Source organism: Ambystoma mexicanum, chromosome 9 (assembly GCF_040938575.1).
Source record: "Ambystoma mexicanum isolate Mex_15411 chromosome 9, UKY_AmexF1_1, whole genome shotgun sequence".
NCBI classification, from domain to species: domain Eukaryota; kingdom Metazoa; phylum Chordata; class Amphibia; order Caudata; family Ambystomatidae; genus Ambystoma; species Ambystoma mexicanum.
This window is the reverse complement of record NC_090931.1, coordinates 388571727-388860084: the sequence shown is the minus strand read 5'-3', so window position 1 is coordinate 388860084 and position 288358 is coordinate 388571727. Positions and strand designations below refer to the sequence as shown.

Here is a 288358-nt window from a genome sequence, read left to right as displayed (position 1 = left end):
GGCAACCAATCTCAACATTTGTGGCGTCCTAGTCTGTTTGATGGACCGATTCCGTCACCACGGCCAAGTCCATTTGCAGAGGAAACATTCTTTTGTCGTTTTCAAAACCTAATGCACTCTGATCCAATGAGGGCATACTTTAAGGACCTCTTCAGGGAAATTGACCCCAAGCCTCAGGAGTCTCCTCCTCCACCACCTCCTCCAATGGTACTCTGCCTCTTCCTCCACTGAAGTGGGTCCCTAGGCTTAAGGAGCCCGAGTCTGTCTCCCCTGCTCCAAGCTCTTCTCAGCCTCATGATGATGTTACCAAAATCATGACACCAGAGGGGCTCGACGAAGACTACTATCTTCAGTCAAAGCCTTTATTTTTTTTTATTTTTGCATTTTATAAGCGCTCACACAGCCCGCAGGCATCGAGGCACTGTTACAGGTTTTTTTTCTTGCGTATTTATAATGCGCTGAAATACCCAGAGGTTTCTAAGCGCGGAGCCTTTCATGATAGTCTCGGGAGGAGAGCTCAGCGTCAACGTGCTCGCCTTGGAAGCAAGATGACATGGAGCAACACGGGCTCCATCCCCAGGTCCGTGCTTGGAAGCCTGTGGGTATTAAGTGCGTTATAAATAACCCATCATATATCATATGGTCTTGGATCTTATGGTGTTCTTGGACATTGAAATTCATGAACCTCCAGCGATGAACCTCCAGTGCAACACGCAGCAAACCGAAGTGTTGTCAGGGGTTCTTACACTAAAGTCTCAAGAGCACTCTGGTCTTTTTCTCACACACGGGCCAACATGTAAACCAAAAAAATTGATGCGAAGTACGCAAAGGTCTGAAGATTATCCCTCTATCCGCTTGTCCTCTTCATTCATCAACTCTTGTGGAAAGGCTACTCTACACTCAAGTCCTCAGCTACCTCTTCCTCTGCAGCACAGGTTCTCTTAAAGGAACATGAGGCCTTCAAGTCGGTAGGAAAGAAAGTCTTTGCCAATTCTGCATTCTAGGTTTGTCAGGCAAATAATGAGGCAGTGCTAGTGGGAACTAATCTAAAGTTGTGGAGGGGATTGTCTGAATTGTAGCTGTTCATCCCTCAGAACAGACAAGATGATTTCAAAACCGGTTTGTCAGAAGGCAGAGTCCTAGCTCAGGACGTATTAGAAGCTGTGACACATCACGTGGATATGTTGGGCTTTGACGTTACTCTGCAGGCAACCACATTTTCAAAAGAGGTGCAGGTAAAGGTTCTAGACCTTCCTTTCGAAGGTAAAGACCTTTTAATACAGCTCGACTGAGGACTAGATAGCGAAAATCAAGGCCTGCACTGTAACAGCTAAGTATTTGTCTTAACAAAACAGCCTGCTGCAAAGTCCTCTTACCCTTTAAAGTCTTATCAAGCTAGGTTTGTTTCTGGGTTTCAGGGGTTTCCAAGATGGCAAAATGCATCGGCTCAGACCATACCCCAGATGGCCCTAGGCGAACTCCAAAAGCCAGGAAGCTGCTATTCTCCTCGTCAGCAGCCTCCACCTCTGGGACTAATGCCAAAAATACCAAATGATGGTTTGGAATTGTTCCATACGACTCCTGGGGAGAGGGGGGGGGTGCATCTGGATGTGTGGCGGTCCATCACCAAAGATCTGTGGGCGCTGTTGGTAGTCCGTTGGTGTTTCTGCCTTTCGCTGCCTCTGATTCCTCCATCCCATCCACCCCTGCAACAGACAGGATTTCCCTCCCTCTGCACCAATGTTTAGAAGCTCCTAGACTTGACAGTGATGGAGAAAGTCCTTCTGGCGGAAGATGGCATGGGTTTCTATTCCCACATTTTTGCAGTGCCGAAATCCAACCAGACTGGTCTGCACACTATTTTTGACCTGCCCAGTTTCAACTTGCACATTCCCCAAAAAAGATTCAGGATGATCACGCCCCCGCAAATACGATCCTCCCATGCAAAGACGAATGCTCCGTGTGGTGGACCTTCAAGATGCATACCTTCATACCCATGTGGCCACAGTACCGCAAATAACTTTTTTTGTTTTTTTCGTAGGGGGGCGAACACCTTCATTTCCAAGTTCTCACTTTCGGGCTAGCTCGGTGCCAGGTTTTTGACAAAATGATGGCTGTGATTGCAGCATTTATCAGGCTTCAAAGAGTTCATGTCTATCCATATTTGGACGGAATTTGTGTCCTCATACAGAAGCTTCACGCATGCATTTACTACTCCAGCTGCTATTCAGGCTGGGGTTGTTCGTGAACTGGGGAAAAAAAATCAATGACTGTCCCACAGGACCTGTTCTTGGGTTTTGAAGAAACAGTCAATGCGAGGGTTTTTTCTAGCCAGCGACAGAAAGAGAGACCTATCACACATGCGCTCTTTCTCCGTTCCACCCACAGGTTTGCGTGGTTGTTTTCAGAGGCTCCTGGGCCTGTGGCATCCTATTTCTTGAGATGAGACGTACCCAATTAACGGTGGTTGGACTTCAGCAATCTTACAGTGGGAACTAAATTTTTAGATTCGTCCGCACAGGTCACGTTGACAACAGACTCTTCTCTCCTTGGCTTGGGAGGAACGTTGAGCCATTTGGAAGTGTGCAACAGTCGCCCCTGGACAGGGGTCATCATACAACTACCTCAAACTTGTGATTTATTTTGTTTTTCAATTTTTCTTAAATGTTCTTACCGTGAAAGCTTTTGATCCCAACATCTGCAACAAAACTGTTCACATCAGGACAGACCACTTGTCACGCTCACCTGATTCCCACGGGGCGCTGGCCTGGTTTCGAGTGCTGATGCCTCTTCAATGGTGAAGCGCAGGGCTCTGAGGATGGATAGGACGGGCCCCTCTACTCTGGCTAATCTGGCTCGCAGGAATATCCTCCTGTACGTGAAAAGGGAGTATTACAATCTGGCGGAATAATGCTCGAGCCTCCCACTTCCTTCCAACCCTCCTCGATATCCTTCCATGATCCCCCGTGAAGTCTCACCTTAAGGTCTGAAAGGACGAGCTCTCCATCCTGCTTCTGACGCAGGGGCGCGTTGAACCCAGTTACCTCACTGGATTGAGGTTGGATGGGAGTTCAGGTAAGCTTGATTATACTGGTAAGGCGCTGTAAAAGTTCTGTTGAAATTCAAGCTTTAAATAATAATGTTCATTGTCTTTTTGAGGTGATGAAAGAATATTCCTTTGGAGACTTCTTGCAACAAAGCGCTAATGTTGATGTCTTTTCCCCATAGGGGCCGGGGTTCGGAATGCCGGAGATATGGCGCCGACCCAAAGTGAAAAGTGCAGTTCCAGTAAAGATCTGGTAAGTCCTAGATGAGCGCTCAGGTAATGTTTTTGCATTCGCTCATCTAATGTCTTTGTCTTTTTTCCCCATAGGGGCCGGGGTCCGGAAAATGCCTGGAAGCAGCAAGACCCGAAATGAAATGGGAATGACCCAACAGGTAAGTCTTAGAAGGAAACTGAGCTTTTCAGATTCCCTTACTTCTCTCACCTTGTGTTCTTGTCTTTTTCTCTCTAGGCTCTGGGAAGTGGCTGCGAATCCGGATGATCGCTGCTGAAGATGGAGGCGCCCAAGAAAGGTGAGTGAAATGCAGCGCTGCAGCGATCGGAGCGAAATGCTTTTAAAAATGATGTCTTCCTTTTCAGGATCGTCGGTGAGATGTCTCCGTGATGCAGGTTTAGCAGGTAAGGCCTTATTCCTCCCCAATTCTCTTCTTATCACCCTTTGCAGATGTCCCAGGATGCTGACAGGCGTGGCTGAAGTCCAGAAGCAGGAGCTGACATGGTGAGCGTCAAGCTGCTAGGTGCAGAACAACGCGAAGCACGTGTGGCTGTTCGGGTGGGGTTTAAATAGCTTTGGAAGAAGTTCCAGGTATGTATCCTTCCACCGATCAGGTATGTATCCTTCCCCGACCACACCCGGGTGGAAAGTAGTCCCACAAGTAAAGTAGTCCCATTCAGGCCTCAAGAGGGCCTGGATGTAGCAGCATGGTCTGCATCAGGTAAGTGCACATAAAAACACTTGAACACATGTCCAGCTTTATGAGCGTGGTGCCTAAGGCGCCAGGACTGCGTCCAAAGGGCCCCAGCTTGAAAAACTGGATGAATACGCATGTTGGACGGTAAATCCAGTTTAAAGGCCACTGGGTTGATTATAGCTTTGATGGGATAAGGTCCTATGAATCTGGGATTGAAGGTTCGCGGGCCCTTGAGGGGTAAATGTTTAGTTGCTAGCCATACCTGGTCTCCTACTTGGTAAGGAGGAGTTTTACTTCGGTGCAAATCAGCGTTTTCTTTATACTTTTTCTTGGCTTGCTGTAAATGAGTTGCAGCTTCTTTGAAGGCTCGGGTTATTGTGGAATGCAGATGATTTACTGCGGGCATTTCCAGGGTCAGAGGTGGATCTAGGTCAGAGGTCCGAGGATGGTGACCATACAAAGTATAAAAAGGAGTTTGTCCGGTTCCAGAATGCACTGAATTGTTGTATGCATATTCTGCGATCCAAAGGATGTCTTTCCAATTCAACTTGGATTGGTGTAACATGCACCGAAGATATTGCTCGAGAGTCTGATTGGTTCTCTCGGTTTGTCCGTCGGTCTGGGGGTGGTGGCTGGTGGATAACCGCACATCTATTTGTGCTAGTTGACAACACTTCTTCCAAAAATGGGAGATAAATTGACTTCCACGATCCGAGACTAATATGGAAGGGAAACCATGTATGCGAACTATATTCTCCAGAAATTCCTTGGCCAAGGTGGAAGCTGAAGGCAACCCTTTTAAAGGGATAAAGTGGGCCATTTTGGAGAATAGATCCACAATTACAAGGATAGTGTTGTAACCACCACAAGGAGGCAGGTCAGTTATAAAGTCCATTGACAAGGTGTGCCATGGTGCCGGTGGAATATCCAAGGGTTGAAGTAGGCCGGCTGGCCTTTTCTTTTGACCCTTGTTTTGGGCGCAAATTCCGCAAGACAACACAAAAGACTTTGTCTTTTCTCCAAGAAGGCCACCAGAAGTGGCGTTTGATTTTTTCTTCTGTTTTAGCGATACCAGGGTGTCCTTCCATTAATGATTCATGATGATGGGCAATAACAAGTTCCTGCAATTCTTTACTTGGCAGAAACAACCGCTCCTGTAAGTAGGGCAAATCATCCTTAACGGTGTAATGAGGACCCTTTTGACTCCATTCCAGTAAGGCTGAAGAGTCTAGAAGTTGTTTTATTTGAGTTTGGATATCCTCAATAGTTTGCAATGCAGTTAAGCCTAAGATTCTTTGTTCAGGTATGATTGGCACAGGTTCTAAACTCAAATTGGGTTCTTCCATGCCAATCCGGGATAAGGCGTCTGCTTTACCATTCTTGCAGCCAGGGCGATAGGTAATTACAAAATCAAATTCCGCAAAGAATAGAGCCCATCGGAGTTGTCGTGAAGATTGAGCTCTGGCCGTCTTTAAATACTGCAAATTTCTGTGGTCCGTAATTACGGTGATGGTGTGTCTTGCCCCGAGAAGTTCGTGACGCCAAGCCTTGAAAGCAGATTTAATAGCCAGTAACTCTTTGTCGGTAATTGCGTAGTTGATTTCAGGAGGAGAGAATTTTCTGGACCAAAAGGCCACAGGGTGTAGTTGGTTAGTTTCTGGGTCTCTTTGCGACAGGACAGCTCCCATGGCCGAACTGGATGCATCGGTTTCCACAATGTAAGGGAGATCTGGGTGTGGGTGCCTCAATACAGGTGCAGAGGTGAATTTGGTTTTCAGGTCCTGAAAGGCTTGTTCGGCCTCAAGAGTCCATTCAAAGCGTTTATTTTTCTTTAGGAGAGCTGTGATGGGTTGGACTGTTCGGGAAAATTCCGGGATGAATCTTCGAAAGAAATTGGCAAAGCCACGCATGCTCTGAACTCCCTTCACCGAGCTAGGAGATGGCCATTTGAGGATGGCGTCCACCTTTCGCGAGTCCATTCGGACTCCTTGAGGTGTCAGGATGAATCCGAGAAACTCAACTTCTGTGGTATGAAAAACGCATTTTTCGAGCTTGGCAAATAGTTTGTGCTGGCGCAATTTCTCAAGAACTGCCCTAACATGTTTTCTGTGATCGGCTTCTGAAGAAGAGTACACCAGGATGTCGTCAATATAAACAATGACACAGACATCAATAAATTCCCGAAAAACATCATTCATAAAGTACTGAAAGGCGGCAGGTGCAATGCACAAACCGAAGGGCATCACCTGATATTCGAAGAGCCCAAATTTGGTGCGGAATGCAGTCTTCCATTCGTCGCCTTCTTTTATACGCACCAGGTGATAAGCTCCTTGGAGATCTAACTTGGTGTAAACACTAGCGTCTTTCACCTGGTCGATAAGCTCAAGGATCAGGGGCAGAGGATAACGATTCTTAAACGTTATTTGGTTTCGGGCGCGATAGTCTATACATGTTCTAAGGTCGCCCTCTTTTTTCGGCACGAAGAACAAAGCTGAAGAGACAGGAGACTTGGACGGGCGAATAAAACCATTGGCTAGGTACTGATCTAAATACTGACGCAAATGCAGGTTCTCAGGTTCCGGAAGAGCATAAATCCTACTACAAGGTAGTTGAGCATTGGGTACCAGATCGATTTGGCAATCATAAGATCGATGGGGAGGTAACGTGTTAGCCTGTTCTTTCTGAAAAACGTCTTGGAATTCTTGGTATTCTGACGGTAGCTGTACAGAGGTGGAAGTTGCTGAGGCTAAACCCATAGCTGGATTTCTTGGATAACAAGTTGCTTCACAATCAGGAAAACTTATCTTCTTTGCTCGCCAGTCTATTCTTGGATTATGTGTTTCTAACCAAGGAATTCCAAGAATTACTTGAAATTGTGGGGCCTTGATCACATCAAACAAGATTGCTTCCCGATGTCCATCCTGACCCACCAGTGTCAATTCAACAGTGGAATGCGTTACAGGCCCTGAGGCTATTTCGGTTCCATCTACTGTAGTAATGACATCTTGGGTTATTTTCGGGCGGAGAGGGAGCTTAATCCTGGAAGCCAATTCACGGTCTACGTAATTTCCAATAGCTCCACTGTTGATGTATGCTTTTATAGCATGCAACTGCTGAGGCTGTTTTGGGTCCAAGAGCACCATTGGCATGACAAAATGCGAGGGCAAAGAGTTTGTTTTCAAGCTCGGCAAGCGGACCCCTACGCTTGTCGGGCTAGGTCGTTACCCGAATCAGGTGTCAATAAATCGTTATCAGTGACTCCAACCACCTTCTTAGGTGGTTTAACCGGACAATTTCGAAGAAAGTGACCGGAAGCCTCGCAATACAGACAAAGTTGCATTTGCCGCCTTCTCTCTCGTTCCTTCTGCGTTAATGGTCCTTTAACACCGCCGATTTGCATAGGTTCGGATACATCGGCGCTCTTGGAGTTAGCGTGGGTTTTGATCGGTACTCGAGTTTCGTATTTGAACCGATCTGCTTTTCTATTTTGAAGTCTGTGATCAAGTTGAACCACAAAGTCTATGTAGTCTACGCAGACCTGTGGTGGATTTACTATCTGAGCGAGAACATCTTTAAGCTCTGCGCGCAGGCCTCGATGAAACAATGTGATCCTTTTATTTTCTGGCCATCCAGTTTCCACAACCAGTCTATTAAAGGTGGCAATGTAGGACAGGAGATCCTGATTACCTTGTCGTAAGGATAGCAGTTTGTTATCAAGGGCCTGTCCTTGAGAGTGTCGAGCAAACAATCTTTCCATGCTGGCCTGGAAGCTCTGAAAATCCTGGAGAATGGGATCATCCTGATTTACCAAAGGAATAGACCAATCAGCAGCACTGCCAGTGAGGTAAGATAGTATAAAGGCTACCTTGGTCTGGTCGTTAGGGAAGGCCCCGGGTCTGCATAGAAAGTGTAAACGACATTGGTTCATAAAGACGGCATATTTCTTGGGATCCCCCGCAAAACGTTCAGGCGGGGCCAAAGGCATGTGTCCAGGTAGATTGATTTGTACCGGGTTATTCAAACCCATTGATGTGGAAGTACCACCGGAATTTGGTAAAGGAATGTGCCCTGCCTGGGCCTGCAATAACCTTTTAGCCAGGTCATCTGTTCTTTCCTTGGATAGGATCAGTTCTCCTTTGAGAGCGATAGTCTCCTGGCGGGCTGAGTGCACCTCTGCCTGTAATTCCCCCAAAAGCTGGGCCAGCTGGTCAGTCTCGGAAGTCTCCATAGCGCCCGGGTGGGAAATTGTGGGTAGGCTTCGCGTTCTGTCACGCTCACCTGATTCCCACGGGGGCGCTGGCCTGGTTTCGAGTGCTGATGCCTCTTCAATGGTGAAGCGCAGGGCTCTGAAGATGGATAGGACGGGCCCCTCTACTCTGGCTAATCTGGCTCGCAGGAATATCCTCCTGTACGTGAAAAGGGAGTATTACAATCTGGCGGAATAATGCTCGAGCCTCCCACTTCCTTCCAACCCTCCTCGATACCCTTCCATGATCCCCCGTGAAGTCTCACTTTAAGGTCGGAAAGGACGAGCTCTCTATCCTGCTTCTGACGCAGGGGCGCGTTGAACCCAGTTACTTCACTGGATTGAGGTTGGATGGGAGTTCAGGTAAGCTTGATTATACTGGTAAGGCGCTGTAAACGTTCTGTTGCAAGTTCAAAAGTTCAAGCTTTAAATAATAATGTTCATTGTCTTTTTCAGGTGATGAAAGAAGCTAATGTTGATGTCTTTTCCCCATAGGGGCCGGGGTTCGGAATGCCGGAGATATGGCGCCGACCCGAAGTGAAAAGTGGAGTTCCAGTAAAGATCTGGTAATGTTTTTGCATTCGCTCATCTAATATCTTTGTCTTTTTTCCCCATAGGGGCCGGGGTCCAGAAAATGCCTGGAAGCAGCAAGACCCAAAATGAAATGGGAATGACCCAACAGGTAAGTCTTAGAAGGAAACTGAGCTTTTCCTATTCCCTTCCTTCTCTCACCTTGTGTTCTTGTCTTTTTCTCTCTAGGCTCTGGGAAGTGGCTGCGAATCCTGATGATCGCTGCTGAAGATGGAGGCGCCCAAGAAAGGTGAGTGAAATGCAGCGATCGGAGCGAAATGCTTTTAAAAATGATGTCTTCCTTTTCAGGATCGTCGGTGAGATGTCTCCGTAATGGAGGTTTAGCAGGTAAGGCCTTCTTCCTCTCCAATTCTCTTCTTATCACCCTTTGCAGGTGTCCCAGGATGCTGACAGGCGTGGCTGAAGTCCAGAAGCAGGAGCTGACACGGTGAGCGTCCAGCTGCTAGGTGCAGAACAACGCGAAGCACGTGTGGCTGTTCGGGTGGGGTTTAAATAGCTTTGGAAGAAGTTCCAGGTATGTAACCTTCCACCGATCAGGTATGTATCCTACCCTAACCACACCGGGGTGGAAAGTAGTCCCACAAGTAAAGTAGTCCCATTCAGGCCTCAAGAGGGTCTTGATGTAGCAGCATGGTCTGCATCAGGTAAGTGCACATAAAAACACTTGAACACATGTCCAGCTTTATGAGCCTGGCGCCTAAGGCGCCAGGACTGGGGTCCAACATGAGCCTGGCGCCTAAGGCGCCAGGACTGCGTCCAAAGGGCCCCAGCTTGGGCCCGCTGGAACTTCCCTGGGGGGGGGGGGGGGGAATGATGCCTGCCTCTGGGGTTGCTGGGTCGGACCTGGCTCCTTGGAGGTAGGCATCATGACACCACTCTCTACGCCTCTAGTACTCCTAGCTGTTCAGATTTTAGAATGGGCAGTGCAAAACAATGTTTGGCTTCAGGCAGTCCATATACCTGGTCAGGAAAAGAGTCAGACTCCCTCAGTCGCCAATCTGTAGCAAATAACGAGTGGGAATTGAAGTTCCCTCCCAGATTTCTTTTCACAGTTGGACTCCAAGCGTAGACATTTTTGCAGCATTCGCCAACTGGAAACTCCTGTTTTATGACTCCAGGGAGGGCTAAAGCCTAGGATCCTCACCCGGAAAGTGGTATTCTCGTCACCATATTGTGGGCTAGAAGAATCTGAGAACTGCCGGCTCTCTGTATTGAAGAGCTTTTTCTTTTGTCCATAACGACAAGGTAGTGCTCCACATGCACCCTTCCTTCCTGCCGAAAATGGTTTCAGATTTTCACATTAACCAGTCAATTTCTTTACTGGCTTTCTTTACAGACCTGGCATCAGATGCTGAGTGGGTTCTCCACAATCCTGATATTAGGGGAGTACTCGCATTCTATCCAGAAAGGACCAAAGACTTCAGAACCTCCTGACATCCGTTTGTAGCGTTCAGAAATGCTAAGGACACACAGGCCTCTAAAGCCTCTATATCCCGCTGGATCGCCTCCTGCATTTCAGAAGTTTACAGAGGGGCTGCAGGGCCCCGATGGCATACATTTTCACCTTGTGCGGGGCTAATCTGTGGTTGTAGCTTTCCACTTTCCAGAAGTATGTACCTTGGGAAACCATTGGTAAGGCGGCTACCTGGGGGTCTCCGTCAGCTTTTGTAAACACCCTTTGTCTTGACCTCAGTTATCGACGAGCAGATGCTCCGTTTGGTCAAGCTGTTCTTAGAAACCTCTCCAAGTAAGAGTTTTTTCAATCCACCCAGCTTATACATGAGTGCTTGTGACTCTCCCGCAAGTATGGAGGAAAGGGGACAGGATGTAGGGGTAATAAAAGTTACTCACTGTAGTGACTAATGTACTCCTTGTCCATGGTCTCCATTCCTGCATACGCCCGCCCACATTCCACGATGCAAATGTTACTGATTATTGCTAAAATGTCTTTCGACCTTTGCAATAGAAAAGGACTGAAGGGTGATGTGCTTGGCGGGGCTAAAGCCACACGTGCTAGCCCTGTGTAAACATACCAAAAGACACCCTTTTTATTTTCCTCTAGGTTTGGTACTCTCAAAGTGCTCTGGTGCTGTCCCATAAGTATGGAGGAAAGGGAACTATGGATTAGGAGTATGTTAGTTTGGTGAGTAAATTTGTATTTCTAACCCAGGATTTTGCAACCTGCATCTCTCCAGATGTTTTGGACTACAACACTCCTGATCCCTCACCATGAATATACTTGCTGGAGCTGAGGCAGTTGTAGTCCAAAACATCTGGAGAGGCAAAGGATAAAGAGCCCCCAACCCTGCCTTGGTCTATCCTGTCCAGCCAGGACCCTGTAGTAAGATGTGTGGCCTGGTCTTGGTGCCTCTCCGCCTCTTTAGAAAATTTGCCAACATTTGGACAATGCCAACATGTGCTCCTTGGTAACAACTCAGTAGCTGAAGTGATCCCTTGAGAGTCCAGGTAACACACAAAGACCAGGAAAGAAAAGCCAGGGACGCTTAAAAGCCCTACTCTGACTGAATGTTCCCAGGGAGGCAGTCTGGATTGCCAGAGTGTTTGTTTCCAGGTGACTCATTTATTTTCTGGTTGATTTAAACAGAATCCATCCTGCTAAGGTGACCCAGATTTGTGTTCACCAAAAGTAATAATAAATGTGTGACCCATATTTTTAATGGATTTCTTCCTCCCGCACATTACTAACCTATCTTCACCTATGCACCGGCTGACTTTGTAACCCTGCTGACTGAAAACGTGTACAGTGTAGCGGTACATCGGCTCCATTCTGCAGTTTGGTATCTGTGCTGCTGATGCTATGTTGGACTCAATGTATGGATGTATAGAGCCAGAAGTGCCCCATGACCTCTGTGTGCTCTTTATGCTCCCTGTAGCGCCACTAGCTAGGAGTTTCCTAACCCTGAATGTGAAAAAGGCCTCAGGGCTGAAAGCCAATGTGACTGCCTGGGCCCCAGAAGGTATGCCTCTACTGCCTTGGCAAGGAGCATAACATGGGGGACTGTTTTGCCAATATGTGCATTCCAACACCCTTTAGGAGTGTGCTCAAAGCTCTAAACCTTGCTCTGTAAAGGTGAGAAACCGCTGGTGTCTGAGCCTTCTTCCAAGAAGGCTTTGGCCCATGAGGAATAATTGGATGCATTCTTCTGTTTCCTGAAGAGAAGACCTGCATGAGGTCCCGCTCTCCCAGTGATGCTTTGAAGTACACCCTTTTTCCTGTTCCAGAAAGAAGAGCCATCCTTTTTGTTGCTCGGAGGACACCTCTGTGGAATCCATAACTAAGATACTGTTCCCTTGTAGCTAATCTACTCCAAGCAATGGGAGGATTCAGATGATTGACCTCATTGCCAAGGACATGCCACTTTTGGCCTTGGCATGGTAACTAGGCCCACTGTGCTTCTTGGAGTGGCAGAGGCACATCTTTGGCTCACAACTGCAACCCTGCTGGCTCTCTTCCTGCCCCATCTTTGAAGACTATTCCCCACTATTGCTGTATGGATGCAACTTGGTTCATCTAAATCACTGCACCAGATTCCTTCGATATGGTGACAACACCTCATTAGATTGCACTTCAGTGGCAAGGTGTCAGTTTGTCAAAGATGTCTCTTGGATTGGAGCCCTTTGGCTCTGAGGTGAACGCCTGTGAGATTTCTTTGGCCTGGATGAGTCCGACTACATTGGCCTGGGACTTCAAGGACTGAGCGGTCTGAATTGCTCTCCTGGGCACTATATCTGGCAAGCATCTGCTTGTGATAAACCCGTGTCTTTTCAAAAGACCACTGCCAAGTGCGCAGAGACCCAAGTGACAAAGAAGCTGGTGGTCCATTTTGACTTCGACTTGAACAGGCTCTGCTGAGGGAGCCACTTTTAATCTTCAGCCAGTCATGGTACATTGGTGAAATATGGCCCTGCAATGTAATGTGACTGGGCCAACCTCCTCAGATCTTGGATTTTTGCCCACACCTTGTGGTGCAAGGCCTATGGTACTGTCTGCTACTATGCTTTACCCCTACAAAGGAAAAATAAGAAATGGGATGCAAGATAATTTCCTACTGCCAGGTTTTGAGATGCAGTGAAGGCTCAACTGTACCCTGACCAAGTGCACTGCGGCTATGGAGAACTTTCCCATGCAGAACATTAGGAATGTGTTTGGTGGAGGATGGCATGGGGATGGCATGGGGGGCAGCACAACAGAAAACTGTTGTGGATGGCTCAAAGAATACTCCAACGTTTTGAGATGGTTAGCTTTTTTTTTGTTGTGATCAACGGGTCCTATGGCCATCCCTCGCGTCTTGAAAAGCACTACCTCCCTAACACAGGTGTCCCTAGTCCCCAGGATAGCAGATATTAATAGTTTCCCCCCTATTATTTAAAATCTGGCTTGTGCTAGAATTGAAGACCTAAATGCAGGATGCCTTTTCTAGCCCTCCGTCAGGGACTTTCCAAACAGTACCCTACTCTATCTGGTGGTTAATATCCTAACAGAGTATGGGATTGTGGCTCAGACACTGCCTGATTCGGTCTTAGTTTGTTCACGCCCAGGTACTAATTTCCCTTTTGCTGCCTGTTGCAGCCCAGTATCAAAGTGTGACCCTGGAGAGTTGTTCTCCATCAGTCCGGTCTCTGTCTCCAGTGTCGTTACATGGGCAATGTGTGGCAATAGAGGACTGTTCTCTCTGCAGATTCTTGCAATTTCATGGCTTTGATACACCGTCTCTAGGAAACAGGATTGAACCATCTGATTAGCATCCTGTTCAAGGGGTATGGTGTGAGGCAAATGGGTGCTGCACATAAACAAGCTGATACCAAGGGTGGGGGTCGGTGACTGGATGTGGAATTCTCCATGGTAGGCCTCCACCCCACGCTGAGAGGGGTTCCCATCCCCACTTGACAAGGCCCTGGTACTGCCCTTGTCACAGACCTCCATCTTTTCCTCTGAGTCTCCCCCTTCCAGCCCTCCTGTCTGCTAGCTATCTCGTACCCCAAACCATGGGCATAGGTTTGCACTCCTTTTGCCTCTTGGAGGCAAAAATCAAAAAAGGAAAATGTGATCCCTATGAGAACCTTGTCTGGGAGTTCTGGCATTACTATCATTGGAGCAGGTATCAGTTTGCCCAGGATGCAGAGTTTAATGGTTGCTTGAGGGTAGAGGTCATTCTTGTAGTGGTTACGAGGTCTACCCGGATTGCTATCTTGATACTCCCCATTTCTAGGGCTTTGGCAGGTAGGCCTTGAACCATCACAAGGAGGTGAACTTTGTGGACTGTTTCTCCCATGGTGCACACTGCCCAGGTGCTGGGTTCTGGTCTGCCTACCTCTTGAAACAAATGCGCCAGGAACTCTGGTTCTGTCTTCTTCTGTCCACCCGGCTTGGTCTGCTGTTCCAAGACAGGTTTTTGGGCCCATATGGAGAAGGCCAATTTCCATTGGTTCCTCTTTGGGCTTTACAGGGCAGAATCTGGCTAGGTGTCTCGGCTTCCCGCAGGCATAACCTTGTACCACTTCTGTGTTGGATGGAGGTCCTTGTCCCTGCCACTCTGGATTTTGTGCCTGTGGCTCTTGTCTCAAGTTAGGGACGTTGGGGCCCAGCTTCCTCACAGTTGGACTTGTCTCTCCTTCATTGCGGTCTTTGGTCACTTGGTGTCTGTGGTCCTCATCTTGCTTCTCTGACATGTGTTGGCAGTTTGGATTGCTTCCTCTAGTGTGGGCTCGTTTAACTGCAGATTACCTTCTGGACACACGGGGATAGTGAGTCGATGAACTGCTCTAATATCCATATTTTCTTAATTGCCTCAAATAACTTTGGTTGGCCAGCCATTTATTCATTGGTCTAGAACTCGATATGCTGTTTGTCGTGGAGTCTAAACCCTGTTGCGAGTGTAGGTGTTTTAACTGGTTCCAGTAGTATTCCTGATCATTGTTTTAATTCTTTGTAAGGATCCTTCCATTAGGGTTCATGCTTTGAAAGGCCTGTTGTGGTTCCAGAGTTACCAGTGGGCAAAGTATTGAATTCAGTGGTCTTGATGCCACCTAGCTGCCTTTTGGAAGTTTAGAAAAAATGCTGCTGGATCCTTGCCAGTACCCAGCTTTTCGTGAAGAGCTGGAGGTAAAACTGGTTGCGCCCCCGTCTCTACAATAGGGCCTTGTAAGGCCATTAGGGCTTCCTGGGGTTGGTGGCTGATAGCCAATTGGCCATCCACAAGGGCCTGTAGAAGTTCCTCCATTGGTATTGGGATAGAGCCGGCGTTCCTGAGAACACTTTTCCTTTATACAGGGAACTCTTAGGCCTCTTCCTTCTCGTCTGAGCTGGAGTGTCTCCTGCACTGTTTGAAAGTGGTGCTGAGTGGAAGATCTAGTGGCCCACTTCCACTAGGATCCAATGTGTCATGGATGGGGCAAATGATATTACAGCTTTATGAGATGGTTCTTATTGCAATATCGGTGGTCTCTCTCAATCTCCCACTCGTCCCTAACCTCCAGGTTAGTAGAAACCGATTATTTACCCATTGTGTATAAGTTCTGACTGGTACTGGAATGAAGACCTAAAGGAAGGATGCCTTTTCTATCTAACCTTCCAGAGGGACTTCTAAACTGTCCCTATGGTATCCAGTTTTTAATATTCTAAAAGGGTATGTAATTGTGCCTTACAGACACTCTACCTGACGGGGCCTTTGTTCTTTCATTCACAGCTGCTCCTTTTCTCTTTCACTGCCTGGAGTTCTCCTCTCACTACTCTCCTCCTTTTACTCCACACACCAACTATCTTAGCCTCCCAAGCCTCACCTCTGCCCTTTGATCGTCCTACTTTCTCTACAACACTAAAACTTCCTCCTCTATAGTACAATTACCTCTTCACCCAAACTTCTACTTTGAGATCCTTTTCTCCCTCTCACATACACTCCCTCTCTGACCCACACATTCCTCTGGCACACAAAACGCAGTACTGCTTGCATTCACTAACCAATACCTCACCTACTTCAGACATTGCACCACACTCTGCTTCTCTTTCCTCTCTCCTGCTGGTCTCTTGGTCTGCCACCTCCCCCTCAGACCTCATCGGAGCGACCAACACCTTCCTGTGTCATGTTGCCATCTTTATGCCCTCCAGCCCCCAAAACCACCACCTATCATTGGATCACTTGCCCTGGCCAATCTGGCCCCATCTTCCCAATATGTGTTTCTTCCTCCATTAGCGACTGGGGAGTTCTGATACTGAAGGACAACAGGGTAACCATGAATCAGATCAGCAAGCAAGGTGGGGGGTCTCTGTGAAGAAAAGTGATCAGACTGTGGTTCTGGGGCTGGAGAATAGTGTATTTCTGCTGTCTATTGTGCCGGGATGGAGAGCATGGTTGTGGTAACCTTGAGCAGGTAGATGCATCTCCCATGAGTGGGAGCTCTACCAGGAATTTTTGGACAACATTTCTGCCTTTTGGCAGATCACTCCAGTGGACCTCTTTGCCTCCGGTGTCAACAGAAAGTGATAGTTCTGGTCCAGGGAACCTCTGCCTGTGGAGAACGCTGGGGTACACATTGATTGTTGAGTGGAACTTTGCTCTGCTGCTTCTATGGAGACTTACTTATGCTTGGGTTCTTGTTTGCCATGGACTGAACAAGAAGGGCATTGAAACAGGAACTTTTGAACCTGCCCATCTGTCCTCTTACCTCCTCCTGGGGACAAGTATGAGATGTGCTCTCTGTCGGAAAGTAGGGTCCTCGTGAGAGCCTCTCCAGCCACATGCTTCATGCTTGCCTGCTGAGCGACTGAGGTATAAGTGGGATCTGCCAATTAACTTGGATGGGCTGCTTTCTTCTTGGAGATCTGCCAACAAGTCCATTATTGTCTGGAGGTTGGCCTACGTTTTTGGCTTGGTGTCTGGAGACTGGTCTGGACCCTTTCGATCTGTCCAGCATATATTCTATTAATTTCGTGCCCTAGCAGGGCCTTATGATTGACACTGTGAAGTGGTAGTCTGGCTGCTATTTGTCTTGAAGAGGACCACAGATCAGCGTTTTCTTTTCAATCTCCATTATTATGTGTTTTTTTATGGTATTTTCTAACTAACTTCTAAGATACCAATTAGGTGTCTGTATGGGATTTAAATCTTTTTTTTTCTTTTTCTTGGTGGCTCTGTTTGAACCCTTATATTTTTGTTCTTTGAGGTTGCTCACTCTTCCGGTTAAGAAGGCATGAGTGGTCTTGCTTGTTTACCAACTGGGTGTCTGTACAGAGTGAAAGGTCGCGCTTGTGAGCAGAGCAGGCATACACTCACTGATCCAATTCTCGGCAACTTTTACATAAAAGATCTGAGCTGTAAAGCTGTTTTGGCATTAAAAACAGGCTTTCTTTCTCCAACGGGTGGATCCCTGGGCTGAAGTATTGACCAACCTGTATTCCAGATGACATATAACGTGCTGGGAATTGAGGAAGTGGGTGGAGCGGATGAAGTGGGTGGAGCGGATGAAGTGGGTGGAGCGGGTGAGTGCGTAGAGCGGATGAGTAGAGGGCTTGATGTGGAGTGCATGGAACAAATTGGATTGCATAGAATGGCGTGACTTACCTGGAATGGGTTGGATGGCATAGAAACAAACGGTTTTGAGCGCTTGAAACAGTCGTAAATGCGTAGAACAGTCTGAGTACATGGAACGGATGGCGTACATGGAACTATTTGGAGCGGGCTCGACCGCAAGCACCTACGATAAACCACCATATCACATCTCCACGCTTACTCTCTTCTTTACACCACCACATATCTAGAACACGGCGATATTATGACACCATTCGGTATAGCTGTTCTCATACCATCATTTGCCTGATACTCCCCATCACCCTAACTAAACACTGCTGGTTATACACCTTCCAGCCTAGTCGTTCTCCTCAGGCCTAATGCAGCCAGTATCGGTCTGGATAACAACCTGCCAGAACGAACACATACTCCTGATCTCTCAACCACCACACCTACCGCTAAGAAGCAGCTATCACATGAATGCCACACCAGCTGCACACATATCTGGTGCTCACACGCACCTTTTTGACTCTCTCTACTGACTTGAACTTCGGTTCCCGAGGGCGTTCAACCTACCAGCACATTGAGACCATACCAATGGTACATAAGGTGCTATATAAATGCAAAGTAACATAACTTTCCGTAAGCGCTTTACACCACAAATCCCCAGCACCTCTCTAATCTCAGAAGGAAGGGCTCCTGCTATTGATCTCAAACCTTTATTGGCGACAATATTTAACAACATTAACCTACTATTCAGGTTTATTTTGTGTATCTGTTATCTGTCAATGACCGCTTTAGCAGAGCTAATGAAATCGAAACCTAAAGCATGTGCATGACTGGTATACTCTAAATAATCTTACCTGCATTATATATACAAATATAGATTAAATTCCTAACACAGCATGGTAACCTGTAAATAATTTAGTGATTTTGAAATACAAATACATCCTAAACGGAACCTGAGTAAGAGACTAATAAAAAGTGAAGGAGTGTTGATTCTGCAAATGCAGCTATGAATTAAAGTAATTTGATTCGGTGCACGGCTTTGAAAACGAACCATATGGTGTGAAACGTGATGAAGACAAAAGTTAAAGCGGTATTGTAATGTTATATTAAAGGAAGAACTCTTAACTGAGAAGGATTCTTGATTCAGAACCATTTCTTAATTTGCACACTTGAAAGGAGGTGGGGGCAGGTGAATGTATTTTGATTATACCTTGTTTAAGTGCATCAACCGGAATTACGATGTGGCGCTTGTAAACCCCCCCTCCTGCCATGTGCAACAAATAATCTAGCAGAGTGCAGCATTAAGATGGCTGACAACCAGTGGTCGAAGTGTACGAAAAGAAGTAGTGGAACTATGTTCACTGCTGGCCTGCAGCCACTCCCCACAAACCCCATCACCACGTCCCCTCCCACACACAATACACCCCCGCCCCCCAAACACTTGCACCTGCTGTGTAAGGGAACATTCAGTGCATTGCACTGAAAGTGCAAGTTTCAACTTCTTCCTACACTTTTATTTTAAAACGAAACCATTCCGGAACGGTTTCTTAAAAAAAAAAAGTATAGGAGCTGTAAAATATTTCAAAAAAGTAGAGGAGCAGCGCTCCTGCTCACTTCACCACTGCTGACAACCTGTGAATTATCCCATTTATTTAATATTGCTGTGGTATGATGCTGCCAAACCAGCCTAGTTCTTTAAACTGTTGTAGCCAGTTTGCTGCGAAATATGATCAAAATTGTCCTAAAACTACAACAGTGCCTTGAACCAAACCCTAGGGCTGCCAGTTCTTTATTTATATTCTTTCAGCTGAGATAAATTGAAACGTCAATAAGAAAGAAGAAATCTTGTCTTTTTTTATTCTTTCGTGGTAGGTGTACTGGCTTCTGATAAAATTGTCTCTGCATGCTTTATCCAAAAAAAGTGAAATTGTGAATACATGGATTTTTCCTTCGCCTCCTCCCCATTCCTCCATACTTATGAGATAGTCCGTCCTTGGCCAGTGCATAATGTGGAGCAGCATTGTAGAATAGTAAAGGCTGGTGTTGGGGCCAAACCCAAGCAGGACCTACCCTGGGCATGCTTCCGCACCAGCTGTCCATTCTTTTTCTCAATGTGGGTGAAGCCGGAGCAGCGTTATGGCAATTTTGCTTGTGCCCTCTTTTCTTTTTAATTATGTCCCCATGTTCCGGGGTGTAGGAGGATACTTGTTTGCCCTCACAGACCCACACACGCTTTGCTAGCATGCATCGGCGCAATGATTTCTGGCATAACTGATGCTCCCTTAGACATGGACTCGTACACTGGAAAGAGCCCTTGAGAAAACTCTTGCAGAGTTAGGAGTTGATCACTAGAAAGGTGAGTAAAATGTCGCCATTAGCTGGCAGTGTTGCCATGTGTACCAGAGTTGTGAGGAGGGGGGGGGGGGCAGGGATACCATCCTTTATTGGAAATTCATCCAAAGTGCTGTTTTAGGCTTCTGTCTCCGAGGCATGTCCACACCAAACACTGAGACATTGCAGGAGGTACCGCTTTTGTGGGCTATCTCTGGCTGCGGATCTGGTGTGCAGCAGTTATATAGAGTGACTCGTCATTAGCAAAAGCGACCTGAAACATTTTGGAAGCTCAATGCATGTGGATTCCCCATAGTATTCGATCCATCCAGAGGCAATGAAGGTTCACTGGGTATGGGTTACGCATACTGTTTCTCATCGCTTTATGCATCTTTCCTGCACATTAGGTTAACTAAGATGTCAGGCCATTTACATGGTGACAAAATGAGGAACATGCACTGCTACAAGAATGATACATTTGCCAAATCCCAAAGGACCAAAGCAAATAGTCCTCAGAGGTTCCATTACACAATCCCTACCTCTGGGGGCCCTATTTCCCCGTACTCAGCAATGTTCCCAGAAAAACGAGAACTCGGAAAAACGATAAAAACACAAATGCCTAAATGGCAATGTGCCAGAATATCTGTGTCTCAAGTTGTACAAACCAAACCATGTATTGCGCTCCTGGTCTCAACATCTTATGTTCTGCAAACACACCCATGTGGGCGGTAAATCATTTCAGGCCTTTGCACCTGCATTGTGTAACTCTCTTCCTATCTCCATGAGGTCTGAATCCTCCCTCCTATCCTTCAGGGGAAAAAATTGAAAACTCTCTTTCTCTGAATCCTTTATGTAAATCACACCCTATTTAGTGGCTGATTTATATCTTCTGCTCTGAATCTTAAGCAATGCTGTTCAATTTCTGTCTTGCTTTTGTGCCTTTCCCTTGTCTGTTTTGATGCTCTGGTATTATGTATTGACTCCCATGGGCTTAGCGCACAATAAATAATTAAACAAACAAACAAATCTGTCTTCAATGATGTGTCAGGCCATGCAAAACGTCTTCTGAAACATCATTGTGGAGGTTGTGTAACAGCCTTTTCACGTACCGGTGTTAGTGGCAGGGTCGAGATAAATCTACTAGTGTGTGTACTGCAGCTCTGGTCCTTGCAAAGCTTGTTCCTGCTCATCAATATTTTTCTTCTGACACAATTATTAAGCCCTCAGCCAGAGCTGGCGCTTAGACAACCACCTCTAAATCCTCTATGTCCTCTTCCCCAAGTCCAGTTGTCATTTATTAACCCTTTCCATTAACAACTGAGCAACTAGCTGTAAAATGTAGGCTCATGCCAGATGAGGTTCTGTTTAAGCAGTAACTCTTACACCCTAGTCGGCAGTGTTGGTGGCTGCACTCTCGGAACCAATAAGATCCTCTGCTTCTTTTTCTTCAACGTCTACCTGAATTGCTGTGTTTAAAAAGGAAAATGCTCAAGACCAGCTTGTTAAGAAGGTATACCCCACATTGCATAGGGTTTTGAGGCACACTAATGGGGATGCCATTTCCGCTGCATTCAATTTGTTGGGAACTTACTGCTGAGACACATTTTCGGTGGGCCTAGGGGAGGCAACGACTACATTCCTAGACATACTAGAATGGGACTGCTGAGCATGTGTGTAAGGCTAGCTGTCAAATGAGCATCCTGGCTAAAAAGTACAATGCTCCTTCCGGAAGTTGGTGAAGGTAGAATTCCTCTTTGCTGGATGGGCCCTCAACTGAGAAGAAAGCTAGCTTGCCAACATTATATCTGGCCTCGCCAAGAAACCCTTTGAACCTCAGCCTTTTGAGACAGAGGCAGATGATTTCAAGCTTTCGGTGGCTTTCAAGCCAGATCACAAGCTACTGGAGCATTTATGAATAACGAACTGCCAGTTTCCACTCCTTTGCTGACAAACCGAAAAACTGATGGGAGCATGCCCAGATGTACACACATCTTCAAGGTATGGCCACATGGCTTCCTTATGCAAGCGTGGGAGGCATTTTCAAGGTAGTTTACCCTCTCATGGTAGGCCAAGGGTTCATTCTTCCTCTGCACCCCCTGCCCCAATACACTTTCAATTAATCGCCTTGTATATAGACGAATGTCTTCGATTAAAGGCAACAGAAGGAGAGTAACTTCAGATGTTTCTTTTGCAGGTTGGGTGTGATCCTGAAGAAAGACGAGGCAGGGTTCAGCACAATACTGGCTCTATTCGATTTCAATACATTCTTGAGAAGTTCAGGATGATCACCTAATCACAGATAGCGAGAGCTCTGAGGAGCGAGATTGCGGGGCTTTGTTTGTGAAATAGACCTGCAGGCTGCTTGTATGCACATTGTGCTATATGGTTCTCATCTCACCTTTTTCATTTCTGTGGCAAGTTGGGGTTGCCACCGACTTAGTGCTTGGAATCTAAACGGAAAGTTCTCCCCCACAAAGGACTAAAGGCATTTTTTTGCTTGCAGGGCCACATCATTCAAGTCAACAGAGTACAGGTTATCGAATATCGGAGGATACTGAGCCTGATGTCCTATGTTTTTGGTAGGTTATTGCTGCCAGGTGAGAGAAAGATGATCCTCCACATTTTCTTTTATTGTATGGTTTTGTTTCCAAGCAAATGTCGTTGCTTGATCAGAGTGGTCTTGTCGGACGGTCGACGGTTATTTTCTCATTTAGGAACTCTGCCCCTTGGCCGTTGATTGTTCTGTGCATTATGCACATTGTTTTGTATGGACAACACTGCTGATTGAGCAGGTGGTCCTTGGGATTTCCCCTTGCTAATTCTATTATTAAAAGATATTTGAATGGACTCCAGGGACTGTTCCTTCAGGTTCCTCTGCCTTTGGCAGTTGTCTTAAAGGTGCTTGCAACTGAGTGGAAAGAGATGCATACACTGCGCCTAAGGGGGCATGGAAGGCACTAGTATATGTAGTGGAAGTACAGGAGTGTATGTTGGAGGTGCTGCTGTTATGCAGCTTGTATAGATGTTGGCTGGAGCTGACCTTGCTGAGGTGGGGCATGGGAGCAGGCAAATAATGTTGCACAAGCTTGCACTGCCGGCTGGTTAGACAGATTAATACAATCGCCAATATCTGTCTCCTCCCCTTTAATTATCACAGCTCTGGGCATTTTGCCTAAGGAGCCATTGGCTGTCAAGGCAAAACATTGTAGGACTTCAATCAAATCTTCAGGAACCACCTGCATGTGCACCCTCAAGCAGCTGCTACTCGCCTAGTAAGTACTTTTGAAAGTGTGTAAATGTGTGTAAGATAGTGTTTGCACACAATCACATTTCAAGTACACTCAGTTAAAAGATGTCCAGACGCTGCACTGAACACGTCTTTTTATTTTTTATTTTTATTGGCATTTCCTACTTTAACAATCAAAGATATAACAGATAACACAGAACCCCAACAGCCCCCTCCCCCAAACCCCAACTCCGGGTCTGAGAGAAGTCAAATGTTCCAACGCCTGGTCTGCAGAGCGGCTTCCAGCCCCCACTCCCTCCCGGAGTGACCTCAAAATGCAGAGGAACCAAAATGGAAGAACCCCCTCAATAGTCCGCTTCTCTCGGTGTATCTACTACAATTCCCAAGAGTCTCATGCTCAGAGGACACCAACGCTGCCTTGGGCCATCCAGCAAGTATTCCAACATGACTGCCCAGTCGGCCCTAAACCTGAGATGTTGTCCTTGAATTGAGTAGGTAAGCCACTCGAGAGCCAGCAAGTTCCAGAGCTTAGCCACCCATTCGTGATCGTGGGGAGGGTCCTTTTAGTTCCACCTGCAGGCCAACACCATTGTTGCAGCCATCACCATAATTAAGTAAACTTTACAGCCCACCTTACTCTTAATCGCAGCTAAGGATCCCCCCAGCCCCAACATTACCAGGCCACTGTTGTTCCCTAGCTCCACCCCCAATACCTTATTAATCGCTTCTTGAATCCCAGCCCAATACTTTGCAATAGCCGGACACTCCCACCAAATATGCTCCCAAGAGCACTCTATACCACATTCTCTCCAGCATAGGGGGGATGCCCCGGGATAGATTCTGTGAAGCTTGGTAGGGGTCAAATGCCACTGGGTAAGAAGCCTTAGCCACATCTCCCTTATTTGTAGAGATCTAGTCAGGTTGGGTATCTGTCTCCACAACCATCCCCACTCCTCTTCTCCTACCGGAGTTCCGGTGGCAGACTCCCAAGCCTTCATATAGGGCCGGCCTGTAGGATTCTCACCAGCCTTCATAAGCCTGTACAAGTCCCCAATCAAATGCTTATCCACCGATTCCCTACTGAGGAACTTTTTGAAGGGGGTGAGTTGTCGGGTCACCGCTTGCTTTACCGAGGAGTGACTGAGCCAGTGCCTTAATTGGCAGTAACTGAATCTTTCCCCCTCTCCCACCGTAAAGTCTATCTTACACTGATCAAAGGGCTTAACCTTCACCCCCTAGACCTTCTCTACCGGATGGGCCAGCCTCCTGACGTTGTCGCTAGTTTGTCGCCCTCTAACAAATCCTGATTGGTCGAGGTGGACCAGCTTCGGGACCAGATGGTCTAGCCTCTTAGCTAAGATCTTCGCATGAATTTTGGAATCCACATTGATTAAGTATAAGAACAACTTTTGCCTCCTCCATGGATTTAGTGACTGCGCTGTCCCTACCCATTTGATTTAATAATTTGGTTATTATGGGAGTAAGGGCTTCCTTATGGCGCTTATAGAATTCTGCCACATAGCCGTCCGGAACGGGGACTTAAGGGTGGGCAACTCTCTTATCGTGTCCCTTACTTCGTCCTCTGAGATATCCCTTTCCAGAGCTTCACTCTCTTCCTGCGTTATGGAGGGTAACTGCACCTTATCTAGGTACTTCAGCTGATCCACCTGTTCCGGGGAGTCAGATGAGTATAGGGCAGAATAGTATAGGGCAGAATAGTAGTGTGTGAATTCAGTCAGGATACCCTCAGACTTGGTAGTAGTACCCCCACCCTGCATCTTAATCCGGATCATCCTCGAGAGCAGTCGGTCGGCCTTGTTGGCTTTGATGTAGTATTTCTGCCGGAGATACAACCAGTTCTGCTTGACTGCCCGAGTCTGAATCAAGTCTAGTTGGCCCCGCACTTTTCTATACTCCCTTTTCATGGCCTGAGACTGATTTGGCCCTATTTTGGCCATTATCCCCCTTAAAGCTTCCTCTAGGCGCGCCTCCTCTAATCTCAGCTCTCTGTCATGTCTTGCCTCGATTACTATAATGGAGCCCCGGAGGGTGGCCTTAAAGGCATCCCACCGGACTTGTTGCGTTGTCCTTTTCAGGATTCTCAACAAAAAAGCGAGCTATTTCCCCCTTAATGTTGCGGGCCAGTACAGGATCTTTGAAAACGGAGATGGGGTAGCGCCATTTCCACAACCCCACTGGTCTGACACCTGCCGTCAAGGATATGGACAGGGGGGCATGGTCCGACAATGTCGTAGAGCACAACAAAATGTCCAGTACCCTCCCTAGCAGGTTAATTGATACTCAGATATAGTCAATTCTTGAATGATAGCGATGGACATGAGTAAAAGGTATGCCCCCCGTCTTCTCCCCGCACCTCCCGCCAGGCATCTACTAGGGCCAGATTGGTGATTTTCTCCTTCAGGGCCTGGGAAGGATTCCCCTATCCGGCCCCTCCCGGGAATCGATCCTTCGATGGGTCCCATGCCAAATTGAAGTCACCTGTAAGAACTATTGGGGACCTAGAAAACTTCTCTAGCTTCAACAAGGCCTCTTGGAGGAAACCGTCCTGCGCAGAATTAGGGGCGTATAATGTTGCCACAGCAAGCTGGGACGCATTCCCCTCAAGAGAAACCCCAAGGAACCTCCCTTGTTCATCTGCTGTCTTCCCCGCTATACGTAGGTCCAGCCATCCCTAAGAGCCAGCATGACTCCTGCTTTCTTTACCGTTTGCGTTGCCTGCAATGCCCTGGAATAGCCCCAAAATCTGACCCTTCCCCTGTCAGCCGTTCCAATATGGGTCTCCTGAAGCGTGACAATGTCTGGCCTTTCTCGCCTGATATATCGCTCCACCTTCTTACGCTTGATCGACGAGTTTAGGCCGTTGACGTTAAGAGATAGTATCGTCAATGTGCGCTGAGTAGACATATCATGTCAAGAAACTGGAGAAAAAGGTACGCCACTTAGATCAGCGGAGGAGGTGACAAGTGCTAGGTGGACTTTCATTTTGTGATGCTCTGCAGATCCCCTGAATGCCTTGTGGACCCGAAACTCTCCCAGATCCCCCTCCCACACCCCTCCCCCCCCCATTCCTTCCCTGTGGGAGTGTGGGACGGCTGACCTCAGCCCCCCTCGTTTTAAACCCTCGAGAGTCGTCCCATCAAATGCTCCCGAAGAGTTCCAACGCGGGATAACCCAAACCCATTTCAAGACGCCAGTTCCCGGCCCCCCTGTCCCCCAAAACCCGCACCAAGCTAAGCACATGAAACCGGCCTAAACAGTCGAACATTCTCTGCTGTCGTGCCCACCCCAGGCATCACACTTCTGCCCTCCTAGGCTTCCTACGTGATGAGAAATCAGCTCTGAGACCCCAGATCACCCTCCAGAGGCTGATTCTTCGGGAGCGACTGGGTCGCCTTTTTTTTTAGACTTCTTGGAACGGGACGTGGACCACTCCCAGCCCTTCCAAACAGCTTTATGGGGTGACGGCTGGGGCGATGGTGGCGGGGCATCGTCTTCAAGGCCCAACAGGGCAAGACCTTGGTCGCATGTGGTAATCCTGTGAGCAGATCCTCGCCATTCAAAAGCCAGGCCAATTGGGTGAAGCCATCTGTAACGCACCCCTTGTGCTCTGAGATAGGAAAGGACTGGGCTCATTCTCCGTCGTTTGTTTAAAGTTACTTAAGCCAGGTCCTGATATAACGTGATCTCCGTTCCATTATAGGTGATACGCCTAGCCTTCCGGGCTGCTGCTAGGGTTCGCTCCTTCAGTGAAGCTGTGCATTGCAACCCGAACATCCCATGGCCTGGCACCCAGGTCCGTACGTTTAGGGCCCACTCTATGAATCCTGTCGAACACAATGTCGTCTGGGCCGGGCCCCTCTAGGACGTTGGCAAAAATGTCCTTCACTGCTTGGGAGAGATGTTGATCCAGGGCGGTCTTGGGGAGGGCCTTTAACCGAATGTTCGAGTGCCTACACCTGTTTTCCAAGTCCTCGACCTGAAGTTTCAAGTTATGAGTGGCGGTCGCCAGCGTATCTAGAAGAATCTCAGTTTTCCTTGCATCCTCTGTAATGTCCTGGATCGCCCTCTCATTTGTATTCGAGCCTTTCCTCTATCTTATTAATGTCCCTTTTGATCTCCTGGAGGCCTTCTGCCAGATCCGTCCATCTTCCTTTGTCCCGCTGTGGTGATCTTATCCACTATGTCGGCTAGCAGGAGCTTCAGCGCTGCCTGGGTGACCGGCTGATCTAGCGCATTCGTGTCCACCGGAGGGTCCGTTGCGGGGACCTCGGTAGAGGACGCTAGTTGGGTCTGCTCTGTATCCTTGGCCCATAGCTTAGTGAGAGCATTGTCCTGCGGTCTCCTAGGGGGCCCTCGAGGTGCCTGGGGATCCCTGGCCTTGTTCATAGACATATGGCCGGGTGCTTCTGGTGACATGATCAGCAGCTGGGTCCCCCGACCCCCCCCGCAAGGCCAGACGGGAGACAGCAAGCGCCGTCCAAGCTGCCCAGGCTCCCCGTAGGCCCAACTGGATATAGATTAATGCAGGTCCAAGGCGTCAAAGGTCCTATGCTCCCCACTGCACCCGCCACACCTCCACAGGGCCCGCCGTCGTCCGGATGAGTGGAGGAAAGCAGATTGTGATGCTAGGCTGAGGCTGACTGGAGCACCCAAAGAACTAGAAAGCTGCGCAGGAACCACCAGGCCACCCCAGCTGCTTCCAGGTCATGTATTTCCCTGCACCAACCAGTTCAAGCAGAAAAAGAAAGGGGGAAGGTGGGGGCCCTGGGGACGCACAGCATTCAGCAGCAAGAAGACGGGTGGCGGGGAGCAGGCAGATCCCAAGTGGCAGAGGTCCAAGCGAGAAAAAAAAAAAGGATATTGCTGCCCGGGGTGGAGGGGCGCACCCACTTGCCCCCCCTCACTGGCTCGGTGAGCGTACGTGTGATTCTGGGGCCGACAGCCTCTCCTGCCCCCTCTCCGCCAGCCGCTTCAAGCCCTGTCAGGTAACCGGAGATGGGATGGGCAGGGCCGCAGCGGGCCACCTTCTCGGCCCCTCCGCTCTGCCCCAATGTGAGCGGCCGCCCGGGCCCCCAGCTGCCACCGGGCGCAGAAGTGAGGAGGAGCCTCCCGAGACCACCTCTCCCGAGGCACGACCGCCTCGCAATGCCAGCAGACGGTGGGGCGATGATCTCCCCCTGCCCCGCAGCTGGTGCGTCCCAGGGGCGAGGCAGAAGCTGTGCTCCGATTCCCGCCGTCTATAAACACTGCTCGGGAACGGCACAGACAGCCCGGAATTGCTTCTCCACTGCTGGGGACCCCCGTCCCTGTGCTCGGTCGCCTGGGGTGGGCTGCGCCGGTGAAAACAACAAAAGAGTCGGGTCTCAGGGGGGGGGGGGGGCGGAGGTCAGTGGCCGTGGTGTTCAAAGCATCGTGGCCATCTTGGAATCCCAGCGAACACGTCTTTTTGCTGCTCCAGTTTGTAATGTCACTCTGCACACACTGACATACACATTTACAGGCTTTCAAATGTAATTGCTTCGTGTATAGGTTTTGTTTGGGTATTTTTTATGGGTTTACCGCATGCTCCTAGTGGGTCAGTATACTGGGTCTTTTGGGCCATTAGGGAACAAACCACCAATGTAACAGAGAGGAACCAATGGCCCAACTATAACAGATGAGGTAAAGAAATCCCTCATAGCCCCTCTGTGGCTCACCGCAAGGCCCTCTTATTCCAAATAAAAATAAAATTCAAAATACAGGAATTCAACTGCTGCAATTGACAGCTGTTGATACATCTTGCAAGACTTCTAAACAAATGTAGCTCTTTGAGGAATATAGATATTATAATCATCGTTATGCTCCCCATTATATAAACTGTTAGAGATTCCAAAATGTATTTGGGCACTGCACCAAAACACCATGCTTGGTGAAGTGGAACAAAAACAAGCTGCAAATAGGTCTCCAGAAAACATCACAATATAATTAAAATAAAGGGCTGTTTTCACATGGTCCCTTTCCCCTATTGAAAATGTAATATTTGGAGCTGGTTTTCTGGCCTGATTAAGTTGCTCATTAATCATTGTCAAAAGGAAAGGAATAACCTGCACCCATTATAGGTGTCGCTAGAATTCAATGTACAAATGTACTCAATAACACCACATTTAATTAAACATTTGATAAGCTAGTGATGATAAACTAGCATAGATTCTTATTCTATTGACTCACAATCATGGTATTCTTAATGTACCAATTGCTGCCCAGAGGAACCCCTGAAGCTTTTTGGTGGGTGACATAATTTGTGGCTTCCCTAAATTCTGGAGCTGAGGCCTGGTGAAAGTACCTCGTTCCTGCTGAATGTTATCTGCCAGGGACATTGCGGTGCCGTGCAGCACGTGTGGAGAGAGATATGGAGAGACACAGCTCAGAGCATTGGACCGCGGATTGAGTCCAGAGGAGAGGGCAGAGTTGGTGATCTGCCAAGGACAGCAATAATAACACCCAAGCCCGCTGTTGACTAAGCAAACTGGAGAACTACTGCAGCTGGAGGTGCGCTCGGATTGTATTGTGCCCTTCTGTGCGCTGCTCTCTGGTGCTTCTGCTAGTAATTAGTGGCCCGAGGTACCTGTGGAGATACCTGTGGAGGCTCCTGAGGGCCGCACCACGGTACTCCAGCTGGATACTGCAACAAATTGAGCTCCTCACGCCACACACTGCAAATGCTCCTGACCAACTCAGATACTCCAGCTCTTGCAAAAAAATTATAGGCTGGACATAGACTGCTGGGGCACTGCCTACCTTGATAATAACTGCTTGGTGTGGCTGCATAGCTACCTTGGAGTCTTGTTGAAGCCCTTACAATTTTGTTCAGTCAAAAAACTGCAATGTTGTCAAGACTAGGGAATCTCCTGAGGCAATCCATTCTTGAGGGCAACACTTTAAAGTCAATTGAATCTGCAGCTGAGATGGACAATGTATTGCAGCACCTTGAAGCATTTGTTGCGCTAGATGGAATTACCATGCAAAATACTTCGGACCCAATAACCAGAGAGACTCAAAGGTGATGGTAAAATACAGCTTTAATATCAAGAAGTAAAGCAGGGCAAATATACACTCATCAACTCGACTCATGCAGGATCACACTGTATTTTCAATCATGCATAGTTTATATAATGCTAGATGAGTCATCTATGACATCCTATGTGGCAAACATCGAAAACCTATTGAGGGGTGGGATTGGATTAAGGGAACAAGTCTACATGTATAATGGATGAGTGTTAATCTCTCATTTGCAGCCCCTTATCTGTAGGACACACCCTGTGCTACTTCTAGTCATGTGGCATAAAGCAATCGTCGCAGCAGATAATATGGCAGCGACTAATATTCTGCAACATTGTATGAAAAGGTACTTTGTAGGCTATTCTAATGGGTTGGCAACCCAAATCCAACCTTGGACATTCGGCTTGTTAGCATCACGTACATAGAAACGAAACCCATGTGTTGGAGATACATCAGTTCTTCCTTGGTTTCCCAATTAGGCCATCCCCTTTCATCGGAAGACCTCATGCCAGTGTCTTCTGTTTGAAGGTTGACCTTGCTAGTCTGCACAGTCTCTGGACATCCGAAGGAGTGTATGTACACTGCTATTTTAACTCCAGGCCTAATGAATAGCCCTTGTTTGCAAGCTCCTCATCACGTGTTGTAAGACCATGAATGTGTCCATATCAACAGTGCTTTTATCCTTATTTGATTCAACTGAGTGCAGTTGTTCTTTTTTCTTTAGAGACTTGCTTGCTCCATCCGATATTGACTTTGTGCTCTTTTTAAACACCCAATATTTGGTATCGGAAAATGTTTGTGTTCCTCTTAATCCTTAAAAAATATGTCCTTGTGCATGGGCTGCTCGTGGACACCATTTGTGCTTTTTCTTCATCTCTTGAAATAGCATCCTTGGTTCAATGCCAATGTACTCTATTTTGCAAGGAAAAATGTTTCTGCATCGTCTCTCCATGTTTAAGATCCTAGGCTAGTGTTTTTGATGTAACTGGGTTGATTGAGATGAATCGTCGTCCATCTTTTTCTGATGGTAGTCCTAAATGTTGAATATATACCTCTCTTAAGCAAGCTTCTATGTATTGTTTCTACCTTGTGTTTCAGCGTATTTACAGTTATTGACCATGGGGGCCACTTCATTCTTCTTTATATCCGTAACTACTGCATCATGGAGTATATGTTTCTATTACTGCTTCAGTTACATCGTTATTCTTACATATTTTCGTATCATTTCAAGATAGGGTCATATATCTTCTTTCAGACACTTTTACTGTCCTAGGACTTCATTTAATGTACATTCATGTTGCGCATCATTTTATTCATGGGCGCTTTTCAAAAAACTCGGCAAGGAACACCCCACTTGGTAGGTTTCTTCCACTGTTTCAACGTGAGGGTATCTTCTGAATGGCTGTCTGAGTGCATATCGTTACTCATACAGTCGACGTGGTATGGACATGTCACATAAAGGTGTACATGGGTTCCAAATTATAACTCCTCATCTGTTATTCCAATAGGGTGGGGGTGAGAGTGCATTGACTATGGAGAATGCGTCCACTTGCTCCTACATTTCCCCCCTCCGGTCACATTCGCGACCAGCCTCTTTGCCCCCTCTTCTGCAATTCCTGCTTCATCTTCAATCATCTCATCATATTTTCTTTTTTCGAAACCCATATTTTTGTCAACCCCCCTTGGGTGGCCAGCATTCTTTGTGCTCATCCACACTCCAGGTCATCCATCGACTATATCCATCGTCCCACATATTTTTTCTGATCCTGGGGATAATAGAACTTTGTTTCCTGGAGGTGCAAGAGAACTCTTCTTTATATTTTTTCGGGGGCTTCTTCTGTTTGCATCTGTTCTCCAGTATATTTGTTAATGTCAATCATTATTTTCATTCAAATTGCTTTTTTGGCTGTTTTCTGACATTGTTCCAAGATGATCCTTATGAGACAGAATCCCAACATCACTAATAGTAATATTGCTCCAAGTAGTTTAAAAGCATTTGCCAACCAAGGTGGAATTTATCCAATAAATGATGAAAACCAATCATCTCCTGCTGTTTTATCAGTTTCATCTTCCATCTGTGTATGCAAAGTTGTCAGCATCGTAATTGCCTCTGTCAATGTTCTGTTTTCTCCATCATGAGCAGGTGTGAATGTACAGCAAGAAGGCCCGACCATGGCATACATGCCTTCTTCCATTGCTCGTATCAGATCCAGAACATACATGTTCTGGCGAGTCATTAGCCTGATGGCTCTCAGTTCTTCCTTTATTGCATTGAATCCTTTATTGTTGCATTGATCGTCTGCAACAATTCCCATCTTGTAATATGGAGCCAATTGGCATTTACTGCCATTTGAAGTCCTGCTATGAATATAGATGTCATTATCATAGCGGTTTTGCTGAATAGTTTGTACTCATCTGGAATGTCGTTGTAAGCCTCTATGAACTTTGGTGAGAAATAATTCTCTCTTTTTAAACGATTAAGATGAAGTGATCTCTTCCTTCTGTTGTATCCGTTCATTTTTGGGAACTCTTCAATAAGGTGGTCACTTTGGGGAATCACTAGTACTAGGACATGTACATTCACTATGAAACATACTCCTCCACAATCCTTAGGCAACTGCATGTAGGCTCTGGAACCACCAGCCCAATATAGATCCATTAGAACTGCAGTTCCTCCATTAATTTCCTGTACTTTAATCACTTCTTCACATCCTTTATTTTTTTCCAACATTGACCGTGCCATCATTCTTGAAGAAGATTGTTGCATTCTTTACTTGTAATATATGTTCTGGTCTTGCTTTGTTCTCAACCCAGGTTAGTAGTCTTGCATGCTTGCCCCATGATTCTAGGCATTCATTATTTGCCTTCTGTACCTCGCAAATTCCTGATTTATTTCATTAAGTGTGCAGGTCATGATATCGAACCATCTTCCCATCCATTACTCGTTGCTATATGCCCATACACCAACAGCTGTGTTCTTTGCCAGCATCATGGTTCTCCTGATTTTTTTTGGTCATGTCAGAGCAATTCATTCTCTTCATATCAACAACTTGAATCTTCTCTCCAAATTGGGACAGATACATAAGCTTTTTGCGTGTCCATCCTAATCCACTCTCCATCCTCTTTGTCTTTACATATGTTTGTTTATTATTTGTATTATTTTTATAGCACACAAAGCCCATGGGCATCTAGGCGCTTTAACTTAAGACTATGCTTACAGTAAGTGCTGGAAGCATACAAGTTACAATAGTTACAGAGCGGGCATACATTGGGCCTGGATCGTACAAAGAGAATACATACTTGGGAAAGCTTGCCTCTTGTTGCGGGGGAACTACATCAAAGTAAATATAAAAGACATAATAGGTGCATGGAATACATACTTGGGAAAAGCTCGCCTCTTGTTGCGGGGGAACTACATCAAAGTACATATAAAGGACATAATAGGTGCATGGGCTACATATTTGGGAAAGCTTGCCTCTTGTTGCGGGGAACTACATCAAAGTACATATGAGGGACACAGTAGGTACATAGTATGTATGCTAGGGGAGGCTTGCCACTTGTTCCAGGGAGTTAGGATGATTATGCATGCAGGGCATAACATTAAAACTGGTGAAAAGTACATATATAGGAGTGCGCAATCTGGGATAAGAAGGCCCGTATGCCAATAGATATTACGAGTAGACAACATCAGTATGCTATTATTTGAATACAATGTAGCGCAGTAAAAACATGCAAGTATAATTATTACAGAGGCAAATATAGTGTGCTAATACTGCAACATGCATGTGGGCCATGGCAACGATAAAATCAGCTAGCATCACAAGAAGATAGTTGCGAAGATGTTAGTGAAAAGAGACACAGGATGCAAAGTTATCGAAGGAGTGGTGCGTGCTGGTTGTCCCTGTGTGGAAAAGAAGCATCCGGTGAACCCGGATCCAACAGTAGCGACAATGTGATAACGTTAGGAATTAAGAGGGCGAGATCAGCAATCCTAACGGCGCACCCCAGACCAGCAAAAGTAAGCAGAGCATTGTCAATAACAATGTGAGTTATAAGTCAGTGCAGGGGCCAAAGTTTGTAGAATGAGGGAGCATTGTTCTCTGCTCCAGTGGAGTCAGTAGTGTTCCAAATGAAAATGGAGAGGATGTGGGAGAGCAGGCAGTTGCGAAGACACATACCAAGGCGGGCAGAGTGTGAGTTTTGCTCGAGAGGGAGCATCCGGAATATAGGATGAGAGCCCTCGCAAAATATACTGTGAGCAGCAATACAGACTGTGATGGTGTGTGATGCCCAAAGTAGGAAAGGGGCCTGATAGTGCAGATCTCTCACCTGGGGAGACAGTGGGAGCATCCCAGGCATGCGCTGATAACAGAGGCTAGACGATCATACATCGAGCAGGTGGTGGCAAATCCTGGGCAAGGACAGGGTAAAGACAGGAGGGCCTTAAAAACGGGCCTTTAATACCAGGCATGGCTTCGCCTCACGGCTCAGCCTGGCCTCTGTATTTTCTGGATTCAATGTCCAATCAGGTGGCTGCCTGCAATCATGTGCTTCTCTCTCACCAGGCACATCAGGCATTCCGAAATCCAGCGCTGGAGCACGGCCATCTTCAAAGTTACGAAGTCTGCTTGTGATGCATATGTGTCTTCGTAGGGAAAAAGTTTGTCTTGATTACCATCTTGGAGTTGGCCACTTTACGTCAAATTGGCCTCTTGTAGTGCAGGCTGCTAAACGACTGAGACATTTTGTATCATGTGGAGACATTTCTCTTGCAATAAATGTTCTTGCCGCATTAATGGCATACAATATTAAAGAACAAACACAGCAACTTTCTTCTGACGTTCTCTCTCCCACCTCTTTCATCTGCTTATACCGTACATTATTTGCCAAATGAGCTGACTTATCTAGATATGAATGAATACTTTCATTATCTTCTCCAGCATCTCTTTTCATTCTGGAAAAGGGTTTTTTAACATCAGAACTTAATGGGGTTTTGGGTATTTTAATCTGGAAAATAGGAATAATGGGACTGGTAGGGGATGTCTTATTTGCTACTTTCTCACTGCTTATATCATCTGTTATAAGGAGAATGGTCAGAAATAGAATACCACAAAAATATTCCACAAATTATTCTGCGTTTGGCACATCTCTTTCTTGGAGCTACATCTCTCCCTTCTTGAAACATTTCCATTGCTCCCACAGTTTTTATTGTTTTAACTGCAAGTTATACATTTATAACAAGAACAGTAAAATGATTGCCCAAACAATTGTTAAAACAAAGCCATTTTTCGGGTTCCATGAAAAAGGTCACAATGTTCGTATTCTTCCGATTAATGCTGGGTAAGACTGAAGTATATAAGAGAAAACAGCAAGTAAGAATGAAAGAACAATTGGCAACGTAAAAGCTTAAATATTGGGTTGCCTCTTCGATCATTCCATAGTTTTCTCTATTCTAGTTCTAGAGATGATATTTCAAAATTATGGTAGCTGAATTAGTCCATAAAAGTGTTTTGTTTTCTTTATCCAAGTCTTTGGTTATTGATCTTGTGGTCATCGATCTTGTGGTCATCCTTTGCTCTCCTTCTCTTGCTTCGCTGTGCAGACTTGCTTCAATGGAAATGCTTGCTTCACTGTGGGTACTTGCTTCACTGGAAATGGGTGCAGGAGAGGTCAATGTTGCTTCACTTTTAGACAATTTGATTTCGTGAAGGTGGATCCAAGCCCTTCTTCCTTTCAATTTAGCTGCAGTAGGGCTTTTGTCCTCCACATCAAATGGGCCTTCAAATCGAGGGGTACTCCAGGTGCGTACAAATTTGCATACTAACACTTGGACCTATATATATATATATATATATAGGCAATGCCTTTAATTCATTCCCCAAATTGTTAGGCTGATCGTCCTCTTTATTTACATTTGACCCCTCCTGTTGATGCTTGATCTGTTGAGAAATAAAATAAATACTTTCAGTCATTTTTTAAAATATAATCCTGCATTTCATTACGTAGTGCCCTTGCTACATTGTGGGCATCTGTATTTGCTTTTGTCGGGGAGGTATGTAGCCATCTTTATTTTAGCTTTGCGATCCTTTCCTTCAAAAGTTAATGCCCAATAGTGAGACTATATTTTCAAAGAGTTCATTCACGAGACATGGTCCATTGTTGGATCGTAAATCTTCGCACACCCAGTATCTTGGGAAAACCTCACAAATCAAAAACATTGCGGCACATGCAGCATCAGGATGCGCGCATGGTCCTGCCTCAATCCATCTAGAAAAGGGGCAAACTACAACTATCATGTATCAATAACCATTACATATCCACATAGTCTATGTATAAATGTTGGAAGGGGCCATTAGGTCTGGGGATGGCTCCTCTCGCCGTTCGCAGTGTATGCCCGGCTGTAAATATTTGGCACACAATACAATATACAATGAACTGTGCCACATGCCCATTAAGGTTCGGTATGAATCAGTCTTTCGCTATAATAGCAGCTAGACTCTCTCGACTTACATGCGTGGGATAGTGGAGCTGATCCAATGCTACTCTCAACAAAGCTAGAGGCATAACTGGCTTTTTCTGTACTATCCTGCCTTCAAATTGCCTCAGTGGGGGATAACAAACACCCCCGCATTTTCTATAACTCCTTTTTTTCCTGTAAGGCTTGTCCTTGTATCTCAATTAACTGTACAATGGACATCAAATGAAATCTTCTTTAACAAACAGGCATCGCCCTTTCACTTTCTTCGAATCTTTGAACTCATCTCCATACATAGTTGAGTAATATGCAGCACGTTTGGCCTCTGTCTGCGGCTTCATTCCCGTAAGATTAAGGGCCTGATTCACAGAACGTTTTCCTATGGGATTGCACTATTACAAAATGCTTCTCTGAATCGGGACCAAAGTCTGTTCTTTTTGAATGTGCTGCACATTTTACAATGGCTATAGGTGCTGGAAAGCTTAAGGCTTCAATGAATTTGTCTAATAGCCCTGCATGTTGCACTGGAGTTCCAACTGTGTGGAGGGAAACCCTTCCTTTTCCAACATGCTAGACCTGCTTGTACTGTTGACGTTACATAGGTGGAGTCAGAGTACACCGTCACTTCCTCATCCTCAAAAACAGTAGTGCATCAATAAGCGTGGCTAATTCTGCAGCCTGTGCTGAATAGGTTGGCGTCTGCTCATTAATACTTCAAAGGTGCCCTCTCGGGTCATCCTTACTACTGCTGATCCCGAATGTCTCACCCCAGTTGGTCAACTTAGGAGGAACCATCAATGAAAACCACTGCCCCTCTTCCCAGAGCATTTTCTCTAACATGAGGGAATGTCATTATAAGATTCAGTGTATGTAACACAGTCATGCACATAATCCTCTTCTTCCACTGGTTTAGCTATAAATGTTGCTGGATTCCCTTCACTACACTACACCTTACAATTTTAATTGCCGGGTTTGAGATAATTTACGTCATAACCCGATGCTCTTTGAGTGGTTAACATGCTCTTGGGCTTCTCTAAAATTGCCAATAACGCATGCTCGGCAAAAAGAGTTATGGAACATCCCATAGAACTACTTGAATCCTTTTCTATGGCAAATACAGCAGCCACCAAAGATTGCTCACTAGGATTGTTTCCTTTCATGACTGGATCCAAGATCCCACTGTACTGGCTAATGGTTTGTGACCATGTCCCAATGTTTTCTTCTGTGTAAGGACTGCTGTCAAGACTTCTCCATTTGAATGTGAAAATAAGTAAAATTCTTCACTATAATTTGGAATCTCTAATAAAGGAGTGTCATGATTCCTGCCCCCAGCCCTCTGAGATATCAGACTGGAGCCAGGCCATGATCACCTACATGGCCCCCAAGGGCCTCTCGATTCTTCCAAAGACCCACTTGGAGTCAGACCTGGCGCCTATGGCACCAGGCTCACACACTTCCATAGGATGGCATTGGACTTGTAGTGCATAGAGGGCAAGATGGATGCCCCCACATATTCCAGTTCCTGGAACTGCATTTTCAGTCTAGCCTTTTGGGCGTGGTTCAACCCAAGGATACATGGGATACCTAGAGACTATTTAAGCCACGCCCAGGCCGAGAAACACGCTTTGCATTTCTCTGCACCTGCAGCGTGACACTCACCGTGCTGGGATCGGTCTCCAGAAGGCCTGCTCCTAACTTCCGCGCCCAGCACCCCTGCAAGAACAAGAACACCATTAATAATAGCCTTACCTTGCAGAGCATCCAGGTCCCATCCGTCGCGCCTCCAGTCCTGTGGGCAGCTACGGTGGTGTCATCTTCATCTCGGCACACCGCTTCCTAAGAAAAGGCAAAGGAACAGAGGAGAAGACATTAGTAAGCATTCTGCATATCTCAGTTTACTCGAACTGTACGAGATTCAACACTTACCTGAATTCAAGCCGCTCGGGGTAACTTCTACTCCGGAGCATCTCATCAATCTGTAAGAGAAAAAAGACATACCAGGTTAGCATGGAAAGCATTTGGAGGCGCCGCACATCACGCTCACTCACCGCGTCTCTTCCTCTTAGCTGGCAACCACTCTGAGACATCGCGCCACCTAAAAGGACATAGAGACGAACTATGATTAATACAAGTAAGAAGGGGCTGCATCGTGCTCTCACTCACCGTTAGTGCTACTCACCGCAAAAGCATGCTGCCATTTCCAAACCCTGTCTATCACCTAAGGAAGGAAAGACACATTAGAAGAAAACAAGAGTTAACAGAACTGTTCATAAAGACTCATTCTACTTACCGGTTGGGCTGAAGTTACAACAAGCCCAGTCCATCGGGCTCACGCCACTGAAGCAACTAGGCAGCAATGAGCTTGCATCAATCAACGCATCACTGCACTGAAAGCAGGACGGAGAGCGCGCTACACAAGAAAACAAGGCCCAGTCTTCAGTCAAGCAGACTCCAGGGAAGGGTTTGAGGTTGTAGGAGGTCTGAACAGGCTGAGTGGCGTCCCCGTGGATACCAGGTGAGCGTTACAGAACGCAAAGCCTCACACCAAAATCCACCTGGGCGTCATGGAAACATCAGAAACTGACTAGTTAGCCCAAATGTTGGGGCAGTTACGTTCCGAAGTACATGCAGCCAGGTTGGACACCAACACTCTGAGGAGAGAGTTGATTGTTGCTAAGGAACGCACTGATGATTTAAGCCGGCAACTTCTCCAGTCACAAGCGGGGCATGCACCGTTGCCGGGTAACGTGCCCTCAACACCAGTACCATCAGCCAACCTCGTTCAGATAACCCTTCCTGGGGCAGTTCTCTCGAACAACTGAAGACTCGGGGGAACCAATGCAAATTGGGAGGGTCAGATCCCCCTTGACTAAGGCGGAAAGGGATAAAAGGAGACAGCAGCAGCTATTTTTATACTGTGGAAGGTCAGGTAATTTCCTTAGAGAGGGCCCTGTGAAGCCACCGAAGAGGACAGTAGGGGCCACGGACAAGGAAGATCCCATCAAGGAATCTGGAAACTCTCAAGTCCGGCAAGTGTAGGGGTCCACTTGTCGAGCGAAGAAGGTGAACTACAGACCTCCCATTTTGCACTACCTGTAGTCTTGATCAATCCCCAACAACCATCTTTGATGCACGCAGTAAGAGCGTACATAGACAGTGGAGCTGTTGGGAATTACATAGACCAGGATCTCGCAGCAAAGATAGGGCTTCCTTTATGCCCTAAGTCAACCACAGACACTATTACCACAGTTGATGGCACGGAAATAGCTTCTGGTCCAGTATCCCAATGCACTGCAGCCTTAACCCTTCTGTGCCAGGATGGACACCAAGAATCTATCGTTTTCGACCTGATTAAGGTACCGCAGTTCCGGTTGATTTTAGGAATGCCATAGTTGGTAGCTCATAATCCTCAAATCAATTGGCGAGCAAAAGAGTTGGCCTTTTCCAAGAACTGCACCTACACATGTTATCGCCAAGGGAAACAACCAATTGATACCAGAAAGTCTACGCTTGGGACAGTGGCAACTCGTACCCTACCAAGTGAATACCAGGATTTTCAAGATGTATTTCAGAAAGAACAAGCTAATACCCTACCACCGCACAGACCATACGATTGCCAGATCGACCTGATACCCGGCGCACAGATCCGTTGTGGATGAATCTACGCACTCACAGAACCAGAAAAACAGCACCTGAAGTCCTATCTCGACCAATACCTGCAAATGGGTTCATCCGTCCCTCGAAGTCTCCAGCAGCCAGTCCCCTATTCTTCGAACCAAAGAAGGAAGGGGACTTGAGAACGTGCATCGACTATCGCGCACTGAACCAGATTACCGTGAAAAATAGTTACCCTCTGCCGCTAATCCCTGAACTGCTTGATCAAGTCAAAGATGCCCAAATCTATACAAAACTAGTCCCGAGAGGAGCATGCCACCTCGTTCATGTGAAAAAGAGTGACGAATGGAAAACCGCCTTTCGTACCAAGTACGGTTTGTACGAATATCAAGTAATGCCCTTTGGCCTTTGCAATGTGCCCGCTACATTTCAATACTTCATGAACAATGTCTTAAGGGAATTGATTGATGTCTGTGTGCTAGTGTACATTGACGATATCCTAGTATACTCCGCATCAAAGCAGGACCACGTCAAACATGTGCGATCCGTATTGGCGAAACTCCGTCAACATCAGCTCTATGCCAAGCTCGAAAAGTGCTCATTTCATGTCTCCGAGGTGGAATTCCTCGGCTTCATCCTCAGTCCGAATGGAATCCGAATGCAAGGTTGATGCTGTCTTAGACTGGCCATCCCCAAATTCATTCAAGGGGGTCCAAAGCATGTTGGGTTTTGCAAACTTCTACCGCCGGTTCATCCCGGGGTTTTCGCAAATAGTGCATCCTATCGCATCATTACTCAGGAAATGCAATAAAAAGTTTCTTTGGACAAAAGAAGCAGAAGAGGCTTTCCAGGAACTCAAGGCAAGATTCACTTCCACCCCAATTCTACGTCACCCTCACCCAGACCTCCCATGCCTGGTGGAGACGGATGCCTCGAGCATGGCTATGGGAGCCGTCCTCTCACAAAAGGACCCCGAAACAGTTCAGTTACACCCTGTTGCCTTCTGATCGCGTAAATTCACACCCCCCAAGCTCAATTACACTATCACGGACAAAGAACTCCTGGCAATTAAATCAGCCTTTAAGGCCTGGCGACACTACCTTCTGGGTGCCAGACACACAATCACCGTGATAACTGATCATTGGAACCTCCAGTATCTAAAAACAGCAATCCTCACGACAACTACGTTGGGCTCTTTTCTTCGCTGAATATGACTACGCGATCACATTTCGACCAGGGGTAAAAAAACGGGAAAGCCGATGGCCTTTCCCGTATGAGTGTGGGAGATCAGGGGTACCAGACCCCTGACCTGATATCCATCATCCCGAGTGACAAACTCCTAGGAATCACGGCAATCATAACTCAGAAGGAATTACATGAAGAAATCCAAAACTTGATGAGTCCTGAGCAATTACAAGAGTGGTGTACACAGGGAGAACATTACATGATAAAGGACCAGTTGCCCTACTTCAGGAACCGTTTATTCTTGCCAAACCAAGAACTACGAGAACAAGCCATGTCTGGTTATCATGATTCTTTAATCGAAGGCCACCCCGGGATCGCAAAAACCCTGGCCAAGGTGAAACGAAATTACTGGTGGCCCACGTGGTGTAAAGACATTATTCAATTTATCCTATCTTGTGGAGTGTGTGCACAAAACAAATCAAGCAGAAACCGGCTGGGCTCTTACAACCATTGGAAATTCCACCAGAACCCTGGCACAAGTTATCCCTCAATTTTATTATCAACTTACCACCCAGTCAAGGATTTAACACCATTCTAGTAGTCGTGAACCTATTTTCAAAAATGGCACACTTCATTCCTCTTAAGGGGCTCCCAAAGGCTTCCACCCTGGCAAAGGTATTTCTTGAAGGCATTGTACGGCTCCATGGGTTTCCTTCGGGACTGTTCTCAGACTGAGGTACTCAATTCGTATCTAACTTCTGGAGGAAGTGCTGCTCTATGGCTCAAATCGACATCCAGCTATCCACCAGTCACCCTCCCCAAACAGATGGTCAAACTGAGAGGACGAATCAAACGCTCAAGCAGTATCTGTGCTGCATGTTACATCAAGCTGAAGGAAGCTGGTCAGACCTATTATGGACAGCTGAATATGCTTATAATAATTCCCTACACACCAGCCCTGGGCAGACGCCCTTTTATACCATGTATGGCAGGCACCCACTTACTTCCGAGTTAGACGTCCCTACAACCTTGGAAATGCCAGCAATCAAAACCTTACAGACAACCATTTCTCAAACCTTTAAAAGAGCAGTTGAACACCTACTTCAAGCTAAGGATCGCCAAAAGAAGTTTGCTAACCAACACTGAGTAAAAGCCCCCAATTACCAGTTTGGAGACAGTCTGGCTGGCATCTAAACACATGCCCATTAAAGGAACCCGAACCTTCCGTCCAAGATACCTGGGTCCATTCACCGTCACCTCTGTAATAAATCCAGTGGCTGTCAGACTAGCGTTGCCATCAAACATGCACATTCATCCTGTGTTCCACGTGTCTCTCCTAAAACCTGTTCAACCTGGGACCCGAATAGCAATTCCACCGAAGCCAGTAGTAGTCGCAGGAGAGCCAGATTTGAGGTCAAGGACATGCTGGATTCAAAATACATCAAATCCAACCTATACTACTTAGTGGACTGGAAAGGGTATGGTCCGCAGGACAGAACATGGGAACCTTGTGAGTGTATCCATGCACCTCGCTTGCTTAGAAGATTTCATCAAAACCATCCAACCAAACCAGGACCAGACAGGAGAGCTACCTTGAGAGGGGCGTTGGTGGGGAGTGCTATCATGATTCCTGCCCCCAGTCCTCTGAGATATCAGACTGGAGCCAGGCCACGATCACCTACATGGCCCCTAAGGGCCTCTCCATCCTTCCAAAGACCCACTTGGAGTCATACTTGGCGCCTGTGGCACCAGGCTCACACACTTCCCTATGATGGCATTGGACTTGTAGTGCATAGAGGGCAAGATGGATGCCCCCACATATTCCAGTTCCTGGAACTGCATATGCAGTCTAGCCTTTTGAGTGTGGTTCAACCCAGGGATACCTGGGATACCTAGAGACTATTTAAGCCACGTCCAGGCCGAGAAACACACTTTGCGTTTCTCTGCACCTGCAGCGTGACACTCACCGTGCTCGGATGGGTCTCCAGAAGGCCTGCTCCTTTCTTCCGCGCCCAGCGCCCCTGCAAGAACAATAACACCATTAATAATAGCCTTACCTTGCTGAGCAACCAGCTCCCATCCGTTACTCCTCCAGTCCTGTGGGCAGCTACGGCGGTGTCATCTTCATCTCGGCACGCCGCTTCCTAAGAAAAGGGAAAAGAACAGAGGAGAAGACAATAGTAAGCATTCTGCATATCTCCGCTTATTTGAAAACTGTATGAGATTCAACACTTACCTGAATTCAAGCCGCTCGGGGTACCTTCTACTGCGGAGCATCTCATCAATCTGTAAGAAGAAAAAGACATACCAGGTTAGCGTGGAAAGCATTCGGAGGCGCTGCACATCGCGCTCACTCACTGTGTCTCTTCCTCTTCGCTGGCAACCACGCTGAGACATTGCGGCACCTAAAAGGACATACAGATGAACTCTGATTAATACAAGTAAGAAGGGGTTGCATCGCGCATCGCGCCCTCACTCACCATTAGGGCTACTCACCGCAACAGCACGCCACCATTTCCGAACCCCGTCCATCACCTAAGGAAGGAAAGACACATTAGAAGAAAACGAGAGTTAACAGAACTGTTCATAAAGACTCATTCTACTTACCGGTCGGGCTGAAGTTACAGCAAGCCCAGTCCGTCGGTCTCACGCCGGTGAAGCAACTAGGCAGCAATGAACTTGCATCAATCAATGTACCCCTGCACTGAAAGCAGGACGCAGAGCACGCTACACAAGAAAACGAGGCCCAGTCTTCAGTCAAGCAGACTCCCAGGAAGAGTTCGAGGTTGTAGGAGGTCCGAACAGGCTGAGTGGCGTCCCCGTGGATACCAGGTGAGCGTTACAAGGAGCTGTGCTGATCGCATTTTTTAATCATTAAATCCTTCAGTCACCCCGTCTGTCCACACCAATTTAGTCCTAGCGACCTGTTCTTATTTAAGCACTTTTAAAAGCGGTCTAATATATGTACTGTAGTCCAAGACCCGAGCCCTGCAGCTATTGTATAGACCTAAAAATTGCTGCATTGTCTCTGTTTGGCTGCACAGATCTCATAATAGCTTCTGCTCTTTCAGGTCTCACTCTTTTTTTCCCTTCATAAAATATTAACTGTCCTATGTATAATACTTCTTCTTGACAATACTGCAATTTTTCTTTGTCTAATTTGTACCCTTTCTCTGCAAGTATCATCATGGGTTTGACAGACTTCTCTGCATCTCTCTTCTGTCTCACTCCACATTAAAATGTCATCTACATATTGAATCATGACACTTTCGAGCTCCACATTTCCTAAATCCATCTGAAGGACTCTATTAAAGATGGAAGGGGGCACACAGTACCCCTGAGGTAACCTAGTATGTTTCCAGTGAATTGTTCTATATGAAAAGAAAGTCAAATTCTGTGAGTCTTCGTGTAAGGGAATGGAGAAAAATGCATTTTTCAAATCGACAAAAGTTAAATGCCGGGCAGTTGGCGGGATATTGCATAAAATTGTTGCAGGGTTTGGAACTAAAGGAAACTCTGCTTTGACTATATGGTTTAGAGGACCAAGGTCCTGGATACATCTCCATGTGCCCATCCCAACCCCCCTTCGATTTCTTAATAGGGTAACAGCCATGTTGCACAGCGAATCTGATGGTATTAGAATGCCTTGTTTCATTAGTGAGGATATTGTTTTGAATATCCCCTCATTTGCTTCTCTGGACATTGGATACTGTTTTACATGTAGCAAAATTGCTCCTGGTTTAAGCTTAATTTTCACTGTTTCTACTCCTTTCAATAGGCCCACGTCATATGGACTTGCGGTCCATAAGATACTTGCCACATTTTCCATTCCTTCCTCAAAAAATGGCGGCTTCATTTTCACCAACAACATTCTCTATGGTACCTCTATGCTCTCAACCTTAATCTAATAAGGGAGCTTATAAAGAATATCAATTCATTATTTGAATATGCATCCCTAAATAGTTCCTCATCTGTCAGTCTGTATCCTTAATTGAGGGCGATCACTGTTCTGCATCCTCTTCCCTCATCGCCTATTCCATGTAGCATCACCCTTTCTTCTTTTACCACTGATGCTTCTAATTCTTAAGGAATAATTTGCCCTTCCTCATCATCCATGGGAATTTCTGACCTAAACAAAAATATATCCGGCAGCCTTATTATTTTACCTATTAATTTAGGTAACCATGATAGGAACATGTGTACTCCATATAAGAATACTTCCTCATCTAGAGGGACTCCCCATAAAGCTTTCCATCCTTTGAAAGCTAGGATAAATTCCCACTCATTTATGTAATGTATTCCCGGAGTTGAGCACTCTATGCCTTAGTTAGTAAAATATCTCGCCATGTTGGGTTTGGTCTTGAATTCACGTCCTAATGTATTCACTGGTGTCTGTTTAGAATATAGCAATGGCATAGACATGTCATATTCTCCTATAGAAATAGGTTATTCATCTGTAAATGGAACTAAAGTCGTCGCCCCTGTAAATCCTTGAGCATTCATGGCAATGCCTGACATGGAAAATGTTCCCTCAAGGACACAGGAACAAGTCGCTCCAGTGTCTACAAGGAATGAGTATGTCCTGCTTCCTATCGTCACCTTAACCCTTGGTTCCTCTTGGGGGTCAGGTGTTACCGATAGTACTGAACATCTCAGGTCGTCCTGTGGGCTGTCCTGTTGTGGATATAAATTCATCCCTGTGAAAGGATTTCCTCCAACCACAGTCACACTCCCTAGTTTGGGTTTGACTATCTGTGTAGCTCCTGTATCCATCTGCCATTGTGATGCATCTGTCTGTTGCATTGGGATATATTGTATCTGCTGAGTACCTTTTGCATTTACACAAGTGCTTGCTGTTGCTTCCCTTGTAATGATTGTGTTTGCATTGTTGTTTGTTGGATTTGCTGTGGTTGTGCCACTTGTATCTGCGTTGGTGCTTGCTGAAACTGCTGTGGTTGCAGTGCGTATGCCTGATTTCATGTGTGATCTTGGGCATAATATCCTTGTGAATCTGTGTTATATTGTGGAACATATCCCATCCCCCCTCTTGAAGATTGCCAATTCTGGTGTGGCATAGCCACTATACTTATGCAAACTCCAGCCATGTGCCCTAATTTTCCACAATTCCAGTATATTAATGATTGTCCACCATTAAATCCTCCACTTCCTTGACAGTTTTGAAATCCTCCTTGTCGTCGTTCTTGGGGCCCATTCCCCCTGCCTCTCAGCATATAATTATTCCCATTCTGATCATGGGCATTGGCTATGTTATTCTGCTGCTGGAATTGTACTAGTTGTGCCCTGCTTCCCTCATTGCTTGTCAAAACTACTCCCGCTCTGACATACTTTGATAATTTTTTCAGCACCAACTTCGCCTCTTCTTGCTTTCTTACATCAGCTTTTTTCTTATCCTTTTCTTTTAATATTCTACAATAATGCATGATTGCCAATTGTATCTCTGGTCTTCGTTTTACTACCATTCCCGCCTGTTTCTTTAACTGCCGTTGTACTGGTTCTGGCAGCCCTTGACATATTTTGTGGTAAAATAATACAACAGTTTTATCCCATGGTTCATGCGTCTCTGCACTCCATTTATCTTGAATATCCTGAATAAAAGCAATGGGGTCTTCATCTCCCTCCTCTTCCTAGTCAATATCGCCCCAATATCCTATGTATCTGGATATTGTACTCTAAGCACTCGCCATAAATCTGCTCTACAATTATTGAATGGTGCTCCATCATGCACTGTGTTTTGTGCATTTACTTTTGGGTACCCTGCTCTTTTCCAAATATCAGATCTTTCCCCTAGAATAGCTGAAAATAGGTCTTTTATATCGCCTATAGCTACCGTCATCTCTAACGTACTTCTCTCTAATTCTCTAATCCATTTTCCCACACCGGAGGTCAAACTCTGCAGTGTGCATTTTAAATGGTCTTTATCCATCTGGGGCCACCGTACATATTGTGGTGGACCCGCTCCTTCCTCGAATAATGGGAACTGTGAAAACCCTGCTCCTTTGTCATACCTACCCACGCTCCTTGTCTTCCAGACAGTATTATCATCGCCTGCGTGTTGTCTCCCTGGCAATGCCCTTAGTCTGCTCACATAGGGCGGGGACGCAACCCCTGTACTGTACGATCGTACTTGTGGTTGTTCAGCATATGGTACTGGCTATGATGTTTTTCTTATAGAGTTTTCTAGATCTAGCCATTTTACCCCTTTATGCTTGATTCTCTTGAAAATCCATATGCACCTTCTTCTCGCGTCTCCTTATTTTGTTTCCTTTCCTCATCTGACAATATACCCCAACTCGTTTGACAATTATCCTCTTCCACATCCTCAAGATCTAGATCTAACCCACTTAAGGATATAATCTTATGATCATTTATTCTGGCATCATCTAAGCTTCCTCCTGTTCCCCTAAAGGATGCTTCCACCTTATTCCTCATGTGTCAATATAGTTTCCCATTCTTGTTCCTATATGTTCTTTATCTTCTCTCCATGTTGGCATATCTAATGGTCCTCGCAATCCCCAATGGGACGGTTGCGATCCTCTCTTTTTTGGTTCGCTCTCTTTCGTTTCTAAGGGTATCCTGCTTCTATGGCATAAATATTCAATCTCATTGTCTTTAAATCCCCTGCTTCTATTAATTTCTTCCTGCCTTTCCCCGATTACCTTGATTCCCTTTCCTCTCACCTTTTTTGTAACCTATGTGCTTTCAATCTTTGGGTTTCTACTTCTTCTTGCTTCTCCTCTAACCTCTTTCTCCCTCTTTGCCTAATGCCTCCTTCGTTCTTCCCTTCACTTACATTCCTTGTCTCTCTCCTGTTTATACAACCTCTCTTCTTCCTTCTCTTTTGCCTTTTTATCTTGTTCTTCCCTTTCTTCTCTTTCTCGAACTCCACTAATACCTTTGTCAACTAAATTAAGTAGTATTCGTCCTCCCATCCATTCATTTTGTACTGTTTGTGTACCCTTAGCCATATCTGTTATTCTCTTTTGTTTCTCTGCCTCTTCTTCTATCTGTTTCCTCTGTCCTCCTTCTCATTACATTGCTTACTCTCACGTGTCTGTATATATTTACGTTCTCTATTTTTGCTCTCTTCTTCTGTCTCTTCACTAGTATATGCAGGGAGTTCATATGGTGGATTAGCATACCCACTGCCGCTTTCAATTCCTTTAAAGGGTAAAACCCCTCCTTTATTCTCAATGTCTTGTTTCTCAGGAGGGGAAAAAGAAGCTGAACAGGTTACATCTTCCCCTTTATGTTGACTATGCATCCATGCCTTATAGACAGGGTCTTCCTTCTCATTCTGATACATTTTCCAGAACTCTAATACTGCCAATCTCTTCTCTAGCTTCTTTCCCTTATATGTGTCATGCAAATATGTTGTCAAATTTCGTAATACTATGTTTGATAATGAATCTCCTGGAGGCCAGGGCATGCATGTTTTATTGACCTTGCCCTTAATCCATTCGGAATGGTATTGCGTAATCTTGGCAATGTCCTGCATAGGTGTGTGAGAGGTGTCTCCTCCATTACGACAAGCCGATTCAGGCTGTCAATACTTACTCAAATGTTTTCTCACTTCCAAATTAACTAAATATATCGTTTCATATTTTTGAGTAGGCACAATCAATTGCCACTGGTATTCCAATAGATCAGGATGTTTCCCCTATCATTTATTCGTTTTTGAAAATAAAATGTATTCAATGCTATTTTCCCCAATTCCTTTGTTTATACTTAACATTAATTATTTTTATGTCGTGCTTTGTTTTTTAGCATATTTAGACTGTCTTCTTTACTTCTTTACTTCTGATCTATCTTAACTCCAGGCCTAATTAATTGCCATTGTTTGCAAGCTCTTCATCACGTGTTGTTAGACCATGAATTTGTCCATATTAGCAGTGCTTTATCCTTATTTGATTCAACTTTTGGTGGGTGCCGTTCTTCTTTTATCTTTTAGAGTCTTGCTCACTTCATCCCATGTTGACTTTGTGCCCTTTAATCACCCAATATTTGGCATCAGTAAATGTTCGTGTTCCTCCTGATATTTAGAATGTCCTTGCGCATAGTCTGCTCGTGGACTCCCTTCTTCATCTCTCGAAATAGAATCCTTGGTTCAAAGCCAATGTACTCCTCTATGTTGCAAGGAAAACAACTTCTGCATCATCTCTCCATGTTTAAGATCCTAGGCTCCCGTTTTTTAGGCAACTGGGTTGATTTACATGAGCCGTCGTCCATCTTGTTCTGATGGTAGTCCTAAACATTGAATATATACCTCTCCTAAACAAGCTACTATGTATTTTCTACCTTGCATTTCAGCGTATTTACAGTTATTGACAGGGGGCCACTTCATTCTTCTTCATATTTGTAACTACTGCATCATGGTGTATATGTTTCTATTACTGCTTCAGTTACATCGTTATTCTTAAGTATTTTTTGTATCGTTTCAATACAGTATCCTATATCTTCTTTCAGACACTTTTACTGTCCTAAGACTTTGTTTAGCGTACATTCATGTTGCGCATCGTTTTATTCATGTCAGTTTTTTGACAATTCGGCAAGCAACGTCCCTCTTGGTAGGTTTCTTCCGCTGTTTCAAAATTAGGGTATCTTCTGAATGGCTGCCTAAATGGATATCGTTTCTCAGTCCACGTGGATTGGATATGTCGCTAAACGTGCACATGGGTTCCCAATTATAACTCCTCGTCTGTTATTCCAGTAGGGTGGGGTTGAGGGGGCGTTGACTAGGGAGAATGTGTCCACTTGCTCCTCTACAACAACGCAGATACTTGCGCAGTGAATGACTTAGGAAGCAACAATTCCAAGCAGAAAGATAGTACAGGGGGAACACGAGCCCGGTTTAAAAGTTATGTTCAAGGAATTCAGGAGTGCTACATGGGCTCTTGACCAGAAATTGGAGGGTCTCACGACAAGGCTGGATGCTTTGCACCATAAAGTCGAGCAACTCTGCAGTCACGTTGGTGAGGTGGAGCAGAGGGTGGCAGATGCTGAAACCCTGGATGATAATGACACAGACATAGGCATGCTAAATAAGGAGCTCTCGGCTTTGTAAGCCAAAAATGTTGATTTCGAGTCCATATAGAGCTGGAATAACATACACATGATTGGGATTCTGGAGTCAGCTGTTTATGTTCCCATAGAGCTTATCTTGGAATAAAATGCCACCTGAGGTTTTGGGCAAGCCTCTTTTCTCCCAGCACTTCTTAGTGGAGAGGGACCACATATCTGCTGGCTTGAGACCAGCGCCATGCTACCCTTCGAGAGCAGTCATTGCACATGTATTTAACGGCAGGGACTGTGACTTCATTCTTAAACCTGCTAGGGAAATCAGTGAAATTAATCATGACAGCTCGAATCGGTAGGTTTACACTGATTATAGTCCATCTGTACAGATGGCTCCAAAAACTTTCACTGAGGTCAAAATAGCTCTCTGAGATCAGAAAGTACAATATCCAATGCTATTCCTGGGCAAGCTGAAGATAATTTACCAGAACAAGTTGGATGTGTTTAGTACACTGTCAGAAGTACAAAATGTCCTAGCTCACACATGGGAGAGGCTTGTGCACCTGCCTCAAGTTTCCGCTACAATGTGGAGAAAAAGGGCAATGCAGATTGTGAAGCTCATCATTGAACCCAGGGAGCCCTACTATTGGGATGCTCAAATGTATCAAGGATTACACAATTTCCTTGCTCCTCCTTTACGGTTAATATGAACATATCCTTTTATATACTAGGGATGTCGGCCAGTAATACTGAAGTTGTGAGTTGGGCTTTGGAGCTGTTGCCCTCCTAGGCGAATTAGCAAAGGGGTGGGTGTATTGTTTTTCTTTTTGGAACTTGATTTAACCTTCTCGGTTGATTTTGGAAGTGAGATCAACTATAAGTTGGGGGCTATCTTGTGGGTGGAGGGGGCGGGCGGAAGTACTGGGCTTATGATCACATAAGAGAAATGGGCGGCACCACAATTATGTTCACTCTGTGGCATGACACACTCTGTCCAGCTTTAAGCTTGTAGATGGCTTTCCTGAAATTCCACCAGATATTCCCTCAATTAGCCTGTTTTTGAAATCAGCGGACGACAACTACATTGTATCACCGATATATAAACGGGCAATTTCGTTGAGTACATAGTCAACGACTTCCAGCAGTAGCTCTGATTTGCAGTGGTGTAAGGCTATGAAACAGGAACGCATGGTGTTTGTGTTTTACTTCCATAGCCTTATTCAATTTAAATATTTAGATCAATACTAACATACTCCCCTACAATTGGCAACATATAATTCGGAATACTCAGGAGAATTTCTGAGGTGCGAAGCTAGCACTGCTGATTTTATACACTATTCATGCCCCCTCATTTACTCTTTCTGGGAAGTGATCTGGCAGGTTGCATTTGAAATTCTTGACTCATGCTGAAATTTCTCTTGAAACTTGTCTATTGGGGTGCATGTTTGGTTACAGTAAGAAAGATACAAGATTTGGTGGAATGGCCTGTGTAATCGCTAAGTGTCTCATTGCTAAATCTTGGTTTAGGTGCCCTGTACTAACAGTAGGGTAATTGTGCCTAACATTATTATGGTTCAATGATGAAGAACAAATGTTGACGAATGATATGATTGATGTTGCATACCCCACAGACTACTGGAGTAGATTTCTCACATATTTCAATAAAAATGCAAGCAAACAACAACACTGAGTACACCGCTGATGTTACACTAACCTTATGCTGCAAGCGTAATTCATAATTCTATTGTGTAAGTGCTATAATTATGTTTACAGACTATAATTCCTACATCAGACATGCTAATGTTGATGGGGAGATTGATGTTGACTTAATTTTGTTTGCTAAACTTTATTCATTTTAAAACAAACACACACAGAAGCTGGGAGCCCCTTTGGGTGGCAGTGTTAATCAATATATGGACTTAATGTGTGTGCTCTGTGGTGCTTTTCTAAAGTATGAACCCAAGCTGATCTTAAGTAATTATCTTTGAAATGACTGCCTATAGCCTATTAGCTATGGCCTTCGGATACATGCTGCTATTGAAATTAAGCAAGGACATGCGATCAGATTTTGCATTTAAGGGATGCTTCCCTTTTTTATGAGTAAGAACAATAGATGTGCCACGGGTATCTGGAGCAGCCATGTCCCTATCAATGTCCCTGCAAAGTCAGTCCCAAAAGTTGATCAACCCCACTCACAAAAACTGATAACTGTGCCAGAATACCATCAGCGCTTTCTTTGCCAACATCTTTTCATGATACCTTTTGTCCCCTTTTTCTCCTGTTTTGTCTGTACATCCTTGTCCTCGCACTCCATAGATCTAACCACAATTGTGAATTTGATTACCACTATGTGTACTATAGACTGCTGTGATTTAGATCAGCTTATACTCTCTTTTAAGAATACAGCTGACCACTTGAAGCACTGGTTTTCTTCTGATCTTGCCGAACTGCGGTTCTGCCGCGGGCAAGCAGAAAGGAAATGGCGGTTAACCTTATGTCCTTTGGCCACATCTCTGTATCGCAAAGCCACTTTTGTGTACCATCGTGTGCTTATTTTAGGCGAAACGCCTTTGTTTTTCCCATCAAATTGAAGCTGCGTTTATTCAACCTAAAGAACTTTTGAAAGTTCAATCTCTCTCTCTTCCTGTATGGTTACTTCTAACTTAGTTGCGCCTTCCCAGGCCCTATAAGATTCATTATAATATATTTTTTTATTGTACGTGGTTTATTCCAAACCTTATACGTCACACAAACACACAAAAGAAACATAATTCATCATTGTTACACTCACAAAGTAAAACCTTAACCGTTGATCAGCATTACATGAATAAAACCTTCCCCCCTCCCCACAAATCAAGTATTCCACAAAACCATATTTCGTCACACCCAATTTCTTAAAAAATTGCACAGTACTAATCAAAAGTGGGGTACAATTTCCTGATCAGCGATAGTTCTAAAACGTTTCCTCTTTCAATGTGTTTTAATCATGAACGTAAGGGGCAACACATTCCACCTTATGTTTCTGCAGTGGCAAACACGTAAGCATGAGGTTCTTTAAGCATTCAGTCATGATTCCACAATGTGGACAGGCTGCACTTTCGGCGAAGCCTTTGGTAAAGATGACCTTGCCAGTATGGGTCAAATTGAAGTGAAATCTCATGAAGGTTTCTCTGTACCGGCCATCTGGACATTGCTGCAAGTATTTTAGTGTAGAGCACCTTTACCTGGCGTCTAGGTTTATTTCCCCAAAAGACTTGAATGACCTCTCTTCACAGCTGTTAACCCAATCATATTCTAAAAGTATTTTTCTCGCGTGCTCTGGGCTTTCTAACAGAATCGAGGTGCTGATCTTGTAGCAGGCCATTATTTCCTAACTGTTTTTTTTTTAAGGCGCAAAAGGCCTCTCCCGGAACGCCCTGTCTGTTTCCCCATCAAGGTGTACAGGGTGTTCCAATCACTTCTGCTTAATTTTCGGTATGGAAGTAACTTTCTCAGGCAGATCAGGCTATTCATTTAATTTTGACCCAGTTCAGAACATAATAAGGAAACTGGTACACAGTTTGGGACGGCCAGGACCTTCCTCCAAGTGTGTCCCTTTAGCTTACTCAGGTCACATTTTTCTACCCGTGCCCATGCTTCTAAGCTCTATAGGACCGCTGGCACCACCTTAGCACCATACATCTGATGCAGTGGATCCATAGTGAAGCGACAGTACTTTCTCTTAATGTGCACCATTTGGGCAGCGTGTTCTCTCCCCTTTGCCCACACTGCCTCTTTCCTAATCCCATACTTCGATAGCTTAACGAGGGTTAACCTAAGTATTTCATTGTTTGAAAACTTGGAGTGTAGACACCCCCATTCGCCATTTAAATTTAGTTGGACTTTTCTTTTTCCCAGTGTAGCACAGCATGTTAGTCTTTGAGGGGTTCGCCACAAGACCATTTGCCTTCACATAGTCTTCGAACCCATCAAGGAGTCTCTGCAGGCCCAAGGAGGTTGTATCTAATAGCGACACGTTAGCCGCATATACCACCGAAGAACACAGTTCTCCCTCCACCCTTGGGGGCGCAAATGATACTTCTTCCAGCGCTTCACCAAGATCTGATAAATACAGGTTAAAGAGGCAGGGGGCCAATGCACACCCCTGCCTCAAACCATGCGCTGTGCCTATTGACTTAGATGTGTCTCCCCTAGCGCTCAGCCTCCCCTTGAGCAAAGTATTACTATGTATCTGGATTAGGATGTCCAAGATCTGCATGGGGAAACCCCACTTTTATAATTTGGACCTCAACCTTTCCCTGTTGTCAAAGTCTAGGCTGAAATCCACGCTTGTCATGTACAGGGGGTCCCACCCCCTCTGTGCTTTCCTGATCAATCAAAGATTAAATAAACAACCCATTTGTGTCAGTACCCATTGACCTCCTGAATCCTGTCTGTAATTTAGATATTCTGCCAGACCTCGAGATCCAGTCCTCGATACTTCTCAGGAAACACTGTAAAGACTTTACTTTCTACGTCCAGGAGGGCAATCGGAAGGTAATTCAATGGGTCCAAGCGATTCCCCTTCTTATAAATGGGCACAATGATGGAGGAATTCCATGAGGCCGGAAAGGTTTTAGATTCAGGGATACTCTGAAAAAGGGTGTGTAACATTGCCACCCATAAATTCAGGTCCTGCTTCATTACTAGATTGCAAAGGCCATTTGGTCCTGGGGCACGAGAGTTGAAGCCAGATGAGATGATGAGGCGCACGGTCTCTAGGAATATGTCCTTGTCCCATTTGTCATTACAAATAAAGGTGAAGCCATCCAAATTGTACCTTTTGTACAGTTTGTCCGGGTGTCTACACCATAATTCTTCACGGACTGGGTTAACCATCTCCAGAGGAGGACTATTGTGGATTTGGTTCACGAGGCACCAAACGTTCCTACTCAAGTTCCTCTGCACCACCTCCCATCATCTGTTCCCCGTCTCTTTGCATTAGTAGATTTCTGTGAGCTATGGACCAGTTTTTGTAGCACTGTTTTGCTTTTTTGTCTTGGGTCTTTTTTCCAAGTCTGGTGCAGTCCCTGCCTTCTGTCTCTGTGCATCTGTGCTTTTCTCCATTGTACCACTGTCACATGCATGTGGCGCCAATGGTGTCTTCGGGCCATATTTTGTGCTCCACATGCATCCACCCCCTGTTCTACAAACAGTGGAAAAGTCTCCACCGATAGGGACTTGAGCTTATGAATTAATGGTGTGGATTTCCAAAAGCCTCTATGTATTTACCCATCATGTCAAGGGTCCTTGGAGTCTAACCAATTTGGTTCTTCTTTGAATTTACGGTAAGGCTTCCACAAACGGGTTTCCCGGGTGACTTTGTCACCAAGGCAAGACGGAGAACCAGAACTTCGTGGTCCATGTGCAGATTACTTATTACGTTAAAGGCTTCCAACTCCTGGAACAGACCATCTGACACAGCCATGTAGTTGATCCAAGACGATGAGTCATTCCTATACCAAGTAGGTTTCGGGAGGATATCACATAATACCTGACCGTTTACGATCTGCATGCCCCAACTCTCCCAACACTCCCTACACTTCGACCCTTATTGGATTTGTCGCACATCATAAACGTTAAGGTGGCCCAACATGTTGGGTATACATGCAGAAGGTGAGAGACAATAAGAGTTCAAATCTCCCACCCGAATAATTTCAAAACCTATGTGTTCTATTTTGTAGGCTTCAATAATGCCGTCCAAGGCCCCCAACAAAGTACTCAGTTCAGTGTGGCTCTGGTGCCAATATATATTTACCACCAGGATGTGTTTTGGGACAGAATTAATCTTGAGCTCTAAGTCCACAGCTAACAATGCCCTGATATCGTGCAAGGTAATACCTCCCTTCAGACCAATGCCTTGCTGAATTGCTATACATAAGCCACCCAATGGTCTGCCCCCATTCATTCTTGTGGCTCCCTGAGAAAAAACATGGTATCCATCCCACAACAATCTTTCCATTGCGCAAGTCTCCTGTGGACATAATATGGAGTATTCATTTAGGATTTCCAGTAATACAGAATCTCTGGTTAATTTCCCTAAACCCCTAACATTCCATGATGCCAAAAGGAGACCATGGGCACTTGGGTTCCTTAATTGCTCCGTCTGAGCATTATGGCAAGGCCTAGTAGTCTTGTCTTTTGGCCCAGGAGGGAGGTGCTCTTTCCCAGTCATTATGGCCCCTGGGTGTCTCCCCCTTTTAGGTTGTGAGTACCAGCATCTTTCCTCTACGGGAATGATCTTCCTTGGGCCGTGGTTAGGAACGCCCCTCAATTTGTCAAATAAATCCACACTCTAGGGGCCCATGGGCTCCTGAACATGAGGGGGCAGGCATGGCCTGATCTGAAAGCCCATTGCTTAAAGCAATTCTGCCTCCTGTAAAATAAAAAGTACACACATTTTTTGAAGGTACATTTATCATGGCAGTGTCCAATCTAGTCCTTTCCTGAAATTTCACCTGGTCAATGTCCTTAGTGGAGATCAGGGACAGCACCGGGATTTCGTTAAGTATTGCAAGAATGTTCGTGCGGTTCAGAACCAAACCTGGACACAGTCTTGGGTCAAGGACGTATTCCATGATCATGTATGATGAGCTGTTCCCTGTTGTCCCTGCTACCTTGGAGCTCATTTCCTCCCTGTGTTGACACTCCCTGTCGGCTGGAATCCAATTAGGCTTGTTGAAACCTGCCGTTTGAATCCCTGCCTTCTCCAAGCCAGCCTCTGTCCCCCTGCCACTCGCTTTTTGTATTTGGTGTATGATAACTTTTTCCCACTGGAGTGGGTTTGAGGTTCCTCCCACCTACCCTCGTGATACAAAACACACATTACCCTAATGAGTTTATAGCACTTGGGCATGAGGGAGGCCCCAGGGGTACTCTGGACATGTCCACTTCCGATCTCCCCTTTGGTGAACAGTCACTCACTCGAAGGTCCCCCCCTGCATCCCAATAGGGACCTCCTCACCACAGCGGGCGTACTTAGTTACCACCCATTTGTGGTATGAAGGGTCCACGTCTTTAAACCTCCTATGGTAGTCAGTGTTATCCGGAAGGCAGCCACAACACGCTCTCTTCGCTGTTCGCGAGCCCTCAGGATGTAGGTTTGACCTGGCAGGAGCCCCCTGTAAAAGGTGCAAGGGTGTTTTTGATGGCCTTTTGTTGCTCGCAATAGTCCTGGTCCACACTGCGCTCAACTTCACTTACAGGCTTTGCCAGTGCAGGCTTCTCCGACCACCCCTCACCCATGACACCCTCCAAGGTCTGACTCTGGTTATTCCCATCACATTTAGTCAATCTACAATCCTCCTCCCCATCTAGTACCTCTTTTTACCGGGGATCCCGGTTTTGGCTTTGAATATGCTGATTTTAATTTTTTGTACCAATTGTCCCTCGCTGTGCACGTCGTTCAGACGTTTCTGTGATCCGAATTGTGTAGACTTAGCTTTCCTTTTCTGTTCCGACCCCTTCCTCTTCTCGACTCTAATTTTAACTAGCTTGAGCTAAAGGGTTCCTGAGGGTCACGGTAGCTTGTTCACAACCGATGTAGTTGATTGCGTCAAACTTTTTGTTTTGTTGCAGACCAAGATCTCTTTGGGTTGGCTTCCAAGTCCCTCCTTGACATTCAGGAGGCTTTTGACAGGGTAGCGTAGTAACAGAATTGCTGTTGTGCACTTTCTGCTCCATACAGCGGTGTGATAACCTACAGACCATGGGTCGGTTTATTAAGGTGGCAATCTATATCTCCAAGTGTTCCAGGCGCAATTTTGTTTCTTTTAAAGTAATGGTGTGAGCCCTCGCCTCCTCCCAAACGTTGTCGTGGAGTACCATGAATTATCTCAGCACTATGTTTAGAGCAGAAATAGTAGGAGAGGTCATGCAAATCCAATCGTCCACCTCCCTTAAAGTGGGATGGATTCTGGGGGTCTACTCTTCCAAAGGAGCGCCACTAACGTCGCTGAGGCCTTCCTGGGATTTTTCAATAATAGCTGTTAAATCAGTCGGAGACCCCAACTGAGGCATCGCAGGTTTGTTGCATCATACTCTCTCCATCCATGTTGTACCCAAGCTCGAATTCCCCCACTGCCATCAGACTAGGGTTGATTGTGTTAATGAACTCCATCATACTGCGGTCACGAACACGGGGGCTGTTGAGTGTTACTATTGCACGCGTTGGTGGCGCGGCTCTTATTCCGGTACTTGCTCCAGCTAAGGGGAAGAAGTCTGTGATTATTTGCCCTGCTATAGGCGATCCCTGCAGGCAAACCATTGGATGCTTTCTACTACGGGGATAATTCAGACCATCTGATGGTTTTTGGTGTTTTACTCTGGGACTTGCAGCAATTTTTCTTTTCCCCGGATATTTTTTGTGGGACTTAAGCCAAGCTCTGCATTGTTTCCGTAGATGTTTGCCCTACGTTAAGAGTCTTTCCTTTATTTTCACTTGTGTTAAGGGCGTCGGGGGGGGGGGGTGGGTAACAAACGTTTCTGATCCACCAGTAGCATTTCACACCCTTAGGTTATTCTGCATTCCGTCCATGTCTGTCGGGTATGTCAGGTTTGCCTTATTAGCCAAGGAGCTTTGGCTCCTCAATTCTGGATGGAAACCCATAAGTCATTGAACCTTACTTCCTGGGGTGGCCTTCAGACAATATAAAGGGCTTGTGTAGGTAAGGCTTGCACAAGAAGATGAAGCCAGGCCCTCTGATCAAAAGTTTCCAATCAACAGGGAACAGGTGATGGGTTGTAAATGCTGATGTGTTTGTGATGCTGGAAATGCATTGGAGGGACAGGGCCTCCATGTCTTTGTCCTGTACTCCCTTATGTGTTCTGGGATGTTTTCTGCACAGGGGTCCAGTTGGGACTCCTGGTAGTGCAGCTCTTTCTCTTTTTGGTCCTGGTGAACAGACCCATGGGGATACCCTTATGGCACCCATGGGTTGGGATACAACCCTGGACCCCTAGTGTATGAGTCTGGGCACCTGTGTGTTGCCCACAGAGCAGGGTATGGGCTGGTGGCAGCTCCATGCTGATATGACAGGAGCTCTGAGTATCCTCCATTTTGGGATACCCAGGCCTGCCATAGGAATCAATGGATTCCTGATGGAAGGCAAGATGGCCCCTGGGGCCTCTTGGTTTCTATTGCCTTTTACCTTATTTTCCCAATGTACTGGGAAGTCCTTACTCTGTCCCTTCCCCTGACTGGCTGTTGGGTGGAAGAACCATATATGGTATTGTGGGGAAGTCCAGGCCAGACTGGCTGGAGGCTTCCTGGTGACTGTATGTTGTGGGTTCACCCTTTGGGTGGGACCTAGGTGAATAGTGTGTGACCAGTATGCATTCTATGTTATGGGTGACTGGTTTCTGTGTGTGTGACGGAATGAATGAGACAGCCCTGCCTGAAACTGACATGAATCTAATGTGGTGTGCTGAAAGGTGGGGTGCTTGCCCCAATCCACATTCCTTGTTATGGGTGTCTGGGTGAAAGTGAATGGCCTCAATGCCTGTGAGCCTGATTGGCTATCTGCCTGCATGAATGCCCTTCTGAGTGATTGGCTGACTGAGCCTGGCTCAGCCAGAGTGAATGAAGGGCAGATGTGCATATCTGGGGACCTCTCACTTACCAATTTGTTCAGAAGCTGAAGTTGAAACTTAAAGCTTATCCTTGAAGCCCAGCTGGAAGAAGAATTGCTGTTGCATTTCCTTCGACAAAATCTAAAAGCTGTTGAGTCTGTCGAGGACTGATCCAAGAGAGGACCTGGCTAGGAGACATCTCCCTGGCGCTACGAGGGACCATTGTGCAAAACTGCTGCTCTTCATCGAAGCACTCTGGAAGCCAGTCCCGAAAGGCTGTCTACCGGAGAAGAGGTCCACAGAGAATCTTGAAGTAAAGGGCAAAAACATCGAGGCCATCGAAGTCCATTGCCGTCGACCAGGGTTCAGAGGATTTCCGTAACCGCTGGAAGCCAGTCGAGTCATGTCGCCCAGTAGCGGGGACAGCTTGATGCTGTGCTGCTCGACGACCAGAGCTGCAAAGCTCCACCTTGCCTAAGAACATTTGATCAAAGGGCTCCCTTGCCATCACTGTTGACCGCTTTGGCCCGCAGGAGAAAGTAGAGGTTGTTGGCTACTAAGGAAAGTCTGCTGGTGGGTTTCCCACCACCCGAAGCCAACAGAGACCCCGACAGAGTGAAGATCCGAGTTTCAGCACGTGGTTGAGTCCCGATCGACAAAGCTATCCCAAGGTATGTGCTGCAGCTGCAGCACCGACAGGCCGGAGGACCGCCGAAGCATCTCCCGACGCCAGCTGCGGGACCCAGATCCATCACAGAGTCTTCTTTGCGGCACCAAACACTTTGCATCGCGGTGGACCAGGACTTCCTTGAACGATCGTCGAAGAGCACCACGAAGATCGAAGCTGCTATCTCAACGCCAGTGTTCCACTTTTCTTTGAGGAATCTCAACGCCCTGTGGCTCCTGCTTCAAGGGGAGTCCACCCTCGTGGGATCCGTCGACGAACCGTCAAACAAACTTCTATCTCAGGTACAATGGGGTAGTTGAACTTTTTGACCAGGAAACAAGATTGATTAAACATTTATGGACTGGGCTTGTTAATACTTTTATTACAGGTTGCACAAGTGGGAGGGATCTTTGCTCAGAATTGTGTCTTAGTAGCAAAAGAAGTATTCTGACATTGTTTAACATAACCTGCCTTCCTTCCTTATGATCTATGCTGTTACACATTGCTGCATGATTTGTATGCCATTGTAACTGTCAGCACTTGTTGCATTTTAAAGGAATCTAAAGCTAAGTGTGGTACCACATAGACAATAGACATTGTATATATTTGCCATATTAGAATTACCTGAGTACAAAGTGTGTTATTAATTGTGTATATATCTCTGAACCTTATTTTTATATAAAGAACTGGTTTCACACATAACATATTGTGTGGGCATTCCTTGGGGATGCACTGTACTTACGAACCAGCCTGCATCACCTGAGAGCTTAAGCCTTGGTTGCTCGTCCATAGTTACCATATAGAGTACCTTGGCTGGGGTGCTCTGTACCTCTATTCTGCCATATAGAGGGCAGAAGTACAGATACCCCCTCCAGTCTTTACAGTTTTGGAAGACGAGAACGATGTAAATAAGTCTATTCCGTAATTAATGATCAGCGGTTGTTAGTTGCAGGCCAGCCTCTTTTCCACCACCTCGAAATGTGAGGTGCTGAGGAAAAGGGCCAGTAGAGGCAGGAAAAAAGATGAGGGGCAGAAAGGCCCCTGGCCCGCAGTCGCCCCTCGAAAAAATGAAAAGAATAAGTAATACAAAAGTAGAAGCAGCCCAGACACAAGGATGTTGGGAGGGTGGGGCGGGCAGGGAGGGGGTAGACTAGGGATTAGACTAAAGAAGTTTCAGAGAGGCGGGCCAAGTTCCAGAGAGTGCAAGCACATGCCGGTCGGGTCACAGAAGTGATGCTTAAAGATGTGCTAAGGCCGGATACCGGCAAGATTATTTTACCAGGTCATGCCTTACCTGTCTTCCATATACTGGGAGAGTCCACGTATACCCCTCAGTCAGTCAAGCACCGGTTGGGAACCGCCGGGGACTTCTGAAGACTGCCAGACTGCTCACAACTCTTCAGTCATTGTTTTAGGTCCTTACTCCTCCCAAAACTGAAAATGGAAGGAAGACTGTCTCGCACTGCCAGACTGCTGACAGCTCTGCTCCAAACTCTGCGAATGCTCCGCGTTGCGTTAGTGGTTTTGGGTCCTCACTCCTCCCATAAATGGAAATGGAAGGAAGACTGCCTGGCACTGCCAGACTCCACTCTGCTCCAAACTCAATTTTCTTTTTAAATAAGATTGATCTCAAAACTCAAAACTTTCTTCTTCTACCAATGATTCTATGGCCATCTTCCTCCGGCGTGTCTCGGTTTCGACTAACATTTCATCTCACTCCTGGTCTTTCTTTCCTGTGTTTGATCTTAATGACCTTAGACTGGCAACTGATAAGATAAAACCTCCCCTAGGATTCTATTCCTTTATCAATCATTAAATCCATTATGACTGAAATTGCTCCTTTGGACACTGTTGCTGTTAACCATTCTTTTGCTACTAGCACTCTTTATTCTGTACTTAAAAACGCCCTTGTTATTCCTTTATTGAAAAAAACCCATCTATTGACCCTTTCCTCCTGGCTAGCTATTGCCTTTTTTCTCTACTCCGTTTTTTTCATGAAGTTGTCGGAAACTTATGTTACTCCTTTTCTAAGTTCTTATCTTGAGGATTCGGGCTTTCTCGATTCTGTCCAATCCGTTTTCCATCCTGGCCATGATACAGAGACGGTTCTGGTCTCCGTCGTGGATGACCTGACCCAGTGTCAAGCGGGGTCTCCTCCTCCCCTGACTCCTCCTCACCTGTTTGGTCAGGTTCTTCCTCCACCCTGACTGAGCTTCTCTTCTTGATCTTCTTCTCTGGCTTCCTCTTCTCCTTTTTTTGTCGTAAATAGGGCTGCGCTCTCTCGGCCGCCTCCGTGGTCTGAATCTAATGCAGAACCGGAGATTACCAGAGGAGCACGCCCTAAACGGGGAAAAAGCTGTATAGGCAAAAAACCCTGATGGCCTCAAGACCGTAGAGATGAAAAGGTCCGAGGTCTTGTCGAAGACTTGCTGGAGCGGGAAAACTGATCTGGCAATTCCAGCTATGGAACACTCCGGTATGGTATAAGGAGCCGGTTGCTGGATTCAGCGTGCTGGGATACCGCAAATCTCTTCGATCTTACTGGCCTCTGTGAATGAATCGGCATTGACTGTAAACAAACCGATACGTACGGAGTGGAAGAGAGAAGGTATAGAGGAAACACAGACAGGGGAATAGATCAGAAAAGAAACAGAATCCCCCAACCGCGATAGCGGGTGTACACGGCGGGGCAGGGATAAACGCAGAAGTAAACACAGACAAGGAATACGCGTGTAACGAAGTAGACGCGTAGTGAAAGCTTAGACAGCTTGGATAGATCCCGATCACCTTACCTGAAAACCTGGAAACACCATTAGCGGAAAGGTACAGAAAAAAGGCTAGGAAATTTGCTGTATAGAGAAAGCGAGTCACTGAAAGGGACTGGCAGCGCTGGTAGCAATACGATACAACGCGCCAAGCGCTAGTCTGATCAGCGAGTTATAGAAGTAGGCGGCCATCTTGGAATAGACTAGACCGTTAGGTTTGCTTCTGGTATCCATGTTAGTAGTACTTCCAGCGATAGACGAGCTTCCAGGGCTGGTGCATGACAGTATGCCCCCTCCTATATCTACTCCCTCCTGGTTTCCCCGGATACAGTCTATGGAATCACTGTACAAGTCTGGGGGCATGTACATGTGTTCTTGGCTCCCATGTTCTTTCGGCTAAGGGATAGCCCTTCCAGTGGATCAAATATTGTAAGGTCCCCTTTCTGTAGCGGGAATCCATAATCCTGTCCACCTCATATTCCTCTGGTTTCTCCTGGGGTGTTACCACAGTTCTCCTCCTAGATCTCTTGAATGGATCCTCTTGATATGTCTTGAGTAGAGAGGAGTGAAAAACAGGATGTATTCGCCGCAATGCATGAGGTAGCTGTAGTCGGAAGGCAACCGGATTAATTTGAGATTTAATCCGATAGGGACCTATGTATTTGGCAGCAAACTTTCCCCTATGTGTCCACCGGGGAAGATATCTCGTAGACAACCAGACTAGGTCTCCCGGTTTCCAAAGAGGCACTGCACTGCGTTTGGTATCGGCATAGGTCTTGTATGTTTTGCGGCTATCTTCTAATGTTCGTAGGGCTTCCATGTGTGTTCTGCGAAGATCAGTAAGCATCTTTTCCAAGGCTGGAGTGGTAGTCTGACCTCTGAGAATGGAAATACCTGGTAGATGGTGCGGATGGTACCCATACGTACACTTGGAGGGGCTCATCCGGATTGCTGTGTGGTAGGTGTTGTTATAGGAAAATTCTGCCATAGGTAGCAGGACTGTCCAATCATCTTGTTCCTTGTTACAAAAACAGCGAAGATACTGTTCTAGGTTGGCGTTTAACCTCTCTGGTTGGCCGTTGGTTTGTGGGTGAAACCCAGACGATGGGGCCCTTTGGATTCCTAGTTGGGTGCATAACGAGTCCCAAAACTTGGAGGTGAATTGCGTTCCCCTGTCAGAGATAATGGAACGAGGTAAACCATGTAACCTAACCACCTCGCGAAGAAAAACCGTAGCGGTCTCAGATGCTGACGGAATCCCAGAAAGGGATATGAAATGTGCCAACTTGGTGAACGAATCCACTACAACTAAGACTGTGGTCTTCTCCTTAGAGGTAGGAAGTTCCACGATAAAGTCCAGTGAGAGGTCTTCCCAGGGACGTGTTGGTGCTTTAGCTTGGTGTAGAAGACCATGGGGTCTGTGACGGGGCGTCTTATTGATGGCACAAGTGGGACACGAAGAAACATAAGATGTTATGTCTCTTCGCATGGACGGCCACCAAACGTTCCTGGAGACTAGCTCAAACGTTGCCTTCTCTCCCTTGTGTCCTGCTAAGGGAAGGTCATGACAAAATCTTATCGCTTGTGTTCTCAAACTGGGTGTAGGAAGAAACAAAGCTGATTGACGGAACCACAATCCCTCGCGTTCCTGCAACTGACAGGCGTCCTTCTCCACCTGTGTGCTATGAAGTAGTTCCTCTCTAACCTCCTGAAGAAAAAGATTTGCTATTGTGCGGAAATGGTGTCCTGGTAGGATCTTCTCCGTCTTTACCTCAGATAGCTCTTCTACGCTCCAGCTTCAGGACAGAGCGTCAGCGACGCTGTTTTGGGATCCTGGTATGTGTGTGATCAGGAAGTCAAAGTTAGAGAAATAATATGCCCATCGGGCATGCCTTGAGTTTCTGCACTCCATTTGTTGAAGAACCTTCAAATTTCGATGGTTCGTACGGATGATAAACGGGTGTAAGGCTCCCTGCAGAAGATGTCTCCATTCTTGGCATGCACTACGTATAGCCAACAATTCTCTCTCGAGTACAGAGTAGTTCCTCTCACTTCCTGTCAATGTACGGGAGTAATACGCCATGGGGTGTTCCAACTCATCGGTTCCTTTCTGTAACAAAACAGCTCCTAATGCACCTCCGGAAGCATCTGTCTCTAGAACAAAAGGTTTACTCTGGTCAGGTTGGACCAAAACAGGGGCAGAGGTGAAGGATTCCTTTAGGCTCTGGAAGGCTTCCTTAGCGGCAGGTCCCCAGTGGAATGTTACTCCTTTTTTGAGAAGACTGGTAATGGGTAATACGAGATCCGAGAATCTTGGTATGAGCCTGCGATAGAAGTTCACCAGACCCAGGAATCGTTGGATATCCTTAACTGAGGTGGGTTCTGGCCATCGATCTATTGCTTGAACCTTGGATGGGTCCATACGGATTCCCTTGGCGGATAAGATGAACCCCAGGTATGGTACCTCTGAGGCCTCGAAAGTATACTTCTCTGGTTTAGCAAACAGATTGTTCTCTGACAGTCTACGGAGGACTTCACTCACATGGACACGGTGTTCAGCCAATGATGAGGACAATATCAGTATAACATCGAGGTATACGACTACTGACAAGTATAACAGGTCTGCGAAAATCCTGTCGACAAAACGATGGAACACAGCTGGAGCATTCACCAAACCGAATGGCATGACGCAGTATTCAAACAACCACAGCGGTGTTCTAAACGCTGTCTTCCACTCGTCCCCTTTCTTGATCCTTAACAGGTGATAAGCCCCTCGAAGGTGGAGCTTGGTGAACACCCTGGAATTCCGAACTGCCTCGAGTATATCTCTGATTAACGGCATCGGGTATCTGTCTTGAAACGTTATGCTGTTTAGACCCCTGTAGTCTATACAGGGGCGTAGTTCCTTGGAGTCCTTTGAAATGAAAAACAATGATGCTCCTCCTGAAGATCTCGAGGGTCTGATAAAACCGTTTGCCAAATTGGCTGCTAGATACTCCTTCAAGGCCTCCTTTTCGGTTAAGGATAGAGGATACATGCGTCCGAATGGAAGCAAGGTTTCTTCCTTGAGATCTATGCTGCAGTCCTCATTGCGATGAGGTGGGAGGAGTCTCGGGTTATGATCCTCGAACACCCTTGCGAAAGGCTGGTAGTGTCTAGGTAAAGAAGATATCAGAAGACGGTCTTGAATACTCGCCAGACTGGATCGGACTTCAGTCGAAGGTTCTCTCGGATCCAAGCAATGTTCTTGACAAAATTCTGAGTCGAAATTGATCCAATTCCTTGTCCAGTCTATTCTGGGATTATGTCTTCGCAGCCATGGGATTCCCAGGATCAACGGAAAATGAGCTGCTCTGATAACATCAAAGCGCAGTGTCTCAACATGGTATTCCATTCCTATAGTGATGGGAATGGTCTCCATGGTAATGGGTCCTGAAGTTAGAGGACTTCCGTCCACCCCTTCCACCGGTACTGGCTTGTCCTTTTCCTTCAGTGGTATTTGGTTCTCCTCGGCCCAGGTTACATCTATAAAATTTCCTGCAGCTCCGCAGTCCAACATGGCCAGTACTGAAAGCTTCTGTCTAGATCTGCAAGTAAACGTAACCTCAAACACCATCAAACTATTATCTTCTATTCCTTCTGAAGTGAGTCTGGTAGAACTGCAAGGGTTTGGGCGGTCTTCCCAATGGTCTCCCTTGCAAATACCTGGGGCTTGGCGTTTCCCTGTCGCTTCGAGGGTATGTCTGGACAGTCCTTTAACGTGTGTTTAGCTGACCCACAATACATACAGAGATGCAGGTCCTGTCTCCGCCTTCTTTCCGTCTTGGTAAGAGGTCCTCTGGTCGACCCTATTTGCATGGGCTCTTCCGGAGTAGGACGTTCTCTTCTTCCCTGGGGAGGGCTATGCTGGGAGGTCGGTCCTCTTCCTCTTCTTTCGGTTCGTCTCTCCTGAAGACGGAAATCAATCTGGAGCACTAGGGTTACCAGTTCCTGGAAGGTGTTAGGCCTGACCTCTCGGGCTTACTCGTCCTTAAGGTCCTCATTCAAGCCTCGTCGGAATAGAGCTTGTTGTGCTGAGTCTGGCCATTCGGTAGACACTGTTAAGGCCTGGAAATGGGCAATATAGCTCTGAAGATCCTGATTCCCCTGTTTAACCTCGAGGAAGTCACCAAACTTGGAATATTGCACGTCCAAGCGTTCAAATCTGTTCTTGAATCCCTGTACAAACTGAGTGAAGTCATTTACCATAGGGTCTTGGCTGGTAACCAGAGGGGTTGCCCAAGCAAGGGAACTTCCAGCCAATTTGGAAATGAGAAATCCTACTCGAGCTCTTCCAGACTCAAATGCTCGAGGTCTAAAAGAGAAATAGACTGAGCAGGCATCGAGAAACTCCTTGATGTACTTGGGATTTCCGTCATATTTTCCATAAGTAAAGGGCATCGGAGGTAAGTCATCTCTGCTGGCTTCCTGGGCCACAGCTTGCTGTCGGAGAAGAAGGTTTTCAGCATGTAGTGATTGCATGTCCACTCTGAGGCTTTGTATGGCATTACACATCTCTTGGAGCTGTTCGGGCAAAGCCATTTCCTTCTTTTGGGGTTGTATACTGTCAAGCGGGGTCTCCTCCTCCCCTGACTCCTCCTCACCTGTTTGGTCAGGTTCTTCCTCCACCCTGACTGAGCTTCTCTTCTTGATCTTCTTCTCTGGCTTCCTCTTCTCCTTTTTTTGTCATAAATAGGGCCGCGCTCCCTCGGCCGCCTCCGTGGTCTGAATCTAATGCAGAATCGGAGATTACCAGAGGAGCACGCCCTAAAAGGGGAAAAAGCCATATAGGCAAAAAAAACCCGAAGGCCTCAAGACCGTAGAGATGAAAAGGTCTGAGGTCTTGTCGAAGACTTGCTGGAGCGGGAAAACTGATCTGCCAATTCCAGCTATGGAACTCTCCGGTATGGTATAAGGAGCCGGTTGCTGGATTCAGCGTGCTGGGATACCGCATATCTCTTCGATCTTACTGGCCTCCGTGAATGAATCGGCATAGACTGTAAACAAGCCGATACGTACGGAGTGGAAGAGAGAAGGTATAGAGGAAACACAGACAGGGGAATAGATCAGAAAAGAAACAGAATCCCCCAACCGCGATAGTGGCTGTACACGGCGGGGCAGGGAGAAACGCAGAAGTAAACACGGACAAGGAATTAGCGTGTAACGAAGTAGACACGTAGTGAAAGCTTAGACAGCTTAGACAGCTTGGATAGATCCCGATCACCTTACCTGAAAACCTGAAAACACCATTAGTGGAAAGGTACAGAAAAAAGGCTAGGAACTTTGCTGTATAGAGAAAGCGAGTCACTGAAAGGGACTGGCAGCGCTGGTAGCAATACGATACAACGCGCCAAGCGATAGTCTGATCAGCGGGTTATAGAAGTGGGCGGCCATCTTGGAATAGACTAGACAGTTAGGTTTGCTTCTGGTATCCATGTTAGTAGTACTTCCAGCGATAGACAAGCTTCCAGGGCTGGTGCATGACCCCCAGCTCTCTGACCAGGGTGGCATTGGTGCACTGATTCTTCTTGATTTATCAGCTGAATTTGATACCATTGACCATACCGGCCTGGTTGATAGGTTAGCTGCGGCCGGAAGTCTCGTGTTCTGTGTTGGCCTGGCTTTGTGCTTTCTTAGCGGATCATTCTCAGTCTTTTTCTTTACCCCCTTTTCGCTCTTCTTCTTTGCCCATCACTTGTAGGGTTCCCCAGGGTTCAGCGCTTTCACTCTGTTTCTATTTTACACTTATGTCCAGCTATTAGCCAAGCTCATTGAGTCCTACGATTTGCACTGTTACCTCTATGCGGATGAGACTCAGATTGTGGTTCCCCTTAATCTTGCCCAATCTGAGGTTGCTGTAAGGTTTAAGACCAGCCCGACGGCCTTGGGTGACTAGATAAGCCTGAATTGGCTCAAATTGAGCGGTGCGAAAACCAAGGTTTTAGTGACAGGGCTCCCCTTCAGCATTCTCTTTTTGGACCCCTGATTTCTAGCCTGCCATCCTCAGTTCCTTCCCATAGCCTGTTCCTGTAGTTAAAGCTTTAGGCATTAAACATTTCAGCCTCTTTATTTATGGAAGACCAAATTAGCTCAGTTTGCCAGACGGGACACATTTCTGCCATTGTATTTGCGAGCTCCAGTGGTAGCCTCTTCTGTATTTGGCACAATGTATTACTGTGATGTCCTGTTAGGAACTCTGCCAGCTCTTGGTCTGTCTGGCATAAATGGAGAAAAAGACATGCTCACTGCATTTTGGGACATCCAAGATGGCCACGGGTTGGGACTCTCAATAGATATTCAGATAACGCTGTAGCGCTTTTCAAGATGGAGCCCGGGACCTGTTTGGGATCCTTCACAGGACCGGCTCATAAGGAACAAGATTGGTAAACCCTATTCCTTCTTTCTATTCTTTCTGAAGCACCAACGCTGTGTTTCTTGTGTTTGTGCAGATCGCTCTACTCGTGAAACTCCATTTCGCCCAGGCTCCTCCTCTCATTGCCTTGTTCCACTCGCTCGGCTCCGTGAGTGCCTGGAGCTCCGCAGCCTTCCTTTTCCTGTTCTCTGTCTCCCGCTGCCTCTCCCCTGCATCCTGTCATCTTACTGCCTTGCTCCTCTTCACTTACCGTTTACCTACCTCCCAGTAGGGTTCTGCCTTATCCGCTCCGCAGGAGACTGCTGTTCAAGAGGATTATGCTACTGCAAACCTGTGAATTGTCATCCCACTCAGCAGGTGGATTCCGAACACTGAGGTACCACTTTACTTCAAGGACAAGGGTTTTTCCCCTTCACAGGGTTTTTTCCCTTTGGGGCTTGGTCCTTATAGCCTCCTTTGTTGCCCTTAACTCTGTAGGGATCATTGGAAACTGTGAGGGACTGATCTACCGCTGCTATCCTCCGCTCCAAGGACCTATCTCATCTGGCTACCAGGTCAATTGACATATTCGTAACCTTAATAACCTTAATATGCCCTGTTCTTGGCCCAGCGTGCCAATCTTTTGAATCGTCTGAGGTATTACAAAACTCTGCCGGTAAGGCAGTTTCTGGGCTCTCTTCGTTTGAACACATTTCTCCTATTCTTTGCAGCCTTCGTTTAAGTCATTGTGCACTATGAGGAGTCAAGAGTAAGTCGGACACAGAGACATTATTTTGGTTGCTATAGACTTTTATTTTATAAACAAAGTAAGGGGTTGGATGAAATCGTATCTTTCCCGGACTCTAGAAGGGGCTTCCCTGCCTCAACAAAACAAACCAAGGTTACTATCAGGATGTTCAACGTAAAAGAAGTTCTGTCTTGTGTCCAAAACCCTAATTGTACCCTCGCACTCTACACCTAATATAATGTGCTAAAGGCAATGGGCCTCATTATGAGTAGGGCGGTAAGGGTTACCGGGCATCGGTAAGGAGACCGGTGCCGGTAATCCCTTACCGCCCTATTACGAGTTCCCTTAGCGGGTACCTCCTTTAACGCCTGGTGTGACCAGGCGTTATGGACGGGACCCGTTAATGTAATTCAGAGCCAATAACGGTACCACAATTTGCGGTACCATTATTAGCGCCTTCCCCATTCCCGTTGATCCCTATGGGGGCTCAAATGGGAATGGGGAATGGCTTTTTCAATGGGGACTTACCGGCCTCGCAAAGGTCGGACGACACCGGTAAGTACCCATTGAACGAAACCGGTGCCGGACACGTTACTGGTGGCAGTCATGGCGCAAATAGCGCCCTGACTACCACCAATCTCGTAATGAGGCCCAATGTCTTTTAGCTGTCCCCTGCAGCTATTCTCTAGCAATTCAAAGTAAGATTCCAAAAATATGAAAATAAACCAATCAACGTTCCATTCACCTCAGGAGAGGCTTTCTCCTCCACATTTGCAGTTCTATTCAACTTTTATAGTTCACAATTTGTTGTTCACTCTTCACCTGGTATACTCGACTTTGTATCACTTTTATGCAAGAAAGCGCAGAGAACTTCAAAACTTTCAGGTTTTTTACCCTTCCCCAGAATTATTATTATAATGCTCTTTGCTTTAAAAGGGTACAGGTCTACCTTTTATTTTACTTCACACACAGTTTATCATTTCCTTCCACTTGGGTTCTGGCATACTCTCCTGCCAGGATCCTGTAATGCTTCTATTCCCAATTCACTTCCGCTCTGGTTCCTGGTATACTCTCCTCCCAGGACCTTATAACAATTCAACACAATTCTCTTTATTCTCAGGGGCTTTCCCTTACAATGAATGGTAGATTTAATGTCTCTTTCTTGTACAGTTCACAATTCGATGCAGGTCCCAGACCCAGTAATTACCATGCCCAATGGGCTTCCTTCTCAGGCTTTTCTAAATCATAATATACACTTCTAATCACGTTTTGTATGCAGATTGGCTTTGTCTTCAACTCGTGTTCCAATCACACACAGATTCTCTTTTCCATACATGTCTTTACACATAGTACAAGGATTCATGTTTCTCTGCTCAAGCTCCCCCAGATTCTATTTGGTGTCCTTTACTGTACACAGTAGACCGGACAAAGAGCACTGGCTTCCCAACCCTTTTCCACAGGCTCACCGGTTTTCTTTGGCGGCTTTGTGGTCCTTAGAGTCCAGCAGGATTGCCTGCTTTCTGCTGTGGGCTCTACTGCTGCTTCGCACGTCCACGGGTATATGCTCCACATCCGACTCCTTCCAGCAGCCTTCTATGTTCACGGTGCTGCTGCAGAAAGCCTTTTCTATTGGGGTTGTTCTGGACAGCGTATATAGGCTTGCCACTACACGGCAAGACTGTCTGCTTCCTTCTCGTGTCCCGACCGCTGTCGGGTATGAATTGTCCTTTTCTCCAGCTTAGTTTTCCAATGCCAATTTTGAATCTCCCAGCAGTGGTCACATGTTCCCAACAACTAGTGTACACACTAACCTTTTCAGGCGGCGTAATCTTCATTACTCAATCACACCTCCTCGTCCCAGTGTTCTCATAAGGATATACATAGGTGATTCTGTTGTCTTCATTAGGATGTTCTACCTTACAATATGCCATACACAGATCAGATCGAGGAAAATTGATGTCATTATGCCTTAAAGAAGGGGAGGTATACCATGTTTCTTCTGTGGATTCTCCCCTATTTGCCCGAGGGTGTTCTCTCCCCATGTGGTCCACCCGCAGATAGCCATCCCCAGGGTTGGTGTCAGGTAGCTTCTTCCCTTCTCTGGCCACGTGGGGAGAGACTTCCCCCGGGAAAGGAGTGATGACATTGCCAAAGTCATCACAGCACAAGCCTTTTATGGTCTCGGAGCCGAGTACTTACAGAGGCCGTTTCGCCATTATATTCCTAATGTAGCTTTACGTTCTGCCTCTGATCTTTTGATTAAAGTTCTGAGATTTCATCGCTCTAGAATCGTTGGTCGTGCTTTCTCTGTCGCAGCTGCCTTTTCATTTTTGGGCTATTGACAATCATCTGCTCTATCGACGCCACCTAAATACTTTTTGCCTTTTTTCTCCTGTTTGGTGTCCTAATTAGCGCCCTGATGCCTTCGGGTATATGTTGTGCTGCAAAAATGTAATTAACATAACTTATTTTAATTAACGTATGCCACCAAACCGTTCATGGCACTTGTAGTTCCAAACTTTTAATTAAAGTAGCTAGGACTTCAGCATCAGATTTAGATCAAACCTACAGTTTGAACCTTCAACATCTGTCTGTGGAGTGTCCACCTCCACTAAAAGAGGGGCCTCATTGGTATCTAAGCAGTAAATCTGCTGAGATACAACCAAACTGAATTACCATTACCACCACTTGGTCTGGCGGAATTACCACCGGATTGCAAGTGGTGGTAGGCCGTGTTAGTCTGCATTCATTGGAGTCCATTGGACTCCATGGGGATTTCAACGGAATTGCCACCAGCGGTAATTCTGCTGATTTTGATGTTTTTTTGGCAGATAGGTGGCAGATTTACTTCCACCTCTTAGCTGGAGAGGAATCCTCCACCTCCCCGGCTAAACTCGTAGTGCAGTAATGCGACAGTAACGCAGCAGTAATTCCGTTACTACTCATTAAAAATCAGTACTCATAATGAGGCGATTTTTCGCTCCAGTATGGCAGTTCCTGTGTTTAATCCTAACCACCCCAGCAAAACGTCTATTCATATAGTCTCCCAGATAGTATTGTTAAACTCTTGCTCATTGTTACCATTTTCCCCTCCTATGGCTAAATGAGCTTTAGTTCTGCTCTGATTAGTACTAAATCCTGTTCAGCCCAACTCATGGGGTGTCAGAGGTTTGGCGGTGCAGGAAAAATGGCGTTAATACCGTTACCAACATTTTCCCGCACCACCAAACTACAGGTTTGCCAGTGGCGGTTACCTGATTTGACCTCAGGTAAAGAGCTGGAGGTAAATCAAGCCCCCACTGGCAAGAAAATGCTGCTATTATCAGCACTGGTATTACCAGCGCTGGTACTGTTAATACCGGCAATCCCCTCCATTAAGTCCTATTGGACTCCATGGAATGGGGAAGGACGGGCGTTGCCAACTCCTGGAATATCCCGGTAATACTGAATATCAGGCACTGTTAACGGTAGGTCAGTTTGCCGGTATACAGCAGAATTACGGGCGGGATACCAGCAAACCCAAAATGTGGGCCATAGTGTTTCCACTCCACCATTTATATAACAGGTTAGTGTATATTACCTTCTTTATAATTGCTTGTTCATCTTGGTCAATCTGTACCTTCTTAAATTGAATGACTCCGCATGGTATAGTAAATCTCCTAATTACAACTTTGTAGTAACCCACATGACTTATTTTTCTGTACCCCTTTAACTTATTTTCTTAGAATTCAATTAATACGCTTGAATCATATTACAGAATGCATTAATTTATATTTTATGTATTTATATACAGGAGGAACAGTGCTCTTTTGATCACAAAAGAATAGATAAGAAATCAGAATGGACAGGTAGCGGTGAGATTCTTACACTGGTGTGCGTTTGAGGGCAAGTCTGACCAGCTTGTGGAGGGGAGTAAATGGAACCAGGGAGAATACATAAGTAGATATACATAGATTAAAGACAACCAACATTGTAAATGTTTAAGTGCAGATAGGTGGTACGGCCAGCTGTGCTTGGGAAGAACCATGATGGGTGAAGTGCCAGAGTGGAGGCAGAGGAAGTGAGAGACAGAGGCAGGTTAGAGGAGAAGAAAAATGTCAGCTAGCAGGCAGATGAGAGGTAGGTTAAGATGTCAGGAGGCTTCAAAAGACTTTTGCTCAAATGACCACATCTCCACATAGTGAGATGCCTCCTTGCCAACCTATTCTGACTAATGCTGGAGAGTATACTTACAAAGAACACAAGTATTTACAAGTTAAAACATGCAAAAAAGGGGAGCTGACGTGGGTCAACCCCTTATTATTATTATTAGGGTATTTATTGAGCGCTGACCTAGCTTTGGGAAGCAACTGAGCGCTATACAATCATTGGGTGAAGAACAAGGTTAGGAAGCAGATGCACAAGGGAGTGGGGATCTAACAGGGGAGGAAGGGCAATGGTCTACAAGTAAACAGGGGAGGAATCAGTGGGGATCAGTCTCAGGTATGGTGGGGAGTGGATGGTGTATGGACTTGGGTGTTAGGTAGGAGCCATTCCTTGAAGAGGAGCTCTTTCCTGAACTATGGAAGTGAGGGGGCAAGTTGGATTTTGATGAGGAGGAGGTTCCAGAATCTTGGGGAATAGACGCAGAATACAGTCTTTGGTCATTATTTTTCCTTCCTGCACTGGCGGAGTTGTAATGGTGGGGTGGAAAGTCCCAGTCCTTAGCAGACCAGATAGGTCGGGAAATCTCACTCCCAAAAACAGAAGAGGGAAGGTAAATGACAAAGGCCCGTTTTATTAACAATCCATTTAAAACCGGGACATCAAGGAATTTTTTACATCTCCAAGCTCTCATCCGTCTTGAGCCTGACAACAGCTTAAAAACATATAATACGTCATGACTGACATCAAATCGCACAAAAACCTACAGGATGGAGGGATTAGTTAGGGGAATCATCTATATACACAATCCATAGGGGTTAGTCCTTTCATTGGTCATGCTCCATCTGAGGACCACCTGAGACCATCTCTCAATTGATAGCAGTGAGTACATGTCCTTTCAAATAGATTGTGTCTTCCAACGTATTCCACATCTTTGCCATGTAATGTCCACAGCTGTGCTGCTTCGGAAACTTTTCGGCAGAAGGAGTCCTGCGTCGATGGCATCGGGTCGATGTCCCTCGAAGGCCTCTGTCGAGGGTGACGTCATCGGATGTTATAAGTAGGACGCACGGCACCCGTAGCCTCAGTTCAGTTTATTCCGCAAACGTGTTTGCTTTGAGAACTTGGCGCACCTCATGTTATCAGCTTCGATAATGTCTTCTCCGACCTCGCGGTCAGGCTTTAAAACATGCAAGGACTAGAAGTCCAAGATGTCCATCACAGACCCGCACCATATCTGCTTGTGGTGTCTGGGTGAGAGCCATGACACTGATGACTGCTCGAAGTGCCAGTCGTTGACTGCGAAGGTCTTGCAGGAACGTAAGGGGAAGTTACAGGTAGGTTGGGTATCCAAACCCCGTAAATCCAAGAAATCTGGTCTTTCCACCGACGACTTGAGGGGTGACTCTTCCATTCAGGAGTCCAGGGGATCTTGGTGCCGGAGTGGTTCTCGCCACTCGTTTTCATCGAGGCACTCCCGTAAGCAGCGTCACCGATCACCTTCCCCGTCCTCATCGGAGGATGGCCCTGCGAGGAAAGTGGCTTGCCCCACTAAATCCTCTACTCCGGAGGAGTGGGAGGCATTCAGGGAGAAGATGTTGTTGATTTTCCAATCTCGGGGCACTGCCCCGTCCGGGCCTTCAGTTGAAGCCGGCGAGGGGGAGGTCTCGGCCCAACGTTTGTGCTTTCCAGCCCGGGCAGTCGACGCTATAAGCATCGGGAACCGTTGAAGTCCCGTTCGGACAAGGCTCCGGTAGATCGCCACAGACGTGCCAGATGCAGGTCGAGGTCCTCGTCCCTGGCGAGACCATCAAAGCCTGGGAAGGTGTTGAGGAAGGTGTCGATCCTGTCGGCACCATGCCCATCGAGTGCAGCTGTCGGGGCTTTGCCCTTGACCAGGCCCTCAGCGCCATTGTCGATGTCGACGCGGAAGCCGTCAGCGCCCTCGACGCCATTGAGGCATACGAGTCTGAATTTGACGGTGAAGGCCTCTAGAGCTGTAGATCCTCAGAGAAAGTCTTTGGCTAAGACGGTGAGGCCCCCTGTGGACTCCAGGTCTACTCCTGTCCCTAGGAGGGAGTTATTTCACACTCTACAAGATATTGATGAGGAGAGGTCTGATGTGGAGTTGGAGCCTTTTGGTGCTCCTGGTGACACTGCTGCAGCTCCTGACATGGTCTTTTTCAGAGGACAGTCAGCTGGATGATCTGAAGCAATCTTTGCATGATGCCAGTGGCCTGGATTCATCTCCTGAGATGGAGTTTGGCAGGCCTGAGCCCGGGGCACATGCTGAATCCTCCTATAGGATGTGATGTCAAGGGTTATAGAGTACCTGGGGTGGTCCGCCGCTAAAGTTGAATTCGATCAGAATGACCTGACTGACCTTTTAGATCAAGGTCCGTCCACTGACCCAGTGTTGCCTTTTCACATGGCATTACAGAAAGGGTGGCTGCTACTTGGAACACCCCTCTTCCGGCGGTCAACATGTTGCTGACTAAGAAATACCACCCATCCAGTAGAGACCCAAGCAATCTAGCCACACACCCCACTCTGGAGAGTTTGGTGGTTCAAGCGGCCACAGCCACCTCGAGGCAGGCGGCGTACCCTACCATCCCTCCAGATAGGGAGGACAATCGCTTCGATGAATGGGCCGGCAAAGTATTTTTGGCTGGGAGTATGGCCCTTAAATCGGCCAACTCTACCTGTGCCTTGGCCAAATTTTCGCACACTCTGCGGAATTGTCTCTCTGGCGGCTGAGCATATTCCTGAAGGGGAAGACATGGATGGATTCCTTGCTATTGTGCAGGATGGCAAGAATGCCATGTGTGAATCCCTTCAGTCTGGGTTGGAAACGGCAGATAGTGTCAGCCGGTCCATGGCTGCGAGCACCGTGATAAGAAGGTTTGCATGGTTGCGGAAGTTGGGCAGGCCCGTCTTCTCAACATGCCCTTTGACGGCTCTCATTTGTTTGGCAGCAAGGCGGACGAGAGCCTTGAGAGGTTGCAAACCTTTGGGTGCAGCTGTGCATCAACCTCCGCCTTTTCATCCTAGGGAACAGCAGCGGAGGGGTTCCTTTCGTTACTACTGTTCTTTTGGTAGAGCGAGGGGAGCGGCCAGTCAAAGGTGACACCGTAAAACTACCCGTGGTGGACGGGGAAGAGGTGCCAAAGCCGCTCGTCAGCTCTTTGCCATCAGGTCCTGCCGCAGCCGTTCCAAAACAGCTATGAGGCCAGGTCGCATTGTTCGCCGGTTGGGGGCAGACTGTCTCAGCATCTCAAAGAGTGGCAAGCCATTACTTAAGTTGCATGGGTTATGTAAACAGTAGCACACGGCTACTGCCTACCCTTCCTAAATCGGCCTTACGACAATCCACCGGGGAAACTCTCTTTGAAGATTCCGGATCCGCTCCTTGTGCAGGAAATCTTGACCCTGCTGGAGAAAGGCGCTATAGAACTGGTGCGTGTGGCGGAGAGGAACAAGGGTTAGTATTTCCCATATTATTTGATTCCCAAGAAAGACGGAGGACTGAGACCCACAAGTTCAAGATGGTCACTCTTTCTCAGGTCCTTCAGGCCCTTTGACTTCAGGATTAGTTGGTGTCATTGGACCTACAGGATGCTTATTTTCATGTGCCAATCCATCCAAAGCACAGAAAACACCTGAGGTTTGCCGTTGGCAGCTCGCAATTTCGGGTCCTGCCATTCGGGTTGACCTCTGCCCGAGGGTCTTCACCAAGCTCATGGTGATGGTGGCAGCGTATCACAGGAGAGGGGGTTTCACGTCTACCCCTACCTGGACGACTGGCTGATCAGAGAGCGTTCTCTCGAACAAGCCTTGGATCATCTCAGTATCACCTGCCACTCCCTTCACAAGCTGGGCTTCTCCCTCAATTTCAAGAAGTCGCATATGACACCTTCCCAGCAGCTCCAGTACATCAGGGCTGTGTTGGATATATCCTTGGGGAAATACTCGCCTCCCAAGGTGAGTGCTCATCACATTGTCCAGATCGTCGACAAAATTAAGCACACCCAGTGTCTCCTGGCCTTCGAATTCTTAAGGTTGCTCGGCCTCATAGCATCCTGCATTTTTCTGGTGCCAGAGGCCACACTGCGGATGAGATCCCTTCAATGGGCCCTCAGGACGCAGTCATCCCATTTCTCGGGCAAGATGTTGGATCTCCTTCTGATTCCGCTCATGGTCTCACAGGATCTTTTGTGGTGGGCCAGCAAAGGGAATCTGATGAAGGGAAAGCCATTTTGGCAACTGTGGCCGGAGGTGACGGATGCTTCCCTCTCATGATGGGGGGGCTCACGCTAACGAGCTGACCGCCAGCGGTCGTTGGTCTCCGTCGGAATCCAGATTTCACATAAATCTTTTGGAGCTGAGGACCATCAGGCTAGACCTGAAGGCTTTTCTGACGTTTGTACGCGGAAAGAGTGTCCTGATCATGACGGACAACAAAGTGACCATGCATTACCTCAACAAAAAGGGGGGTGTAGGGTCGCTCCCGCTGTTCTGGGCTATACAGCAGGGAATCTCACTCTCTGCAGTTCATCTGGCCGGAGAGGAGAATGCAGCGGCGGGCACTCTGAGCAGGCAGAGCACGGTCTCCCACGAGTGGGAGTTGGCTCAGGAAGTCCTTCAGGAGATCTTCTCCGTTTAAATATATTAACATACAAAACAGACAGGTTTCCATTGTGTGGATGTGGCCACTTTGAGGACACATTTCTGGGTACATTACACAAACAGCCCCCCTGTCGCCCTCCCGAACCCACCCTCAGAAAAACCCTGAGGGGGTCATTTATCCACTTAATGACTAGCCATGGCTATGTTAGGGCCCACAGCATTACCACCAACTACCTGCCTTTTGCCACCAAAACGTAACCTTTCTGAACTACTTGAGCAAGCTCTATCACAAAGTAACATCAAACCTGCAAGTGTTATATCTCAGCATTCTTTTAGTATTTATGTACTTAATCGCCACTGTAAATGTTCCCCTGGTATGATTTAAAAAAAACTCTTAATGTGTGTCTTCAGTCAGTTGATTTTATAAGCAATATTTTTGTCAGTGCCTCTGCCTGAAGTACTTACTGTCTTAAACAAGCAATAGCAAAGCCAACACTTTGTGCTTGTCTATAGGTATTAGACATTTGCCAGGTAACGCCATAATATGCCCAGGTACTTGCACCATTTTCCTGCTGTTCCCATTTTATGGCCAGGTGGTACCCATATGGCAGTGCCTGGCAAATGCCTATCCATGCCTAATCAAAAGCCCAAGCTGTTGGCTTTGTCAATGCATGTTGGTTTCAGTTTGTCTCCCGAAGTGAACATGTATATGCCCAGATGTGAGTGCCTTGCTTGCTACGCCTAGGTAATCAAGCTGCACCTCACTGAGTTGGTCTAACAAGCCCTACCAGAAAATGATAAGGCTAGGATGGCAAGTCAAGTATGGACCAGTTTCAGATTTTCTCATGCATACTTAACAGTGGGCCTCCAACCTAAATAGAATGTATCTTTGTCTGTGTGGAAGCCTAGGCTACTCTGCCAGAATGTTTCATGATTCCAACTAAGCACCGACTTGATAAACTCATACTGTTTGAGTAACTTAAAAGAGTTTGCATTCCAATAGAATACATCATGTGCATTGTGGGTCGTATTTGGAAAGTATAATGTAAATCCTGGGTGCTGGGTGTTTAGGCAGTGCCGGAATCCCTTAAAGAGCACCTTTAAAATCACACGAGAGAAGACCGTTTCCTATAATGTTGCGTGCAAAGTATAAAAAGGGGTACATCTTTTAAAACTAAAAAGTAGTATTTATATATTTCCTGAAGAGTGCAATCAGAGGTGTATTTAACATTTGGACCTTGGACAAATGCCCATGCCCCCCTGATCTACATCCCTGCCCCAAATAAAAACAGACAGGGCTGCACAGGCCCTTCCACTGAGGTTGTATCTTTTTAACGTGTCTCTGAGGCAACTTATTTACAACAGGAAGTGATTAACAGAAAGTAGTTAGAGATGAGAAAATGTAACAGGTAGTGACCATTGCTGTGGCACTTTGTTCTTCAAATTATATAGGGTTTAAACAAGCTATGTAATTGTTATTGTTGGGAACAACAGAACAAGCGGTGTGAAACAATGATCTTGTCATGCATTTCATTTCACTTTGTGTCTGTATGAGATTTTTTGTAAATTCTCATTAATGTCGATGCCGGAGCGTATATGCTTCAATTCAGGATGGGGAAAACAAAACTACAATCATAGGGGGTCATTTTCGAAGCAAAGCTGGGTGCAAGAAGTGGTGATAAATGCATTTTGTGTGATTTGGCATGTGAGGTTGAGGACCAGAGGTCCTGCTGCCAAATCAGATCAGATTGGATTTTCTACCAGCATGTATTTTTATGTTGGCAGAAAACCAATGGATTCCTCTGGGATCCATCTGACATTTACACCTGGTAAAAGCAGGCAAATTCCAAAGGAATCCATTGTAGTCGGCCCCCACAATCGTTAATTGTGGAAGTGATTTACAATTTCCCAGACCCGTAGTGGAAATGTTAAGAGCAAAAACCTATGAATTGCCCCTTTTGAAAAAGTGCAAACTGGAGTGGTCCCTTCCTATGCAATTTAGGATTCAAAACAAAATGCCCCTCTTACTCTTTTCATCAACACATTTCTATAATGATGAATACATTGTCAGGTTGATTCATAATTTGACTTGTGCATTTTTTAAAGTAATCTGTATAACATTAAGTATTATTGTAGTTATTCAAAACCAAACTTCAACACATATTTGTATCAAGTTGAGCTTGGAACATGCATGGTCAAGTATCTAAATTTCAGGCTAGGCACAAATACTGGCTTTAGCAGTTAACCGAAATGTTTGATCCTGGACAAATCATTTAATTTCACTATGTCATACCTGCTAAAATTAGGTGCCCCTAGAAGTGATTCATTTTTCATTACAAGCTATTGAAACGCCCCTCTCATGGTTTAACATAAGGGCAGCACAAGCATTGGAACCCGCTAAGAAAAAAATAAAACACACACACAAACATCCCCACCAAATTATTTTATCAATAGCAAATCAAAGTAAACGCAGCAAACAAAATGTCATCCTGGACAATTGTATATTATAACCAATATGTACCAAGCAATGATGTACAGGGGCATGGCAAGGGAGCAAGACCCTCTCCCCCTGTCACACCCCACCAGAGTGATACCAGGAGGCCGGAAACCCCTCAACCTGCACAGTCTGGGTTACCATGAATACGCGTTCCCAACTCGTGCCATCTCCCTTATTTAGTTGCATGTCCATTTAATGACAGATTCAATTAGCCAGGTGGCTCTTACCGCACTATGGTATTTCCATAAGAAAAAAGGAGAAAGAGCAGAAGTTCTGTCAATTACTGACATTGTGAACCGTTGCTTTAAATAACTACTCTTTGTTCCTTATTGAGTGCCTAAATGTATTTCTACAGTCATCCATTTTGTACCGGCACACCTATGTCCATAACTTTAATCTATGTTTCCTGCTGGTGTAAATCCTAATGGGTTTAGAAGAGATGTATATAGATGCTCTGTGTTTGCATAGCAGAGGTTCTACTCAATGTTATCACTCTTTTAGTAACACTACTGTTCATGGAGTTCTTTTTCTACACTTTGTGTAAGGAATATTACTTTTTGTGACCGTTTCCTTTTATCTATGTTACTGTCACTACCTGTTTTCACTTGATATATTATGGTCTAGTTCAGTTCTACGGCTTTGTGTACATATTCAATGAAGTGATCTACTAATGGAGCTGTGTGTTCTGTTCCTAATACAACTCTTGTGGTCGGTTATTGAATCTGTCTTGTGTCCATGGTTTCCATAAAACCAAGATCTACTTCTGCACTTCTTCTTGTTTGGCTGCAGCATGTGCAGTTTCCACAGGGTGTGCACCCTTTCATTTGTGGGAGACCCCATTTTACAGTGAGAGTAGGTTGTTTTTCCACTGACGTACTTATATTGTTTCATGTCATTTGGTCTTTCAAATTCTTGCTTCTCTTGAAAGCGATTAGGGTTTTTATAAAGGAATTTTCCCATTTTCCATTATTTTCCAATTCTAATGGATGATTTTTTAAATCTGAGTTGAAATATTACTATAAGTGTTCACAAAAACCAAATTGACTTCCTTTCCATTCCTGTTGTTGCGGAATATTATTGACATCACTGGTTCTCGTGGACACCTGGGCTCACTGATCACTGTCGCTTGAGGGGGCTGAGGTCTCTGAAAAGGTTTTAAATGTATTTTGTAGGTTTTACCCTCTCTGTTGTCTTTGTTCGACATAGAAGCCTTCTCTCAGAAAAGATAGGTTTTTTCCTCACTATAGTTTTGTAGGTCTTTTTTGAACTTTTGTACCTTTTCATCTGTGGTGATTTATTTGAATTTAGCTATTTCCTCTTCTTACTTCTTCAATTTTTTCTTTGCTTCCTGTATGGTATGATTGCCCAAGAATCGTCGCTCCAACTCTGCCAGTTCACCCTGGATCTCGGACTTTTCTTCGGTGGTGTCTATAATGAGAATGAGAAAATCACAGCTGCATTTTTTCCCAACCCACTGAAATGTAATTTAAATGTAGGGTTGTCTATAAAGACACTGGAGATGTTTTTGACCTGTAAACCTTCTGGGATTACACTAGCTATAAAATATTCAAGCATGAATTTGCCATGCATCTCTGCATGAATCAGTTTCTTCTTCTTTTGGTGGATGATTTCCAATTCATCTTGAGACATACTAAGGGCGATTGGTCCCTGGTCACTCTGGAACCGTGTAGGAGCACCCATTAACCTTTGGTAGTTATTGCAAAGTCTAAATGGATCTATATGTATGTGTATCTAACACTCAGCATGTGGGACACATGGGTATAAGATAAAAAATGAATGGGAGACCGCTGTACTAAGAAAGTGTCCCCCAGAACAAAAAGGTATATTGGGAGGAGAACCTATTCACCATGTACGTCTAGTTGTTACATTGCTGTCCCTTTGAATAACCTATTCACTATGTATGTCGTGTACCAGCACTCTCTGATGCTTATACAATATGTTGAAAGAGGCCACAGGGAGAGATTTTTGAAGTTCTTACAGACAGAATGAAGTGCTGAACATAGACCACGGCGTGCTGTTCACATATATATGCAACAAGAGGGTGTTTCCCTCACATTGCCCAAGTTATTGGCAAGAGTCTAAGATGGCAGTCGGACTCACTCTGAATGTGATCCGTCCGATCACCATAGAAACTAATATAAACATGAAGAGACAGTGCGCGCATGAGCACAGTGACCCAGTTAAAGCCTTGCCAGCCGAGATTCATCTAGATAATAGGTAAGATCTACATCTATTGCAGATAGGCTACAGTACTCTGTGTATAGAGTGAGGCACGCGCTTGAGCGGGTCGATGGTGTATAAACACTGATTGCCGTTTCACCGAGCGCACAGCAACAATTAAATACATTTCACAACGGCACGAGCCTGAATCTAGTTTCGTGATTCTAGCATTGCAGCAGGACAGAAAGTGTATATTTATTTTGACCGCACATTGTACAATGATACAGCAACTCATTTATAAAGCGCGCTAGGTGGCTGAGCAGGAACATGCTGTTTAGAGACACACTCACAACCTCACGCTACTAGTCAATTCATGAAAATGTATGAGATAAATGCAATTGAGGTAAGGAATTGATATATTGCCCCATTTTTTCACCATAAAGGCATCCCTGAAATGGAGATTCCAGGCTAGGAAATACGCCAATTGATTACTGGTAAGCCCACTGCATTAATGTTCATCAGCGAACCGGCTCCATAAAAATTGAAGGCACACTACCTTATGGCAGTCTTTATTTGAATGTATAATTATCCCACAGAGTAATAGCTGCACTGGAACTATCAATTAGAAATTAGGGGACATGAATAAGACGTTAAGGAAAGAAAAAGGATATAAAGGTTTGGTTAATAGCAGAGATTGCCCGGCAAGGAACAGGGAATGCTCCAAATGCAGAAGGTTCAGACATTTTGCCTTGGTCTGCATGTGGAGAGGTAAGAAAGCAGTGACGGCAGTGCAGAGTGAGGAAGTCAGGGATGAGGCCTCCTCGGAAGAAGAGGTATGTACCACTGTTATCACGGTCAACAGTGTCACAGTTCGCAGAGAAAAGCCCCACTGCATCAAGGTGGATGGAGGTGAGACGAGAGTGATGGTAGATTCCGGCTCAGACCTCATCATATTGCTGTTAGACACATACAAAAGCATGGTCGGCAGAGAGAGAGAGTGGAAGTATTCAAGACCAAGCGGGCCACTGTGAAAAAGAGAGTCACAAAGACCAAGATATTTTTTGCAGAAAAGGGCCCGGCTTTATTGGAATGACCAAGCCAAGCTGGAAATCAGACTGGATCCCAGTGTGGAGGGACAAGTTTTGTCCATAGCTAGAAGAGGAGCGTCAATCAGCAAAGAAGAATTCCCAGAACTGTTCTCTGACACACCTGGGAAAATCAGGAATTACTTACACAAAATGAAACTGAAGCAGGGAGCTATGTGCCATGTGCTCTGCCTCCTGGCGCATCTGGGACCGTTGGCATGCTCTCGGCCATTAATTGTTCCCTCACATTTCTGGCGCGCACTGCCTACGCGGTCTAGTCTTTTTAAACTGGTGGCGGTCGCATTGGAACAGTGAATTTTTTCTCCCTTTGGTTCGGCTGAGCCCTCTCTCCTGTTTCCTCTTCGCTGCTTCCGCGGCGTGCTTGCTCTCCCTCTGTTTTCTGCAGCTCTCCTGGTTCTTGTTCCGCTTGGGAAGGCCTCTGTCTCTGTGTTTCTTGGTTCCCGCTTTGGTTCCTCAGCGCCTACCTCTCCTTCCAGCTGCCTCCTGCCCTTATCCCCCTCGCTTTTCCGATTCCTGCTGACTTCTCCTTACCAACATTCTCTTCTGCACACAGCTCTCTGCTCTCATTGCTCTGGCGAGCCGGCGTTTTCCTCTAACAGAGCCAGAGTCAGTTCTCTTCAGTAACTCCTTACGTTGGGGATATTCCACTACTTGACACTGATACCTTCAGTGTCAGGATTCGAAACTTCCTCCCCCTCCCCCGAATCTTCAGAGGTGGACTCCTTAGGAACAGTCTCTGTCTTCTTACGGTCCTTCCTCCTTGTAGGAGTCTTGTCCTTGGGTGTTCGGACCTTCAGTTCATGTAGATAGGGTCTGGCCCCTCCAGAGGCCACCTTGGCAGAGAAGGAACCCTGTCCGCGGGGACCCCCAGGGTGCCAGCCCTAATTCCATGGAAAAAGCACAAAGGCGGAAAAATCCCACACCAAATGCTTCGTAACAATAAGTATCACAAGGGAGTACAGAAAAACTTGGAGAGGAAGAAAGGGAATGGACACAGTAAAACTTAGATACAAGAATAATTACAGACAGAGAAAAGAAAAAATGAAAAGACAGGCTGTGCCAAAGATGACTGTAAAAGGAAGAATAGCTAAGGAAAAAGGATAAAGATACTGAGCACGTATGGAAAATTGGGCTAAGTAAGAAGGGCAAGAAAGATGCTTACAGAGCAAGGGAATACTCTGTAAGCGAAATAAGCGGCAGACGCTGGGATGCCGTATGACTTAAAGGCGCCGTACACTCAAAAATCCGTTTGTAACCGACAGAAACAAGGAAAGACAGAAACCCAAAAAAGGAACTAGTATGATTGTAAGGGAAAAGGCACCAAGCGGTATCAGCGGACGAGAGGTAAGGCAAAACGTAAAAAAGGAAGAAAAATAGTCAGAGAAGGCAAGACGCCGACAAGAGGCGGGAGCCGCCAGAAAGGTGAAAGGAAAAAAACAAGGTAGATGCTACGAGCAGACAGGGAAAAAGTACACAGGAAAACAACAGGGAACAAAGGGCCTGCGGGAGGAACACAAAGATGGCAGGAAAAGCTGTATAAGGGAGAGTTAGCAAGATGTAGACATGGACGTAGTAACAACACGATCCAAGCGTTGAAATTACAGATACAACGCGTCGGGTTGTGGGAGGAGCCAGCATTTAAAAACACGTCCGCCATGTTGGGTGAGTACTGGAAAGCGCACAAGGCAATTCAATGCCTCCAGCGCTTCCAGATCTTCCATTCACTGTTCCTGACATTCAGAGTCCACTTCCTGGGAAGGATCCGGCATAACCCTTACCAACCAGTCTACGCAGCAGTTTTTTGTACCTTATTAGGCTTTTTCTCCTCGCTGGTTATAGCGGGACCAGGGTCACTGGTCTGCTGGTCTTCCAAGCAACCATTGTGGCGTCGTCCCGCAGTAGACGATATCTCTATTAAAAAAAGAAAGACTACCTGAATCTTGAGAGAAAGAAGGTACTCGCGAACAACTCCAGCAGCTCAGGTGAGGAGCAGGGGGTGAGCTTGGAGTATGATAGCGAGTGTGACACCATGCCAGTAAAGCACAAGGTGAGACCGGTGCCAGCAATGGCTAGACGTGCACTGCATGCGAAGCTCGACAAGATGAGGAAGGGAAAAGGGAAAAGGGAAAAGGGAAAAGGGAAAAGGGAAAAGGGAAAAGGGAAGGAAGGAAGGAAGGAAGGAAGGAAGGAAGGAAGGAAGGAAGGAAGGAAGGAAGGAAGGAAGGAAGGAAGGAAGGAAGGAAGGAAGGAAGGAAGGAAGGAAGGAAGGAAGGAAGGAAGGAAGGAAGGAAGGAAGGAAGGAAGGAAGGAAGGAAGGAAGGAAGGAATCTGCATTGACTTCTGCTCAACCTTGGAGTAGTATCGGACAGCTATCCCTTACCAAGTATCAATTAATTAATTCTACTAATGAAAGGGGCCAAAGTCTTTTTCGAAGCTCAACATGAGAGACACCTACCATCAGATTAGTCTACATCGAGAGTCAAGACCCCTTACTGCTTTCATAACTCCATTTGGTACATACCAATTTCCATGAATGCCATTCGGCCTGTCCTCAGCAGCGTTGGCTTTTCAATGCATGATGGAATCCTTGCTGAAGAATATAGGGAATGTGTTATATTGTCAGGACGACATCCTGATATATGCCGAGGATCTAGAGATGCATGACAAAGCTCTTTGCAAAGTACTAGCCATGTTGCAGGAAGTAGGTGTTCGGCTACGCTACAACAAGTGCGTATTGCAGGCGGCAGAAGTAGAGTACCTGGGCTACACGATATCCAAGTCGCGTATCAGCGCGAAGACGAATCTGTTGCAGGCCATAGTGAAGCCACTCCCTCGCAACAGTAAGGAGGAGTTAAGATCGTTCTTAGGTCTATCCGAGTACTATGCTAAAAACTTACCCAACTTCTCGGAAACCACAGCCCCCATGAGGGAACTACTCAATAAAGGAGCAGAGTATCAATGGAAAGAAGAGCAGTTGAAAGCTTTCGAAGACGTCAAGGAAGGTATCATTCATGGGCGTGCCCTCAGCCAAACCCACTGTGGAAAACGATGATCACCATCGACGCCAGTTCATACGGTTTGGGAGGGGACGTTGACTCAGAAGAAAGGTGATGAGGAGCACATTGTGGCATTTGCGTTGAAAGCACTGTCACAAGCGGAATGAATTACTCCACCATAGAAAAGGAGATGCTAGCAAGTGCCTGGGTGGTAGACTACTTTTAAACGTATGTGCGAGTCACGAAGTTTCAGTTAGTAACGGACCACAAGCCCCTGGTACAATTGCTGAGTCCAGGAGGTACCCGAACATCTACTCCCTGCCTGGCACACATTGCAGCTAAGTTGCAAGAATATACTTCTGAAATCCAGAATACCGCTGGTTGGAAAAATGACCAGGTGGACTGCATGTCCAGGTTGCCCGAACATAAAGAAACAGAGACTTTCTTTCTTAAAGGTGAATGCGTAGTTGCATCGCTAGGCAACCTCAAGACCCAGGAATTCCTAGAGATGAGTGAGAATCACTGGAAGGAGGAAGCGTCTAAAGATAACACAACAGAACAAGTCACAGAATGAGTCAGGAAAGGCTGGTCGGATGAGAAGATCAAGCGGCCTGGTATGGACCTGGACATTAGGACAATACAGACCGGTATGATATTATTGGTTATTTATAACGCGCTTGTGGCCTGGTGGCCTGGTATGGACCTGGAGTTTGTCCTGGACATCACTACACCCACCGTGATCCGCTTCCTCAAAAATATCTTCTAAAGAGAGGGGTTACCAAAGGAATTGGTCACAGACAATGGGGTCCAGCTGGTATCAAGAGAAATGGAAAAGTTTCAAATGGAAAATAACATCCACCAGATAAAGGCAGCCCTGTATCACCCCCAAGCAAATTGCCTTGTGGAATGCACAAACTGGTTTATCAAAGGAGCCATCCAACTAGCCACAGCAGCAGGATTGGATCCTCATAGCACAGTCAAGGAAGCGGCCCATCGTCTTACCCCCAATGGGATCACAAACATATCATTGTTCTGCCTTCTCAGAGGCCACAGAGCAGCGTCCACCTTAGTAATGCCATGGCTGTCAAAAATAAAAGATGACACAGTAGACATGGGGGAGTTAGTCTTGCGGATGAGGAGAAGTAAAAAGTGCATGAAAACATGCAATGACAGGAGGAGGGCTCCACAGCGAAGTACCGTCCAAGAAGGGGACCTTTATCAAAATTAAACTGCCACATAGAGACCCCATGACAGGATCCAAGTCCAATCGACCGGTGAGAGTGCATCAACGAGGGACCAACTATGTGCGCACCGAAGATGGGAGGAGATGGAACCTAGAATGGGTGGCTCTATATGAAAAGAGAGCAGCAGAAGTGCACAGTCCAGCAATCCAGGAACAAGATAGCGATGAGAGAGTTTATGGAGGTGACACGTTGATAGCTGATGAGCAGCCTGAACAGGAGAGAGAGCAGTATGAAGGAATCCAAGCCCAAGAGAGGAGAGGTACACAGGGAGAGAACAGCAGAGATGGAGACTTCTCATGAGGGAGAAGCAGCAGGAGCTTGTCCGCAAAGAGAAAGGAGAAGACCTGGATGTTTTGCAGCATGATGGAATGACTTCTCCTTGCTCATCAAAAGGAGGTATGTAGATTAGCGCTACCGCAGGAAGCAGCGCCCGACCTCTTGCAAGACTAAGCAAGATGGCGACGACTAACCGCAAAACAGATTTCAGAGCACGGAGAGCAGAAAGGAGGCCATGCAGCCCCAGCACTCCTCCTGACATCTGCCCAGCCTGATCCACTACATATGCTATGCCAGCATCATCTCACTCAGATGAGCACCTACTGTTCTAAAGCACAGTAAGCAGTAATATATGCATTTGTGTACCAGCTGGCAATAAAGACCTTGTTATAGAGTAGAAAAACAAAAAGGTGCTGTTGCGTCAAGGATTGGCTCTTTTGGTTGAATTATTTGAACACAGTTACCTAGTTCAACCCTGTTTGTCAACAAAATTACATTGCTACATTCAATCATAAAGAACAAAAGACACCTCGTAAGCCCCAAGTGTGTAAAAAAACATATTATTATTGAAAACAAAATCATATAAAAATCTTCAATGTAACAATCACAAACAGGTTTAAAGCAAAACAGTGGGACCTAGCTCATGGGGACACATTGAAATAATATTTACTTCAACAAATACATATTCTTGAACATGAACAAAAGGTACATATAGTTAACACAAATTGAGAATCAATGCAAGAACCATTAACTCAGGAAAACATAAATCCAAAAGCAATTACATAAAAAAACGTGAATCAAAAGAAACTGGTTATAATTAACCGGTACGTGAGACAGGACGGACATGGGGGATCGCATGTGAAAACTACATGCTCAGTCCGTTAGTCTATTAATTAGAGAAAAGGCTATCTTTGAATCCAGGTTTTGTTACTGATTCAAAAAGAGGCCCTGATTTGGGATAAGAGAAGGAAGTGGATCCTTATTTCACATTCTAAGAATGTCCCAGAGTTAGAAGTGATTCTTATCTGGGATTGGGTCTGCCAACGCAGAAGGGGGAGTATAGAGGGAACCCAGAGGGGGTTCCTTCAGTTGGTGGACTCTTAATAATTTGCGGTCCAGGTTAATGATGTGGTCTGTGAAGGACCTTCAATCCCCTCTTGTAGCAGTGCGTTTCGGCGGTTTGAACAGGTGAAGTCAATTTGTTCAGAAAAGAAAAAGATGATCTGCCTTCGTCAGGGCAGTGGGTAACAGAACCCTATAGATGTCAGGGACAGAGCACATGACATGTGCCTCTGATTGTGGTAAAGATCTGATGGTACTGGAGGTAGGAGAAGCCAAAAGATGTCTGGCATCCAAAATAAGAAGCCGTCAGGTACAGTGCACCTGTATCAATGAAAAGAATTAGATGCCAGCTGTGTGTCGTCTAGTTGTCGTTTGGCTGACGTGCCCCTTGAAGAGATGAATCTTATGCTGTGCGGGGAAGGGTGCCAGACCTGTAGTGTCATTGTTTATTACAAAATGCACGGAGCCCTTACAGATTCTGGTGTGGTTTATCTGGTGTTGAGAGAGGCTAAAGAAACTCTCTGCTGAGTATTCCCGGGAGCAGGAGCTGCAGAACGCTGAGTGCTGCCGCACGCCAGGCCGTCACGGAATTGTTATAGAGTAGGCCACAACACCGGTCCTGAATGCAATGTTACAAGTGTGCAGGCAGTGCTTGTCCCTCCAATTACATGTCATGTTGAAATTGCAAAACTGGATGATCCCAGTCCTGGCTCTCAGCCCAATCAAGAACGTTGCGCGTGACTCTTGATCAGAAGCCACAAAGCCAGAGTCTCAGGGCATCTCCCACATCAACAGTGAACGTGACCCCAAGCGTGCGCTGTAGTACGTCAGAATTTGGGCTCTTATAATAGGGTGCCATACTTGCCAACCCTACAGATTTAGGCGGTAGGCTGCTCCTTTTTAAGCAGTCCTACCACCTACCGACTTTATATACAGATCCTACCGATTTATGGCTCTCCCAGGCCTAGCTGTCTGACTGAGGCACAGCCATGAGCCCAGCGGGCACCATCCATTCATGTGTGATGGAAAGGGGAGCGGGTTAATGGCCCATAAATGTGGTTGATGCTGACAGTATTTGCAGTCTAGAACTGACCTCATGTGAGACAGGGACAGACACCTGCTTCAAGGCCCAGGCAAGAGCATCAGCGTAAGCGACACCTGAGTTCTGTTCTCTCAATGTGTCCATGCAGAGATGATTTACTCCAGTTCATCCCTGGTGCATGAATGCTTCCCAGTGTCTGCTGGCAGCTGCATATAGCTACAAGTCTTCCAGCTAATTGTTTGTTATTCAGGTGATTACATTGTGTAAATGAATACATTTGATTAAATAGATGATATAAATTAATTTTGCAAATCATTGTGTCGAGGTTAATGTCAAACTGAACATTGCCTGGCTGTGTCGGTTCTGTGTAATCATGAAAACTGAAACTCTGCCAAGTTACACAGGTGTGTACTCCAAATTATACATTATAAAGAAAAGTTTCAAGTGTGACCACTTACAAATATTTCCCTCAAGTGTGTGATTGGCTGTATTTGAAAGAAAGCTCTAGTGGCACTTAAATTGAGTGTGAAGTGAAATAGGTTTGTCAGAATAACTATGCTGGGGGGATTACAAGCCAATGAAATACATTTGAAAAGTATTATACTGTGTTGCAAAAATGCTATGTGAACAGATACATATGAATAACCCTTGAAGAGGCTGCAATGTCCAGTGGCCCTCAGGGAACACACAGACTTTTCTCTGCAGAATTCTGCACATATGTCTGCTCCTTGGAGTATGCAGTCAGTGTCTGTATATAAAATATCATTAACTCAATGTGCCTCTTTCTGGTCACAATACTTATTGAAGGTGAGACACTTGGCTTCAGTAGAACCCTTTTCAATTTTTTTGTATAACGCCACCCCCCTCAAAGCACTTGATTCAAAGTAAATAGCATGTCCCACAATGCTTCTGCCTTCCCTGCTTTTCCTGGGACTTCTGTAGGGGTCCCTTGGTTTGGTTTGTCTTGTTGAGTGGTCTGGATCTGGGCCTATCTAGAGCACTTGCCTTTTTGTTCCTTCCCGTTGATCTCTGTGAAGGATGCCCTCCACACTCCCTTTTTTCACTTGGGGGAGTTGCTTGTGATTCTCCATGGGATGCTACTGCTCCCACTGTGCAAGGGGAGATCATTCATTTTCGGTCAGAGTATGTGTCGGTCTGATCTTGGATCTTTGTTATACTTCAATAAGTAAGTACTATGAGGAGGAAGAGGTACATGGAGGTAATGCTCTGATTACTTACTGGTAGTCTGTGTTACTCATATTCCTACTCTTCCTTGTCACAGTACTGACACCCCCATCTCTCTCTCCAGCGGTAAAATTAAAAATCCAAGTTAATGAAGAATCAGAATATTGTTATTGGTGTGGTATAAGAGAAATAGCTGCTTTAGGGAGGCAGAAGCTAACCACAGTGCTCAAATGGCACTCATTTGGTAATTGTGTTGATCATGGTGGGCAGAGAGTCTGGGGAAAACCACACCAGGCAGTCCTTTCCCGTGATCTCTTCAGGGTCATATGAGGCCATTTCTGGTGATGTCATAAGGTCAAAGTTCAGATGACATTTCCTGTGATGCTATCATTATACTAATTACAATTTTTGAAACTTAAAGAATCCTACAGATTTTTGATCACAGAATGTTGGCATGTATGGGTGCTATAGAAGACCACTCACATTACACATAAGTTAGGGGCAGGCAGAACGTTGGTACAAACATGTATTGCCATGACTTCATAAAAATGGCATTAGTCCAGATGTCTGGCTTCAAACGGCACAGTCGCTTCCTTTCTGTGACGTCTTGGGCGTGGACCACGGTACTCTGTACCAGCGAAATAGCCGGCCACAATAGGAGGCACAGTCTTTACAATAAGACAATTCAGTACAGCACAGCCACACCCACCACATCAGGCTCCACCCCTGACGCCAGTGCGTGTGGATGCCTGGCTCGGAAGCCAATGGCACGTCGCTGCGTGTGTCAGTGGCTGGAGAAAGATGGCGGCGCCCGTGCTGAGAGTGTCGGTGCCGCGGTGGGAGCGGGCGGCTCGCTGCGTGGCCTGCGCTTTGGGCATCCTCCTTTCGGTCTACGCTTTCCACGTGGAGCGCGAGTTGGAGCGCGATCCCCAGCACCGGCCCTTGTGCGACATCAACCAGTGGGTGCGCTGCTCCCCCGTGTTCGCTTCCAGGTACCCGGGGAAATGGAGGTGGCACAGCTCAAAGAGGGCGGGGCGGTGCTACACCCTTGGGTAGCAGATTTATGGGTGGGAAAGTCGGAGGGGCAACAGGGAGAAGGTAGCATTTGGGAGGGAAGGAGATTTAGACGAGCGGGAAGTGACTGGGCTGTGTGTGTGACAGAGTGAAAAGGAGCGAGTTTAATAGGTTAACAGAAGGTATTAGGCGGAGCAGGTGGGCGTTGTAGGCTCCGAAATCATGTAAGATTGGGCTGATCAATGGAACGCTGTACATGGAGAAACCGGTGGTCATTTCGTGGGTGAGGCTACATTGGCGGGGAGATGCGAATAGGCTTATATGCGGAAGACCATGAGCGCTCCACTTGGAAGAGGTCAGTGGTTGGAGAGACTTGCGGCCAACCGCTGGGGTTGGATGACAATCACAAGGTGGGGATTACGTATTTGGCACAGAAACACGTCCATGGGTTTACCTAGTACAGTCCTGCAGAAGGTGCTTTTATTAAGTGAAGCATGGGGGAAATGGCTGTTGCGGTGGAGACGGTTAGACAAGGAAGTAAACTGGAAATACAAAGACTGACACGGGTGAGACTGTTCAAGGGGAAGAACTAGCCAGGCAGGACGTATATAAAGACTTTTGGGTGGGGTACAGGTGTGATGGTAAGGGGGGGGGTGGATTAGCTTGAACTGCTGAAGACTTGGATTTTTAATTGTTTTTAATTAGGAGGGAGAGTGCCAGCAAAATGGGATAATAGGAAGACAAAGTGAGAGTGCGCAGGCTAGTAGGGGAACTAAGCGCTTTTTTGAGTATTAGAATCACATGCGTAAGTGGCTGCATACCGGAGATGGGAGCAGCCAGTTTGTGGGAGGGGGGTGGCACCACTTCTGAATAGGTTTGACCAATAGAAGTAGGCATTTTTAGGAGGTATTGAGAGCCACTCAGTGTGGGGACCTGTGTGTGTCGGGACTAATTTGTCAAGGGGGGAAATAAAAGGTTTAAGGGTGGTGAAAGGATTTCGCAATAATAAAGGTACCTATTCCGTGTATTCAACCAGGAATGTAATGTATTAAAAAAACCTTTACTTTGTATGATGACGAACATATCGTCAATATAACTTACCAACAGCTGTATTTGATCTTTTAATGGATTATTCAAGTCTATGTAGAATACCACCTGGACTGGCACTCTCACCACCCCTTGCCTAGGCTCCACGTGCCAGTCACAACTTAGCTGTAGGAACCAAGTCCACACCCCCATACTCTCGAATCCCATACTGGGGGCTACCTGGATGGTCAGACTCACCAACGCCCTGCAACAACTCACACAGGGCTCTCAAATCCTTGTCCTACAAGGCTGCCACCATAGCCACCACACCACAGCCCAAACTCCAGTATTCCCACTCTAAAACGCAGCCTCCTCACATACATTACACGTCACCCCCTGATACACACTGGAAAGGTGCTCTATTGAACGTGCGATCCTTAGGTGCACATGCTATCGATGTCCACTACCTTATTCTAGCATACCAATTAGACTTCCTAAAACGACCAAAACCTGGCTCCACCCAGCATCAGGTCCTTTACTAACTCTATCATCGCACCTAACTACACCATTCTTACAACTGACCACCCAGATGCCACAGGAGGAGGTGTAGCCATCATTGCAAAAACCTCCTTACAGTTTAGATCGTGTAAAACCGATACAATAGACGGATATGAACTCATAGCACTAAAACTAACTACTGACCCTAAAACAAACAACTTCCTCATAGTCTATAGAGCACCAAGCACCTCTAATCACCCAGACATAGATATCCCCTTATCACCCCCCACCCCCCAACTCGAGACCAATTTCATTCTACTAGGAGATATTAATCTGGGCTTTAATGACGTACGAGATCATAAAGCCACAGCTTTCCATAATGCACTACAAGAAATGTAGTTCTCCCAAATCGTCAACGCACCGACCCACACAAAAGGCAGACTTTTAGATTGGATCCCAACACTGTATACTAATGTAACCCATGAAGACATACTAGAGAGATCCTGGGTTGATCATCATGTAGTTTGCTTCAACATATCCCCCACCAAAGCCCAAGAATCACCATCTCCAACGCCCATTCCTATTTTGGTGAGAAACGCACGTAAACTCTTAACAGATTACCTGACCCCAGTCCTAGACAACGGACTCGATGCACACCCCATAATGAAAACTACCCCTGACAGCATCTCCTCATACGCACCTACCTGAAAACCGCTATCAACGAAGTAGCTCCAAGCAAGTCTAAACTGCCCAGATTTAAATGTAGCAACTCCTGGTTCAATGACAAACTCATTGAACTTAGAACTAGCAAAATCCCTTCAAATGAATCCAAAAAAGAGCTCCAGGTGATCTCACAAAAATATAAACTCGCAGTGATTCCCCACAAAGCCAGCTCTCTGAATTCACGTATTACCAATGCCACCTCTAACAGTAAAGAACTGTTCTCAATTCTTGGGGAACTGGAAATGCCCATCCCACCTACTAACCCTGCTATCATAACTAAAGCCTGGTGTACCACCCTTCAAAATCAACTCGCTCCAAGATAACATCTTCATTAAAAGAAGGTTACTAGCGCACACTGCCGAGTCCACCCTTAGTGTCTTGACTGACAACATAGTATCATCATCTCAATTCAATTTTACTTCTGTCACCCAATAGGAGTGTCACGGTATTAGTTTTATGACGGTATGATAACCTTGCCAAATTACGGTATATCATGGTTATCGCGGTATAGCAGGTGATGTTAATTAATCTTAACAAATATTTTCTAAAAGGTCATAAATTGTCAGATTTATCATCACAAACAAAATCAGGCACCCAGGGCCAGAATTGGGCTTTTCAACATACTTTCCACTGAAATGCCACCCCTTGCTTCCACCAAACACACGTGTGGAGAGGAGGAGGAGGGGGGGGAGCCCTGTTGCGACTAGCAAAGCAAACTGAATAGCTTTTCTTAAGTGGTCATTTAGGCTTTTAGCTCCCCCACTGGCTACTGGTGAAGATGAACATGTTGCCATCTTGATAACCTGCATGCCACAGATCAATGGAGGCTGATGGTAGTATACGCTTGTGCGCATGCACACTCACATTCTCTCTCTCTCTCTCTACGTTACAGCCTTTAGTTTACTTGCGGGCCAAAAGGTGTTCAGTAATCACGGACATGTTACCCTTTGGTATGGCAGCAGGGAATACCCACAGAGATGAGTACATTTTACAGTGTAACTTATTATATGTAAATTCAATGATAGAACCAGGGAAATCTCCCCATTGTCATATGTTTAGCAAACATTATCCATTATAAATATATAAACCCCAAGTCTGTCCCAAAGTAAACCCTTTTCCTTCTTGCACTGTATTTATTCTTCCTATTGCTAACATATTGATTTTATGTCAGGCACGTGTGATTTATGGAATGGCATTAAAAGCTGCTCCAACTGTAACTACTTGGCAGATGGCACATCCACAGTGCAAGACCAAGACTGTGCAGCACTTGCTTACTGCAGCCTTTCCAAATCAGATTGAAAATCACACTTAACGGTATACCGGTATAAACAATGTGACGGTTATTATTATTCAATTAAGTGGTTCACGGTATCTTTAACGGTATACCGTTAAGTCCCTATCACCCAATCCCATGTACTTAAGACGATTGTCTCCCTCAAACCATCTAACTGTAAAAAAGAGCTTTCCCACGGAACTAGTTGTCATGTGCTCCCACTCGAGCACCCATTATTAACAAGTTTATAAACGCATCCTTCAACACCAGCTCCATCTGCCCCCAATATCAAAGAAGCCTGTAACACGCCTCTACTCAGAAAACCCACACTAGACCCCACTATTCCCACTAACTGCAGGCCCATCACCACAGCCCTGTTCCTCCTCAAAATAATCGACAAAACTGCATACAGCCAAGTACAAACCTACCTAGAAAACAATAATTTGTTAGGCGATAGACAGTCTGGCTTTCGACCCAAACACAGCCCACAGACAGCATTACTTGACCTAAAAAACCAGATGGACACTATCAGAGACTCGGGGAGGGGGGGGGTTAAACCTTTGCATCCTACTATTACTCGATCCCTCCGCTGCGTTTGCACTAGTAGACCACGCCAAACTTTGCCTAGCACGAACAAAAAACCTTCCCTTCTTTAATGATGCAAACACTTGGATGAAATCATTTTTATCAGAACGTATGTCCAGAGTAGCCATTGGTGAGGAGGCGGCTGATGCCATAAGTGTCCATAGGTGTACCTCAAGATTCATGCCTCTTCCCCACACTCTATAATACAAAACTTCTCTCCGCAGTCTTGGATGCCAAGGGAGTAATATGTATGAACTCTGCATATGATGCTCATCCCAATCACTGGTAATCAAGAACAGGACACTATACTCATAAACAAAATTTACACTCTCATCCAAAATTGGATGGCAACAAATAGTCTGTCTTGATGGCGAAAAGACTGAGATCCTCATAGTAGGTGCGCCTGCCCGTCTTAAAAGGCTTCACCAGGACTTTACCTCTATTGTCATAGATGGCACTCCCACAACTATCTTAAACAAAGTCAAAACCCTAGGGGTATACTTAGATTCAAGTCTCGCCATGAGTAAACATATTAACTCACTCGCCTCATCCACCGTCTACACGGCTAAACTCATTGCCCTTAGTCGACAATTTCTTACCCCACAGAGCTGCATCACGCTAGATTATTGTAACATATTCCTGAAAGACACCACCAAGAAAAATCTAGCTAAACTGCAACACAAAGCTATAAGAGCAGCACTGGGCATAAAAAAAGGATCACGTATCACAGACCAGGAGGGAGGTACATTGGCCGCCCATACAAGCTAGAATACTACATAAAACACTCACCACAACACATAAATGTATCGCCCAAAACGCCCCCATATATTTTAACCAATGTCTCACTCGCAAAGCATTTACTAGATCCCTCAGATCTAACGCTAGCCCTCATTTACTCATCCCCCGCTACAAGAACAGGCACCTCCAGCTTCCCTGTAGCAGCGCCTAGACTCTGAAACTTGCTCCCCTCCAACATAATAAATGAGCCCTCCCACATTCACTTTAAGAAACTACTAAAAATCCTGGCGTTTCAATACATTCTAACCTTCCAGCTTCCTATAATGTATCAAATAACTGTAAACCTACAACACTGTCAACTGCGAATTAATGTCTGTAACCATAATGTCAAAATTCTATTAACTAACACCCTTTCCTTGTAACCAGAAGGCATTAATGTAATCTTGAAACCTACGCCGTGACACTCCAGGGTTTGGGCCTATAATCAAATGTAATAAATAAATATAATTTCTCAAAGTCCTCCACATATAGATTGGCCAGATTCTGGGCGAAGGTCGGACCCAGGTTTTTTTTTTGAATCGCCAAGAGGGTCTCCATTTGTGGTTTGTGTATAAGGACACGGTGCTCAAGATAAGATTAGGAAGTGGGAGTATTGTGTTTTTTGTTTTTTTTTTAAAGTTGAGGGTAAAATTACTTTTTAGGAAGTACAAATGTAAGTCGAATTCTAAACGAGTATTTTTATAAGAGTAAAAATAATTTTGAACTAGTTGCACCTTATTATTCATGCACTTTAAATGATGCATGTTTTGCTTCTTCTGATCAATAAGGCAGTTAGTTATAATAGTTTCTTCCTGTGATAATACCTGCACTACTTGTCCCAACATATCCATGGAGCTTTGTGAGTGAAAGCAGGGACACACAGTTCTACGTGTCTGTTTTTTTACTTGCAATTTTTATTTTTTGGGAGTAAAAGTGGCCGATACACCCCTTTAGGGCTGAGGACTAAAATGTGACAAACAATTGTGATGTTTCATCAAATGATCTATCATTTTAAGAGGTTGAGCATAGCAGTAACATTTTTGTATTTGAACTAATTTTGGTATCTCTTTTTAGAAAAAAGTCAACACATTGCCTGAGAGGTTCCACAATGGAGCCTATTCCAGATGCGATAGGGTGGCCTAGTGGTGGATTAATGTCTTTATATATCTTCGGTAATGCATAAAAGAAAGGAATTGTAAGATGCTGCAGTGTTAAAAATCAGCTTCCTTATTGCTGGTATATCCTTCAGCAAGGGTTAATTCAAGTGGTTAATAAGGCTACATAGCACCTGTGTTGGATTAGAGGCTAACGGGCTATAGCTTGACTTGTTATTGAGTAGTGTTTTAACCATTTCACTGTAGGCACCTGTGTCCATCGTGACAATGGCACCACCCTTGTCTGCCTGCTTAAAAGTGATTGCAGTGTTGGTTGCCAGGCTGTTTTAAAGGCTTCTCGATCTTCTATTGCACAGTTGTTATAAGGCATCTGCATGGTGGATTTTAACTTCTCCAAGCTTTTAAATGATTTCTCAAAAGTAATTGATTCAGGTGAAATCCTAAATGATGGAAGATGGGTGTCCATAGCAGAAAAATATTGCTTTACCCTAATCTTTCTCACTAATTGAGACAAGTTCAATTCTCGTTTAGTATGTGTTGTTGCTCCCTTAAACGATTATCATAAATCCTCCATCTTGTGTCTTATTTCACTACTAGTTGAATGAAAGATGAAGTCGTGTATTCTATTAATGACATTTAATTTGTTGTTTTTCGATAAATGGTGCAAGACATTGAGGTAGCCATGCGTTATTTTTATGTTGTTGAAGGAAATGCATTTGTAATTTTAAGAAGTTAGGCCGCCATCATGCCCTTGCCAGCAGTGCAGTGTTCGGTTACTGCAAGCCACCACTGCCTGTCAGTTAACAAAGGTTTCATTATGTCCACCCCCACAATCCATGCACGGTTTCTCCCCATTGTATGCCATGAAAGTCAGTTGAACTGTCACATCTGGTATGTCCACTGCATTTTGATGTACACATTGGGAAATGCAAGTTGACACTTGTACCTTTTGGATACATTGCTCTGCGTCAAAATCTAACCGAGTCCATCTTAGTCGCACTTCTAATTGTGGTTTATTTTTAAATTATGCAATGTGACTGTGTCACCCCGTGTTGGCCATAAGCAGAATACGGAACACATACTCATTTACTCACTTTATTTTACTGGCCATTCGTTAACTTGTAAACCGGCCTGTGCTCAAAGCAACACGTCAATAACTTTGATCTTCTACTCTATGGATAAAGTGACATTGCTTGATCTCGAAGTTTATCTTCTTGTAAAATACACTACTAGCTCTTACTCTGTGGGCATTGTCCTATTTGCAGGAGAGCTGGGGGTAGATCTGTCTTCGGCTGGGGCCTCCCTCTGGCACAGACTCCCTGCCACTCTGAAACTTGAGGAGAACCATCTCCGGTTCCGGAAGCACCTCAAGACCTTCCTCTTTGCTTCTGCCATTACCCCCCACACCCTTCTCCTCTGCTGATCTGTTCTCTCTCGGGATCGTGCAACCGCCCCGGGTACCTGCTCAGCCTCCCGCACTGCCTCCGGCCCACTCCTTGCGCTGGGGTCTGTATCTGTACCCATACAGTCCCGACCACCTCTTCTTTCGACACTTATCAGACATACCCTGTCTGCTGCCTTAAACCTAGCACTTGCCACCTGCTGGCTGCACTACCACTGTTTGTTGCCTTTACTTCTGTTTCTCCTTTGCTCCACACTTTTCACTTCTTCCCCCTTCCATGTACTTTTTGCCTCTCCCTCTCCCATGCACTTGCATGTTCTCAGTGTCGCTGGGCCTAGTAAAATCGTTGTTTTGTTCCCCTCCCTTGCCTTTTCTTTCTCTGAAACACTTGTGTACGAGTGAGATAGAAATAAAATATCAATTCAATGCCAACTCTTTATTTCAAATCCCTATTGCTGTGGCCTCTTCAAATAGGGTCTTGGTTTATCCATGTTGGGTGCCTGAAGATGTGTTGATGAAGTAGTTGGGCATCTCGCAAGTAATTAACCCGGGACTAGCATTGTGTGGTTGGGGTAAGTCACCTAGCCTGTACAGCAAACCATTGAGTCAAAAGAAACTCCTTAATTCCAAGTCCACTTTGCAATTCAAGCGTACCATTTTCAAAGGTGCCTTAAAATATTTGAAGTGGAATTGGAGCGAGTCCAATTATGACAGTAAAACCTGTAGCATTTTAGTGAATTGGATTTAAAAAGCCTGCATAGGTTCGGTCTTCATGTATCATGAGTGCATAAAGCCATATTACCATTTTGAATGCATGGTGTGATTAAACCAGCTCCTGGGTGTCGCATCACCCAGTGGGCTGCAACTACTGCTGGGGAACAAGGAGCTAGTACCCAGCACACCACATATCTATAAAATGCACACTTTAACTTTTTGCCCATTATGTTTAAATGTGTCAAAGGTGTGTTCTAATTCTTCTTTATTAACATTCTACAATTTAATGTAACCTATATGGAGGTTTGTAAAGCACCAGGTTGCCTGGATAGTCAAAAGTATTTCAAGCTAATCAGACTCTCCAGGTTAGATTTCGAACCCTGGCTTACAAAAGCACACCTCTTGGCGCAGCTCATCACTGCAAGAGAAATACTAACCGAGGTGGGTGCGGAATCAGTCGCCGAAAAGGTGTTTCCAACATGCTCCTGAGTGCAGGTGGTTGGGTTCTAATTTCAGGCAGATTCGGAGGATCGTCCATATTTTGGGACCCCAGATGGAAAAGCCGTGCCGACCCCGAGTGGCGCCGGGGATAAGAAAATGTCCCTTTTTAAAAAAAATGATCTAAGGGCTTTAGTGGGGCCGTAATACTTCGATGAGCTGGATTCCCCAGTGACGTTTATGTATAAGACATACAGTTTTGCAGGTGACCCTTTACCTTGCCTGTGGAGAGATCTTTCTTAAGACTGGCTGCTGATGTGACCGCTGCATTTTGTATGGTCTGCAATTTAGCACCGCTTGATGGGGGCAGTCCCACATATAAGAAATTGCTGTAATTAATGGTAGACTTTACATCGGCAACCACCACAAAGGCACAATCTCTAACATGTCTGTGGTTTTTTAAAATTTATTTATTTTTTAAACGTTCGTAATATGGAGGTTGCCCTCTTTGGTCAATTAGCACTCCCATATTACTAACGTCTGAGGTAGACATTGGGTGCTTATGCACAGCACACCGATGAAACATTTTCGCCTTTTATGATGGAAGCATGAACTTTGGCGCCCGTTTAGACCATGCCAAATTGACGATGTTTGGCTATAGCGCAGTCACAGCCGTTTTTAAATATGTCCACCAGTTGCTTTTTTCCCTCAAATGTTTGGACTATCCGATATTTTATGAGTAAGTTACACATTAGAACACAACTGTTTATTCCATGTATAAACAGTTGTCATTACTATGCCCACTACAGTGAATGCTTTTAAAAAATAGTTTGATACGGCCCCTTGCTTATTTTAATCAATCCAAAATGCCCTACTAGACAAGGTACACTGTAGAACAACCTTTTCCATCACTTGAAGTACGGTATTACCTTCCTTGTAGCCGCATCATATGAATTTTCTTCAGACGTGCATAGTCTCCAGTAGTGTTGTCTAGCATATTTCCTATCCACCCCCTCCTCAATCACTGAGCGAGGGATGCTCTGGTCATGCGATCAATAGCAGTGACTAGCCTGGTATGCAGCTCTTTTGATATGCTGAGTTGGCACATCTTGTGTTTGTGAGGGCGGGGGGGGGGGGGTAGGGGGAGTGGGGTAGTCTTCCAGTTCTACCTTTCTGTGTATACAGCTGCTTTTTTGCCTCGTTGTTATGCTGTTTGCTGCTGGTATGCCATGTATAGCATAACTACTCCTTCTGCATTGGCTTCAGCAATTCTTCTAAGTTGGTGAATGATTAGAATACCCACGTGAACTTCCTTTTTTTCCAGGGGTCCCAAGCAGTCATGTTGCCTGTGCCTCCTAAGGACACAATGCCTCACCCTGTGGACTGTTGGAAGTGTGTATACGCGATTGGAACCCAGTGCACTTCCTTACTCATGATCAGCAAAGAACCTGAAGTTCTTCCAACTCGAAATACAACCCATATAGTTAATAAACCTTCAGAGTATGTGCTGATGTGGTGGCTAGAAATTCATTGGTGACCACAGTGCGTACTTGAGGTTTTATTATACCCATGCGCGGAGTGCTGCAGAGTGTCTTGGTTGCTTGTGACACACGGTGGACACTCTGTACAGACCAGAGTCTGTTTACTCTTTTTACTGAGACTGGGCTTTAAAATCCTAGCCCTGAGGCCGAGCCGCGGCAGAGTGCTGCAGGGTGTACCGGTGGACATACGTGTGGCAGTTTGCTCCTTTCATATTTCTTCCGTCCCCATCTCAGATCTCGGAAGGGGGACGCGAGTGCTACATAGAAAGTGGGGCTTACCACATCCTGGAGAAAACATCATTTTTATTTATTTTTTTTATTTTTTTGCGGGGTGTCTATTTTGGCCTAAGTGCAATCATCTGTGTGGATGGGTTGTTGGACCTTGAGTATCTAGCCCACCCCCCCCCCCCCCTCACCCCCACATATCCTTTTGCCTGCACCCTTACCAACTACAAGGGGGTGCTGCTACCCCTGCTGTCGCGCTAGAGGGCCGTAAGTAGTGTGCCTGGATAGTTTGGTTTGCCCTCTTATGGTGTGAAGGTGACTGCCTGGTTCCCCTGACCGACAGGATTGAGGTGATTCCTACCCCCCTGACGACGCTGCTCTCCCAGCTGCTGGAGTACATTTTATTTTGGTGAACAGTGGTGGGGCGATCCTAGACTGGTTGGGTCTACTTGTTGGTATTGTTACCTGGTCAGCATTAATTACTAATGAGGTCAGGCCATCCCGGAGGGCGGACCTACGCAGCGCTACCCTGAAGAAAGGGAAGCGGATAAGGAGCCCGACTGATGCCAAGAAATCCCATAAAGAAGCTCCCCAGAGAAAGAAGAGGGTTAAAAAGATCAGGGATGCAAGGAGGGGCCTCTACCTATCGGCCAACCCAGGATCTCTTGATTCTTTCTTGTTGTTAGGAACACCTCTACACCGTTTGGCCTTTCTCAGGTGCCCCCTATGCTCCTGCTTGAGAACCAGCGCCCCCAGTTGTGTGATATACAAGCCCCAACTACGTCAGCATTGATATCTGTACAGGGGTGAGTGACTCATGTGCTCTGCTTTCTTGTTCGCTACAATCACTAGACAATAATGGGTCCTTGCTTAACTTGTGTAGAACTCTACAGGGCAATATGCAGAGCAGGGCCTGTATTGATAATTCTGTGAATGTCACAAATTTGTCTGCCAGTCCCGGGTGGACTTGATTACGAACATGGAAGAGGCTTCCAACAATGAGCCTGTACAATCGGGCGTAAGGCGAGAGAAGCATTCACCAGTGTAAATGGTTGAGTTTTTGCCAATCCTCAATGACTTCATCGGCTAAATTGGATGCTTTATTGGCCTTGTGTTCTGTTATTGCCTCGGAGCAATGCGAAGTGAAAACAAAAATGACACATTTAATAGACTCAAAGATAGCCCCCAAGATGACTAACCAGCCAATACCACAATCTGTTACTGGCAGGGGGCTAAAACTTTGTGCAACAAGGAAAGAGCATCCAGTTGCAGGGAAGAGCCCCATCCGGCATGGAGAGGAGGGAGCCAACTGGTTGCCGGTGATCATCTCACTCACCCAAGGCTTCAGATATGTCCTGTAACTCACAGTTTTCAGTTAATATTGCTGCAGTGAACGAAGAGGATGCATTAGAAGCCTATGTGCTGAAATTTCCATGATTTGGGGGGAGGGGAGGGAGGAACTTTGCCCTCTGTGGATAATCTGCCCATCTGGGCAGAGCCTAGGTCTGACACATGGCCCAACATCCCCAGGAAATCCCCTCTGTGAGCCTTGCCCGAAATGGCCCTTTGGATGATGATGGTAGTAGGAAAACTCGGGCTCCAGGTCGGACAGGGACTAGAAATCCGATGGATGGGACTAAGCATACTGTGACTCTAAACGGCCCCTTAGACCGATGGCCAACCCCTATTAGTGCTGCTCCTCCACATTTGCCATGGGTGTACACCCAATCGGTCTTTGGGAAAGCTAATGACAAGAAGATAGCTAAAGAAGTGGCGGACTGTAACCCGAGATCATATTCTCCCCCTTGGGGAATGGAGCACGCCGTTAAGATGTGGGCTTTATAGTTTGGCCACTGGAAATAGGGTGACGTGTCCCATCAGACCTGGAAACTCCATAAGATTGGAAGAAGTGCAGCTCACAGACAGAATCACCTCCTTGGATATCGCACAATTAAAACTCCCTAAATGGGGGGGTAGGGGGAGGGGGGTGGAGTATGGTGAGCTAGGTATTGACCAGATTTGTTTCTTCAAGAATTGTCAGTGTTGTGCGCCAATGCGTGGGGGTCCTACTGTCTTTGGGGTTGAACTGTGTGCAATGAATTAAGTGTCTCTTCTAGGCACTGTGTATTTCCTAGGCAGGGCCCTGGGATGGCCGGTAAAACTGAGGATGTCCCTGGCGGGAAAGAAATACAACTGGGCAGAGGTTTGTTGTCTGGGCATGTGCCCATGGCCTTCGAAGCAGTCCAATGGGTATTGCTTCCACGTAAAGAGAGAGATCAATCGGATTGAGCTAAACTGGCCCATGAAGGTTGCCAGCTGGAATGCGGGGGGAGGAGGTGGGTTTAACCACTTGTTGAGTAAGGAAGGCTTGGTTGAGACTGAGTATGACATCCTTTATGTTGCGGGAGACTTGATTGGACTGTGCTTTATTAGTGGACGGATATACTGTCTACCAAGTTTCTGCAAGTAAAGGGCTCCGGGGCAGACCTTTTGGGGGGCTTGTCAGAGTGAGACATAACCTCCATTCGAGTAGAGTGACTCTGCTGACTATAGGAGCCAAAGTGCTGGCGGTTGAATTGTGGTCTGACTTCCTCATTAATGTCTACTCCCCTCCAGGTCTGGGCACTGAGTTTGTTCTTTGAACAGCTGGAGGATGTACTAGCCATGAATAAAAGAGATGGTGGGGAGTGCTATGTTTTCCTGGGAGGAGACTTGAATGCGAAATGTAAGGACGAAGTACTCTGTGCCCTAGGTGAAATTTTAGTAAAACCAGAGTATCATGCCACAAGGGCGGTGGGGGGGTAATGAAAAGGGTAATGGGTGGATCAAGTTCTTGAGACTGGGATTTGACAATATTTAACAGCTGAACTAAAGGAGACATTCCCTGGGAAAGTACACGTGGCATGGGAATCATGGCCAATCGACATTGGATAATTACTTTGGAAATAGTCAGTGTTTAATAGCTACTATAGAGCTGAAGGTGATCAACAACGCCCAAAGTGACCACAATATATTGGCTATTACCCGTGACATCGATAACTCCCAGGTGGTCTAACAACTAATCACAGTGGTAACCACATCCATTGGGTTACTAGACAAATCCAGAGGATGAGTGAACATATCCATAGCTTCACGCAGGAAATTATTGAAAATCTGTGTCTGTGTGGCCCTAATGAAATTGGGACATTGCAGAAAAAATGGCCTCCTGGGAAGTGCGCTCTAATCTTATTTGGCCAAAACACTTTCATAAGTTTGACAAAGGTACAAAAGAAGCAACTTGTGCGATGCGGCATAAGATTAGGACGATACGACAGGCGGAGATTGCGCCTAAAGTAAGAGCCCTCGAAATGATAAAAGCTAAAAAGGTCTATGACTGTTGGATACGCAGCTAGAAAAGCTCAACTTTAAACTCTCACTGGCAACACATGTTTTCGGTGCTCTGCAGTAGTGAGCCGAGAAGTATTTGGGCGGAACTATCTAGGGCCAAGGGTGGTTCGAGAGTGAAAATCCTGAATCCTATCCAAGAAGATAGTTGGTCGGATTATATGAAGGAGACGGCAGGGGTAGAGGTACACGACGATCCCCCGAGCTACCGGGGTGGTGTTTAGATATTGAGGAACAGGAGATTGAAAGGGTTATCAGGAGCCTCAAAGATTCGAGAGCCCCTGGGCAAAATGGGCCCACCAATGTGGTCCTCAAAGAAAATCCAGTCAGATGGGCTTGTATACTTTAACTCCTGTTGAATAAAGTTTGTAGCTCCTAAACCATACCTCTCTTGGCAGCAGTCGATATAGTCCCCGTTTATAAGAAAGGGGACCGACTCATTCTGGATAACTATCGCCTGCTGCTGCTCCTTGACGTTACAGGCAACAATTTATTTTTCTATATTTACTCCTGAGGGCCCTGGAAATCTAGGCGGCTAGCACTGACCTTCTGCACTTTACCCAAACTGGGTTTAGGTCGGGTTGTAGTACAGTGCATAGTTTAAGGGTTGCAGGTGTGCTTATTCGGGGAGCATCGGAGGCGGGCGGGGCGACCCTGTATGTCACTTTTGTAGATTTTCGTGCTGCCTTTGAAGGAGTTAACCGTGAGAAGTTATGGGCTAAGATAAGAAACTGGGGGTGCCTGGAATGGCTCCTTAGTCTTCTTAGGGGCCCGCATTTAAACATTCAAGCCCATATATGGTTGGACGCCCAGGGCACCATGTCATCTTTGATGCAGATTTACAGGGGAGTTAAGTAGGGGTGCCCTTTGGCCCCTTTTCTGTACAAGGTATACATGGCAGATTTACCAATGCACTTTGGGCTAGAAGCAGGGTATTTGCTACGTATTGGGAATGTACCAACTCTGTGCATGTTGTATGCAGCTTAGCTGATCATGTTTAATCATACTCTGGGTGCCCAAGGCATGTTTAATACTCTGGTAGGGTTCACAAGAGATAATGATTTAACAATTAACCCTGGGAAGACCAAGGTTATGACTGTTTCACCTAAAAGAATAAAGCATACTAGCTTCGATACCAGTTTGGGTAGGATCGACTCGCGCCTTGAAACACTTGTGTATAGGCGCGTCATAAATGTCATATCATACCATACCCGTATTTGGGGCTTCAGGTAAGTCCCAATGGGGCCTACAGGGATATCAAAGAGGCTAAATGTATAAAGGCCAGGTCATTGACGGTCTTAAGATCGTTTTCGGCTGAAACAGCGGGTTATACCCTTGACGAAATTATTGCACTTTACTCCCAATGTTTTTGCCCAACGATGTTGTAGGAGTCTCTTTGTATGGGTGACCATAGGTGGCTCGACATTTTCAAAGGCCACTTCTGGAAACCACTATTAAAATTGAGCCCCTCCACCCGATGGAGTTTCTCTGATTAGAGTTAGGGTTGTTATCTCCGAAAAGCATCTGATAACTTGATGGGGCCTATTGTACATAAAAGCCAAATGCCGCTTACGATGTAAATTACTAGCCACATTTAGTGAGACAGAAGGGTGCCTTAATAAACAGTGTGAAAGAGAATACGGCCGTATAATGGCCAGGATAATCGAGTGGATAGGATGGAGTACAGATTTTACTTGAGGGACAAGTACACACATTTTGAATCAATTATACAAAAATAAAGTTAAGTGGGATTGAATAAATAATGTGCGTTTGACTACCCTTAAGAGCTACAAATATGTGGCAAACGTGCCTCATACCTACTTTAAAACGCAAAGATATCGAAGACCATGTCCATGCCCGCCAATATTTTAAAATAACTTACCAACTACCCCTGCTTATATTTACTGGCTTGTTCCATGTGTGGTGCCTGGTTATTAAAAGGCTTGTGGACGCTAATACTGTGATGACTGTAAATTAAATATTGGTTGAGCAACAGGACTGTTTAGTTGCTACCTACTTACTTCCCATTGTTTCCTTGAGTTGACCACCCCCATTAGTTTAATATTTATGTATTTATTGAGGGCACAAGTGGTTGTGCTCTCGCTGGTTTTAACCAATCTCTGTCAGATATAGAGATTGATTTTTATTGTTAGGGGTGACCTCCTTGGAATCTGGACTCCTGAACCTTTCCCCTTGTTTTCACCTAGCCCCTTGTTTTCACTTACTGCCTACAGCATTTAGATTGGTTACTTTTACTCTGTCCGACTTGGGTTTCTTTCTTTCAGTGGGTCCGACCTGAGCTGAAATTGTGGCATTGTGAATCTGTATTTGAATAGTGAATTGCTAAATTATAAATAACAAAATTTGATTCATATATCATGTCGGAAACTTATTATTTCTATGTAATGTTGTACAAGTTAATTGAAATATTTACAATTAAATAAATTAAACCCATGCTGCACAATGACCATTAAGTAGAGCAGGATGCAAGTGTATGCGTCATCACGGGAGCATGCAGCCAGTCTCAAGATGTCTTACAAAGCACACTGATGTAGTTTGGTAAACAACTGTTTGTGCCAATGGCTGCTGCAGTTGGTGCAAATAAGAGAAATTCGTCTGGTTTTTCCCAATGTGGGGGAGCTTGTGACCGTTTTTTGTGTGGAACATACTTGTTGGCTCCACGCGCTTTTCCACATGTCGGATGACTGTCGAATAACCCTACTAAAAACTCAAACTCTGCATAACCATCCTCCAAGCACTGAAGAAACCAGACACACACCTCTGCCACAGAAGTACTGCAAACTACAAGCACTCTACTGACTCCAACACCCAAGACACACATTAACCACACACCAAGCACCACACAACGTCCGTCAACTAAAAACAAACATGCACTCGGTGAATGTTTTTTCCGAACTGAAGCTACCAACTGCACATTCAAGCTCTCTTGCGCTTCCCCTCTCACTCCCACTAATGAACCAATCCCAACCCCCTTTGTTTTCCGATCCGCCTGGAGACCATGAAAATGTCAGGTGCGCAGTAGAAAACGAAATTCTTATTTCATTACATAGATCTTCTTGCGATATTGGACTACCATCTTGACTGTGCTCATTATAGGTCAGCTGGAGAAAAACATAGAGCCTACTGCGAGGAGTCTTAGCTCCTACCCAAACACCCCCGCTCTTCCAGACTTGGTTTGTAGGATTTCAAACGTTTTTCTCCCCTTTAGGCTCAGTTTTTGGGGCAGGTCCATGCCTTTATCTGGCCTGTCCACCATCTTGTTATCCCACTTGCTTTTTCATGTTACAGAGCACTGCTTGGGAAGGACATAGCTCCCATGCTTAGCCTTCGGTAAAATTACAGATTTGTATCTCCCGCCTAGGAAAGCTCTGCTTTTAGACAACGATTGGTAAGTTTGGATCGATGGCATTTGGTAATAAACCTCAAACTGGCAAGATTGCATCAAACGTGGGAACACTGGGCATAAAGTGAATTTCTCTGGGCCTTTGAAGGGAGTAATTTTCTACTGCAGGATCTTTGCAAACGCTGTGGGTTTTTTATATCTTGTCTACAAAGCTGTTGAGTCTGTGTGTTATTCCGTCGTCTGGTAATGGGACCTTCATGCCTTTTAACCTGGAGCAGAGGTTGTTTAGATTTCTCCTGTGACAGTTCCCATCTCAGTACCGGGGACAAAGATGCGGGTTACCAGGGACTCCTTCTCATACCACCCCCCCCCCCCCCCACGGACCATCATCTGCTAGCTTGAAGAGGCAGCTGGGGCCCTTGCTCGCCCCACTGGAGGCCCTCTGTGCCAGGCAAGCTGTAATTGATATGCTTTTGTGACCATTCTTAACATTTGCACGAGGCAGCACTTGAAGAATTTGGACCGCTTGCATTGACGCACCTTTAAAATGGGAGGTCAGGGGCCTGGGGGGGGGACTAGTCTCAACACCCTTAAATAATGAGCTTTGTAGATCAATTGCAAAGCTGCATTCCTGCATTTGGCCCAAGCTTTCTTTCCCATTTATTTAGTGTGGTTTCAAACCTGCAAGCATAGCATACAACTGGATTGCCATTAACCAGCAACAGGTGCTACTCTAAACGCACCTGAAGCAGAAGAGTTAACCCCTTATCCAGGGAGGGCAGGGATTTTCTTAACAAGCTGTTGGTTTGCTACTGTTTTTCCAATGGATGGTGAAAACAATTGTGTTGGAATGGCATGTGATAGACCTGCCACTTGACCCAACCTCTGCTTTTGAACATTTTTATATGGTTTGTATTTTATTCAAGAAGGCAGTCTGCAAACTTGCTACGCCACTTTACCAGTGTGCATTGACACTAGTCGATCAAGATTCTAAGCAGACTGGCTGTGGTCGGTAGGGATTTTCTGTTTTTTTGGCCATGAGAATGTCTACCGTTTCTCTTGAATCCAAAAGGCTGTGGTGTAGGTTGCTAGAATTATGCTCCCGTTTTCTTTTGCCTCCATTTTGGCTATTTAACGTTTGAATTTTCCTGCAATGAAGTCACTGGATTAAATTAAACATTTGGGAAGGTGTTTGTTCTCTAGTAACTTGTAATGATCACTGTACCCTGCCCTTCTCTTGTCGTTGTTCAATAGTGCTATGCATCAGCTGCCGTTCTTTTATTCCTGTTAAGCTGTTATCACAATAATGAAATCCTAGTGTTTTAAACCATTGTCTTTCTTCCTCTCCATAACTGCATGTAGAGTGGTGATGTCTCATCCTACTGTGTGCAGCCACCCATGATCTCATTCCACATGGCAACATATATTGTGCCTGCAAATTGAACAGTTTTAAATTGCACGAGTGCGTCCTACTAAATAAATGGCACATCAGATGCCTACTTCCAGTTCTAAGCACACAATCGCTGCCCAAATGTCTATCCTGACAGTGGTTTAATCGGAAATGTATTGTATGTTGAGCTCTTATACAGCAAATGTATCTTCTAGGTTAAGATGTTTGGCTACCATGTAGCATACCGTTTAATGCCAACTGGCTATGTAAAATGTATATCGTTTCAGTTTGTGAGGGGTAATGAAGTATTCCTTTCAGAAATCCGTCTTCTGGCAGTACGGAGGGACAGAACATCCCAGATTTTGTGACCCTCTTTATACTAGGGCTGTTGTCTTGAATTTTGCCTCAAGATATGTTACGTTTTGCTCTAGCAAATACGTGTCTGCCATGGTATGAAATAATGAGTGTGCTATGAATGTAATGGTATGTCTGCAGGAATCCTACAGTTGCTCCTTTTGTTATAAGTGAATGCTGCTCTCGGTCTTTAAAAGAGCTTTACAAAAGAACGTAATTAATACTTGAATAATGTGGATGTTACTGTATAATAGATTTTGTAGGCTTTAAAAGTTTTTAACTTCAATTTTTATTTCAAAGGAGAACCAAGGAAAAGATGGATACCGGGTTCACAGAGTGGAAACTGTTCGTTTTCACATTAATAGAAGGGACTGAGAGCTCCACATACATTTCAAACCCATGTTTTCACATTTAGAAAGATTTAATGTGGCCATATGTCTAGTCTTTTTAACAAACTAGTTTGGTATATTTTTGTTCTGCAACTTCTGACACTGTCCCCTGTTGTGTGTTTTTTTGTTTTTTGTTTTTTAAATTTTTTTTTTTAATTTTTTTGCGTGGAGAGGGTGAGGTACGGGTTTTGCCATTTGTTAACTTATTTTGATCCTGATCTGCTCACTGGTTACATGCTTCAGGATTTTGTTTTTATGTAAAGTCTTTTTTATCACACTGTATCAAAACCTTTTCCTTTTCTGCATAAATTTAAGGATTAAGACTGCACGCTTACAAATTAAGACAATCATCCTTCACTTTGCCACCTCCCTCCCTAGCTCTCGATATGCAGTTAAAACCCAAACTTTCACCCCTTAACCCATAGTTTTGGGCATTGTTTGGACTTGAATTTGTCCTGATCAATGGATATTCAACCCACCATTTCTTCCTGGTCCATTTTATCCTTCCTCAGCAGTGATAAAACAGGTTCCACGGATGCCAAATATTCCCATATTTCAGCAGGCATCCCCTATTTCGGTAAATGTTTTCAGTAGGTGTATATTCTTGCAATGCCTTTTTTCTAAAGCAAGAGCTTCGGAGTTGCGCATGCTTCCGACATTCTAATGGTTCTATATGTTGCTTCTGAGTGCTAGGCACATTGTGGGACATGGCTGTTTTGGCCTATCCTTGCAAAGACAGGAGGCCAAACAGTTGAGAGGCTTTGTTTTCCTGAGAACTTCACTAGCTCGGTATGCCAATATACTTTGCCAACATCATCCTATTTTCAGTTGTTGTTAGCCCCCACCAGGCAGGGCCCAACCATTTCCTGTGATATAACGCATTGCTTGGTTGGGCTCGTGTCTTTTCTGCTTTTTTATCTAAAAGACACATTGCTTTTCCAAGGAATCCAGCAAAATAACATAGTTTTTTGTAATGCTTTCCATTTACCCACTACAAATGTAGGGTAGGGTATATGACAGCCACCACTAGCAAAAATAAAAAATAGGATTCCTATTTCTCCCTTCAAAGTATGGCCCTCAATTAAATTCTGGCCGTACCTGCAAAAAGTGATGTTCTACTTAGCAGAAGTGGAGCAAGCTCAAATTCTCACGGGGGTAAAGTAGCATCTCGTCATGACCAGATGGTAAACCGTATGTTTCCCCCTGCCACCAAGCATACTTGCAAAACATGAAGTGTTTTTTTTTTTTTTTTTTTTTTTTTTTTTTTTTTATGGTGCACTGTGCAGGCATCCCATATGTGAAGCCATAGGAGGTGTTGTAGTCCTACCGCAGCATTGTTGGTGCTGTTGAACTTAAGAATTAGGTCTTCCTAATTGCTGGCAATTTTTGCTTCGCTGCACCCAGTTTTTCTCTGGATTCCTTGATGGATTTTTCATTTCACCTACTGCTTATGCTAATTGTCCTTCACTTGCACATAGAGTTGGGGGTAATGTGAGTGTGTGGTTGGTGTTATATTATCAGTCCTACGATAATTTCGGGCGCACCGAACAAATAGCGAGTCACTAGCACTGACACCACCCCTTTCTTCTCCACACATGGGTTGCTTTTTCTACCAGAACCCGGCCAACCCTGCGACTATTTTGGCCAAATGCACACATGCATCATAATCGTGGTCCAGGACCTCAAACACTCACTCTGGAACTCCCACTAACAGCACATTGAAACTATAACAATGGTTCAAGTGGCACTATACACATAAGTACAATACATAAAGCTTATTCACACTTTTTTAAGCTGAAAACACAGAACCACCTACCTTGCCTTTTTAGAAATCAGATGTAGACTTTGCCCTTTTGCAAATTAACAAGGGGGGGTCCTGAGAGTCCCTCTGCCAGACATTAGTCCTGGTTACGAGAGACCTACCCAGACTCTTTAGCTCTCTATCTTTCAAAGAGAAGAAATATACCATACCTATCAGTCTTTGTCCTGCCCTGGGGCAGTCCAGCACCGAAATGCTAGGCAGTTCTCCTCTGAACAAGAGTACCAACAGCAACCCCAGACACGTTTCTCGGTCTGGTTGGACCTCATCAGTAGGGTGGAGCTGTGCCTCTCTAAGAATAGTGAGCAAGGGGTCCACGTCTGGATTCCCCTAGTAACTTATGGTGAGACATAAACTTACTTAAATATGCAAATTAACAAGAAGGGTCCTGGGAGTCCCAGGACCCCCCCCCCCCCTTGTTAGTTTGACTTTGCCCGTATTAAAGTCTTCTCTGACAACCATTTGGTGCCGTTGGCACCAATTGATGAGCAGTGTTTGATCCTGCACTGCACATAAGTCCAACCGAACATGCCTCCCCATCCATGTCAGTAAGGGCGTAGAAACTTTGATCTTGCAGTTATTCTTCCGGAAAATCTCAAGGCATCATTTGTTACTGAATTGGCTGGAAAAAAACGTTAAAGGATTCCCATTCTAGCAAGCATGTTTAAATCAACAAGACCACCATTCAAATGTTCAAAACTACTCCTACGCTGGTCATTTTAACTTGTACTCTCAGACGTCATCCACCCTAAAAGAACTAAACTGTGCCCCTACCCTCGCCTCTCTGAATCGTTTAGGTGACCTGTTCATTCAAGAGTCTGTCTTGCGCACAGCCTTCTACCAAACCTATATGTTGTACATATTCTACCAATGTAAGCAGTTACGACTGTACCACTTACTGTCCTTCCCATGCCCTGCAACAAGGAAAAGACAAAACCACAGCCGCTTCCCCTGCATCACTTTCCACGGACTGCAACCACACTGCTGGCAGCCTGATCTGTCACTTTCCTGGAATGGATCAAAAATTTACATTTCAGCAATATCCCTGATAAACATTACAGCTCAGATTGCATTCTCGCTACAAAACCAAAAATAAACCTAAGCCACACCAAGCAATTTTAATTCACAACCCTTCGGGTGACGGGCTCCATCTGTGTTGCTGGTGAAAGACTTGCACTCCTGTTCCCTTTGCCCTTACAAGGAATTCTACCTGGCTTTCTTGTCTGCCATGCAAAGTCCTTCTCCGATTCCCACCTCCACAAATTCTCCTTGCCAATCATGTTCATCCCCATCTTGCCATTTATCCATCTCCTCTTTCTCAGCTTACATATGTGCCTTTTTCCTGCCTAAACTAAGTGTTCTCTTTTCTTCACTTCCCTCCTGCCTCTTCACTCCCTTCCTACTCCCCCGATACCCATGCTGTGGAGGTACCCATTCTCGGAGCTGGATACCCAGCCTGTGCTCCTATCTATGCATTTACCCTGCTGACAACAAAGGATCTAGCACCCCTTAACCCTGCCCCTACCTATCCTCTGTGTAACCTCAGGCTTGCTATGAAATAGGTACCGTCCTATACATTATTTAAACAACTCTTGCCCCATAACCCTGCCAACCAGTGGCTTGTCGTCTTCCACAATACTCCAAAGTCCTATAAAGAGTAGTGTTAAATTCTATTACTACCCTTGTGGAAACTAATCGACAATGTAATATCCAGCCCAACCCTCCATATCACCACCCACTCCCAATCTGGGTTTGTCAGGAGAATTGCCACCTAAAAGGCACTCTCAGATGGTCACTTTCCTCACACTGTTGTGCGTTCTAAACCTCGTTCCCTCAGCTGCCTTCAACTTCGAAGATAGCGTCTCTCTTCTCACCAACATTGGTATCCATGACTTCTCCTGGGTGGAACACCTCTTGCCTAGCGGGCCCTTCCCACCACGTGGAACACTGGCCGCTCTCTCCCTGGACGTTGTGTGGAATTCACTAGGGATCGGCTATTTGGGCCACTTCTCCATGCTGTGCATCCCACACTAGTATACCAACTTCTTCCTTTTGCTTCTCCAACCACTTTTTTTTCACAGATAAAACCCAAATCTTTTATTCATCCATGAACTGTCCTTACTGTTCTTTATTGTATTTCTATAGCACCTTAGGCAAACGGGTGCACTGATGAGACAAATGACACAAACAAGTAAAACAAAAACATCAAACCAGTATCGGCAAAAGTTTAAAAAAAGAATGCGACAATAAAAAAAAAAAAAAAAATATATATATATATATATATATATATATATATATATATATATATATATATATATATATATATATATATATATATATATATATATATATCTATATCCAGCCATATAAAACCCGAATGGAGTACAGACTAAGTCGGATAAACCATGAACGGGGTCCAGACAGGCAAATGAGATGAGTAAAAAAGAAAATAATGTTTTTAACATGTTAAAGCTTGCAGGGATGTGTCTAGCAAGAGTAACTGGCAATTTGTTCCATAGAGAAAGGGCTAAAATAAAAATTGGACACACCTGCTGGCTCTCCTCAATTTAGTCAATGGAATTTAAAGTAGATTACCATTGGATGATCTCAATAAACGGGGAGATTCTTATGTGAATTCTATTGATCAAGTATGTGGGGCATTTGTCAAGTAAGCATGCGCAATGTAAGCTGTTCTTGCACTGGCACCCAATGCATTTTGTCACTGAATGACCACTTTGTGCTTTACGCTTGTCTTTTAATACTGGAGTCCTCTAACCTTGACCTCAAAATGCCCCCATTATTTCCACATCACCTCAACCCCAGTCATCAAGACGTACAACCTTCGACAGTTACCACTCTGATAAATCCTTGATTTTTAACTTTTGCCATCAGCAGTCTGGACTCTGCCTCCCTTTCTAATCCTTCTCCTTTCTCCCCTTCAACAACGTTCTTTGAATACTTGGAGTGTGAGGGATGCAGACTGCCCCCTTTTCCCCCTTACAAAGGCTGGCTCTCCATGCAGAACCTGCCCGTCTTCAAATTCCAGTTCCTTTTTATTTGTCTATTTGTGGAATTCCCCTTTATCTCTGCATCCCTCTATTCCCTGCACACCTTGATCTCAAGTCTTTATACATTTGTCATTTAACAGCCTGCCCTCCCACTCTTCCGTTCACCACTAAAACTCAGGCCATCCTGTTCGCACTCTCCTCCTCCTCTACCTCCTTCCTCTTCCTACTCCCGACAATGTTTCTAGACCAGGCCGATCTATGAAAGTCTCGTCAAAGCAGGTGCTCTCCTACTCCTCCAGAACCATCAAGGACCACATTGACACCTTTGCTCCAGCCTTGGCCGATTTCTGCAATCACTCTTTTGCCACTGGAAACCTTCCCCTTAAGCACTCCCTTGTGCATCCCCTCTTTAAGAAGGCCTGTGCCGATCCTTCCTCTCTGGCAAACTATCGCCCAATCTCCATCACTCCTTTCCTGGGCAAACCCCTGGAAAAGCTGGCCTTCTTCAAGCTTGATCTACATACTGAGTCTGATTGTCTTCATGACCACCAGTCTGGCTCCAGAGCAGTCCGCACGGAAACTGCTCTCCTGACCACTTGTGAAGACTTGCTCTCCAATCTTGACTCTAACCTTCCCTCTGTCCTCGTTCTCCTTGTCAACCATGCCATCCTGCTCAATCATCTCTGGGTATCTCTGGTCAGGCCCTAGCTTGGTTGAACTTTCTCCCTGATCGACCCTCCCAGGTCCAATTTAAGTATTTCCCCTCTTCTATCTCTCTCTCTCTACTTGTGGTGTTCCCCACGGGTCTAACCTCTCTTCCTGGCTCTTTAACCACTAACTGGCACCTCTGGCCCACCGAATCTCTACCTTCTGTTCTAACTTTCAGTGTTATCTGGATAACGCCCAGCTCTCCTTCAAGCTCCCCTCAGCCTCTTCTGCTCCTTCTCTCATACCTGACTGTCCGCAATTCAGAAATGTTGAGCCTCCAATGATCTCTGCCTTAATGCCAGTAAGACTGAGCTCCTCCTCACTGGGACAACTGCTCCCGCTTTCCCTCTCTCATCGCCCACCCTGTGCCCTCTACCTTCCTGTGACACAAAGAACCTTGGCTTTCTCTTGGATTCCACCCTCTCCTTCTCCCCTCACATCTCGGAAGTTTCTTAGAAGTCACACTATGAGCTGCACTTCCTCAGAAGTATTCTTCCTTTACTCACTTTTCCCTCAGAAGCTCACTGTCCTAGAGCCCTAGTCCTCTCTAGGCTGGACTACTGCAACAACCTCTTTCTAAATCTGCCTGCCTCTACTCTTTGCCCTTTACAACTAATCCAGTACAGGACTTGGAGACTTGTCGTTGGCCTCAAGCCCAGGGATCATATCTCTCCAGCCCAGAAATTGGGATCAAGTTCCTTTGCGTCATCCACAAGGCTATCTGGGGCTGGGGACCATACTACATCCAACGTTCTCTTCCTAACCATCTTCCTTCTCGAGCCCTCCACTCATCCATCTCCAACTCTCTGAGGGTCAGATGCTTCTCGAGGCAGAGAGTGGGGGTAGATCTCTGTCCTCGGCTGGGGCCCTCCCTCTGGAACAGCCTCCCTGCCTCTCTGAAACTTGAGCAGGACTACTTCAGGTTCTGGAAGAAACTAAAGACCTTCCTTTTCGCTTACGCTTTCTCTCTCCCTTGCTGATGTCCCGGTCTACTGCGCATATTGGTTACCTGGCCACCCACTGAATATATGGGACCAGGTTCCTCCACGACCAGCTGCCATTGCATCACAACCACTTAAGGACTTTATCTGCCACCCTACAGTTCCCTGACTCTCTGAACTTATTGGCCACTGTCCGGAAGCACTTAACGAGTTCCCTTGCGCTCTCCCCTCCCCCTGTCACTTCTCCTCCCTCCTGACCATACTTGATCTGAATGACACAAGGCCTAGTAAGATCGTTGTTTTTCCCTCCTGTCTTTCCTTCCTTGTCTTGCAACGCCTAGAAACACTGGTGTACAGGTGTGTTATAAATGACTTGTATCATAATGGGTGACTGCTTTCTTGCCACAATCCATTATTATAAAGCACCCTGCAAGGTGATGGCTCTTGTCGCTGCTTTGGTTTTCATGCATTTTTGCCCTATGTGCTATTAAAGTGTACACTTGACATGATTTGCAGTGGCGATGTACTGGTGGGCTGACTAGTCATATTTGCTATTCGTTTATCTGTTTTAAACTGTTTAAGTGTTAAAAAGCATATTAAAACCATGTCACAGTATATTTAATGCTATATAATCACCTGAAACTGTATGAGGACCATTCAAGTTCTAACAGTCTTCAAAAGTTTCGCCCTACATATTTTTCCTGGGCAGTGGCTATAGTAAGATCCATATTTGACAAGTAACAACATCTAAATTCGTTCATGCTCTAATTCAATATTGTCAATCGGGAAACCTTTGCTTCTTTGCTTTGTCATAAAAAGGCTTCGTACAAAAATGCCCCATAACTGAGCAAAGAGAAACTGCCACGTAATCCAATCGCTATTCCGTGGGTGTCAAAGTTGTTCTCCGTGCGTCTCCCTGGTACCACAAGGTACTGGACATTGTCCTTGCCAGACCGACATGTTTGCAGGTTGCTGAATGAGTTGTCTTCTGAGAAACATGGTGACGAGACTAACACCTTTTTTTATATTGCAATGTTTATGCTATCTCGATGATGTGTTACAGCTAAAGAAGTTCACAAAGATAACGGGGCTCAAGTCCACAAAACTGAATAATACGTGATCTGTTGTCCAATAAGGGCACGCGTGGTAATATAGGCAGACTTTAGCAATGAATCCATTGTAAAGTGTGAGCCATTACTTAAAATAATGAGACCACCATTGAGCAAATTGTCCTTTTGAATGCATGTAACTTTAGTTATGTTGAACTGTTTATTTCAGAAGAAATGAGAAGGGTCCGCATTATGTTGAATGGCAGTACGTTTAGCAATTACATTTTGACGCGTGAAATGGATATAAAAGGCATGTATTTTCGTGCTGCATTCCCGCCTCGAATCGCTATATTGGATATAATTGTTTGCCTGATGTGAGCATGCCTAAGATGCCTGAAAATGTGCGTCAAGCGGAGTTGTAGGCGAGGGTCGGGGTAGGCGCAGTGGAGGTGACCACTGCGTGGCCTGCTGTCATTGCCTGCGCAGCCGAGGCTGAGCAGCTGCCTCGGAGAAATAGTCACTTCTCTGCAGTATTGGTCAGTGGGAAGAAGGAACCATCAAGGCGCAATACAGGGTGGCACATTCTTGCAGTACAAAGCCATAAAGGGGTGCCGATTGGATAAATATTGCCTGCCTGCTGCAGTGGCCTGTGGGGAGAAGGAGCCATTTACGCCATACAGTGAGGCACATTATTGCAGTGCCAGGCCATATTGGAGATGCTGATCAATTGCAGCTCGCTGGGCATACCGTGCAGGGGGCACATCCTGCCGTGAGAGAGCGCTTAGGCATGCTCCTCCTTGAGATTTTACCCAGAAGTCAGAGGATGCAGTGGGGGTCCTGCAATGCAGCATACTTCATGAAGTGGGCCCGCAACTAATACTGCAACTAATAAATACCCTAAGGTACAACTAAGGGCGTTTCTGTGCCGAGGAGGGCCCCCCATAAACTATGTCTCAGCCTCCAGACTCGATCCGTGGACATCTACGCTCGCGTCATCACTTGAAGTGAGTGATTACTGTACTCTTTCATTGCCACCTCCACCAATCCTACTTTGCCCCACTAATCTTCGTCTCCTATCACTGCGTTTAGGCTGTGTACCTTTTTTACATCTGTGCGCCTCTCCTGCTTTGCATCCGTGCCTTTTTTTTTTTTATTTTTTTTTTTAAATTCGATTTTAGGCTGTGTAGCTTTAACCTCTGTGGACTTCTCTTGCATTGCTTCTATGCCTCGATTTTAGGCTGTGTAGCTTTTACATCTGTTCACTTCATCTCTTGATACTCTATTCCTTTCTGGATTGCATTTATGCCTTTGACTACTTCCACTAGACCACCTGGTGAGTTTAGCTAGAACTGTGCGGTGCAGCCACTCTTGTTGCGTTCCTCAACTATCCTCTGCTGCCCCCAAGGCTCTCCTATTTTATCGATCTGCTTCACTATCGCCCCCCCCTCCCCTCCCTTCTCACGAAGGCCGGTTAAAAAAAAGACATCTTGAGTGCAAACCCTGGACTTCCTATCGCAGACACCTTCCTCAGCACTTCTTCCAGAGGTTTTCACTGATATCCTCTTCTCTGTCCCCTCTCCAGCTCTATGGACCCTCCCTCCCCCCGCCCCATCTCATCTCTCTCCTCCCACATCCTCTACCATTAATGGTGGCACAAAGTGCGAAGTTCTATTGGCTGGCTTCTCATCCTCGCGTTGCTTTGTTAATGTCTATAACGCAGGCATTATCCTGTTTCAGGGTCCACAACCCAAACTAATCCTCTTTGACCGGATTCTGCCTTCTCTCATTAACTTCCTGCCTTCTCCTGTACCACCTCCTACCACTCCCTCTCTTTCCTCTGTCTGGTGTACCACACCCCTATACAACACCTCAGAAAACCTTCAAAGGCAGAGATGATCTCCATCTGGTGACTCTTAATGCCTGCTCAGCTAACAAACACTCTGCTGACATCTGCCTCCTTTTTGAAGACATTGACCTCGACATTCCTGCTCTTAACGAAACATGGTTCAGTTTCAGCTCAGTCACTGCTTTTGGCTCCCTCCTCCCTGACGGCTTCATAATCCTCTCCAAACCTATATCTCACCGCACAGGCATGGGGTTGGCGGGGATGGGGGTTTGCCCTAATCTTTGAGTGGGTTCCTGCTTCCATCGTACCCACCCAGCACTGCCCTTCCTTTGAAAGCCTTGTTTGCAAGTTGGTCACTTCTCCCATCTTCACCCTGACCATTTCTACCCTTTACCAGCCTCCAGGTGCACCACCCTGTTACACTCTGAATGGGACAATTTTTGCTCCTCACTTTCATCCACCTCCACCTCCACCACCTCCTGGGTGATTTTCAACATCCAACTGGACTCCCTGGCTCTTCAGCCACTCTCTCTTCAGTGACGTCTGCACCTCTTTCCCTCTCCATTCTCCCTTCTGGGCTAACCCACTCAGCTGAACACACTCTGGACACCCTCATACACTCTGACCTTTCTCACTCCCCTCTTCTAGTCCCCTCCCTTCTCCTACTCAGTCCATTCTCTCCTCTCGCCTGGCTTCCTTTAGCCCTCTGACTGCCCCCTGAAAAGCTGGCCAACCTCGTTCACCAACATCCGCCCGATGAAACGGGTGTCGGATGCTGCCTTTGCTTCCACCTTCATTCTCCCTCACTCCCCTACCTCTGTCTTTGCTCTAAGCAATCTCCACCTTTCCATCACACAGGCTCTTGACATTCTTGCCCCAGTCATGAGGATCTGCCTGAAGCCTGCCTCCAAGCTAACACTTGGTACAACTCTTGCAGCACTGAAACAAAAGTGCAGGGCACTGGAACGGAAGTGGCAAACTTCAGGCTCACACTCTGACAAACTGGCCTGCCGCCTGCTCCAAAGGCAATACAGACTCCATCTGCACCAAGAAAAGAGCTCACATACAGGAACAGGTTTCCGGTGCATCCAACAACACACATGAACTTTAAGATCTGCAGGGAACCTGCCAACCCTCCCGCAGTCTTCTCCTCCCCTCCTCCCTTCCAGGCCCTCTGCAACTCACTGGCCACACACTTCACCACCAAAATTCTGGACATCCTGAACACCCTTGCTAGCCACCCTTTTAATTAATCCCTCCCCCACTTATCTCCCTTGGCCCCTCACTCCTCCTCCCTCCTCCCTTATTCTCCCCTTTAACACCTGAAGTTATCGGAGTTGTCCGCTCCATGAAGGTCTCTTCTAAACGGGCTTCCCCTTGCTCATCCAGAACCATCAAGGCTGACATTGGCTCCCTGTCAATTTATATCACGCAACCTTGAACCCTGGGGTGTGAGTGCTCGGACAAGAAAAATACAACTACAACATAGGCAGTCTAAAACAGAGTTCTAAGAGATTAGCTAAAAAGATAATACTACAGTCCTAGGCGCGTCAAATAACAGAACACCTTAGAATATTCACTAGCATTACCATGATCCTCTGGGAAATGGTATTAACAAGGTTTTACAGCATCATATAACAGGAAACCTTTACAATATTAACTTGCAATGCGTTGACCCTCGAAGTATATTTACAAAGATTTAGAAAAGTCGGGAGGTAACTGCCCCCACAACCAACTAGGACACAGTCACAATTAGGTTGTGAACACGAGTCGCAGAGATCCATTCTGTGCAAGATCAGGTCAGTCATTCTGACTACCCCCGGGCCAGTTCTCTGTTGAAACCAAGTGAGGACTTTGTTGCATAAAGCATGTTTAGATTCTTTTCCTTCAATCTTAGGAATATTCGTGTTGATAATGTTCCTTTTGGTCCATGATAAAGTCCAAGGTACTGAAGCCGTTTAGTTTAGGCATCTGTGACTTTTTTAATTGAAAAGTCAGTCGAAGTGCCTTCTTGGGTTTAACAGTAACCGTTGCTGAATGTTTAGCTGCATAATGGATATGATTAGGTGCCAGTGGGATTAGTTCCAGTAGTGAGTCGGAGAGTATGAACTTGGGGGCCTTTGCACCTCTCTTCAGTAAATAAAATGGACCCCTTGGATCCAAAGGAGAACGCACTAAGGAGATCTGTTTGCGTTTCCTGATCTATTGTTGCCCTTAGCAGGTTAGCTTGGCAAGAATGGTCTGATTTGGGAGCCAATGCCAAGACAGCTGGTTCGAGATGTACATATGTCTGGGGGACTGGCGTTGCCTTAGATTGCCGTAGGTCAAGCACCCATGCATTCAAAGCATTGACCAGAGTACCCAAATCGAACAGGCTACTGCATATCAGTGAGTGCTAGTTGCCCCCGCACTCACTGATTTCTGCACATCACTCTTTTGACACTGGCTATTTCCCCTCATCCCTCAAGCTCTCCCTTGTGCACCAGACTCTACCTGCGCCGCCAACTACCCCCTATTTCCATCACCCCCTTCCTGGGAAAGCGGATGGAGAAGTTGGCATTGCCCCAATTCAACTGACACACCGACCTTGTTCATGTCTCTGCACCCATCAATCTGGATTCCGAGCATCCAGAGGCACGGAAACGGCTCTTCTGAGCACCCGTGAAGAACTGCTTGCATCTCTGGACTCCAACTCCCCTGCTGTCCTCATCCTTCTCGATCTCTCCTCTGCCTTTTGATGGTGTCAACCATTCCATCCTCATACAAGGGCTCCACAATATCCTTATGATATGATATGGCATTTATAACGCACCTATACACTTTCAAGGCGCGACGAGGCAAGGGAGGAGAAAACAGTGGAAGACGGACAACGATCCTACTAGGCCAGGTGTCATTCAGATCGTGCGAGGGTAGGGAGAAAGGGAAGAGTGCAAGGGGAAGGGGTATCTCAGAACAGGCACTAAACTGGCTGGCATCCTTCCTTACTGACTGCTCTTCCCAAGTCATCTTGGGCACCTTCTCCACCTCTTTCCTTCGCCTGTGGTGTGCCTCAGGGTTCTATCCTCTCCCCTTGGCTCTTTAACATCTACTTGGCTCTGCTTGCACGCCTCCTCTCCTCCTTCTACTTCCAGTATTATGCAGATGACTCAAAGCTCTTTTTCAAACTTCCTGCTGACCCTCTTGCATCCTCCATCATCTGACTGCCTTTCTGCAATCAAGTCCTGGTGTAACTCCAACAAGATCTGCCTCAATGCCTTTAAAACTGAGATCCTTCCCACCAGGACTCCTGCCCCCTCTTCCTTCCCTTCACTCTGGCCTTCCTCCTTAGGCTCTCCCCCCTGTTCCTTCTTCTGAAGCCAGAAACCTTAGCATCATCTTCAACTCTCTCTCCTCCCTCCCTCACACTCGGACATTGCCAAGAAGTCACACTTTTAGCTCTTCCTTCTCAAAAGAATTCTCCCTTTTCTCACTTTTCCCCCAGATGCTCAATGTTATCCGAGCCCTGGTTCTCTCTAGGCTTGACTATTGCAATAGCCTCCTCCTAAATCTACCTTCTTCCACTCTACACCCCCTCCAGCAAATGCAGATTAGGGCAGCAAGACTTAACCTTGGCCCTAAGCCTAGGGACTGCATCTCTCCTGCCCTAAAGTCTTCATTGGCTCCCGGTTGCTGCGCGGATTAAAATCAAATCCCTCTGCATCATCCACAAGGCTCTCTGGGCCCGGGGACCACACTAGCTTCAACTTTATTTCACTTACTACACTCCCTGTAGACAATTCTTTTCCCTCTGGCACCAACTCTTAGTGTGTATTTTGCTAAACAAGAGGGTAGGTGGTCCATAGCCTTCCTCGGCTGGCTCCCTCCTATGGAACAGTCGCCCCCTGCCTCTGCGCCTTGAGCAGGACTTTCTTACATTCCGGAAGCTCCTCCAGACCTTCCTCTTCACCTCCTCCTCCCATTCTTCTTTTCTCTTAATCTCACAGTTGCTGTGATTGGTGACTTGGGGCCCTTATGCATCCTCAGGGGCCCCTGACCACCCACACCCAATCGGCTCAGCTACTGTCTTCCCTCAGCACTTCCTTGGCACACCCTCCGTCATGGAGGATCATACTTCCTCCTAACCTGGCCCTTGGCCATGTAGCACTCGACAACCGAAGCACTTCATCTGTGGCTAACACATGAGCCCGGACTCCCAGGTACTTGCTCCCCCTGCCCTTTTCCTTGCTGCACTTGCACGTTCTGAATACTCAAGGCATAGATTGTTTGTTCCCCCCCTCGCCCTGGGGGCAATTGCTATTTTACTTGCTGTATAAGCGCCTAACAACAAGCCATGAATACACACAATAAATTTAATGGTACTCAAATTATCAACCTTTTGAAGCATAAAAAGCAGAGGCATGTATACCTTGTCAGAATGTTATATGTAATCGCTGAAATCTGAGACACCTCTTCCCTTGCTGGACTATTTTGCAAGGTAAAACGAATTGCTTTGAGTTTCTTTTGGGATTCGTTCTAATGCACTTCAAGTCATCTAGATTTTTGTTTAAAGTGCTCCACATCTGATAGTGCACATAACTTGTTGGCTACAAAGAACGGGTGCTTTAGAGTACCCTTGCAGTTTAAACTTTGCTCTTAAATTAATTCTAGAAGCCAGAATTAAATGTCCTTTTCCTCCAGCACGGGGTCTGCCATGGATTCACATGCTCATGAATATTCGCTGTCAGGCTGGGAATCCTCTGTAAAAGAAAAAAGTTTCACTTACAAACTGTATTTCTCCTTTAAACCAATCACTGTCCTCAGGGTTATACTGCCACCATCCAATGACAGTCTTCTACCTAATCCCCTCCCCTGCCAGCTATCTTTTTTTGGTATCCGGTAATATTATCCTCATATATATGGTCGCCGTAAATAATATAGCCGGGAAAAGGTTGCAGCGATATTATATGGGTGATGATATATATGGGGGCAGGGGCAAAAAAAAAGAGAAAAAAAAGTTTGGGGTTGCGGGGGTGTCCCCCACATGTTCCATGCAATAATGTTGCCACAAAAAACGGCCATTTTTCGGCGATATTTTAGCATGGCGAGATTTTTGTGACCACATTATTACATGGAACCCTTTTTTTGCCGCACGCTTCAGTGTTGGGAGTCCTCAAGTTTGCTCTGGTAGCTACTTCTATGTTTTTTCGTATTTTTGAATGAAAAAGGTTCTATTTTTGTTCTAAAAGAGCCTGTGTGCTCTCTTCTCCATCTGCCAACAGCAGCGATCCGTTGTCAGTGAATTTCAGCACACCTTAGGGGCAAAGTTTCCACAAGGCCATTGGGCCTACTTTGCGTCCTCTGCCCATGCCGGAGGATAAGGAAGATCCCCCTTCAAGTACTGCACCAAGTGTGGGCTACGGAATGTGTTTGTCGAAGACCAGCACCTGCAATTACTCTGCCTGCATCCAGACCACAAGGAAGGAGAATGTGAGATATTCCTTGGTTTATGCAAGACGACGATGGGCACAGTAGACTGGCTGCATGGCTCAATGCCTCTGCCCCGTCCTCCGAGCAGGGTCATGCCTCACCCAGGACCGAGCAGTCTTTTAAGCCCTTTGAGGGCGCCTCATCCATGGGGGCCCAAGCCAAGACCAAGAACCGCAAGTCTGGGTCCACCGGGGTCGCTGCGGAAGTGGGTCCTTCACTGGACAGGGCACAATTGACATCACCCTCCATTGCCAGCTGGCAATCGAGCTCCTCCTCGAAGGAAATCGTCCAACCCAGCTAAATTGCGCGAGAAGCCACGGATGGAGGAGAAGGCCTAACTGCTCAAAGCACTGCACACCTTGGTTTCGGAGATCCAGAAGAGGATGCCAAAGGGCCTGGTTGCAATGGTGCCACATGACCACAATCCGACACCCCCATATCAGCCTCCACATCGGGCTCCCCTCTCCCACAGCTGACCCAGACACAGGGGCGGATACGGCCACGACGGATGACTATCGTCGACGTGGGATCTCTGCAGCCTAGGGCGTTCCCACCTGGTGAGGTGGAGTCGTTCCATTCCATGATAGCCAGAGCCTCCAAGCTATTCCAGCTCATGCCTGAAGAAACCAGGAAGGAGGGTCTCTTGTACCAGGAGGCGCAAGGCCAAGACGAAGATCATCATGGCGGTGCCCCTTCTTGACAACTTGTGGGAGGAGGGTCTGGCCCTCTTGAAGAACCATTGCACGGCTCTGGCCAAACAATATAGGCTGGTGAAATCGCCACCCAAGTGCCTGAGATCTCAACCATCGCTGGATTCAGTGATTTCAGCGGCCAAGAGGAAACAGTCAGCTAACCTTGTCGTGCTCAGTCCCTCCGGATAGCGAGGGCAAAGAAGATGGACGCAATGGGAAGGAAGGTGATTTACACTGCAGCGTTCACCAACAAGGCTGCCAATCCTAGCCAGGTATGATGGGGAGCTGTGGTATAAACTGGGTCAAATTTTGGAGTTCCTCTCACGACGACCAGAGAATGGAGGCAATCTCTCTTTTCCAGGAAGTGGAGGTAGCGTCGGATCACGCCATCAGTGGCACTGGACATTTCAGACACAAGGTTCCTGCAGATGGGGAACGGTGTCTGCTTTCGTCGCCAGGCTGGATGAAGGCCACACATTTCTGCCAGCAGGTCCAGGCGAAGGTACTGGACATTTATTTTGACAGAGATTACCTTTTCGGGAAGGTCGTCGAGTCCCTACAGGCCATCAAGGTGGATACAGATACGGCTCGTTCCCTGGGCATCCTGCAGCCTGCAACAGCACTGCGCTTCTTTTCACTCCTCCAGCGGAGTGTCTAGCAGGTCTTCAAAAGGATTCTCCTCATCGAACTGTCAGCCTTCCAGATTCATGACCCAGGAAGCCTGCAGAGGCCATTCCCAGGCCTACGGTGGCAGTGGACAGTGTTGCCTGCATCAAAGCAAGCCTGAATCGAGCAGGACGTCGGGGGGGGCCCCCCACCCGTGCACCCCGGTGGGAGGCAGGCTGACTAAGTTTGCCAGCGAGTGGAAAGAGATCACCACTGACGGATGGGTTCTGGACGCTCTTGCCCAAGGACATACCCTGGAGTTTCAGCACAGGTGTCTGTGGATCCCTCCTCCGGTGGCCAGTCAGGAGCAGCATGTCCCTCCACTCTTGGTGAAGGTACAGGCCATGCTGCGAAAAGGGGTGATAGAGCTAGTTATCTGGCGACTCTGGCATCTATTCCAGATAAGTTTGGCTCAGAAAGACTACTGGGGGCTGAAGGCCCATTCTAGACCTGCAAAGTCCGAACAAATAAGTCCCAAAAATTCAGGATGGTCACGTTGCAACATGTGCTCGGCCAACTGGAAAAAGGAGACTTCTTGACGTCGCTGGACCTGAAGGACACCTACTTCCACTTCACCATTCACAGAAAACATCGACATTTTCTACGCCTCATAGTGCAGGGACAGCACTACCAGTTAAATGCCCTACCTTTCGGCTTGAAGTCGGCCCCCAGAGTGGCGGCCCATCTGCGTCTACTGGGTGTACACGTTAACCCGTACCTCAACGGCTGGCTCATCCGGGCCTGCTCGTAAGAGTTGGCCGTCGGACACACTGAGGCGACTGTCCAGCTGCTGGTGGATCTGGGATTCTCCAACTATCCAAAGTCCTGCTTGGCACCATCAGAGAAAGCGCTGTTCCTAGGAGCCAGACACAATACAGTGTCCTGCCTGGTGCCCCCCCCCCCGAGGAGAGGGTAGCAGCCATTCAAGGGAAGGTGCAGCGGCTGTTGTCGATGAAGGCTGCCACGGTGTGAACCATCAAGTCATTGCTTGGCATGATGTCTTGCATCTACCACATCTGGCTCTGCAGGTTGCAGATGCAACCTCTTCAGGAGTTCCTGGAAGCTTGCTGGATACAGTTGTCAGGAAGCTTCGCGGACATAATCCCGCTCGATGAGGCGTTCTGTTGGGCGATAAGGTGGTGGAGCGTCGGCTCCATTGCCTGGGCCACAGGGTTTCAAACCCCTGCAGCCCTCCCATACCAGGAGACTGTCACCACGGTTGTTTCCCTGGAAGCCTGGGGAGACCACACTGGGCGTCTGCACGGCAGAGGCCTGTGGCTGCCGGAGGAGGATTCTGGGACCTCAAGTCATTCCTTCCATCTCTGAAGAGCAAGGCGGTCAGGATCGGCATGGACAACACCACCCCAATGCTATACATCAGGAATCCTGGGGGCACTCGATCCCCAGCGCTCTCCAAGGAGAGGCACAGCACTTGTAGTGCTGGGCCATCGGACAAGAGAGGTACCTCGTTCATCTCCACCTAGCGGGAGTCGAGAACCGAATGCAGATTCCCTCAGCAGGGAATTGCGCTCCTGCTACGAGTGGGCACTCCGGCAGGACAATGTGGACTGCATCTTCGTCAAATGGGGCAGGTCCCAGATTGTTCTGTTTGCGACGGTGGCGAACTACAAATGCCAGAGGTTTACCAGCATCGCTGAACCTGAGAGCTTGGCTCCTGCAGACTGCAGGGAAGTCCTCGCCAAGGCCAGGATGTCGTTGAATTTGAAGTGCTACGGTCGCAAGTGGAAGCGTTTCATTACGTTGTGCCGGTCTCAACAGATTACCCTGCTGAGGGTCACCACCCCGCAGATTCGTCCATACTTGCTAACCTAGGCCAAGGCCGGACTAGTGCACGCCTCCATCGAGGTACATCTGGCGGCTATCTCCCATTACACCAGGGCTCCAGGAAGATCTACTCTTTGGTCTCATCGACTCATCAAGGAGTTCCTCAAAGGGCTGTTTTGCTCTTTCCTGCTGCTCCTGCCCTGGCATTGTTACTAAACATGGTGCTGACGAGGCTCATTGGATTTTGGGGGGGGGGGCCTTCGAGCTTATGTATCAGGCCCCTCCAGTTCCTCTCATGGAAACTGCTTTCTTTGTGGTAGTCGACTCTGCCAGGAGGGCAAGTCAGATCCAGGCCCTCTCCTGCAAATAGCTATACCTGACTTTCCATGACTTGAGGGTGGTGCTGCATACACACCTTTTATGCAGAGGGTTCAGTCGGAATCCCACCTCAACGAGCCTTTGGTGTTAACCTGTTTTGCCCCGAAGACCTCGTCGCCAGCTGAAAGGGCCTTGCACTCGCTGGACTTTGCTGGTGCCCTGAAGTTCTACGTGACATGCATAACGAGGTTTCAGAAGACGTCTCAACTGTTTGTGAACTCTGGTCCTGTGAAGTATGGGAAGGCCTTGCCAAGGCTTCCATCTCAAGGTGGCTTTGCTGCTGCATCATGCACTGTCATCGGTTGGCAAACCGACCGCTGCCCAGTCATCCGAGAGCCCAATCCACCAAAAAGATCACTGCGACAGCAGCATTCTTGTATGGTGTGCCCCTGCCGGACATCTGCAGGGCTTCTACGTGGAGGTCTACACACACCTTCACGAGATTCTACTGCGTCTACAGGGAATCCAGGGAGGAGTCCAGATTCGGGCAGGCAGTGCTATGCAGCCTGTTAGTTTGAGTTGAATCTGTTCCAGAGGTAAGCTGATTGCTTCTGTTGACCCTTGCCACCTCCCGTGGTTGTATAATGTTGTACTGCATTACATTTGAATCACAGAACTGCCCTGAACATTCCCAACGGAGAACATGTATCCAGAATGAGAAGTGAACATCACTGGCTAAAGATAAGTGACGGGATCCTACTCAAAACAGTCTCAAGTAAAAGCCGCTTAGTCCTGGGCGCACTCCCACGTAACCAGTCCTACTCCAGCTTTAGGCGCAACACTCAACTGGCTGTGCTCCAATGATGTATAATCGGCATACGTATCCTACTGTTCTACCTTTCTGTACTTGCTATGTATCAGCCTCTGTAACCCACTGCTCGCATTTTTCTTTTGTACTGTGTAACTAAACTTTTAAGTATCCTTTGTACCTTGTTGCGCCCTGTTACCCTAGGGTTTGGTGCAAGAAATAAACCGTCTCGAGCACTTAAACAATTGGTTGACTTTTCACTTTTTAACATTTCAACAGTCTGCGGTTGTCATCAGATAGTGAATGTAAGGGCCCCAAACTTCAGGGAGGACATGCAAGTAGGGGCAGGGTCCTGATGAATGCTGTTTCCATGTCATGGCAGTAGTCAATGTCTTGGAGCCACATCCGTACATTGGGTGGGTGGCCTCTTCCCCATGTTATAGCTACCCTCCTCGTGCCAAAACTAGTAGCAGGCCCTCTAAGTGATTCATTGCAGGTTGTAGAGGGCTGGTACATCCCAGTAGTGCAGTGAGCGGACTAAACTCTAGCTGTTTGTCCCCGCCCCCACCCCCTACGATCGAGATCTTGGACAACCCCTCTGATCAGAACTGATTGACTCGCTGGCATTCCCATACAAGGTGAAGGAAGCCCGCTGAGATGGACTGACAATGTTTGTGTAGCCTGGCTGGAATGTGGTACACCTGGTGGACCAAGAGAATGAGTTTATAGAGACTTTCTGGGTCTGCCTCAGTATGTATGCGCAGTCCTCGTCTTAAATGGGGGCCCATAGAGATGCTTCCCACCTTTTCTCTGGGAGTTCCATCCCACCCATCTCAGCTACCAAGAGGTCCCTCTAGATCTGTGAGGTGAACCGGTCATCCCCTTGCGTCTGAATTACCCAGTGCAGTAGTTTCCATACTGGTGGTTGTGCTGGGAATGAGGGAAAGAAGGACTTCAACATGTGGCGAAGTCTAAAATACACAAATATATCCCGGGCTGAGTCCGCTCCCCATGCTTTTGCTTGATGGGTTCTAAGGAACACCCTGTCTACAAACAAGTCACCCCGAGTGTCTATACTCAATTTGTCCGCCCATTGCAAATCTATCCTCTCACACATTATGGGTAGGCTGGGGATATGTCTTGCTGGTAGAGGGGCTGAGTATCGACTGGAAATGCCAACTTTCGCTGCCTTCTTTCTCCATATTGCATACGTGATCAGGACCACATTTAGTGTGTGCTGTGGGACTCGGAGTTCTCTGATAATCGCTGCTCCTCGCAGGTTGCAGGTCATCGGAGCTTGTTCAATTTGGACATGTGGGCCAACAAAAGGCGTGGCGTGCCAGTGCCCCAGGTAGTGTGCTTGTGCTGCCCAGTAGTAGCGTTCTAAATCTGGTAGGGCTAAACCTCCCTTTGCCGTTGGTTGTATGAGCGTGTGTAGGCTACCCTTGCTGGTTTCCCAGCCCAGAGTAGGTCTAGAATGAGGCCTTGCAGGCACTGAAGAAAACCTGACAACAGCAGAGGAATATTTACGAATAGAGGCAAAAGTTTTGGCAATATAATAATTTTAACAATGGACACGCGCCGTAGTAGTGTGAGTGGAAGGTATCGGCACCTTGTTTTTTTTCCTCGGGGCGTTTCAGTGGTTCTCCCGTAATTGTCACATCAGTTCTTTGTGGCTCCTAGGTAGTATCACCCCTAGGTACCTTGTTCCGCAGTACTCCCACCTAAGATTGAATTTCTCGGAATTCTCTTGTTTCTGCTGTAAGGGGGAACACCACTGACTTGCTATGGTTAATTTTGAGACCCGAGAATATCCCAAACATGACAACCTCCCTCACTGTGTTTAAGTGGGTTTCAGGATCACTAATGTAGAGGGCCACATAATTGGCATATAATGATATGATTAACTTGTGTAGTTCCAGATGAAGTCATCTCTCAATTTGTCACTCTGAGACCCGCGTTGAAAGGTTCCATCGCAAGAGCGAATAGTAGTGCTGACAGTGGGCAGCCCTGTCTGGTCCCCCTTTTCTTATCGAATGGCGCTGACTGCTCTCTCCCCATTGTAATTTTTGCGGAAGGATTGAGACCAGTTTAACAAAATAGACCAGTGCCCTAGTTTCCATAGCGCTGCGAAAAAGTATGGCCATTCGATAGTCGAAGACCTTTTCCGCATCTAAAAGTACTGCGACTGCTTGGGACGAGGGGTCCAAAGCCTCCATGATTCCAAAGAATCGACGGATGCCAAACTACGTGTTTCGTCTGAGTACGAAACCCGCCTGTTCAGCTAGTACCAGCCCGGGCATCAGTGGGAGTAGTTGGCAAATATTTTATTGTCGACGTTTATTAAGATCGGCCTATAGGAGGCACAATCCTCGCGGGGGGGGGGGGGGGGGGGGGAGGTTTTCCCAGGCTTATGAAGTAAAATCACATTAGCTTTGCACGTCGTGGGGGGCAGTGTTCTCTTTTCAAGCACCTCTCCGTACACAAGGAGGAGCAGTGCCAAAGTAGGAACTAGCACCTTATAAAATTCCCGTTAGCCTGTCCGGTCCTGGTGATTTAGATCCTGGGAGTTCCTTGATTGCTGCTAATATTTCGTTGAATGATTGGTTTATTAAGAGATTCCTGCAAGTTCCCCTCCACCCAATACAATTCAGTTTCTTCAAGGTAGTCACAAAGGGCTGTGGAGTCCCTCAGGCATTTGGAGCTATACAGCTCCTGATAGAATGCACGAAATACTTTGACGAGGTCTTCTTCGGAGTTTACTGTATCCTCTTGTGGGATCTGTATACTTTCTACAAAGGGTGGGCATCTGTCAGTGGCTATCAGCTGTGCCAGGAGTGCTCCTGGTCGCTGGCCTTCGCCATATTGTTGCAGTTGGTGCCCCCCTGCCAAAAACCGATCTTTCAGTCCGTGTTTGTCATGAACTTATCTAGCTCAGCACAAAGATTGGCTAATGTTTGGGGCTCTTTATTTCTGCACAATTTCCCCTCTATTGCTTTAATCAGAGTTTCCCCTTCAGCGAGTTCTCTTCGGATGAGCCGCAGGATTCAGTTTTTCTTGGACATGAGACTCCTTTAACGTAGCACGAGAGTCTCCCATAAAACCCTGCCAGAGGAAACCAATTCCTTGTGCGTAAGAAAGGACTGAATCTCTGCCTGTAGTTCTTGGGCAGATGCCGAGATTGCAGTGCACCTTACTTGAACCTGCAGGAGTTAACCATCACCACCCCACCCCCCCGGTCCGTCTCGAGTGTTCACTCTAGTGTCACTGGGGAATGGTCGGAAAGTGTTCTGGGAAGAATGTGACTCCAGTACACCCCCACCACCCAACGGAATCTACTTTCCCGGGACACTTGTAAGTAGTCGAATCTGTAGCTTGAGCCGTGGACCCAGGAGTGGTATGCAAAATCTCAAACCTTTGGGTGGTGGGGTCTACATGCATCGAATAGGTTGTATGCTGTGCAGATTTCCTGAATTTGAAGGCCTGCTTTGGTCATCCCGCTCGGGGTCGCACTGGACCTATCCCACAGGGGGTCTAGTATGGTTTTCAGGTCTCCACCCCAAATGATCGTGGCTGTTCGGAACCCAGCTAATTGTGTCATAACCCCATCAAATGCATTTGAGTTGTCTGTTTGGGCTTCACCATGTTATGAATTCACCAGGACCACCAGTTTCCCCTCAAGTACTCCATGCACCAGGAATGTTCTCCCAATGTCCTCTCTAGCCACCGATATTAATCTGGACTTCACCCCTTTACTTATCAGAATGGCTACTCCCATGGCATAGGATGATAAGAATCTACGACCTCCCCAGTGTACACCCCACCTGCCCTCAGAGGAGGAAGTGAGATGGATTTCCTGCATTAGTGCCATGTCAATGTGGTGCCACTTGCGATATTGAGAGATTCTCTGAATCTTAGTGGGGTTATTCCCCTTCTTATGTTCCATGTTGCTACTTTGGACCCCTTTGTATCTGATCAATGATGCTCGAGTCTTCTCAACCATTATCTTCTTGATATGGGTACATTTTCCTCATTCAACGTGATATGTCAGTGGAGTGAACTGGTGAGGACCAGACTGCCAACAACCATAACTGCCTCAAAACACCCCTCTTCCCACCCACTGTTTCCATACCCCCATGGGCAACCTTCAACCCTCCTGTTGATATTTGCCACCCTCTTAACCCATGTCCTTTATACAGTGCTGAGCTCAGGCGCTAGTGCCCAGCTGAGTTTTTTAGCTCCCTTTCTAACTAGGGTATGGATGCACCTGTGGTGTTTGGGTCAAAGGTTTGAGGTGCATTTGGACTGTTTACCATGCACTTCTTTGCTTCCCCTTCTGTATTAATGTATACGATCTGAGCATTTAGTCTTTACAGTTTTGCGTCACCATTTGTTTTAGACAATACGACCTCAGTCTGGGTCCCTCTGGTCACGGTCCTTTCTCTGTGGTCTCGGGCTGTTTCGAGGGGGGAGATCGGCTGCCAATCTCATCCAGAAAGGAGCTTGCTGCCTCTGGTGAGGTGAAGTGTTTTCTCCCTGCATGCTTCGCTGGAAAAAGCATGGAGTACGGTATGTTGCAGTCCCTGAGGCGCCCTTTCACGTCAGGTGCCTCTTCACTCCTGCAAAAGACGTTCGTGGCGCCTTTACCGCCGTCTAAGTCCTGGTATATTTGGATGTTCTCTCCATCATATCGGATTCTCCCCTCCAGCCCCCTTTTTCTCTGGCCAGTCGGAGGATTGTGTAACGGTCTCTATAGTTGAGAAGCCGTGCGATGATCCGGTGGAGGGCTGCTTCCGGGATCGGGCGAGAGATGGGTATGCGATGAGCTCTTTCGACAGCGAACAGTTGAGACAATGTGGGTCCTCCAAACAATTCTTTACACATAGCCTCAATGAATTCTTCCATTTTGGAAAGACCCTGCCGCTCTCACGCCGAGCAGCCAAATGTTATTGCGTCAAGCTCTCCCCTCTATGCTGGACCTCCAGTGGTGACACTCTGGCTGCAAGCGAGGTGATCCGGATACTTTCTGTTCTACTGCATCCAGGGGGGGGTCACCATATTTATCAAGCCGGTGTTGGAGCAGGTCGACTTTGGAGGATAATGAGCCTAGTTTGGGATCGAGGCCTCCAATGCCAGGCTTGAGGTCTAACAGGATCTCTCGAATGTCTATTTCCGAGACCTGCGCAGCGCTCTCCTCGGTCTCTCCAATTGACTCGATGGATTTTATCTGGGGTTGCTGTCTGGGGGTCTTTGCGGAGCATCTGCTTTTGAAGTTGAGTTTCCGCTTTAGTTTGTCCGATCTTTCCCCGTGTTTGATCGTGGTCGCTCTCGGGATTGATGTAGTCTGACCAGGGGAGGTCGAAAGGGTCAGAGAAGCCCAACCTCCCTTATGACGCAGCAGTGCAGGCTCAGTTATTTATGGCCGCTGTGACTGGTAGTTTTGCTCAACTAGGAGCGTAGACGTTGTTCTCATCTACCAAGTGCTGGTTTTGAGTGGTCATTCTTGTTTTCGGTGCCCCCTTTAGGGAAATGGGGGTCTGGCAATGACCTTTGCCGAGGTGTCGTGCCTATTGTCTGGTCTGAGCTGGGGCAGATTGACTCTGTGGGCTTTGAGTATGTGCCTGCCCTTTCGTCATACTATGCTAATTGCAGAGCTTTGGCTCTCTCTCAAGGTGCACTGTTGGTGAGGCTGCTCAGTGGGCGGTGCTCTGCTTCCTTCCACTTGGGTTCAACTTAGTATGATTCTCCGTCTTTATTTCAAGAAGATGCTGGGATGTTAAATCATTGTACCGGATTCCCCACTTGTCATGCTGACAGATACCAGATGGTTGGCCTCCTGGTAATTTTAGGGAGAGGGTGTGGATTCAGCTGGCTCCCTATTGCCACTGTATGTTGGTTAGCCAGTGTGCATTTCAGTAGGATGGGGCAGCTAGATAATCCTTTGATTGATGGAACTCCCCCTTTAAACTACTTTGTGGTGCGTTCGCCTACTTTGTTGGTATATGGATATTCTCGCTGGGCTGATCCCTTGCCGACTGTATAGTGTCGGATGGTTGGTGCTTGAAAGACAACTGCTTCTGCTCTCACCACGCTTCATGTGAGTATGCAGTTGTATCTATCAGGCCCCTTGATCTTCAGTTGTGTCCTTCTCATAGGTAATTAGACTGACTTTTTTTGCCTCTTAATTGTGTTATGTTGAGGGAGGATATTGACTTTGAGCTTCTCTTTAGGTCCCGTTGTTGCCTGCTGTCACGTAGCCAAAGCTTTGGTTGATACCGGGGGTGGGCTCCAAACTGCCTCCAACCCCAGGTCTAGCTTTGAGGAGGTGCAGAACCACCTCAGTCTGCTGGTACCGCCTGTTGACTCCCAGGGTGGGTCGGTGGCTGGCTGTTGAGGGTAAGGGTGTTGGGCCTAGCCAGCACGCGACTGTGTGATTGCAGAAGGGTCCATGAGCCCTCCTTTCATGAGGCAGAGTCGCAGACGCCAGCTGGCAGGAAAAGTTACTCAATGTTACGGTGCGTGGTGGAGGGGAGGGGACACTTATCTCATCGGTTGTGCAGAGTTATTCCAAGGCAGTCCGCAACACACCGAGCCGTCGGGGTTACCCGCATGGCTCGGAGTGTGCCGCTTGCACTGGTTGGTGTGTGGCCTCGCAGGCCCTGCTAGCTGTCTCCTCCCCGACTGTCTTGCCCGGCACTATGCACCCGAGGGCCCGGAGCGGGCTCCACGCTGCTTCCACTCCGCACCTCACTGATTCACCCGGGAGGCTGATGTCGGAAGCTCCGGCTCTATTCAGCCGTATAAGGGTGTCTGGTTCCCTTTAGTGCGGGTTACCTTCTGTTTTCCCTCCTTCGGTCCAGTAGCTTAGGCGGACAATGGGTTTTCCAGTCCGCAGTGCCGGCCTCTCTTGGTTCACATTCCCCTCCCCCTCCCCCCCTTTCACTCGCCAGTCGCGGACAGACCCTGCAGAGTTGCTGGTCGCTTCTTGTGTCGGTTTGTGTGTGGGCCGCCTCTCTCTCCGAATCCGCAGCGGCAGTGCTGCTGTTTACAGCCCTCCGGTGGTGCTGTTGATGTTGGGCTTGCTGTCCATTCGCGGGCTCCTCCCAGACAATGCTTCTGTTTTCCACACATGGTGTCTACACAGTGCCAGGGCGAACCTCCAGACTCCTCGATCCAGCAGCACTGCGTTGAATCTGGGCCGCCTCTCGGTGGACCTCCTGCTCATCCATCAGCCCTGCACTGACCATTGGTTCCTCGCTGCGGTCTCGGCTGTTCTCCCGCCCAGTGAGCGCCATCTCTCATCCTGTGTCGGGAGGGCCTCCTTTTTCCACACGGGTGCAAGGGGCACTTTATGAGACTTTTGGCACCTTTTTTTTCATGTGTCGCTTCCACTCCTACAGGCAGTGTATTTTCAGGATTTCTGGGACCTCTGTATGGCGCTCTCTAGCCCCACCCTATATATTAGATATTCATGAGCATGTGAATTCCTGCCGGACCCCGTGCTTGAGAAGGAACAAGTTACTTACCTGTAACTATTGTTCTCCAGCATGTATTCACATGCAAACCCTCCCTCTGTGGGGGCTCTTGGTCATTCTGCCACTTTATGTGCTTACCAAATCTGAAGATGGCTGCCAGAGGAGGGGCTTGGGTGTATGTGTGCCCCCCTGGTCGCCCGCTGTATGTGTGCTTCCCTCAGCCCCCCCCCCCCCCCCCGGTCGCCCGCTCTGTGCTTCCCCCAGCCCCCCCATGGTCGCCCGTTGTATGTGCGTTGCGCCCCCCAGCCCCCTCCTGGTCGCCCGCTGTATGTGTCCCCCCTCCCCCCCCACCCCCCCGGTCGCCTGCTGTATGTCTGTGCTCCCCCTAGCCTCCACCCCCCCCACTGGTCGCCTGCTGTATGTCTGCTCCCCCCAGGTCCCCCGTGGACGCCCCCTGTCGCCCGCTGTGTGCCCCCCAGCCCTCCTCCTACTTCCCCGCTGTAATGTGTGCACCCCTTGGTCGCCTGATGTATGCAGGCCCCCTGGTTGCCAGCTGTGTGTGCGCGCACCCCCCCGTTGCCTGCTGTATGTGCTCCCCCAGCCCCCCTCTGGCCGCCGGCTGTATCTGTGCTCCCCCCCCCCCCCCCGGTTGCCCACTGTAGGTGTGCCTCCCCCCTGATCGCCTGCTGTTTGCTCCCCCCTAGCCCCCCCGGTCGCCCACTGTATGTGTGCTCCCCCTAGCCCCCCTTGCCGCCCGCTGTATGTGTGCCCCCCCCACTGGTTTCCCACTGTATGTGCCCCCCGGTCACCCGCTGAATGTCTGCTCACCCCAGTCCCCCCCCCCGGTTGCCCCCCTGTGTGCCCCGCAGTCCCCCCTGGTCGCCCGCTGTATGTCCCCCCAGGCCCCACCCGGTTGCCCGCAGTGTGTGCTCCCCTCCCCCCCACCCCCCCAAGGCCCCCCGGGTTGCCCGCTTTATGTGGGATCCCCCAGCTCCCGGTTGCCCGCTGTATGTGCTCCCCCCTCCGTCCCCCCGCCCTCTTCCTGATCGTCCGCTGTATGTGCTCCACCCCCCTCTGGTCGCCCTCTGTATGTGCTCCACCCCCCCCCCCCCTGACCCCCTGGTTGCCCTCTGTATGTGGGATCCCCCAGCCCCCCGGTTGCCTGCTGTATGTGCTACCCCCCCAGCCCCCCTCTGGTCGCCAGCTGTATGTGCTCTCACCTGGTCCCCTCTGGTCACCCGCTGTATGTGTGCTCCCCACCCAGCCCCGTTGGTCGCCCGCTGTAGGTGTGCCCCCCCCCCCCCCCAGGCCTCCCCTGGTCACCCGCTGTGTGCTCCTCCCCCCCCCCCCCCTCCCCTAGCCCTCCGGTCGTCTGCTGTATGTTTGCTCCCCCCAGCCCACCCGGTGGCCCGGTGTGTGTGTGTCCCCATGTCGCCTGCTGTATATGTGCCCCCCCCCCCCCACAACACCACCTTGGTCGCCTAAGGGTCGGCCGCCCTCTTGCCCATGCCACCTACCTCTGACTAAAAAATATTGTATGCTACTGCCGCCCGTAGCTACACCTACTCCGTCCTTTTGCATTACCTGGTGTCGCCACCCTTCAAGAAGGGGTTGGTGCTAATGTCTTATGCCACCGATTTTGACCTTATGTATTGCCTGTTGTTGCACCCTTCAAGTTGGGGTTCGCTCTCATGTTTTATGCCACCGATTTTTGACCATATGCACTTATGTAACCAACCAAGCAAGTATTAACAGCGCCACGATGCCCGAGGGCAGTTTGTGCGCTTTACAAATGCAAATAAATCAGGGAGAGGACTGTCATTGGATGGGGGCAGTGTGACCATGAGGATATTGATTGATTGGTTTAAAGGAATGAAGTTAATTTGAATTAGTTTTTTTACCGATGATTCCCAGCCTGACTGGCAATATTCATGAGCGTGTGAATCTATGCCAGACCCATGCTGGAGAACAATGGTTAGTAAGTTGTTCCTTCATTTTTATTTAAAAAGTGTTCCCAGTCCTCAATTTGCACTTGTCATTGGCTAACGAGCAGTGCTGAGGTATCAGCGACTAGCCTTTTAATACAATATACCATGGGGCAAAAGGAGTTCCAGGCTATTTAACATTCTAAATGTTCCCAAATGTATTAGACCTACTTATTCCCAACAACCTCCATGTCTGTAATACATAAATGTACTTCTCCAGCATGAGGTCTGGCATGGATTCACATGCTCATGAATATTCCCCGTCGTCGGGCTGGGAATCCTCGGTAAAGAAAAATCCGTACCAGTTTCGTTTCTGATCTGTCTTTCGTAGTAGTAACCAATCCCTGATTTCTGCGTCATACTGACCACAGCCAATGACTGCCCTCTACCTAAGCCCCGCCTCTGGCAGCCATCTTCAGATTTTTACCGCACGTTCAAGTGTTGGGAGTCCTCGTGCTTAGCTCTCGAGCTTTTACTGCGTGTTTCGCGCTTTTTCAGGTGAATTTTCACGTGTTTTTTTTTTTGGTTAATCGAGCCTTAAGCTCCACCGTTTCTACTCCCGTTAACGGCTACCCATTACGGGATTTTCCTACGCCCCTCAAGGGTGAAGATTTCGTCGAATCAACTTCTTGGAGGATTCCAGAAGATTTGCGGCCTACTTCGAGATGGCCCAGGACGCGAGTTCGTCACCCGGACCCAAGCTGTTTCGCAGCTGCCCTGGATGCGGGCTGCAGAATGTGTTTAAGGAAGACGAACATTTGCGATGCCTCTACTGTCTTTATGGGGACAAGACTCATGTAGAGAAGGACTGCCAGTTCTGCAAGAACTTGTCGGAGCGGACCATGAGGGACAGTCGATCCTGTCTCGCCAGCTGGTTGGAGAAGGGCTCAACAGGTGAGAAGAAGAAAGGGTCCGAGCGGGCTTCAAGTCCTGTGCGGGCGCCCCGGTGACGGGGGCCCAACACCAGGCCAAGTGCCGCGAGTCCGCTGGCTCCGGGAGCGCCGAAAGGTCGGGCTCTTCGGTCGCCAGGCAGGGCGCGCCTTCCCCAGCACCGTCAACCACGAGCCAGCGCTCTGGGGAAGAGGAAGTCCGAGACCCCGGGTAAGCTTCGGGAGAAGCCCCGTCCGATCTTGGAAGAGGGGGAGCGAGGCGTCGCCCCTCCCCCTAAGGAGAAGGCCCGGGACGCACCTAAGGTGGTGAAGGCCCCTACCCAGCAGGCAAAGGCCTCTATTGAGGCGATCGCGGCGACTCTGGCCAATCCGGCAGAGACCCTGCCAGCGGAGACTGCCTCCGGGACTAGAGTTTCCCTGCCGCCAAGGAGGGAATCCTCTCTTCAGCCCATCGTCATGGCCACCATGATGGTAGAAGCGAGGGGGGGGGGCACGGTAGCCTCCTCGAGCTCAGATTCAGCCTCGTAGGAGGAACTGACCAAGGCCGTGAGGAATCTCGAAGTCCAATTCGAGAAGGTTCGATCCCGTAAGGAAGATCCTCGGGAGATAACCGAGGAAGATGACTATGGCGAGGAAGAGCAGCCTTCCCTTCCGGCGCAGCTGGAACCTAGGCCTCAAGATAGCTCGGTGGCCATTTTGTCTGCGATCCAGTCCTTATGCTCCGAGATAAGGACGAGATTACCACGGCCCAGGCCCAGGCCGGGAAGTCCTCAGAACAAACGACGGAGGACCCAACCCTCTCCTCCACTCGCCCCCGTAAGGCCTACAGTTCCCTCCTCATCCTCCCACGAGTCGGGAGATGACGGTGCGATGGGCTCGACGATGGGTTCTGAGGGGGGCGGCGGCGGCGACGACGACGGAACAGGTCTCCCGTCGCACGGGCCTCGCCGCCCGACGAGATTGGCTCATTCCACGCCATGATCGCCCCGGGCGTCCGAATTGTTCCAGCTCTGCCCAGAGGAGCAGAAAAAGGAAGGTTTCCTCTATCAGCGCCGGGAGGCCAAGAGGAAGACTGTCATCGCGGTGCCTCTAATCGATGACATCTGGGAGGAGGTCCTGTCGGTTCTCAAGAACCCCTCCACGGCACCAGCCAAACGGGACCGGTACGTACCGGGTCCCCGAAACCGCTCTCCTGTGCCTAGGGGCCCAGCTAACGCCAGACTCGGTCGTCTTGGCGGCGGCGAAGAAGAAAGCTGAGGGGGTCAGGAGCCTCTACGTCGAATTCCCCGCCGGACGGCGAGGGAAAGAAGTTGGACGCCATGGGGCGGCGGGTCATTTCATCGGCGACGACGATCAAAGCGGCCAACGCCCTGGCGATCGTGGCCCGTTACGACAGGGAGCTCTGGTTTAAGCTGGCCCCCATATTGGACTTCCTACCGGACGACAAGAGGTCCGAGGCCCTGGAAATACTTCAAGAAGGCGAGGTGGCGTCGGACCACCCATAACGGTGGCAACCGATATTGCCGATACCGGGTTCCGCCAGCTGGGCTACGGTGTTTGCCTACGACGACGGGGTTGACTCCGGGCGACCGACTTCCGTCAGGACGTCCAGACCAGGGTGTTGGACATGCCGTTCGAAGGCAGCAACTTGTTAGGGAAGGCGGTGGACGAATCCCTCCAAGCCATAAAGACTGACACGGAGACGGCCCGCGCCCTAGTAGCCCTTCAGCAACGACGGCTCTTTCGGAGCTCCGGAGGCAGACGGGGTGCCTCCAAGGGATCCAGCGGTGGCTCGTCCTACCGCCAGGCGGCACGCTCCTCGTCTCAGGAGGCCTACAGGGGTCGCGGCAAGCAGGGAGCGCCTCGTCGGCAAGGTGGCCAGGGCGGCAAGGCCACTACCTCCAAGCAGGACTGAACCAGCCGTGGTCTCGGGGCCCCCACCGAAGCACCCCGGTGGGAGGCCGGCTGACGAAGTTCGTCGGCATGTGGAAGTCCATCTCCACCGACCGTTGGGTGCTGGATACCCTGGCAAGAGGACACTCTATCGAATTCCTGAAGAAGTGCCCTCACGTACCACCTGTGTCCAGGAAGGAAAGTCACATCCGCAACTGCTGTTGGAAGTACGGGCGATGCTCAGGAAAGGCGGGGAGCTGCGCTCGTGTCACGAGTGGGAACTGCGCGTGGAAGACTGCATTCCTGGTGGCCATTACCTCCGCACGACGAGTGGGAGAGATCCAGGCCCTATCCTGCAAAGCACCGTACTTTACTTTCCATGCCTCGAGGGTGGTGCTTAGGACGCACCCCTCCTTTATGCCCAAGGTGCCGTCGGACTTCCATCTTAATGAGCCCCTGGTGTTACCTGTTTTCTTCCCGTCTCCTTCGTCGCCGGCCGAGAGGACTTTGCACTTGCTGGATGTGGCTAGAGCGCTGAAGTTCTACGTGGACCGCACAGAGTTTTCGGAGGACATTACAGCTATTTGTGAACTTTGGACCTGTGAATCAAGGAAAGGCTCTCTCGAAGTCTTCTATTTCCAGATGTTTCTCCAGCTGCATCATGCACTGCCAGGCCGTCCGAGAGCCCATTCGACCAGAGCGATCGCTGCTACTACGGCGTTCTTACCTGGTGTGCCCCTGCTGGACATCTGCAGGGCTGCTACGTGGAGGTCGACGCACACCTTCACGAGATTCTACTGCGTCGATCGGGATTCCAGGGGGAGTCCACGGTCGGCCAAGCAGTGCTGCGCAACCTGTTCGCTTAAGGTGAGCCTGGTGAGGAGGTAAGAGATGCTTAATGTTGAGTTTTTTGTATTGCTGAATGTTGAGCCTTTTGCCACCCCCCCCCCGTGGTTGTGCATGTGTGTACTGCTATTTATTCTTATATTCATGAGCATGTGAATCCATGCCAGACCCCATGCCGGAGAAGGAACAAGTTACTTACCTGTAACTGTTGTTCTCCAGCATGGGTCTGGCATGGATTCACATGCGAACCCTCCCGCCTACCCCTCTGTGGCTCTTCACTTGGTCATACTGCCACTTCACGTGCTACCAAATATGAAGATGGCTGCCAGAGGCGGGGCTTAGGTAGAGGGCAGTCATTGGCTGTGGTCAGTATGACGCAGAGATCAGTGATTGGTTACTACTACGAAAGACAGATCAGAAATGAAACTGATACTGATTTTTCTTTACCGAGGATTCCCAGGCTGACGACGGGGAATATTCATGAGCATGTGAATCCATGCCAGACCCATGCTGGAGAACAACAGTTACAGGTAAGTAACTTGTTCCTTGTGAAGAGAGAATGATGAATATCTTGCCACTTTTCAGTGGCTTCTAATATGGTCCTTTCATTTAGTTCTTCTGCATGCGCCAGCAGTATAGCGTCCTCTGTAATCCTTCGAGCCCTGCAAAACATTTATCAGCACGTGTTGATGTGCTGGCTTCATGTGTTTTATCTAAAATGTTTGTGAATGCTTCCAAAAGGGTAGCTTTCCTCCTTTGAGTTGTGTAACTTTCTATACCCCTTGTCACAGACCTCTCATAAGGAATAACTCTTCCAAAACCGGATGAGTCTTTAATATCGCTACTTGACCATACACTGATGAGGTGACCTTCTCCACCAGTCGTGCCTTCAGTATAGCCGTGGCAGTATACCTTGTTATTTACTTGGACAATGTTTTGAGGACTTAAATGTTTTCCAGCCACCATTGCTCTTCCACTGTTGAGCAGCTGCATAAGTAAATGCATCACTGATGTTCACAGGAATTGCATGTTAGCCTGCTCCCTGGTCTGTTACTTGCCTTTATCAAGCGGAAGGGGTGATGCTTCCCATGCCCTAAAGTGGCTTATTAGAACCATTGGCTCTGGCTGTTCATCCCACGCTCAGACCTTTATTATGCCTTCTAATACATCAAATTGCCCATTTTAGAACATAAAAGTTTTATTGGCTTACCCATTTTTCCCCACCTGCAGTCCTTATTGGATCGTCCCAGATACGTTCTGCAGTCGAACTGCATTAACTCATCACCAATCTGTGATACTTTGAAGACTTGTAGCGTTTGATGGCTCTTGAAAAGGGTCAGCCAATTGATACTAATCTAAGCTCAAGTAATTGGCCTCTGTTTGTGGAATGAATTCTGCTAAAATCATAAAGAAAATAATTTGTGCTAAATCGAGAGTTGCTACATTACTTCTAGACCAGCCGGGTTTGCTTCATTTCACAATACTAATCTTTTCTTCCACCTATGCTCTTGTCTAGCACCCTCTGGAAAAGGCAAATATCCATACCACAAAGTAGAATGCTCTGTCCCATATTGCGTGTAATGATGAAAATGGGGGTAGTAAATATATGAACAAAAGCACAGTCAGTGTTTCACCCCACACTGAATTGGACATTAGTCTTGAGAAGCATTAACATAGACCTGCGATAATAAAGGGTTTATGTTCCAATAGTTAAACCATTACGTACTTGATTTTCTTTGTCCCACCATCTCTGCTCTACCATTGACCGTTTAATTGGCAGGCTAGTCGTCTGTACAACTTGCATAGGTAGTGTATGGTTGTACAAGGAAGAAAACGCTTGCTATATCAAAATTGATGTAAGATTCTTATTTTAATTGTACAATCACATCGTTGAAAAAAGGAGATGAGAGGGGGATGGGGGGGTAGAGAGGGATGCCCAACCTTGTCACTAGTCACATTGCACAGTTTGTTTCTGCGTATTTTCCACATGCAAAAGTGGGAATGCAACAATCGCCTTTCTCAGTGCTTACTTTACCCACATATCTGTTCCTCAGACCATGCCACTTGAGGTCAATAGCCCTTCTGCGAAGGAGGTGGCAGTCACAATTGTGCTTTGTAGGGGCTTCTGTGTTCACACCTTCCACTAGTTGCCCATCTGTTTCACAATTGCCCTGGACCATCACACACACATCCTTCATGTAAACCCCTTAATTGGGTTATTTCAATTGGTCCTGGTATAAGGGCCCTTCTATTCAGGCTTGGGGAGAGGGGTGGGGGATGCCATGTTTGAGTCAGTAATCTGTAGCATTACTCATGTCACCAGTGGAAAATTCCCTGTGATCTGAGTAAGCATCATAAGAAGGTGCAGTAATAGTATATGGAGTCTGTTAGTTCTTCCACACTTCTGTACGGACTTTGCCTACGGCCTGCCCTAGAGGAGTGGTGAAATCTTTTTACACTACCATTTCTTTGGGATCCCCATGCTGTCGGAAATGGGGAGTAAAAAGTAATCCAAGTATACAGATCCTCTCTAAGAGGATCTCCAATAAAGTATTCCTGTTGGTGGGCATGTGTTTGTGACGGAGGTCTATGCACTAAATAGGGTATATGATATCCTGCTGACTTTATCCTATCTTCAGCTCTTGGTTCAGTCTTTCCACCATCCTGACAGATTGCGGCCCAAAGGGTAAGCACAACCTCTGTTTGACTGCTAACCTTGCATGTTTCTTTTTTTTGTTGTGAAATATTCAGTCGTCCATGGTAATGAGATATGAAATGATCGTAAGTCCATTGTTTCACTTTTTCACTGTTGTGGGGGCAGCTTTCATTGCGTCCCAAGTATTAGCCGGGGAGGTATTCCCTTTCCCGTTTTCCTTAAAGAAATACTTAATTGTCTTCATATGTAATCCCTCAGCGGCATGTCCCCAAGAATGGGGTCGTATAGGGTTCATCTACGTCGTGGGGGAGGGTCAGGATCATGGGCCCGGGGTATTAAGGTGACTGGGGCATGATCGGAGAGAACCCTCGGTCCAATGGTTATGTCGTCTGCGACGGCCAAGACTTTTGGAGGTGGGGGGGCCAGTAGAATGTCAATTCAGGAATATGTTCTGTGGACGTATGAGTAGAAGGAATATGAATAGTCTCGCTCATTGGGGTAAAGCACCCTCCACGTTTCCTCCACATCAAGGGTTCTGAACAGTTGGAGAAGGCTTGCTGCCAACTTGGAGTCTTTGCGAGCGGGAGTATGTGATTTGTCTTTAAACTGATCCGGAACTCCATTGAAATCTCCCCCAATAATAGTTTGGCCCTCGATTAAATTGAGGGAGGGCATCCTCTAGGGCTGCAAAGAACTCTTCTTGATTGTCATTTGGAGCGTAGATCGAGATGAGGGAGTAGAGCTGATCATCGATCAGGCATTTGAACACCACGAAACGGCCCTCGTGACCGAGCAATGTGTCCGTGATTTGCGGCCCGAGGCCTTTTGCAAAGAGTGGCAGTGCCCCCTTTCTTGGTGCCATTGGAAGCCAGGTATTGCAGTGGGAAGGATCTGTCGCAGAGCTGGGTGGAGTTGCTGGAATCAAGTGCGTCTCTTGGAGGAAGAGCACTCGGGCTTCCTCATTCTGCAAGCATCGCAGCGTGGATTTCCTTTTAAGGAGGGATGGGGGGGGGGTTCAACCCCCTGACGTTTAGCGTAAGAAATTTCAATTTCCGGTGTGGAGGAGGTGTCTCCTGGGCTTCTGCAGGCTCCCGGGATGGAGCTTGGGTGGGGCAGAGGGGTGGAGTTCAGATGCCATCTGGAGGCTTGGAGAAGATGCTGCCTTCATGTGGCTGGGTTTTTAACCACCTCCAGCGGGAGGGTAAACGTGCACCGTTTCGGGAGGCCGATTCCTTTGGCTCGGCGGCTCCCATGGCCAACGGGGTCACACCTGTCCTTCCAGCCAACGGGGCTAGGACGGTAAAGAGAAACTGAGTTTGCCTCGAAGGGGAATTTGATAGCATACGCCTTGGAGGAGGGCATGGGCTGCTCAGGGCCCGCAGCATCACTTTTGTCGCATCAAGTTCCTCTGTAGATCATGCCAGAAGGCGAGTCGCGGCTGTTCTAATTCACATTTCGGCACCTCTGCACCTTCGACAGGCCAGGTGCCTCGGCTTAGGGGGAGATCTGTTTAGCTCTTCAGGAGGGCGGTGCGGACTGGGGGAGGGTGAGCCCCTAGGAGAAATCGGGTGCAGGATTGTTGCAGCATCCTCCAGATGACTGATTCTGCGTTGGGTTCCTTGGTAGGAAAACTGCAAAGCTGTGGGGAACAGCCACCGTTGTCGGACTTGATGGTCTTGCAGAAACAGGGTTAAGGGACGAAGGGCTCTCCTCTTCTGTAATGTCACGAGGGAAAGGTCCTGATAGGTCTGGGGCGGGGCACCTTGGAAGGTCAACTCATCTTGGGAGCGGTCTATTGCCGAGATGGCTTCCTTGGTGGTATAGACGTGGACCCTCGTTTTCACATTGGGGCGGAGTCTGATTCCACCCCACGTCTTGGGCGCAGCCAGTGGGTACGGTTCAATATGAGTTGGGGCTTATCCATGTGCTGGTTTACCCTTCTAAAACACATTTAAATGTTTCATCTATAAATGTTATCAACACGAAAATTGGTTCTCCAGCACAGGGGATGCCACCATTCGGGTGCACTCCCGGAGGGTGTTTCCTGTACAAATTCTCCCAGAAATTGTATTTTCTCAGACTTCTCAAGGCTGGACAATAAAGTGTCAAGTGCTTCAACGTTTCTTTGTTCGCCTTACATAACCTACATTCACCCTGGTTGTCTGAGACTTGGCTGCAAGTATTCATAACATCTCTAAAAATAGGTTCATCCTAAATCTCATAAAGAGGGCACGATATTTAAAACTAGGGGAATTTTACCAAGTATTTAGGCAATGTATTCAGTGCTTTAGTTTCCTTACCCAGATGTTCGAAGGTAACCTGTAAATGTGCCGTAAGTGTTTCTGTGGAGATCCAGTCCTATTATTTTTTTTCATAGCAGCATCCGGGTTGGATTTGAATAACTCCTCTAACACCAGCATTGTGCAATAGTGCAGCACAACGATTCAGCCACGATTCCAAAACCCTGTAACTTATTTACTTTTTTTGGTTTTACTATGTCAAATTGTGTGGGTGACTTCTCTAAAAATTAGTTTTCCATGCAGCAATAGGGGCTTCCAGGCCACTATAGCATATATTGAGAGGAGCCCCAATTCATGCGTTATAATCTCCATTGGTATACTACGGGGTAAGTGAAGGATTCTTTTTGAAAACAAGCTTTCTAACGTGGGCCAAATCTTCCATGATAGACCTAACGAGGCGTCCACTCTGTATGCTGGAATGACCTTTTTGCTTGTAAAATTTCAAGACTGGGAGGAGTGAGAACTTAGAAAACTTCTTATGTATTATAACCCTGTGGGTAGCATCTCGGTTTTTAGTTCCAGTTTACAAGGATGATCATTTAGGCTGGAATTAATCTGAATTCCCAAATATATAAAATTATTCACTAGATTCACTTGTTCCTTTCCCACCAAGTGAAGGGGTTACGTTTGCACCCTTTAAGGCTTTCTAGCACCAAAATCATCGACTGGGACGCCTTCAATTTCCGGCTGTTCTGTTTGACGTAATCCTGTAGGGCGTCTACTTTTCTTTGCAGGCCGATTAGTGTTTGATCCAGTACGACCAAGTTGTCTGTATATAGCATCAAACCGGCCATCTCCCCATTGATCCTAGGTGGGAATGCACCACTCCCCTCCATAACTGTCTTTAGGTCTGATAATAAATAGGTTAAACGGCTCTGGGGCGAGTGGGCAGCCCTGTTTCAATCCCCTCGATGTAGAGATTTCCCTCAGTCCCTTCTGAGTCAATCTGATATGCGTAGAAGTATTAGAATACATCACCATAATTGGTGCTAAGAGGTCACCCGGGCAGTCCCACGCAACCAATTTAGCCCATAGCAACTTGCAATCTATACTGTCAAACGCTTTCATGAAATCGACAAATGCGATCTAAACTTCACAATTCTTTTATTGCTTTAACCTTAAGGATGTTCAGAAAAAACCGGCTCGGGCTACATCCCACTTCCCTTACAAATCCAGTTTGTCTTTCGTCATAATGCCTCGAGTCAGCCACCCAGCGCTTCAGTCTGACCAAGATGAGCGATGCAAAGATTTTTCCCAAGACGTCAAGAAGGGTAATAGGACGGTTATTTTTCATATCTGTTCTACTGCCCTTCTTAAAGATCGGGACAACCACTGCCCTTCTCCAGGAATCCGGGACCACTCTCCTGATCATGATCTCATTAAATAGATTCACACAAAGGCCACCCACGCCTCTGGAGCTTCTTTAAGCATGGAGTTCGGAAGGTCATCCGGGCTCCTAGAATTGCTTGCTCTGTTTATCATCCCAAGGGCCTCTTCTTTCGTAATGCCCAGGTTCCACCTAGCCCCTTCTGATGTAATCCCGAGGTGGGTCTCCTTTTCCCATACTGAAGAAAGAACCCACGTCTCTGCCTTCACGGCGATCCCCTGGAGCGCCATCTGTGAACCACCAGCCTCATTCAAAAGGCATCACAGACTCCTGGAGTCCTTGGCTGAAGATTTGAAACCATCTTCAGCACCCCATTGCAAAATGGTGCTCTTGTGGGCTATCAACCAGTTTGTTCTTGTATCTATTGAGTGCTTTTTTTTTTCCTACCACTTCAAGATCATATTGATGCTTTGGTTTAAGCTGGGATTTCAATCCACCCACTTTGACCTCCCAATAGTCCCTCAGCAATGGTACATAGTCACAGCCAATGTTAATGTACCTCAAGGCAGTGATATATCGATTTTTGAGGCAGCTGACTTCTCTTCCCACACTCGGCTGTACTAAATCATGGTCGCTGTTTTCCTTTTTAATGACCTCCAAATATTTAATCAAGGGAGAAAACCTAGCAGACAAATAAATCTAGAGTGGAACGTTGTTTAGCTCTTCCCCAGGTAGCAACAGCCAGTATATCCCCAACTGCATGGCCGTTTAACATGTGAAAGTCACGCTCTTCCAGGTCTCTCACCAGATTTCAGTGCTAGCTTTTTTTTACCCTCCCAAATTTAGCCCAGGATGAGTGTCCCCACCTTGCAGCGTTTCTATTCTACAATTTATGTTGAGATCTCCACACAGAATAATCAAAAGATCATGTAGGGACACCCTAAAATCATCGAACAAGCTCATTAATGTCAACAAATCCCCCCATCCTTCCAAACCATTGGATTGTAATACAGATTTATTACCAAGAGGGAGAGGGGCGTGCCCATTTCTAAACTAATTGTTTACATTGAGGCGTTGGGGGTTTCTAGCGTTGATTTATTTCCATTCTCTGGTCTTTTTATCAATGTCAAAAGGCACATAGATGGCCTACCCTTCTCTCCCCTCTTGGCAGGGTTCAAAGCCCTGAACCACGGGAGCAGTTGAAAGCCAAGTTTCCTGAAAACACAAGATGTAAAGTTTTATGAGGTTTCTCTGGTCATAATTAAACAAATTACTAAATCCTCTTGTGTTCCAGGAATTCAATACCATTGCATCTGTAGTTGTGGGGATATGGCTTTACTGGACCTTGTTGACTTTTAGGGTCGTGCCCACCCCTAGTTCTACCCCTTAAATTAGGTTTTGGGTTGACTTGCTTAACTATCGACCCTCTTAGCCTCTGCTGGTCGATTAATGGTGATCCTTGGGAAGTTTGTTGGCATATCGCTCCCCACCCAAAATAGAGGAGCCCTCGACTCACTTTGTCCGATTTTTCTTTAGGGTCCTGGGATCTGCTGTATTGCAAGCTGTTGTCCACCTCATTTATAGGCTCGTACCCCAGTGGGCTTCCCCACCTCCTGGCATTTAGTTTCTCTCGTCTCTAACGTCAACCCTGGGGCCACAAGGCCTCTGCAGATTTCAGCCACAGATTGTAAATGATTTTAGATCTTATATGCAGGCAAATCTGGCCTAATTGTTTAATTCTTGGGAACTCAACTGCTGTAATGTCATCTGCCGTCAAGGATTTCTTTCCTGGCATGTTTTAAATCTTTTTTTTTTTTTTGTTTTGTTGCTGCTTCAGTTGAGGGACATCTTTTTTTATTTTTGCCAGTTTCCTTTCTTCAGGTATAACAAATTTCATAGTTGTCCTTCGACTGCTCCTCGTTTTCCCCTGATAATTCAGGATCCAACAGAGCCCGATCTTTGTCGTCGGGTGTCTGTATCGCACCTATCCCACACATCCACACCACCTTGAGTACCGGAACTTCCTCTGGGCAGTTTGTAATTTTGGACCCTTCTCCTGTAAGAATTGAGGGCGGATGTGAAGTTTTATTAACCAAAGGGGCCATCGCTCCCAGCAACCTGACATTCAATTCACTTGAAACAGCCTGTTCATTTGAACCCCTTTCTTTACTGGTAGATTTGTTCTCTAACAGCCTCCAGGGGTACACTTTTTGATGACTCTGCCCCATTTTAGAATCTCCTTTGCTGCTTTAAGTTGGAGTTCACTTGCTCCCACTTCCCTCGTATAATTTTTTGCAGGAGACTTTCCACCTCAGTCCACTTTATAGGCTATTTTAGAAAAGATTTGATGTGGATCAACTTTGAATGGGTCATGGCAAGAAGAGTGGCTTGATCTTTATAGTTAATGGACGCAAGGGGTTTTAAAAATGGAGAGGGATATGGTTAGAGCCGACATCATACTACATTGAGTCTGAAAAGAACAAACCATCACGGTTATTTAGACCCTATGGTCTTATTGCTCCCTCTGGGCCTTGTGTTACTTCTCCCTCCTTCCTGTCACTCTCTGGCCGGCCTCCCTTGGCCCTCTTCCTGCTCACACTTGTGTGGCTAAGAACCTCTGGGTCATCTTCAACTCCACACTGCTTTTTCTCCTCACATCTCTGACATCTCTAAGAAGTCAGACTACCAATTGCACCTCCTTAGAGGTATTCTTCCTTTCATCTCCTTCCCCCGGCATCTTACTGCCTCTAAAACTCGAGTTCTCACAAGGCTTGACTACTGCAACAGCCTTGTTCTAAATCTGCCTGCTTCTACTCTCTGCCCTCTGCAACTCATCTATAACAGGACTGCAAAACTTGCCCTTGGCCTCAAGTCCTGGGATTGTATCTCTCCAGCACTGAAATCTCTTAATTGGCTCCCAGTGGATGCAAGGATTTACATTCCAGACCCTCATTGTCCACAAGGCTTTCTGGGGCCTGGTTCCAAAATACCTTCAACTCTCCCTCTGTAAATACCTTCCCACTCGTGCTTTTCGCTCCTCCAACTCCCTCAGTGTCAGTCGCTTCTCCAAGCAATGAGTAGGACGTAGAGCTCTCTCCTTGGCTGGGGCCCTCCCTCTGGAACAGCCTCACTGCCACTCTGAAACTTGAGGAGAATCATCTCCGGTTCTGGAAGCACCTCAAGACTGTCCTCTTTGCTCTTCCTCTCCCCTCCTGATGTCTACTTTGGCTATGTGCACCTGGCTACCCTCTGATTTCGGAGACAGGTCCCTGCCCACCCAGCCAAACACCTGCACTGCCTCCTTGCAACCCTTGCACTTGGGTCTGTATCTGTAACCCTACAGTCGCCTTACATGCACTTATCGGACACCCCTTGTCTGCGCTTTAAACATTGCACTTGCCACCTTGCTGGCTGCACTACCAGTTGTTGTTTTGATCCCCTGCTCAGCACTTTCCACCTCTCCCTTGCACTTTTCTCCCTTCCCTCTCCCTCTGCACTTGCATGTTCTCAATGTCACTGGGCCTAGTAAGATCGTTGTTTTTGTCCCCCCTTGTTTTCCTCCCTTGCCTCTTCGCGCTCTGAAACACTTGTGTATGAGCGCAATACAAATAAACTATCATATATTTCAGATGATGTTGATTCTGAGGATGATGAGTACTCCGAACAAAGGACCAATTTAACGTTTCCTCTCCCTGGCCAGCTCTGGTAATTTAACTTTGCCACATCATTAGTTTGTCGGAGTAGATCCTTTAACATTTAAATCCAACCTAAGTTTATTCACATACGGCGGAGAGCAATGACTTGTGTATGTTTCTTTTTCTTGCCAATACATTCTTGGATGACATCTCCACTTGCGTGTTAGCTAGATCGCTAGATCGTCTCTCCACTATTGGGGTAGATAAAACCACCCCAGGGCTTGGATCCACAGCGGACAAGGACTCTGAGGGCAAGACGGGTGGTGTATGTAAGTCCATGATGCATCTTTTTTTGGCCCGAGGAGAGACGGCATGTGAAAACCCAATTGTGTGCACCTTGTCACGATTTACAGTGCAAGTTTTGTGATAGCCCATCAAGGAAGCTCTCATTTTGTAATAGCTCCACATCAGATGGTTCCATAGAGGGCAAATTGTCACGTTGAGTGAGCCACACCACATGGGCACTTCCTCCCTCTCTCTCTCTCACTGGGCGCACAGGACAGGTGTTCAAATTCTTTGAGGCCACAAGTACTTCTGTAGTAGGAACTATTTCGGTCATCAGATCATTTGACTCCGCCCCAGATGATACCGCTGAGTCAAGCGCAGATGCTTCCGATGTAGCTCCACTTCTGTGACTGGACTCGTCTGTGATAGCTGTTCGGTCCATCATGCAAATAGCTGAGAGGGCTGGGGAGGGGCATGTAACATTACAATCCTGCGGGGCCTAGATGGAGAGGCCTTACCCTTGCTGTTTTCCTCATTAACGGTAAGGCTGTTGCGAGGGGGCAGGCACTTTTTGGGGCCGCACCAATTCAACCCCACTCTCAGGGGGTTGGAGGGGCCCTCGGAGGCATTGGAAGTAAAAGCGAGGAATCGGTCAAGGGGGAGGAATGCAAAACAGCACCACGATCGCTCGTTGTCAGTCTGTAAACTCCCAGTTGCCAGGTCAAGTTCAGACGCAGACGAAGCCTGCAACAAGCTTTGACTTGGGCCACTTACCTTCATCTCAGGAAGATCTCTGGAGTGCAAACTAACCTGGCTCAGGGTCTGCTGCCCTCCTGCTCCCACTCCTAGTCCATGATGGCTAATGAGACGCGCAAGGTTGTCTCAAGGGGGACCCTCAGTCACCAACCCCAACACAAGTCACCAGAACGACGTAATCGGTTACAGGTAGATCACGCCAAAGCAGTGGGGGCAGCTCTCTGTAAAAAATACTTCCCGCGCCTATACTGCTTGAGTCTGGGCCCCCAGCAAGGGGTTAAAGCAAATTTCGCAAGTCAGAGCAGCGATTATGGTACAAAAAGGTAGCTGGGATGGGAAGAGTGCAAAGCTAGCAGCAGGTTGGAAGAGTCAATTCCGTCTACAGCTCACTATCCATGCAAACTGCAGGCTTTGGTCTTGCTGCTCTTACCTTTACTCACACGGAGTCCCACTGCTGCTACCCTGCACTCCACACTGCAGCACGCTCTGCGCAGTGTTGGATATTTTAAGCGCAGCTCCTCCAGCAGGATTGCAAAAGGATAAGTGAAGATAGACTCGGCTGCAGATCTCCTTTCAAGTTCGTAGCTGCCACAAAACCCACTGCTAGTGTTTACTAGATTGTGCCCCCTCCTTTTCCATTGATCCATATGCTTGTTAAACCATGTCTCTGCCCAATAGTGTTTACATTGTTGCAAATGTATGGATGCAGGTTTGGCGATGTCTAATCCAGTGCTAGTCGCATATTTGCTCTGCTTCTTCCCGAGATGGATACATGGACAACTGTTAAATAGGGTATTAATTACACTTGTTGCAGGGCTTAGAAGCAGGAAGAAAATCTCCTCGGTCATTACATTCCGGAAAGGTGAGCTATCGTTTTTTTAAATGTTGTATTTTGTTTCCGGTCTTTTGAAAGTGATATTCAGCAAAGGAACCCCTCCAACAGGCCCTGTCAAGTGTCTCTAGGATTGGATTACATCCATTTTCAGTATACCTATTTAAGGGATGCTAAATATTTTTAGTGTGCGTGTAAAATTGAAAATGTCATCTTTGGTACAGCAGATACGGACAAGTGTATTTGCTGGCAACCTTATCAGGACGTCATGGCTTCAAATTGTGGCTCGTTTACATGGCAACTTGGTGGGACCTTGGGTGAATTACTTAACACCCCCCACCCCCCCCCCCCCCCCCACTCCCCCATTGCAATGTCGTATAGTCCCACGCCGTTGCAGCAGGTGTGGGAATACACAGCCTACATGTACCCGGTAGTGCCTGTGATCATAAAGCTGCACTCCTCTGAGCACTTAAACGCCCTGTTTGAGTGCTTTATGCATACATGAAAATGACCTGAATTCCATTTCTTTGGGTCAGCTGTCGGGCCAGCTGGGACCCTGGTCATGACAGGGGCTGTAGAACCTCGGATTGAAAAAAGCGCTGCTCCTGGCAGAAAATAGCACCGCTCCTGGCAAAGTCGGGAATAACACGGACTTCGACAATTGCTTGCATAGAGTAGTGTCACGCGCTTGTATCCTAACCCTTAGGGCTGGGATTTGCACACTCCACTTGCTATTGATTTTTGACTCTCGGTGAGTAAGAAATGGTGTGCTGTGTTTATGTATAGAATAGAGGTGGCAAGTGACTTTTTTTAGGCTGGCTAGTAGCCTGCAACTTGAATATGTGCACTCTGTTTCCAGAGCTTTGAGCCCCTTGATGGAAAGCAGTACTTGGAGCACCCAGATGGAAAAGTCCAGGTATAGAGCAGTGCGGGGTGCTTATGACTTAACACCTAGAGGGAAAAGCAATTCTGAGGAATCTGTGTGTTTATTTCATACTCCTGGGCTTCCCCATTGTCCTGCACCGCACTTCTTGTGGCACTCGTTGCTGCAAAAAACCATGAACAACCAATTTAATTTTCTTTGAAGTATTCTTGAATCCACCATACAAAATGGGTTTGCACAATTAAAACAGACGTTTCACCCTCGCCATCGTATAGTGTTTTAGTGAGACTATGTGCTTTCATTACTTTAGAACATTTCATCAACATTATGATGCATCATATGTCTCATTTTGACAATATTTTATTTCACACTTTTTTCTCTACATAATAACATGCATAATACTTTAAAACATTATTTGTGTTTTTAATCCCACGACTTCTTAAATATTTTTGTACTACGTTATAAGGTGTGGTGCTTGGGTATGTACCACTCCGGTTTGTATCTCGTGTTGAGGCATCTTGTATTAGAATGCCTCTGTTTTTGTCTATGTGAAGGCTCATACATTTAACGTATTCTGACAATGGATCTTTCGGCAAGTCATCGGTGTTCAATTCCATCATGCATCTCATTGTTCGTCCTCCCACGAAAAAGTTTCCTCCAATCTGGAGTCTTAACCTGGTTCTGGCAGCGCTGATGAAGGCCCCTTTTGAGTCGATGTCATCGTTGAAATTTTTGTCGTGGAAATTGGCTTTTCTGGTGGCTATTACTTCGGCTCGACGACTGTCAGAAATACAAGCTCTAGTGATCGATCCACCGTACTTAAGGTTTTTCAATAATAAAGTTGTGTTGGCTACTAATCCTCATTTCATTCTTAAAGTGCCTACCATGTTCCATAAGCACTCTTCTATAGTGCTGCCAACCTTTTTTCCTACACCTTCGTCGGTTGCGGAGAAAACTCTCCATACATTGGACGTGAAAAGAGCTTTAAAATTTTACCTCCATCGCACTCAAAGCTTCAGAGACACGAGACCACTATTTGTGGCTTGTGGCTTATGGCCCTTCGGCTAAAGGTAAACCGATCTCAAAACCAAGACTAGCCCGATGGGTGTCTGCGATTTCCTTTTGTCACTCAAAAGCCGGGAAACCGCTGGAGAAGCGTCCAAGGGCCCATTCGACGAGATCCACTTCTTCGTCGACGGCATTGTGGTCTGGAATTCCGCTGGGAGATGATCTGTCAGGCAACTTCCTGGTCGGTACCACACACGTTTTCCCGGCATTATTGCCTTGAGCAGCAACATGCTGAGGATACACAGATGGGTCGTGCAGTCCTATGGCACCTGTTTTAATAAGGTAAGCCCCAATTAAGGGGGTCACATCCTTCAGCTAATGTACTTAAGTGTGGCGTTTTCACTGTTAAGATACTATAGTGTGATGTTGTGCCATGATAAATGTGCATTATGGTTATTGTGATATTGGTTTGCATACACACCTCCAATGTTGGGGGATACTGCTACACAATCTATTCTAAGCATGTGAATCCATGAAAGATCCAATGCTGGAGAAGGGAATAGTTTCTTACCTGTAACTCCATTTCTCCAGCATTGGTATCTTTCATGGATTCACATGCGCCCGCCAGCCTCCACTGGCATGCAAACCAGATGTCCCTCCCATACTACTTTGGGGGTCGAAATCTGAGGGAGCCGCGGGGGCAGGGCTACTTATACGTCCTAGTGGGGCAGGCGTACGTGGCCCAAAACGACGTAGATAGGACACAAAAGTGTCGAAATTTTCCTATGGAAAAGGTCTATATAATTTACTGAGGCTTCCCAGCCTGACGGGGAATATTCTAAGCATGTGAATCCATGAAAGATACCAATGCTGGAGAAATGGAGTTACAGGTAAGAAACTATTCCCTTCTAATACATATAAATACCTAAATGCACAACCCGAACCAACTACATGGCAATATATGAAAAGGTGGGAGAAATCCCTGGGCTTTTCACTCCCCAGGGAACGATGGGAATACACTTGGCGTATGATACCAAAATTGGTGAGAGCTATCCAAACCAGAGAAATGTGGACAAAAGTAATCCTGCAGTGGCATTGTACCCCTGAGAGACTGCACAAAATGTACCCAAACTCCACAGACAGATGTTGGAGGGAATGTGGTGAAAGGGGTGACTGGAGGCATATATGGTGGGACTGCCCGAAACTGAGACCATACTGGGATGAGATCAAAGACCAAATGGTAGAAATGTTCCCTGGTGCAGCACAAATCGGAGAAGTGTGGCTAGGGGGCCTTTGGGATCCCAGTGACAAACGCCTGAGCGTCACACAGAAAAGGAGCTTCATGGGACTCCTCATAGGGGCTTGGCTGGAAATAGCATACAATTGGCAACAAACATCCCTTCCACACGCAGTTGATTGGACGAGAAGGGTGTGGACACATCTGGCCATGGAACTACTAACCTACAACATCCAAGGAAACCACGAAAAATTCAGAAATGACTGGGGTCTGGTTTTGGAATACCTTCAAGCAGACTACAAAACAGTGGTGCCCACATAAAATAAGGATATTAGACCTATTTACGTGAGAGGAAAAAGAGACCTTGAGAAAACGAACAAGTCGGACAGTACCCGGTTGGGGGCAGGGGGGCTTTTCTGGGATAATGTTAATGTTATGATGTTCAACTGTTTAAATTTAATAAACATTTTTTTAATAATAAAAAAATATTAAAATACAATTTCAATAGTTCACGAGACTGCAGGTCAGTGTTTCCATGCATGGCCTGGAGAGGGAACCTTTGATGGCAAAACAATAGAAAATACATTCTCGTACTTCTAAACAAATACAAGGGCTTTAAGTTGAAAAGCAGACAGAACATATTTGGGCTCTGGAAATTTTACGAAGACCACTGGGCGAAAAGTGAAAAAAGGATGAGGAGACAATGGGAGGGGTGGACAGAGCTCTCTGGCCCTACCCTATGGTGTCTATCCATCAGTACGACCTGCAACGGGGTACAGCAACCCCAGCGAGAAACTTCCAGAGGGGACCACCCAGTGCTCCACATAAGATTTTTAAGTGGCAGTATTTTTACTCCCCATTTTTTTAAAGTTGGGAATAAAATGCTTTTTTGGGGCGTAAAAATGTAAGTCCAATTTCCAATGAGCGTGTTTTTATAAGTGAGAATGTTTTAACTGGAAAACGGAAATGTTTTTGTAATAATAATTTCGTTGTACCTAATTTTTCATGCACATTTTAAGATGCAGGTTTACTGCTTCCAATCGGGCAGTAATAGTTTCTTCCTGAGATGGTACATGCACTACTGATATGATAAGGCATTTGTAACGCGCCTATACACAAGTGTTTCAAGGCGCGACGAGGCGGGGGGGAGACGAGGGGAGACAGACAACGATCCTACTAGGCCAGGTGTCATTCAGATAGTGCAAGTGTATGGTCCAAACATATCCTTGGAGCTATGAGGGTCAAAGCATGGGCACAAGGTTGTACTTTCTATTTCCTATTTGTTGAGAGTATTTTTAATCCCTTTTTTTATTTTTTGGGGTTTGCCAATTTTTAGGGAGTGAAAGTGGCCAATACACCCCTTATCTGTAGGGCTTATACCACCCAAAAATGACAGGGGAAGGGACAGACGCACCAAGGGAGGAAATGCACAAAATGGGAGAGGAAATTAGCAGACATAGAAAAGAATACGCGCAAAAGGGGACGCATTATTCAGTGAGGCAGTGGTAGGGACTGGTCCACCTCCCGCCGCAGTAAGTAAGGTAAAAATGGGATTAACCTAAGTGACCAAAGCTGGAGGAGGGGCAGTTCCAAGAACAAGGTTAATGCCATTACAACAGAAAGGGAGAGGGGACGTACATTATGTACCGTGGCAAATGATGAACAGGGACAATCTAATATGCAGTCTGCCCTCTCGTGGCAAGGGCCAGTAAATGTATATAGGCGGTCGAGAAAAAGACGGCAGTAATAACATTAGCCAAAGGGGACATGAAACATTTATTTGCAGCAATCCTAAGAGAGCACGCAGCGTACAAAGTGGTGAAATTAGGCACCAATCCCCATGATCAGAGCTCATTTAACTGTTGCACACATGTCTGGGAGGTTCTGAGAAGCATGTATCCGGACCATTGTGACGGTAATGGCTCATAAAATGGAAAGTGACGATGACCCCGCAGACTGGTGCAGGGCCTATAGACACAAGAGATGCCAAGGTCTTGGGATGAATGCATCACATATTGATTAAGGGACTGCCAACAAAAGCATCATTAGATCAGATTGTGGGCATCAAAGCTAAGGGCTCGCCTGAAATATAGGCAACAATCGTGCATTAGTGCAAATGAAAATAGTGAGACGGGCAGCAGAAATCAAACCGGTTCAAAAGAAACTGGCAAAGTACATAATGGAGGGTGCAATGATCGTGCCTTGTGCTGCAGCAGTGGCACTCTCAGGGAAGGTTTCTGTAGGGGAAAATGCTGCAGCAGGGGAGCTACATGCAGCTGCAGTATACGCCACAATGGGGAACCCCCCCACAAGGGAATTGCATGCACAGAAGATTTCTTCCTATGGGTAGAGTGTACCCACAACGTTTAAGAGGGGGGGGATATGGAGGATCCGGGTACAGGGTCTTTGGACTGTTATATTTCCCCCGAATATGGAGCCACCTGTCCTTTCGTGCAGCGAGCCCAGGTACATGCGATACAAGTGGTACATCAACAGGGGTTCAGCACAGTACAGCCACAGTGGCAGCAGATGCAGCTTCTTCCAGCACAACAGGCATAGATGGCTACATATGGTGGGAAGCAGGCATGCAGAGGGGCAACGGATGGTGGGAAAGCGCCTGCAACTGCAACAAAACCTCCACAGTGGCTGCAGGAAATGCAGTGGTGCTAGGTCAGAACATAGCGTCAGAACATACACTGGAGTTAGTGTTGTCGAGGGGAATCCTTTCCCTTTCCTGCCGGGTAACCTGCAACAATAGGGGTCCACAGTAAGCCCGGGCTTGTCAAGTTCTATCTGTAACTGACGACCCCGAAGAGGAACCCGAGGTAGCAGTGAAAAATAAGACCAGGATAATTTTCCTTTCTTGTAGACACAGGAGCAACCAAATCCTATATCCGCAAGGGGGAATTCCCACTATCAAACAAGGTAATGGATAGGCAGGGCTTCTCAGGGGTGGTGGTCATTGTTCCAGGATTTACCACTAACCATAGGGACGCAACACATCATAGCGCCACTTCTATAGTACAAAGACACTTATTTCAATATACTAAGGAGAGATTTGCTCTGCAAACTAAATGCAACAATTTAATTCACAAAGAAAAGGGTGTGCATAACGCCAGGCATGTACTACACACAAGTGACCATGCTCATTTTGGTGGCGCATGCTTGGAGCACCCTGCGAGCCCAGCCACTGTACCAGAGCCTGTTCCTGTATGGGGTCAAGATCCTACTAGTATGGATTCCGCGGATACAAGGGAACTAGTTCTGATTGGCCCCCATTTTTGTTCAGACCACAGTGCCAGGACATAAAGGGGACGACAGTGGTGTTGCAGCTAGAGGAGGTAGTGGTACACAGATATGGTTATCCTGTGTGGGCCAGACGACAGCATGGAATGGAGCACGATGCTATGCATCGACCCTACACTAAAAGTAACAAAAGTATCGGATGAACAATTGTTCTCCAATGAGGAAGAGGAGGGAAGAGATGGTGTTTCAGGTACAGATACCTTGTCCAGTTCAAGTAATATAATAATAAGGTTTATTAAATGTACATGTAGCAAAAGCTTTGTATAACCTATCATCATACAGTACAGTTTAACATTCATTCAATATGTAGGCTAGACAGGTTAAAACATATAAAATTCAGTCAAGTTTTAAAGGTTTAGCTCAATTAACACAAGCCTATTATAAACATTTAAAAATCTGAGATGCATATAGAATCTGACCATGAAATATATTAAATTAATATCGCCCTGTAAAAATTCTAACCATAATCGAGGGATATCTAGCACCCTTACAGCATTATGTGACTTAAAATATTTCATGCGTAGGCAATTAAGACTTTCACATTCAATGATTAGGTGGAACAGTGTTTCTTCAAGCAAATTGCCACATAGTCGACAATATTTGTGATCGTATGCAATATTGTTCATCCAACATTTTGGTGAAAGCGCAACTGATAGGTTCAATTTAAGGAGAAGGTACATCCGGAACATGTTTGGGCTCGGATATGCCGAGATGTATTTCGGAATGGATTTACGAAGACATCTGTACTGGCAGAATTAGTTTGCAGAAGTCACGGTTTCTAGGTGCAGCATATTCTGAAGAAACGGACTCAATTAGTTTCCTCTTGAGCCAGTATTTGATGTCACCTGAGACATATGGAATGCTTCATTCGTATAACCACTGACTATGCATATGCTTCAAAGTACTAATTGTACCTATCGGTGAGATATCATCCAAATTTAAGAAAGCCTATACATATGGGACAATAATCTTATCAGTTGACACGGTGATCAGATGTTGGTAGAACATTACGCATTGAGATATGAATACATTCCAGATGTCCTTTGAATTAACCTCCAGTTACAGGTATTCGATACTTATGCATTTAGGAAGTCTAAATAGTCGCCTTAATAATTTGGCTTCAAATCTAATAAGACCTTTTTTAATTTGTGGCCCCAGATGGCTATTGCATAGGACAGCATAGCTATTATCTTCGAATTGTATATAGATAGTACTGTCGATGCGCTATAACCATTATTGTGACTGATGAATACACTTAACGCATTGACCGAGGTCTCACATTTCAATTTTACCTGTGACCAATGGAGGTCCCATTTAAGCTTGTCATCGACAATTACACCCAAGTATTTGTAAGTGGAGACTTGCTCCAGTGGTGTATCAGATGAGGACCAATGTAAACGCTTTGGCCTCAATTTCTGTGTGAAGACCATGATTTTACTTTTAGAATTGTTTATCTTAAGGCCATTTTTAGATGAATATATGGCTAGTGCGTTCAGCATAAGTTGTAGTACAGCTGGCGTATAGTCAAGAAATAGAAGGTATTCTGTGTATGCAAGCCAACCCAGAGACACATTCTTAATCTTAATAGGGTTGGCAGCATGGATGTTAAAGGAAGCCATCATATCAGCCAAGTATAGGTTGAGTTTGGCGGCTATCATACATCCCTGTTTTACGCCGCGTTTAGTTGACATAGATTTAGAAAGTTTACCCAATGCATTAAGACGGACACTAACTGATGTATCTGTGTGGAGTAACATAAGCATATGAAGCAAACCAGTTGGAATCCCCCAATCTACTAGTTTGCACCATAGTTGGTTCCTACATACGGTGTCGAAGGCAGCGGAAAAAACGATGAAAGCACAGTAAACATCTAAGTTCCGCCGCACCCAGGAATGTTCGATCGCTGAGCTTAAGATGATAAGATTGTGTAAGGTGCTAGATCTGATTGGGAGGAAGAATCTTATTTGTGTCGATCCATGCATTCAGTTCATGAAGTAAGACTTTAATGAACATTTTAGACGTAGAGTCTAACATAGCCAACATTCGGAAATTAGATGGGACATCCCAAGCCCCCTTCTTATGCACTGTCAAGATGTTACTTTCTTTCTCCAGCATTGGATCTTTCATGGATTCACATGCTTAGAATATTCCCCGTCGTCGGACTGGGACCCCTCGGTACACATAGCCTTTTCCTATAGGAAAACTTCCGACACTTTTGTGTCCTATCCTCCTTTTAGGACCCGCCTACGCATGCTCTGCAGGCCGTCCCAGTATGAGAGGCCCGCCCCCGCGGTTCCCCTTCAGATTTCAACCGTCTCCAAAGTAGTGGGATCTCCTCGTGTTGTCTTACTATTTTGTACTAGGTTGCCTTATTGGATTTCGAGTACAATATGTCCTCTGTATCAGGAAAAGCGCTGTTCCGTCCATGCGCGACGTGCGGCTTGAAAAAGGTTTACGAGGGGGACGGACATATGGATTGTATATATTGCCTCCACCCTCACCATTCGGCGGATGCCTGCGACATATGCAAGGGTTTTTCTCAAAAAACCCTCAAAGACCGGAACCGACGCCTGGTGGCATGGCTGAATGAAGGTGCGGGGGCATAACCCCCCTCGGAGGTAAGCTCCACACAGTCGGCGAAACATCACGCCGCGCGGCCTCGTCGGAACCACCGGCGAAGAAATCTAGACCGTCGGAAAAAGAGTCGTCTGGAACTCGCTCCACTACAGACTCCTCGTCAAAGAAATCATCCTCATCAAAAAAGCATGAGAAGGAAAGGAAATCCTCCTCTGGCGATCATCACAGATCGACCACGAGTCGAGAGTCGAGTAAAAGCGGCCAGTGTGGAGAAGGTGGGACCGCCAAAACCACCTGTGAAGCCTGCGTCGTCGACGGGGATCCAGTCACCGGCCACCTTCCCGCCACTAGCGCAGGGGGCATCCTCCGTCCCGTCGACAATGGCGTCGACGAGAGCCTCGTCGACGGGGGTCCTACAGGAGGCCTGGAGGCCTGAAGTCTTCGACCCTACTCCCCCAGAGGCTTTGCTACAAGAGCAAGCTATGTTGCTGTCCTCGGAGGACGAGAGCGAGAGAGTGGCTGGCCCAGCAGACCTAGGGCTACGAGCGGCTGCCAAGTCATCGACGAGGGCATCCGTTACACCGGTATCTGCCCCTCTCCTCAATCGGTTTTGTCGCTGGATATTCTGTCCTCGCTTCAGTCCTTGCTACGGTCGTTGGCCCAGCGACTTCCCCAGGCCAGCCTGCCACATTCACCCGTCGACGAGCCGGGCCCGTCCCGTCAACCGCCGCACCCACGCACGCCAATCTCAACACTGGCGCAGGAGGAAGGTGAGCTGCCAGATTCGGAGTCGGACAGGGGAGCCATGTCAGAGGTCTCTTTATCCCCCTTCAGGGATCCTACCTGGGAGTGAGAGGCGGAGTTAGAAAACCCCAGAAGCCCAGCTCACCCGTCCCCTCCGGACGACATTGCGTCATTCCATTCGATGATGGAGAAGGCATGCAAAGAATTTGGTCTATCCCAGGAAGAACAGAAAAAGGACTGTTTTTTGTTCGACCACATGGGCAAGAGAAGGTCGGTGTTCTCGATACCGTTACTTGACCATGTATGGAAAGAGGGGTTGCAGACAATGAGACCCATTCTCAGAACCAGCAGTGAAAGGACGCCTAGAAAAAAAGTTTAAGGCTCCAGAGTCTAAACCCAAGTGTCTATCCTCTCAACCAACACCAGACTCTGTGGTGACGGCGGCGGCAGCGAGAAAGGCAAAGGCACAGCACAAGTGCACGACTCCACCCGAGGATGAAGCAAGACGCCAAGATGCCTTTGGCAAGAAGGTGCTCTCCGTGGGAGCGACCACAGTAAAGGCAGCAAACTCTGGCAATTGTAGCCAGATACGATAGGGAGATGTGGCACAGGCTGGCTCCGCTGCTTGACCATCTTCCGGAACAACAGAGGAAGGCGGCGATGCTACTGGTCCGAGAGGGCGAGGAAGCCTCAAATCACGCAATAAACATTGCGGTGGATCTTGCTGAGTCGGGCTTCAAGCAAGTCAATAATGGGGTCGTATTACGTCGACAGTCATGGCTGAAGTTTACCTACTTCAGACCAGAAGTACAATACAAGGTCTTAGATATGCCCTTTGAGGGAGACCTCCTTTTCGGTGAGAAGGTGGACGAGGCCCTAAAAGGGATGAAAGAAGATTCGGACATGGCACGTTCTTTGGGTGCCCTCCAGAGTGGCAGAAGCTACAAGTCTTTTCGCCCCTTTAGAGGGGCTTCAGGTAATTCAAGATTCTCTTCGGGAGACAGATCCTTTGCCAGGTCGGCTTACCCCTCCCAGGGATACCGACGTGCCTCACAATCGGCTAACCGTCGACGAAACTTCCAGTCTTCCAGAAAACGACCATCATATTCATCGTCGACGAGAGACAAGCAAACTAAAGATCAGCAGTGACGTTCCACAACCCGTTCTGGGGGGAAGAGTTTCAGCGTATGTCGACGAATGGGAAAGGATAACGACGGACCAATGGGTGTTAGACACTATAAGACACGGACACTCTCTTCAATTCAAACACAGCCCTCCGCAAATTCCACCTGCATTCACCGCTCAGTCCCATATGAAGGCACTGCAACAAGAGGTTACACTCATGTTAGCGAAGGGAGTGATAGAATTAGTTCCAACATCACAGAGAGGCCAAGGAGTCTACTCAAGATACTTCGTCGTAAAAAAGCCGAACGGCAAATGGCGTCCCATTCTGGACTTACGCGAACTCAACAAGTCCTTAAAGAGCCTGAAATTCAAGATGCTCACTCTGCAGGAAGTGATCCGCGCGGTTCAAAAGGGAGATTTCCTGGCGTCCCTGGATTTACAGGACGTGTATTTCCATATTCCAATGTGTCGGAAACACAGGAAATTCCTACGTTTTGTAATAGGGCGAACCCACTACCAATTCACGGTTCTTCCTTTCGGGCTCAAAACCTCCCCCAGAACGTTCACAAAATGCCTGGCTCCAGTGGCGGCCTGGCTAAGGAAGCAAAGCCACCATGTATACCCATACCTCGACGACTGGCTGGTAAGGGGATCCTCCCCAGCGTCGACCAACACAAGTCTGCAAGCCACCATGCAGCTTCTACAACGGCTAGGATTCGCCATAAACTTCGAGAAATCCTCTCTGCGGCCGTCGAACGCTGGTATTCTTGGGGGCACAGTTCGAGACTCGGCTAGGGCTGGTGAAACCTTCTCTCGACAGGACCTCGAGACTCATTCAACAGGCGGCCCGGCTACGGCGAAACACCAGGATCTCAGTGAGAAAGTATGTTTCGTTCCTAGGGGCCATGGCATCCTGCATCCATCTGGTGAGAAACTGTCGACTTTTCATGAGGCCAGTCCAAGAATTCCTCGCAGACCGATGGACACAGGCTCAGGGATCGTGGTCGGACAGGATAACCGTCGACGACAAGCTACTTCGGACCCTTCAGTGGTGGCAGAGCTCCCACAATCTGAACAAAGGTGTGCCCCTGCCGGAGTTCCGGAGCACCATAGTTACGGATGCGTCCCTAACCGGATGGGGAGCGCACATGGGTGCTCTCCAAACGCAAGGTCGCTGGTCTCCAACGGAGTCACTCCTACACATAAACGTACTGGAACTCAGAGCGGTACGATGGGCCTTGAAGGCGTTCCTACCACACATCAAGAGATCGCGGGTGCGAATACTGACCGACAATACAACAGCCATGTTTTATCTGAGGAAACAAGGAGGGACACGATCAAGGACTCTCTCCATAGAAGCCCAGAAAGCATGGCATTGGGCATCGAAGCACGATATCTCCCTCGTGGCTCATCGCCTTCCAGGAGTGAGAAACTGCCAAGCCGACTCCCTCAGCAGAAACATGGCCCAGATACACGAGTGGGAAATGGACACGGGTCACTTGAAGAAAGTGTTCGAGAAATGGGGCCACCCCCCTCTGGACGCCTTCGCGACCAAAGAAAACAAGAAATGCGAGACATTTGCAAGCAGGTGGCCCCAAGAGGGTTCGGTGGGGGAGGCGTTCTCCTTCCCATGGACGGACATGTTCCTCTATGCTTTCCCCCGTTTCCCCTCATACGGAAAACAATACAGTGGATACGCAGATACAATTGCTGGGTGATTCTAGTGACGCCATACTGGCCGAGGCAACCGTGGTTCTCAGACCTCCTCCATCTATCGCTGGAACATCCCATAGCGTTTCCGAAAGTCCCGTACCTTCTATCCTGGGACAGAGGCACGGTGTGGCACACGACCCGGACAGTCTCAACCTTACGTCCTGGCTCCTGACTTCTCGGAATTCGGGGCTTTAGACATTTCAGAGGAGTGCCAAGAAATTCTGCAGGCGGCTAGAGCCCCTTCCACTAACAAATCCTACTCCTATAAGTGGCAGAGATTTTGTGAATGGTGTAGAAAACAGCGGGACCTACAACCATTGTTGGTGACGCCGGAACAAGTTCTACCTTACCTGCTCCTCTTAGTAAAAAAGGGATTGTCCCCCTCATCGATAAAAAAGGATTGGCTGGCAGCCATCTCGAGGCTCACAAGGAAGAGGCAGTCGTCTCCTCTATTCAGTGACAGACTGGTGAAACACTTCATGCGGGGTTTATTTCGAGCCTTTCCCCCGGTGAAACGTTTTCCCCCGGCGTGGAGCCTCAACAGTGTTGGCAGGTTTGATGAAACCGCCTTTCGAGCCTATGGCCACGTCCGACATGAAATTCATTTCGTGGAAGTTGGCATTCCTGATAGCTATCACATCAGCCAGACATATCTCGGAACTACAAGCGCTGGTTGTGGACCCGCCCTACCTAAGATTCTTTAAGGACAAGGTAGTCCTGGCTACTAGCCCTACGTTCGTCTCTAAGGTTCCGACGGTATATCACAAACACTCATCCGTGGTTCTGCCTACTTTCTTCGCCACTCCATCGTCGGCAGCAGAAAACTCTTCATACCCTGGACGTTAAGAGGGCTCTGAAATTCTACCTACATCGCACACAAGACATCAGGGCTACTCGGCAACTGTTCGTCGCATATGGTCCGTCGACGAGAGGTAAAGCCATCTCGAAACAGGGACTGGCCAGATGGGTATCGTCGACGATTGTTTTTTGTCACTCTAAGGCCGAAAGGCCACTGCAAAGACATCCTAGAGCCCATTCTACAAGGTCGATGTCATCCTCAACAGCGTTATGGGCTGGAATTCCGCTGACGGACATATGCCAAGCTGCGGCATGGTCAGTGCCCCACACGTTTACCCGCCACTACTGCCTTGCCAGGCAGAATGCGGATGAGGTGCAGATGGGAAGAGCTGTCCTGCACCATCTGTTTCAGTAAGGTAAGCTCCACGTTGTGGAGAGTGTGTTTTCTACCTTTGATGACAGTATACTTTTGGTGGGAAAGGTTATATGAGTAAACTTATTACTGCTGCGCATATGTGTTGAGTAGTAGGGTGAGGGTGCGTTACATTGCATTCTCACCACCGTCTCAAGTGTTACTGCTATACAATCTATTCTAAGCATGTGAATCCATGAAAGATCCAATGCTGGAGAAGGGAATAGTTTCTTACCTGTAACTCCATTTCTCCAGCATTGGTATCTTTCATGGATTCACATGCGCCCGCCAAGCCTCCCCGGGACTGCAATGTATGTGATGTATAAGTTTAACCCTTCCTACTTTGGAGGGGCCGAAATCTGAAGGGGAACCGCTGGGCCGGGCCTCTTATACTGGGACGGCCTGCGGAGCATGCGTAGGCGGGTCCTAAAAGGACGAGGATAGGACACAAAAGTGTCGGAGTTTTTCTATAGGAAAAGGCTATATATGTGTACCGAGGGGTCCCAGTCTGACGACGGGGAATATTCTAAGCATGTGAAATCATGAAAGATACCAATGCTGGAGAAATGGAGTTACAGGTAAGAAACTATTCCCTTCCAGGAAGGTGGTAGAATTCTGTGTAAGCCAATATGACAAAGTATATGCAGGGCAGCGCCCCACAGTTGTGGATCACTTTCTATGACCAGATTTGATATACCATCAGGGCCAGCAGCACAAGATGATTTCAAATTTTCGATGATGGCTATGATGTCTAGGATTGAGGATTTACATTCTCATGGTGAATCAGGGATCGGTAGAGCCAGTGCAACAGTTTCATCGCTGCTTGGAGTGGAAGCTATATGGTCAGCCCATGACTCTTCATTGATGCAATTTATTGTCTGGTCTCTTTTTCTATTTTTAGCTATCCAATGCCATATCGCATTTCCATCACCTAATAGGGATAGTCTGGCTATCTTTTGCCAGATTTTTAACTCGAGATCTTTTTTATGAGATTTAGATCACAAATTTGTTCTGTAATCGAAGGCACCATGATCACCCCTTTTTTGGAGTGAACTAACTTTTTGATATGTTGGCGTAGCTTCCTTTTTTCAAGTTGGATCACTTTGTCATTATTTTTACGAACTGGTCGCACAATATTGACTGTCTCCAAAACAGTTTTGTATCAACGTTGCTCTATGGTAGAGCTTTGGGACTTGGTCATGGTAGATGAAAAGTTCTCAATTAGTTGCTCACATGAGTTCGGCCTAGAAGAATACAATTGAATGAAGGCAGTAGCAATTCCCGGGCCATTGTATTTGCTTGTTCGATGTTATGTCGTTTCTTTAGGATACGATTCTGTCTTTCATTTAACAGTACCTGACCATTTTTGTCATGAGATGGCAAAATAAGATTTTTATGCATTGTCTATAAGAAGACATAAAGGCATGTGATCACTCTCCTCACGACAGACTACTCCCATATCCCTAATGAATTGCCTGCCAAGGAGATTCGAGAACATATAGTCAATGGTGACTGCGGTTGAGCCTTCAATTCGCATGGGAGCCATATAAGGGTCGCTCATAGTAGTGCCATTCAAGCGTGTCATATTATGGGATTCTGAGTTTGTGCCACTTTTTACCTTAGATATTAGAAGCTTGTTTGATGGAATCGGATTTCTGGAGGGCATCAGTTAATTGATCAACTGAGGCAATCTCACCTATTTTAGCATTTAAATCGCCAAGGAGCCAGATTGGGAAGTGATGGGAGTATTTTTTTTAGAGCGACATCAATCACCTTTGTTTTTTGATATTAGTGACATTTTGGGCGGATCATATATATTAATTATGAAAATGCTGGTTTCCGCATTCGAGATCTTAGCTATTAAAATATTGGGAGACAATTGTGGTAATTTTTCTATTGTCCATGGACTCTGTACAGATGTTAGTAGCCCTCCCTTCGGACGACCAAACTGGCCTTTAGTTGCCACTTCATGTACTGTAGAGCAGTTGTCTATTTGAATCTCAGCAGTAATCCAACTTTCTTGGAGTGAAACCGTATGAAAAATATTAATGTTGCTTAAAAGTCCATCGACATCGAACATGTGTGAATGTCCTGGGTATTCCATGAATAGAGAAATTGAGGGGATATTGCTCACTGCCGTGTCCCAGAGAAGTGTTCTTTAAAGGATAAAGGTAACCATTGCCAATATCCTTCAGGGATATCCTCTGAAGACAAAGCATCTTTGGCAGATGGATGCGCTGGTACAGACTTATGAGTCATGATTGTGCATCTAGGTGAAGGGTCTACTGGTGCAGTAATGGGAGCAGAGGCATAGTTCTTGGCTGTTTGAGGTGCTCTGATACGCGATAAATCAGTAGATCGTTTGGTAGTCAGAATCTCTACGTATTGTGCAATGTATCCACGTTTGAGCAAGTTCTCTTCGAAGCCGATGACGTAGGTAAGGGTGGCATCATTTTTAAAACATACATTCGATGTGTAGTGGTGATTTAGCTCAATGTGATCAACTAGATATATGTCATTGGATGTTATTACTCGTAATGGGACTAACTCATGAAGTATTTGAGAATTGCTGCTCTGTTTAAAGGAGCATGCGATTGAACAGGAGCTGTTTGGGTCAGTTGAAGGGCAGCCATATTAGAGTGGTGTTTAGCCATGCCTAAGTCTGGAGTAGTACAAGAGGAGGTTTTCTTTTCAGTCTGGTTTTTAATCCATTCTTTCGGTAATGTAGTTTGTCGTTCTTCAGAAAGGACGACGGCTGTTGGTAATACCAGTTTTTTGGTTTGTGTTTTTTTTAAACTTTCGGAATTGTATGGACTGCAGGAGGACCCTTAATAGACTTGGATGGTAGTGTCTTAGGCTGAGAGGAATTGACTATGGTAACAATAGGGTCTATATGAATGGCCCTACTAGAAGTATTTGCCAAGATCGATTTCATAGGTGTACACCATTGAGTATCATTTATTTTACGCATTCTTTTTGTGGTTTTACTCCAGTACATGAATGCCTGAAAGAAACAGTTTGTTTTCCTGTGTTTTCCCTGTGGCAGAGATTCACTTGGTATAGCCACTCGGGTCTTGTTCTGGGGCATAGCAGAGGGAAGAATGTGGTGTAGGAGTAGGTTGTGCTATGCAATGAAAACCACATTTTCTTCTAAGACTCGAATGTATTAGCAGGGATTGAATATCGATTTTAGATTCCAATAAGGTACATTTTGCTAGTAGGCTAGAGAGTAGGTTTTCTAGAGCCTAAAATTTCTCGTCCGAGGTCATGCTCGTGTCGAGCTCGCCATCGTCCAGCATGGGGCCACAATGAGTTGGAAGTCGTGCCAGTGGATTTAAACTTAAATAATGGCACAGTATTCAGATTAGGATCGGCTAGATGTTGGTTGTTTGTTATAGGTTATATGGGGTCGACTAGAGCGTGCTCTTTCTGAACAGGCAAACTTATAGGTTTTGATGGTGGAGTAAAGTATAGAGGAGTGACTATGGGCTCACCAATAGACAAGTCAATATCCTGGCCTAGGTATTCCAACTGCATTTTTTTTGAGTTTGGAATTCGATAGGTCAATAGTACACAGAGGGGGGAAACATGAGACACTTCTGAGGATACAACAGTCTGTGAGTCTTGAGCGGCATGAGGAGAGAACTTGTCACATTCCATAGGCTTGTCCGGTAGTGAGTTCAAATCATTACATATTTCAGAGGGAGTAGCTTCTATCGATTCGGAGACATGGTTGGGGGCATTTGAACCACCTAAAATATAATTCAATAGCTTAGAGCTAACACAGCCCAACTCATTGGAGAGTTCAGATACAAGAGCGTCGGTAGAGTCGAGGCGTTGCTCATTTAACGCAGAAGTTAAAAGATCTTGAGCTGGAAATTCATGACTCAGAGGGGGAACATTTTTGGCAAAATAGGCAGTTATGCGGTTTCCTTGAGTGGAGACACGTGATATTACCTTCGGCATGCATATGCGTCTATTTCTCAGGGTTTTATGCATTTCAATTTCACATGCAAGATCATCCATGACGTTAGAGTTAAGTGGCTGATTAGGTATGGCGTTTCAAGGAAAATCAAATGAATATGAATACAAGATAACCGCTACGTTAAGATAGGCAAGCTAAATCTCAATTCTAAATCACAGTACACTGGAGTAACAGTATTAAAAGTATTAAAGCAAGCTGCACGGACGGCCGCCTAGTGTACAACACACCAGTATTGCAGAGCTACAAAGCTTTACTGAGATGCATGTTACACTTCCTACATGGAGATGTTACTCACTGTTGCAACGTCAGTGGACGTGAAAGCCGTAGAGTGTTGGTGCAATCTGTCCACAGATTAGAGCTCACAGCATGTTCGACATTTTCATTGAGGACCAAGGTGCTGTATCAGATGGAAAGCACGACAAGAAGGCACTAGGTAGTAACAGATGCGAATATTAACGTCTGTAGCATATGGGGGGAGGCTGTCACCGTTGCGAGTAGCGAACAGCTACTTCGAGCTACTTCTGGAGCGCGCCCACGCTGGAGCACGCGGGGTCTCGTAGAAATGGGGAAACAAAGGGGGTGGAGTCAACTTCCTAAATGTTTTTTAAAAAAAGTATAACATTAGGTACTACAATTCACAGGTAGTACATATAATTATGTGGTAGTGTAGAAGTCCAGTAAAGTCAATTTAAATGATGGTAAATCTTGTAGGACGCCGAGTTGATGATCGTACCGTAATGCAGTGCAGGTTGAACTGCCCAGAGTTCTCCAGCGAACAGCTACTTTGAGCTACTTCTGGAGCTCAATTAATGGAAAAACTGGTACCAGTACTAACATAGTTAGTGAAAAAAAGGAACAAACGCACAGAAGATCATCTTAAAGTGTCAGAGAAATTATGAACCAAGGGGCACCATGATGTAGGGGTGCTGAACGGTGTGGGGGGGCAGTGAAGATAAAACTAAAGGAAGGGGCACTATTGCCATGCGCAAAACAATACCCATTGTCCAGAGATACAGATGAGGGAATATGCTCTACACACACACTATAGCAGCAGGGTATCATCTAGACATCCTCATGCAACATGGCAATGTAACCGATAAAGAAATCAAAGGGTGGGTGTATTGCTCTCCCCTGAAAAGTGCACAGAACTACCATAAATCACCAATGCAATTACAGAGCAAATACTTCAACCCATAGACAGACACAATAACTCACAGCCACGCACTCTTTAGAAGATAATCAGCTCTTTACGGCTATTTATTCAAAGATTACAAGTACATAGAAATAACTCATAAAACTAACATGGACATAGATCACAGAAGAAGTAAAGAAGTCAAAAGAAATACATCACCGTGAGCGTAATTCTTGTCTTCATCTTGTCCAGAAGCGGCTGGAAGACTCCGGGGGGCAGCCAGGAAGAGAGTGCTACAGCTCACAGGAAGTCTAGACGGAGTGTCCTTCTCTGGCTGAAGTCTCACCTGACCCCTCCGGGTTTCCGTATATATAGGAACTCCACAAAAGGGGAGTTCATTCTCGAACCTTCTGGAATTGCACCTGCGCAGTTGAGGAACAGCTGTCGGTTGCCAGCTTGGTCAATCGAGAGCTCCCCCCAAGGAACGCAGGGCCTCCTTGTTCTAAAAACATGCTCCACGGAGAACAGTAGCAAGTCATAACAACATTAGCTTTTCCCAGCAGAAATGGCCTTGACTGCATACCAAGTTTGAAAAAGCATGTTTGTCTCAGCACTGTGAATGTAACACTTCAGCAAAATGTGTGCAGCCTTTCACTGCGGAGTGAAGGAAATATCCAACATGGCTGCGAGCGCTCCCAGAATGCATTGCGTGTCCGCGCCATTTTGAACCAAGCATAAACTAAGCAGAACCGTGGGTCATGGAGATTCATACAGGATCTACGCCCTCTGAATAATATGGTTCAGGCAGTATTAACCCTGGTACCGAACACTGCTACAATATTGTGCAACTTTCTGACAAAGGTGAAGCACTTCAGTCATTGACTTGAACACCTTGACCCTGTTTACGTTTCGCAGAGCCAGATTTGAGCACACTCTACTGTCCCAAGGGTACGGAGTCACCTAGCATCTTTAACACAGTGATCCAGATGGACCTTAGCAATGTACTAATGTCAAGCACAGTGATCCAGTATTTAATTTTGCATTTGTAGGGCACACCAAACCCATGGGTATCGGGGTGCTGTTACAAGACATGTTGCATGCAATTTAAGGCGCAAGAGAACGTTCTAGGTCAGGGTTTCTAAGAAAATGTATACCCAAAGATCCAAGTTTTTAAGGTTCGCCTGAAAACCCAGTACGATTGTTCATATCGTAGGACCGGCAGGAGCAAGTTAGTGTTTCAGCAATCGTGGGGAAACTTGAGCCTCTGGCTTTTTTCAATTGAATTATGGTTTGATGAGTCGGTGTACATGGGCAGATCTTGTTGGCCTGGAGGATTGTGCTTTCATGATTTGTCTGAGATATGTGGGAGCCGTATTCGAGAGGCATCTCTGAGTGATTGACAGGGGTTTAAATAAGATTTTATTCCCATATTGGGAGCCAATGAACATTCCTTCTTGCTGAAGAAATGTGCTCAATTTTGGTTATGTTGAGGGCTGCTTGTAAAGTTTTTTGTTTTGGATCACCTGCTTCTTCTGAATGTTGTGTGCTGATCCGATGACTTCATGGGCGATAGTAAGACTATCTGGGTGGGGGAGGGTGATAGGAGGGGTCTAGAAGCATTAATCATGAAACTGTTTGGCTTTTGCTGAGGCTTGTCTTTCTGGCAACGCATTTAGATACCCATTGTCCTTAAGTATTTAAAATATATTTTAGTACACGTTTCCTGACCTATGGGCTATCGCGTCTCACTGGTGTGGGCGTAAAAGAAAGCCAAAAACCACTAAGTCATACAGAAAAAAAGAAACTTAGAATGTCAAAATTTTAATTCATCTCATTATAAATGGTACCCTGCCTGATGACACGTGTTTCGGTGGAGTTGCCTTTATCAAATCAGGGCAAAATCAATGGAGAGTCTCTCACCCAGGTAGACACTTTTCACTGAAGAGGAGACTGGGATCATATTGCTGTCGATGTTGAAAGAGGCCTATTCCACAAGTTTCTTGTTCATTGCCTATCGACCTACAGTGAGAAGCTCTGTCTTGTCATTTAGGCACAGACGATGCATGTCCATCCATGCCTGGATGGTTAGGTAAACCGAGTTCAGAGTGGCCGAGCCTACCAGAGGCAATCCAGGCGGTAGCATCAGAAGAAAATTATGCAGCCATAGTCAGATGGTGGCATGGAATGTTTTGGTCAGTCAAAGGCTGCTGAGAGGTCCAAGAGAGGGAAGGCTGGTTTCCCCTTCATCCTTAATCTCATATATCTGGCTTGTCAAGAGGGGCATGGCCTGAGCCCATGCGGTGAGCTGTGATCTCACGTAGCTCCTGTAGAAATCCTACATTGATCCTGATATCTGACGGTAATAGCTTACACCATGAGCAAGAATACCAGCCTACTGAGGTAATCAATGCCTCCTGGGAGACGTTGGTCCGAATGAAATCATAGGGTTGATGCCAGAGAACAAGCTTTTTGGAAATCGGACCCGCAGGATTGAAGATGGCGACTGAAGCTGTGCAGCACTGAGAAGTAGCGGGAGGAGCAGCGGGGCTGCTGCTCTGGCTCGAGCGCGCTAAGAGGTGGGTGTGCAGGAACCTATCCCTGGGCATCTGCAACTGGGTGCTGCAACGGATGGAGTTCGTCCAGCCCATGCAGATTATATACTTACAGCTGCAGGGCTTGCTGTGCCCGGTTTTGTGCGGGATCCAACGACAAAACAGACTGGCTGGCGAGAGAGGACGCCGCTCGGCAGCAATGAGCGGACCAGTGCTGAAAGGTCGGCTGGAAGCTGAACTAAGCGGAGGGTCGAGACGGGACCCGACGAGGAGCTGTGTGACCTGCGACGGATGTCGGTCAAGTGGCCTGGATAGAAGCAGGAGCAGGACTGGCCGCTCTGCGGGCGAGAAGCTGCTGCGCAGCAGTGGGTGCAGCGAGGGCTTGAAAACCTCACGCCAAAGTGATCCTGGCCGGATGAGATTTGTGTGATTTTATTATTTTTTTTCCCCCTGTGCGCAGCTTTGTAAACCGCATGGCTGCTGGGTGATGGAGGCGGGTGGCAGCCTCACTGGGATGTTTGCTGGGCCCGAGACAGCGCAGTGAGCAGGCGGTCTGGAGGACTGGTAGCTGACGGCTTGGCGTGCCACTGCGCTCCCCCCCCCCCCCCTGCTGATCCAGCTCTTTGGGAGACGCAAAGTGGATCAGAGGGGCAGCAGCACACCCACTGTGTGGCTGAGGTGCGGCGGAATCCTCGGGATCAGTAAGACAGGGATCCCGGTAAGATAGCTCAGCGGGTTGAGCGCTCGCTGCTGCAATCTGAGTGTGATCTCAAGGTCGCTGGTTCTAATCCCGGCAAGGCCAACTCAGCCTTTCATCCTTCCGAGGTCCATAAATGAGTACCAATTTCGGTTGGGTGATATTGTATGTAAATATGTGCTCTGTAAAGCGCTTTGGGTTAAGGCGCTATATAACTAAAACATTATCGCAGGAGAGACTGGATGGATACGCCGACATATGCAGAGTTGGCTGACTGCACGGAGCAAGCAGGTACTGTGCAATTGATGTGAAGTGAGTGCCGACTCTTCAGATTACTGACTGGTGGAATTGACTGGTGAGGTGCCACTGTCTGCCTATTAACTCTGGAACCTGAGGAGAGGAGGCTGGTCGCACACAGTGCGCGGGGGCTGGACACTACGCAGAGTGGCCTGTCCCGGATTGCCAGTGCAGCACTTACTGCCGATGTTAGACCCCGGTGCATCACCCAGCGATTGCCAGCAACACAACAACCTGAGAAAAGTCAAGGGAGGCACTACACTACAAGAGCGTATAATAGGTGGAACATCACCAAGTGGAGTATTTGTTGCCCCAGAACAGACACATGGGTGTGGGTGCTGCCGCCGGATGCAGTGCTGATATTCCTGAGGCAGTAGATTTGTGTGCTATTGGTCCTACAGGCACTGTGACAGTGCAGGGCTCCTCCGCGACTTGAAGAACCCTGGGAACACTGGGCGCAGAGTACGAGAAAAGTTGGGTGCACTGGATAATTGGAGTGCAGTGACCTACGTGATATTGACTAACGCCGCTGGCCTGGCACCAGTGGTTGACTGCATACCTTGATCACACTTTTGGCATAACTCCGACTGTTTTGCCTCGACTGAAGCAATGTCTATGACCAAGGGTAAGAACAAAGCCATGATCATGGATGCGTTTGCGGAAACAGGGAGGCCCTGTGAGTCCAACGGGCATCTGCTGCGCACAGTGATCCCGGTACATATGTCGTGTTCTCCCAGGCAGATCCGGTACTGCAATAGCTGCGCTTAGAACCTCCATAGCGACTAAGATTGATGAGGTCAAGGTGGATGTCCAGCTAATGTGACAAGATGTTCGTCAGCCTGCTGAAAGGTTTGCGACAGCCAAGATGGAGCTGAATGAAATAAGGGACACTACAAAGGATCTGGAAACCCGGGTTGGGTAACTGGAAGGAAGAACACTGCTTTGGAGTTGCGGGCTGAGGATGCCGAAGGGAGGGCCCAACGGAACAATGCGCGTTTGCTTGGAATTCTGGTGGGTGTGGAGGGCTCAGACCCCACCCAGTACGTTCAGAACTTACTCTTGCAGGAAATTGGGCCTGGGAACGTATTGCAGGGCTTTGCAGTTGAGCGCGCTCACTGGTCACTACAGAAGCTGCCTCCTCCAGGCTCTCATCCCAGACCTGTTATCGCTAAGATACTGAACTTCCGCGACAGGGAGGTGATATTGAAGCACTCTGGGAAGGTGCAGAAAACCAGAGGGAACTCCAAAGTAGCCATTTACCCGGATTATACACAGATGGTGCAGAGGGCTAGAAACTAGTTTGTTCTGGAAGACGAGAATTGGACACCTCAACATCAAATCTATGCTTATCTACCCGGCTGGGCCTAAAATCATCTGTCAAGGTGCATTTTCTGGAATCGTCGGCAGCTGCTAATGTGGCTGGAACATAACAGTCTGGCTAGTGGGGATGAACCTGACACAAGTCATCGCTGGGTCACATGTGATTGGAGGTCTTGAATCCTTAATGTTCCATGTAATTTTATTAGCCGTACAAGCTGTTGCGGGAAGGCAGGATGTTGGATTTAAGAATATAACCTAAAGACTAGCCCCTAATATGGTTTACATTTCATAAGTGATCCTGGATCTTAGGCGAGATGTGTGTAAAATGCTAAAGCTATGCTCGTCTAGATACACAATCCTACGTAGACCGGGGCAATGATTGTTCAACCACCAATGGCTATGTGGGGACGCTCTGCGCGATTGTGGGTAGCTAGCCTGTTGCAATCTAGGAATACCCAACACACATCGGCCTGGATTGCCTCTAGTGCTGCGGGTGCGTCTGAGCTGGTACACACTGTGCTGTCGCTGGGCATGTTCAATTAGCTTGTTACGTTGTTGTTTGTGGTTATGTTTTCTCTATGCATTCTGGTCTGTATGCTCTGCATAATGTTTGAGGCGGGTGGGTACTGGGCTGGGGCACGTTGGAAGAGACTGTGGGGTACTGGTTCAGATGAATCTGTGAGTGGGGGAGTGGATAAACATCCGACTCATGACCTCCATTAAAGTATTAACCTGGGATGGGTACATACCTGCGCCAGAACAGTGTGAGATCCTTCCTAATGCAGATTTCCATCGCCCTTCTGCAGGAAACTCCCCTAACGAATGAGGAGCATGAGAGGGTTCGAGAACGGTGGAGTGGGAAGGGGTACGAGGCGGTATACTCTATTGGAGAGGAGTGCCAACATGGTTAAGTGACATGGCGGCTCTGTGGTGTGATAGCGGGCATGGTACACAGCGATCAGACTGGTTTTATTCTGGGTCGGAGTACAGCTCTTAACAGCCGACTGCAACATGTAATTGCAAATACCAATGACGGCCCTGAACACTGAACAGTGTGTGATGGTATCGCTAGACGCGATTAAAGTCTTTTGATTCGCTTTACTGGGAATGGTTGTTTATTGCACTACAGAGGTTTTGGCTTGGTGAACAGTTTATTAGGTGGCTGAGAATCATATATAGAGTGCTAACTGCCACAGTCAAAACAGAGAGACATGTATCGGCAGTCTGGGATAATCTAGAGGGGCACTCAACAGGGCTGCCTGTTGTCACCCATGTTATGTTCCGGGGCTGGTGTTATGATCACCTGGAATCCACAGCGGCGTCGAACGAAGCTGGACTGCTGTGGTCTCCACCAGTGTGACTAGTAGCGAAGTGATGATCGACTGCACTTGCCCACTCAGTTTCGCCTGCCTGGCCCGCAAGAATATTTTCCTAAAAGCAGTAAAGGGGATTAGCCACCCGTGGTAGAGAGGTTACACTAACACTATATCCCATGAAAACTTCCAGTATTCCCCTTCATAAAGTCTCACCTTATTGTTTGGAAGGATGAACTCTCCATCCTGCGTGGAGTGCAGGGGCGCGTAGAAGTTCAGCTACTTCACTGATCCGAAGGTATTTGGCAGAGTTCAGACAACAATGACTCCGAGGTAAGTAGTGTGTAAACCAAATGTATAGTTCATTTAGAGTTCACATATCTGTTAATTCACTCTTGCTCCTTTCATACCTTTTCCCTTGCAGCGTAATCCAAGGAGTGAGTTCGCCTCGATGGATGAAGGTAGCGCTTAGGTAAGAGTCAGTTTGTACCAAGCACTGTCTAGCAAGTAATATTGTTCCAAATGTAATTAACCAATAGTTCTCTATCTTCTTTGCAGGTGCGGCGCCTTGCCAAAAATGTCTAACGTAGGATGGTGACCAGCGCTGCCTCGAGCGGTAAAATTCCGAGTAAGTATCTTGAGGTAAGTAAAAGAATGTCTTTGGCGGCACCCCGCTCACCTTTTGTTTGTTCTTGTCTTTTCAGATGCTGAGGTTTCGGGCGGCGATCCAACAGGTGTTGCGCCGGGTCGTGGAGATGCTCCGAAGACAGGTGAGTATGGCGCAGCGATGCAGCTGGCAATGCGACGTGGTTTATTTGAATGTCTTTTTCCTTTATCCACAGGTGCGGCTGCTCCAGGAAAAGATGACCAAATGGAAATCTCCTTGTTCTAACCTCCTCTTCTTTCCTTTTCTCTAGGATCGGCTCCGGACACAAGACTGGTGTGGCTGTAGACTGGATGCTGGACTGCAGACACGGTGAGCGTTACGCTGCTAAAATGCAGAATAACGCGAAGCGTGTGCTGCTCTTAGGGCATGGTTTAAATAGCATCAAAAAAGTAGTTCCACAGGTAGGAAGTTCCAGTACCACACCCAAGCAGCAAAATAGTTCCTAAAGGAAAGTAGTCCCTTCATGGCCTCATGATAGCCTGTACATAAGTTCTTTGCAGGATGACCTGCATAGTTTAAAGTTGGCAATATGAGCCTGGCGCCAGGACTGAACCCATATAGCCCCTAGACGGGGTTTTGGGAATTCCTGTGTCTTCTTGGGTGCCTGTTCCCTGGACAGATGGACCTGTTCCGGATGTCTGGGGGCAGGCATCGTGACAGCTGGAGCCCCTAGCGGTTTACCTACGCCAATAATTTCAGGAGGCGGGCATTTTGGTCTGGGGTGCTAGGCATTTGATATCACTGTACGCTTATGTCTTGCTGTTCCTGGGGGAGCCACAACACAATCTACCTATGCTTATGGAAGTTTTGAATAATTTTGCTAAAATCTTGGGAATATCCTTTAACAGAGAAGTCCTGTCTTTTCCCGCTGGCAGGGCTTAGGAGGGTTGGAAGAGAGGCCTTGCCCCAATTGGGGCTGCCGTGGGAAGTGAGTGCTTTCAGATACCTTGGGGTGCACATTAAGCATACACTTGAAGACACGCAATACAGTTGGGGCAGTGCAGGGGCTGAGAAAGTCAATGACATTTTGGTCTCGGCTACCACTTTCACTGCTGGGCAGAGTAGCCATTGTAAAAATGATAGTACTGCTTAGGTTCTTATGTTTCTTCCTCAATGGCTACATACCGGTTCCCTTCTTCAGGCTGCTGGACACACTGGTGAGGGGTTTCCTGTGGGGCCACACAGACATAGGATCGCCCTGACAACAAATTGTTTGTTGTACAAAGGGGGTTGAGTGCAGCTCCCGGATCGGGAATGTTATTATCTGGCGGCACAGCTAAGTCAGGTGTCCAAATGGCTCTCTGAGGAAGTGACGTCTGAGACAGTGCTACTTGGGAGACTCTTGGCCCCAGCCTATCTCAGAGAAGTGTTATGGTTGCTGTTGAATTGTTTGGTTGATACACCCTTACTGGTCAGCCTGGGCAGGAAGGTGTGGCACAGGGTACTAAATGTTCTGAAGATTGATTGCCCTTACTCGCCTAATGTGCCGATAGTGGCAGATGTCTGCAGGAATAGAGATGAGCTTGTGATGGCACGCCGATGGGAGAGTTGGGCAGTTACTACCTGGAGCGAGATGTATGGCAATGGTAAATTTAAAACCAGGACACGGTATGTGACCAGAGTGGGCTTCCTGCTGGGCAGTTTGAGGTATGAGGGTAGCCGGACGGGCTAAATGGAAATCGCCCAGGTGGCCGGAGGAACCGGTGGCAACTTAGCTACTGGTCCTGATTTACTGTTTAGAGGATGGCTGGTGGCCGATGTCTAGACTATATGGGGCCCTCAAAGATAGGCCCAATCCCCAGAGCCTTAAGGTGAAGGCAAGCTGGGAAATGGATCTGGGGGTTGAGATCGGGGAGCAGGACTGGGAACGCATTCTTCAGTTCCCTAAAGGATGTGTCAGGAAATGCATGCTTCAAGCGGATCCAAATAGATGTACTACACCGCACATATGACTTCTAGTAAGGTCGCCAAATTTAATGCAAGTAGGCAGCCACCCTGCCCTTGGTGTTGAACCGATGGTGCTGATGTGATGCACATGTTCTCTGGGCCCAGGTTGAATTGGATTATAGAAAAGCGGGGGTCATAAGATACTCGTGGAACCCTCTGGAGTGCCTGCTGGGTGCATATTCGAGAAGCACAAGCACATTGTGAAATTAATGAATCTGGCATGTATACTTGTAAAGCATTCTATCGCCATGTCCTGGAAATCAGCTGGGGGCTTGCTTACGGTGGTGTATGGATTTAGAAAATTGGGCTGAAGTGGAGGCAAGAGTGTGGGCCGGGACGGCACAGGAGTTGGAGGCTACCTCAGGGGGCGCCTATGGTCTGTGGAAGCACCTGGTCTGTGACATGTTTCACCCCTCTGATGATAAACCACTGTGAATGCATCACCACACCCAGAGAGTTGCATGTATAATTGGCCTGGCTAGTGGTACTGCCCTATCAATACCTATAACCCCAAACGCATTAAGGACCTAGTAGCAAAGAGCTGATATGTATGGCTGAAGTGGTGCTTGTCTCGAACCCAGACCCGATCAATACAATGACATTATGTTGAGCTAGTTAATATGCATGGAGACATGTTGAAATGTTATTAGACATGTTTAAGTTCAAGATGTCGTTAGACTGTATTGAATCATTGGAAGGCACACCTTTTAGCTGATGTATATGGTCTATTGTATCTACACTGTTTATAAATGCCAATAAACAAATTTAAAAATAAACTAGCTGGTTTGCCAAGTCTTAACAGGACGGATTTGGTTCCATGGCCTGGGCAGAATCCGGACTGGCGTATACCCAAGTTGTGGTTCACTTCTAGGAAGTGCTATATTTGAACGTAGGCCGCTCTGTCCAATTTCTTCTGTAGAAATGGGACAGTGGTGATGGGTTAATAGTTTGTGAAGGTTTGTATATGAGGAGGGGACGGGGAGAGTACCCAAGCTTTCTTTAGACAGGTAGGGACCAGGCTAGAGTAAAGAGACCTTATGAATGCGGCAATGAACATGGCTAAGGTCTCCAAGCATTCCTTGCTGATGTGGGCTGGGCAGATGTCGCCCTTGCATTTTGATGGTTTCAGAACTTTTAAGATTGATATGACCTCAGTAACATTGGTAAAATGAAATGCAGGGGGTGCGTGGGAGGTAGCTGGCGGTGGTTGCCCAACTTTAAGTGCTGTTTGCTTGAGGTGGATTTTGGAGTGCAAGGTCCGTTCTGTTAGGCATAACTTTTTGTATATTGGTACATCATGCCTCATCCGTGGTGAAGGAAGGCGGAGGTGTGGAGGGGGTCTTCAATTCCCTAAGGATTTTGAAGATTTCTCGGGTATTCTATTTGGCATTAGTAATGATTGTATTGTAGGTGGTCTCGTTTGCCAGTAGGGTGGCTTTCTTAGAGTTTTGCTGTTGTGGTCATCACCTTCTGGTCTACTGAGGGTGAGGGTGAGCGTTTCGGCTTCAGCTGAGTGTGTTTTGGCACGGAGCTCTTGGAGTAAGGGGATGAACCAAGAATTGATATGCGCTGAAGGTTTATTTTTGCTTGGTATTAATGGTGAAGGTGTGTGGGGTGTGACGGATGGGTGAGATTCAGATGTCCACAATGTGGTGGTTAGACCACGGGGAAGGACTGTTTGAGCTGATGGCGACTTGCAGAATGGAGTGCTGCTTTGCCACCCACCTGCTACCCTTGGATTGAATTAAAGTTTCCTGACATGCTTGTTGTAATGTTATGATGCGAAAGGCCCCTCCAGACATACTTGCCAAAAGTCGGCTCACTCAAGTATCTGGTTTGCCTGACTCCTGGGAAGAAAACACAATTCTTGTCTAAGCTCTATTCACAAAAGCTCATGGGTTACCAACACAAACTACTTAATTGATGAGTCAAAAATAATGCACACTGATTCTTTTTTTAATATATTTTTTTTATTTTTTTTTTTTTATTTGGGATGGATCTTGCTGCTTTTTTTTCAGTAGGCAGTTTGTATAGTGCACATCAAACAAACGGATCCCAGGCAGCATAATGCCCTGTTTGCAAGCTAGCTGTCCGGATGCACCATGTGTGTTTAGGCAAAAAAACCTCATACTTTTTTAACAGGGCCTATATGAAGATATATAATTGGGGTTCAACAGAACTCTTGCCCGTGTTAGGACGTGTGCAGTGTTGGGGAAGAATAAAATCCATATTTTCTCCGTTTTATGCCCTGTTGTTCATCTTGTATGAAGCCTGTCATTTTTTTCAGCTAATCGAATAGCACTAATTGATTAGAGTAATGAATCGCAACCACATCACCTTGCCTTGGTGAGAAGATGGTGACTGTCTTTCATACATTTGTTTATCTTACTGGCTCGACTTTCATTTTTCATTATTCTAAGATTTATTTCAACCTCCAGAATTATTTTTTTTTTTTAACCCACAAAAAACATAACAGCCACTCCATTTTGGGAAAGCCCTCTTGTCTCTCCTGACTGTATTGGCAGATGGCACAGCATTGTCTGTATGCAAGGCAGGATGCAGCTGCATAAAGGTATGAATTATCCACCCACCTCTCTCTACAAGGAACCATGGCTGACCGCTGTATTGACAGCCGCTTGTAGACCTCTGCTCAACTATCACACTGCCTGTGTCTGCTCTACTGGACCTGGTGGTCAAAAATGCAGTTGGAGCACACACTTGGATATACAGCAGGCACTGATGTCCGTGTCTGGAAACCATAAAATAGCAGGTGCTCAATCATCCAAACCAGGCGCTAAATGGTTTCAGTGCCTGGTAATTTCGAACCCTGCATATCATAACCTGCTCTGAGACCTGTGGAATTTGGAATGTGTATACTGTACGTTGCTGTTGTAACAATCTCTCAACCAATATGGTTCTTTTTCATTCTTTTTCTTTTTTCTGGTAGTTTCCGTTGTTGAAGCTGGTGTAACACCTTTTCCTGGCAGCTGTAATTCCCCCCTTCACAAAACCTCCCCCAGCCCCACCACCATCCAGGCATCTCAAATGGATTGGATTCTAACATAATTTAGACCTTTTGGCAGGTTGGTACTTTTTCTCCATTTGCTTGTTCACTGAACAGCTGGTGTCTCATGTCTGAAAAGTAAGTTGCATCTGCCCCATTGATATCCACTAAGGAATACAATGCCCTACAAGTTGTGGCTCCTCCACAAAGTCCTTTTCCTCCTCCATATCATACATTAGCCCATATTTTCCATCCATCTTTAAGAGTGTATTCACCCATATCTGTTGAAGAATTGGAGGCTTAATTTATTAGGATTGCTCTCCTTCTTCCTCCTGGGCTTCTCACATTTCTAGTCTTACTTGATAATCTGGGTATAAAGTTTACCCTTGAGGACTTGGACAATAGCAATTCAGTCCCCCACTCCACCTCCCCCTTTTTACTACTATGGAGAAAGGTGTTGATTTTTTTTTTCTTTCTAATTTACTGAAGGTAGTGCCTAGTGATGTGTGTACTAGGTTATAGTGTGTGGAGCAATGGTATCTCCTCTCCCACTTAAATCGATTCAGAGAATTCTTTTATTGCGATCTTCTGCTGAAGAGTCTGTATCATAAGTTGTATGAGAATGTGGCGCAGTCGACCGTGGAGTTGATGCCGAAGTGTAATTTGTTTCTTTTCGGTGTTTGAAGCCAGATGACGTTCCTCTGCCTCTTCCCTTTTTCTTTGGCACGTTACGTTACATACAGTAGGTGCCCATGGGACTGAGTTTGTAAGGTTGTGTTTCCCTGACATGTGTTCTGTTTCTTTTGTTTTTAACTTTTGCACCGTGATGTTTAGTGCCGATGTAATGACTTCAGTGGCCTCATCCCGTTTTTCCGCATGCAATGTGTGCTCAATTTCTTGCAGCTGATCATTGTCATGTGTTGATGGGGCTTTAATCCAATCCATGCCGTAATTGGCCATTTACCTGAGGACCTGATGTGATGTTTGAGGGCCGTCCCTTTGGTTACAAAGGTTTTGGCTTCCACCACAGGACTCTGATGCTTATAATGCTTGGCGTACTTGGACAGGGTCTTTTGAGCGTTTACGGGGAGCAGCCTCATCTTTCCTCACCATTGTCCACTGGGTGCTGCTGAGAAGGTATCCAGTGCTCGCCTCTGCTCCGAAATTCGCATTCTGTGAGGGCTGGATGTCAGTGTTATCGAAAGAAGGCATTGATTCTCTGACAATGGAGCAATTTGTTTTGGATGTTGCGTCTCTCTCCATTGTCCCGCTCGCAACCACATGGATAGAGGGTGGCGGGAGGGAACAATCTGAGGTCGTCTGTGCCGAGCATCACAGCGTAAATATAGGGTACGGATAATGTGACAGCACTACCTGGCTGTATGCTCTTAATTTAAAAGTAATTTTCGAAAACTCCATACCAACCACGAAATAGCAGCCTATTCAAAAGCACGTGACTCGTCACAAGCCTCACATATAGCTGCACAATTGTTGTAATACAATCGCACTATGTTGATACGGTTGAATAATTATTTATATTGAAATCAGTTTGCCATGATTGGCTTTATAAATGTGGATCCTTCATAGATCAATGTTAGGTGACTTGTAAAAGTCCAAACTTCCAAGGTGAGAGCATTACATCACTGAATGCCGTTCAGCAGTGCACTGCTACACCCAACTGGGTTTCTGGCGGATGTATCTGAAAACATACCGTACATGTCATTCTTAATGACAGATGGTCCTTAAATTGCCCTGTAAATCTAACAGTAGGCAACGGGTAGAAACTGCGGTTGTGGTGTGCTCTGAACGCGCACCCTTTGTCTATTCTGTGATGGTGCGTGATGCCAGTGAGAAACATAGGAGCATGCGAGGGCAGCAAAGTAAGGTGGTGGTACACCTGGTACCAATTTCATTGCTTGCCTTTCCTTTTCGATTGATTTATAACGCACTGAACCGAACACTTAGCATCAGTGTGCAGACGTTCGTGTAACTCCTGTACTGACCCTGTGATACCCTTTTAACTATACTTATTTAAAGAGATATGTCTTCAAAGATTTTACAAATTCTATAAGCTGTTTCATGTTCCTAAGCTCCCAAGGCAGGCTGTTCGAGATTTTAGGGCCATACACCGTGAATAGTCTCCTCTAGAAATACTGCAGGAGGAAGGCACAATCAAGTAGTTTGTCTGCAATCGTTTTGGTTTATACCATGTCCATTTTTCGACAAGGTTTTTAGTGGCCAGATTGTTCAGGCATTTAAAAAAAAAGACCGAGAATCCAACCAGTAAATTAATTGAAGATAACGAGGATATTGCATATGCCTTTCTTTGACCTATTCTGTCATGCAGGTTGGAGGGTAGGCCTGGATCTCCTAATTTGGCTGGGATACAGAGGAAGGTTTGGCCATTGGCAGGATGATGGTCAACATAGGGGGCGGGGGTTCAATGGGTGCTAAGGGTGCTTGGTTGAGATGAGCTAAAAAGTCATGTGCTTTTCTATATAGGTTTTGAAAAGAACAGCTAGGCCCCATGTGCAGGGCTAGCTAATATATTTGTGGTAAAGGTGCTAATAGAGCCTGACCCTCCTTTGTGATGGTTCCAATCACAGATCAAGCTAATTTGAGGGGAGCCAGTTTGGGAGGATGGGGGTTGGGGGAGTTGATGGTGTTAGCTGGACGTAGACCGCAAAAGATGCATGAGTGCATTAACTCCTATTTAAGCAGACGTGCATGTTTCATTATTGAACTTTAACCAGGATGATGCCACTGAAAAGTCCAACATGTGGCTGTCCTGCATTTGACAAATGTAGCAAACTTTTGCAGAAACCTGTAACACCTGTTTTGCAATGTCAGGAGAAGGCATGCTATATTTTTATGTAGGTTAAAATTGGCGTTTCCGCAGCTTGTGAGCTATTTCTGACAAAGCAGCATGCTGAAATGACTTAAGTAGGTAGCCGCAGTAAAGTGAGTGAGCACCACAGCATTACATGGGCTGAGCTGCGGTCCAGGTGCTTTCAATGCCATGTTTTTATAGGGGCTATCTGGATCCCGCCCTAAGGGCATCTTCAAGTGCGGTGAGGGTCCTGTTTGCAAGTTCACGTCTGTCTGCAACACCTGTGCATGCTCGCCTGTGAATCCACAGTCCCATTATCTACTTTATGGATGTTTCTAGTGGTTTTCTGATGACTGGGTCCAATGTAGCCTGTACTATGCTGCTAAAGAAACGTCTGTGTACACCATACCTTCTGTTTCCCCCCTAAGGTAAAGTTGCCTGCTTTAAGGTAAACAATGTATCGGGGTGCAATCCAAATATGCCCAATTCGAGATATGGGAACTTTACTCGCAAATTTAGAGGTGGAAGAGGTGCCTGTAAAATGAATAAAGAAATGGGCAAGTGGTGGGTAAGTGATCAAGTAGGAAGGAGGTAAAAGATGGCGAGCTGTCTGAAGCAAACAGCTATTTTGTACTTGGGTTATTTCTTTTTAAACAATTGAATGTTTTTTCTGGAAAGGCAGTACACCAATACATTTCACCAAAGTACATCTAAAAGCAATGCCAATTCAACACAGGGCATAAAGCAAGAATTCTGCAACCTTGTGAAGCAAATGGTACAGATTCTCACAAGGACAATTGGTGAATGTCTGGAGAAAGATGGATAGCAAAAGTAGTGGACTGAGGGTACAAAGACAACTATAGTTGGCTTCAGACCTCAGCCGCCCCAGGCCAACCGGTCTGGTATCCACAGTTGAATGGACTCCAAAGTTGTCATTCCACTTGAAGTAAACCCTTTCCATCCTAAACTGAAGAAACAATGCCTAAATCCATGCATTGACTGTTTGCTATGCCTCACTCGCCTACAACAGCTTGACCTTTCTTTTGACAATCCTGCCCTGACAAACAAGTCCTGCAGCCTTACCTAGCCAACCAAGATGATTGTGTCCATGCAATAAATCAAGCCCCAGGTCCAGTGTCAAATCAGTATACTGCATTAGGTTAACAGTTCATCACTTAAAACCCAAACTGTATGACTTTCAGATAACCCCAGAGCATATGACGAATTAAACCGTAATGGCTGACGTGCAAAACCAACATAGATAATTCTATGATGGAGACATCGAAACGGGCATAAAGTAGCACCTCAAAAACATAGCTGCTGTGTATGTCTCAGACATGGGTCAAGTCCTTTGGCTGGCTGGAGGCATGTTTTGCTGTCCACTATGAGCCACTTTCATGCCTAACCTCTCCTTGCTAGACTAGCCTCTGCTCTCCCATTAGTCATATGAGGATCCTCTTTGTCCAAGGAGGCCTGAAGAGGTTTACAGGTAGTCTGCATCCAATTAAAGCCACAAGCCTACTGTTCCATAATCTCCTTCAGAAGAACCACTAGTTTCATGTACCTATCGTTGCTTTGTCAGTTTGTATTTGAACTTGAGCTAACCAGTCTACCTTCCTCTTGTCTTCTCCACACATTGCAGAGCCTGATTATACCCAGTATGGTGCGGTGGAGTGTTGCTCTGTGGTGAATATCATTGACTATCTTTGTGCAGTCTTTCCTTGCTGGCAGTTTCTGGAGGCGGGCTGCTCTGCTAATAAAATCTTTACTGCAGCGGAGCGTGGAGGATTGCACTGGAGTGTGTTGCTGTGTTCCCATGCCTCCTGTGCATCATGTTCCCCATGCACTGAATCTTGAAAGACATGCCTTGTGGCTTCTCCGCCATCAAGTTTAACACTGCAAGGGGCCGCGCGATCGTGCACACCTCCACTGATAGTTAGAAATCACGCCGAAAAAAGTGTGGGTAAGGAGGAAAGTTATTCAAGCTCTATATAAGATTGGTTGAGTGGTGACTATGGGGATATCCCTTTGGGTCACTCTACCTCGTTTATTAACTGTGCACCAGCACTTTTAAATTGAACAATTATTTTAATCCTTTCATGGAAGAACCGTGTAATTTTTTTTTTAAAGTATTTTTATTGGCATTTCTTTAAACATAAACATGGGAACTCAACAGTGTCCCGTATCTACCCCCATCCCTTCCCCTGCCCCGGCTGCATCGTTCTTCGGTGTCCCACTGAGTCTCTTTTCCCTCTTCAGAGTTATCCTGTGAACAAGTCCAGTATTCAGAGTTCATGTGGACACCATTGGCGCATGTAGTCGCTTTGTAAATACTCTATTGCATCCCCCCAGTCTGTTGCAAATCTCTGTCTCCTTGTATATTGTATGTGATTCTATCCATTGCCACATATGTCCATATCCTGTGCAGCCATTCTTGGCTGGTTGGAGGTGATTTTCGTTTCCAGTTTTGAGCTATCGCTAGCCAAGCTGCTATGAGGAATCCCATAAAGTTTATTTTTTGTGTCTTTGTGAGAGACCTGTCTTGAGGGTCCCACATGCCGCACATCCAGATTTCCTCTCCTAGGATTGCCGTCTCTTTGAAGAGATTCTGCATTTGTGATTTCACCTCTGACCAGAATGGTTGCAGTTCAGTGCAGTCCCACCATATGTCTCCATGACCCTACTGTGTCGCATCCCCTCCAGCATTTTGGTTGCGTGGCGGGATACATTTTGTGGAGTTTTTCCGGGGTATGGTGCCATTGTATCATTATTTTCGTCCAGGCTTCTCTCGTCTGGATCGACCTAGTCCACTTGGGGATTATTTGCCACATGTAAATCCATTGTTCCCTCGTTAGTTGTTGCCCTAGGGTCTTTTCCCATTTCTTCATGTATTGCCACGTCATGGCTTCCGTCTGGGCGTTCAGGAACTTATATAGGGTGGAGACAAATTTCCTTTCGCCGGTTTGGGACATTATATACGTTTCGAACGGTGTCAGTGTTCTTGTCAATGCCTGTGTTATTCTTGGAGTTGTGAGCCAGTGGTTCAGTTGTTCGTACTGATATCTGTCCTTCTCCGTGAGGCCCAGTAAGTCTTGACATTCTTTGAATGTTCTGATTCGTTGTCCGTTCATCATGTCTCCTACTTTTGTGCAGTCGAGGTCTCGCAATTTCTGGAATGCTCCCTTTCACATCCCTGGGGGGGGAGGGGGAGTCTGGATTGTCTAGGATTGGAATGAAAGGGGCTGGATCTATTGTGAGTATTCCGTTCTTGGTCGATCTGTCCCTTACGTTCATTACGGAGATCATGATCTCACTTATCTTGATGTTCTGGTGTCTGTGCTCGGGTTTACTCCATAGTAGGTGTTGCAGATCAGACCTCGCTACAGCTCTATCCTGCGCTTCCCACCACTTGTCCGACGTGTTGGTGATCCATTCGTTCAGCGCCCAAAGTTGGGCGGCCTCGTAATATTTCTTGAAGTGAGGGAGTGCCATGCCCCCGTCTAGTTTCTGAGCCGTGAGAGCCTGTTGACACAGTCTAGGTGTTTTGTTTTGCCAGATATATTTCGTGACTATTTTGGCTAGGGTCTTGAAGAATGTCGGCGGTATCCAAATCGGGAATGCTTGAAAGTAGTAGAGAAGTCTTGGAGTGTTGTCATTTTGATAACTGTTATTCTGCCCCACCAAGAGACTGCTAAGGGATTCCATCTGTTTGGTCTCTTTTCACTTTTTCTATGAGCTCCGTGTCATTTCCTGCGTAGAGGTTCTTTACTGTGTCCGTTAGGGTGATTTCCAAGTATTTCACCCCGTCTTCCGTTGTGTGCAGGTGGAGATCCTTCGTCTTTTTGTAGATTGCTCGTTTGTCTCCTGCCAGAGCCATCACTGATGATTTCTGTCTGTTTATTTTTATGCCTGAGATTGTGCCTTATTCTTAGATTTGTTGGATGAGGAGAGGGGGTGTTTGATTGGGTCTGTTAGGGTCATCAACATATCTGCGTATGCCGCTGTCTTGTGGGTCTGTCCGCCCATTTCCATGCCCTTTATCGTGGGCGTCTCTCTGATCTTTGCCAGTAGTGGTTCGAGGAAGACTGCGTAAAGCAGGGGTGATAGAGGACAACCCTGTTTGGTACCTCTTCCAATTCGGATCGCGTCTGAAAGTTCTCCATTCACTGCTATCCTGGCCATTGGTGAATTGTAATTGGCCCGAACCATATTTATGTATGAGTTGCCCATGCCCATTTTCTTCAGTGTCGCGAAGAGCATTGTCCATTCTACCCGGTCAAAGGTCTTTTCCGCATCAACTGTGATAGTATTGCTGAGGGGATATTTGGAATTCCGGCTTTCTCTAGAAGATGAATTATTCGTCTAATGTTATCATGGGTTTTCCTATTCGGGATGAATCCTGCTTGTTCTTGATGAATTAACTTCGGGAGTAGTGGTGAGAGTCCATTGGCGAGCACTTTAGTGTAGAGTTTCGCGTCAATGTTAATCAGGGCTATTGGGCGATAGCTCGGGTTTTCTGGGTCTTTCCCCTTCTTGTGGAAGACTAAAATCTTTGCTTCGTTCATGGAGGGAGCGATGTTGGCTGTGTCTTTGAAGGTGTTGAAGAGAGCCGTCAAAATAGGTGTCAATATTCCCGCATTGTTTTGTAAAAGGCAGCTGTAAAACCATCCGGTCCTGAAGATTTATTCCTGGGAAGGTCTCTGATTGCCTTCGCAACCTCTTCTGGTGTTATTGGTTCGTCCAGTGCTGTTTTTTCGTCTGCTGTTATGGTTGGGAGCGTGACTCCCTTTAGAAAGGCTGCCTGTTCTTGTTCGTTTGGGTTCTGTGATGTGTAGAGTTCCTGGTAAGTCTCTAAATATTTCTTTGATACCTTTTGATTGCGTTCTTATTGACCCCTGTCGGTCTTTCAGTGTATGCACCGTTTGGTTTTGCTGTTTGCCCTTTAATTGTCTCGCCAGTAGTTTATCTGCTTTATTTGATTTCATCGCATACCAGTGCTTTGTGTTGAGAAGTTGTGCTTCCTCTCTTTTAGTTCTGAGCGTGTCAGTCTGGCTCTGGACGTGTCGGTATGCTCTTTATTTTCAGGGATGTGTTCTTGGACATCTCTTCTCTGATCCCTTCCAGTTTTATTTATAATTCGCTTTCCCATTTGTAGAGTTTTGTCTTTTTGAGCTTTTAGTGCTATGATTTGACCTCTTATCACTGCTTTAAAAGCTTCCCAAATTGTACTTGGTGATATATCTGGAGTGTCGTTGTGTTCGAAGTAGTCCACTATCTTTTCCCTTATTGTTTCCTTCAGGGCCGGGTCTTGTAGAGTATCTCTGGGGAGTGTCCAGCGCCAGAGACCTGACCGTTTACATATTTTGGGTAGTGTGATCCATAATGGGGCGTGGTCTGACAGGGATATATGTCCTTTCTCTATATCTTGGATCTCGCCCATCAAGCTACCTGAGGCCCATATGTAATCTATTCTGGAGCTTGTATTGTGTACATGCGAGTGGTACGTGTATCCACTGGTCGTTCCTCTGAGTCTCCGCCAAACGTCTTCTAGTGCCATACTGTTCATGATCTCTTTTAGTGCTGATGAAGGGGTCCCTTGATGGGTGTGTTTGGGGTCTGATCGGTCTACCAGGTGATTCCATGCGATGTTAAAATCCCCTGTTAGTATCACTTAACCTTTTTGCGAAATTTTCTAATTTGTTAATTGTTTCTTTGATGAATCCATCCTGGCCCGTGTTTGGGGCATATATGGTTGCTATGGTTAGTAGTCTATTTTCCAACTGGGCCACTGTGAACAGGTATCTACCATTTTTGTCTGCCATTGTCTTTGATTTTTGTGTTGAGGTGGTTGGCAAATGCGATCAAGACTCCTTTTTTTTTTTTTCCGTGTCGTTGGATTGGAGTATTTGATTGAAGCCTCTTATGTGGGTTAGGGTCTTCCTGTTTTTTGGTATGTGTTTCTTGGAGCGTATTATATCAAACTTTTCTCTGAGCAGGAAGTTTTCGATTTTTACTGGCGTGTTCAGGCCTCTGATGTTATACGTCAGGATTTTTAACCCCATCTTTTCTTTTGGGGTCAGTTCTGCAGGTGGGGCTCTTCTCGTTGGTCGCGGTGTTGCGCTTTAGGTCCGGTGATTGTGTCCATCTCCTTCTGAACTTCCCCAACAACCCCCCCCCCCCCCCAACTCCCTCCCTCTCTTCCCACCCCCCCAGCTTTTTCCCTGAGGAGGGCTCTGGGCCCTATGGTTGCTCGGGCGTTCCACCTTTGCCCCATGCCCTCTAACATCTCAGGTGTACAGTTCCGCAGGGGGTCCTAAACCCTGCTTGAGTTGCGGATTCCAAGGGTGTGTCCCCCCTGCTCTGCCGTGTCCTTAAGTGGGCTCCTGCCCAGGCGGAGGATTATTTCCTTTTCATCGCTCTTTTCCTTGAGGCCCCCTCCGTTTTTACTTAAGTCGGTCATCCGTGTCCGAGCCCGTGTCCATTTCCCTCTTATCTGCGGGATTGGAGTCTTGTCTTTCTTTTCTCCGTCTGCCATCCCTTCGGTTCTCTCCTTCTATTTGTTTCTCCATCGTTTGGGGGATCTGGTTCATGTTCTTGACATCCTATGATCTTGAGGCCTTCCTCGCAAGTTATGATGCAGTGTTGACGCTCCTCCCATGTAAATAGTAGGCCGAACGGGAAGGTCCACTTGTATCGTATCTGTTTTTCTGTTAGGAGTTTTGTTATTGGGAGCATTTCTCTTCTCTTTCTGAGTGTGGATTGTCTTGATATAGCTGGACTTCTTTGCCGTTCATTCTTATGTGTTCTATTGACCTAGCCTTCCTGAGGATTTGTTCCTTTTGCACATATTGTGTCATTGCCACTAGAACATCTCTCGGGCGGGTTCCGGGTTCGCCCGTTCTTTTTGGGCCCACTCTGTGTATCCTGTCTATCTGGATTTCTTCCCCGGTGTCATCTGCGAATATTTCTTTGAAAACCTGTTGTGTTGCAGTGCGAAGGTCCTTATCCTCCACCGTTTCCGGCATATTCTTAATACTTATATTCGACCTCTGGGATCTATTTTCCAGGTTTTCACATTGTGCTTGTAGTTCCTGCGCCAGTCGCGCTAGTCTGTCTTGCGCTTCTGTGTGTTGGAGAGTTTCCTCGTCTGTTTTGTACTGCCCTTTCCAAAGTGTCCCTTCTCTCCTCCAGGTTTTCTATGTCCCTCTTTAATTCTTGGACCGCTTGCTTCATTTCCCCCTTCATGTTCTCATTGTGCCTGGGTTGTGGATATAAATTGCTCCTGAAACTCCTTGTACCAGGTTTTCATATCGTCCTTCGAGGCCATGCCTGTTTCCCTTCTTGGTCTGGCGTGCTTTCCCCCTTGTTTCTTAGTTTGTCGGTTTGTGTTGGCGCTCTTTTTCCTGCACCCCAGATTTGGATCAGGTTCTGTTATTGCTCGTTAAAGCTGCCTGAGCTCCGTGTCTGTTCCTGACTTTTGACATGTATGTGTTTTAGGAGACCTTTAGCTGTTTTGTTTCGTGTTGATTTGAATTGCAGCTAGGCCGCGCTGGTCCGCGTGTATTTCCTTTGCGGTTGCAGGGGTGTCCGCTTCTGCGACCCTTTATCCTGTATTACGCGTGATCTGTGTGGGGTTTTCGATGGCCTCGATGCAAGTTTATTTGTGGGGGGGGGTTCTTTATTGTTTTCGAGAGCTCTCTGGGCTGTCGGAGTGGGCCCTCGCCAATCTGGTTCTCGATGCTGCCCCTTCTAGTTGGAGATTTTGCGTGTATGTTCTGTCCTTCTCGTTATCCCTTAATTTATTCAACGGTTTTTCCCCCTCGTTTGGCGAAGTGGAGGGCCAGCACCCCCGATGCTTTTGGTGGGGTATGAGTCTCGAGTGGGGGATGGGTTGGCGCTCCGCGGCCTAGCAGTGTTATGTTACTGGTGCGGGGGTAGGCCCCAGCCTGCCGCTGCGTGTAGTTTGATCGGTTATATTTAGGGCCTTGCTCTCCACTCTTTGTGGCGCCGGGGTCGTTTGCTACTTGGATCTCCCTGCCCGCTGTGGTACCCTGGAGCACTTCAGTATTTTCTGGGGGGTACGGGGTGGTCTGCCGATGTTAGGCTTTCTCCCCCCCCCCAACCTCGTACCTGAGTGTCCGTGGGTCCGGCGCTTGTTGCCGCGGCCGGATCTCCCTCGCTCCTCAGATCGGGGTTGTCTGAGAGCAGGTCTTCTCCCGCTTCGACTACGGCGGCCTCTTCTTTCCGGGTCCCGGCTTCGCCTGGATTGCTGCGTCGTCCGCGGCTGGGCTCTGTGTCGGGCTGGCACCCTCCCCGTTTGGGGTTGGGAGTTCTCCGGAGCTGCTTGTGGGTCTTCTAAGACAGACCTCTTCGTCTAGTCTCAGCTCCTTCCTTTCGTCGATCGGCCCTTCTCTCCTTGCTGCAGGCGTGGGGTGGAGGGGCTCCGTCGGCGGTTGGCTCCCCCGTCTGTTGTGCGTCTCTGGGCTGCTCCGGGGCCAGGCTTCCGGATCTCGCCCGTCCTCCGCACCGGGGTCTCTGGAAAGGCTCGCAATTCGTTCGAGGTCCTCGCTACTCCGGACTTCTCTTCTTGCCTGAATTTGGAGGGAGGCAGCACTCCGCTGGGCACGTTGAGCGCTTATGTGTGGTGCTTTATTGTTGCGGCCCGAGCTGAGGGACGGAGCTGCGCTCACGCGCGTCTACTCGGTTCGTCCGCCATCTTGGAATCCCCATTTTTGTTTATTTTTTTTTTAAGAGTGGTGACTGCGGGATCTTCTCTTTGAGCAACTCTTCCCAAACCTTTTAAGTGTGCAACTCCACGTATACATTAATTCAACCCTCGTCAAGAAGGAAAATCTGTACAGTCTACCTCAGTCTGCCAACAACAACCTTTCAGCAGGAGCTAACTGCGTAGTAGACATCAAACGCGACATTTGATACAAGGGCCCAACATATTGGACCTTACAAACCTAACGTTCCAGGTCACTGACATACCCTCCTTCCCTGACGAGCTGGAAGAACCTTCCTGGAAAGATACAAATGTATCTAAGGATTCCCAAACAGGCACAGAATGTGAAAACCTAACTAAGTCTATGAAAGCCAAGAAACCTCTTTAAAACACAAGAAACGGCTTTGAAGATTATTCCCAAGCGCAATTCATCTAAAACATTAACGATCAAGGACTGATTTCTGCCTGCTGTGGCAACAAGTGACACAAATGACCTGACAGATGCTGAAATACTGGAAGGTGCAGCAATGGAAGTGGCAACTGATACCTCTCCTAATGACTCGACTCCAAAATCACACCCATATTGAAACAGACCATAGAGCCCAATGATCGCTCAATCTCTGAAGTCAGAATTCGATATGACTAAAATATCTATGAAGAAAGGAAAGATCTGCCAAGGGGACTCTTCTCTTCTATTTCTGCCCGGTTTCGAGACATCTGTAATGGACTAATCGAGCATGGCCTAAACAATCTCCAGGCCCTAACCAATAAAGGAATTACACCTACTAAACAGGAATGCAATGACCCAAAACTGACAACCTTACCTAGAAGAAGTTAGGCTAGGTATGACCACTCTTTTCCAAATACTTGGAACACATACTTGGATCCCAAGGAAATCAAGAACAAGTCCTCGGATCCAAACAGAATTGGAAAACTCAAAGTACAACCGCCTCTAATTGATGCAATTAAATACCTGCCTCAAAGACTTGGCAGTACCTGAATGGCAGCCCATAACTGCAGATTTGAAACCCCAGGAGTAGCCTATCTTTTGCAACAATCAACCATGGAGAGGCGGCAATCTCTTCATTGAAAGATGACATCTTCTCCCCCAAAACGCTCGAAGTGCCAGTGAACCCGCTGAATTAAACTGGCTTCCAGCCCCATTGTAGCCTCATTTACACACTCTCTGGCATGCACTCCGTTTTTAAGATTGCATGATACCCTGAATGAAAATATCAAAGATCAAGTCACACTGTTGGCGATGATCCATACGGGATTAATATATTGAATCTTTCATAACCTCACTGCAAACCGGGATAGATAACGAGGCGGCAACTTTATCTACAAAATAAAGCTGCCGGACTCACTGTAACGAGCGCTTGGACAAAAAGAATATTCTAGCCTCTGTTGGAACTGTGTCAAACCAAGAAGACAGAGAGAGATTCTAAGGATATAACAATAACTGGTATGGAGCCAGTAGCAAAAGAAAAAAGAAATGACTAAATCTATAACGAAATCCGATATTGCAAAAACGTCCTGAAAAAATGACTATGCCTATTCTTTGAGGCGAGTCTCGTACTAAAGAAACAAATAGCCAGCCATTCGGGCACTGAACTAGACCAGTGGGAAAGCCTACATTGATCAACCCAAGTCCTATACGTTACAGCTGAGTTACTGGCATACCATCAAGAAGATTGAAAGACCCATTTCCGTCCAAAACTTCGGGGGATAGAAACGACAAGAGCTACGGAGAGTGGGAAACAAACCATGCGGCCGACCAAAGAAGTAATATCTGGATCAAGCCACTTTCTGATTTTCCAAAAACGCAAAATGGGAATTAAGAAAAAGGAAACCTCCAATTGAAAAAAAACCATGTGCTTGTTCTGAAATCAATCAAGGGACCAAAATGTAAACCATATAAATGGTATTTGGGAAGTCTGAGGCTGACAGAGGTCTCTTCGATAGGCTACTTAGGGGCCCATCTAAACTGCAGTGTGATTGATGCATTCCTATGTAGAGAATTGTACGGGACAATGAAGAATCTTTCTATTCAACGATCACTGATTTTAAAAAAAAGGAACATTTTTGCTTATCCCGGTAATAACGTTTTTCAAATCAAAGTGATTTCTATAATAACCTTTGTTGCAGAGGTGTTTTTTTACATTGTGGAAGATTTGGTCTACACAGGTTTTTTAAAATGTTATTGCCTTCTGGCTTTCCAATAGTCTTGATAAGATTTGAACTGGGCCTAACCTCACTCTATGCTAGAACTGTATGGAAAACCCTGGGCCTTTTTCGGAAATGTCAATTTCTTTCCGTAAGGTTGTTCCATATTAGATTATAGCTAATGGGCTAAATGGGCGAAGTTTGCAGCTGTTATTTATTTGGAATTAGCAATGTATGTCCCTATTAAACGGCTTGGGAATCGATAAAGGAACTGTGTTGATGAACCCAAACTATGTAAAAAAAATATATATATACTGGATCCAGACAATGGAAAGGAAAAATTAACATCGACTATAGGCTTTTCCTGGAATAGTTCTGAGTGTTATCCCTAAATACCTACTAACATTTCCATGCCAAAAGATGAGAAACGGCTTTGAGATTCTGCTTAAATATACTGCCAACAAAGCAAATTACAGCAGCCTATAGGAAGGGAGAAGGAAACCCCTTCTGCAGATTCTGCTAGAAGGCAGAAGTGGTAGAGACCTTAAAACGCTCACTGTTTGGCCCGAGCTTAACCAATAAACAAACCTGGGGCTGGGGTCTCCCTCTCGAACAGCCTCCCTGCCACTCTGAGGAGAACCATCTGCGGTTCCGGAAACGCCTCAAGACCTTCCTCTTCTCTTCTGCCTTTTCTCCCCCTCTCTCCTGTTGATCTGTTCTCTCTTGGCACCATGCACCTGGCCACCCTCTGTACTCTGGGCCCAGGTACCTGCTCACTCTGCCACACTCCCACACTGCCTCCCGGCCACCCCTTGCACTGGGGTCTGTATCTGTACCCATACAGCCCCCCCTTTTCTTCCTGCTCTTATCAGACCTACCCTGTCTGCTGCCTTAAACCTAGCACTTGCAAATTGCTGCCTGCACTACCACTGTTTGTTGCCTTGATTTATTGTTGATCTGTTTCTCCTCTGCTTCGCACTTTCTACTTCTCCCCCTTCCATGAACTTTTCCCCTCCCCCATGCACTTGTGCGTTCTCAATGTCACTGGGCCTAGTAAGATCATTTTTTTATTCTCCCCTGTTCTTCTCCCTTGCCGCGCTCTGAAACACTTGTGTACAAGCGTAATAGAAATAAAATATCAATATCAGTATCAATACCCTCTACATAGGTAACTTCAACAGATTTCCACCTTATGGAGCAGACGATTGGTAGAGATTGTTGTTGGCGGGTAAAAACATACTTAACATTTGGCCTTATGAACGTCTTGGGGTAAATGTTATATACTAGTTAAACCAAACGGATTGGGTGAATTGGACATTTTTTCCCCCTTCCTTTTATGAATGATTTCTGATGAAATATCTGTAATTTTGAGCAAATGCAATGCAAGACAGGTTTGTAATAAACCAAGTGGCTAAGTAGGTAGGCCGAAATAGAATTATGGTTCATAATAGTTAATGCCAGATTATCCCATAATGATGCCTTCTCCTCGGGCACAGAAGTAACACCCCCCCTAAACCCCCCCCCCGCGCCTGAACCTTCCCCCTGATTTGAGATGCTGTTGGCAATTTTTATTTTGGAATATGACACAATCCAGGAAAGATTTTTCCTGTTCAAGCTTTTTCAAAGAGATCAGTACAAGTGCGTGTGGTGCAAGCCCCCTTTTACCGACAGTGCCCAACAAGGATGCTTGACTCCTCCTTCCTTATGTGGGCCTGTGTTGGTACAGAAGTTTGCAGCGGTAAACTCTCCAGATGTTTTGGACTACAACTCCCATTGGCCCTAGCCAGCATAGTCGTTGGAGAGGGATTATGGCAATGGGAGTCCAAAAGCATTGGTAAGCTACATGTTTTAGTCCCCTGAAATAGTAGGTAGCTGGTAGTGTGTTTGGTAAATTGTGAGCTCAGCATTTCTTCGCTTGTATCCCAAATTAAATTATACAGAACAAGGAAAATGAGTTGGGATTGGCTTGTTCATTGCGCAGGTCTGAGGGGAGCCCTGGATTTCATGACCTGTTTGGAAGAATATGGTTTGACAGTAAGATTTGATCGTTGACTGGATGGTTTGATAAAAGCACGTGGTTGGAATCATCTGAAAGATGAATTACGTAGAATCATTTTTGATTTGGGGTTCTTTAACGTGTTCTTATACATGGATTGACTAGAGGTTTATGTATTCAAAGTCAACTGCAATTCAAAATTACTTTGCAGTGCTTCAAATAATGAAGTGGGATATACAAATCTGTTTTAATTACTTCAGATGTACAGTTACATTGAACATTTTACTAAGGTATTCATTTTTATATTTAATGATAAATTTGTTATGGTGCTCTAATGTATTGTTTTCTTTAGAATCATACTTATTAGATGTGGCTATACATTTTATAATCTGGGAGCAAAATTTGCTCTCGCCAATAGCTAGTAATTGACTGTTGGCGAGTGGCGAGTAAGAAATGGTGTGCTGTCTGTATGTACAGAATTGAGGTGACAAATTACTGGCTGGCTAGTAAATTGCAACATAACATTTTGCACAAGCTGCACCCTGTAATGATACAAATAAAGTGTTTTGTGTTTTTATTACTTTGTCTGAAGAGTCATTGGCAGTACTGCGAGGCAGTTGTAAAACATAATTCCAAGGGATGGCTTCCTCCGACATATTCCACAGCTGTGCTGCTTCGGAAAATTTTCGGCACCTGCGTCGATGACGTCGATACGTCCCTTCGAAGACCTCCTCCGACGGCTGACGTCACCAATGTTATAAGTAGGACGCACGACGCCCGTAACCCCAGTTCCATTTTTTCCGCGAACATATTCACTTTGGAGATCTCGGTGTGCCTTGGTTATTCTGATTCTATCGGTTCTTCGAACTTGGTTTGTGAAAGTTATGTCCTCGTCTTCTAGCCCCGCGGTTGGGATTCAAGAAGTGTCGGGACTGCGGTTCCAAGATGTCACTTACGGACCTGCACGACGTCTGCCTCTGGTGCCTCGGCGAGGACCACGCCACCGATGACTGACGAATGCCAGTCTTTGATGTCCAAGGCCTTGCGGGAGCGAAAGAAGCTGCTGTCGGTTGGTAGGTTTGCCAAGCCCCGTAAGTCGAAATCCGCTGGGCTTTCGACCGACTATTCGAGAGGCGAGACTCCACGTCGTCGGCGCAAGTCCGGGGGGGGGGGGGTCTCAGTCCTAGAGTGGTTCCCACCATTCCTCTTCCTCTTCGAGGCACTCGCGGAAGCGCTGTCACCGGTCACCTTCCCCGTCCTCGTCCAAGGACTCCGCCCATCGGCGGGTTGCTTGTCCCAACAAGCGCTCTTCTCCTGCGGAATGGGATGCATTTCGTACAGAGATGATGGCAACTTTTCAGTCAATCCCGGCTTCTCAACATCATCCTTTGATGTGGTCCACCTTTTTAGCAGCAAGGCTGACGAGAGCCTTGAGAGGTTGCAGACCTCAAAGGCTGCAGCAAAGTAGTTGAGTGCTGCAGGTCTCCAGCCTTCGCCTTTTCGTCCTAGGGGACAGCAATGGAGGGGGAGGTTCCTTTCGATACTACTCGTCCTTTGGTCGATCGAGGGGAGTGGTCAGTCAAAGGGGCCAATGTAGGAGTACCAGAGGTGGAAAACGGGGTACTTGAGGTGCCAAGGCCACTCGAGTAGTTGCCTCTTTGCCCTCCAGGCACTGTCGCAGCCGCTTCAGCTCAGTCATGAGGCCATGTCCCATGGTTCGCCGGTTGGGTGAAGGCTGGTGCAGCATCTTGCGTGCCATTACTTCAGATGTGTGGGTTCTGGAGATCATAGCCCACGGTTACGGTCTTCCTTTCCGGCAGAGGGCTCGCGACAATCCACCAGGGGAATCTCTTTGAAGAGTCCGGATCCGCTCCTTGCGCACGAAATCAAATCCCTGCTGGAGAAAGGAGCTATAGAACTGGTGCCTGTAGCGGAGAGGAACAAGGGATGGTAATCCCCATATTTTTTGATCCCGAAAAAAGACTGGGGATTGAGACCCATCATGGACTTGCGTGGTTTGAACAAGCTCCTCAGGAAGGACAAGTTCAAGATGATTACTCTTTCAAGTCCTCCAGGCCCTTCAACCTCAGGACTGGTTGGTGTCTCTTGACCTCAAGGACGCTTACTTTCATGTGCCGATTCATCCCAAGCACAAGAAGTACCTGAGGTTCGCGGTTGGCAACTCGCACTTTCAGTTTCGGGTCCTGCCGTTTGGATTGACCTCTGCCTGAGGGTCTTCACCAAGCTCATGGTGGTGGTAGCGTATCTCGGGGAAAGGGGAATTCACGTCTACCCCTACCTGGACGATTGGTTGATCAGGGCGCTCTCTCCCGAGCAAGTCCTGGATCATCTGTCAGTCACCTGCCACTCCCTTCACAAGCTGGGCTTCTCCCTCAACTTAAAGAAGTCTCATTTGACACCTACCCAGCAGCTCCAGTACATCGGAGCAGTGCTCAACACATCCCTGGGGCTGTTTTTCCCTTCCCAGGTGAGTGCTCATCACATTCTGCAGATGGTGAACAAGTTTCAACATGCCCAGAGTCTCCCGGCTTTCGAGTTCTTGAGGTTGCTCGGCCACATGGCATCCTGCATTCTCCTGGTGCCAGAGGTCAGGCTGCGGATGAGATCTCTGCAGTGGGCTCTCAATATGCAGTGGTCACAGTCCTCCGGCAAGATGTCTGGTCCCGTTCAGGTGCCGCCCTCAGTCGCCCGGGATCTTCTGTGGTGGGCCATCAAAGGCAATCTGAAGGGGGCTCCATTTTGGCTACCCTGGCCAGAGGTAACTATCGTGACGGACGCATCCCTCACGGGATGGGGAGCTCATGCCAACAAGTTGACAGTCAACGGTCGGTCTCCGTCGAAGTCCAGACTCTATATCAATCTGTTGGAGCTGAGGGCCATCAGGCTATCCCTGAAGGCTTTTCTGACGTCTGTGCGGGGGAAGAATGTCCTGATTCTGACGGACAATACAGTGGCTATGCACTACCTCAACAAAAGGGGGGGGGGAGCAGGGTCTCTCCCTCTGTGCAGAGAGGCGATGCAGCTATGGTTCTGGGCCATCCAGCAGGAAACTTCGATCTCGGCAGTTCATCTGGCCGGAGACGAAAGCGCGGCGGCGGACGCCTGAGCAGGCAGAGAACGGTCTCTCACGAGTGGGAGCTGGCTCAGGAGATTCTCCTGGAGATCTTCGCCCTTTGGGGGACCCCACAAGTGGATCTCTTCGCCACCAGTGTCAACCAGAAGTACGAAAGATTCTGCTTGCAGGAATTTCCTCCAAGAGGAGCCTTAGGCGACGCGTTCGTAGTAGATTGTCCTTCCCACTGCTGCACACGTTTCCACCGGTCTCAATCATCCCGCAAGTGTTACGGAGGTTCGGTTCCCGAATGATCCTCATTGCTCCGGCATGGGCTAGGAGAACGTGGTACCCGGACCTTCTCGACATGTCCATCTGCCCTCCACGCCGTCTTCCCTACCGAGACGATCTGCTCTCACGGGAGGGGGGGGGGGGTCGTCAGCTTCTCCATCCAGAGTTCAAGTCCCTCAACCTTCATGCTTGGCTTCTGAAAGGTTGAGGTATAAGGATTGGGACCGCCCTGAAGACGTGATGGAAGTGTTGCTTTCGGCCAGAAGGCCTGCAACGAAGTCCCTGTACCGTTGGCGTTGGAGGAAGTTCTGCGACTGGTGCAGGGTTAAGAATGTGGATCCTTTTTCATGTGCCATTCCTGTGGTTCTCTTTTCTGCTTTTGTTAGCCCACAAGGGCCTGCAAGTGGGCACCATTAAAGGTTACCTGGCGGCACTGTCCATATTTAAGCGCTCGTGTGAGGAGTGGTCTTATTTTAAAATTCCTTTGATTTCTCAGTTTCTGAAAGGGCACACGTGTTCCCACCGTCACCTTTCCAGGTGCCCGGTTGGGATTTGAACCTGGTTCTAAAATTCCTCATGGGAGCTCAGTTTGAGCCTTTACATTCTTGCCCTTTGAGACTTTTGACCTTGAAAACTATATTTTTATTTGTGGTTACTTCCGCTCGCAGAGTGAGTGAGTTGCAGGCACTTTCTGTTAAGCCACCCTTCACTGTGTTCCGTAAGGACAGGGTTGTCGTTAGGGTTTGTCCTTCTTTTCTTCCAAAAGTTGTGTAGGAATTTCATTTAAGCCAGAAGGTCACTCTTCTGGTGTTCTGTCCTCCTCCGCATCCTGGTAAGGAAGAGGAAAGGCTCCATAGGTTGGATCCTAGGAGAGCTTTAAGTTTCTACAACTCACGCATGTCCCGGGTCAGAGTGGACGATCAACTCTTTGTAGGATACGCTGGAAGGCGTTTGGGACAAGCTGTTACTAAACAGACTTTGTCTAGATGGATTATATTGACAATTTCTGAAGGTTACCGCTTGGCGAGTAAGGACCCTCTGGTGGGTTTACGGGCCCATTCTACTAGAGGCGTCGCCTCTACTGCCCTGCAGAGGGGTGTTCCCATTCGTAACATTTGTGAAGCAGCCACATGGGCCTCTGTCCATACTTTTGTTAAACACTACTCCTTGGATTCTATCCATGGGCAAGATTTGGCATTTGGCAAGGCGGTCCTCTATTCTGCAATTTAATTGGGCATTCTAAAATTCTTTTCCCACCTCCTAACGTTGGTACTGCTTTGGGAGTCTGTCATAGATGTGGAATACGTTGGAGGAACCAATCCCTTCGAAGAACAAGTTACTTTCTTACCTGGTAACGTTCTTTCGATGGGATGTTCCGACGACGTAGTCCACATCGCTCCCTCCCTACCTGCCCCTCTACAGAATGTCTTATGCGATTGCAGCTTTCGTTTCCGCAAGGCTTTCTGTAGTCATTCTGGCAGAAGATTGGTGTTGCACGTTCTGGGGAAAACACTACAACTGAGGCTACGGGCGTCGTGCGTCCTACATATAACATCGGGTAACTTCAGCCGTCGGAGGAGGTCCTCGAAGGGGTGTATCAATGTCATGGACACAGACGCCGAAAATGTTTCGAAGCAGCACAGCTGTGGTGATTACCTATCATAGATGTGGAATACGTCTTCGGAACATCCCATCGAAAGAACGTTACCAGGTGAGAAAGTAACTTGTTCTTCTCAAGCTATTAGCCAGGCATAAGTCACTTGCCACATCGTATGAATGACAGTTCTCCACTTCTTACTTTGCAAGAATGAACGCTCTTGATAATGGGAACCTGCTTCATGGTGCCATTTGGTTTTCGTGTTCTGGTTATGCCTGACCAAAGACTGGCTGATCCGTGCTTGCAGTGCCTTGGTAACCTTTAGAAATAGTGACATGTATTCATACACTTTGTTAATGTGCGATTTTGGAATATAACCTGTGTAAGCTAGCGTTGCCAGAGTAAATTGTTCAGTGAGTCAGGCATTGGTTGCCATAGATGTATATTTAAACCAGTGGATCGCAGAGTCACATCCGGCATAGCAGATGTAACTTTTTATCCAATTTGATAAAATGAGAGCCAATGAGATGGGTGGAACTTTTGTGCTTTGGAATAGCACACTTTGAGGTAATGAGCACTAGGAAAGAATGTAATTCTAAAATGGGCCCACCGTGGAGTAATGAACGCCTACTGTAGACCACTAGCTTGGTAATTTCAATGACGGAAGCTTTTGAATTTAGCGCGAAAACCTCTGTGCGAGGGCGGTCAGGGCTGGCTATTTGTTGATTCACGTTAATGTTTGCTCTAATCTTTTTACTATTTCTCTTGAAGGTATCTATCCTGGGAGTTAATGTCTTGAGGGAATTGTGTTAAAAGATCATCCTTAATATTTGAACAATGTCTATTTTATTTGTAACTTCTATTTTATGGTGGCCTGCCCCTGTTGTGGATTTTGCAAGGTGTTTTGCCAGTGATGTCGCTGGTCTAATGCCATTTTTGTTCAATTTTAAAATACCACCTTTTTAGGAAGTATAGATTTTTATTACAGCATATATCGGTGACATTAGGTTGTTACTTTTGTTTGCTTTTAATGCACTGAAGAGCATCTTGGTTTTTGGTATGAGCTGGGGTGATCAAGGCTCACTCAAACGGTTTGGAACTTTACTTGAGGGGGTGCTAGGCTTTCATGGGGCGGTTTGATGGTGAAAATGTTACGGTCATGTTTGGGAGACGACTCTCCTACACTATCTTGTCTGACAATTTGTAGGAGTTTCTTAGAGTAATGCTAGAAGTGAAGCTCAAATGTCATATCACCCGCAGTTTTATGGATAGGTGATGCTTTTCACCCTAATAGAATGTTCCTTTTGGTTAGTTTGTTTTTGAAGGTTGTGTTTGAAGACACCCAGGATGAGTATTTTATTGACTTAGTCCGAGTAATCTGTGTCCTAAATTAGAATTTTTTTTTTATATGCACGAACATGCATTGGAGCAGTACTTTTGCTGCAATTTATTTTTCTGAAATGTCATGTGTCATAAAGTGTATATTTAAATGTGGGAAATCCCTTTTCAAAATCATCTTTTTTGTAAAAATGTTTTTGATATGGCCGCCAACAGCACATCACTGCTCACTTGCACTTTTCCATCTTATTCCCACTAACTCACCCCTACCCATTCTCTTTTCAGAGCCGCCAGAGCGCCAGGGAACCACTCTGGTCAGTGTGTTGTACAAATATCCTTTAAGATTAACATAACATTAACATATTCCACAGGTATCCCACACCTAGAGCCCTAGTCAGTACCCCACTAATGCCCCAACCAATGTGTACATTGCCCTTCAACTGTTTCTTTGCACCTACCTGTGCCTGAGTTCCTCTCCCTATATCATTTGCTGATCCCTTACACAACCTTTCTTGCCCATGTCTGCTTCTGACTGCAGTTCAGTACCCATTTTACCTCCGTCTTCTGACTTTTTTGGTAATCTTTTATTAACCATTTTGCATACCAGTGAAAAAGTGCATTATAATGAACACAGTTTACATGCTTCGGATATTGAGAGCAGAAAGACTAGCAACACAAGTTAAAGGAAAGCGTACAAAAAGCTGAAACAGACTAGCATCCCGCCGCCCCACTAGAATAATTACAAATTGCTAATCGGAGAATGTTACTTAGCACATTGCAAAAATCCTGCTGTAGTCAACAAGGTTTATCATAATAGTAATATGTAATCAAAGCATGATTATTACCCCTCATCTCGATCAGTAAGGCCTAAGAGAATCTCATACATTCAAGCAGGCCTAGAGCTCTAAGGCAAATTGGACTTGTTGGGTGTTTGGTTTTTGACAATCAAAAAAGCTAAATTTTGTATTTTATTTGTAGAGCGCATCAAGTCCTGAGGCATCTGGGCGCTTTTCATAGAGGTTAATAGGTTACATGGTTACAATAAGTTACATAAATGTATGGTTACAAGACACGATTACATAAAATTAAATGGGTATAGACAGTTCGTAGAATGCAGGGTGAGGTAAAGTCAATCAGTTAGAGGGGGGCATTTCTAATTCTCTTGTGTGGAAAGCCATGATGTTGCCTTTTTTCTGAAGATATGTAATGATGGTTGAGCTCTTAGCGTTAAGGGAATTCCACATCTTAGCTGCCAGAGTTGGGGAAACTACTACCTATGGCTTCTGGAGTTTGACAGTCGGTATCCTGAGACAGTGTGACTGTGCAGATCTAGTCGGGCGATCTGACGAGTTGCGAGTGAAGTTGTTGTTCAAGTAGCTATGTGCTTGGTTCATGAGGCACTTGTGAGTTAAGGATGTGCTTTTGAGGGCAATTCTTTGATTGACCAATAGCCAGTTCAGGTTAAGACTACGTTCAGAAATGTGTTGATATAGGGATGTTGAAAAATCTTCTGAAAACAAATCTGTGGTATTCGCCTGCAATAGAAGTCATTTTCTCCTAACTGAGGTCCACGTCCTGGAATGCCAATCATATGTAGGGATGCAGTTACATTTTCACAAAAAAACTACCTGAATTCTTGCAGCCATGAGAATAGTAAATATAAGTGATCTTGCCAGCTCTACAGTTAAGGGGTGTAACAGCCACTTTTACTCTCTAAAAATAAGCAAATGCTCCTCCAAAAATAAAAACCGGGAGTAAAAATACTAAACAAAACTAAAAAGACACATTTTTGTGGTATGTATATTGGGTCTTGGTCTTTTGGTGGGGTAGGTTAAAAAAAAACAAAGGCTGTGGGGGTGTCCTCTGCACCACCCTGCTCACTATACTATACGGTATACTGAGCAGAAGGTGCGGGGGACACCCCTGCAGCTGATCAAACAAAAAAAAGACCCTGTGGTGCCGGTTCCTGATTACAGAAGTGAAGGAACTGGCATCGCAGAGACCATCGAGACTGAAGGAAAGGTTAGGGGGGGGGGGGTAGTAGCGGGGTTAGGGTTTCTTTGTTTATTGTGTTTATATAGCGTTTTACATTATAACAAGGATACAATAACAGTAGAAGCTATTACAAAATAAGAAACAAACCAGTAATACAGTAAGTAGAACAATTTGCCAGTGAAGATAAACTAGGGAGGAGAGGGTGGAGAAGGGGGAGGAAGTGGGAAACGGGAAGAGGAATAAGCTGAGAACAGGAGAGGAGACTTGAGAGGAACGGAGCAGGGAGAGAGAGGGGTAAGAGGGGATAAAAGGGAGGAGAGGGTTAGTGGAAGGAGGGGATAAGAGTGTCGGGCAGAGGAGCAGAGAAGGAGATTTCAAGGAGACACTTGAGGAATAGGTGGGGTTGGAACGGATAGAGGGAGGAAGGGAGTTCCAGTGGAGGGGGACAAAAGAGCTGAAAGGAGCGAAAACGAGAGGAGGCACATGGGGACGGGGGAACAGACAGAAGGAAAATCTTTAGATTTGGGGTTGTTTTACCTTGAATGACCGAATGGGAAATGTACGAACAATTTTGCATTGCGTACATTTCTCATTTGGTACTTTCCGTTGCTGTTATTTCTGCTGCACGAAAACAACCTCAATTCTTTAATTCGGTTGGTGGATACCCTCTCGTTAAGAGTTTAAACCCCAGAGACCAGATGGCTGCCGGGACTAGATGGACGACAGCAGCTCTGAATGCTTGCAGGGTTCTACACAGTATCCCACCACCCTGGGACCATTGTGCGGATCACCGTAGCAAAGGAGACATGACGCTTCAAATTAGAAACTGAATTGGAAGAAGAGGGCACTGCCGAGGCGTTAAATAAGTGTGGCTCGGGTGGCCTGTGAACAAGGTGCATCAGCAGCCCATGAACACTTGTTTAGTGGCAGAGAGGGGGTCGTATCCCGCCATGTGAGACGGGCAGCGGGCACGCCCGGATAAGTGCGGTGCATCAGCAGTGGCTGTGAGAGTTTGTTGGGCGGGGAGCGCGACAAGCCTCTTGCTCCTACCTCCTACAGCTGGCTGAGTCAGCCACTTGGTGTCCACACAAATTGGAGTTGGAGGGGAGCTGCAAGGCCCCGCAGAGAACTGGAGCCGGGTGCCTCTCTGCCATCCTGCCCCCTCCTCCCGAGTCGACATGGGTGCCTGGAGTTGTTCATGGCTCCGCCTGTGGAGAAAATAGAGGGGGTGCCCCAGCAGTACGGTGTGGAGCAGAGGAGAGGTACAGAGGCTCCAACAGTGGCAGGTGGCGCGCTGAATGGTCAGAATAAGGACAAGCCTTCAAGGGGAGCAAGGGAGGCCCATGGACAGTGCACAGGCCCATACAGTCGACGCAGGTTGGAGATCAAGGCGGCTGGAGAGGACCCTCAGCCTGATAGTAAACCAGTCCTAATCCCCTTGAAGGTGGAAGCGCATGTGTCCCTCTGCATAACCCTTGAAAACTTCCTAAACCCACCAAAGGATATTAGTGTCTCGCCCAAGGAAGTTTTTTTTGGGGAGATCGGGGGGGGGGGGGGGCAGGGGGCCTGAGACACCCTGACTTTTTCTCATACTAGTAGACCTTGCTACTGGTGAGTGCGCAGAGTGTCCCCCGGATGGGTAAGGTGCACCTGCGGCCACACACACCGCACCCCACATAAAAGCAACCACAAGGCCTTGCAATTGGAGTCCGTGTTGTGGTGAAGGCTGGGTGGGCACCCCCCCCCCCCCCCCAACGTATAAGACAAGAGGTGTGGATTAAGAACTGTGCCACAGGATCAGTGGAAGAGCTGCTGGGCTCCTGAACCGTGCAACCACAGTCCCTGGAAGACACTGTGCCCAGAGAGGCAGGGCACATGTCGACAGTCAAGGCAAAGTCCCAAAAGCAGGTGGGGGCGGAGAAATGCTGGGCACACTCCGCATAATATGGGCCCTGAGTGAAGCAAAGGGGCCAAACAAGGCAGTCCCAGACATGGTGGACGGGGGGGAGCAGACAGTGAGGGGGCAAATGGGCAGAAGACCTGGGAAAATGAAACTGGCAAGGGCTAGTTTCTCATAATTAACTGAAGGGGTGGTGGGAGCGTGTGTGGACGTTCCATCTGGATAACGTGAGGGTGGAAGTGCATGTGAGGAGACCTGGTTGGGGGGGGGGGGTGTTATGAGGGGAGGTGTGGGGGAGGTGTGGGAGGGGACATCCTGGAGTTTTGGCTCGGAATGGAGGAGGGACTGGGGGCGGGCAAGGAGGAAAGTGGGGAGGGACCGGAGGTTGGGGACCCTTGTCGGGACAGAGACTGGAGGGATGGTAGGGATAGGTACAGGGGCAACGCGGCACCTAATACGAGGGAGGGCTGAAAGAGAGGAGACGAACTAACAGGAGGGGCAGGATGGACTGAGTGGGTGCAAGTTGCGGCCGCACTGATGGTGTGAACATTCTAGAGGGCAACACATAATGTGAGGGGACTTGACTCCCCTCAAAATAAAGAAATGAGTTGTTTAAGAGGAAATCGGGTCAATTTTTGCCACTTAGGGAGACCCTTCTCCTGCGCTCCGATCAAGTGAGTTTAAGATTAAGGGGCTTTTGGCAGATTTTCCTCACGATGCAGTGGACTTTAGATAAGGGGACAGATTTCTAGTGGTGGTGGGAGAGGTTGCGGGGAATCCCATAGACAGTAGCTTATGTATACGCCCCGAATACAGGGCAAGAAGGGTGTTTGAGGGAAGGTCTAGACCCGCTGGAAGGGTTCACTATAGGCCACATGATACTGCTGGGTGATTTCAATTTAGCCCGGTTTTAGGAGCTGGACAGGAAGGGGTCGACCCAGAAGGGCGTGGTGGTTTCCAGGCCACTGAGGGACAGGTTTGACGCATTGGCCCTTGGGGATGTATTGAGAGAGCTGCAAGGAGACAAGGAGGGCTTTACCTTTTGCTCCACAGTGCTCACAATCACGTATAGACTATTTGGGTTCAGCTCCCCTTCTGGGAAAGGTGACTAGTGTGGAGGTGTGGGCCCTCTCGGCATGGCATAGATCACGTGGTGGTCTTGATGGATCTTGCCCTCAGTGAGCGCAAGGTGTGGTGCTGGACACTACCCGGGGAACTGCTGAGACCGATCATAAGGGAGACCCTAGAGAACATAATCAGGGATTGTTTTGTTACCTAAACGCGATGTCGGACACTGGGGAGACCACCAGGTGGGCTGCGTTCAAGACAAAGCTAAGGGGAAAGTTCATAACTGGAGGCTGAGGTAGATGCAATCAAACGCATGGCGGGAGCGCCAACTAGACAGGCCGTGAGGGAGCATCGACAGGCAGTGGGTGATCTTACTGTCCTTAGAACTAAGACGGCAGAGAGATCCCTTTTATTCGTACGTCAGTGGCTCCAAAGCCAACAAGGTGGACAGGTTACTGCTGCGATTGTTGAGGGGGGCATCGGCTAGAAACACTGGAACGTCCATAATGGATGATCAAGGATCGTGGCACCCTCTCGCGGAGGAATCCAGGAAGTCTTTGCCCAATATACCAGGGACCTGTGCCGCTCTCAGAACCCGCCGGGGTCAATGCAGGAGGAATAGCTCAACTGGGTTTGACTACCTAATGTGGGAGTAGAGGTTAGGGAAGTCTTGGGTTGCGAGATGCCAGAGGAGGAGGTCAGGACAGTTCTTTCTACAACTCCTCCCCACAACCCCAATAAGTTGCATGGGCCTGACATATATATACTGCTGCCTTTTACAAAACCTTTGGTCAAATGCTACTGCCCCCTCCTCCTTGTGTAGAATGGTCATTTATGTTTAAAGTGATGGAAAGGATGGGTTTGGATTTCATACGCGCACAGGGCTTATTATAATTCACCTGAAACATGCGTATCTCCATCAATGGATCCTTTTCCAGGCGCCTCAACCTGAGTAGAGGGACTACGCTATCGCCTCTTCAATATTTGTAAAATCCATACCTCTCTCACCTTCCATGCTACCAAACTCTTAATCTCCTCCCTTATCTTCTCCCGCCTCTTCTACTGCTCTTCCTTATTCTTTGGACTACCTACTTCTCATCTCGCCCCCCTCAAATCAATCTACCATTCTGCTGTTCGTACCCTCTGTCTCGTGACTCCATCTCTGCCTCCCTCTCTTCCTTTGGCTGCTTCCATTTCACTCCCAACTTAAATTTCACTTTCTCTGTCTTGGCTTCACATCTCTCCATGGTCTTGCTCCCCCTTATCTCTCCTCCCTCCTCTCTTTCTACTCTCCCTCTCGTTCTCTTCGGTCTGCGGACCATTTCCTTCTCACTGTTCCTCTGTCCCCTGTGCCCCTCCCGTTTCTGCTCTTTCCAACTCCTAGCCCCCCTGCACTAGAACTCCCTTCCTCTTGCAATCCGCTTTACCACCACCTTTTCCTCATTCCCACCTCCCTTAAATCTCTCCTTCTCCACTCTCCTCCTTGATACTCCTTCCCTCCTTACCTTCCCCTCCCTCCTTACCTTCCCCCTTGACCATCTCCCTCCCCTCCCTTACCTCCCCACTCACCTTCCCTTTCCCTCCTACTCTCCATCACCCCTCCCCCTCACTCAGCCCTATTCCACTTTTCTCCCTATTCCCTTCAGTTAATTGCTCTTCTTGCTGTTTTGTTGATTGATTCATATTGTTGTTTGCTTCTACCGTTCTGCTGTTTCTGTATTACGTTGTTCGATTGTACAGCGCTTTGGTGTAAAGCGCTTTATAAACCAATAAATACAAATTCAAGCAGGGCTGCCCCCCCTGCTCTGCGCCATATACTTGGTGCCTTTCCTACAATTTGTGCGGGAGTCTAAAGAGGTACACGGGATAACATTCGGAGGGGCCCAGCACAAAGCTGCAGCGTTTGCAGACATGTTGCTTCACATCACAAGCCAGGGGTATCGGTAGGGACATGTAGGAGGGTGCTAACAGTTCTGGTGGAGGTGATTCAGGGGGGGCGGGGGGGGGGTCCTCTGCGGCCTGAGTGTCAACGATTCGAAGTCTGACCCACTCAACCTCATGGTGAGGGGGGAGAGACTGAGGACCTGAAGGCAGCCTCTCCGTTTATCTGAACTTCAGGGGGGAGGGGGGGGGTTTGGATATCTGGGAATTAACTTACCACCCTGGAAGCTGAGGTGTTATCTACCAAATTGCAATCTATATTGGCCTCCATAAAAGTGGACCTTACTAAGTGGAAAAACCTAAATCTCCTGTCTGGGCAGAATGGCAGCAGTCAAGATGGTCACGCTTTTTCGATAGTTGTACCTCTTTCAAGCGCTGCCGGTACCCAATAGCTTTTTTCAGGATTTGGTGAGCATAGCTGACTAGTTCACCTTGGAACGTAAGCACCCGCGGCTTAGCTACAATCTTTTGATGTCCCCCAGACGGGAGGGTGGACTGGCGCTCCCTAACTTCCAGCAATACTACGAGGCGGCCCAAATAGGCATCATGAGGGAGTGGTTCTCGGGGAAGTGGGGGCAAATTATGGGTAACAATGGACCGGGTGGTGGTGAGCAGGGATTTGTGAGGTTCTGTGGCTCACGCAACCGCATCTCGGCACAGTAAAGCTTGTGGGCGACACATGGGACAACTTAGTAAGTATGGGATCCCAACGTTCCTGTCTCAGTTTACTCTGCTGTTTAACAATCCTGACTTCTCTCCGTGGTTGGAAGCAGGGGCTTTCGTACAATGGCAAAAAGGTGTTGGCCACATAATCGGGGACATGTTTCTGGGCTGAACTATAAGAGCCTTCCTCAAGTGTAAGCAATGTTTTGTGGTGGGCGAAAACAAGACTGCGGTACTTCAGCTGAGGCACTGGTTATTAGACCCAGCCATTAAGAAGGCAGCAACGTTTCCATTTACTCAGTTCGAAAAATAGCTTACGACACACAGCAGGGAAAAGGGCTTTTATTTCAGGACTTAAGTATTGGGAGAGACCCCCGCCCCAACCGCCCTGCACTGCGATTGTGAGGTAGTTGAAGAAGAGTGATTGGAAAGGCTGTGATATTGATATTTCTATTTTATTTCTATCACGCTCGTATAAGAGTGTTTCAGAGCGCGACAAGGCAAGGGGAACAGGGGCGGTCAAAACAACGATCTTAATAGGACCAGTGACATTGAGAACGCGCAAGTGCATGGGGGAGGGGGAAAGTGCATGGAGGGGGGGAGAAGTGGAAAGTGAGAAGCAAAGGAGATGCAGATAAATAATAATAAATAAATAGTAAATAAATAGTAAAGGAAACAAACAGTTGGGTACAGATAGAGGCCCCAGTGCGAGGGGTGGCCCGGAGGTAGTGCGGGAGGCTGGCAGGGTGAGCAGGTACCTGGGACCGGAGGACAGAGGGTGGCCAGGCGCACGGTGCCGAGAGAGAACAGATCAGCAGGGGAGAGGGGGAGCGAAGGCAGAAGCAAAGAGGAAGGTCTTGAGGTGCATCCAGAACCAGAGATGGTTCTCCAAGTTTTAGAGTGGCAGGGAGGCTGTTCCAGAGGGAGGCACCAGCCGAAGAACGAGATCTACCTCCAGCTCGTTTCTTTGAAAAACGACTGACCCTGAGGGAGTTGGAGGTAGAGGAGCAATACCTGTGGGTACTGGTATTGGGACAGATGCCCCACTGTGCAAGACTAGCAGAGGGGAAATATGGGAGTTTCTGGCAATTGAGTGGGCAATGTACACAATGAACAAATAAGTCTACTTTTGGAGTATCTGGGAAAGAATGCCTATGATACCTCCAGTTTAGGCACTGGGCCCTACATTGAACCAACCAAGCAAGGGCAATTAGGCTATTAATAGAGTTTGAGAAATTTCTAAGCTATACAGCCATCTGTGTGCTAGCTCGAACAATCGCTTGTCTTCATACACTACCTCATGGAATAATGACTTATGGGCTTCACTCTGAGGATTCCTGAACAAAAAATTGGGACAGTCCAAGGAATACCTCGTGGTCTAGTCTGTACCGAAAAAGGCTTGAATACATTTTTTGTTACGCTTTATTAATTTTCAACAGTAAAGATACAAATTGAACAAATGCCCTTCCCATTCTACTCAACATTACCAATGCCCCTCCCTGTCCCTCCCTCTCCCGGTCCCTCCCTCCACTCGTAGGCAGGTGCGCACATGCCACCTTAAAGAAAAGTAGGAGAGTCCCATCCTTCCGCTTACAAGTAGTCTAATAATTTCAGGTGCTGAGGGCGTCATTGGGCTCCAATGTCTTCCTTGAAGGATAGGATTTCTCCTCTCTGATGCAAAGCGTGGCAAGTTAGAGGATTCAGGTTCAAAGTAGTCATCTTCTCTGCTAGAAAAGTTTTGGGCATTCACACCCTCCCTTGCTCCAAATGTAGAATGACTGTTCCTCATAGGCTGGCGAGAATTGTGTGATAAAATGGAGTGCAAGGGCAGTGGTAGAAGGAGAGGCTTAATGTTTTAAGACTGTCCCAGACCTGCATGGTGTTTATAATGGAGGGGAGTCCATGCATTGCTACGGACCTATCCTTGCGGAGGAAGCCAGGACATGTATCTCGGGTTTGACCACAACTTCCATTTTTTTTCTTTCATGATTTAGGAGATCCAGTCTCTTAAGTCCGAAGTTGCGTTGTTTGATAATATCACTTCAGATTGGGGAGTGCCAGGCCTCCTCTATGCCAAGACCTGCAAAGTGTTTTGCTAGGTACTCTGTAAGGGGAACCCCTTGCAAGTAAAGGCTACTACTTGATGGATTTGATTAAGGGATTTCCTAGGAATGGGAGCACTCGAAAGAAATGAGGACTTTTGGGAGAATATTCATTTTTATAGATGCTATCCTACCCAGCCTCTATGGACCGGGAGTTCATCTCTTCAATTAGATTGAGCTCAACCACCTTGGATAATGTGCTTTTATATAGGGTGGTATTTGCTTTATACAGAAGTGGTATGCTAGTGACCCCCTAGGTTGAAAATAGCATAGTGTTTATCTTTTTTTTATTAAATGTCTATGGTCAGTCCACTGGAAGGGAGTAGTGGTCTGTAGTTGAAGAATCTGTTCTGTGGACAATTTTCATTGCCTCTGACTTCTCTAGAGTCGCGGCGGAAATGAGATGGAAGCCTTAACTAGACATCACACACTAAGAATGTGTCGGTTTGCTTTATATTTGTATAGAGCGAAGGGCCCTGCTGCTAGGGCAAATTGGGGAAACATTGCGTACCAGAGGGGAGGCTGTTCACTCCTATCCTGGCTTGTGGATTGGAGTACAAGGCAAAGTCCCCTTTGGTGAAGGGCTCACCTAAAACAAATCTTTGTAGGGTTGAACTCCGGGTAGGCCACACGACAGGGTCAAATGCTGTTTCTGTGTAATGTAAGGATTATCGCAGGCACTTGGTGGTGTGGGCTGAATCTACCAAATCTACCACCTCATGTTGTCTGGGGTGTGCCTTTTTGCTATAAAGCCAGATTGTTCAAGGCCTAGAATGCCTAAGAGGACCTTGTCTAGTCTATTTGTGATACAAGGAACATTTGATATCGACTTAACCTTGCCGGTATATGAGCGAGATGCTTGCTTCAGATATTGTGCCACAGGAAGCCTCTCATGTTTATATATCGTTGGAAAGTTAATGGAGGGGATTTGTCAGTTCTTTATTAAAGGTCTGAAGTGATCCTGTCTCGCCCTGCTGCTTGCCCCAATTTTAAATTGGTGATCGCTAATAAAACCTCCTTCTCAGTCATAGCATTTAGCATGTCTCTATGCTCTTGAAATGCAGTGAAGATGGCAAGAGTCAAAGAAATGATCTATTTTGGAGAGATCAGGTCTCCCTGAAATGTAAAGGTCACTATAAAAGTGCCTAAATTCTTCAATTTCTAAAGAATCTGAACGCTTGTCCTGTCTGCTTTGTGAATTTATATTATTTTCCGATTTTAGTTTGGGCTGCAAGTTTCCATGCTAGAAATGTAGCTACCTTGTCTCCAGATTTATAGTATTCTGTTTTGCTCTGAGAATTGCATATTCTGCCTTATTACTGAAATTGATCTGGGCCCTGACCGTCTGCAGTTTGCAGAGGGTTCTAAGCACGCCTGTGTCTGGTAAGATTTGCCTAAGCTCTTTACTTTGCTGAAGAGTATATTTAATTGCTCTTTACTGCACTTACTGAAATATGACTTGGCTATAAAAAGCCCCCTGCCACAGGCCTTAAAGTTGGTCTACTATGCATGTCGGAACCTTCCAGAGGTTTTGGCCAAATAATTGAGTATGTTCATGCTGATTTCACTTTTGATATCAGGTTTTTCAGAACCTAAGGGTTCTGCTTCCAATATCTGGATTAAGGCAAGTGTGTAGACCCCATTCGAAGATCAAATGCACGGGGGAGTAATTTGATAGACTGGCCCAATGTTTCTGTGCAAGACAAAGGGGAAGTGGAGGCCTCAACAAAAAAGTCGATTCTGGAGTAAGGATGATGCACTAAAGAATAAAATGTAGGGTGTTGCCGTCTGGGTGGGTGTTTCTTGCGGAGTCCATCAAATCGGTCTCCTTAAGCAGAGCGAGAGTGCCATTTGAGGCTTGACACGTTCCAGAATGCAAACCTGTGGCGCTATTCCATTTGTGATCCATGAGCAAATTAAAAAATCTGCCATTATTCCATGACCCGCAGTGATGTCTGTTTCCCCAAAGTAGTGACTATGGAAGCATTTTGCCCTGTGTTGGGGGCAATAATACTTTGTCATATAACTTGTTGACAAGAGGAAGCCATCTTCAGTGGGGTGAAGTGAATGTCCCGTCACGGTGGATACGAATGACTAATGCTCTCTTCTGCAGTGGTGCTGCAAAAAAGTTAGAGGTAAACAGTGTTTTGATCAGATGTGTGCATTATCTGTTTGGAGGAGATCCTGGAGATATGCCATACCCAGCACCCCGCGCATCAGCTGCTGTACCCTTTTTGTTAGGGGAGTTCATTCCCCTTAATTTCATGTCGGTAATTTAAGGTTAACAAGTTTGGCAGTAGGGGTGCTGATGCACCAAACCAGTGGGATCCCTTAATCCTATACCCAGTGAGTCGTCTGGGCCACTATTTGACTGTATAAGTGTAATGTTCGAGGAATAACTAACCCCAACAAACAAATAACCATAACATGAAGAAACCATTAGGGTGTGATGGAACAAGAGGAACATTGTGGGAGACACCGGTCCAACACACTGTTCTTTAACACCATCCCATGTATGCCCTGCAGTTGGAGCCTCCTGCACGTTAAACAGCAAGGATTCTTTTCCCATGGATAGTCATTCCTTTCCTAGGAAACAGTAATTATTTTAAATGCTGGTAGTCTATGTGGATAACTAGAGGCCTTTTTACCCCCCATCTTCTATCTACCTGGTTAGAGATGTTATTGACTTAATGGAGTGCAACAGATCTTTGTAGCGTCTTCCATTGTGGTGCAGCAAACTTTTCTCCCTTCCCAAGTGAAGCTGAATGTCCACATTTATAGCTGTTGGCTTCTCTGGTTTGATTCTGAAGGACCTCCTCTTCTGTAAGGTTAGGAATGCAATATCCTGGTAAACCAGAAGATTGTCCATCGTTCTTTAAGCTCTCAGGATATCCTCTTATACTCTGTATGTATGGAATTTAATTGATATCACTTGGCTGTGAGTTTGGGCCTTTGCAAAGAGGGCCAGACCTATGGATTCTGTCAAGGCTGATCCCATCCTTGGATATGTGTGCTAGGATTGCACTGAACATTGGTAGTGTTCAACCACGGAGTTCAGATCCCTCCAATCCCTCACTTACACTTCAAATTCTTAGGTTCTCCCGGCAATGCCTATTTTCGAAGTCCTCAATAGTTGAGATCAGCAAAGCTATGTTTTCTTTAGCACCCACAATCCCATCGTGCAGGTGAATCATATCTTCCAGTAGTAATTGCATGGTGGCCTCTTTGGCCTCAGTTCAATCACTGAAGTAAGTTATAACGAAGCAAGTGAATACCAAGCTTTCTGATGCCCGATGTCAACCTGAGATCTCACTAATGACATTCCGTATGTCCGCAGTTGCCGATTTTTCTGACTTTAGTGATTAAGTGCGCTCTCCTTCAGAGAATGAAGGCTTTCCCGGAGATCTTGCTTTGTTAGTGGGACAGGCAATGCTGTGGGAGGACTAATGGAGGGTTGAGGTGTGGGGGGGGGCTCTAGTGTAGTTTGTGGGCATGGGTAGATTGTCTTTTTCCATGTTGGCTGGAGCGGGTTATTAGCAACCCAGAAGGAGATAGTGCTTGCTTTCTTTGTGGCCTTCCTGAATGGTATTGGTATTAGGCTTTGATAGTAGTTGCAGACGCTGGGATGCCAGATGTGTTGAGGAGTTGGGGCACCTATCCCATCCAGTGCAGATCCAGGGGGGTGATGCCTAAACTGTGGTATTGTGAAGAGACCGCGGGTTCACTATTCACTGATGGTGCAATTAAAGTGCTCAACAGGCAATCTTGCTATAGATTTATAAATGGTGGGGTGGCCTGTTTTGCCATAATACATGCTTAGGTGGCACCTGTATGTGTACAGCAGAGTAAAAATCACTTGCTGTGTTTCTGTGACCCAGTCCGTGTTGTTTCCGGATATGCTCTTGGTAAGATTTGAGTAGGGTGCATGAGTCAATCCTGCTGGACCCAGTTTAGCCCTACTACTGTGATGGCCACTTCAGGAGAGATACCGAATGGGAGCCAGAAGCTGCAAGTGGGTGGCGGCCTAAAGACCATTCTCCACACGGGGCACTTCTAGCTCTGCGAAGGAGTCCTGGTCGGCAATCATTCAGACTCGTCCAATACCGCTGTAGCTCCAACCATGGAGGTCTGGTCCAATGGCAGCAGCCCAGAGCCGGTCCTCAGTTAGCTGCGATCGCGGGCAGCAGAATGGGAGGGACCAGGCGGGAGAAGCACAAACCCTGCTCCTGCTGAGCACCCAGTGCAAAGTCAGAGCTGTTGCGGCTGTCGCGGAAATGGAGATCAGACTGGCAAGTCCCTTGGGTGTGTCGCCTGCCGATCGTGTTCACTGATACCGGGCCACTTCTCCCCCATGGCTGTCACCATTTCAGGAGCTTACGTCTATGGGGCGGTGTTAGTATGGGTCTGTAGCCACCAATTTGTGGGATAGATTCCCTCCTTCCCTCATGGAAAACACACTATTCCTATGGTTCATGCAAGGTGCTATGCGTGCATCGATACTGGTTTGCCCTACTCATGTCCTTAATGCATACTTTTTTTGGCCACTACATCTGCCATTTTATAGAAAAAGGCTCTGATGTCCGATACTTGACTGAATTTTTCTTGCAATGTTTTTGAGATGTACGTTTGCTGTTCTCATTAGTTGTATTTGTGTCAACAATATTGCTGTCATTTAGCTATGGCATGACATTAATTGGAATATTTGAGGACGTACTTAAAATATAAGTAATGACCTTTACCTTAATGCCAGTAAGACTCAGATTCTCCTCATCGGCACACCTGCTCCCTCCTTTCCTGCCGCTCTCCGGCCGGCCTCTCTCGGCCCTCTTCCTGCTCCCACCAGCAAGACTAAAAGCCTCAGGGTCATCTTCGACTCCACACTCTCCTTCTCTCCTCACACCTGTCTCTTAAGAAGTCACACTACCAGCTGCACCTCCTCAGAGGTATTCTTCCTTTCCTGACCTTCCCTCAGAAGCTCACTGTCTCCAGAGCTCTGGTTCTCTCTAGGCTGGACTATTGCAACAGCCTCTTTCTAAATCTGCCTGCCTCTACTCCCCGCCCTTTGCAACTTATCCAAAACAGGACTGCGAGACTTGTCCTTGGCCTCAAGCCCAGGGATCGTATCTCCCAGGACTGAAATCTCTGCACTGGCTCCCAGTGGCTGCGAGAATTACGTTCAAAACCCTATGCATTGTCCACGAGGCCTTTCTGGGGCACAGGGCCTCAATACCTTCAACTCTCTCCCTAAATATCTTCCTTTTCGAACTCTTCGCTCATCCACCTCCAACTCCCTCAGGGTCAGTCGCTTCTCCAAGCAACGAATTGGTGGTAGATCTTTCTGCAGCTGGGGCCTCCCTCTGGAACAGCCTCCCTTAAACTTATGAGAGCCACCTCTGGTTCCGGAAACACCGCAAAACATTTCTCTTAGCCTCTGCTTTTTCTCCTCCTCTCCCCTGCTGACCACCTGGCTGCAACCCGACCTGCACTGGCTACCTGGACACCCTCTGATCTCGGGCCCAGGTCCCTTCCCAAACCAGTTGCATATCTGCACTGCCTTCCTGGCAACCCCCGCACTTGGGGACGGTTTTCTGGATCCCTACAGTCCCACTGCCAGCACTTGACACCGGATGTCTGCACTTAGCCTTGCCACCAGCTGGCCATACCTTAACTTATTATTTATTTATTCTATTATCCCTTGTACTGCACTGTCTCCTCCCCCTTGACCCGCACTTAGCCCTCCCCTTGCGCAAACTGAATTGAAACCTGGCCTAGTTGGATCGTTGTGACCAACAGAAAAACGATGGTCTGGATGGTTGCCCAGAGCTTTGCTTGTGGTTATGATTAATTCAGAACCTTACAGCCATCACTTTTCTATTTTGCTAAAGTCACCCTGAGTGGGACGGGTATGCCCAGACATGGGTCTCGAGTCTGCCGGCACTAGAGACCCAAGCTACTCACTGCTGAAACATGTTTGGGGATGCTTGTGGTCTTGTGCAGAAGGGATGTGACCTAGCAGTTTGGGCTGGACTGCCCCTTTTGGGGTAGGACCAAGCCTGATTTGCATATGGTTTTTCTCCTTCTGTAATGGCTTGGCAGGCTGAAAAACGATGGTCTGGAGGGTTGCCAAGAGCTTTGCCAGTAGTTATGATTAATTCAAAACCTTCCAGCCATCACCTTTGCTAGTAGGATCGTTGTCTGTCTTCCCTCTGTTCCCCCTCCCTTGCCTCGTCGCGCCTTGAAACACTTGTGTATAGGTGCGTTATAAATGCCAAATCATAACCATAAACGCCTAATGACTTTGTTACTGCTCATTTGCATTCGGTTTTGACCAGTTTTGCTCTTTAAATGGCAGTCCGTTTAATTTGATGTCGGCAACCCTCCATTTACACTTGCTTTATAGCAAGTGATAATGGACTTGGCAAGCAAAAAATGCTGTGTGCATGCTGACCATGTTTATATTTTATGTAGAACGTGAGTATTTCAAGTACTACTTCACTGAAGTACTACTTCACTGATAAAGGTGATATTGACAGAGCATCTAGGTTTCTCAGGTGCTCATTTGAGGGAGGATGAAAGGAGGTGGATTTTTGTTTTATTGCACTAGTTAGTTTCCTGCCATTTCCCTTCATTTCTTGCATCTGAAATTGTAGTATTGAATTGGTAGCTTATTAAACTAGGCAGGCAGTTATTCAGAAATGTGTCCTTAAGGTTATGTCTTCTTGAATATTAAGGGCATTTTGGTTTCTGAACAATGAGGGCTCCACTGGTTTTGTTTAGATTTATTTTTAAATGCATTTATTTGGATGTCGCGCAACAATACATTCATAAAAGCAACCATTTAAAAAAAAGTACTGCCTAGAACAGATTTAAACAAACACAATTCATTTCTTATCTCCAATTCAAATAGTTAATTCACAAGACTAAAAACGAATTAAACACCAATTAATTTCACATCATAAAAATCATGTCAATTTAATCCTTACCACATTCTTCTAAAAGTAGTTCACCAGTAAAAAAAAAAGATCTAAAATGATATTCCTTCACCTTGTCTAACTTCAAATATTAGTTTATCTTAACTTGCATCAACAGACCTAAGGAAATCCACAACTGCTTTCATGCCTGAGGTTACATGTCCTCCAAGGCACCTTCCAAAATTAATCCCGTCCACTAAATCCCCCAAAGGAGAAAAGTGACCGAAACGCGTCTGTCGAGAGAGTTGCAAAGAAGGACTTTCCACCTTGTTCTCAACTGCACAATATCTACATTTCCTCTGTTAGATCAATTAACTTATGCCTAAAAATAATTTCTTTTGTCCGGTTGTCCAATGGAACCTCAAATTCATTTCTGGCAAAGCGACTTTGATAAATGGATCGAAAAGGTGCTAAAACTCCCTGTTTCTTACAATCCAAACACAAATGTGACAAAAGGTAACTGCATCATTTCAATGGTATTCGGGTATCAATCCAATCCCATTTTCTTAGGCGTCTCTTCGTATGATGTTGTCTTAATTGCAGCTTACCCGATTAGAGCCTTGTAAAAATGCTCTCACAATCTTTCCCAAATTTAAAAGTGGCCTTTGCAATGCCCCCTTGTATAAAGGCATTCATAGCCATCAATATGTCCCCATAGAGAACAGCATTGTTTCGGTATAGATTCGGGTAATTCCACATTCCCTAGATCTATGGGATTGGATGCCCAATTCGTACCTGATGGCAACCGCCGGGAGCGAATTTGAAACCTTAAACCGCCTCTTCCAAATTAACGCCTCCAGGCCAAGGAGCAGGGTCAGAATGGAGTATTCATAAATTTATGTACCATAGAGTAGTTTGGGAATTATTCTAACCTTGGTAGAATGTCAGGGATTGAAGTGTTGAAAATGTAACGTACTTCACGTCCACCTTAATTTGATTTATTGAGCCTGCAGAAATGCCCCCTTATAGAACCCTTAGTGGGCTTCGCGTTTATATAAAATCCCAAGTAAACAAGAGAATCGACCGTCTCCAATTTTTTACCATCAGTCTATTAAGATGAAGGGATATGATTTCTTATTCTTGGGAATCCAATCACCTTGGTCTTGGATGTATTCATAACCAGGTTGCTTATCTGCGAGTATGACCAAAATGCATCAATTAATTTCAGCAGACCCTGTTGGGTCAGATTGTAAAATAGGAAATCGGCATAGCAGATCCACGTTAGACATTGATCATTCAACCTAGGTGATGCACATTTCTTCAATGCTTCTCTCCTATCTGATATACATCCCTATATAACTCCTGAGAAAATCTTGATTGGTCTTGTTGATTCCCACTTCAAGTTAAGTCTAACCCTTGTATTGGTTATTGTGTAGGACAACTAGGATTCTTAATAGCCCACCTGGAATGTTCGGCCGTCGGGTCTATACTTGCCACATAAGTAGCGTTAACTTCCCAGTGAGGGCTAGATTTTGAACTCTCAAAAGCGGCTCAATAGAATTTGTGCTATAGTTCTTCCGGGAGCCAGTCTTCTATTTAATGCAACCTACTAGAGTCGACCAGGCCTCCATGTGTTATCAGCAAGGTAGCAAAGACCTTGCTGTCAGCGTCTAGGACTGAAATAGGTCTATAATTTCTAGGGTCATTCTGATCACCCTTCTTAAAGATTGTGATCAAATGTGCAGTTTGCCAGCTAAAAAGTTGGCAGAAATATATGGTTAATGTTGTCCAGGTGGCAGGGTTGTCTTTCAAAATCATATTTACAAGCCTATTGCGTCCCGAGGGTCTGGATTTACTAATACCCTTTATAATGTCCAGCACTTAATCGAATTCCAGTACCAATTATCTCCCAATTTATCCATCAGTATAGAAGACAAATCTTCTAAATCCGAATTCTGCCCTAATCTTTCCTCATATTGGGTTACCCACTGTTTCCCTATTGGGTTCAATAGCAAATCTGCCTGGCTTCTCCCCAAATTAAGATGCCAGAAAGATGCATCGGATTTGCACAAGGATACCAGCATTAATTCTGCATCATTTTAAGGAAGTTACATTTTGTACCATCTAGTCCAATTACGGTTGACTTGTTTTTCCAGCTTAACCTAATTCACATGGATCAGAAGATCATGATATTTGCTCTTAATAGCCGTAACTTTTTCCTCAGCTCATTTTCTTTTTCCTACACCATAATGAAGATTGCCAAAGCGCATAGCGCAGGAAGTCTTGATTCTATTAAAGACACAGAGGCGAGCATTATGCTTATAACTCCTTTAATACTGCCAATCACAGCATTTCAAAACTTATAAATCAAACATTTTTGTAAACATTTTTTTTAATTTTTTTTTTTATAACTTTAGAAAAAATATGAAAACTTAAACTCGAGTAGTACTAGCCACTCGTTCTGTAACTTTCCTACAACTCCCAAGAGGCTCTAGGTGTTTAGCAGTCCTAGCCTCACTCTCCATCCAATAGGTGAGTCCCTGCAGGTATAATACAGTCCAAACTCCGGGTCCCTTCCTCTTTTTTGTGAAACTGTTAACTTCTTTGTCTTAGAGTCTCTCCTGAGCTGTTTGAAAATCCGCTGCTGTATTTGTCTGACTTTCACTCAATCCCTGGAGTTCTTCTGCTCTTCCCCTTAAAGAGAACGAGATCATTAGGGTGGGAATTCACTAAACTGTACAATATTGAATATAATATACACATAATTAGATAATTATTTCTTTACAACTCTTCATTTTACAGCGAAATTCCTCTTGGGTGGGATAATGCTTGCCTCTGTGTCTTTAATAGAATCAAGACTTCCTGCGCTATGCACTTTGGCAATCTTCATTCTATGACAAGATCGGAGGCGGGCATTATGCTTATTCAAAGCTTTGTACAATTGTTCTTGCCATATTTGCTACTGGCTTAAAAAAATAGAAGGTTCTGAAAACTGAGTCACTGGACCAGTCTGCTGCCTTCAGGATCTCCTGCAGTGGAAAACCGGCTGCAAAAGCTCCGGAAGCCATAGATCCTCTGGTTGAATGCGCTCCGAAGACAGAAATATCTATGCCTGCTAGCTCCATGATCTTTCACCCATCTCGCTATGGTAGCTGAAGTGATTGCTTTAAATGGTCTCTTGCGTGCAATAAGCAATTGTTACACTGAGGTTGAATACCTGCTGTTGCTACTGCCTAACATTTAATACATTTTGCTATGCATAGGTTATCGTTATCCTGGAAGTAGGGGTGAGAAATCACTTTGGCATTTGTTTTAGTACGCTGCGCAACGTTGAAAGCTACGCTTTCTGGATACAAAATCTTTCTGTCAATCTCTAGCGCTTTCACATCTGATACTCTTCGACATGAAACCAAACAGAGTAAGGTCGCCAGTTTACCTGAAAGTTGTCTACTTGATAATAACACATTCCTAGGCCATTGCTCAAAGTCGTAATACCTTGTTTACGTCCCATAGAACCGAATAACTAGGAAGAGGGGGTTTTGTGACCTTAATCCCTTTGAGCAGCCGGGAGACTGCTGGGTGCTCTCCAACCAGAACTCCTTCTACCAGCTCGTGTCCGGCTGAAATAGCAGACCTATATACTCCCACTGTTCTAAAGGCCTTCCCGCTCGTGGTTAGGAATGCAAAAAAAGGTATACATATTCTATAGGGGCCGAAATGGAAGAAACACCCCTCTCTCTGCACTACAACTTCCCAGGCTTGCCAAGCGGAATTATAGCTCCCGACTGTAGATGGGGCCCATGATACTTTAATGAGCTCTGTAGCTTCCTCTGAAAGGCCCGGCAAACACCATCTGCGCCTGAAATTCTGCAAGCTATCAGGGTCAGTTTTGTTCTGAATCAACGGGTGAGGATTGCCTTTGGGATCTACTAGCAAGTCTGGTCTGCTCGCAATCCTCTGAGGAAAATCCATAGAAAGTTCCAAGGGAACTGGAAACCATGGCTTGAGATCTCCACTCTGGTGTCACTAGGACTAATTCTGCTTTCTCCCTGCGTACCTTTGCTAGTGCCCTCGCCAGCATCGTGAAGGGGGGAAAAGGTGTAGTGAATGTGGACTCCAACTGTGGAGTAATGCATCTGTCCCTGCTGCTCCTGGGTCTAGCCTCCAACTGAATTACTTTGTCAGTTGGGTGTTTAGTCTTGAAGCAAAAGATCTATGTCGAACGGACCCCACTTCTGTAGTAACTTCTCGAATACGGATGCATGCAGCATCCAATCGCTTGAGTCTGTTGGATACCTGGAGTTCCAATCCGCAACTGAATTGCTCGCTCCCGGAAGGTATTCTGCCTTTACTGCTATCTCCCTTGACAAGCAATCGTGCCAGAAATGTTTGGCTAGCTCCGCTAACATTTTTGATCAAGTGCCTCCCAATTTGTTTTACTTTACTGCAGAGATGTTGTCCATCCTCAAAAGAATGCAAATTTCGCTCGATCCTTGGTGAAGGCCTGAACTGCAAAGGAACCCGCTAAGAGCTCTAGACAGTTTATGTGCAACTCTAGCTCCTCCTGTGACCATTTTCCCCCTGTCCATATGAGCCCTCATCTCGCTCCCCAGCCTGATCTGCTGGCGTCTGACTCTGACTATCTCTGGTGAGTCTCCGAATATGGCGCGGCCGTTCCAGGCTTCCATATTGCTGAGCCACCATTCGATTTCCGATCTGCTCTCCTGATCCAGAGGAACTTGGTGATGATATCTCCATCCCTCTTGTAGATATTTTATCTTGAGCCTCTGAAGAGCTTGATAATGTAGGGGTCCTGGAAATATCGCTTGAATTTATGCCACTAGCAGGCCAACTATCCTGGCTAGATTCCGAAGCGATATAACCGGTTTCTTCAGGGCTGATTTCAGGTCTTTTTATTGCTCTGATTTTGAAACTGGGCAGTTCTAACATAGCTTTCTCTGTGTCGATTATAAAGCTTAAAAATTCTATTCTTCTGCATGGAGTTAGGGCTGACTTTTCTGCGTTGAGAAGAAATCCTAGACTTTTGATCAGGGACACTGCTCGCTGTACCTGCTGATGCAGTCTGTCCTTGTCTTCTGCCATAAGCAGAATATCGTCCAGATATACTATCATTCTGAAACCCTCGTCTCGCAAAGCTGCCGCTATCGGCCTTATCAACTTGGTAAATATCCATGGGGCTGATGCTAGACCGAAAGGTAGGGTCTTGAATTGCCATATCTGACCTTTCCAGTTGAATTGTAGGAAATGACGATATTGCTGAGCAATGGGTATTGTTAGATAGGCGTCCTTCAGATCTAATCTAGCTAGCCAGTCCTCTTTCCTGAGTAGATCTGCTAGTAGATGGATTCCTTTCATCTTGAAGAGTCTGTAGATTACCCAACTGTTTAACTCTTAAGTTTATCACCGGTCGCACTTTTCCTTTCCGGTGCACCAAAAACATGTTGCTCAAGAAACCTAATGAATGAGGATGCGCTCTCTCTATCGCGTGCTTGTCTGCTAATGCTTGAATTTCTCTGTCTGATAGACTCTTCTCTTCTGAACAGTGCATGCTCGTCGGTAAAGCTATTTGCGAGGGCGCTCCCAGAAATTCTATCTGATAGGACTGAACTGTCTGAAGCACCCATGCGTCTGATGAAAGCTTGCGCCAATTGTCTATGCATAGCAAGGTCCTGCCCCCCACTGGTGGATACAACGCACTGCGCTCTCACCTGCGTTGGCATTCTGATGCCTGAAGAAGCCTCTGCCTCTTCGTCCCCTGAAGCTCCTTCCTCGGTTCGGGGAAAAATGTGTCTTGTTGGCGAGACTCCCAATATTGAGCTTGTGGTCCCTGTGTCCTTCTTTTTGTATTGAAGCTGGAAACACTTTTTTGATAGAGGCTTGAGCCTTTTCCAGAGCTGTGTACGTCCCCACAAATCTGCTCATTTCCTTTACGAAGGTGTCCCCGAAGAGTAGTCCTTGGGCACCCTCTCCTGCCTCACAAGAGGCTAGATCTCCTAGCTTTGCATCTATTTTGAGGAGCATTGATTTTCTCCGTTTTGCTGACATTGCTGAATTAGCATTACCAAGCAGGCATACCGCCCGTTGTGCCCATCCTGCTAGAGTAACTGGATCTATTTGCTGCTCCGTGTCCTTGGCCCTTTCGGCCAGGTCCATTATCTTTGCTATGGGACCTGTTAAGTCCAGTACTTTATCCTGGCAAGATCGCCACACTTGGTCCATGCCCTTCCGTAAGTCTTTGTTTGCTTTAGAGATGAATGAAAGCATCTTCGGGTCGAGATCCGGAGTCTCGGATACTTTTCCACTGAGCTCCGGTCTTGGGCACTCTGATCTTAGGCGAAACCATACTTCTTTTTCTAAAGGCTTTCTAATCTGTTGAGCCATGTACGTGGCAACTCTTGGGGATGGGGTCCACTCCGTGGAACGTGGATGTCTGATCGCTTCTGGTTCAAACATATCGGACATGTTGTCCTCGGGGGGGGCATCCTCCACAATGCTGGCTTTCTCCGTACCGGTTGTCTTGTCTGGTACGTTATCTATACCTAAACTCTCATCTTACTCCTCTTGGTCGGCCTCTTCTGATGATGAGATTGGTTCCCCCATATTATTCGCTCTTGGGGTCGGGTGTGGGAGGCTGGGAACAGCTGATTTGGACAGGAAAGCTTCCTTAAGTCTTAGGAAAGCATCAGCTGCCACCTGGGGCTTCTCTTATCCCCTTTTATAGAGCCCGGGTGGGGGGGGTATAGAAGAGTGCTTCCTCTTCCGGGCAACTTTACACCCCCTATTCGTCATATCAATTATGTTTGTGGAGGTCCCCTCACCTGGATCGTCCAGTAAGCCAGCTCTAGTGCCCAACAGGTTCTCGAGAACTTGTAGTCTCTCTTGAATGGGTTGTACCCCTTGTGCCACCACTTTAACAAGAAAATCCCCTAGAACTTTTTTAAAACTAAGAGATAGGTCCATCTCTTCTTCATGGAGCTCTGTATCTTGCTAGTCATATTCCTCCCAGTATTCTTCACCTCTGTCTGAGGCCATATCTCTTAATGGCTGTTGAATTGTACTTCCGAATTAGAAGTCTGTGCGCTTTACCTCTATTCTGCTAGGGTAAATGGGGAGGAAAGCCCTCCAACGTTCGTCTTTGCGCTTAATGGGAGAATAGAATCTTTTTTTTTTAACTATTGATCGCGGAATATATACTTTTTCCTTTCGCTTATCGCAGAAAAACCGCTTCAAAGCGAGGTTTCTGCTATGAGTAGAAATCCCTGGATCCCCGCGACTACTTATACACGTGACCGTTAGGCAAGAAACACTAATTTCACAATCGCGGATGCACGCGCATGCTCAAAGCAATGTTCGCCTGCCTCTACAGCCGTGTTCAGGCGTTTCTGACAGGACGAAAAAGAACGCCGGAATACTGAATCCTGAAAACCTAACCCAAATGCTAGCGATAACGCTGGCGGGTTCCCTGAATCTTGTGAAGTACTAAAGTAAAAATGGTAAAGGTACGCGTGCGTGCGTTTTATCCTACGCGCTTATCCAATAGAACGCGTTTGCAATAGTGATTTCATGACATGATTCTCTAAACAATTAAGACGCTTCTAACAGATGATGTTGTTTAACTCGTACACAACAGAAAAACGTTTTACTAGACTACTGTGAGTGAGAGGTACTTGGCTGTAGTGGCAGCAAAAAAGAAGAGGAAGGGACCCGGAGTTTGGACTGTATTATACCTGCAGGGACTCGCCTATTGGACGATGAGAGTGAGGCTAGGACTGCTAAACACCTAGAGCCTCTTGGGAGTTGTAGGAAAGTTACAGAACGAGTCGATAGTACTACTCGAGTTTGTTTTCATATTTTTTCTAAAGTTATAAAAAAAAAAACAAATAAAAAAAATGGTTTGATTTATAAGTTTTGAAATGTTGTGATTGGCAGTATTAAAGGAGTTATAAGCATAATGCTCGCCTCAGTCTTGTCATAGAATGTCAAACTCGTGACAATGTTCAATTGGGCCAGTTATTTAGATTTCGCCTTTATTAGGAAATCCCCCAAGAAGGGTGTCAAAGTGGTTTTAAATTAAATGTATACATCTTCCAGACCAAGGTAGTGGAGGCCAGTAGACTAGCCACTCTTATTAATAAGACTCTTTATGATGATTCCCTGTTAATCTGTTAACCCCTTGATTAACTATGATTGCAAGAATAATCTGACCTGTCCCCTTACCCAGAGGAATGTCAAGCTCCACTGCAATCATATCGTGGTCACTCCAGTCCACGAAATCAGTATGAAAACATGTGGAAAAGACCCTCATCAACCAACAAAGCTCAAAATGGACTGTCGCTGGCCACTTGCGCAGGTGATTTGACTCAGTAACTCACCCTGAGTCACGCTATACAAGCGATGGAATCTCATTCGGAATCTTTAAGGCCTAAGACTACTACCTTGTTCCCTTCCCACTTTGAAGCACTTCACTTGTGTATAAGCGCCTTACAGTTAAACTATTACAGTGAAGACCAAGAGAATCCAGACTTTCCAACCATCTCCTAGCCACCCATGTTTCACTTTTACTAGAGCGGTCTGCCCCACCGTTATTCCTCTAGCGCCACCCAAAACTATCCAGCCGTAGAAGACCAGCTGAATCTACATTCTACCACCTCAAAGATGGAATCCAATGTGCACGCTAGACTATGCCAGTAAATATTTAGCAATAAGATCTTTTTGTTTGTTTTTTTGTTACCCCACTGATTATTATGGACCACAAGCACACTTGTATTCCCTATACTCTGCTGGTCAACAACCACCCCTGCCTCTTATTAGTGTTGCCATGGCCCCTGAGGGTATACCCTTAGCACCCTTTTCTGCCGCTGAAAAACATTCACATTCCTATCCACAACCGGTGCCTCCATTAGCCAAAGTTCTTGAATAAAAATGGACATCGTTGTCAGTTTTCCTAGCATCGAGTTTGAGAATAGGGGAGTGACTGCAGCTTTTACAAAATAAGTTTGTTAGTTTACAAACTTCCTTACCAGTGCCTTGCTTGTGGGCATTCGTTAATCATACCCGATATCCGAGGCAAATTCATTCCTCTCACTAACTCTAGTTGTTCCTACCACCCCTTGATCTTGAACAGAACGAAAACCCTTATACTCAGCCCTATGTGGAGCTATCAATACAATAGCATACACTTCATTGCACCAGCCACTCTTCCCATAATATTCTGCCCAAATAGGTAATCGACAAATGGCATAGAGACGTTGATTCACTCGTTATAAGATCAGACTATTTTGGAAAAAGTTTACACCATTGCCACATCTGTTCTGTCACTATAAGGGAAGTCAACTCTTTGAAAATATCTTTTGTGGATATTTCCCTCAAACATGAAATCTCTGAAAGCAACCAAGATTCCAGAGCGATTCAGCACCTTAGGTCTATTTTCGTTTGATATACATTCTGCTTTAAGCTTCTAACCCGTCTATTGTTTACACAATGAGTTGGACTTTTTCTCTTTGTTTAGATCTATGGTGGTTGTATGTTACATTTTGGGTGTTGAATTTTGGCCCGGGTGAGGAAGGGGTACAAGCAGGCACATTGAAGTCTGGTTGCATTTTGGGGTAAAAGGACGGTGAATGGGTTGCTTGATGACCGGACACTAATAGCGATTGCAGGGAGGATGCCATGGATTAAGATGGGAGAATGTGTTGCTTGATCAGATCTAGTTGTATAGTGGCAAGGTGAAGTGGAAGACCACAATGCACAGTAATGCTTGCTTTAGACTCAAAACGCCATGGTTATGTTAATGGTGGCGGTTTATTAATTAATAAAGTTGCTTAGGCGTTGTCCACTCCTGGTCCTCTTTCGGACACATTACTTCATCATGGTTGCACAGTTTTCAGGTATAGATGTGGATGATCAAATAACCACTCTGGCACAGTTCGATCTGAGCTCCTTCTAATCAAAGTAATTTTTGGATCTGTTCTCTTACAGATGGGGCAGAGGATTCGGGTTGCTGGGTTCCATCTTTGGGCACGACAGTGTACTGAATCAGCCAAATGGTGTCTTCTGTCTTTTATTTTATATACTTCAAATGTTCCTTGGTAAGTACCCTGTCATCTTGGAGTCCAAATTAGAGCTTTATTTCTGTTTTATGTACACTTGCGTTACTAAAGTATGACTGGTTGAGACAAAATGCAAAATGGAATTTAATCTTCTGGAAGGTGTTTAAACCAACTTCGTATGACCCCAGAATACCATTCAGGACTAGGTATTCAAATTATGGGTGTCCTAAAAATATTTTCTCCACCTCTTCTGTGGCTGGCTGAATAGGGTGTTGGTTTTTTAGCTACAGGGTATTCAAGGGCAAAATGGCTCTGGAATACCAAGGTGCCACAAATGGGGATTACTATTTTTCGTTGGTGCTTGATTTTCATAAACTTCCCTCTTTGGTGGTTCAATTTGTCTTCCTCTATGAAATGCAGGGGATCAGGTTTCACTCACCACTAACCATTGGGTAGAGATAATTTACTCTTGGCTAGGAAGAAATGGTGTTTGTTTAGAATTGAGATGGTGAGTAAAATGGTATGGCTGGCTAGTGGCTTCACCTTGAAATGTTTACCCCTGCATGGCATCACACACGATTCTTTCTGTGAATGGTGCTAAAAGAATGTTTTTTTTTTTTTAAATGTGTCACATGTACAGTGATGCTACTACCCACTCAGAATGAAACAAAATAGCACTCCAATGGTATATGGTGGCTTTGTTGACACAATTTTTATGTGGTAATTTAGGTCAACGTAAATTTAGTTAGAGATAAAATCTATATTTTATAGACAAAAATGTCAAGTTGCAAGCAACTAGCCAGGCATAGTCACTCCGCCCACCACCCTCAATGCGCCACATACACACAGCACAACATTTCTTACTAGCCAAGAGTCCACTCTCACTAGCCAATGTCTAGGGGCGAGTGCACAGTTCAAGGCCTGGTATATATTTAGAAAGGTGTGCCAGCGGAGTATGCGCCAGATGGGGGGGGGGTGGGGGTGTCGAGTTGAAAATAAAACCACATAGAACTGTCTCAAATACGCCCTTTGAGGCTGTGAGATGCAGCATCTGGTCGTCTTTTAGGTTAGTCTTGGTGGCTTTGCTCCTTGCAGTTTGTGGGGGCTGAATCCTTAGATCTTGGTTTGCCAATTCAGGGCTGTGAGTTTGGGGTAATATATCAGCAATGCGCATATGGTTTAGCATGCACATGAAATAAGCACCTTATTTCGCCCCAACCCACCCCCCCCCCCAACCCATCTGCCCCCACATGCAGTGTTTAGCTGGCGTATGCTGCACATTCAGAGTGGTCATATTGCCAGAGTGTACAAAAGTGTGCTTTTGTAGTAATGCAGGTGACAGGAAATGGTGCATGCCTCTTCAGTAGTGTCCGCAATGATGTCGGTCACGTCCTGGCAAAAATCTCATGATAATTACAGAAACCTCATTTCCCACAGTACGAAGCTTACACGCTTCAGCCCTACGCATACAGCACTTGTTTTGAGGTCTCTGGTGCCTCGCCTCTGCTGTAGATCGTGACACCAATAATGTTGCTGCGCAGATTCAACGCTCCAACTCAAAGTATCAATTTACGGGATTCGTGCTTCTCTCATGGTCCGCTTTATGTGGCTTGCTCCGGAGTTAGAAATAGACCATGTGTTAACACTAGCACCTACAAGAAAGACTAGCAATATTGTCTAAAAAGCATTGCTTTAGTTAATTAAATAAACTTCAAAGTAGTACTGAGGAGGTAATTGCCGTGCGAAGCACAGGTACACCTGCTAGTCTTAGGATAAACATTTTGCCTCCAAAGTCAATGTCAACACATTTGTCCAATGTTTTAATCCGTGGTGGTGTTCCTCGGCACCAAGTGGGTTGGCGTTGCAAAATACCTCTGCGTTTCACACTCTATGCATGCTCAGAAGACTTTCTCTTCACCAAACCGTCTCTTCATGTAAAGATCAAGATTTTTATCAAAACTGAAACGCAGGCGCCACCTATTTCGACACATGTTGAAAAAAAGGCAACACACAAGTTCCTCCACTATCGGCGATGCCCTTAAAAGAAAGCGAGATGCACACATGCAGGATAAAGAGGGGTTCTTTCCTTCAAGTGGGTCAGGGGGATGGACCAAGGAAAAATGTGAGGTTGCTATGGTAGTAAGGGTGGCTCGCAAAATCAAACACACTTGTTACTACAATAAATGGAAACACTTTGGTCTGCTAACCCCATTCTATCTTATTGACTGCATGCCAAAAGATGTAACATATTTATCTGTTGGATTCAGCGTTCTTGTCAAACTCATTTTAGCAGCATATACCACCTCAAAGCCTACGTTTTCTTGGTTGCGGATGGCAATGGTGAAGGCCATCATAGAAGGCTTCAGAATTCATCCACCAGTGGCTGGAACAGTTCTGCTTGGGACCCAAAAGTAGTGTTGAATAGGCATATGCTCCCATCTTTTGAATGTAAATTAAATGGTTAAGCAAACATTTATTAACTCGAAGTTGCTTTTCAAGTCGCTACCCCTTCTATAAGAGTAAAACTGTAGGCTTCTTAGAAGAACCTCTTGTGACTATATACACAGACCTTGGTGTTGGGAGCACACCCACATTTGTCACCAAAATAATCCATTGATTTACCAGAGTTCTTCCAGAGACAAGGGAGTCTGTCAGAAAAGTTGTTACTCACTGGACAATTGGAGTGGTCATGTTCTATACGGATCGAACGAAATGCACAGGGAAAAAAAAATTTCTTTCTCATGTATCGTAGGGGACCCCCGTCAATGGATTGTGCGCTGCATCCAGGATTTTCTGGTGCTTACAACTTTGCTAACTTTTTCCCTACTAAAGTTCTTAAACTACAGTCTTCCCTAGCTTCCTCTTTAATCACTGTCTCTACTCTCATGCCCTTACACCAATCTGGTTTTCTTCCTATGCACTCCATTGAACCCGACCTGCTCCATGTTACTATTGCTCACTCTTATCTGCATGTCCTGCAAATCTTTATACTAGTCTCGTCTTACTGGACTCTCTGCTGCTTTCGATACAGTCGACCACTCTCATTGACACACTTGCCTCCTAGGGCTTCTCTAATTCAGTCCTAAAATGGTTCGCTTCATATCCGTCTACTCACACTTTTTCTCCATGTTTCCCGGGCTAGTAGTTCCTCCTTTCCATTTCAATTTGGTCTCCACCCACGCAAGGTTCTGTCATTGGCCCTTTTTCCTCTTTATGCTTTTCATGCCTCTATCCTAGCTAAATTCAGCTTTTCATTTCTATATTGATGGGCGTCAGATCTTTGTATCCTTGACTTTTCTGATAGTCCTCAGTATTCTCCCTCTGCCTACCTCCTTGAAATACAATAGTGGATGCTTTCTTCACCTTATCTCCTCCAACACTCATGTGTTTTTCTTTCCATCTTCGATTTCTCCTTTCCCCCTTACCTTGCCCACCAGCTCTAGTATTCTTCTCCCCTTCTCTTCATAACCTTTGAGTTCTCTTCGATCAATCTTTCCTTCTCCCATATTTCTGGTGCTTTTGTAAAATTAGTACAATTCTCTTTCAATGCTACCAAACCACTGCATTTATTTTTCCCTGTCTTTTCTATTCTGCATTTTCTTATTGGTCCTCCACCTAACCAATTTGCTCCCCCATATCAATTTGTGCCCCCTTTTGTGTCTCCTTGTTGCTCTATCTCTGCCTCACTTCGTTATTTATCTGGCTCCTCTTTGAAACTTCTAGCACGTCCTCATTGTCTTCAAATGTGCACATTGTCTTGCCCCTAATCTTTCCTCACGGTCTCTTTATGTCCACACAATCCCAATTTCTCTTTCCTGTGCCCAAATGACCCTCTCGCTTTTCGTTCATTCACCATGCTTGATCCTAAACTTGGGAATGTTCTCACTTGATTTTTTTTTTTTTTTTTTGTTCCTTCTCCTTAGATCGTTCAGGCTAGTTTAAAAACGTCCCTACTGTCGTCTTTGTTTTGTCATATATGCTCTTCAGTTTATTGTACCATTTCCGTTCTGTATTTATGAAGCGCTTTACACCAAAATGCTGATCTGTGTAAAATAACCTACACCTGCCGGCCTCCCTGCTGTTGAGGTAAGGGGGGTGATGATATACATTAATAACACTCAACATGGCAACAATCGGTCTGAGCGTAGGTTCCAATGGGCACTATGGGTGACGGACAGCACACTTAAAGTAATGATAGTTTGGCAGGCGCCCCTGTCAATACCTACTTTTGAGTCTGAAGCAAAAAAGGAATACTCCCCTTCTACCACTAGTTAGCGGAATGTGCATGCCATGTGATTCTCAAGATACGCAGTCCGTATTCCTGGTGCCTGTAAATAGTGCTCAGCAATAATAAAAACATTAAGGAACATTTGTCTGCTTTGGAGTACCTATTTATCTATAAAACACGTTTCTGAAAACTTAATGAAACTGGGAGAAGCTGTTAACCATTTACGATCTAATGCACTCCATTGACCTAGTCAAGGAGATGTTTGCAACCATCTCCCTTTTTTGCGTTTTTATTTGAGCCCATGTTTTCATTCAAACAGATTTCGTTCCACCACTTTCTTTGATCTATTTTGATGTCTGTCTTCAGTGATTTCCTCTGTAAGTATGATTTGCATGCGTCATGGTGGTGAGTAGAAGTGTTGATTAACAGCATCCCAATTGCCTGCACTGAACAGGAGAACCAGGTAGTCGCAACTGTCTTTCATATTGTGGAAGTGGCGTGGCTTTGCAGTTTAACATTACAAGTTTCCTTTTTTCTTCGGTTTACATATCTGCGCATGACTAATTTTAATTTCTCTTGTAGTTAATGCGTTTAACCAAGAATTCCGATCACCTTGGGGGCAGGGGGTCAAAAGCAACCTTTTACAGGATAATTCACCAAAAGGTCTCCAGGAATAACCCTGACCTACTTTGGAGAGGGACTAATTTATTCATACTAGTTTCTGCTAATGTCACCTTTACTCCTGACTTAGTGTTTTCTTTCCGGGAGGGAGTCATTTATTTTTGGTTTATTTTTCAGTCAAGTAGCCGCCTAAGTGGGAGTTGCAACCAGAATCGTCTTTATGAATCTTACCCATACAGTAGAAAGTTAAACACCACACCAAAGATTCTTAAGTACTTCTAACAAAATGCTTATGATGATAATCGAGGCCAGTAGGATTACCGATGTGGACGTAATTGAAGGCATATCGTTCAAATACATTTTTTTTCCATCTTTGTGATTAGAAATACAATGTGTGGGCCACTCTGCTCCTTTCTAAAATAGCTACTTATGATCCTAAAAACTCACTAACAAAACAAAAGGCTAATGCTGCCCTTAAATAAAGCCCAAACGCTTGGTATTCAAGTTACCATAGAGCTTAAACAATGCCCAACAAATCTTTGATTTATCTTAACTCCATGCTACGTCGCAGTGTAAAAATGCAGAAAAGAAAGCAATCTTGTGCATGTTAATCTTTTCTCATTTGCTAACCTACTGGTAATCACGTCTTATAGCTGCTGAGGTTTAATTTAATTTTTTGGCCAATAAGTAATTTTGTAAATTGGACATTTATTGCCTTGGAAAAAGAAAATTAAGCAAAAGGTGACCGGATTTCTGCACCCTGGTAAAGAAAAAACAATTGCACCATAAAGCTGTCTGTTTTGTTCCGATAACCTGATTCTCCAGCACGGGGTCTGGCATGGATTCACATGCTCATGAATATTCCCCGTCGTCAGGCTGGGAATCCTCGGTAAAGAAAAAACCAGTATCAGTTTAGTTTCTGATCTGTCTTTCGTAGTAGTAACCAATCACTGGTCTCTGCGTCATACTGACCACAGCCAATGACTGCCCTCTACTTAAGCCCCGCCTCTGGCAGCCATCTTCAGATTTTTACCGCACGTTCATGTGTTGGGATCCTCGTGCTATTGCTCTCGAGCGTTAGTGCTATTTTTTCACGTTTTTTGCTCAAAAACTTCGTTTTTTCGGTCAAAAGAGCCTCAAGCTCCACCGACTCTCCATCCGATCAACGGGGACCCGTGTCGGATTCGTCTGCGCCCCTCAAGGGTGAAGATTTCGTTGAGCTACGCTTTGGAGGACTCCGGAAGCTTCTCAGGCCCGGACATGGCCCAGGAGAAGGGAAGCTCGACGCCCGGAAAGCTGTTCAGGGTCTGCCCTGGATGCCAGCTGCAGAACGTCTTTAAGGAGGACGAACACTCCTTTTGTCTCTACTGCTTACATGAGGACAAGACGCACGTGGAGAAGGACTGCGTTTTGCGGCAATATGTCGGAGCGGACCATGAAGGACCGCCATCAACGTCTCGCCAACCGGCTGGAAGGGAAGAGCCCGTCAGGCGAGAAGAAGAGGAAAAAATCCGAGCGGTCTTCTAAGACCTTTGAGGACGCCCCGGCGGCGGGGGTCCAACACAAGGCCAAGCACCGCGAGTCCGCTGGCACCGGGAGCGCCGAACGGTCGGGCTCTACGGGCGCCAGGCAGGGCGCACCCTCCCCGGCACCTTCAACCACGAGCCAACGCTCTGGGTCAGGTAAGAGGAAGGGCGAGCACCCGGCAAAGCTCCTGGAGAGGCCCCGGTCGAGCTCGAAGGCCCCATCGGAGGGGGAGCGAGGCAGTGTTTCCCCCCCCCTTCAAGGATAAGGCGGTGAGCGCACCTAAGGTGGTGAAGGCCTTAATCCATCCGGCCAAGCCCTCTATCGATACTGTCGCGGCGACCCTGGCTCAGCCTGTGGAGGCTACACCAGTGGTGGCGACCTCGGGGCTCACCTCGGAGGGAGTCCTCTTTTGTGCCCATCGATAGGACCCCCGTGAAATCCCCGGTGGGGAAGAAAAAGGGGGGGCAGGGCGTCGTAGATTCGGCTTCAACCTCGGAGGAAGAGCTGATCGAGGTCTTAAGCCACGGCCTTGGCGTAGAAGAAGACCGGCCCGTCCGGATGGATCCCGACGCAGGTGACGACATCGTCGAGGGTGCCGACGGGGCCCCTGATCGCCTGTCGGATTCCCCTCTGCCAGCGCCGCAAGACAACTCGGCGGCCATTTTGTTGGCTATACAGTCCTTATGCTCAGAGATAAGGACGAGACTACCGTTGCCGACGGAGGAACCTCTCCCGTTGGGGGATCCTGAACCGGGACCTTCTGGCGTTCCCCCGCCCAAGAAAAGAAGGATTCACCCTCCACCTCCTTTTCAGCCGTCGCGCACCGTCCAGCCCTCCTCCCCGTCCACCCGAGGGGATGATACGGGGACTGACACGGCAGCGACGGGTACGGACGACTAGGTATACGACGAGGATCTACCGTCGTCACCTCCCACCAGGGCTTCTCCGCCCGACGAGATTGGTTCGTTCCACTCCATGATAGCCAGGGCATCCGAGCTTTTCCAACTCTGCCCTGAGGAGAAGAAAAAGGAAGGATTCCTTTATCAACGGCGCGAGGCCAAGAGGAAGACGGTCCTCGCGGTGCCTCTACTGGACGACATTTGGGATGAGGGCCTCGCCCTCCTCAAGAACCCTTCCACTACGCCAGCTAGAAGAGACCGGTACGAGAAGAAGTACCGGGTCCCGGACGCGGCCACCCTGTGCCTCCGGGCGCAGCCTACCCCGGACTCCGTCGTCTCCGCGGCGGCCAGGAAGAAAGCGGGGGGGGTGCGGCCTCCACATCGACTTCCCCACCGGACGGCGAGGGAAAGAAATTGGACACTATGGGACGCAGGGTCATCTCGTCTGCAGCGACGACGATTAAGGCGGCCAACTCCTTGGCTATCGTGGCCCGCTACGACAGGGAGCTATGGTACAAACTGGCTCCCCTGCTGGACTTCCTACCGGACGACAAGAGGGCGGATGCCCTGGAGATCCTACAGGAAGGTGAGGTGGCGTCGGACCACGCCATCACTATTGCGACGGACATCGCCGACACTGGGTTTCGCCAGTTGGGCAACGGCGTGTGCCTTAGGCGGCGTGGATGGCTCAAGGCTACGGACTTCCGTCAAGACGTACAGACCAGAGTCCTGGACATGCCGTTCAATGGGAACAACCTGTTTTGGAAAACAGTGGACGATTCCCTTCAGGCCATTAAAGCGGACACTGAGACGGCCCGGGCCCTTGGGGTTCTGCAGCAACGACGGACGCCCTTTCGGAGCAGCGGAGGCAAGGGCGCCTCCAAAGGTTCCGGCGGCGGTTTCTCCACCTACCGTCAAGCGGCCTGCTCGTCGTCTCAGGAGGCCTACAGAGGACGAGGCAAGTCTGGTGGACCCCGCCGTCGTCGCCAAGGAGGTCAAGGCGGCAAAGCCTTGTCGAAACAGGATTGAACCGACCGTGGGGTCGGGCCCCCACCGATGCACCCCGGTGGGAGGCCGGCTGGCGAGCTTCGTCAGCGTGTGGGAGTCCATCTCCACCGACCATTGGGTGCTGGACGCCTTAGCCCGGGGCCACGCGCTCGAGTTTCAAAGAAGGTGCCCGCGCGTCCCCCCCCGTGGCCAGGAAAGAGCTTCACGTCCCTCAGCTTCTCCTGGAGGTAAGGGCGATGTTCAGGAAGGGCGCCATCAAACTCGTCCCAAAGAGGCTTCGGGGCTCCGGAGTTTACTCGAGATACTTCCTCATGAAGAAGACGGGAGGATGGCGCCCCATCCTAGACCTGCGACGTCTGAACAAATTCATCAAGGCGCAGAAGTTCCGGATGGTCACCCTCCAGCACGTCCTGGGTCAGCTGGAGGAAGGAGACTTCCTGTCGTCGTTGGATTTGGAGGATGCCTACTTCCATATTCCCATCCTAAAGGGGCACCGAAAATTCCTCAGGTTTGTGGTCCAAGGGCGTCACTACCAGTTCAAAGCCCTCCCCTTCGGACTACGGTCGGCACCCAGGGTATTCACCAAGTGCCTTGCACCGGTGGCGGCGCAGCTGCGCCGCGAGGGGATCCACGTCTACCCCTACCTGGACGACTGGCTCATCCGAGCCAAGACGAGGGAGCTCGCCGTGGAGCACACGGCAAGGACCGTCCAACTTCTCATGGACCTGGGATTCTCCGTGAACTACGCCAAGTCCCACCTGGTACCCGCGCAAAACGCACTGTTTCTGGGAGCGAAGCTCGACACAGTGTCCCTTCTGGCCTCCCCGTCGGAGGAAAGGACCAGGTCCATCCTGGGCAAGGTACAGCGGATGTTGGCTTCCGACGCGGCCAAGGTGAGGTCCATCAAGTCCCTCCTCGGAATGATGTCTTCTTGCATCTACCTCATTCCCATGTGCAGGCTCCGGATGCGCCCGTTGCAGTAGTTCCTGGACGCGCGCTGGATCCAAACGGCGGGCGGCTTCGAGGAGAGGATCACACTCGACGAGAGTTTCCGCCGAGCGGTCCGGTGGTGGGGCACCCGCGCGCATCTGACGGCGGGTATGGACTTCCAGACCCCAGACCACCAGGAGACGGTGACCACGGATGCCTCCCTGGAAGGGTGGGGAGCGCACACCGAAAATCTGCACGCGAGAGGCCTTTGGCTCCCGACGGAGAAGTCCCTCCATATCAACGTCCTGGAGCTCCGTGCAGTGTTCTGGGCCCTCGGGTCCTTCCTTCCGTCCTTCAAGGGCAGGGTGGTGAGGATCTTCACCGACAACACCACCACCATGTTTTACATCAGGAAACAGGGCGGAACCAGGTCCCCAGCACTGTCCAAGGAGGCGCAGGACCTGTGGCATTGGGCCGTCGCCCAAAGGATGTTTCTGGTGCCGTTTCATCTGGCAGGGATAAAAAACACCATCGCCGGCTCACTCAGCAGGGAGCTGCGCTCGTGCCACGAGTGGGAACTACGGCAGGATCTAGTGGATCGCCTCTTCCGACGGTGGGGCACACCCCAGATCGACCTGTTCGCGACGGCGACGAACTCCAAGTGCCGGAGGTTCGCCAGCAGGTTTCCCCAGGCGAGGAGCATGGGCGATGCTTTCTCGTTCCCCTGGGAGGGCCTGTTCCTCTACGCGTTCCCTCCTTTGCCACTGCTAATCCGGCTCGTCAACCAGCTCAAGAGGTCACGGTGCAGGATGATCCTCGTCGCACCTGCGTGGCTGAGGCAGATATGGTTCCCGGACCTTCTGGACTTGTCAACGTCCCCGCCAATCAAGCTGCCGGTGGACGCAGATCTACTCTCCAGGAAAGGAGGCGCCATCCTCCACCACGACCCGAAATCGCTGAACTTGCAGGCCTGGCTCCTGCAGCGCTAGAGTTTGGAGGATACGACATACCGGCCGACTGCAGAGAGGTTCTTGCAAAGGCCAGGGCGTCCTCGACTCTTAAATGCTACGGACACAAATGGAAGAGGTTCTGTCTGGTGCCACGCACAGAAGATTAACCCTCTACGGATTACGGCTCCCCAGGTACTGCCGTACCTGCTGACGCTGGCCAAAGCTGGACTGGCACACGCGTCCAAGATTCATCTTGCTGCGATCTCCCGATACACCAGAACCACGGGGCGGACGTCCTTGTGGTCTCATCGTCTGGTGAAAGAGTTCATGAAGGGACTGTTCAGATCGTTCCCGCCGGTGAAGGCTCCGGCCCCGGCGTGGGAGCTCAACGTGGTGCTGACCAAGCTCATGGGACCTCCGTTCGAGCCTCTGCACTCGGCCCCGTTGAAATGTCTGTCGTGGAAAACAGCGTTTCTTGTGGCCATCACCTCCGCACGACGGGTGGGAGAGATCCAGGCCCTTTCCTGCAAGGCCCCGTACTTGGCTTTTCACGACACGAGGGTAGTGCTCAGGACGCACCCCTCCTTCATGCCCAAGGTACCGTCGGACTTCCATCTCAACGAACCCTTGGTGTTGCCTGTGTTCTTCCCGTCGCCTTCGTCGCCGGCTGAGAGGACTTTGCACTCTCTGGATGTGGCTAGAGCGCTGAAGTTCTACGTGGACCGCACAAAGTGTTTTCGGAAGACGTCACAACTCTTTGTGAACTTTGGACCTGTCAATCAGGGGAAGGCTCTCTCGAAGGCTTCCATTTCCAGATGGCTCTCCGGCTGTATCATGTGCTGTCATCGGTTGGCAAACCGACCGCTGCCTGGCCGTCCGAGAGCCCATTCCACCAGAGCGATCGCAGCTACTACGGCGTTCCTATCTGGGTTGCCCCTGCTGGACATATGCAGGGCTGCTACGTGGAGGTGGACGCACACCTTCACGAAATTCTACTGCATCGATCGGGATTCCAGGGAGGAGTCCAGGGTCGGCCAAGCAGTGCTGCGCAACCTGTTCGCCTGAGGTGAGCCTGGTGAGGAGGTAAGATTGCTTAATGTTGAGTTTGATTTAATGCTTAATGTTGAGCCTTTGCCACCTCCCGTGGTTGTGCATGTGTGTACTGCTATGTATTCTTTATTCATGAGCATGTGAATCCATGCCAGACCCCATGCTGGCGAAGGAACAAGTTACTTACCTGTAACTGTTGTTCTCCAGCATGGGTCTGGCATGGATTCACATGCGAACCCTCCCGCCTACCCCTCTGCGGCTCTTCACTTGGTCATACTGCCACTTCACGTGCTTCCAAATCTGAAGATGGCTGCCAGAGGCGGGGCTTAGGTAGAGGGCAGTCATTGGCTGTGGTCAGTATGACGCAGAGACCAGTGATTGGTTACTACTACGAAAGACAGATCAGAAACTAAACTGATACTGGTTTTTTCTTTACCGAGGATTCCCAGCCTGACGACGGGGAATATTCATGAGCATGTGAATCCATGCCAGACCCATGCTGGAGAACAACAGTTACAGGTAAGTAACTTGTTCCTTGCCAGCACTCTTAAAGCATTGCTGTTGAGACCTGGTCGGGACATATATAAGTGTGGTTTGTGGTTAATCATTTCAGAACTGCTTTAGGGACTTTGGAAGTTAGTCAGGAAATCGGTGACTAAAGGGCATTTTTCTCTTTGATGTGCTGCCACCCAGTAATTAGATCACTGAGTAAGTGAGCATTATACTAAATGCTGCTACTCCACATTCCTCTGCCATGTCGAATGGTTGCACATATGCACTGGCCTCTTAGATTTCTTTTTGATGGGGGTTTGAGGACTGAATTTCCCACAATGTGTATGAACTGTTATCTTTTATTGAGCATTTCGTAGGCGCCTATACAACAGGATGGTGTTTCCAGGTGCCACATGGTTAAGGGGGAATGAGCAAGGAGGTACAAAAAACAAGGACATGAACACTAAATATACAATCAAGGTCTTACTAGGCCTTGTGACATTCGGACATGCAAGTGCATCAAAGGGAAGTGCAGGAGAAAGGGAGGGGGCGGTGGAGGGAGCAAGGTGTCGACTGGGTGGAGGGCCTGGTAGCCTGTGAGATTCGTGAAGGACCAGGCTGCTAGTCTCAGTGGCAGTGGGGTGATTAGCAGGGGAGGGAAGGAGGTAGAGAAAAAGAGCATTGCAAAGTTTCCGGAACTTAAGGCGGTCCGGCTCAAGTCTGAGAGGGGCAGGGAGGCTGTTCCAAAGAGGGGCGCCAGCCAAAGCAAGACCGGCCCTCCCGCCCCCACTCCTATTCGGAGAAGTGTTTGACAAGCAGGCAGATAGAGGAGCGGAGGCCTCTAGCAGGGTAGTATTTAGGGAGAGAGAGTGTTGGAGATAGCATGGTCCCAGGCCCTAGAAAGCCTTGCGGATGATGCAGAGGGTCTTGAATTTGTTCCTCGTGGCCCCTCGGAGCCAGTGGAGAGATTTTAGGGCTGGCGAGATATGGTCCCTGGACTTGAGGCCAAGGATAAGTCGTGCAGCCCTGTTCTGGATTAGCTGAAGGGGGGGGGGGGGGGTTTAGGGAGGAAAGGGGAGATAGAGGAAGAGGCTATTGCAGTAATCCAGCCTAGAAAAGACCAGAGCTCTGGACACACTGAGCTTCTGGGGACATTGAATGGTTTCACTGCACAGTACTGACTAGGGCCACTAGTTCTTTAATGGTCACAGTGCACACCCATGGAGAACAGTGGCACTGGAGTAAATGCACGTGAAAACAGAGATTCTTATTTTTACTATCTGAAGCAGTTGGTGTAAAATAGTCTGCATAGTTTTCAGCATGATTGGGTTTTTGTTTGTGGTGAAAGTGAGACTGGTTCTGATACTATTTATGTGTCTTAAAAATGAAGCATTCAAAACCTTAAATGTAGTTTTGTGAACTTGGTTCTGCGAAAGGTTACTGAGCACATGTGGAGGCACCAAATCGAGTCTCTGGGAAGAGGTCTTTTCAACTGAGTGGTTTCAAGCAAGTGGTGTGCAGACAGCTATATTAGTTGAGACAGGGGATTTCATTAGTTTAGCATAGTTGTACTTTTCTAACTTAAAAAAAATGATTTGCTGGGGAACTGCTCAATCAAAAATGAATATCAATTGCCTACATTTTGTAATACAATATAACGTTCTTCGAATCATGTAACTGCTTTTTTTTTTCTTTTGTTTTGTAGGTTTGACTGTGAGTGCAGTAGCAGCTCTAATACTGATGACCTCGTCCATCGTGTCAGTGGTGGGGTCGTTGTACCTGGCATATATAATGTACTTTGTGCTGAAGGACTTCTGCATCATCTGTGTTGCCACATATTTACTGAACTTCATTCTCTTTATTATCAATTACAAACGACTAGTTTACTTGAATGAAGCCTGGAAACAGCAGCTCCAACCGAAACAGGATTAAGAGAACACTTTTGAAAATTTGACTTTCAGCCGAAAGGCCCTGCTTCCGTTGTTTATTTTGCAGTAACATCTGTTTAGTGGGAAATCTGACGTAAAATATCGTCGCTGATTATTCTAAAAAATATTCTCTCCAACCGATTTTGAGCCTATTAAATTTAGCATTTTACCCTTCAATTTAAACATGGATTCAAGAGGAGACCTACTCGGCCAATGAATTACAAGCTTTCTTTACTCTCGGAATTCTTGAGAAATGCCATTTTGACTTTAGACCTTCCTGTTGCTTGGTTCGTAAGTGAATAATTTATACTAGGCAAAGCATGTTCTAGAACTTGAGATGGTTAGCTCTGGAAAGGCTTGATCATGTCATGGTTTCCTAAGTTCCACCTTCGTTCCATCTTCATTTCCTGGAGCTTGTCTTGACGCGTCCTTCAGATTGTTGGTCATGCTAGTGAAATGAGCTTTTTTGGACCCAGAGAATGAAGACCATTTTGGACAGAATTTTTGTTGAAGATGAACCGCCCCTCCTGCTTAGATTTTGCCAAGGTAATACATCTGTGACCAGGTAGTGACACAATGAGCTTATTGCAAGATCACACTGCCGTACCCTACACTGTCACTTGAATTAATAGGCTGGTAAACTAGGTGCCAACGGCTACACACCTATCGACAATGGCTTATATACTCGTGGCCTGTGCTTTCAGTACCAGATTGCAACACTGATAACTTTTGAGAGGGCACAGACTGGTGCTACGAAGCCAGTGTAACACTAGATCCTAATGATCCAACTAATGAATGAAATATACTTGCTAACGCAGATAATGCATCTCTGCAAAAATCTTTTCCTTTCTGTAAATCTGTTATTTGTTTCATAAGTATTACATTGTTTTATTGTTGAGAATGATGTTAACATAGGCAACAGTCCACAGAAACCCAGCAATGCACAGTTGGTGTGATGGTTGAGGTCTGATCTTGTTAGAGAAGCCAAGGATGAGTATTTGGACTTGTTAATCTTATGAGAAGACTTTGAGGAAACATGCCTACTAAAATGAAAAATGATCTCCACCTCGCTTCTTTCACCTGGAGAGGTTTCCAGTTTCGCTACGTTTTTCTCCAAAAGGAAGCATCCACACAATTTCAAAGTTCACTTTGAAAATGAGATCAAGATCACAAGCTCAACCTGTACTGTAAAAAGAAGCTGCAGTAGGATAGATCCAAAGGACCAAATTAACGGCACTTACTTTAAGATTAAAAATGTCTTTTTTAAAAAAAACAAAAGCCAAATTATCTTGTGAAGGAATGCATAATGGTTTTGTCAGAACAGTGTGCATTTGAGAGCAAAGATTGTGAACATGTATTAATGCACAAGTTATGAGAACACTAAGAGGTTTAAAGACTGGTTTGGCTTGTTTAAAGGTTAATGTCTTGTGAAATGGTTATGTCCCAAGGCCATGAAACTAGTTCAGTGCTCCGATGAGAAATTGCTTAGTGAAAGGGCTCTGGCAAATGTGGTCCATCTAGTTCGGGGCGGGAGGGGGGAACTTTGGGGTGGTGGATATATATAACATTCATCTCCTCTTTCTTCATATTCAGCATAGCTGTTGACGGGATCCTGAACATGAGGCAGTATGTATGTGTTTGCAGCAGATTTTGGAATCCCAAGTTTGATGTAAAGTGGGAGGGAGAAAAATCTCACATCCCCTCCTTTGTAGCCATATTAGTGTGCAGTAATACCTGCGCAACGAGTAGCGCTGGTTCTGTACTGCAGCTGTACTCAAAAACATGCGACTGAAGAGGCAAAGTGCTCTTTAGTAAACAAACCTGAAAAATGTACGAATAGTGGGATCTATGTGATCATTGCGGCGCCTATAAAGTCGACTTTAAAAAAGCTGACTCCCATTATCGTATGGCACAGTGATCACATAGATCACTATGCCCTGCAACCCCCTACCTGCCTCCCCCGCCCACTTACCTTGAGGGTGACAAACTCCTGTGTTTGTGCTGCTGTCTCTCCTCTATCCCTGCGGCGTCAGCTCTCCCCTCCCCCCTAACGTGCGTCCGAAATGGTGCTGCAGGTTTTTTTAAAACTTTCGTTGTCTACTGCCTCCATCTAATGGAAGCAGGAGCACCCCCGCTCCCTTTTAGTCGGCGCAATGGGGGTCGCAGTTTTAGGATGGCGCAGTTATAGTACCAGTCGCAGTTTTCTAGGCAACACTTTGGTACAAACCTGTATAGTGCACATGCAGACTTTTTTTTGTCTATCAAAATGATATACAGCTGGCTTTTAATTTGGTAGTTGCCACTAGCATTTTTGAGGTCCACATGAAAAAGCACTTTATGATTTTGGAAAAGTTATGAGCAGTGATCAATGCACAACCCATTTTACACTTTTAGCTGACTCGGAATTTCTTCTGTTTGTATTGAATGTGTTCCGGTTGGAAACTGCTTAAAGCTAGAACATATGCCACTTTCTCTAGAAATGGTTAGTAAAAACAGACCTCTTCCAGCTGTGAAAGTTTAGTATTTTTTCTAAAACTTGGCCCAGATTGATGCCCAGAATATTAAATCCCTTTTTAACAGAACATTGCATCTACAAAAATGGAAATTGCATCCCAAACACAAAACAATTTAAGCCAACCCATATCCAACAATCCTACTCCCTCGGTGATGAAAGCGAACATGGGCACTAGCAACCCCAGCTTTCAGCCAAGGATGGTGCCTTCAGCTTGGTCAAATTCTTTACTGTGCCTTCTTGAGTCCTTCCTTACAGTTGTAGCATTCATGATTGAGTTATCCACTTGCAAAATTAGGCATGATTTACTAATGCTAAAAATGTTACTTTTCTGTATGCTCGTTATATTAACTTGTTCTTCAAATTGTAAAAGTCCAAACCAGTGAGACTCGTTTTTTTAAAAATCCACTTAAATCCTTAGAAATACCCCAGGATGGAACTGTAAATGCAATATATTCAGGTCCTCATTCAGTGGTATGACATGTAGAATTTCAGTGCCAACTTAAGATGTTTAACCATACACACTCTATATGCCTTCATTTTTATTATGAATTGCTACTACATCACTTCCAAAACTGCAGTATTCACAATCTCACTTTGACATTGCTGTACTTTTTTACGCTCAACTGGAACACTATCTTATTTGACATTTTAGTATTGGGACCATGAGCACTGTAAAATATTTAATTGTAGCCGCTATCAGTATTCATGAGCTTTTCCAAGTATTTATGTCACCAAGAACTCACTATACATGCTTTTTAAGAGCACTGGTAGTCTCCGCCTTCTCAAACACCACAATTCATGAATCTGACTAGTGTTTTTGCAAATTATAATTGATTTATTCAGAGTGTTGCAACACGTGGAATGGGCTCATTTTGTGGGTTCATGTGTTCTACTGCCCCTTTTTATTTTCAGATGTTCTACTAATTACCTGTCTCAAACTGGGTATATTGATTTCTAGCCCCCTACCACTACCAGTAATAGTGCAATTCAACTCCTTATTGAGGATATCATTGTCATTTGTGACACACAGGCATGGTACCTTTCCATATAGATGTCTGTTGAACTGAAATAACTGCTAGTGTTCCCTGTTACATCAGTATGTATCGGATTATTGCAGTTTAAATTACTTAAATAGCCTATGTTTACTTGATTTTGTAGCTTTTGATTCATATTTTGACTGGAAAAGTTGAAAACCCCGTTCTGTTTAATTCATGAAACTGAATGTCAGTTATATGCAATTCAGAAATCCCGACCTATGGCATAGGAAACTATTCATCCAACCTCCCAAACTATTTTTTTATTTATTTAAAAAAGCTTTTATAAAAGTCAATTTGTTGGTACTTCAGAATGCCTACTGAATGGCTGATGGCCTCTCTCAATCCTTATGGGTATACTTTAGGGCACAGCACTCCATCCTCAAATTCACTACTATGAAGTGTTTGCCCTGTATGCTCCCAGTGTCTCATTGTATGAGGGCAGGGTTGGTTTTGATTTGAAATAGTTAATAACAAGTGATATTTTTGAGACTGCGCTTCAATAATTTTCATTCAGGTTTATTTGATTGGTCTCTAGTTGAGTTAGGAGTATAGCCCTTTATCGTCGGTCCCATTTCTCCACCACATGGATCTACGGTGCTACATAGTTTTTAAAATCTAGTAGGAGTAGACCTAGGCTGCCCTGAACCCCAAATGTATATGTTCAAAGTCGGTCAGTATTTTCACTACCCTTTTTTTTCATGTTTTTCTGGTTTTAATTTACTTTCCACACATTTGTGGATAAGGCAAATGATGCTTAATTTGTTACTCAATAGTTTTTAAGGTAAATCTAATTCCTAGAATCAATGTGAAAAATCTGTGTATTGGGCACCCTTATTTCAATAGGTTTCCGTTTGATACCTCCTAGTAGTCTTGAATAAAAAAATGGCTAAATTCATTAAGGAATGATAAGTGTGTGACTAATGCTGCTGTGCCTTGAGTCCAACGCCAGGTAAGTGTTTCACGTTCCAAAATCGTGGAAACATTCGCTCTACTGCATGTCTTTGAAAGCTTAAGTGTAATATTTTTTAATTAAGCACACAGCCAAGAGTAAAGGAGATGCCCCATGCTGCAGTTCCAATCAATTTCCCACGTGCCATTCAAAAGGTTCTTCTCTGTTGGGTTTTAACTTCAAAGTGGTATGAACATACAAATGTTGTCAACACCAGTGTTAATGTATTGCCTAGGAATAGGAACTGGCTTCTTCTACTTATTTTCTAAATGCACAACAATGTGATGAGTATCTAGTAAATATGCCCCTGCAGACTTTATTTTTTATCTGTCAGTGGGCCCTGTGCTATGTATTAAGCAGCTAAATGGCATTCAAATAACCTCTGTGGTGGAATGATTGTTTCTGCTGATATTGCTCCTTTTGCAATATTCACAAGAATTAATGGAACAGTCAGCTTCACCTCTTACTTGAAATAGTTTTCTGTGTACTGTAGGGTGCAGCTTCATACTAAGCACCTGTGCAGCACAGCCTTTTGTTCAAACCAAATTTGAAGTAGTTTTACAACTTGTTTACCCAGTCCGTATGGTTGAAATGAAAGATTTCTTGAAAGGATGCGATTTTTACTGTAATCCCTGCAAACAGCGTTTTGGGCATCCCCATAGAATGTTTGCACAATGAGATTGTTTGTTTTTTTTTTTTTTAATTTTCAGGGAAGCATGCAAATTGTACCTAGTAACATATTCTCAAATATTGAGTAGTGTTCTAATGTGCGTGAGAAAAACAGATGTGTTTTTTCCTTAATGCTTTGTGCCGTTCACTCCCAAAGTAAAGGATGTGACTGACTTGAAATGGGTTTTATGGTTGCAAGGACCAAAGTTCATATGTACTGTGTAATGGAAGTGATTTGAAAGCCAGAGTCTGAGTTTCACCCTTGCAGTTTCTTTGATGCTTAGGCCACAATTGAATTGCTAAAACTGGTCATTCAAAGGTTACCTCCTGGCCTCTGCTTTAGATCAGTGTCACTGGTTCAAATATTGTAGGAGAATCCACTTCAAACCTGTTTTTATGCTACACAGTGTTTTATAATATTGAATTAATCGCATTTGCACATCCAGCAAACTGTCTTATTCTTTATGGCATGGTAATGGATCTTCCAGTAGGCTGTAAAACTCTCTATCCTAAGAAGATGGATTTGTATTTTGTTCTAGTTGAGGACAGCAAATGTGGATCAACTTAAATGTCAGTAATTGTCACATTTCAATGGGTTTATGAAGTATTGTGACATTTTAGCTATCCATTCTCTTTGGGCTTTTCTTTCCCCAACGCTTCTTTAACAATGCACACATGAGCATGAGCAGCCATATTTTGTAGACCCATTGTTCTTGTTTGTAAACGGTTTGTTGCAATCAAAATGATTCACCTGCTCATAACCACGGGGACATTGAGCATACACAGGGCCACTATGTCTAATACATGAGGAGTAAGAATAGAACCAATAGAATTGCTGTCAAGACATCTAAAATTACCTTGTAAACTACACTAGTGGAAAAGATCACGTTCCCAACCTATGCTTCTTTGAGAAGCCAATGATGGACTAAAGTATATGATAGAGGAAAAACCCCACAAGAGCAAGGACTCCTTTAGTGGAGATAATTGAATTTGACATTTTATAGAATTTAATTGTGGTTGCTTGCTTTTCCTTCGGAATTGCAAATGCATACAACCACCCCACTGCCCCCAAAGAATGTGCAATGCAACTTGGACACGGTGGTCATGATACTATAAAGAGATGTTGACTGTCCCCCTTACTGTTTGTTTTCTGAGACATGTGTTATTGGCACTGATTTGATAGTTCAAGGAAGGTACTACCCTCCAAGAACCGATACCAATCATTGCCGTAATGTATCATTTTAACTTTTATTAAAGTGACTTTTAAGACTACATTTACAATGTGCGCATTGACTGTTCCCCCTTCTTATTTTTCTAATTTTTTAAAAACCTTTTGCTAAATTGTATATTTTTACTTGATTTATATTTCAGATACATTTAATGGAGATAGTAGGTACCCATAGTGATTGTGACAGCACTATGGGTAACTACTCTTTTCATGCTAGGAAGCATGAAGACACAAAACGTGTCTGGGGATGGTGGTGCCGGAGGCTGAGGGGGGGAGGAGGCAGGGATGACACATTTGCCATGATACCAATTAAATTAAGCAACATGTAGATATTGAAAATAATTGAACTATACCCAAAATTAGCTAGTCTAATTGAATAAGTACATTCTAAAATATAAATTGACCTTGCCAAATCATCCTTGGTGAATACTGTTCAGATGTCTATTTTGCCCATATCTGATACTTAAGCATTTCTTTGTTGCATATTTATGAAACTTCCTGTAATTTGAATTGGTTGGACAAATCTCGTATTTCACCCAGGCACTGGTTTAAAATGTTGAATTCTAATATGAGAAGTACTAATTAAACTTAATTTTTAGTTTGGTCATTTATGAAAAGTCATTCCCAAGGCATCCCAAGCAATTAAATATATTGAGTAACCAATGTACTTGCACATATCATCTGCACACTTCACACAAAACCTAGCTGCATAGACATTAATATGTTTAGTCTTCAAATATTTGCATTCACAGCTTTGGATCCATTCGAATTCTTATCAAATTAAGAACTCACACTACAGTATATTTACTTACATCATGTTAATTGTTCTTCTGCTCCACTCCTACATAATTATATTCTTTCTGCCATCTCTAAAACGGTACATGCTGCATGTAGTACACCATTGGGAGCTTTGCTAGCTCTTAATTGATACCTTTGAAATCTCCAATATTTAATTATCCAAATAGGAAACCTCATTTTACATCAAATCTTTTTGCCAAGTGGTGCCTTACAGTATCACTGATGTTGGAATCAAGCAATACAAAAATAAGTTTAGGATTGGCTTGGTTTCAATGATGACTAACATTCAGTAAGCATAAGAATCTTTTACAAATGAATTGACAGTATATGATGTACCTTTTTGATTATTACATTTAAATGGCTTCTTATTTGAAAAATGTTCTGTTTGGCTCAGGGATAAAATCACTTAATAGCTAGGCTTAAACACATAAGGGCCATTTCACAAACTATCATTTCTGGACAGTTAACCAGTTTTGGTTACTCTGATTTACACTTCTCTTTCCAGAAGTAAGTCTGGAGTAAACCAGAGTTACTGCTGATAATCCCGGAATTACTATGATTCCAAAGACGTTAAGTCTGAGCTCATACTGGCAAAGTCTTTGTGAATCAGCCCATGGTAAACCTACCTTGTCATATTTGTTCTGGTATTAACCTTTGATATTTCAGTATTTGCATTTCCATGCAAGTGGAACACATTCTTACTTGTCTACATAGTTTTTTGTTATTTTGAAATGTGCCGTAATGAAAGCAAGCATCTGTACATCTATTATGCCCTACCGTAGATGCCTTAATTTAAGAACTTTTTTCTTTTTACATATACCCAGAATTCTCTAGTATTTTTTTCTGGAATTAAAATCATTTGATCACTGTGCTCCAGGCAGTACATGTGACCCCCACATCTATATATATGCAGCTTAAATGTGTATTGTAAGGAAAGGTGGGATGAAACCGGTCATTGGTGTAATGTAATTGAACCATGAATTTTCAAAATCTCATCCAGAGGGTGTGCTGTGCGACTGTAAACCTGTTAAGCATGGTCTAAATATCGTCTGTTGATCTATTAATCTGTAATGTTTCATCCAAAAATGAGTTCCAACATTCATTCATAGTGGAGTCGCTGGGCTGACGTTCTTTACATACATTGAGGTGGAGATACTGGCACAGTTTTGCTAGATAGTGAAAATGTAAATATGTAAGAATGTTTATTTGTTGCACATAACTTTTTGGTAAAAAAATAAATGTAGAAATTACATGTCTTGCTGCATTTTTTACTTGCATTTTAGGATTTAAAATCTGCCCTTGAAAGAAAGATACCCTTTTTAAAATTCATAACCTGGTTCAGCATGGCTGTTAGGGATACCTTTAAATTGAAAATGTATTCAAACATGTAAATGTAGGGTATGGGCTTGAAATATACGTTTGTTTACAATGTAGTGGGCTGGTCTGAAAAATTGTTGCAAAAGCAATGGTTCAAACCATTTCCTTTATGCATATCAAAAATGGGCTACATCTGATTGGGCAATTAATTAGTTAATGATGTGTTATTGAGTACACATTTTAAAAGCTGTTAAGCAGTTTGCTGCATACACTGCACTTGAGTGTTTTACTTGAGTGCAAATACTTGAAACCTGGATCTAGTGATTTCAAAACAATGATCTGTGCTCATTATGACAGAAGAGAATTTTAGAACCGGCCTTTGCAAGTGTTCTGAGAGGCAAACATAGGTGATGATCAAGATGTTTCACATTTGGTCTTAAACTCCTGCAAGGTAGTGTAGGCTGAAAAGTAAGGCAGATTTAGGAGATCTCGGACAGGCTTGTAACAACACTGGAGACAAGCACGTAATACGTTTCACAAAGAAGTGCAGGCATAACACTCATGGATAAAACTTAGATATCATAAATACACTACAAAATGCTTATCCAGATCATGTACATATATCCAATCTTTAATTTCAAAATGTGATTACACAACACTTCACAAATAGGGAAACCCTACCGTGTAAGGTGGGGGAGAGTATGGCTAAGACCTAAATCGGATACCCAATTTGAGCAGTATGTTCCTCTCTAGTAAGTAGTTTCTGAGTTTGTCCATTAAGTTCCTTACAAGGATTTGTGAGTGGTAGGAAGTCTGTTTCCAGGACATGTTGCTTTAACAAACAGGTATAAAAAATGCAGTTTAAAGTCACACTTTTAAGGAAGCGTTTTTAGGACTAAATTACGGGTATTCTCACAGTTCCACCACACTAGTGGGTGGGTGGGGGTTGGGGGGGCTAACCTGGTGTGTATCCTTATTTTAGGCTCGAACACTGACCACATCTAGGAAAGGGGTAGTGATGGGGACTGGACTTAATACCCATGCACTTTCTATGGCGGGAGAGGGGCACGACGAGTGGTGTCCATACGCTCCCATCCCAAACACTGTTCAACTACCCACACCATCTCCCATCCCTCCTCCGTTCCAACAAACCACCCCTGGGGTTGTCGGAGTCCCTTTGGCCACCTTTTCCTTTTTAAACAGTCTGTTTATTGGCGTTTCTGCATTTTCCTTAATACATCAAGCAAGGTAAAATATTAGATTACCAATTACAGATTAGATTAACCAACAACAATGGCCAAACCACAGTTATATTACAAATGTGTTAGTGATCATTACATCCAACTACAGTCCCAGTTGAGACCACCTATTTCTGTTGGTCAGGGTTATGGGGATTCAGCGGTTGAAGTTGGGATCTGGTTTGGTTTTGAATAGGTGGTGGTTCTAATCTCCTGGTTCAAGGAAGGTTACAGCAGACTGGGAGCACGACTGGCCATATACCAAAGATCAACAACCCTGAAAGCTCCCATGAGGGGGGACCAACAGGACACAGCAGGCAATGTGGAGCAGCGAAGATGCCCCCGACAAGAGTCATGGGCTCCAGACTGTCACCTCCGCAGTGTGGAGAGCAGCGGAGGCAGCTGATGATCCTGAGCCGCAAGTTGCAGCAGAGCGGCCTGCTCAGTGAATGGTCAGCCCACAGGAATGGGGGAACGAGGGCAATTCCGAAGTCCACTGATAGGGCATGCCTGCCAGACTAGTTGATCCGCTTCACTTGAACCTTTTGGGGTCGTCCCTGGCTACAGGAGAGGAAGCAGAATTTCATTGTAAATGGCTTTGGCAGTGCTAGTTTGCTTCAGCAGCAGTCCTCGTGTCTACTGATATTTGTCTGGGCTGCTTCCAGAACAGCCTCATATGATTTCTTAGATAACATCTGTGCGAGGGGGTTGACCTAGCCCACAAATGGGAAGGATCTGCATCTTTCCAACAGATGAGGGCTGCCCATTTATGCATGGCCACTTAACCAGATTTATGCCTAGCGACAGACGTTTCCTGGAAGAAGTGTCCGGATGCACAATATGTTGTTCTTCGGGGAAGTAGTTTACAGAGCAGGCAGAAGATGCAGCGGGTGGGCAGTATAGGCGAGTGTGATGACTGTGGAGGGGGCGGGGGTGTCGGGGCAGCACAGCGGTAGGGTGGTGTAGGCCTCACTCCTGAAATGGAGAATGAAAATAAGACAAGTGAAAAGAGCGACCTTTAGAGCACGGCCTTCCACAATGTCGCTCTTTCAAAAGCAAGACAGACCTAGTTCACTGACGAGAGTAAAAGGTGTGCTAAGTATCTCTTTAGCTGTCTACACAAGGAGGGGGGGGTTAAAAAATAAAGGAAAACCCAAATGAGTCTCCCTGCAACGGTATGTTTATGGCCTTACCAGTGCCCCCAAAGTAAATAAGCAGGTTCATGAAGCAAATGCTTTACTTGCCAGGAAATGGACACGCATGCTCTGGGTCCCATTTGAAATCAATGTGGGAAAGCTGCAAAAAGCAATTTCCCAACACCCTCTAAATGTTATTGGTAGTTTCCTGGTTTTGAGACATGATGATTTACTTCGCCATAATCCAATTACTCTGCCTCTAACTTTCCACATGGATGATTTATCCAAGTGTTTTCAAATTTGTTTTTTCACCACTGTTGATGGTTTTTATCATGTGTATCCATTAACAAGCTGCTTCTGCCCATTCGGGCTTTGCATGTTGTAGTTACAGGAATCATGCTCACGATCATTGTTTTTAAGAAGGAATAATACTGTAAATGTGCCCCAAACATCACCAGGAAATGCCCAGCTGCCAATGTGTTTTATGCCCCAGAGGTGTTACCACAGCTTTTGTCATTCTGTCATGTCTACAAATGGCAGCCCTACTTACTAGTGTTGCTGTTGTCCCACATCTTAAACTCTCTTTCTCAACTCTACCAAGGCAAGTGTTCTAAGACAGGTGTTCAAAGTAAAGTGTGGTTGGATATGCAAAGTATACTAAACCACTGAACAGCTTCTATTTTTAAATGTGACATGCATTTTTGATAAGGGGATGTTTTATACACTCCACCACCATCTCCACCAATGCTTTACTCTGGTCTATAATGGAATAAGGGGTTCTACTTCAGGCTTTCTTGCCCATCAATTCCAGTGCATTCTTTGAACCCTAGAGCATTGTATTGATCTGCATGTGGCACAACAAGCAGTCCTTTTAAGGGCGATTGAGGTGTGGAAAAGTTGAAGGTAATCAACAATGTGTGAAAATAGTTTGTGTAATAATGCAATTTTTATGTAAAATGTGTTACTTCCTTTAGAGGAATAATGTTGCCTTATTGATGCTACTAGTTGACCACTTGCACAGCTTTTGTTTATAGTGTTCTGCTGTCTTTCTGTTTTGTTTTTCAATGTTTAATATTTGTTTGGGCGGGGGGCGCATGGGTGCATTCAAAGCTAATTGTATGAGGTATGAGAGTCCACAATCTTACATTTCCGTTACATTGCACTAAGGGCGGGGGAGGCGGAGAATACAACCTCAAATTAGCCCATTGCATTGGACTATGTTTATGGGGCAAGTTTGTCATGTTACCAGCAACAATTTATTTTGGTATTACTTTGAAGTACCTGTGAACTAACAATTCTGTGGCGCAAATCTGTGCTGATGAAGATGGGGTGCATTTTATTTATGCAAAATGCATCTTAATGATTCAACATTGGTACATTTAAGTCCAGTTTGGATTTGGAAAATAAAGTACATTAAATTGCATTTGCACCTAAAGTTTGGCATGAGCTTTGTTTTGATTTATTTCAGGTTAGACACTGGGGGAAATTTGTGCTTACATATGCGGTCCTATGATAGAATGTTTGTAACTCCTTATCTTTATTCATTGACATAGTACACATTGCTGTAATAAGATAAAACCCTTTTTCAATAAAAGGTAGACTAATTGTAGATGCTGTATGAATCCATCAAATGGCTTTTGAAGTTCTTTCATGGTTTATGTAGCTGAAAGATGTCTACCACAAGTAAGTCTTCCCCATAGTGAATAGTATTCTCCACATTATCCTCCTGCTCCCTTATTCATTATCACTCTATTTTGTGAGGTATGTATGTACCCTGAGATTTGTATGCATGATGCAATACTAAAGCAAAAAGTTTGCCCTGCCCCCTATGTGGGTCCTTTAAAAAATGGACACACTCTTCACACCACCTGTTTTCGCTGTGTTTAAGACTAGAACTCGAGTGCTAGACATGGAGCTCCGCTGTAGGGTATACACAAAGTATCTCTCCCACGTTCTCATTTTGTCATGGATACAGTGGCTGTTGGGTGAGCAAACCAACCTGCTCTTCTTTTTTCATGTACAAGATATTTGATCCTCTGAGCAAGTCCTGGGGAGCTCTAGGCACTTCAGGAGACCAACTATATGCATCTCACCTGATGCATGCAGGACCTGTGAAAGGCTGAAACAGGAAATCATGCCTGACTTCGGGGAGTAGGTGGAATCAGATCAAAGCTGACTGACATTGGGTAAATGAATGGCCTTTATGCCTGTAACAACTGCATGTAGGTAAGTGCTTTTGAGCTCCATATGCCTAAATATCACAGGAAAGCGTGTACAAACACTGAAGAGGGCCCTTGGCAGTCATGCCACTCACTGCCTCCAGCAATCATAGAGGAGAGTCTAATAGGCCTCCTTTATTTGGCATTTCAGAAGTTCATAATTCCCAAGCAACACTGGCCCAAAAAAGTTCAATGTGTTATCTTCATCTGAGGATTGGGATGTCGTGGTCATGAGGACACTGACCATCCAATCTGACAAAGCATAGGGGGGGGAGGCATCTTAAGAGGTTTGGTGGGGGGATGCATGAGAATGGTGGGATTAAGGGGGTTGTTAATTGGGGGGAGGGAGGGCAAACAAAATCACACTTTTTTTTATATCCCCCAAACCCTTGCGCCGCCACCCCTATTGTTCCAGAAGTATTGACACCTCAAATGCTATCCCTGATTGACCTCAAAGTAATGTACAAAGAATGAGAGGACATGAAAATACTGAGAGCCTTCTTCACCCATCTGCTCATTGGATGAGTTTTAAAGCCATGAAGCTTATAACCATCCAGATACTGTTCACAGTTTCACAGAGTACTTACCTAATCGTACCTAAGAATATAACAGGGAATTGTACTTCACCTTCTGGATTCTCCCTCAAAACACCCTTGCCACCTATATTGCACTCACTTCCTAAACCTGTGACTGTCAGCTCTGCTCCCACAGCTGAAAGCCTAGCTGAATACTTTTCTGCAAAAATTTCAAATTGGAGACCGTCTCCTGACCTTGCTGTCTCTCTCCTACATTCCACCTCCCACTTTATTTGCACTAATACGGAAGAAGTATGATCTCTACTGATGAAAGCTAACCCCTCTTGTGCCCCATCAGACCCTCAGCTAGTGAAGCCCATTGTGGCCTCTCCACATCTCTGAACTCTTCAACCTGTCCTTTGACTCAGCTGGCCTTTCCCTTTATTTTCAAAACGGTCACATCAACCCTCTCCTAAAAACGTAAGGGGCTGACCTGAACTTGCTGGCTAACGTTTGCCCTGTTTCTCCACTTCCACACTATAGTGTTGGAAAGTGATGTGTTCAACCTTCTTACCAAGTTCTTCGATATCCACATACTCCTACATCCCCTTTCCTCCATACTTGTGGGACATTCCGTCCATTGGGATGGGACCAGAGCACTTTTAAAAATAAGACAGACATTTGTATTTTTGATGTTTAAAGCCGGGCCACTGCATGTGACTGTAACCCTGCCCTTCAGTCCTTTTCTCTGTGCGGTCGGGGTCTGACGCACTTGCATCACAGGGAATATCTTTCTTTATGTTCCCTTGTCCTGTGTTCCTGCTCCGGTTCCACAGTCATCTTGCCTCGTCTATGGGATTCCTCTGGGATTCGTGTCCTGTTCATTGTGCGAACGTCATTTGGCGAGCGTAGATGCCCACTCTTTGCCTGGAGTGCCTAGACCCAGAACATGGTTGGGACTCGTGCTTCCACTGAGACCCCCATTCCGTCCGGGCACTCCAGCGTTGGCTTGTCAGGTGGGAGATGTTTCAAGGCGTTCCTCCACCACGTTTAGAGCAGTTCATTAAAGAAAAAAGGACGTGGCCGGTAACTTCGTTCCTTTTTAGGGCACCCAGGCCAAGGGACTCTTCTGGTTCCCGGAGGTGCTCAACCGCCCTATTACTAGGGATCTTCCTGAGGTGTCCCTGGTAATAAGGCTGTGGAGTTTCCTCCGAGGACCCCTGTAAAAGGGCTGCCAAAACTGGATCTTTAGGCCCAGTACTTCTGGGGCTGTCGTCACTGGGGTTGGCCCAGAGGTTTCCACATCTGGAACTAAGTGTACCGAATCTCGGCTTAAGGTCCTTCTCAATGTGACTAAACGTACCACGGTTATACTGCAGGTTCCCGTTCTTGGGGCTATATCGAACACCAGCAAGATTGAGGGGTCCCCTTTGAGGGTTCTGGCTTCAGGGGGTGACTCTAAGCCTTCCCACACTCAGACCTGTGTTGGAACCAATCCTGATGAGGGGGCAAAGAAGCCGGTCGAGCACCCTCAGTCCTCTAGCACCGGCTCTGCCGAGGTTCCTTGTCACAAGGCTGAAATGGAACATAAGACCTCTGACTCCCCTGTGGGGACCACGGCCTCATTTACACCTGTGACGCAGTTCGCCTTGACAAGATGGGGGTCCAACCCCTGTGATCCACGGTGGCCATTTTGACTACCTCTTACACCAACGTTCACTGAGGCTGGTGCTGAGGGGCCTGTTTTTGGGGCACAGCAGCCTTTTCCACATTTTGTGGATAAAAACCTGTTCCGCCCTCCGCCCTCCAATGGATTGGTGTGCTCTGACTCCGCTGCCGCATACAGTCTCGCTCCCTCCTACGTCTGCACCTTTGATCTACGTGGATTCAGTTGCTGGGGGACCATCCTGGCAACCATCCTATTTGCGATCCTGGTAGGTATGCCCCTTCTGGGCGGCCTTTACCCACTGCAGCGCCTAGACCTTCATCTGAGGTGTTTTTTGGCACGTTTCAGACACTTATTCATTCTGATCCCATGAAGGCGTACCTTAAGGATTTATTGAAGGAAATGTATCCTAAGCTGGCTTCGGCAATACCTATGCAGGTCCTTTTACTACCACCTCTTCCACCACTTCCTGTGGGGCCTTCTCCTCCTCTGCTTCCACTTTCCTCTGGAAAAGAATCTGGTTGCTCTGTCAGCTGTCCCTTCGGGCCTTGAGTTGCAGCGGATCAGACTTCTGCACCCGCCTCATTAGATGAGGACCAGGTGGACCGGGACAGCGATAACACGCCCCGCTCTATTAAGAGTCTTTCACGACCGGGTTGTGGATATGATGGTGTTGCTAGACCTCCCAATACCTGCGCCCCCGGCTCCAAAGGAAGGGTTACTTTCTAGAGCCTTCACTCTGTTGACACAGGAGCGCACCGGCCTGTTCCTTCAGAACAACATCCTGGATGAGGCCTGTAAAGTCTGGGGAAACCTCATTCCAGGCAACACCTAAACAAGAAAATTAACGCTCACTACAAGCTACACGTATTTGAGGACATTGTCTGCATGTCCACTCACCTCATCGGTGGTGGCAGCAGGTACGCTCCAGTCAAAGCAGGCCACTACAGCGTCTCAGATCCTTTCCAAAGAGGACAAGCTTCATGACCCATGGGGCCGGGGGTTCCAATTCGGCTCTTCAGCTGCATCAGGCTAATGCACAGCTTATCCTGGCTGCTGCTAATGGCAAATTGTGGAAGGAGCTGGCAGAGATTCAGGAATGTATTCCTCCTGATGGGCTTGAAGATTTTAAGGGCGGCTTATCCAATGCCAGGGTTTTGGTGCAGGATCTACTTGAGGCTAAGACCCATCATGTAGATACTTCCGCTCGGGGCCTTAGAGTAGACCTCTCCCGCCAAGCGTGGCTGCATGCTACAAAGTTACCAAAGGAAATGCAGGACAAGGTGCTTGATCTCCCCTTCAAGGGTAAACAACTGTTCTCATCCTCCACGGATGAGGAACTCACAAAGGCAAGCACTCAAACTGCCAAGTAACTGTGGATCCTTGCGAAAACCCCAGAAAAGGCACCTTGTACTCAGAGGTCGTGGCCCAAACGAAGTCCTGCTCTGGCTTGAGAGGCTTTAGGGATGTCAGGCCGAGTCTTGATTGTGGGCCCGCAGGAGCTGCTGAACCCCGACAGACTCAAAAGCATGAGGCACTCAACTACTCCAAGAACAGTTGAGCACTCTGCACCTCCGGGGGGGAAGTGGATAAAATAATAGATTCCTTCTGGATATCTGCAGCAGAGAAAATGGAGGAAAGAACATGGATTAACCACATAAAAAAAAACCTAACCCACTCTTCTATTATCTGTAATCTTGAATGAATGGTTCAATGATTACCTGTGTTTCCTCTGCTTATAACCCAGAGAAAGGCTATGGTTTTTTCTTGTATATTAAAGCTTAATTTATTTTTAAATGGCTTTTGTCTGTAAACTGCGATGAGAGGTCAGTTTCCTTTCAAAATAAATATCCTGTTTCTTTCATCTGGGCATAGGTTTTAATTCTAGTTCATCAAATGCCCTTCAAATTCTTTCTTTCGCACAAACAATGAGCTGGATGTCATTTAGGCTCCTTGAGACTTTTTTTCTTAGTCGTGTTCATTCAGCAGATTTTGAATACACAACCACTCTTGCTAGCATACCTCTTATAGTTGTAGAAGTTCTCTTTGAAGTCTCATATCTTTTGTGCTCTGAACAGCCATGCTCCTGTCTCCACGGAACATATAAGGAGTTGTTGTGCAATTGTCAAAGGAAGAAAACAGTTTACATTTCTTAACCAGCGCTTACTATGAAGTTCATCCGGGAAACTGGCTTCAGTCCCCGTGCGCACACGTCACAGCATGCTTGTCCAAATACAAAATCAATTCTGTGCCGATGCGCGCTACACAAACTTTCTTATACGGCGCTCATGTTACCATGTATGAAAGCGCTTCAATTTTGATAGGGAAACGATTCCGCCCAAGTGTTATTGGAAGTCTTTAACACTTCACACAAACTAAAATGTTTGCAGACGTTACAAAACAAAGTGTTGATAAAGAAAGGCGTCGACCACAACCATTTAATGTTCAACGAAGGCAAATATTACAGTTCTCCTTGGTCTGCAAAACCACTCTGAAATGCTGGAGGCTGTTCGATCTAAAAACAAACTAGGAAACTCACCAGCCCTTTCCTCTTCTGCGCAACTTTCGAGCTAGGGAACAAACAAATGCGTCGCAGTCTAGCTGTGCCTAATATTGATACGTTTTTTTTCAAAAACAGCAACTACAAAAAAATACAGCTTTCTTTAAATTAAACAGTTGTTCTGAACATGACATTGTTACTTTAGGCAGAACAAGTAGTCATATGGTACATGAAATTAGAATTTAGCTCTGGTTGAGTTCACAAATTCGACTTCTAATTAAATCTTATTAATGCCTCCCATACCTGCACTGTGCCAACCAACCTGAAGAACTCTTGGGTGTTGCCTTTGTATAAAAAAAAACTACTCTTGATCCTAATATACCCACCAACTTCAGACCTATTACCACTGTCCCTTTCCTGTTGAAAATTGACAAAGCTGCCTATAACCAAATACAAAACTTCCTTGAGTCCAACAAACTGTTAGGTCTCCGCCAATCATGCTTCAGGCCACAACACGGCACGGAAACGGCCTTGATTGATTTAAAAATGCAAATAGCCGACCTTAAAGACAAAGGTAACTCAGCACTCATGCTCCTTCTTGACTTGTCAGCTGCGTTTGACCTGGTTGACCATAAGATCCTATGCCACCATCTCTCCACTACTTCACAATTCTCACCAGAAGCCACAGCTTGGATTACACCATTTCTAATTAATAGGTTGATGAGTGTTCTCGACCTCTGGGGCTGCATGCCCAATCCCTATTACATGTGGAGTCCCACAAGGATCATGTTTTTCTCCAACCATGTAGAACGCCTTTACCAAACCATTGTTTGATCTGGATCTCTTGGGTGTCACCTACACAAACCATGCCGACGACACTTGGATCCTCATTCCCCTGACGGGTGGCTACGCCAAGGACTTAGCCCTGATTAACAGAATCTACCTCATCATTCAGGCATGGATGGCCAAACATGGCCTATGCCTGAATGATGAAAAAATAGAACTCCTCTTAGCCTCCTTTATCAATATCACGAAATTACACAAACAATATCGCTCAATATCGATGGCAACATCATAAAAGTTGCCAGTGAAGTAAAAACACTAGGTTTTTACCTAGACTGTTCCCTTAAGTTAAGAAAACAGGTGAAGGCCACTGCCTCGGCCAGCGCTTACACCTGCAAACTTATCTGAGCCTGCAAACCGTTCCTTTCTACGAAAAGCTGCACCACTCTAGCTAGAGCCCTAATACTGTCAAATATTGACTATTGCAATGGCATATATCTTGGTGCCAACAAATACATCAAAGAATTACATATCCTGCAAAATAACGCCCTCAGGACAGCCTTGAGCATTCCACGCAAACTTCATATCTCCTCCATAAGAAGAGACCACAACTGGCTCTCTATTAAAGAAATAATTCAACTGAAAACCGACAATACCTCACTGATAAGATTACAATGAAACAATACACCAGATCAGCCAGTCTGTGCTTACTTCAAGTGAACAGACACAAATGACAAACAGCAGGAGGCAATAGCTTGTCTGTCTTGGCTGCCCAACTATGGAACTCTTCCTGCCAACTTTAGAACGAGCCAATTCCTCTCTAGCTTCAGATTTAAAATTAAAAACTGGCTTATCTCCAACTATGACCCGTAAGAGGACCCCAGCCTCTACCATGTATATATGTATAAACCTACCTCTGCTTTGCCTGCACTTAACCAGGCCATCCTTAACGCCTTTGTTGTTTCTGTAACTACTGTGAATTATTTTGTAACTTCCTTTTGTACATCTTGTCAGATATCTAATTGTATAGTTTATTTGTACCCATGTAACTAAGATACTTTATTGTACAGTTTATCCACCTGTGTAACTAAGAATTTTGCATCTTCAGGTACTGCGCCCAGATATCTAGGGGTGGGGTGCGCATTATAAATAAACAAATCATCTTCTTGTGGACTTGAACTTGTAATTAGGCCTGTGGAAATAGGCCTGCACTTGGAACCGCCTTAATACTGAAACACTCACCTGAAGAGTTGACAATGAAAGGCAGTTGAGAATGTTTCTCAACTAACCTCATGCAGTTCTAAACCAAACAGGTTACTGATGATTTCCTCCATCTTGGCTTGGGCTGAAATCGATGCTCTGAACATCAAAGTTAAGGGCCAACCTGTAATTTAATTAATTTGCATTCTTATCTAAGCAAACTCCTAACCCAAGGACAACCAGTTCACACTAGCATGAGAGGACCCTGACAGTACCCTCCTCCTTAAAGCCCTGTCTCGGGGCCTGGTTAAAAAGGAAACCTTCTATGAAACTTTGCAACTAGTTGTGGGATATGAACATCAGCGGCTTCCTGCCAAGTCCATTCCTTGGGACCAAACCCCTTCCAGTCAATAAGGTATTGAAGTTTCCCCTCTCAATGTTCTACAGTCCAATACACATTTAACTTTAAATTCCTCTGACCCATCATCTACCATAATTGGACTAGGAAGAGGGTCTAACGTAGTTCCCTTACAAACAGGTTTCAACAGACTTACATGAAAGTGTGATGCACTTTAAGATTAGCTGCTAACTTCAATCTAACAGTCACAGGATTGATCACTTTCTCAATTTCAAATGGCCCTACAAACTGAGGACTACATTTATTCCTACCCTTAATTCTCAAAAATGTAGTTGACAACCAAACCAACTCTCCGTTCTTGTACTTGGGACGTAACCTTCTCTTGACATCAGTAAATGTTCTTATATCTCACTTTACTTTCCAAAAGAACCTTCTTGGCTCGTTCCAAATGTATCTTTATATCTTAGACTAAATTCAACTGCTGGATTAACCTCCTCACTCAAAATATCATCAGACAAAAAAGAAGGGTGAAAACCTTTTCCAAGAAAGAAAGGAGACATAGATGTAGAAATGTTCTCACTATTACTGTAGGCAAACTCAGCCAACCAAGTTAAGTTCACCCAATCTAAACCTTCCTTCACATAACATCTCAGATATTTTTCCAACTCCTGATTCATTCTTTCTACTTGTCCATTGGTTTTGGGATGATAGCCTGATGTGTTAACTTCCATACCCAACTTTTGACAAAACGCTTTCAAAAACCTAGAAATAAACTGAGACCCCCTAACTGAAATTATCTTACTGGGTAATCCATGCAATCGGACCACACCTTTAAAGAAAATTCTGAGCCGGCAAGAATCGAGAAGGCCACAGGATGTAATTGACTGGTAACCTCATGTCTCTGGGACAAAATGGCCCCCATGGCTAAATTGGAGGTATCAGCCGCTACAAAAAAAGGTTTTGCTGGATCTTGATGTCTCAAAATCGGACTGAAAATAAAACGATTCTTCAGGATTTGTCTCTGCTTCCGACCTCCAGTCAAATTTCACTCCCTTTTTAAGAAGCCTCATGATAGGAGTGACTAACTGAGAACACCCTTAAATAAATCTTCGATAAAAGTTAGCAAAGCCAATGAAACTTTGCACTTCCTTAACTTTCCTTCGTGAGGGCCAATCCTGTATCGCCTGAACCTTTCGAGGATTAATTTCCAACCCCTTAGGTGAAATAATAAACCCCAAAAATTCAGACTTTATATGAAACTGACTTTTCGAGCTTGGCAAACAGATGATTTTCACGTAACTTCTGAAGTACTCTTCGAACATGATCTTGATGTCTCAAATCAGAAGAAAAAATGTGTCTATATAAACCACCACAAACGCATCCAAAAATTCCTGAAGAACCGATCAATGAAAAATTGAAAAGCTGCTGAGTCATTACAAAGGCTGAATGGCATTACAGGGTACTCAAAAAGACCAAACCGGGTTTTGAAGGCAGTCTTCCACTTGTCACCTTCTTGAACCCTGACCAAATGGTATGCCCCTCGCAAGTCTAGTTTAGAAAAAACTATGGCCCCTTGTATCTGGTTGAGCATTTCAGAAATTAAAGAGCGGATACCAGTTCTTAATAGTGACCCTGTTAACTGCACGATAGTCTATGCCGGTCCTTGGAGATCCATCTGGCTTCAGAACAGAAAACAAGGCAGAAGCTGCAGGAGACTTGGAATGGTGAATAAACCCCTTTGCCAAGTGCTCATCCAAATATTCCTTCAGGGACTCATTTTCCTTCTCAGTGAGTGAATAAACCCTACTACTGGGTAAAGTGGCTCCTGGCTACAAGTCTATCCTGCAATCAAATGGTCTATGTGGAGGTAATTCCCCAGCAACTTTTTCATTAAAGACATCCCAGAACACTCTATAGCATTTTGGCAATTCTCCCACCACTGCTCCAATAGAATGAACTAAAGCCCCTTCTTCAGCAAGCACTCTCGACACTGAACTTGTACCTTGGAACGCCTCCTCTGACATTAGACCCCTAAAACAATTTTCCACACAAGTTTGACTGTAACTCAACCCTCCTGCCCCAATCAATTCTGAGATTATGCGAGGTAAGCCATGGCATTCCCAAAATGATCTTTAATTGCGGAGCATTGATCAGTTCAAAGGAGATCTTCTGCATGTGGCCCCCTGCAAGAACCATATCCATAGCTTCTGTCTCATGAGTAGTGGGACCGCAGGTAAGTGAAGTTCAATCCACTGCGCGCACTTGCTCCACCACATCCTTTTGCACCAGAATGATCCCAATAGCCTTGGCCACTCCCCTATCTATACAATTGCCTGTTGCTCCCGAATCTGACCACAGGATCTGACCCCCTCAGAACAGTTTTTACATAGAAGGATACACTTACTGTAATATGAGGGACTGACACTTGCAATGTTTGCCATCTAATGCACCTTGGTCGCTGATAACGGAGCTCTCTTTTGTGTGTATGGGCAGTTTCCCAAAAAGTGGCCACTTCTTCCACAGTATAAACATAATTTATTTACATGTCTCCTCTCCTTCTCCTCCTTAGTAAGAGGTCCTCTAAACCTGGATCCCTGATCAGACCCCTTGCTCCCCAAACCCTGACTCCTAAATTCCTTATTCACAAATTCTGTCCTGGGATTATGATCCCCCCCCCCCCTCTAACCAAACTACTCCTCCTCTCTCCCTGAGTCGTCCTCCGCTCAACCTTTCTCTCATTCAGACGAAAATCTAATTGAATAACCAAGTCAATTAAACACTCACAAGAGACGGGTCTGTTTACAACATTTGATTAGACATCTTTCAGATCCTCCCGTAAACTCCTGCAAAAAAGAGAGGACCTTTTTTCCTTTGGGCCAATTGCTTTCTAACACCAAAGATTTAAATCCCATCCTCCCTGCCGGACATCTTAACAGCTCACCATCAACTTGCAAAGACACCTGACGTCGATTCAACATTTTTCGAAACTCACCCAGGAAAAGCTCCAAGTTCCTTAACGCTGCATGTCTATGACTAACAGACTAGCCCAAATGGCTGCCTCCCCAGACAAATAAGACAACAGGAAGGTAACCTTAGCTGTTTCAGTAGAGAATAACTCAGGATGACTAAGGAAGTGAAGTTCACATTGTGTGATTGAAAAATGTCTTAGTCTCACCCCCAAAGTGTTCTGGGGCTGCCAGGGGTACAGGCATAAGAAAAGGCCGGACACTACCCACTGCCCCACTATTCCCTGCCCGTAAACTGTCCATCAACCCTATGCAATTCGGGAGGATCCCCTCTATCTCACCCTTCTTGCTTCCCCTTCCTGCAAATGAGTAACCTCCTCTTTTAACTCCTCCATCTTCCTATTTAAGTTTTCATTATCCTTAAGGGAAATTCTTAACTCTTCCCTTAAATCACGAATTATATCTCTCAAGACTTTGATTTAGGTCTCCTCTGGGTCCATGACAGCTCAGGCAGACTCAAATATATACTGGCCTTTCATACTGTGGGGCTGAGTCTTGATTGTAGGCCTGCAGGAAATGCTGAACCCCGACAGACCCTCAAAACTGTGAGGCATTCAACTACTCCAAAAACAGCTGAGCACTCCACACCTCTGGTGGAAAGGGGGAAGTGGATAAAATAATAGTCAGAGATTCCCTCGGCACCTTCTGGATATCTGCAGCAGAGAAAATAATAAAGAGAAAAGAATGTGGATTAACCACATAAAAAAAAACCCAACTCACTCTTCTATTATCTGTAATCGTGAATGAATGGTTAAATGATTACCTGTTTCCTCTACTTATAGCCCAGAGGAAGGTTATGGTTTTTTCTTCTAGTATATTAAAGCTTAATTTATTTTTAAATGGCTTTTGTCTGTAAACTGATGAGGTCAGTTTCCTTTCAAAAGAATATCCTGTTCCTTTAATCTCGACATAGGTTTTAATTCTAATTCATCTGATGCCCTTCGAATTGCTAAAATGTCTTTTCAAAAGGACATGTTTATTTCACACAAACAATGAAGTGGTTGTCATTTAGGCTCCTTGAGACTGTTTTTCTCTGATTAGTCTTATTCATTCAGCAGATGTTGAATGCACAACTACTCTTGCTAGCATACCTCTTATAGTTGTAGAAGTTCTCTTTTAAGTCTCACATCTTTTGCGCTCTGAACAGCCACGCTCCTGGTTCCACGTAACGTATAAGGAGTCGCCGCGCAATTGTCAAAGGAAGAAAAACTATTTACATTTCTTAACTAGTGCTTACTATGAAGTTCATCCGGGAAATGGGCTTGAGTGCCTGCGCGCACACGTTGCAGCGTGCTTGTCCAAATACAAAATCAATTCTGTGCCGACCTTGTGCTCCACAAACTTTCGCTTATATGGCGCTCGCGCTCACGTTACCACGTATGAAAGCGCTTCAATTTCGATAGGGAAACTATTCCGCTCAAGTGTTATTGGAAGTCTTTAACGCTTCACACGAACAAAACGTTGCAAAAATTATTAAACAAAAAGTTGATGAATAAAGAAAGGAGTCTACCGCAAACATTTAATGTTCAACGAAGGCAAATATTACAGTTCTTCTTCGTCTGCAAAACCACTCTGACATGCAGGAGGCTGTCTGATCCAAAAACAAACCAGGAAACTGACCAGCCCTTTCTGCTTCGACACAACTTTCGAGCTGGGGAACAAACAAATGTGTCACAATCTGGCTGTGCCTAATATTGATGCAAAGTTTTTTTCAAAAACTGCAACTACTAAGAAACTTACTGCTTTCCTTTTAAATTAAACAGTTGTTCTTAACATGAAATTGTTACTTTAGGCAGAGCAAGTAGTCATATAGTACATAAAATTAGAACTTGGCTCTAGTTGAGTTCACAAATTCGACTTCTAGTTAAATCTTCTTGTGGACTTGAACTTGTAATTAGGCCTGTGGAAATAGGCCTACACCTGGAACCCCCTTAATCCTGAACCACCCAGCTGAAGAGTTGACAATGAAAGGCAGTTGAGAATGTTTTTCAACTGACCTTATGAAGTTCTGGTTACTGATTGTTTCCTCCATCTTGGTTTGGGCTGAAATGAACACATCAATGTTAAGGGCCAACCTGTACTTTCATTAATTTACATTCTTATCTTAACCAACTCCTAACCCAAGGACAACCAATTCACACTAGCATGAGAGGACCTTGGCAAGGGACTGCTATGTGCCATGCTGGGGCCCAGCAGGTGGGCCCCTGCTGTAAACAGCCATGTGTCTGGCTCGGCCAACAGCCTCTTCAGCAACGGGTGGTCTTTCCGCCGATATAAAACATCTAAATGATATTTCGTGTCATCTAGAGGTGTGGCAGACCATCACAGAAGACAGATGGGTTTTGTCTGTCTCCCGGGCAGGCTTTCCCCCTCCTCTCCAGCACACTAGGTCGCCCTACCTCAGAGCCGAGGTACAGAAACTTCTAGACCTCAGAGCAGTGGAACCTGTTCCCTTGAGGGAGCAAGGGGAGGGCTATTACTCCTGTCTGTTTACAGTTACAAAAACCCAACCAGACTGGCCTGTGCACTATCCTCGACCTCTCCAAGTTCAATCTTTCTACCCCATGAGAAAATCAAGATGATTATGCCCTGCCAGATAAAGTCCTCTCTCCGGAAGGGTGATTGGCTCAGCGTGGTAGGCCTTCAGGATGCATACATGCATATTCTGATCTGGAATCCGCATTGGATATATCTGTGGTTCTCTGTGGAAACGGAACACTTGCAGTATCGTGTGCTTCCGTTTGGTCTCAGCTCGGCACTGTGTGTCTTTACGAAGATGTTGGTCATCACAGCAGTCATCAGGCTGCAGGGGTTTCATGTACATCCATACTTGGACAATTGGCTCCTGCACAGTCCTTGCCCACAGGCCTCTACGGCCAATCTTCAGTTGCTCCTTCAGCTCTTGTTCTATCTTGGGCTGTCGGTGAACTGGTGGAAATAGTCAAAGAAGATCACTCAAGACCTGATCTTTCTGGGTTTCTGTTGGGATGCCGCCAGTACCAGAGTGTTCCTGACAGAGGACAGGATTGCGGACCTTTCGACCACGTGCCTGCTCTTCCTGCAGTCATCTCACATGTCAGCCTGGTGGTTCCAGTGACTCCTGGGCCTTATGGCCTCTTGCCTGTTAGCTCTACCCCTTGCAAGCATGAAAATGAGGCACACTCAGTTTGCTCTTCGAAGCTGCTGGTCCCAGGCTACGGAACTGGATTCCAAGATGATTCCAGTCCCATCCGGCATGACGGCGGATCTTCAATGGTGGTCATCTGTCGGCAACCTTTCAGTCGTGCACTCCTTCCAGGAGCCGTCCCCAGAAGCAACTGTTACTACAGACTCCTCCCTTCTGGGGTGAGGAGCGACACTGTCACCTCGAGGTGTACGATTTGTGGATGCCTCAAGACAGGCGGTTCCATATCAATTACCAGGAGCTCCTTGCAGTTTTTCTGCTGCTCAAGGCTTTTCAACCCTCTATCACCTGCAGTGTGGTTCAAATTCGCAATGTTCTACATTAACAGGTGGACCTTGCTATCCAAATTTGGAATTGGGCTATCCAACACAATGTCTGGCTCAAAGCTGTGCACATTCCGGGTCACATCAATGTGGCTGCAGACTCCCTCAGCTGCCAATTGGCTGTGAGTTACGAGTGGGAGATTACACCGATGTTCTCACCAAGATCTTCCAGCAAAGGGATACTTTAGCAGTGGACCTCTGTGACATCATCGAACAGGAAACTTCCTCTTTATGCTTTCTGGGATAGGCTTGGAGTGTCTCATGTTGCCCTCAAGATCCTGTGGGACACCATGAAAGCTTACGCTTTTCCTCCTTTGCCACTGATTCATCGGTCACTCTGGAAACTCAGGAGTGCATCGAACTGCACTCAGCCAGGTTCTGGTTTTTGGAACTGCAGCACCTGTCTGTCTCCTCCGATCAGGTTGCTGCAGATCCCTGACCTTCACCGGGACAATCACCAGCTGTGGCACCCCTCCCCACAATCTTTCAGCTTGGTGACCTGGTGCCTAGGTTCCGATCATTAGTGCAGTTCAACCTCCCCGATGGCAACATGCGTATAATTCAAGTGGCACGGAAGCCCTCTACGAGAGTTCAATACAGCAGCAAGTGGCTCCGGTTTCATTATTGGTGTCTAGCCAAAGAGCTTGATCTAAGGCATGCTTCCATGACACTTTGTCTTTTGTTTATGACCTTGCAGCTTCTGGCATCCATTTCATATCATGCAGCACATATTTGTACCCATTGTGGCTTACCGGTCTGCACACAGTTGCTCTTTTTCACTGGCTAATCCAGTCATCAAAAGACACTTTGCAGGTCTTATCTTTTTCCGCCGGTTTGGCCACTTCATCCCAAATGGGATCAGAATGTGATCCTCACTGCTTTGTCATAAGCCTTATTACCGAACTAGAGTACCTTTCTTGGAAGGTGCCCTTTTTGATTGCAGTAACATCTGCAAGACTAAGAAGCAAGCTTCAGGCGCTCTGTGGAACATCTGTTCCTTACTTTCTATGAGGATAAGGTTGTGCTTCGCACTCGCTCTTCCTTCCTAAAGTATTTTCTGAAATTCATTTAAACCAGTCAATATCTTTCCCATTCTTTTTCACGGAACCGGTCTCTGATGCTGAGGGTTCTATACAACCTAGACGTCGGACGAGCTCTGAAGTTTTACCTCGACAGAACAAGCAAACTCTGAAGCTCTTCACAACTCTTTATGTTTTGGGCCTCCCCATAAGGCCCATCAGCTTTTTTGCAGATGCTACTGTCTTGACCTAAACTCCCGGGCTGATGCCTAATTTGGCCAGGCAGTTATTAAAAATGTTACAATAAGGGAAATTTCCATCCACCCGTAATACCTGTGGGAGATTCCCAAGCACTGACCATAAGTATGGAGGAAAGAGGACGGGACGTAGGAGTATGACCAAGTTATGCACCGTAGTGACTACCTTACTACTCATCCATAGTCCCCTTTCCTCCATACGCCCGCCGTCCCCTCTAATATGTATCCTCTATTGAAACTAAATGGTCTTGGACCTGGTGATAGAAAAGGAATGAAGGGCAATTTGCAGTGTGGAGCTCAGAAAGGCAGGGCAAGGGTCACGTGCGATGGCCCTGTGTAAAAATAAAAGCAGGACAACAATTTTATTTTTGATGCTTAAAAAGTGCTCTGCTCCCGGCCTGATGGACGGAATGTCCCACAAGTATGGAGGAAAGGGCACTGTAAGGTAGTCACTACGGTGAGTAACTTTGTCATCCTTCAAGACTCCCTACAAGTGGGTTTCCCCTCCTGTCACTCCACAGAAACTCCTCTCATTAATGTATCCAGCTTCACCTCTGCTAAGCAATACAACCGATCCTCTAGCGTAATTCTCATTGGCCTGTCCGCTGCCTTTGACACTGGCGATGACTCTGATCTCGTTACTACTCTCTTCTTGGCATTGAGCCCTTCCCTGGATTGAATCCTACATAGCACATCACCAGATCTCTGCCTCCTGGAACAACACCAGCTTTCAATTCACTCTAACTCTGGTCTGCAATCTTTGGCTCTCCAGATGTTTTGGACTACAACTCCCGCCAGCCCTTGCCAGCAACATCTATAGTGAGGCAATATGGGAGTCATAGTCCAAAACATCTGGAGAGCCACAGATTTGCAGATGCCTGCTCTGTTGGTGTTGCACAAGGCTTGGTCTTGGTCCCTCTCCTCTTCACTCGCTACACCTTGGCTCTTGGGGCACTAATTTTCTGCATTTGGTTCTCGTACCAACTCTTAGGGGATGTAACCCAAAGCCTCTTCTATTTTCCTGAGCTCTCCTCTGATCTCTCTATCAAAATGTCAGTCTCTTTGCCATTAACTATTGGATTGCTTTGCAATTGCTGGTGTTAAACAGGTGTGCTCTTCACTGCCAAATACTCTCTCCTCCTCTGCCTATTCAGTTCTCACCTCACCCTCCCTTAATCCTCTTCAGCTGGGAACCTCTGCTTCTTCTCACACCTTTTACTTTCATCTCCAAAACTGCAATGGCAGCTTGCCTTCCCCTCCTAATATTAGGAAAACCAGGCGCTGCCTTTCTGTCAACACTGCCAAGCATCTCTTAACCATTTTTAAATGGAACTCCTGTGCCACCATCCTCTTTGGCCTCCTCAACTATGCTTTCTGTCCTCTCAACAAGATCGATAACTGAAGACAAACTTGGAACTTTGAACCATGTGCAAAACACCCATGTGCCTGAACTTCAGATCAGGTAAGATGGCGTATCTAAGAGCACTCATTCAGGAATATAATGTTGACTTTGGTCTTGATTATGATAAGGAGGGAGGCGCATTGAAGTGCCTTGTCCTTCTCTTCTGTTGCAGTTTAGGTGCAGAATAATCTGCAACTACTGTCGGATAGATTTCACCGTTGACCCACATCTCCATCATTTGTGGAGGTGAGTGTCAGCCTGTATACACATTAATTGAGGTATACACGCAAGATGTTTCTGTGTCTATAGAAATAAAAGATCAGAACTTAGATGAGCTGTATATTGTTTATTTGTAGATTGATGTTTGATGACATCCTCCATCTTTGGACATCTCGGAGTGGTTGCAACTGAACCATCCGTCTCCTGAAGGTGGCCTATATCGACTGGCCCAAATTAGGAGCCTATCTTTTGACGACCGAAACATATGTCGAGTTACATTGAATAAGCATGATGCTATTTGATTTTGTGTATTAACACTTACTGTAAACATAAAGAAGTGTTGTGACTTATGTAAAAATATGAGTATTTAGGCGGATTTTATTACCCTATCTGCGGAAGATTTATACATTTAGTGAGAATGTGAATGAATGATGGAATATAAATGTGGATGTTAGAAGTAAACAAAGATTTGAAAGTTACATATAAATATATTTGATAAGTTGGTGGTGTCAATATTAACAAATGTTCTGATCTCATTTCTAGGAAATTGCACTTTCTGCTCTTTCTCTGCTCGGCAGATGACGCTTTTCAGTCTGCTCGTGTGTTTATATATTTTTTAGTTTAGTGTGCAAAAAAAGTTTTTTTAAAAAGGAAAACAGGGGGTTTGGGGGAACCCCCCCCTAAAAAAATAGATACTTTTCACCTACAACTGTATTTTTGTAATGTGGAGTAAACGTCTCATTGCCAATATGGATTCTCTATAGATGAGTGGAAATACATGTTCTAGAGTTACATATATCTTGCTCCTTCCTGTGGTCTGCGCTGGTAGTACCGCTGTTGCAAAAATATAAGTCTAACTTTGTAGTGGAAGCAGAGGGGTAGGCTTCTGCATCCTTTGTAGTTTGACATATTTGCACTGCCTCATTTTTTTGTGTGAAATATTGACCTGTTTTTAAGAAGTGTCTGTTCCTCTGCTTTGCTGTGATAATTGGCCCTACAGATATGTAATGGTGATGGTAAGAAGTGGCCCAGGAAGTCATATCTTACTCTGTGGTATAGCAATTCTGATTAAATGGTTCTGACAAATTGTGAAAGCCATGCCCCCCCCCCCCCCCCCCAATGAGTTACTTCAGTCTGTTGAAAAATGAACTGTAATTAACCCATGTTCTGGCACTCCTTTATCTTTTCATTTTGGAGTCAGACTAGTTATGTCTCATGTTTGCCAAACAAATGGGTTATGATGGGCAATATGTGTTTGTCGCAACACATTTTAAGATATGCATGGCCCTGGGGATTAAAACATGTTCTGCGTTGCAGCTGAGCAGTATTTGCCACTCGACAAATGTAAACCACAACTAAACACATTTTTTAAACTAATGGGTTTACAATGCTTTCTATTGTTATTTACGTTTATCTCTGCTCAGGAGTTCCGTGGCTAGGTGCTGTGGCAGATCAGATGTCTTGGTTTGGTTAATGAGCGGTTTGAAGCACTTACAAACATTTCTTTTTTTAGTCAATACAAGTGGAAAAGGTGATGGTGGCACCACTTAACTCTGATTTATAAAGAAGTGCACTGGTTGTGGCAGGGAACATTCCTCTCGGAGATGAGGGCACTGTCACACCCCTGATGTATACACAATTCCTTCCTAGCCACGGAAGCCAAATGTAGTGACCCTCCCCCACCCCCCCTGCCCGGTTGACACAGGCTCCTTAGTGTATTAACACAGGTACCCCGAGGCAGCCTAAGGGGGAAAGAAGGTTAGGAAGGGGGTGTTTAGGGTAACCGGAAAAGGGGAAGTGGAGCACATGCAAACAAGAACAAAACCATCCAGGCTTGCCTTAATCTACCTACTGGCACCACACCAGGCAGGAAATATCCTGCGTTGAATGGCGTCTTGCAAGATGAGCTGCAAAGTTTCACTGCCGCCCGGTGTAACGTCGAAATCTGCTCACCTTCGAAAAATGCTTAGGGTGCTTACTGCGCATGCGTTGTGTTGGTGCGCATGCGCAGTAACGGACAAACAAAGCATTTTTCGACGCATACGTTGGAATGATTTCTCTGCACCCCCGCCCCAACGGGTACGTTTAAATAAATACAGGGCTGCCCAGTGCGGCCCCCGCCCCCTCAAGCGCCCTCCATCAGGCTTTTTTGAAAAGCATCACCGCTGCGCCCTCTCCGCCCCCCCCCCAACCACTGAAGGGCATTTTTTGAAAATGACATGCATCATTGCTGCGCCCACTCTGTCCTCCCAATCCCCCCAACCACTGAAGGGCATTTTTTTTAAATGCTCTGCATTACCCTGCCCCACCCCGCCCTAGTGTATATATAGAATCGTCGGTCCCATCTATTTACAACGTTGTGTTTTCAGTGAACGCTGAAGGTAAGTGAGCATGCACCTTTCCCTACGTTCCCACCCTTTCTCTTGCCTATGACTGCTGCTCCCCTTAACTTGTCCTATGTCCTGCTTCCCTTATTACTTTCTATGCACATTTATTACAATATTATGCTGCCCCACTCCTGCCCCCTGCTGCACCCTCTCCTCCCATGTGTTACCAGCGGTCGAAGTAGTGGAACTATGTTCCCTGCTGGCCTGCATCCACTCCCACACACAATACACACCACCAAACACTTGCACCTACTGTTTTAAGGGAACATTCAGTGCAGTGCACTGAAAGTGAAGCTTTCAACTTTTCCCTACACTTTTCTTTTAAACCGAAACCATTCCGAAACGGTTTCTTTTTAAAATAAACGTATAGGAGCTGTAGAAGGCCACCATTGTGCACCCTCTTGGCCCATGTGTTGCCCACCTCTCCTTGTTTCCCCCTCCTGCCCCTTTTGTTCCCCTGTGTTACCCATCACTGCAATGACTTTTTTATGGGAGGGCAAAGGGGCACTTGCCCCGGGCCCCCAACTTGGAGGGGGCCCCACAAGGCTACCTGATGTAAATAAGTAAGATTCCATTTGTCACCAGACTTAAACAGCACACATCAGGATATTTGATGGCCTGCTGCTGAGACTCTAAATCTATTGCCTGTCGGTTGTTCTGCCTTGATCAATTCAACATGTAATGCTGTCTGTGTTCACCGCGGTATACATAGCCAGTGTGCTCACTACTGCACAACTGCTGTAGCATTCCTTCATTCTGTAGCATTCCTTTCTTCATGTGGGAATTATGTTGATCATGTGTAATAGCCAAATGTCTAATGCATATTGATAGTTCAGAAGTTAGCTCAGCGTGTTGGACACTCATTGCAGAGATATGTATATATGCAAGATTAGAATAGCTCATTCAAGCAGGGCTGGCTGAGCCTTTCCTATGACTGAAGTTTATACATGTGCCTGCATATGTACTTCGGTTTGCAGCACAAACGGTGCTATTATTAGCAATGTACCTGCACCAGATAGGTGTTGCCATACAAACTAACATGTCTTCGTATGATGAAGGTATAGAAATTGGCTTCTTCAGATGGGGCGTTGTAAAACCTAGGCAATCGCCTCCAATGATGAGCATAAACTGTTAGTCCAAAAGGTGAATGAGTATCCAAATTCAAGACTGTGGAAACAGCGCTCATGCTTATATCCTGGATTTGCCAGCAGACGATACAGTGATCCTGGTCTAATCATGGAATAGGTCTTACATTACTGTTCTGTGAGGTTTGCCTTCTCACATGCTGGTGGCCTTGTTTAGCCCATTACTTGATCTTTCTTCTTATGGAGGCCATTTGAGTGGAAGGGGTGGTAGACAGAACAGAGCGGACCAGATGTTGCAGGCCTCAGGAAAGCATATTTTAATGTCTGCTCATTTGACCCAAAAAAACTGTTTGCTTTTTTGTAAAAGTCAAAAGGTTTTTCTGCCCGTTTATAAATGACTATTTCAGAGCCAGTGTTTTGGAAGTATTTAAAGCTTTAAAATACAAAAGACAAACCCAGATTAAATATATTAAATCACATATGCTGGTACCTAAATACTTCCCTAGATAATGGAGAGAAGGAAGCTAGAATCATTCCCATTTTGCAAAACGCCCTTCTATAACATTTTTGTTTTAAAAAAATTGTCATGTTTCGTAATGTGATTTCTGTACTTTCAAAGCGTGTTTTATAAAATGAGATTTATTTTAGTTCATGGTAAGAACTGGAAAAGAAAGTTCTTAAATGTAGAAATTGCAGAGTTGGCATGCATCCCAGCTTCACCCCTTAACCAATGTGTGGTCCTGGGCATCTAATTTAATCTTGTATTGCCCAACCTCTGAAAATTGCCAGTCCCTAAACCTTTCAAAATTGTCAGCCCTTCAGAGTGATATCCTTCTCAGGGTATGATCTTCAAATAAGCCTCACTCATGGTTTCACTCGCTATATTGTTGCTTCCACTATAACAATGAGCATTGATATATTGCACACCACAGGCACTTGTTCCTTTTGATCTCTAATGGCAACACTATTTGTAAACCATGTCCCACTTCTGATCTGTTTGTCTGGACGCAGACACCTTCCTGGTGACTTTTAATCTGTAGCCACTATTCATGCTATAGTATGTGTAGCTTTCTCCTTCCTTCCAATTGGTCTCCATGCTTGAGCACTTTTGCATTCTGTGAGTCAGCTAATGTGAGTCTGTCTATTCTGGGTTACATGTACCTTTTACATGCAGCCCTGAAATAATACTACAGGCTGTAGACCTTCCTGCATGCTATTGTTAAAAAGTCTCTATTTTAGAACAGAAGGAACCTCTTCGTAGAATGCTAATGTTGGCCTTCAAATGCTACTTTTTTAAGGGGAATTAAAGGCAGTAAAGATGCTGACTTTTGCATGCTGCGAGGCGGCATATCAACTTATAGGTTGTGATCACGACGAGGGGGGGTAGGAGGGAAGAATGCAACCATATATTTTTGATCACTTAATTCCTTTGGTTTGGTGGAGGGGGCCCCAAAGATGTCTCTGCCCAGGGCCCCAAAAGTGCTTAGGATGGCCCTGCATCACTGTTCTTCCATCCTGCACCGCCTGTTCCCTTGTGTTACCCATATCTGCCCTAGTTGCCCCTGTCTTCATGGTTGAACACTACCCTGTACCCTCCCCTTCTATGTGTTACCCATATCTGTCCTTGCTGCCCCATCCTGTACCCTCTGCTCCCTTGCGTTAACCATCACTGTTCTCCTACCCTGCACCCTCTCCTCCCATGTGTTACCCATCACTGTCCTTGTTGCCCCTGTCTCCATGGTTGCCCACCTTCATGCACCCTCTCCTCCCATGTGTTACCCATCTCTGTCCTTGTTGCCCCGGTCTCCATGGTTGCCCACCTTCATGCACCCTCTTCTCCCATGTGTTACCCACCCTCTGCTGCCTTGCGTTACCCATCACTGTTCTCCCATCCTGCAACCTCCTCATGTGTTGGCCATATGTCCTTGCTGCCCCATCCTGTACCAATCTGCTCCCTTGCGTTAACCATCACTGTTCTCCCACCCTGCAACCTCTCCTCCCATGTGTTACCCATCTCTGTCCTTGTTGCCCGTCTCCATGGTTGCCCACCTTCGTGCACCCTCTACTCCCATGTGTTACCCATCTCTAGCACTTTTCATTTATATCTCTGTAACCCTTCAAGAAAAGCGCCTTGGGCATCTCAGGGTTTGGGCGCTATATAAGAACAATAAGTAAATAATAGGTGGTCTCTAGGGAACTATGGGCACTGGTTATGTTGTGGAATGGGCTGTCTTACATTTCAGAAACTAATGGTGAGCTACAATAACTTGTATGGACACGACTTGTCTCTGCAGATGTCCTTCATTGTTAAGTAAGCAAGGTCTAGTTATCCCAACCATGTGCTATTAATGGCGTGTGTTATGACATTTTCTTCACGTGCTGTTTACTGCTGCATTTTGTGTTTGAAGCTTATTTGGAACAGCGTCCATATACTTGTGGCATGGCCCTGTTGCAAGTTTGTGCCGACTAGCTAAAGTAGGAGTGTGCATGTGTGGAGTGTGCACAGTAGTTGGGAGGGCTGATGAGTATGGGTTGTGTGATGCAAGGGAGTGCAAATGGGGTGTGCAGTCGGTATGGAGAGGATGAGCTGACAAGCTACTACCAATAGTGCCTATAATGGCAGCGAGCATAGTGCTGCAGCAATGTTGGGGACAATGGGAGTGGCAATTTAGACCGCAATGTGATAGTTTACCTAGACCGAGCTGTCAGATTAGCACAGAGCTTCTTTTATCCCACATGGAATGAATGCAGCGATAATTGCAAGCTTGCACCCAGACCATTGGGGGAATCATGCCAAAGAGCCTAGTCTTGTGATGCAGTGAACACTATGGTGGTGCCTAGACTCTAGGTGCTGCTGTCAGATACCTTTTGTTTGCTTGTGAGGTGTCTCTGCTTGCATATAGTTCCTTAGCTGTGTGAATCCAGTCAGTTGATTGGATTGTTCACTGGAGAACAGAGTGGGCTGCCTGTGGCAATGCATCTTGCACTATTTGGAATGTCACTATGCCTCAGGCAGTTCCCTCTGGACTGGCAACATGTTCTATCAATGAAACCATACAAAGAATCCTCCCGTTGGACTCTGTTGCAAAATTAATTCCAGTTTTGATTTGGCATGTATTTGGGTGACTCAACAGTAGAAAAGTTTTTTTAGTCCTCCCAAGGCAACCTATCCTACCCTCAGCCCCCACCCGCCCTTGACCTCTTCTTTACTGCCATCTTTACCGCCATCTGACCCTATTCCCTTTTCACCTGCACCCACCTACTCACTCTACTCAACATTACCCCTTTTTTAGACCACACCCATCCTACTACTCCTCTATTCCTGTCAACCCTAACCCCTCGCTCTAACCCATCATCTTCCTCTCAAAATGTTGTTTATTACTTACTCTCTCCCTCAATTTCCGTTTGCTCATCATTGATGGCACCTTCCAACAATGGGTTTCTCCCTTGCTTTATTCCCCATCTCATTCTCTTGTACACCTGCATTCCGTATTGCATCCTCCTTTGAAACTTTGCACTCTCCTCCTTGCACCCTGAGGACTGTAAATGCTTCCCCTTTCAGTTCCTGCACCCCGTCAAACAGTTGTGGCCTGCTCACCCTTCCAATGAATAACCATGGTTATAACTGCTTTATAACTACCTAGTTAATTCCTGTGAGTTCCTCACCCTTATACTGACACTATCTGACCCCTAGGCAGCCCTCCTACATTACCTAGCTCGTAGCAGATTTTTCTGCGAGCTGCACCGTCAGGCACCTGCCTCACCTAACCCATATAGCATCACAGCACTCGCTGTCCTATCTATATGTACACCGCCCACACACTGTACATCCTCATAGGTTTAGTCTACATCATATTTACTAGTAGTATTGCCTACCTCGTGCCCAAAGGGCAACCCAACAGCCACATGGAACTAAGGCACACCACCACACACGCTACTCCCCCTAAAATGCCCGAGATCATACTCTGCAGCACAGACTCAGAACACGCACATTCCCCTTAGCATTCATCTCCACACCCATGCAGGTAACACTTAGCGCGAGTGCGTGATCCTAGGCGTGAGTTCCTAAGACCTGCCGCCCCCATACACTATTACCCACAAGCGCCTAAACAGGGCTATGACGCTCTCTCCCCCCAGACATCACATGACCAATAAGCCTAATCACACTACCAAAAAGCTCATTCCAATTACCGACCTCAGGCCACCACAATCTAAAAAACTCCAACACCTTAAATGTGCTCTATTAAATGTTCGCTCACTCAATGCCCACGTTTTAGAAGTCAATGATATTATTACCAGCCATGACTTAGTTATGTTAGGCATAACAGAATCATGGTTGCATTCTGCCTCTGGCCCTACTACCAGCCTAGCTGTACCGTCCGGTTACTCGATCTTAAGACAGGACAGATTAGCTAAAACGGGAGGTGGGGTCGCACTCATTTTTAAAGACACCCTAGCCTTAAAACCGACTCCCACCACCGGGGAAGACACCACTGACATCCTCTCAGCCAAACTAACCCTCTCCCCTAAAGATACAGTAAACATACATGTCATATATAGGCCCCCAGGCCCTGTCAATAACTTCACAGGTATAGTCAACCACCTCCTTAGAAAAAACATCAAACAAACTTCCAAAACACTGCTCCTAGGAGACCTAAACCTTGGATACAATGACAAACTTGACAAAGCAGCTACCACTCTCGCCAGAAACCTCACAGATCTAGGATTCACACAGATAGTTACTGCCCCGACCCATAATAAAGGCCGTATCTTAGATTGGGTGGCAGCTCACAATTGTGGCTCCACCCTCAACTCTAACACAGCCCTTCCATGGTCTGATCACAACTGCCTTCAATTCTGCATCCCCATATCCTTATACTCCAAACCACTAATACCCGCACCGGCCAAGCAAGCCAGAAGTGCCAAAAAGCTTACAGCAGAAAATATACGTCCCTTTCTCAACAACCCCTGCTTAGCACCTCCTTTCTCCTCTGACCCCAACATTCTAGCAGAGATATTCAAAGACACCCTCACCCATGCCATCAACGCCGCAGCTCCTCTTGAAAGAAAAAAAGAAAAAAAAATTGTTTCACTCCAACTCATGGTTCACAGAGGATTTATTAAATCTCCGCCATTGCAAGCGCCAAGCCCTCAAAACATGACAGGCCAATCCCTCTGATGCCACGAAAGTAGACTTTCTTTGCATTTCTAAAAAATACAAAAGTGCCATATTTAAGGCGAAGTCACAAACCTACAATGAACGTATCATGGAAGCCAACTCCCTC

The 288358-nt window shown here is 46.3% G+C and overlaps 1 protein-coding gene across 1 annotated transcript; it reads left to right on the top strand.

Moving 5' to 3' along the window:
• The first annotated feature begins 93401 nt into the window (after window positions 1-93401).
• On the top strand, window positions 93402-258491 carry VKORC1L1 (vitamin K epoxide reductase complex subunit 1 like 1). Its single transcript, XM_069614871.1, has 3 exons — window positions 93402-93821; window positions 236340-236449; window positions 249821-258491. Exons 1-3 carry the CDS (start codon window positions 93631-93633, stop codon window positions 250045-250047), a joined length of 528 nt encoding a protein of 175 aa, XP_069470972.1. The 5' UTR covers window positions 93402-93630; the 3' UTR covers window positions 250048-258491.
• The last annotated feature ends 29867 nt before the right edge of the window (window positions 258492-288358 follow it).

Bases quoted from the DNA above. Each gene is read 5' to 3' on its own strand.
- VKORC1L1 (XM_069614871.1), top strand. From the start codon at position 93,631: ATGGCGGCGCCCGTGCTGAGAGTGTCGGTGCCGCGGTGGGAGCGGGCG. The intron at 93,822-236,339 runs GTACCCGGGGAA...GTTCTCTTACAG, and splicing joins TCCCCCGTGTTCGCTTCCAG to ATGGGGCAGAGGATTCGGGT. The intron at 236,450-249,820 runs GTAAGTACCCTG...TTTGTTTTGTAG, and splicing joins TATACTTCAAATGTTCCTTG to GTTTGACTGTGAGTGCAGTA.